Here is a 249670-nt window from a genome sequence, read left to right as displayed (position 1 = left end):
GTTCCGATCCGAGTTTTGGGTTCTTCTCAGTATTAACGTTGAGTAACGAATGAAATACTGTATTATATACTAGATGTTATCCTGTGAATCATTTGAAATGCGTTTCCGTCAACAAGGTATATCGCTTAACGTTAACAATTGTGCTTAGAACAGTCAAGGTATCGCTTACATCGAGGAAATCTAATGACGTTTCTATGCACAATTTTCAATGTAAGTGATACTCTAGTATGTAATGCAGTATTTTACTATTTTCTATTTTGTGCTGCTGAGAAATATAGAAAATAGAATTTATTTAACCACGAAATATCAAAATGTCAAATAAATATCTTATTTTAAATAAATGTTAATGTAAATAATAAACACTATTTGCCTCTTTTATATTCACTACACAAAACACTTATTTCGAATAGCATATTTATAGATACATCCTCGATCTAAATAAATATTTCTATCGAATCCATTTAAATGTTTTCCCTGCATTAAAAATATCTGTTTACCATATTTTATTTTAACTACAATATTTCCCCCGACACAGAATATCTTATATTTAACTAAAGTTAAAGTAATTTTTCCTTTATATTTTCTAGCAAAAACTGAAAATTTAAATGAGCGAAATCATCTGCTTTTATATCTTATAATTTAAATTATTAAAATAAATTATCATACTTACTAATGCGTACGCAAAAAATACAGCAATTAAGCTTTACTTTTAAATAAATCCTCTCTTTCTCGCCTTCATCGATCTTTCTTGGATACGAGATGTGTCTATTAAAATCGGATATGCCCAAGCACGAGAACATTTATTTCCGGTTATCTTACATACATATAGAACAGGATCATTCGGAAAGAGTCACAGGTTTGATCGGTTAATAAACTGCAAGTTTATTTGCAATGTTATGTTACACGGATGGTATAACGGCGATAACGGAACAATATGTGTACATGTGTGCGCGTGTACAGCGCGTGCTTGCGCGCTCGCATTGTGTGTACGTCTCTGTCTGTGTACGGTCTATCTATACATATCTTTATATCTAATATCCGCATTCTGTAAAATATAATAATATAATAATGATAATAGCAATAATAATAATAATAATAATAATAATAATAATAATAATAATAATACGGCGAATTTCGCGCTCACATGCGTCGTTCTATCACTCGTTTCCCGTGCATTCTTATGGGAGTCCGTCGCATACGAACGATGCACGTGTTGCTCGTAGCCGCATTAACATCCAGAGACTGATGATAAAAAATAGAGAAGAAATAAGTACAACAACTATTGTAGCTTATGATGAGAAGTATATCTTATTGCCGAGCCTCAGACGCGGAAGATTATACATCCATTATTTAGACGAATTCGGGATGATCCCCATGGGTGGGAGGATGGGCGATGGAATTTGATGATCCTAACGAGCTGTATGCAATAGATTTTTGGCAGTGTCGTCTCGCTTCGGACTCGGCAGTGGCCGGGGAAGCTTCGCATTTGTGCGTAGATCTCTTTTTCCGGAGCTAATCCGGATTATGATTTCATGGAGGCGTAATTAGGCTCTTTATCGGATAGGCTTAATCGGAATAAATGTTGCTTCATCTTAATCTCGATTATATCGCGAATGTAGACGGAGGTACGAGCCCGCTTGGAATCAATCGCTCGACGGCGGAGAGCCTCGTATATGTATATACTAATTACGTAAGTCGTTACACGGAGGTCGGTTGTATGACGATCACGACGGATCTCTTCGGCTCGGAGACGCGTGACGGAAGAACGATCAGCGAGGGAAGAAGAGATGCATGTAATTCACGAGATAAAAATATATGCACGTGTATATCCGTTGCGTGTCCAGTGACTGATTAAATTATATTGCAGGAAAAGAGGTGTAGGAGATACAAAGATCTATTCCGCTTTCGACGTTCAAACGTTGAAGAGATTGCTAATTTGGTGCTGGATTATAGTGCAATTACGTATTCTTGTATCTCTTACACCTTTTGAACCGATCAAATTAATCATCTGCTCGAATTTGATCTGCATATATCGTTTAAAAAAAAAAAAAAAAAAAAAAAAGAAAAAGAACATTTGTTACTGATAGTCGAAGCGATCGTTCATTCTATACGATCCGGGCGCAGACTCGAAGCAAGGATTGATATCGGTATATTATTCTCGCTAAACACACAAAATGACGCAAACCAGCCAAGTAGACGCGCGTTAACACAATTATCGCGACGACTGTACACACACAATATTATCTATATACACGATCCATCAGTTTACACAAATGCACGATACTCCACGTTACACTCTTCTCTTTCTCTCTCTCTCTTTCTCTCCCTCTCTCTCTCTCTCTCTTTCAAATCATAAATGCGACAGACAGACGGACAAGACACGTATTGTAGCGAAAAGTGATTTGTAAAACTCGAAAGGGTCTGAGGCCACGGCAACTGAGGTATCTGTGAACAAACGCATTTTCACCGTCGTTGATTTAGCCTTCGTGCATGCATGGTATGATCGACGGATCCGAGCCGTTGTCACATGCACAACGGAGCCTCTTTCTTTTTATTTATTTATTTATCTTTTTTTTTTGTTTTCTTCCATCACTTAACGGCTTAACAATTTGTCATCGTTTTTATCTTCGTTTTGATATCCCTTAACTACCGGTAATCGTTTCCCGTCCATTAAATCGAAGACGCGATTTTTTTTCTTTTTTTTCTTCTTTTTCTTTATGTATTTGTATTTCGTTTTGTACTTGTACTGTTCAGCAAGGCAGCGTGTTGCACTTTGTTTACATTATAATTATAGTCGGGCCGTGATTGTCCACCGAAGATTCCACAACGTCGCGAAATTGTGCGGAAATTCTTGTCAAGTAGCGTTGATCCTTTGTTTTAAAAACTTAATATGGACTCATGTTGATGGCGTCATTTTTTTGTTACAATTAAATCGCTCGACTTCAATGAATAGGTTGATACGACGGGATGTAAAAAGCGTAGGCGAACTCGAATCGCGATATAATGCACTTTGAAATAATTTCGAAAAATAAATGTCATTGCCTTGTAGCGATAATAAAATTAAACGCTCGAGGAAAATAAATATTAAATGTCGAATAAAGATTGTAAAAAAATTAATATTAATCGTCACTCCATTATACTTGGCAAGTGGTTAAAATTTCTATTTCACAGCTAGAAATTGGCTAGAAATGATTAAGGTAAATATCTATATAGTTTCATAAAATGTTTTTAATCGTCTTTAATCAGAATCAATGAAGAAAAGAAAAACTACATATTCGGACTTCGCGTCAAGCCTTGCAATTTCTTTACTTCTCAATTTTGTAGATGAGAAATAGCATAGTTATTCACTCATTTGATTTTGAACATTATGTCAAGATTCGAGTATGGTGAAGAAACGCAAATGCAAAACGAAATGTAAGAAGCAGAGTCCACGCTAGAACTGCTTCCGCTTCGCGATAATCTCGTATTTCCATTAATGCTCTTCAACCTCCTCCAGAACACACGAGAATTTTATTGTGAATAAAAAAGAAATCGACAATTAAATTAAAAATCACTATAATCTTCTCTGCTCTTGCAACACGTGGATCCTTTTGCGTTCTACGACCCGCTCTACATTTCGACAGCTTATGATCTCTGTGACGATGATGCAACTAAAATTAAGCTTACAATGTAGCGATAAAAAGGGATCGATACATTGTCGCGTGCGCGTCGGCAAATATTTTTTGATATATGCGGACGTCCCTTGCGATTTGTGAGTCGAAGTCTTTATACACACGTCGTAACTATGTATCTCCCTCCTTCTCGCCTCAGATTTGCGGACGAAATACATACGTCACAACGAATTTTCGAATAAATATACTCTTTTTTATAATAGCTATATCAATTACGTAGCGGTAGCGGTATTAGCTGTAAAAGATAATTGTAGTGGTGAATGGCGATAATAGCAATATAGTACTCATAATAACAGCAATAGTCATATAATAATTGTAATTACTATAATAGCAGCAAAATATAATAATAATATAATAATTAATAACTGATATAATAATAATAATAATAATAGGTCAATAAGATCCCCTAACACATTTAAACAATCGGTTTTGTAAAACGTCGTAATAGAATACGAAATAAAAATAAGGATTTGAAAAATTAGATATTCTAACAAAGGTATCTATACAATGTTTATGCGTACATAGTGCAACATAACGTACCGTCGACCAGTCCTCGATATCGTACACATTTTATGAACAAATTTAATTAAGTTATAATCTTATAATAAACGTATTGATATAACAAAAAATTATTGACAATATTAAAAATAATAGTAATGTAGAGCGATACTTATAACAATAATAACATCAGCAGTAATAATAATAATAGCCATAGAAACTAATGTATTGCGTTCACTCTCACTCTCACTCTCTCTCTCTCTCTCCCTCCCTCTCTCTCTCTCTCACACACACACACACACACACACTCCCCTCCCACTCTATTTTCTCCTTCTCTCTCATTCTCTGGCTCTCTTCTTCTCTATCACTCTCTTCCATTCTCTCTTAATGACATTTATAATTATAATTATAATTAAAAATGATAAAATAATTATAGCGATGAGAAAAATGCTATTGCCAATGAAAATGACATTGATGAAGATTAGGTGGCGGCGATGATGAGACGGTGACAATGAGATAATCATAATACATAAAGCATAATATATAAAATTCTCCGGCGTTGAATTAGAATACACAAGTATCTCCTTCTTTCTCTCTATATATGGATAGACTCGCGGAAGATATGTTTAATATACGTATAATGATATTTATAATAGTATCAGAAATAACGGACGTACAATGCGTGAAGCGAAGAGAAACGTAACTGCTGTGGATGCAAAGTCTCTTTCCAAGTGTCGCAAGAACCTCCGTTTCCCATCCCAATTTTTGCTTCCTCTCTTTAACTCTATTTTATTTTTCTTCTTTCTTTTCTCAGAAGAAAATTATCTTAAAAATTTTTCTCTATTTCCTGAACGAATGGACAGAAACGAATCCACATCCGTTACGAGCCCTTCTTCGTGCCTATTACGTTGTATGATACATTAAGAAAATAGCGCATACCTCATTCGTTTACGCTCATGCGATTTATGATTCGATTACTCGCAACAGCTCGTACACGCTCGGCGTGCCTCTTTAATCTAATATATATATATACAGATATATCGTATACATATATGTATACGTACACACATACATATGTATACACATGTACACTTCAATTATACATTGGAGATGTGTTTATCTCCCCTTTCTCTCTCTCTCTTTCTCTCTCTCTCTCTCTCTCTCTCTCTCTCTCTCCTCCTTCTCCCTCTCTTTCTCTTCACTCACTCTCTAGAGAAGTACATGTATGTACATTTAAGGGTGCATCGAATTCTCCGACGTTGTCTTTCGCTCGCTGAACGACAGACAACGTACGACATTTGAAATCTCGCTAAGTTCCCATTGGCCCAAATAATTGGATTGGCTGGTGAATTGACTGTAGACGGTGTGCCGCACTCGCCAGATATTCGTCAAGCTTAATGTCGCATTACGCCGACATGTTGATGCAGTAACATAATGATTTTGTCATGTATATGACAAAATGTATGATATATGTATATGTGTACGGTATATGTATATCGTATGTGACCAATTTTATCGCCATTAGCGCGACCTACATATGTTTCTCTCGGTGTAATATCTGACTGATGAAGCACCCGTCTCCGTAGTCAAACGTCCCTTAATTATAATCTCGCATTATATATTCGATAAGAACGATATGAGGTAATGCCCTATGTACATAAAAAAGAAAACAAAGTCGACAGCTAGCAATAAAATTTTTGGTACAAGTAGAAAAGATCCATATTATGTAAGTTCTTAGTTATATTGAGCGTAACCAACCGTTATTAATTCTAAGTTCTCTTGTTGATACGACAATCGTCATTAAACTGACACGACGTTTCTTCTCTAAGAACTATTAGTTACCCATAGACAGTAATGATATTTTCTTAGCGTTTTATCATTTCTTTTCATCTTTTTTTTTTTGTAATTTTCATTTCTTCCGATAAATTTAAAAACTTTCGTAACAATAAATTTATACTTAAGATTTTGTTAATATTAATTATGGCACAATTTAAATATTTTATTTAAAGTCTTTTAGAAGACATAATAAAAATAAATCTAAGTAGTCTTTCTCCTATGTACGACGTTCTTTTTTTTTTTCTTTAATTTCATATAATTACATTGTTATTTCGTTTTATTGATTAGTATTGATGAGCTTCTCACTTCTCTTTATTTTCCTTTTATAGTTTCGTTTGATCCCCCTTTTTGGAAATAAAAATTTCTTTTCTCTCTTTTCATTAAAACCGAAGACTGTTCCTAAACAATCGATTTACAACATTCCCGGACTCTCGTGATATTTCCAATTAGAATTCTCTGAATCGCTATTGTCAATTTAGCATCGGCTTTCCAGTTAATACAAATTAAAAAATTGCGTGTTTTATTCGTGATAAAATAAACAAAAAAAAATTAAACAAAAGAAATTAAAAGTAATCGGTCGAATTTTGACGGAAACTTATCGATCATAAATGCGACATTTGCGATTCTATACTTTTCCAAGGTAAATACCACTCGCGTCAGAGAAAAGTAAAGTTGTAAAGTTTTCTCGATGCTCTTTGGTAATATAATATCACATAATAAAAGAAAACTTTAAACCAATCAAAACAAAAAAAACAAAAAAAAACAGGAAATCTAATCAGTCGGTTCCTCTAAAAATAGGAATTAAGAAGAACGAGGAAACTAATAGAAATAAATTTGAGTCTTTAAATAAATTGACAATTAAACGTTACAAAATCAGCCTTCTCAAAAGTAAATTCGCGTATCAAAGTATTCGTCACAGCGCCAGAAAGTGAACTTGACCTCTTCAGTTACATCGATTCGAATTACGCCGAAGAACCCGTTCGTCGAAGAATGGGTGACTAACTTAGAAGTGGCTTTTTAACGGGTCAGAAGGAAGCGGTTAATAATGTGTGCGAGTATGGCGAACACCAGGATGTGAACGCACCGGAAGAACGGTCCTGCTTTGAATGGCTACGATATGGGGCGTTTTAGCCTGCTGACGATGAGATTGCACCATTTTTGTCGCCGGTCGAGAGGCGAGTCGCGCGAAAACGCGTAACTAAGTGAACAGCAACCGCGTGGACCGCAGAGAGATGCTGCGGTATCTCCGTACAGTCCGCGATCCACGAAGCAACACACACACGCATCGCATCCTAACGCCGCGATAATAAATCCTGCTGAGTTACACGGTCAGGGTGTAAAATTATAGTCGATCGGCCCTCGCTCGCGTTTCGGAAATGCGCGCGCGGTTCTTTACATCTCTCAAGCACGAGTATGCCGGCGTACACGCACGAGTTATACGCAGGATGCGAGCGAAAAATAACGTTTGGATAAAATCGAAAATATTCTCGCCGCGCGTCACACACACCTCCTCTCGGAATTTCTTTTTCTTTTTCTTTTTTTTTTTTCCCCTCTTAAGATAAACGATACAAGACGAAAAGTTCCATATACATTAAAAATCCCAAAAAGTTTCCACGATAATTTTTTTCATTTTTTTTTTAAAAATCGTACCGCAGAATCGTATCCTAAAACGATTAATATTGATAATATTCCTCCTCAACGGGAGAGACGGGGCGCGTACCTACCTAAAAATTTCGTCCGTGTAAACGGTTCGGGACCTTGGCACATTCCGATAAATAATCTATAGTCGTTCTTTGTTTTTTTTTTCTCTCGTTATTTTTTTCGCGTTCGCGTCGGCGTGTAATGGGTCGTTTACCCTGCAGCAGTTACGTACTTCGTGTGCATGCGGACGTGCACGTGAACGAGCACATGGACACCCACATACACACTCGTGCGCGCATACTTATCCACCCAACACGCGTGTGCGGAACTTTACTAAACGTTTACACTAGACTAAGTCTATCTCAGGCGATGAGTGGCAACAGTTGATCGTTCGTGCGTCGTGCTAAATGTACTTATCGTATCGTATAAGTATAAAGTGAAGAGAAAAATATATTTCACGATCCATTATACACGTATCTATGAAATTTCAGACCAAACATGAAAGAAGGACGATCGAAATTACCGACCGAATCACTCTTTTCACCGATCAATTAATGTATAATCAGATTTTAAATATAAAATTATTCGTCGTCAAAGTACAACGCATTTCCCTTTCGGATCGATAAATTGATCAGCGGTTGCCCGACACTCCGTTCTTATCCCCACCCCATCTCGAAAATTTCAAAGCAATACGATGAAATTTTTCCCGATACAGTCTCACCTCTTACAATACAGCGTACAACACCGAACATCGACATAAATTCCGTATACTTTTTTTTTTCCATTCACATAGCTCAGTCGCGCTAGTATACCAACCGAAGAACATCACAGAAATTTCCCATCAGTTAATAATCAATTATTAATTTTCTTTCCTTCGTCGCACGCGCGCGCGTGCTAGAAGAGTTTTTAAAAGTACGTCCGGTGATCATAATGTGGACAGACACACACACTTCTTTAATCTCTCTCTTTTCGTCGAATCGTTTGCCACGATCCCCGATATCACAGAATCACAAAAATTTCCGGAATGACTAGGATAAATTTTCTTTTTCTTTTTTTTTTTTTCTTCACTAACCAATCGCGTATCTTTAGTCTAAAAAAAGTGACTTTTTTCTTCTTTTAAGCAAAAGAGAAGAAAGACAAGAACGTAAAATCTCGCGGATCTCGGCCGCACTTCGCGTTCAATCGATCTCTAATGCCCTCCACATTATGTCCTGGCCAAACGTCACCGATAGAGATTTATCGGTCCACCGATTTAAGAATGTATACATAATAATTATAAAATCTCTCTCGGGATATAGAGATAGCTAAATATCTAAAATCGTATATTTTTCACAGTATACTTCACACTTCGAAGATATGTTTGGAAACTCGTGCTTACCCTTTCCCTTTTCCCTTTCCCCGCGCATTTTCTTCTTTCTCTTTTCCCGTTCAATCTTTTTTCACTCGGCCACGAAATGAAATTCGAGGCAGGCTGTGTCCTTTCCAGCCGTTTTCTGTTTTCCTTATTACGCGCCTCCGCGTTAAATATTCCTTTTCCGATACTACGCATCCTAAAAGTTAAGACGTAGACATAATTTATATTTTTTTTCACGATAATTTGTACTTGCTCATTAATTATTATGGCATTTCCTTTTTCGCCTTACAGATAAAACATCAACATTTTTTTCTCGTTCTCTACGCTGAGTTTTAAACCTGAATATGTTACGATGAACAACTTTTTTAGGGTTTCTTCTTGCTTGTACATTTGTTAATGTGGATATATTAAAGTTTGAAGAACAGAGCAGTGCTCCATAATCTCTCGCGAATTTAGGCTACTTGGACCGTTTTGGAGATCGATTTGTCGGAAATCACTTTGCAATATAACGGAGAACATAACGGAATGTGAACGGAACAATTCCCTTGGCTTAATTAACCTAGCTGAGTTTTTTTTTTTTTGGCTATTAAAAAGAAATGCACGTTGTACAGAGACAGTTGTTGTAAATGCTTGCTAAAAAAAGTGCAAAAGAATAATTAGAAAGCGGGGCTTTAAGCTCCGTAGCACTGCTCCGCTCGTCCGTGAGACATACCTACGTAGGACTATGCCGATTTTTATAAAATCTGAACAGGAGAATATCATCGTTTATCGATGTATCGTACGAATATAATATATTTACAGCTCAAAATATTACTTTTAAAGAGTTAAAAATATAGTTTGTATTTAGCGCATACGACGAATCTACATATACACGTTAAGAACCCATGATATATCTCTACCACCTACACGCTCTTCTTGCCTTTCTCTTCTCTCGTCTCGTACCGATCCCGTCTCCCTCCTACATATGCTAAATCGAAGAGTACCACATCGATTAGCAACACCTCTCGACCTCGATTGCCGTCGCGAACACATTTCACCGATCGGCATCACTTTCGCGCGTTTTGAACGCGTCGGTGCATCCTCGCGCCTTCGTTTTCGCCTTTAGGCCTAACGTTGTTGATTCACTTTGTCCCTCAGCCCTCCCCCCTCATTGATATATATATATATATATGTGTGTGTGTGTGTGTGTGTGTGTGTGTATGTGTGTGTGTGTATGTGTGTGTATAAATGACCTCGGCGCATTTGCGATACGGCCGCGTGAAAGTGCATTTGGCATGCACACGCGTATATACGTAACACGCATGCAAATCGGGACGTACTATATTTCGCCAGATTGCCGATCACTCATTCACGATTCTCATGATTGTCCCCTCAGTTTCTCGCCTGATCGTCCGCAATTCGACGTTTTACACCGCTCCGCGTCTCAGCACGTCTCAAACTGTTCCATTCGCCTAACAGGGCGACGTGTCTAGCCCGACCGTTCGCGAATTATTTCGTTCACGAGGACGCGACGCGAGGCCGGTTACACGCGACAGCTAGACGTGTATATTTGTCATCTACATGAAAAACCGTTAGACGTGCGTCTCGAGAGCGCCGATACAGAAAGAATTCCATCCGTAACGTAAATTCGATTTCGGAAATGATTTCCGGAAGACCGTTTCCATCCCAAAACGTCTCGTTTTAATTACATCCTTCCCTAATCTTTTCGCATGAATGCCCGCTTTTTGAAGAACGTTAACTTAAAAAAAAAAAAAAAAAAAAAAATCTCGCGGCGGGATAATGTCGTCCTCAAAAACGCATCTCACGTGTAGATTCTTCATTCGAAATTTCGCCGGACAGTCGAAATGTTTGACCGATTCGGCGTCATCAGCATTCTGATCGCTGATAATGGAATGTATCTTTGTTTCGCGCACTAAACTAACGTTGGAGCCTCCTCCCCTTCCTTCACGTTTCAGTCGAATTACAAAGCTTCTCAGTCAAATTTGTCCTTCTTTGGATTCATTGCAGTCTTGACGAAGAAAAATTACAACGCTACGTTGGCGAGTCTAAACTAAAGAAGAATCGCGCATGTTTTCGTCGGATGGACGATGGAAAAGCGAGGGGGAAAACTGGGAGAAAATGCCGAAATTTGTATCTGACTTATCCGCGATTCGGGCTTCCATGTAACTCTCTGCTTTCCACCCTTCTCTTTAATCCGTTTCTCGTTTAACGTCTTACGATAACTGATCACGATAGACATTATGTGTTCCGCAAATGCGAGTAAATAAGAGTAAATTAATCGTTGAAATTACGAGGGCTTCGTTGCAATTTAACAAGAGCTAAATTGCTCCTGGGTTTACTAATCTCGATTTAGCGATTTGCAGTCTCTTCTTCCGCGGATTACAAACCTAAATACAGCGTAGATGAGAGAAACAAGATCTCGTTAATCCAGGATGCTGCTAATTCACTTCAATCCAACTATAGCTCGTAATACGAATTGCATCGATAATCTCGGTTAAATAATTGTAATCAACGATTATATTCGCTCTGTTTCGGTTTATCAATAACGTATTTCAAAAAATTGCTTAGAAATGATCTGTGTGATCTGTGGTGGTCTGTGCTAACTGATTTTTGTGCAAATCGCGACCTAAGAGCCAGGTGCGATTGATAAACTACGGTTCGAGCTAACTGACTTTGAGTGTAGCTTAAATTGAATACGGGAGTGTCTCCTGGGGGTACGCAAAGTAGTACTTCCGTATCCTCTCGATAATCTAGCCTTGGTTCTCGGGTTATGTGATGCCTGATGACGTCAATCAATCAAGCGATTCGCGCGAAGAACGATGACGTTAGCAGCGCGATGACGACGACGACGACGACGACGACGACGACGACGACGACGACGACGATGACGACGACGACGACGACGACGACGACGACGACGACGACGACGACGATGACGACGATGACAACGACGACGACGACGATGACGACGCGGACGATCCAGCATAGGGAGACTTTGGTTTTTCCGACGTTTTCATTGCGGTTGCTGCTGCATCTGCATTTGATGTTGCATGGTACCGAAGACATTCTTCATGGCCGTGGCCTTTAGGAGCCTCCTCAGCACGCCGCTGGTACCGCGGTGCTGCAGGCTCTTGTGCGTCGTCAGCGAGTTCTTCGTACGGTACGTACGGTTGCAGAACTCGCAGACGTATAGCGTATCCGATTGCTCGTGTTTGTCCTGGAAGTGGCGTTTGAGGGAGTAGTAGCATGAAAACGTGCGACGGCAGTACGGGCATTCCTGAGGCTCGTTTATGCCACCCGCCGTGGGTGGTGGCATTCGGTACATGACAGTGGGAGGCGTCGTCGGTGCCGGATGCATCCCGTTGCCCGTACCTGAAACGCATTCAGATCTGTATAAGACCGCTCTTCAGAGGGAAGATCATCACCACCGCCCGGGAGGTTTGATACGTACATAGAAATCGATATAATTTCGACGAGAGTTCATTTCTCGATTATGTAAATACGGGAAATAGAGATCTTTCGGAGAGATACTTTCGATGAGAACGTAAGATGCACTTTTTCTCTCGTATATACAACACGTGAGATCGACGTCGTCGAAATTCTAACGGCTTCGATGCATCTATTAATCGCTTTGTTATAGATGTTGCAAGATCGACCATCACAGTGACGGTCAGATGACACATCGATAAAATGCATCGATTGTTAGAAACTCAGAGCTAGTATTTCCATGTCTCTCACAAAGGCTAAGCTTCGTCTTGAAAACGATAATAATAATAATAATAATAAAATCTTGCTTTTAAATAAATTTGGAAACAGCAGTAAAGTCTGGGAAAGCTGAACAGAATTTTTAAAGATCAATCTGATTTAAATCACCATCACCACAACTAATTTACATCGATAATAAGTAGAAAATCGATCTATATGTAAATAACACAAATAAACGAAGAAGCAAAGGCCTTATATTCAGTCAAAACGGATCTTGATGTCTAATAATATTTGCGTGAATTTTACAGTTTCCAGTTTATGCCAAAATATTATTAGACTTATGCTATATAAGCTTTGATCAAATAAGACCAAATAATCTTCACTTCTTCGATTATTTTATTATAATTTATTTATATATCGTACTTAACTTTATAAGTGTACGAATCTTTTTTATAATATAAACAATGTATATTAAACAATAATGTAGCACAGAAAACATACATGTATATAGATACATTATTATGTAAATTAGTGTAAAGAAATTGTACTTGGAATCACCAACTCTGACTTATCAAAGTTTGATTGCATTTGAAAAGAAAAGAATTGAGAATAATGCGGAGTTGTGTGCAAATTGCAAAGCTCCGTATAGATAAATTAGAAAGATAAATTTGTTAGATAGTAATCATTCCTTTTCTACTCTTACGAGTTTTATAGAGTATCTGGAACGGGACACGAGACGCCAAAAGATTCCGATCGAGGAAGAGGAAATGAGAGAAGGGACAAAGAAAAGGCTCTGTGTCTGTGCATTATACCGCGTGCATCGAGCTAGCGATTAGTATGCTTTAGCGTATTAGAATCAATCCGCTGATAAAAAGTTACGAGTTGTGTAGTACGACATATTATGCACGTGCTAGAAATGGAGCACACGCTACTTTAATCGTTAGTCATATCTTATTAATCGGACGAATTATAAATCTCCATAGAGACATGTGGTCAAAGATTGTGAAACACGAGCAATTTCTCGAAATTTCGCGATCGCACAAGTATAATATTTACGTTGCGTTTAATTCAACAAATTTATTCTGTGTTAAGAAACCTTACAATAATGTTGGTTATACTCAACGTTCATCTAAAAAGGGGTGATTTCGTATCGGTTTCCGAATCCATAAAAGATGACAACAGAAAAGCAAAAATAAAATGCTAATAATAAAAAAAAAAAAATTAATTCAATAAACGTAAAAACAAAAAAACTAAAACAATACAAGTATTAAATAAACTTGAAGATTATGTTCGTATTATTAGCGCAATAACAATTTGCCATTGACAAATGCACGATTAAATTTTATACATTCTCGCGAAACGTACAATTTTTGCCAATCGTGGCAAAGTTGCATCAAATTGTCGATCGCTTTTTGCAATTCTCATCATATCTTTCTCACCGTATCGCTATATCGGTAATACTCTTCCGATGAGACGCAAAGATTCAATAGTATAAACATAGAAAAATAATCAAGAAATACGAATCAAGACAAATGCGTAGCCAAAGCTACAAGCAAGCAGGCGGTCAATCAGATGGACATGCAAACAAGCAAGCAACGAATCAAATAGATGGATGAGCAAGACGATAGTGAAAGAGAAGAGATTGTGAGGAGGCACGAAACAGAAAAGTATGGTGGATGTCACACAAACAGAAAAGAATAAGAAAGACATAGATCAATAAGGGTCTTCGTAGGTTCTTATCGAAGATGATAAATCGAAGATGATAAATCGTTCTTAATGTGTTAGCACCCAAAAGTTTTTAAATTCACCGTGTCCATCTGTCTGTTCATATGACTCTCCTGAGCATCAGAAAACTAACTAACATGTTATTATATTTCAAGAAGATAACAAGATTTCACAAAATTATTAATAACATGCAAATTACTAAAAGACGATTTCCAATGTTTTCAGTATCGTGTAATGACTGATAATATCAACGCAATGATTTTGTTTCTTTACAAGTTACAGATAAATACTAAAGTTATCTATAAATGAGAGAATTCTTATGATGAAGTCTCTTCAATTGAGACATTATGAGATAGATTGAAATAGGAGGTGAATAACGCCGCTAATCGTTTTACCCTGTGATGATTATAACGGTATGGCAACAATATTTACTTTCAGTTTATTATATAATGTCACAGTTAAAATGCGAGGTTTTTTTTTTGTTACATAAATGGCGTTAGTTACCCAAAGATTGCGAAATGTTTAAAAAAAGATTACGAAATATCGAAAGTTTGAAACGCCTCAACTTTCTAGACTTCTTCTGTCTCTTTAGATAGTAGATTTTAGAAGAAAAAAAAATCCATATTGTATCTTGTGTTTGCTGTGCGTGGATGTAGCTAGGCGGCATGCTGCTTTACTGATGCATCGTGGGATTCGAGTCACTGACAGCAGGTATATAACGGACCGGTAAATACCGGAAGAACTCGATCAACGGCGCGTACGGTACTGAAAAGGGACGCGAAGGACGACGGGATAAGAGGAAAGAAAGCAGTTACGCGAGCCGGGATGCGGACACGACGGTGCGCGAGTGGCGAGAGACTCGGACCGTAAGGCGAACAAGAAGAGAAAGAAGGTGTCCCGTGTACAATCCGAGACCGGTTTCTCGCCATGGCATGCACCATTCGCGGAGTTCCGATGCGGAACGAGAAGGAGGAAAAGGAAACGCAAGCTTTCGACGGCGCGGGTCATCCGACCGAGTTGGACAGAAGACGATGCATCTTTCGGCAATGCGCGGATGAAGGCGAAAAAAATTGGAAATGCAAAATGAATCTCAAGGAAGGCGCGCGAAACCGCGTGCTGGGAAACAAGCGTGCGAGTTTCGATGTGTATTTGAATAAAGAATAGATAGAGAGAAAAAGGATGAAAGAGTGAGAGAGGAGGGGAAGAAAGAGAGAGAGAGAGAGAGAGAGAGAGAGAGAAAGGAAGGAAATGTGTCTTGTGTTTGTTAAGTCGTATAGGGGTGAGTTTTGAGAGACCATGTTAAAGATCTTCGAAATGCTGTGCGCCATAGGTGTGTTTAGCGTGGTCCCTACCTTATCTAAACCTTCAAAAGAACTTAATGTCAATGTCGCCGGGCCTGCTCTTATGATAGGTATATATATGGGTCATCAGGGAATTACGCGAGCAGTATACCCGCTCGCAGATGACGCATCTGTACTCCTCTTGTCGTTCGGCGTGTTTGTCGGCAACGTGGCGTTTCAGGGATGCTTTGCTGCATAGTACTTTGCCGCACAGTTGGCAGGTGAACAACTTCTTCGCTGACTGGGTGTTCAGAGAGTTCAAGGTCAGCCCCGTCATAGAGGTGAGCACTGAAACACAACAACGCACCTCTCATGCAGCTGCACACCCCCACCAACACACTTAAACCCTATACCACGATCGTCAAGAATAATAATAAAAAAAAAAAAAAGAAGAAGAAGAACGGTCGCGTACGCGAATCTCGCTCGAATACCTACTCCTTTTCCTAGGATCGTGCTTGTACTTTCTCGACTGTGCTTACGTCATCTCGATCGCGTCGATCATACGATGCCCTTCTGCAGCTCGAAAACGGCAGGCGCGTCTATCTAAAGCTATATTTAAAGCTCGTATCTTCAGAGTATCGCAGAACGGTCGTCTGTTCGTGTTGCAACAACTACATATTACATAAACGTGACAAGTATAATAAATTTTTATTAAATTGTGTGAATCCTATTGTGAGTATCCCACGCTTAAATTATTGTACGCCATTAATACTTCTCTGCAAAATTTTACTTAATCTTTTTTCTCTCTGCGATAAATCATTGCAAACATCCTCGCGGCGATCTTAATCCTCTTACGTCGCGCTTGTAAAGAATTCGAACGAACGACGTGTATACGCGCGCGGATTCATTTTCTACTTAGCCATAAAGATTATTGGAGGGAAATTTTTTAATACATTAATTTCGCAAATACCGACGATCAACGCGCAACTGTGAGGAAATCAACCCTTTTCTTGCTGCTACCGATCTGCCCCTCGCCTTTTCCGTCGTCTTCTTCCTCTTCCGTCTTTTTTTCCCTACTGCTCATCACGCCTCGCGCATTAATCAATCCATTAAAAAACGAGACTCGCGTCCTTTAGAGAAGTAATTACGCGCGCTACGGTACGTCCTTGGAAACAAAAAAAGGGGAGAGGGGAAGGGGGAGGGGGGAAGAACCGGAGAGATGTGGAGGAATCGACGCACTGTTTCTCTTCGTGGGGAGCGAAGTAAGAACTTTCTTTAACGGGCGGCTTTCCTCTCCCCCCCCCCCCCCCGGTCTTCTTCGGAACTGTTCGGAACTCCGATCACTGCTAATGCGGAAAGAGAGAACAAGGGACAAGAGGCGCACGCACATGCATGAAATAAAATTCATATACGTATACGCGAGTACATACGCTGGGATGAACACACGCGAGGGATGAATGCACCCCGAAACGTTTCGTACACGTGTGTGTATATATATATATATATATACCACATGTGAATGTGTGCGTGCGTGTTCATTCACGAGAGGAAATTGCGGGGAAAAGAAGGCGGATATGGCGTTATTTTTATAGAATTGGTGCGTTTTAATTTCTCTTTCAATCGAGGAATTTCGATCTCTATTGTCATTAACGTACGCGACGTACAAATCATTGCGCTCTGGTGGCTCGAGAGAGTTGCGTTATTGCGGTCGTGGACGTTCACAGTTCATATGCGCTGCACATATTTTCTCGATATGTGCTCAAAACGACGCCAGACAATCATTTATCAAATATTCGACGAACGAGAATGCATCGCATTTTTAATGCCATAATAGATTTTATTTTGCATTGTTATACGAAATTAATATAGTTCACGTTAATATGCGTCGTGTGTCTTACACGCGTTACGTATGGTATTTTTTTTTGTATTTCATATTCTCTTTCTTATTACAATCTAATCCATAATTACCTCAGAATAACTTTGTCATTAACCAATCAAGATCCTAGCAATGTATCGTTTTGCTGAAAATATAATCTCACTTTAAAAGATCTTAAATAATATCACTTAGAGAAATAAATGGCAATAAAAATTTGTAAGGAGGGGGGAAGGTAAGGATGAGACAAAGGGAATCATTTATGGGATTCGCAAATTCGTATATATGTCCTCCAATCGAGAAGTGGAATGTGTACATAAGTCGTTTGCCGACTCGCATTATGAATATGCATGTACGTTGTTCGACGGATCTCAGATGTGTGTGTACACGAAGTCTAACAGACATGAGAAACGAGACGACGAGAGAGTACAGGTACACTGAGCATTCTGGATGACATTTAAAGCATGCAACTCGAAATAAACTAAACAAATAAAACGTGAACATAAACGTAAACATAATAATGCGTGTCTCTGGCGAGCTGCGTGGCGACTTTTTACGAAATCGATCCCCCTCGTACTCGTATGATCGCATGAACGAGATAATCCTCGGAAGGGTAGTCTCCGGTTTTGGCTCCTTCCCGTTTTTTTCCGATTTTTCGCGATATGCACTTCCTCCTTCGTACTCACCGTCTTATTGCACGCGACAAAAACTTTCCGCTGCGAAAGTTTCCTCTCTCTTTCTTTCTTTCTTTCTCTCTCTTTCTCTCATTCTCTCTCTCTCTCTTCCCTCCCTCCCTCTCTCTTTCTCCGAAGATACTCGTGGCGGGGAAAAGATATTTCGCTCGAGAGATAGTTTTAAACCGGAAATCAGTGTCGGGTGCTTTCTGATCGATGAAACGAATCGTTCTTACTTCGTACTCCTCACGGCAGCGCGTCCTATATGCGATATAGATGTAGGTTAGGTTCAAGAATATATGTCCTGATCATCAACACCTGATCAGTGATCAATTATGGACGATTTCTAAATTTATAAATTGTCAACGCAATTTAAAATGAGATCAGGTGGAACATCGATCTTCAACGCGGATGTTCGCGCGTGCGGCTTATGAAGCAGAAACACAAAATGATAAAGAATAAGATATGAGGAATAGAAAAATGAAGATGCTAGTAGCATGAAATTGACAATTTAATTTAATTTGGGAGAGATTATCATTATTTCAGTTTAATTGTGTTGCAAGTAATCGGCGCGTAGTCATATATGAGATAATTTATTTAAATACATGTAGATATATTATTCCAACATTTAAATTAATTGGTTGTCTTATTTAGTTAATGCATTCGTATAAGCGGTCCTGTTCTACTCTTAATATTGAATAAAAAAATATATATGTACAATTTAAATTAAAAACACATAATTATTTATGCTCGACATCATTTCTGATCGTTTCAATCGCAATACTGCGAATGAGTTCTCCACGCTTTTTAATGGATAATAATTATAATATTGTTGATTGCTTTTTGTAGCATTATTTTTTACTATGTATATTCGTGTACTTTATTTCTCATATCTTGTCTTATATTTATTTGTATTTCAGTCTTTTACCGCGTCACCGCGAATGCAAGGTTTACCGAATACGACAGGATTACAGGGATAAAACATCGATTTTCCATTGACTTACGGAAATCGATTGTTTGATTGTGGTTTTGAAAAATCGTATTTCAGATGTTGAAGAATCGTGTTTAACATCGATATCAGCTAGATTCCAGTTACTTGCGAGAAATATTACAGCGTCCGAAATAAAAAATTCAATTCATTAATTCGAACGTTATAATATTTGAGAACATCATAGTTGCACTTAATGATGCTTGTAAAAAAAAATACGTTAACTGAACGCTCGAAGAATAGATATGTCAAATCGCATTTATGTCACTTACCTTCCCGCTGAAAAGAAAAAAAAGAATCATTTTCTCGGTGACATAATCTTCCTATTCGCAATTTCGGTAAAACTGACATGTCGTTTAACATAAACAATAAATATAATGTAAAATCTTCTCTAGTCTACTTTTTTTTCGTTGAGGATGTGATAGGTGGACTAGAAAAACAAGTGACAACACAAACGAGTTATTAAACCAAATATATAGTACATTTCTTATTGCATATAAAAATGAAAATATATTAAAATGCATTTGATATTGCTTAAAAATAATAATAATAATAATAATAATGATGCGTGGCAATAATAATAATAATTGTAGTAAAATCAATCGTAATCATAGTAATGGGTGTTTGTAGTAACTGTACTGATCCAAAATAGTAATAACAGTAGCAGTAGCAGCAGAGCGACAGCAATAATAGTGATCATAGTGATAACGGTAGCGGTAATGACAGCACGCGAAACTCAATAATGAAACTATAGTTACGATAACTCGTTGGTGACAACGAGAATACGGGAATTGATAATAATAACAATAATAGTGATCGTAGCAATAGGGATAGCGATAGCGATAATAAAACGATTATGAAATCAAATGATAATGCTGATGAAAATAATATTAATAGCTATGATGATAGTTGATGTGTGTGTGTGTGTGTGTGTGTGTGTGTGTGTGTGTGTGTGTGTGTGTGTGTGTGTGTGTGCTGCTGATATAATAAAAAATAATGATAAAATAATATACTCGCGTCGTATAATAGTAATAATGATAACGGTAATAATAGTGACACGGCAATGACGACGGTCACGATGACATGTGGATTGTATATAGTTAATAAATATATATTATAAAACCAAGACATTGTGAAAAATAACGTAACAGAATTATCACGATATACAACGCACAGGTTTTTCGTTCAAGACCCAATTCGCATCTGCGAGTAATATAAACGTCGCGTTTCTTCACATTATTTAATTTATTATATTATATCGATTTATTATATTATATCTCCTTTTTTCCTGAAAACGTTGCTTTACACGCAAATGCGACGTGAGTTCGCGAAACATTTTGTACCAAAACGGAATCATCTTTCCAAGATAGTGGAGACTTTTCCAAAGTTCTTCGGGGTAAGCCGATATGTTGATTACACAAGTGCTTGCGCTTTGACATTGTCATAAGGCTTTATACTCGGAGAGTTTATATTCTCTCGTGTAACATTCTCTATCTGCATCGCTTTTCTGCGTTAGCCAGCGGTTGCGTACGAATATCAATCAGAAAAGCTATTCGTCCGATATCCATGTAGATATCGTAATGTATAATCTTATCATAAACGCAACTAACGGAAAATTAAAGACTTACTGTATCGTTAGAAAGCTGTCGTGCGAAAAAAAATCCTCGTTTTTCTATTTTTTTTTCTTTTTTTTTGTGTGTGTTTTTTCCCTTTTCCTTTTGAACAGCTGCTTTCGATAAGGTGTCCTATCGCGCTTATCATTTAGCTCTATGGAGTTCTATGGGGAGAAATCATGAAGGTTTTGTAAGGAAGTAAATCATATGTGCTTCGAAACAACCACGAACAACCACGTGATCTCTGCGCATACTCATCAAAAGATAAAAAGAAATCATGGAAAAAGAGAGAAAAAAAGCGAAGAAAAAAACTGGGTATGTGCGTCGAAAATGAGAGCTAGCGAGCCCATTTTCACGAGCGTCAATTGTTGTACTACACAGTCGATCTTAACATTATACCGATTGCTACATCTACCGGCGCGTGGGCGCATTTCTCCTTCAGCAAAAAGAAAAATAAAAGTATGAAAAGAAAGGAGAAAACGTAAAAAAAAAAAAAGCGTCTCTCTCGTTTGACTTAATCCGAATCTGCAGCATGGTGATCTCTGCCGATCCTCCTCTCCTAACGTATAATGTTTGCGCGCGCGTTTTCTCTCTCATAAATTTATAAATTCTTTAACTTAACATTTAGGTACTTTTAAGCAACGATTTGGTAACATCAGTCAAACAATTTTCACGCATCAGTCCAATGTATACATATATATAGATATATATTATTAGCACAAGTCGCCTAATTAAAAAAAAAAAAAAAAAAAAAAACCCCGCGATGAGAAACGGATCAGTCCAAATCAGTCGTCGATCCAATCGTGTCGCAGATAGCAGCGAAATAAATTACACATATATAGGTGTATATATATATATATATATGCAGTAAATATATATATATAATGGAACACGTCGTGATTCTCTCTCTCCCCCCACCCCTCTCTCTCTTTCTTTCTTTCTCTCGGGCGAAAAATCAGGTCAGTCGGTTATATGCGACTTGCGCGTCTCCCTACATTTCCAATGCGATAAAAGGAATCTCGTGAAGCTGCGCGGCCCGCCGCGACACGTGCGAATCAACAAACATTTTCAGTCTTTCTCGTGCTCGGAAGCCTGGTAGTTTCTCAGATCGGAACGTTTTTAGCAGCGCGCCTAATCACATCAGAATAAAAAAGAGTATATTCTTGCTCGTCTCAACGCGCCACGAGGCCTCGATCTCACGCTTCGTCGCGCGTCGCTTTCAAGCGAACCGAATAAAAGTCATCTTACCGTAAAAAAAGCTAACAAAGTGTTAGCTATTATATAAAAACTAGAAACTTTAAAATATTACGAAAGATTACATTCGTAAAATAATTCTACAACGCAAAAAAATTCACCCGCACAAAAAAAACGATTACTGTACACTCGATACATCTGTAGCAATGAAAATTTTACTGCTAACAAAAGTGAGTAGCAAAGTCATTGCTTTAAGTATGGATTTTCACTGCTTTGAAGTTAATCTGTCTACTTTTATATTGGGTCATCTAAAAAGTATCCGCGGTTTTTTGTCACTAGATGTGTGTTGATGGTCATATATCTAGTGACAAAGTACCGCGGATACTTTTTAGATGATCCAATATATAGGAGTGGATTATTTCATTCGATTAGTCGAAGTGATTTAAGCATTAGTCGATAATTCATCGCAAGATGCATTGAATATTATTGCAAGGAGTGAATTTAGCGATATTATAGCGTATCGTTATGTCATTTGTCATGATCGTTACGGGCGAGACGCATCTTGACACATATGACATAAACATAATAGACAGATTAACATAAGAGAGACAGATTTTTTTCAAAAATTCATAATTAAAAATAAGGTTAATAGGTTAATAGATTGATAGTATGCTCTATTCAAAATCTGTCTCCGTAAGCTTTGTTATCTGATTTCGGAATGACATTATTCTGTCATTATTTTAACCTCCAAATTCATTCCTTTTTGGAGTAAATTTTTCACTCCAATTATCGAATGAATTTTCCATTCCCATCTTGCAATAAAATTCACTGGCAAACACATTGGCGCAATTGCCACTAATGCCTGTATTGAAATTTCAATTAAATGCAGTGAAATTTCATTGCTACAGATTTAGAGTGTAACGTTACAGTAGCTAGTTTTTTTTTTACCAGTGAGTATAACGGAAGGACGGTTTTTGCTGAAGTATCTAAAAATTTAATTAGACACACAGATTTGAAAATCATTTTCTTGCACCATCAAAATAATTATATAGGACGGTCGAACTAGTTACCAGAATATCAAAATTTTACGCTCATTTTGTCTGAAATTCCTACTATTTCAATGATCCACAAAATTATTTTCAGATTCTGTATCTAACTAAACTTTTAGCGATTTCAACAAAAGCGTTCTTTCCGTGTATAGACATACGTAAACGTCAATTTCAAGTCTACAATATGTTAAGAATCTGGCATGGAAGACCAATTAAGCTTACGTTATTTCTAATAATTAGTATTTTTTTTCATAAAACGTTGATATTTTCGATTGTAATATTTTTATCAATTGCACAACATTCTTTTGCAAACCGTAAGACTTCGACAATGCACAATGCTGTCAAAGGTCTGTCTTTACGGTACATACGTTACGAGTTTTAGTATGTATATACATATTACATCCCCGCCTGCACACACTTTATTTGAAAGCGACGCGCAACCGAACGCGATAATGAAGAATGACGTCCCAACGGCTGTTGTCGTACCAAACTAACGAGTCTTCGATATAACGCATAAACCGGTGGTAATCTGTTGGCTGCACGATATCGCGTGTTACAGGAATATAATACAAAAGCGAAGAATTAAACGAACAATAAACAAAGAAGACGCTCAAATAAATCTCTATTAATATATGTATAAATTGTAGTTAAATATTCAGTCAAATTTACATTAATTTCATTAATAATTTATTATTCGCATAATATCGCACCGACCGCTGATCGGAGGACAGATATATGTACATATGTGTGCATGCACATACATGTGTACGTATGTACATTCGTACGCGAAGTAATGCACGAACATACACAAGCACGTCTCACACACACACGCACGCACGCGCACACATATATAAATATATGTGTATATATACATATATATATATATATTTATATATATTTATATATAGATATATATTCGTAATTATATTTGGCCATTTTTTTTTTACAGTATAGTCTCACAAATTCGTTTCTTCAAATAACTCTACTAATTTAAATATTATCAATATCAGTCCTTCCTTGTCCTGACCACTATAAAATTGTGTTCGTTATTCTCGTAATTTAAAGCTTCGTTCTTCTTCCTCGTCCTCTCCGTTCCCTCGATTTAACATTCTTTTTACTTTTTGTTTTACCTCTCAGCGCAATCCTCTCCCCTTATTTAAATTACCTGCGCTAATGCATTCCACGTCGCACGTAATTTCGCATGCCCGTCGAAATGTTACCGGCTGTAAGACAGTTCCTTGACGCTTCTAAAGTTCTCGCGATATATGTACACGATTTACTGCCCTCCATCCCTCCTCCGAGTATAAAAAAAATCTAATCTTCTTTCTCGAATCCGTTGCGGATCCATCCATCCATCCATCCATCCATCCATCCATCCATCCATCCATCCATCCATCCATCCATCCATCCGTCGTTAGTACGAACGACTTACATACAATTAATCCAAGAAACGTATGATTGATCGTATGATTTTCGTTTCCTCTCCCCTTTTTATCCGACTCGCGGAAAAGTTTAATCGACAAGTCAATACCACCTGTGCACGTACATATTTACTATGTAACAATTGACTAATCGATTCCAAAATACGTTCGCTCTGAATGCGTTTTGAAAGATACATATTTATTAATCCGGATTATAATGCGAGAGGCGGAAAATACGTGCGACGCAACGAGATGTATTCCATAAAACATAGTTTAACATAAATTATCATAGCCTATCTATATAAATGCATTCAACGTGCACGTACACCTGCGTCAGAGATTGCCTATACGAGCCGAAGTGTGAACACACCGATATGCTGGTTCGTGAACATCGCACGCGCGAACATCAGTTCGTCACCCGAGTCGAATTCGCGCGTATATTGAAATTTGTGTACTTTCAGAAAAAAAAATATATATATATATATTTATGTATATGTACGGACGAGTATCCGTTTTCACGCATCGCACGTTGCTTTCCGGTCGATCCATTGTCGAGTTACAAATTCGTTGTGCGATCGGCCAGAGAACCCGAAAGGTCTGCGAGTAACACAAATCGGCGGAGGACGCGACACGCCATTACGGAAAACTATGGCTGCGTTCAGTAGAGAAAGCAACTTTACACAACTGTACGATTCTTTAATGTGACTGATTTCTACATTTAGATCTACCGAGGAGCAAGATCTACTAAGGGCAAGATCAATCATATTAAAGAATTTTGCAAAGCTGCTTTCTTCGCTAAACGCAACCTATGATTTCTCCTTCCACTGAGCCTTATTAGAAGAAACAAAACAAAGTACGAAATTATTTATACTTTACGGCGACTAAAGGTATTCGCTCTGGTGTTTTATGTAGTCAGGAAACGCGATAAGGCCTATCTTCGCCTTGATCACGCGAATTGAACCTTGCGACTCGAGTCTTATTGCGATGCTGTAGTTTGCCACTTACAAGCGCATCTCGATTCGTACTGTCACACAGACCCTTCGGTCCTATCGTGATCGCGATGATTCAGCCTTAATGCAGCCTCGCTCTTCTAATCACTTCCTTTAGTCGCGATTTAAATTTATTACACCTTCGCTGATACTGGATCAGGGAGAAAGTCTTTTTACATATAGCCGACAGATGGAGATCTGGTCGAGATCGATTTTTTACGTGCCGCTATTGTGTGACGTATTAGGTTACCTATCGTTGGAAAGGTGCTATTTCATATAATATTTTGAAATAGATTGATCATAGATTTAACGACCATACTGACGCATTCGATCAATTAATGAAATAAACTTGCCTTCGAAAGAGACCTGCGAAGAACGATGGAAATCATTTATGTTTTCTGTTTTTTTTACTGAGAAATCACAAAAGTTCTACATCAGATGGAATAATGATTCTATCCGAAAAATGGCAAAAGGTTGTCGATTAAAACGGCACATATTTGGTTTAATAAAAGATTTGTAAACAATCTAAAAAATATACGTTTCAATTATAACGCTCGAATTTGTAAAAAGATTTTTTCTTCCTTAATTCAATATCTCATGCATCCGATACACTTTGCAGTTACACTTCCGCCAAACTGATTCAAACCAATCGATTTTCAGCCCTACCCGACCTCGACTTGTATTCCGAATGCGTATTAGGAAACCCATTTTATTGATGAAAATAACACGGGCGTTAATCACACCTCGCTGTTGTAAGTCAACCTCGCTTTAACTGTACACCGGTTCAAGTAAGTCTTGTCTTAAATGCAACTCGACCCATTTCAATGACCGTCGCGAAACATTCCGTATTCCGATGTAGTATCAACCTCGTCGCACACAATTTCGCCAAAGTGACTCCATATATACTGTAATCGGGTATCAATATATAATCGTGATCGCCGATCGTGTATCATCCTAGTCCCGCACGTAGGCATTATGGTGGACTCACATTCGCTCGCAATTGTGCTCTCGACATCTCCCATCGTGTCCCAACTTGCGTTCGCGCTCCACAGCGCGACTCTGTCCTCAAGAAAAATAGAAAATTATCTCTCGTTATCTAACCACACGACGATCGTACTTTAGGCCGATGCGCGTGCATTCGTCATCTCTGGCCTACTTGACGATGGATATCGCGATAGAGCCTCGCGTGAAAACGGTGATGTCCCCAGTCATCATATGGGTTTTTTTTCTTTATCAAGCGTGAATCGTTGAGGTTCTACTAAAATATAGCGTTCACGGTTTTATGGTGGTGACAAGTAATGTATATGTATACGGCTGCCTATTTGTGAGTCACTTAGAATGTGAGTGATGATCTATCAGTTCCGGACGTAACACAAGCGTCCAAAAAATGTCCAGAATTTCGCAAACTTTCGCGACACGTATCGACACATTCTCTGGACCTTTGTATTATTTTAGCACGCGTATCCTTCGTCGCCTTCCCGTCCATTTGCTCTCGAACTGACGGAGTTACATTACCGTTAAAAAGCCAGGAGAGAAAAAACGCTATTCGAAACTATTCGAGAGACTCAGTCGATGAAGGATGCTTCGAAGCGTAGAACGCGAAATGGACGAGAAGGAATGTTATAGAATGAGATATTCTGGCCGGATACTACGAAAATGGAGTAATCTGTGTTCATGGAATATATTATAAAGCGGAGCTTCCATCGAGTATGCCGCGCGAAACGGAAACAGCTGTAACACAACGGTACAATAAGAGCAGAAATAATAGTCGTAATACCAATAATAATATTAATAACAATATTAACAGCAATACTAATAACCGATATAGTAATGATAATAATTGCGATATACGATATGAGTAATAATAATAATAATAATAATAATAATAATTAATAATTATAACAAAGTAAGGTACTTTACGTAAAATTCGTTAGGTATCGTAAAAACGAATGTAAGTCTATATAGAATAGCTCGCTAAAGCATTTAATATGGAATGAATATATTAGGATAAAATATATGTGTATATATATGTGTGTGTGTGTATATATATATATATATATATATTAGGTGTTGGAATTAATTCGTAGCGTTTTTAATGAAAGAATGTTATTTATTTCACATGAGCATTAAAAAATACATTAATGAAAGTACTTCCCATCACTTGTAAAACGCTACGAATTAATTCCAACACCTAATATATATATATATATATATTAAACCATTGCATCTCACTTTTCCCGATTCAAGCGACGACGAAAAATGACGATATAAGAATATTTCTCGCAGACCTAGGCTAACTCGAATACACTCTCTCTTTCTCTCTCTCTCTCTCTCTCTCTCTCTCTCTCTCTCTCTCTCTCTCTCTCTCTCTCTCTCTCTCTTTCTCTCTTCATATTTTCGAAAACCATTTCTCTTCAAACCATCGGAACCATGTAAATCGGGCAATATTTAATATCGAAACGATTAAACTCTCAAATGCTGTGCCTATCCCGAGGCTCGCTTGCAGTCTTATCGAAATTTATTTTTGGACGCTTCTACCTATATTTAGTTGGACGATCGTGTCTTCGACACAAAAAGCCTTTCTCGAATAATATATCCCATTCTCGCGTTTTATATCGATCTAACTAATAAAGCTTAAATTAATTCGCGTTTCATAGCCAATAAGCGCTCTTGACACGGTTTCGAACAACGGTGTTCACCTTGTTCCGTATCGCGAAACTATGCCGAAGCTTTAGCCAAAATGCGTCTACAATTAAATCCCACACTAACGATTTTCCGAGACCGAAGCAGCAATATATAATCACGGCGAGTTTCAAATCTCTGTGTCACAGAATGAGTTTCGTGTTTCATTCGCGAAAGAAATCACGGTAAACGACGCGAGTCACGATAATCGCTGTATCTGTAGCGCCGGAAATTGCACTCAACGAGATTATATACACCAATGTCAATCTCCTGAACGACATTAAAATTGGCATTCGCATGTATCCAGTCTGTTGTATCCGATCTGTCGTGTGATCATTTATATTCTTACAGTATTAACAGAAATTTAACGAAAATAACAAGAGAACATACGAAAAGCACGTACACTAGAAAAATAAGTACAAGTAATTATAAAATTAAGATTATTTTTCTCTATTTTAATCCATTGGCACTGGGTCCCGTAAACCATAACGCCAGTATGTGCGCGTACGTGTGTGTGTGTGGGTGTGTGTGTGCGTGTGTGTGTGTCGTATATATGTGCGCGGCTACGTGTATGCGTGTGCGAATCTTACGTGCGAAATCTAAGTAATCGCTTCCGTGAATTACGTGCGATAGTTGCGAATAAATGATTTGCTAACAACATACGCCTCGAGGATTACGCATCGATTAGAATCAACTCGGGAAATCAACCCTAATTTGAATTACCTTGATTGCACTCCCGTTCAGTCTCATTTCTTTTTCATCACAACTTTGTCAATTAATTAGATCCTAAAAACTTCCTTGAAAATTCGGGAGCGCGACATCAACGTTAATATCACCGTCATAATATTCCAATTATGAAATAAAAATGGGAATATATACATGTATATATATAAAATAATGGCGCGATCAGAGTACTCTACCGATTCCAAGATCGCGCGATGACAACGATATTTATCACGTACACTCGCATCTGGAAGCACTGATTTCTCGCGCGCGAACCGACGTTCCCTACTTTTTTTTTATTTTTTATTTTTTATTTTTTTTTTTTTTTACAAAAATTGTTGCCGAGCGGCTGAGACACACGTGGAAGATTTTTAAGGACACACGCACAAACATCGTGAACACAATGGCGACATTCGACGCAAATTCCTATTGTCTCTCGAAGAATGACCGAGTTGTTTCCGATAATCGCATCTTCCTCGAATGATCGAGTGGCTAAAAGAATCCATAGATCCCACACATTCCATGGTCCCAAATGTCAAACCCATTATGACCGATGTACAATCGACAGGTGATAATAACATAACAATTGCGTTTGAAATCTCGTAAAAAACGTCGGCAATCCGTTACCGGTCAAAGGTCCGTATCAATTTTCACCGTATATTTATCGCTGAAAGTGTCCGTCTGATTCTCATCTCGCACCGACTTTACACGTGGCTTTCGTATTAATTCCTTAAAGCTTGGGTTGGCAAATTGCTATGAATTATTTTGGATGATTGTATACCGCAGTTTTTCTGCTTCCGACATCCTAATAAATTGTAAGCGAAAAAAAAAAATATAGCTAAATACGATCGATTTGAAACCATGGATGACAACGTAAATACTCTCAAAAGATCACGCACATTTCGATAACATAAACTAAAAAAATAAAATCAGACGGTTATATGCAGCGTTAAATACGCGCGATAATGATTGTGGATCGATGAATCGAGCAACAGGCTGAAATCACTAGTCCTTTTCAACATTCGATGTCGTTTTTTCTTTTTGTTTCCTTTCATTTTTTGGCTAGAAACAGCAAGAATTCAAGAAGAGAACGACGCGATTCTCTCAGGATGGCCACGCTGTCGATAAGCTGTCGATAACCTGGTCGATCGCACGACCATCAATGAACAACGTGGAACGTTTTTTTTTTTTTTTATTTTAGCGTCTATTAAGCTCGTTTCGTGATGTCTCTTGGCACGTAAGATACGCGCGTGCGCAATCACTTCTATTTCTGCCTACGATGGTAGATGCTCTTGTGGTTGTTCAGGCTGTTGAGCGTTCTGAACACCTTGTGGCATAACGCGCAGACCGCGCTGTTCAGGGGTTGAAAGTGCTGCTGCTCTTTATGCCGCTTTAGAGTGAGCTTCGTGGAAAGAGTCTTGCCGCATACGTCGCACGTATAGCAAATTCCTGGTGGCAGCAGGCTACCGTGTAACGGATGCGACAGTCGCATCGCGAGAATCGCCGAGGGTGGACCTGAGATCCGTGTGATCGCACGGACACATATTGATTTTTTTTTTTTTTAAGATTTAGATTGTGAGATATTTTTTGGATGAAAATGTCATTGAAGACGTAAAAATGCAAACATGAGAGAGAGAGAGAGAGAGAGAGAGAGAGAGAGAAAGCGGCGATACGGTTGAGCGTTTTGATAAAGCGATAGGCAAGCAAAACGAAACAGGGAAAAGTTACGTGTGTTGATAAATATAGCAGATAGAAAAAAGTGTAGGCGATACACAAGTCGATAAATTATATGATAAACAATAGATTTAAAATGTGCGTGAAGAAACGATAAATAAAGACAGATGAATACAAATAGATAGTAAATAGATGTAAAATAGAGACAGAGACATAAATGCATGATATGAAAACGAGCATGAGAGAGAGAGAGAGAGAGAGAGAGAGAGAGAAAGAGAGAAAAGATAAAATATGCAAAAAGATTTTAAAAAGAAAAACAGAATGAGAGAAAAAAAAGAAAGAGAGAAAATGAAATCAAGTACCATAGTCCGTTACATATGCATCGACACCCAATTAAAAAGAAATATTTCCATTACGAACCAATATTTGTGGTGTAGGAGGCACACGGAGAGCCACGTGTGTGGATGGACCCCCAGCGCAAGTCCGTGTTCGTGAAGGTAGCGGGTAGGTACACACAGAACAATGACGAACCAGAGCCAAACGTATAGCCGAGCGAGCGGGACCGGGAACAAACAAGAACAAAGATACGACTGCTATTAATATCACTGGACAAGATTAGTTACGATACGCTGCTAAGTATTTTTGTATGATTAGGGCTAGAGACAGGGTGATATGCCAAGGTGTTAAGGGGAGGGGGGGGGGGGGTGGGCCAAGGTGCCAAACGTAAGGTTCTCGTTGACAGTCAAATTATTAAGGCAAGTCGGTTGATTGAGGGAAAAGAAGGGTTTAAGATGAGTTTAAGGAAGAACGGTTGAGGATTAAAATCGGGATCGATCGAGAACAGATTGGCAGTGGTATCAAAGGAAATTTCTACTGGATATCCGTTGATACTCTTACTGACAGCCTGTTGAAAATGTCCCTGCGAGCCACGTACGTTGCTCGAGTAACTTCGTTTCTGCTGCATCTTAATCGCAGAGAGATATATAAATGTGGCTCGGAGCTCTGGTTTGTCATTGGTCATGCATAATAAGCGCGATGATCGTAGACCGCCGGAGGAACGACAGTGCGATTTTCGCGGATTCTCGTACCGTAAAGAAAAAAAGAGAGAGAGAAAGAGAGAAAGAAAGAGATGAAAGATCTTCGTTGCATTTTAATTATTACGTGAGTTACTTTGCAATCGCCTGTTTTATTTCTTCACTTATATGGCTGCGTTTAAGTATTTCTATAATAATTATACGAAACACAATATCAAGTGCTATGAAGATTTCGTTTCTTCGTGATAAATTCGACAGATCCGAAAGTGAAAGCCTAAGACGGTCGTTACTGTAACCGTTTTGCCGTCATCGCGAAATGAAATGAAGGTATAATTATAAACGACTCGAGTTTCACTGTCAATGTAATTCAATATTTGGCTTTGTATCCGATAAATTGTGATTCGATATATTGCTCTTAGAACTAATCAAGAGAAAATCCAGACGTGATTAATGAGAAGAAAAATTATACTTCAATGCGTACTTATCGTAATTTAAACATTTATGATGAAATACCGGATGAAACGGAAACGATATGAGAAAAAGATATTCCAAGCGAGCTTAACAAGCAACGAAATGTCCGCACATACCTTTCTCCGAGCTGTAAAAGTAAACGTGCCACTTTCCTCCGGCATATTAACTGACTTTCGATGGAAAAGGAGTAGTATCTGTGGTGTCAACAGAGGCGATGATGGTAACGGTAACTAATAGATATATGTGTATATATATAAATATATATATAAAATAATAGTAAACGGTCACAGTAGAAAGTGTAATAATAGAGGCATAGTAGCAGGAGTGACAATAGCAGCAGCAACAATAATATGAAAACTTGCCGATAGAGAAAAATGTTAATGGCGATAACAACTACTACAACACATCAAATAGAAAAGATATGATGAATAACATCGGAGATAAAAATATTCCATTTTCGTTTGTAAACAAGAGAAAGGTTGACATATCTAGAAATAAACGTGCCTTTCTCAAAAATGTAACAAATAAAAGTACATTAACACGCTTATACGTGCGCACGCGCGCACGTATGTTTCGTGTCGATAAATATACCGTTTATTTTTAGCGATTACAATCTTTTAATTCACATCTTGTTTGCCTACCAACAGCTTTGACAATTTTTTTTCTCAACGTTTTTTTTTTTTAATGATATTCTTGAAACGCGATTATATAATCAATCTAAAATAATAAGGACACATCGCTTTTTCAAAACTGGAATTAATAAAAGTACAGAAATATAATGCTAAATGTAAATGCTAATACATGTGCATGCACAAAGTAAAGCATCAAAACGTGAAATAATCTGAAAAAGTATGTCAAATACTTATAATTTACGGATGCTTCTCCTATTTGCACTTTAAGAAATCAATATTAATTCGCTTTTATGCTATATATTGATTCAAGTAAACCTAAGATAAAATTAATTTTTACGAGTAATATGTAAATTCTATTCAAATGTGATGGGCGCAAACATAATTTTGCAAAAATCAATGAAAGCTTCTAACAACACATTTATATTTCATTTCCAATTCAATAAATTATAGAAATTCAAAATTAAAATTGTAAAAATAGTGAAATATTAATTTTCCGTACGAATATCCGCGGAAGACTTGTCAAGTTCTGCCAGTGGCGTTAAATAAATTAATAGAATTGGTAACGCGTGTGTCACGATGTAAATATATTTGAAATCCCTGAAAATAAAATCTTACTACTAAATCACAGCGAAGAAACTCTGTCGTCGATGGGGTACAAAGGAGAGGACGAAGACGCTGTATCGGGAAAAAGGGAAAATTAAGAAGGAGGATGGAAGGAAAAGGATTTATTCAAACAGGTTTTATTTAACTATAATTGCCTTGTCTAAAGGAATGGAGAGCGTATATATTACAAATAAATTAGATATATTAAATAATATTTTATTATCCCGTTTTTGTACCGCACCTTTCTTTATATCGCCACGTAGGACGCTAAACAAAAAAAAAAAAACAAAATTTGTCTGTAATTATCGTGTGTGTGTGTGTTTATCACATAAATAATATATAAAAATAACAACAAATCGCGTGGCCCTTGTCGAAAATCGAAGGAGTTATGCCTATCACATAAGTAATCGTTCAGATTCTAATACACACGGACCTTCGGCCCTTCGCTCATTTTGCAACGCTATTTACAGATGATTTTTATTTTTCATAAAAAATATCAATGCAGCTTTGTGCGCGTGGTCGCCTCGTCGTGTACTCGAAGCGACATATCACTTTTCCGGTTACGCATTTTATTTCAAGACGTCGTTCATCCGACTTGCAATTAACATTTAACCCATCGTCATAAACGAAGACTCTCTACAGACGACTACTTTATCGCGAGTGCATCCCTCAGACGGTGATAGAAAGCTATCCGACATACGTTCGCATTAGAAATCGATTAAATTCGCTTCATCAACGCGATACCGGTTCAAGTAATTCAACTCATTCGTAATTTCTCCGCGTTACTCTTTGCGATAAGTTGATTGATGTTATATACTATACTAATAGATCACATTAAGTCGCAAAGTATAATTGTATGATCGATCGACTTTGTTTCGCACTTTGCACTGCCTGTCTGTTTGCCAGTATTCGAATACGGTGTAACAAATGACGGAGAACCGAGATATTTTTACGTATCAAATTCGTCAACTTACATATTCCGCAGTACGGCGAGAAATAACCTATTTCAATCGCCGCGCCGTCAATTTCAAAATTTCGAATCGCGCCGGATCTTAATCCGTATCGATAACAGCAACATATACGCTTGTGTCGCATTAACATTCGGTACACCCTCTTCATCAAAAAATTCATGACAGAGGTAGAGAGAGAGAGAAAGCGAGGGGGAACAAATGGCGAGCAATCTCATCCCATTCGCGAATGTTGTTGAATCTGGTGTTGCTGTTGTTGTTGTTGTTGCTGCGCAGAGTAATTTCTGTCGATGTGCTCTCTCTGGTCTCTCTGCCATTCGCGGGCCTGCGCTACTTCCTTTCTCTGCTGCTCGTTTTTGTTGTGCTGTCGGTGGTAGATGCTCTTGTGGTTGCGCAGACTGTTTAGACTGGAGTAAACCCGCTTGCAGATGTTACAGATCGGTTCCTTGCTGGGCCTGGTGTGCACGTTCTGTATGTGCCGCTTCAACCGCGTTAGGGAGGTCAGGTTTTTGTTGCACGGCTCGCATCGAAACTCATCGCTCGCGCCGCTGCCGGCCAACAGACCTGGCGGCAGAACCAGACACACAGGGGTTACTACTTTTGTAGGGGTTTTTGGCGCACGGTACGTCGCACAGACGTTGGACAGGTGGACAAGTAGACAAGTTAGACTGGGGCAGAGGAGGATTGAGATAGAGAGAAAGAGAGAGAGAGAGAGAGAGAGAGAGAGAGAGAGAGAGAGAGAGATAGAGAGAAAGAGAGACAGACAGACAGAGAGAAAGAGAGAGAGAGAGAGAGAGAGAGAGAGAGAGAAAGAGAAAAAGAGAGAGAGAGGATATCATCCCCAATGTATTTCTTTACTTTGCCCTTTCTTTTTTCTTTTCTTTTTTGGGAGAGGGAAGGTTTTCTTTTCTAGCCGCGGCCTCGTCTCTCGCGATCGCACACCACCATTTCACGCTCCTACACCACCGTCACATTTAAGATCACACCACCACAGTTTTCGCAGCTGAGAAGATATATCGTGCGCCCGTATGCTCTCTTTTTTGCCTCTTAGTTTGCATCTTTATTAATCGAGCATACGTTGTACCACCGTCACCCGACAAGCCGTGCCCAAACTCGTTTACGTGTTACTTCTTAAAACCACCTTAAGTTATATATATATGTATATATATATATATGCTTTATGGGTGCTGCTACTGTCATTGCTGCTTGTGCCTCATTGCGTGATGTAACGATTATCACGAGAGGAACACCTTCCAACATACACCGGATGCAACCATTGTCACCGTATACTTCTTCTGTTTTCCCCTTCTTTATTTCTTTTTTAGATTTTTGTACGTGGTCAACTTCTCTGTAAAACCGACTACGTTATCATCATTAATCTCTTTATCACAACCATAATTTAAAAGTCATATCACCAATGTCATAGTCATTGTTAATCACGTCGTCGGTGTCAATGTCATATTGTCATCTTCTCGATTTTTCTCTTATTCTGATGCCGCTTTGTCGTCATCGTTATTGTAATTGCTAACGTCATCGTCGCAGTTATCTTCCGTTTTCATTTCTTTCGTTATCAAAAACCAAACGTAACACAATGTAACAAATAAAGATAGAGGTAGTTTCCGTGCATCGAAATTCATAAAATCACATTGACTCAATTTATTCGACTAAATTTATTTAGCCATTTTATTTCATCTCACATCTGAACGAATCATCAAGTTTGCCATTTCAATGTAGTTCGATGTGTCCATTATTGTCATGTGATCGATATCTCCTCACCTTTAACCTCATCAATATTAACATTATTATCATCGTTGTATCCTTCTATTAGTCCGATCATTATCATTTGTAATGCGATACAATAAACGGTTTATAACCACCATTATAATGAGTACCGTCATCGTCCTTGTCTTTGTCGTCAATATTCTCCAGCATTATCATTATCGCGTTCGTCATTCCTGACTCTATTATTGCCGCTGTTTTCGTTTACTGCATTTATTGCGGCGTTCTGTAAGGTATATTTTTGATTTCTCTTTTTCCGCGATTGATTTCATAAAACTTGTATGGAGAAATTTTACACGCGACTGATCTTTATCAAAATATGGTAAAGTAAAAGAAGCATAAAAGCTTATATAATTATAGATTATACTAACTCTCGTAGCATTTATTGTTATTATCATACAATATAAGCGAGAAATGATAATTTTATATAATAATAAAAAAATTAAGTGTTAAAACATTAAACAAGAAGTGCTAATACATGACATAATCTCATATATATAGTTATTAATATTTCAAATAGTTTGTAGTGATATTTTCAGAGAGAACGATATGAAATGTCAAATGTTGTATTATTGTAATATCTCAATTTATACGTTTCTCTTTCGCGTATGAACGTTATTCCGATGATTTTACTCGAATTAGCTGTATTTTATACAATCACGTAACAATCGAATCTTTACGAAATACACTATCAAAGTGTATTATATTGAATACGATGACAATGGTAATAACCGCGATGCTCCATTCTGGAAGGCTTTTCTGACACGATTTGTTTGCAGCATCTCTCAGTTCATTGTGTGACATTTATTTCTTTCAAACGCAATTAGAATAACACAGTGCAAGCAGTTCTAAAGTTCCAGCGAACGATCGTGAGCGATGAAGTTAGTGTTTCATGATCACCAGATATGTGTGTGTGTGTGTGTGTGTGTGTGTGTGTGTGTGTGTGTGTGTGTGTGTGTGTGTGTGTGTGTGTGTGTGTGTGTCAATGTCAATGCATATTATTTACAGCAAAATAGAGCGTAATATCTTATATGTATATAGATATATGTACATGTACGCGTATGAATATGCGCGGGAGAGTGGAAATATGTGCGAGCTGTGTACACAAATGCGATATCTGTTTCTAATGAGGTGATGCGAATGAAGCGTAATGTATTCTATATTTCATGATTAATGACATTTTCGTAGCCTTGAGCGAAAGAGCTACCAACAGAAGTTCTTTCTTCTCGCGCGATATTTAGGCCGTGAGAGATAGCGCTCGCTCATTAGAAACAACATTTTATTCGTTATTTCTTTCTTTTAATTACTTATCTTCTTTATTTCTCTTCGCCGCTAAGTCGCGACTTATTGCATTATATACGCCGCGTTATAACAATATAGATCAGTAGTAGTTTTTTTTTTTTTCTTAAATATAATTACAATCGCGCGAGTACAGGAACAATGCAATATTTATTTATATCAAAAAACGTAGCTATAACATTTTGTGCAACGTGAGTCTTTATAAAAACGTAACATTTTGTATTTCTCTTTGTATGTAACTAATGAAATGTCACAGATTGTACAACGTCAAATAACGTTTGATTAAAAAACAATCTGATCTATTAAACAGTCAACCAGCATTTTTATAACGACTTCAGCTTTATAATACGTCCAATATCGGAGAATAGATAACAGCAAAACAATTCACACTCTTTTTCCAGTAAAATCTCATTGGATAAACGTCGACTAGTAATATTATTTTATAAGTATGAATATATTAATGAGCGTATTCAAAAAAAAAAAAAAACGAATAAACAAAAAAAACTTTTTTTAAATCAAGATTCAGAAGGGTATGTAATGAGCCCGATTTTAGTATTATAAACTCAAATAATGCATTCCACACACTTTCATTACCAAAAACTAAACGAAATATGATATTACAAATAAACGCCAGAGAGCGTTTCCGCGCATTAAAATTCAAACTCTACAAAATCGCATTTTAGTTAGTTTAGCTAAATTTATTTTATTAATTAAGTAATAATACTCTACGCTATACAATATTGCATTTTTGAGGTACCGGTTTATAGATAAGGAATTGCCGATAGTTCTTTTCTTTGGTCTGAACTAAGGTAATCTGCCGAAGGAATAAACGACTAGCAACATTTCGCTCCAATACTGTTGAGATTAATTACAATACATCAGCGGTAGTGTAACATACTATAAGTAGAACACTTTTATACAAAGCGGGCAATGTCTTCTATTGACAGCCGGTAGACTACAACTCTCTCTCTCCCTCTCTCTCTCTCTCTCTTCGTAGAAATCTCCAAGGTTTGCATCGTATGTGCACTCTGTACACGACGATTGTATTCTTAGTTCTTTTATTCATCGTATTTTACGATAGAACGGAGAAGTTCGTCCTAGATCGGTGCTGCCGGTCAATACGTGACTTCGCATTTCGCTTCTTGCTCTTTGCGGTCCTTACGAGCGTGATACTGGCTCTTATGACTGACCAGACTGTTCCTGGACTTGTAACTTCTACCGCACTGATCACAAGATAGAGATTGCGGCACGTAGAAATGCGTGTCAGCCAAGTGTCTCTGCAGGGACCAAGCGCGGGAGAAGGTTTTCTGGCAAAAATTGCAGTAAGTGCGATTCGTGGATTTACGATCCGACTCGTAATAGGCGCGCAACGATTGCACGATACCGTTTTGCGATCGTAACCGTGGCAGGTTGAATCGTGACGGTGCGTCATTATTCGAAAATCTTCCGGACGTTTGCGGCTGCTGTTTATCTCGAAGATCATCCTGACGGTACTCGTGCGTCGAATCAAGATCCGTATGGCTCTCGAGCGTATGATTCGATAGTAGGCAGGACTCAAGATCGACCATCCTCGGCGAGATAGGCTCCGATTTCAGTACGATCTCCATCTGATCGTTAATGTTGTCTAAGAGATCGATTATCGGCAGCTCTTGAGGCTGCGATTGCACCATCGTCTCGCTGTACCGATTTGCGCTTGTATTTTGGTTCGATTCCTGTACTTTTCGTTGGTATTCGATGTTGGTAGCGGACTGCCAACCCCCGTCCTCCTCGGTGACCTCCTGGTCTGCAACCAAAGAGGAGGGGGCTGAGTCCAACCGGATTCACGCGACATCATTTAATACCATAACGAGCAACTTTCAGTAAGAATATATTCTCTCTCTCTCTCTCTCTTTCTCTTTCTCTCTCTCTCTCTCTCTCTCTCTCTCTCTCTCTCTCTCTCTCTCTCTTTCTCTCTCTCTCTCTCTCTTTCCCCCCCCCTCGCTTTCTTTCCCACTTTCACACACTCTCTTTCTCTCTATCGTAATATAAGACGCACGATTTCTGAAGCTGATTCTCGACAGAAGTGAATTGAAACGCTGTTACTAAAATTGATAATGTCTAACGGTTGTATTCTTAGCGTAAAGTCGACGAACAAATGAGAGCGACGTCTTATCGTTACGAGACAGCGCGCGAAGAGTGAGTAAATCTAAACCACAATTGACTTGAGAAAGATTCAAACTGGATCTGTTCTTGAATTGGCATACAGTCTATTCAATCTATTCAATTTATTTAACGTTATTTAAAATTAGACTCCTATCATATTTGTAATGCAACGGGAAAGAAAATGTCATTAGAATATGTCATATTGAAATTTGAAATTCTGCTCCTGACGGCGGAATTATGGAGTTAAAAGACTAGACAAGGAAAAGCAAATATGGACAATTATAAACGAAATCCAACGCAATATATCGACGCAATTGTAAAATGAATAACGCGAAGGGTTGACTTTACATATCATCGCCCGCGGGCGGGACGCTTTTACTCGTCATTTATTTTAATTCCATGATTTTGCCATGGAAACAGTATTAAGGATTAATACAACAATTCCAAATAGATGATTTTTCCTTCGGCTATTGTTTAACAGCAGGGATAAAAACGTATAGAATTAAATTCAAGTTTCGCTAATTCGGACATTCTACAACAGCAATCGAACTACTAAGAGAACGGATTGTTTATACAACCGACCTTTAACGAGAATCGAGTCCAACGAGAGATGACACGCGAGAGATGGTGGACGTTATTTTTGACACCGTAACATTCATCAGGTGAAGCATATCGTTAGGATGACAACGATCGTCGTCGACAGAAGCACGGCAGAGTTCGCGAACGCTTCTTTGCGGGATTTTACCCAGCCGGTTACCCGTGGCAACGCTACCCCACATCAGTCCTCCGCTTCTCTACTTTGCCCTTCCTCTTCGTGTTTCGCGCCCCTCGTGATCCTGCCACCGTGCACCACCGCGACCGCCTGCCCAGCCTCCCGAACCCCCGCATTCACCCCGAAGCGTGTTCCTCCTCGCGCGCGTGGTACAACACCGAGAAGATATACACGCACACACACACACACACACACACACACACACACACACACACACACACACACACACACACACACACACACACACACACATATATATATATATGATGTGTATTATTCTTAATAACCCCTGTATGCCGTTACACTGTATTATGACTGATGTTGACTCTAAGAGCGGAGAGAGAAAGAGCGAGCAGCTACGATCGATAGGATGCTCCGCTCCAGGTAAAACGAGTCTAGAACGTCGCGTTGTGAAACATCGGGGAGAAAATCTACAACACGATTGAGAATTTTAGATTAGCCCCGCGCGTGCCGTTGAATATTTGGCAATTTACATAAATACGGTATTAACGGTTGCCGCTGAGTACGACTGGATACGATGATGCGACGAGTACAGATTTGATCTGAATGTCATCTCGAACGAGATTTGCTGTTCTGCATTTAATTTAATTCTGTTATCTACTGATGTAAAACGTAACTGTTGTTTTTTCTTTTTTTTTTTTCAACCGTAACCATTACATAACTACGTATAATTTTCGAAAAAGAGAACGTTATACTTAAACTACACGTATGTACGAAACGCTCTTTTTTTCCCCTCTCTCTCTCTCTCTCTTTTTTTTTCCGTCGTCTCAACTTGCATAAAACGCGCGTTCGAGAATATCATAAAAACCTATGAGAGAAGTAACCCGTTCTCGCGCTCTGCACAATAATATCCGTACCCCCAGCGAACGGAAGGGATGGGCGTTCCGCAATAGGTAAGCATTATGCCGATAGACAAGCAACCCCCTTTTCTCTACGCTCGCCCGAGAAAACGAAGGGAGGATGCCCGAGTTGTGTACGCACAGCGGCCGCATATTCTCTGCCAAACTCGTTCAGACAACGGAGAGAGCACGTGTTTTACGACGCGCAAGAGACATCGCACAAAGCGACTCGAGAAGTTTTCTCATGTAGATTGTACGTCGCTATTCTTAGCAAGGAGCACTCGTTGGCTTCTCTAACAGGCGCAAACAGCGGCTCGCGATATAAGCCAGTTGCACTTCTTGCTCTCCGCCTCTCCGCGCTAATCTCCTTCAGATTATACACGAGAAAGAGAAAAAGAGAGAGAGAGAGAGAGAGAGAGAGAGGGATTTCGAAAAGTGCGTGGAAGCGATTTAAGGTGCATTCAGTTACATAAACGTCTCATTAAATTCTATCATTTCGGTAATAACGCACGCGCGGTCGTTCAAATTCGGAGCAACGCGGAGGTCAACCGAGTAATAGCGATATTGCAATATTTTTTTTTAACGATAAACAATCCGGTTATAGAATCGTTAAAACGGTATTACATATATTGGTTAAATATATATATATATATATATATATATATTATTAAGTGAGAATTAACAATTACTCGACGATATTACACGTTCTTTATTCTCCGGTCGTTCCGGTTATATTACTTTCGACTAGACATTAGCGATATTAATGACGAAAGAGAAGGTCATCGTAACCCGTGACGTCTAGTAGATCATATCGCTTGCATGTACATATATTTCCGAGCATATCCCCAGCAAGAATCTCAGATAAAAGAACGCGCGTATCCGAATAGATAATCATCGATAACAATCAAGGAAAGTCTATGTAGACATAATCATCCATGCCTCATATCTTCGTCTACTACAGCATGACGTTACTCTTTCGTATCGCGATTATTGTGATCGATGTCGTATCCTAATAATCGACGATTATTTCCTATGAGGAAAAGGGAACAGCTTTGTTTCGAAGACTCGTTCGAAAGAACGAATGGGCCACGGTGACGTACGTTGCACAGCGAAAGTACAATCGTAGTGCCCCCTGCCCCCTTCCCCTCTCTCTCCGTCTGTTCTCACTCTCTTTCTCTTTCTATCACTTGCCTTCCTCCTCCCCCCTCGCCTCCTCTCCGCCTCTGCGAATTTTTTTTGTCTCGCCATTTCTCTAACTGCTCGTCTCTCGAATTCTCTCCGCCGACTTGTCACGTCCTCCTCCTCCCCCTCCTCCCCCTCCTCCTGCCCCTCCCCTCCCCCGCGCCGCCGCCACCTCGCCTACGCTGTTGCGCAGTTTTCGAGGTCACCTCAAGTTCATCATCGATAATAGCGCGAGCGAAAACAAGCAGCTAGACCTGGGCGTCCCCGATAAGTACGTACTACAGATAAAAAATTCCGTCGGATTTGGTTTCGGAGCGAACTTTCGTTTGGCCTTGGCGGGCGCCGCGCCGCGCGTCCATCCGAGAATACGTACCGTTAATGCCGCGCAGCAGGGGTTCCCTAATCCGGGCTCTCTCGCGGCACGCGGCGTCTCGACGGTCACGTGGACCGTGAAACTCGCGCCGATAGAACATCCCTGTGAACTCGCCAAGTGTCCTCCGTCTCGACGAGAACCAACGAATAGATCTCTCGGTGTATCGTAAATCGGGGCGCGATTCTTTTCCGGATTACTTTAAATCTGTTAACATCTCGGGGGGGGGGGGAGGGGAGGGGGAGAGGGGGAGGGGGAGGGGAGAATTATACGTTGCCACGTATGATTTCGAGAATTTAAATCATTTTAATATTTATATTGTAAAAATCTATTGAGAAAATCTATTAGCAGAAAACACGAAATATGAAATTTCCGACGTTTCCAGAATTAACAAGTCATAAATCTGTCAATCAATCTTACGCGCGTTCCTGTATATGTATATATTTGAAATATTGAAATATAAATATGTTTGAAAGGGATTAAATCGGACGATAACTCAATTATTCGATAACGCGTATCGACCGAAATCATCGAAACTCGTCAAAAAAAATAAAAATTGGATTTTTGGCACGTTATTTTTTTTGGTGACTTTTTCACGCGCAATTCTATAATTTTAAGTGTCAAACGTTCGCGCGTCGTTTGCTGCACCGTGAAACGGTTATTGGCATTAATTATGCATAACATACAAACAATAGCGCGTCACTTGTAAATCATTTGTGAACCAAGTTACATAGAAAGTCTCCGTTATCAATGTCGACGTGTGTTACGCACGATTCCATTTCCGGCGTTGTCACGTTAAGAAAAGGAAGAAGAAAACGACGAACGGGCTGCATTTTTACCACACGTGACGCATGTGTATTACACGTAGCGGGATGAACGAACGGGAAGATTTATAGGCGAGTGCAAAAAAAAAATGAGAACCACTGTGCATCAGCATGATCGCGACTACCGAAACAGCAACGAAACGATGGTGGCTGATGGGTTGGGCAAAAGGGTGGAGGGAGGAGATAGTATGGAGAGGGACGAGGTATATTAGAGAAAGAGAGAGAGAGAGAGAGAGAAGCCGCGCTGTGGTATCGAATAAACAGACCAGTATGAACAAGAGACTCATGTCATCCCGGCAAAAGTTGACAAAACTTCGCGTGCCATTTATTCGCGACCTCGATAGATGGCGACATCCGGGGCTTCGCGTTGCCTCTCTCTGTGACTTTCGGACATTACGCAACAACCGAAATTCTTCCTCGAATTGGCAACGAGTTTAAAAGGCGAACGCATCGTATGAGCGATGACGAGAAAGATTAAAAAAAAAAAGGGAGGAAAAGCTGGTGCTGACTAACGCTTTGTCATGATATCCGATACACGTTTGGAATTCAGCAAAATAGCCACGTGTACGCGCGGTGTATTCTAGACTGCGAAATCATGTAAAGAACAATTGGAAACAAGATTAATGAAGCTGATGACGGTGATTTTGAAATGAATTCTAAATTCAATCCGGGGGGAAGGGGAATTCTAACGCCGAAAGGTTTCTTGGATAACTCGAAAAATACTCTATACAAATAATAATTAAATACTTTTTTCAAAACCTTTCAAAAGTTTCTATATATGTTCGCAAATCTATCGTAAATTCGAAGCAATTCATTGAATCAAAATTATATATCCTAGTAAGTTTAATATTTTATCAAGATTTAATATTTCATATTTCATTATCAAATGAAAATAAATTCAATTTGCTTATTACATAAAGTCGCTTCTTCGATCAATTTTATAATACTCTTCAAAAGAAAATAAATTCTTGTTTTGAATATACATGTAAATGAGCTTTTGTGAGATTTTTGTAATAAGTATATTTTAAAATTATTTAAAAAATATGCTCTATTAAAGATTTTACTTAAAAGAAAAAAAATTAATGGAGTAATCACTTTTCTTATCAATAGAAATATACGAGTTCTAATTGCTGGGACGTTTTCCCCAATTTTTAAATAATGATTTAAAATAATTTTGTTTCACAATCTTAGTTTTCCATTTTATTTTATTTATAGGCTAATTATATTTACGTTAAATTCAAGTGTTACAATTTTTTGTACAGTTAAAAATTGTAAAGCTTCTAAAACTAATAACAAAAATGCTTTAATTAATTCCAAGAACACGTATTCATTTCGGGCTGTAAAAAAAATAAAAAATTGTTTTCTCTTACGAGTTAAAAAATATAAATCAAAAAGTAAAAACGTAGTGCCTCGAAGAAGCGGTGGTTCACCTTGTGAATTTATATGCGTTTCTGTTCATTATATCCTTGGAAACGAAAAAGTCGCATCTGAAATGCGAGAGCGTTCTTTAAGATTATTGATAAGGAGCATTGAGCTATCTGAAAAAAAGAAAAAAAAAAAGTAAAAATACGTTCCTTTCTATCTCTTTCTCACATTGGGGAGCTAAAAAGCGATAGAACAAATATTTATTTAGTTGCATCGGGATTTCGTCACGCGGCCCGATACACAAACGCAGAAAGAAGATAAACCACGCTTCGAATTCAACCTCGCAATCGATATTTTTGTGCCGCACTAAACTTCGCGACAGATTACCACCTATCTGCACCTCTCTACGAAAGAGCGCTGTCGAATACCGAAAAGAAGGAAAAATAATCGGAACACCGCAAGGCCAATATGTTATATGTCGGTTTAAATGCATTTTCGAGAAATAAATTGAGTGTTCGCAAGAGAGACGAGAATACACGGCCGCAAGAGAGAAAATCAAGCAAAAAAATGCACGCGCAAATCCGACGCCCCCTCTCCAAACTTTTGTAACTGACTTTTTAGTCATGTTCCTTGAATGGTTGCTATTTTGGAAGTTAATATATTTTACTTTTCATTCCAAACACACGCAAATCCTTGGAATCGGACAGTCGTCCACCGACGCTTAAGATTCGATTAAAAAATTGTTTTTTTCATGTCAAAATTGGACTCGAGAGATTTATGCGTGTAAAGTTGACCCCGCACTTTTCGAATTTTCTATTTTTTTTCTTAATTATATTGTATTGTGCTGCGTTTATGCCGATTTATCCCGCAAACCGTAACTCAATAGCATGAAGCATTTAAAAAAAGAAAAAAGAATTTTTTTTTATTGGCCTCATACTTTTCAAATTTTGTAAAGATTAATTTTTAGGAATGAATAACTTCAAACCCGTGTAATTGCGAACGTGTCGAATTTTGCGAATTGTGCTGAGTTGTGCTATTCAAAACTCTCTACGAAGCACATGCATAAAAAATAGAGATTAGCTCGAGAGTCGATAGAAATTTTTGAAAAAGTGATAGGAATAAATAAAAAAATTGACATTTTCTAATTTTCTCTAGTTGTGTCTGATCGAGTTAGAACAACAACAATTTTCCAAATGACAAAATACTAAAGGATCTGTTTTATTTTTTTTTTTTTTTTTACACAAATCATTGCTGATCATATAAAGGTTCAAAGTTGACATACCGGCGCGGCGGTATTCGCGTTATCTGATGTATATCGTGAGGAGGTCGCAAAAATTAATGCCATATCAGTAAATATGATAATAGTAACATAGCCAATGCAGTAATAATTACAAAAGTATATAATAAAGTTGAAAAAATTAGCGTTTAGTTAAATTTGATTATATTAATATCAAACACATTAGATTGAAATTATTTCAAAAATGTAAAAGCTGCGTTCAGTTTTTATCACTCACATGTTTTAGCACTTATCATCCTATCTTTATCATTCATTAAACATAAAATAAGAATAGAAGAGCTGAAAGCGTTCAAATCGAATACAGCCTAATTATCATCTAGGCTTGATTATTATCGCACTTTTTTTTCAGTGAAAAAGAATCAAGTTCACCACAGATATCGTGTTTAGCTTTTGAAACAATGCCAAGATCGCGTCATTATCATTTGTTCCGCTATTAAGACTCCGTCGCGCTTAGCGTTTACTTAGCAACAAGCATCGTCTACCAAAAATTACATCAGTTTCGAAGAATCTACTGGCTTATCTACAAACTCACATTTAATCCGTTAAATCCTTCCCGACAGAGAATACGAAATGACTGCAGTCAACCGGTGATAAATGGGATTAGAAGACGCGGAGTTGTCACATAATGACAAATAATTTATTGAATACTGTCAAAATTAATATATGTCCGCAAGACATTTTGAAATATTCCAAACGAATATTAAATTATACAACACGCATAATTAGCAAACGTAGCGCATGTTTTCGAAAGTGTACTCGTATAACCTTCGCACCGAAGAGATTGCTAATACTCTTGAAACCCTTATAAGTGTTATAAATATTTTTGAATCTAAGATCTCTCTCTCTCTCTCTCTCTCTCTCTCTCTCTCTCTCTCTCTCTCTCTCTCCCCCCCCCCTTTCTCTCTCTTTCTCTCTCCAAGCGACATAAATTCTGTCGGTCAACAGCGAGCGCGGTGGCTGCATGGCAAGACATTCTTTACCGAAATTAGCAAAGGAAAGAAAATACAACTGGAAAAAAAAAGAGACCTATCAGTCCAAAGAGTGCCATCGCGGATTGCCTTTCGGTTGGTGCGCTAACTGGCGAGATATAATTTAATGTATCTAATGATTCGTGGAGAGTGAGTGGCAGGAACGTGAGTGGCGTACCAAGGTCATCGTATTTTTAGTTAGGCCAATGTTTAGTTGGCCACGTTCGTTCTCGTCAGAGATAGAGGGACCTTGAATTTCGCGGATAACATCTGCAGCCTTATCGACGTGGTCTCCAATCCTCTTCCTCCCCCTCCTCCCCTCCCCCTCCCTCCCTCTCTCTCTCTCTCTCTTTTTCCCTGCTCCACAGTCTCTGGCGATAAACTTTTTCAGTACTAACCTAGTATAAGCCAGCCGTTCAAATATTAATCGACAATGCGTGGCCGCACCTGAATTTACACAATCGATCGACCGACCAACCAGCCGATCGGCTGATTGTCACAAATTTGCCAAAGTTTTCTTCTCCCTCTATAGTTTCTTCCCTCCCCAAAGACAGATACTAGCAACGAAGGATATCGCAGTCTCTCTGATAAAAAAAAAATGCGTTGACCAGCCTACCACGGTTTCTTATCACGGCCGATGACGATTGTTCGGCGAACATTCTTGCCAGCTGAGACTTGGCCGAAACCGTGAAAAGCCTACGCGCACATACGCCATATACACACGCATACGCGCGCGATCGATCGAATATATTTCTCATTCTTTTCCCGGCGGACGCGTGGTTTCACGGCACACGCACACTTGCACGCAAACACGCGCGAGCGCGCATTCAATACGGCTGCCGAAATCTTGTGGAAGGTCACGCACGCTCAAGTACGTCGTTCTTCGTTCCCGTAATTATTCACCATTAGTGGAGAGGGTGACTCCTATCACCTTAAACGATGTAATCGCGCCGTTACGTCGACGTAAGCAGCCAGCTCCGTCTCTCGACACACGTCGGTAGTGCGGTGATTCTCGATATAGATCGTTATGGGCACTCTCGTTTAATGATTTCCTCGTCTAATGTTTTAGTAGTTAAAATTTGTAATATGATAACACTATAACTTGGCATCCTAATTCTCTCTCGTGTCTCTTTTTCCATTTTTCGTTTAATTAAAGATAATTTCGTTTATAATAGTTATAGATAATTTCATTGTTAACCCTCCGGAGTTGACGATAGGGTCTATTGAACCCATTCAATTATGTCCCTGCAGAGGAATTGATGGTCGTCTATTAAATCTATCCAATTATATTCTTTCATGTTATATGTACACGTTATATCTATAAATTTGAATCATTGTTATTAAAAAAAACTTAGTATTCACACACACACACACACACACACATCTTTTCCATACACTGGAAAGTCTGGTTGAAAATAGATAAATTAAAAATATTTTTCTGGTTGATCTATTATAATTCTATAATTCTAGTTGAGATAATCAGAATCTGACTGATATGATTAGAATCTTCTGGTTCGTTAATTTTCAACCAGAAATTTTTCCCAATTACGCCATTTTGGTTTCTTCAAATTAATGAATACCTTTTCAATATAAATTAAATAGATCTTAAGACCGATGTGCATAAGACGCAGAAGAAACTAATCTAACGTATATTTTAATTATAATAGATTATAGAATGCAGAACGCAAGACGCAGGAAGTTGGGTAAAGTTCAACTTTCTTACGTATTGCGGTCTGCGACCTATTATAATCTGAAATACATTTCACCTGCGACCTTCGTTTTGTGTCTATGTAGATCGAGGCTTTACAGATCTGGTCAACAAAGTTACAAAATTTAACGTCAGCTCCGGATGGTTAAGAGTACATCGCTTTGCAAGTACAGAAAAAAGAAAATGATTAGACCTATCACATCCTCTTGTACAATATATGTATACGAAAGATTAGGGAAAATACTGAAAATCAAAGTTGCGAGACGTAATTTTCGGCGCATTATCGAGCGCAGTCATATTGTATTCCTTTTTTTGAATTATTGTTATTAAAAAAACTTAATATTCACACACACACACACACACACACACACGCGCGCGCGCGCGCGCGCGCACGCACAAACACACATTTTTTTCATACACTGGAAAGAGTCTGGTTTATTGGAATTTTCTCTGGCTAAAAATGAACAAATTAAAATTTTCTGATTGATCTGTTATAATTCTAGTTGAGATAACCAGAATCTGACTGCTATGATTAGAATTTTCTGGTCCGTTCATGTTCAACCAGAAAATTTTCCCAATGTAGTTACGTCATTTTGGTTCCTTCAAATTAATTAATACTTTTTAATCAGTATAAATTAAATAGATCTTAAGCCCGATGTATATCACAGGCAGAACGCGAGTTGCAGGTCCAAACTAGAAACTAATCTAACGTATATTTTAATTATAATAGATTGTAGAATGCAAGACGCAGGAAGTTGAGTGAACTTCAACTTTCTTACGTATTGCGGTCTGCGACTTATTACAATCTGAAATACATTTCACCTGCGACCTGCGTTTTGTGTCTATGCAGATCGGAGCTTTACAGATCTAGTGTCAACAAAGTTACAAAATTTAACGTCAGCTCCGGATGGTTAAGAGTACATCGTTTTGCAAGTACAGAAAAAAGAAAATAATTAGACCTATCACATCCTCTTTTACAATAAATATGTATACGCAAGATCAGGGAAAATACCGAAAATCAAAGTTGCGAGACATAATTTTCGGCGCATTATCGATCACAGTCATATTGTATATTCCTTTTTTTCTCTCTTTTCTTTCCTTCATCGTACCTACGAATGTGAATAAACGTCACGGCATCGTATCGACGATATCATGCCGCGTATATTGATTTTATATTGCAAAACGTTAACATGAGGAGGACAGACAACGTTAACAACACATCGATACGCAGCCCAACCCGTTCAATCGAGCACTTCAACGATCGATTATCGAGAAATCAGCAACACTTATGTCAACGACACTCAAAGCATCGGCGCTGATCATTCAACACCTGATCGGGAAACTGGCAGATGCGATACGTATACACAAACGCCGAAGGCGCGTCGTCGCGCGTCGTTGATCCACTTTCTTTCTTTTAGACCCGACGATGCACCATCTCGTACAAACCGGGGTGACGATCTCGCGGGCGCGGCACGAATATTGCACAGTGATGCCAAACTCCGGTACATTTCATTCCATTTCTTTTTACACCAATTGCGTTGGCGTACACATCATTGTGCTGATGGTAATAACGGCGGTTCGATGTTGGAGCGAATGTATCTGCTGCGGCCAGTGTGAATTTTTCGCGCGAGTCGATAAAATTGTCGTTAGCTCAAAGGCGTCGCTCTGCCCACGTAACTCTACGCTCGTCATTCAATTACCTCGATTGCAGAGAAAAGACGAAAAAAAAAAAAAAAAAAAAAAAAATTAGCAGGCAAGGTGTCTCGAGAAGAAATTTCTCTGAGTGAACACAACTTAACTCTTTTACAACGTGTACGATTCTTAGATACCTCGTTCAATGTAAGTCAAAATTGCTTTGTAGGAAAACTTTTTAGCAAGTATGATAGTTTCGATATGTATCTGGAAAACGTATTTCTCTCAAAGATTGTAGTCATGATTAAAAATTAGCTATAATCAAAAATCTCCTATCATAGTAATAACGATAATACGAATACGAGATATGTCAATGATAGTAATGTAACTGATGTATTCTTGATGTAAGTGTTTTACTCTACTTAGATGATCGTAACTATATTACAAATATTTTATTTGAAACGATCTGAATAATACGTTATTAAATTCAATATGTTTCTCCAGAAATATCTTACACTCATATCGCTCCCTTACTTCAAAAATGATAAGAAATTAGGTTTAAAAAAAGGAACTATATTTTTCAATTTGATAAAAAATTATTTATTAATGAAATAAGTATCGACGAAAAGAACATGGATATTCTAACATAATCAAATGTCATTTTTATTCAATTCTGTTTTACAAATCTTAAAAAAAATAACGTTTTTTGTGTAGTGATTATTTTTTTTTATAAATCACTTTTTTGGGTTTGATGTTTTTTTATAAAGTTAAATTAGTTCACTTCTGATGATTGATAGAGTAAAATTTATCTAACTCATTCGTAGTAATAACTCGAAAATGACGTTTTTTTAATTGTGTCACTTTTGAAGTAAGGGAACCGATTTGAAACATGAATAGATAAATATCGATATTATACATCTACATTTTTATTGGACGTATAAAATTTACAAGTAAAAGTAATTACTTTTATATAATATCTGCAAAGTATATAGATATATTTATAAACATATCAAACGCAACGCGGTATATAACGTTTCCGATACATAACGTAATAAAGCACTTGTGCCAGCGCGCGGATTCATCTTTTATACAGAATCTAGATAAACGTGATAACAAATTCAATCGCAATTCATATTTATGTATTTGAGCGTATCGACGTATCGGTTAACGAGCGTAAGTTACAATCGGCAAAGCGATGCCGGTGTGCTAAATTTTGCAAGAACGATACGACAGGAAGAAATTGATGAAATTCTACGAATTACCGTTTTCGAACTCGGCTGTAAGATTACGGTTACCGAGTTCGACCGTGGAGCCGCACGTAATATATGATGCTCCGCGTAATACATGATTTTTTATGATATGCAAAATGTAGGCGATTCGTAAATGGTACCGTATTGTAATGATGATATCGATGATTTTGGAACGCATGCCAATTAGAAAAGATTTAATAAATCTTTCAAGCAGATAGTAGTGCTCTTTCACCGCAACCAGTAAACATTTTCATTCTTATAATTTGTGATTTATGGTTAGTTTGATATAACTGCACAAGTCCTTTTAGTTACTTTTATTAGAGCGAACCGCTACATCGCGTACGATCGAGGTCTGTCGCGATGTATCGACTGTCAGTGGAAGAATAATAAAGTAGCGCAGAGTGCCCTTAAAAAAATCAAAAGAACGCACATTGAACGCACGTTTCTACGGTTCGCGCGCGTGATAACGAGTGCCACATATATAGCGGGAGCGTGTGATATCGATTACCTCGATTTCTCAAGCAATTCTAATGATTTCAAAAGGGCAGAGAGCTAAAAAAAAATATTCAAGTTCCTTACCTTGCGAAGTGCCCGCTAGATCCGGCGTCTGCAAGCCGTGGCCCAACCCTGGAAATTTCACTATCGTCACACGTAGCAACGGCAATGCTATCGCGCGTAGGAACTCAACAATGGCCTGTACGCAATTTCGCAATTAAAAAAGAAAAAACGCGTAGTGGTGCTGAGGTGACGAGGGTGGTGGTGCGGACAAAGCTTGGCCGCGCGAAAGCGGAAGCTACGGCAAGAGTCGAAGACTCCAGTCGCACGGACGATATGCGTGCTCAAACGGTGCTCAAACAAAAAAGTCTACCAATCGAGCTAACGAAAACAACCGAATATATCTTTCTTAAAAGGCAAAACGAAACAAACTCAGGCGTGTTGGCAGTAGTCAACATTCGATTCGAATCGTGACTTTTAATTCTACAAACGTGCACATAGTGAGAAATACCGCGATCGAACGATCACGGAGAAACCGTGTGCGCTGGAGTGACGATCAATCGCGTATGATCAACCCTTAAGTGCAGAAGAATAAAACGTACATACATACGATAGGCGTCGTAATTGTCGTAATCATTTTTCAAAAAAAAAAAAAATCTAAACTCGATCTCTTCTTCACAAGAGAGATTGTCTACCTCAGATTGGATAGAAAAAAAAAAAGGATAGTCCAGGATCAATATAAATATGGAGCAAATGAATATAATTGGCGCACTTAAGGGTCAAAGGGTGTAGTTGAACGCAGCCCAAGGGCCGCGAATTGGTCTGTGCGTACAGGCCCGCCTTGGAGGTCTGGCGTTCCTCACGTACCTGACAACGGCGTGTGATCGGTGGTGAGCGCCGCCATACTGAAGTTGAAGCTGCCGGGCGTCGACGTGAAGAGCTTGCTCTCCGGCAAGAAGTTCTGCGCGGACGTGTGCTCCGGTTCGGGCTCGTGCTCGTTGCTGCTCGCGGACGCGGGCGGCCGGTCCGACGCCGCGGCGCCGGAATCCGACGAGTCCTCGTTGCCGGCGTTGCCGCCGCCGTTACCACCGGTCAACTCCAACGGTTCGCACTTTATATTCTCCTCGACGAGGCTGTTCTCGTCGTGCACCCCGTTGCCCTCCACCTTCGTCGACAGGTGGTTGTTCTTGACCATCGAGAAGTCCGTGGGTGTGGCGTCGTTATTGTTGAGCGGCGGCGACGGCACCCGCGGTCTCTTCGCCGACTCATCGTGCGGGTCCGGGGTGCGTCTCTCGTTTCGACGTATCTGGGCACGGCGCAGTAGCTGCTGCACGGTGGTCGGCGTCGGGGTCACAGGCGTAGGCGAGCCGCCGCGAGGGAAAGTCTCCTCGGACTTCTCGTGGAACGGCAGGTGATTGCCGCCGGCCGCCAACGCGCGGACATGCGACAGCTGGAAACAAAAACGGTACGGCAATGGTATTAATTATATAGATTACGGCATATAAACACGCACTGCACACGCCACTCCTACAACACCCTACTCTCTCTCTCTCTCTCTCTCTCTCTCTCGGATCGGCTGTAATTACTGAGATCATCGCGATACGCGAGCCGAATTTGTCGTTTGATCAATCGATAAATCGTTCCGCCGAAAATGATAGTTCGGCTGAGTGTGCGGTCGACAAATTGAAGAGTCTCGCGACGTCGCGACGCCACATCGATATTCGATACTTTACATTTACGGTGGATATCCGGTTTTCGATTTATAGTGCAGGCCGCTTTATCTTTGTTTGCTTGACCTATGACAATTACGAATTGGAATCAAGATAGACGCGCTTTATATCGAGATAATGAGGGGAAAGGGGCGCTGAAGTAATGTCTAACGGCGATAACGTGCAAGATACACTTGAGCTTTCGAGAGATATGCACGAGTTACACGGCCAAATACGCGCGTGTCTGTTGTATCGCGCACGCGAGACGTGCGAACACTCACTCACTCTCTCTCTCTCTCACACACACACACACACACACACACACACACACACACACACACACACACACACACACACACACACACATATACGCGCGCGTCAAACACGCGTTTACACGCATTTTTAACAAACCGTACGTAATTACGGTGTGTTCGATTTCAAATGTGCTACAGACACGGTCAAGAAAATTGGAACGAAGATAGAATCTTACGCCAGCTGTTGCATCTCCATTGTCACTCGTAAACGCAGCGAGCACAACGTTCTCACGTGCCTGCAGCATCAAAGTCCGAAACTCACCGGAATTACTCCGCTTTCAGTCTCCCCCCCCCCTCCCCACCCCATAATTGCGTTTGGAAAAAAAAAACGTACCTCATCTCTGTCGGTTTGATCGGTCTGTTGCGTGAGGCCCGATACCCTGAGGACCTCCGCCGTCTTCAGAAAACTACTGAGAGAACGTTGATGCACGTTCACCTCGCCATGATATATAAACTCCACTAAGGCATGCAAGTCGCTGAACGCTACATCCTGGAGCACTATCACTGGGTGTTTGCACGGTGTGCTCTGAAATGGGACAACGTTTATTGCGCATAATCATTAGGCGATGACGAATGATTTCTTTCTAATATCCATTTCTACCGTAGATTAACTTTAATCTCGATTTAGCTCCCTCTTTATCTTCTTTCAGGTTGGAAAAAAAGAGTGGATGAAAACTAGATTAAAATTAATCTATATATTGACAGAGAAATAAGCTTATAAGATTATTGAATTGTTCTACCTTTCGATTGTTCTACCTTTAGACTCACTGTCTTACTCTCTTACTCTTTTGTTTATCCAAATAAGTAAATTTACCACATAGTTTATCTAAAGATAGAACAACCCAGCCCTAAAGAGACTTTGAATTTGATTTTATTTACTTGCAAGCGAGTCCGCTCCGATATTCACGTGAATCGTGAACCGGAAGATCTTCGTTGACGTGGATAGGCGGGGATATATAGAATAAGGGAGAAGCGAGCTCTTACCTTGAGCAATTCTCTGAAGTACGGACTACAGGCGGAGAGAACGACGCGATGCGCTTTCAGGCTCTTGCCGTCGCAGGCCAGCGTCACGTCCACAAAGTCCTCATCGTCCCGCAGATTTTCAAACGCCGAGGTTATGCTGCTCTGGTAATTGTTCCATCGCAGACAAAAATGTTGTGTATCTACCATCGTTGTGTCTATTCACCTGCAATTAAAAGTAACGCCTTGCTGCGACCGACTGGACGACACAACTGTCACTTAAGATCTAAACGCGATGCCCGATCGGCTGCGCCGCTTAAACTAACTTGATGGATACGCGCGCGCGCGCTTGCATAATTAAGATTTTCGACTACAAGCCGTTCCTAGGGCACGACTCGTGCCGATAAGCTTGCAAACTGATAATTTTAGATAAGTCCAATTTCGACATTCGAAAACACAATTGCAACGTGTACACACATTCGATACTGATAGCAAATCGCAATTGCATGTGTATGACGATATTCCTGATAAATCCCGGAGATTGACTATAAGAAAAATGAAGAAAAAATAACCCACGATTAGATGTAAAAAATTTATGTTTATATTTGCGTCATACGTATTAATTAATTTAACTACTATCTAACTTGCATCACTTCCTACAAGGATGACAAAAAAATTTGATATTCAAGTTTTTGCAGCGTAGAAAAAAATTCAATCAAATCGTCGACAAAAAGTATTTTTTAATCAGCAATTGATTCGCCACAAATAAATTTATTACATAGAGGTTAGTAAAGTTTTTCTAAGACTCGAGTCGATCTTAAAAATAAAAGAGGAAAGGTATATATGTGTGTATGTGTGTGTACACGTGTGTGTGTGTGTGTGTGTGTGTGTGTGTGTGTGTGTGTGTGTGTGTGTAAGAGACGCACGATTACGTAGAAACGTAAATATAAAAGACAAAATGTCCATTACGTCGAGATACAAACGGTGAGATGTGTACACGTTCCTTCACTCCAAAATGTCCGCATACGTAATAATCCGAAAACTTTCTTGCGTTTATTAATCGGTCATGCGTAGCGACACAATAAATTGAATTCTATCGGAGAAATGGAGAAATGGAGGCATATTGATAAACTTACCGCGGCGCGAGGAGAGACATGCGTTTTGTTTGCCCAATTGCGTAGAAAGAGGAGGTGAGGGACGGTGCGATCGCGAGAATAAAATTTAAGAAGAAGCACCGTATGCAATTCGCCGCTTCACCATACGGGAAAATTAGGTCGTCAAGCTGGAGCCAATTCAGCACGTTGATTAAATAATTCTCCGCTACTTATAAAAGCGGGAGCACTAAATGTACGCTGATAGTGTTATCTTAGCGTAATGATAAAAAAAAAAAGGAAAGATCTTAAAACAAATTTACAGAGCTTGTTACTCGCGCGAGTATGCCAGCGCGTTGAAAAAAAAATGCCGAGGGGACATTTAATGGAAGTTTTGTGGAAAAAAGACGTTTGTTTTGACGTTTTTCTACGCACGAAAGTTTATTAGCGAAATTGGAACCGATAGCTATCGCCGCCGGTACATTTTATCATTTTAACAAATAACAAAATCTACATAACAGATTCGCAAATCCATTTACACCACCAAAGTATCATACGTGTGTGTCGGAACTCGGTTATAAAAATTCTGAATTTCAATCGTTTCCGGTTTCGCATTTTTCCCCATTGCGATGATAAAAGGAGGCAAGTGAAATGCGAGACGATGCTGCGGAAAGAAAAGTGACTCGACAAGTGAGAAACGCTTGTATCTCCTTCCCTTTAAATCGCATACCGATGTAGAAATTGCTTTGAGTTTCTATATATCTAGGGTCGCGCTATCTCATTCTGCTAAATTTATGTGTGACGAATCCACGAGATAACTTCGCCAGCGTACATTGTTTGATAACAGACAAAAAAAGGTCGTCTCGCGTGATTCGATTGGTAAGGGAAAAAAAAAAGAAAAAAGAAGAAGAAAAAAGTAACAACTTTCGGCCTATCGGCCACTTTCGCGCGCTCTGTTGCCAGCGGTAACTGTCGCCGTTACTATTTGTACAATTTCGCAGTACAATCGCACAGTCGGTCCACGAGATGACCGCGCGGATGAGAGAGATTACGCGAGCGGGGAATCTGCGAGTTTTGAAAATTAGCATGTGTCACACGTTATGTATACCACACTCCCGACGAAACGTCGGTTGGCTGAGAAAGCATATACACACATACACGCACACACACACACACACACACACACGCGCGCGCGATCGATGGATCGAGATCCCCCCCCAATACAATACCTTCACTAACACACATACACGACTATAAGTTGTACTCTCGTACGATGTGTATAGTTTCTAAGGCACGCTCGGCCGGCAACGGGAATCACAGTTTGCCAAGTGCGAACGCGTTATCGCGAGGTAACACCTATCAGCCGTCATGCCGCGTAAGCTAATGACCGAAACAATGAACCGAACACGACGACGATGGGGCGACGCTGCTTGCGTGCGTGCGTGCGTGCATGCGTGCGTGAGTGCGTGCGTGCGTCGTGAATGAGTGAGTGAGTGACTGAGTGAGTGAGTGAGCGAGCGAGCGAGTGAGTGAGTGAGTGAGCGAGTTAATGAGTGAGTGAGTGAGTGCGGGCAGCCGGCGGGCTTTTGCGTGTGTTTATCTCCGGACAAAAGGAGAAGTGAAGCATAACACTAGACACACGCGAGAAAAAAATCGTTCACGCATTCGCACGGTGGTTCCTGTCGTGCCGAGACTCAGGTTCCATCCGAAAAATCGCGATCGATCCGAACGATCCCGCCGTGACACCCGCGTGATCGGCACGTACAACAGTTAAAATGTGATACAGAAGGAATTCTCGGCCGTGGATCCGTTTGTGCCGCGAAAAAAAAAAAAGCGAAGCGAACGTTTTGCGCGAGCGAGCGAACGAGGGTGCGAGGATATCAGTAAATACACTTTCAAATAAATACTAAACGATTTTGTCGTTCCTTCCTTCCTGCGCGTGGATCATCCTCCTACCCCTCCGCTCCCTCTCATCGCGCGCACCAACCACCACCACCGCCCCCACGCTACCGCCGCCGCCCGAACTGTCGGCCACACCGAAAGTGATCGCGATCGAACGAGGACGGCGCAGTGCGCGCGCGAGACGGAGAGAGAGAGAGATAGGCGGAGACAGAGGCGGGACGAAGAGAACGAGAAAGATGATCGAGCGCGCCGCGACCCGCGACTTTCGCGTTTGCCGCGCGCGCGAAATCCGCGTTTCATCCGCGGATATAAATCCGGATGTCCGGATCGTCGCGCACGTTTCAGCACGGTTACACGTTAACGCGATGTAAATAATAAGATAAAAAAAGATCGCGCGATTAAAGAGACGACCGGAGAATCACCGGTACAGCACGGCGGTAGTGGCGGTGGCGACGACGACGGCGACGACGACGACGACGACGACGACGAGGACGACGAGGACGAGACGAGGACGGCGGTGGCGGTGGCGGCGACGACGATACGCGCGATATCTTCTGCACCTTGACTGAGGGCGCCGCGAGCGAGCAGTCACCGCAGCAGGCTCCTTCCCCGTCGCATTCCGTGTGCGAGCGAACCAACCAACCCCTAAAACGTCACGTCACGACTGTGCGACTCCGTCGCGGAGAAGGCGCCGCGCCTCCCCCCCCCCTCCCCGCACCCTTCACGTCGGGGCCGGTACGTCGCGAGGCCGCACGAAAATGTACGAAAAGCCGGCGATCGTCGCCGTTATACGAGAACGGGCGCGTGCTCCTCACCGCGAGAGGGAGGAAGCCGAGACGGAAGAAGGAACGAGTCGCGAGAGGGAGAGAAAACGCGCGTCTTGCGTCGCGTCGCGTCTGGAGAAAATACTTCTCCAAGGATATGGAGAAAGGAAGAGAGAGAGCGAAAGAGACGATTGAATGCGGATTCCTCACGCGGACCGAGAGGAAGATGGACGCAAGATTTGACGTGGAAGGCGAAAGGGGAAGGAGACTTTTTTCATACTTGAGAGTACATCTCTAATCGATAATGTACGTTTAGAAGACGAGTGCTGCACGAGCGAGACCGAGGAGAAAAGGAAATGAAAAATGAGAAATGAGAAATAGCGCGACGTGCGTAACCAACGATGACAGGTTCCGCGAACGACGACGCCGCGTGTGCGATAAGATGAAGATGTGCTAAACGCGATACGCAAAATGCGACAGAAACGCACGGCTGATTGAAGACGGAAAAAAAGAGGAGGCACCGTAATCCATTCCTTATGTTCATCTATAATCAATCGAAAAGGTCTGGCGGCTAATGATATGTATACAGATGCAAATTAAAATACCGAGAATTGAAATTGGCACATCGTTTCGGCTAGTTTTATTTACATAAGAAACTCGAGTCCCATTACGTTGAATTTTTATCATCGTGAGTAAACGGCGGAACATTCTCGCAAATTTCTCGCAAATTTCGCATCGAAGTCTGGATTTACACGAAATTACACGTTGTTTTGCAAATCTTGTAAAGTACAATGAAACATCGAGAAGAAATAATTATTTGATGAAGATGTAATGATAATGGAATAGTTACTTTGTTACGAAAAAGGATCGGAATCAAAGTCATCGATTAAAGATTGTGCGTTAATCGTTAATATGTTAATTTTAAGATTAATTCAAGAACAATTACTCCAGTATCAAGAATTCAAACTGGAGTAATGGATTCGATTTGCTATGCTATAGATAAAAAAAATATATCTTTGCCATATATCTACTGACACGAATAAATGTAAAAAAAAAAAAAACATTTTTCGTCTTAGAAATACATTGATTTCTGAAGTATTATACTCGAGAACGTAATTTTCAAGTAGCTCTTGGATCTTTTATCAATCATTTTTATACCGACAATTCTTATGCGACTTTCGAATTAAAGATTTACCGGGAAAAAATTCCCTTGGATGTCCAATTAGCGCGAAAAAAGAAGAAGAAGTAGATTGTCACAATTCTTCAAGGCGATAATAAGTAACCGAATAAAAATAACGTTTCATATATACGAGGTATATATGAAAAATCACGAAGCGATAGAACGTAATTGGACAGAGGTGCGATCTAAGAAATCCGAATGAGGCCGATTACCTCCAATTCCCATGATTTCCAACGTGTAAAATTGTCGTTAGCGTAAACTGCTCTTATACAAACGCGGCTCTAACGAGGCGAGATTTATTCTAGAGCGATGGTCCCGAGTTAATTACCTTGTGGGGGGATCTGTCAGAGAGTCGCTCTCACGTGCGTCGCCTTCCCGGTGTCGTCTCGTCGATTTCAAACCACCATCCTCCAACTTCTGGTTCCGTCTGCGGTCTGACGGTCTTCCGGTCTTCCCTTTTCCTCCACACCGGCTGTCACTGTGTATCACGCGGGTCGCAGTTAAATATCATCGTTTCACCGACGACGCGCGGTACCAATTGACTGAATCCCGGCGGTGCCCTCGTTATCGCCGCGCCGTTTGTCTGAAAACCATCCGTTTTTTTTTTTCTCTACGTGTGATCTTCTGCGAAGATCTTACTTATGGGAGGGAGAGAGAAAGAGAGAAAGAAAAAGAGAAACAAAGTAGCGCGCGTCCAAACCGATTTACCCCCTCATTACTGGCGGTGATGGTGATGCACACCGTGCACATGTGCGTACGCATGCATCTCCACCCTCCCTCTCGTTCAGTCGCGCGCGTGATGCACTCAACGTGCGCGCAGACATACTCTCTCTTTCTCTCAGCCAAGGCGCGCACACACACGCACACACACGCACACACACACATGCATGCATGTACGCATACGCACAAATACGCGCACGTTGCCACGAGCTGCACATACCGCGATTGTCGAAAAAGCGGAACCTCACCGGCTATCTTTCTCTCTCTCTCTCTCTCTCTCTCTCTCTCTCTTTCTCTTGGCGCGAGGAGCATAAACTGTGTAAAGCGAGGACCGAGAATCGCCGCACTGACGAAAAGGAACACGCGCGAGACTCAAACGACCGAAAGCGAGACAGACGTCTGCGAGCGCGGCGACGAAAAGATTCTTTCTCACTCTCCCTCTCACTCTCCGTCTCTTCCGACCGCCGGCCTCGTTTCGACCGCGAAATACGAAATGTCCGACCGCGAAACGATAACGATCGAAACGGCACGAGTGGACGTATCCGGACTGGGATAAACGTGTTACCTACCCACGTGTGCCAGCACCAACTTGGCGAAGGAAGGAGTGCACGTTCCGTTCTTACACCCCGCGATCGAAACAGCGATCCTCGGTGCAAGTTCGAGGTCGGATGGACGAGGGCACGATAGACATAATCACTGTCGCGACATTGCACGCGCCGGGGAACAACTGCCGATTCGCGACGGCAGTGACCGGCTTGAGAGTTGAAAAGCGTGGCGGCGAATTGAAAAACGTTAAAAAGGGAGGAAAGGAAAGAAAAGAGAGAGAGAGATAGAAAGAGAGAGAGAAAGAGAGAGAGTGAGAAAAGAGAAGGAAAGAATGAGAGAGGGGAAACAGAGGGAACGAGGAGGAGCCGGAAGAAAAAAAGGAGAGACGTGCGTAACGTAAACCGGCGCGTTACAGTGACACCACGAGCCGACGAAGCACCAAGTACGGGCTGCTGTTCCCGAGCCTGGTTAGGACTAGCATGCGGGGGGAAGGCTCCCGCTTTGCCCGCCGTTATTCTTTATCGGAGCATGAGACATCTGTCGTAATAAGTGCGGACTAAAAAATAGTGCGTACGCAGAGAGAGAGAGCGTGAGAGTTGAAGGCGCGCGAGAACGAGAGAGCCGGCCACGGGCGCCATGGTGGGAGAGGTTGATGCTTGCGGCCGCGGCGGCTGTTTCTCTCCCCGTGTACCCCGCAATCTTGGTCTCTTCCCTCTGCCACACTCTCTTTCTCTTTCCCTCTCTTTCTCCCTCCCCCTCCCTCTCTCTCTCTCTCTCTCTCTCTCTCCCTCCGCCGGCGCACTCTACCCCGCCGTAATCAGTTCATGAGACGAAAATGCGCGTAGCCGCCGCGAACCGAGTCCGGTTGCGAGAGCTGTAAAAATGTTGGATGCGCTCGAAGAGAGCCTGAGAGAGCGAAAGAGAGGGAGGGAGAAAGATTGCGTACGTCAAGATTCTCGCTGTCGTGAGACATCCTACGCATCTTTTCCGAAAAACGCTCGGAAGAGAAACGGGAAAAAAAAAAATCTTTCTTTTATTTTATGAAGATTTTCATTTGATTAATCAAGATTTAATTTTGCCCGTCAGTCCCGAACGTCGACGTTGTTCATTGTTCGGACGGTTTTTTTTTTTTCCCGGGAACCCCCTTTCGAATTCCGTGCACGTTTCAAAGATCAATCCTAGGTTTTGATTTACGAGCCGGTAAAAAGAGAAGAGATGGACGAGATTCACGCCTTGAATGTTATCCCGAAAAACATGTAGCGCATCGCGCGAAAGGATCCAGACAATTTTTCGATTCAGGGATACGAGTGCTCCGAAACAAGAGGAACGAAAGCGTAAAATGGTTCCTACATGTTTCGACTGAGATCGATAAACGGGATCCGCTCCGCCGTTTCCCCGATAATTATGTACCCCCTCATTCGTTAACATTAACGAAGCAAAAACGCGTTGACTCGCTCGCGGATGCGCGCCGCGCGCGACTCGCGAGTATATACGAGTATATATACGTATATATACGTATATCCTTGCCGGCGTGGCACGCGCTTGCCGTCCTGCTCCTGCTAAACTCGACAGTAGCACCCAGAGCTATTACCCCCCTTTCTCTTTCTCTCTCTTTCTGCCGCTCGCGAGCCGTGCACCACCGTAGGCGACCCCACTCGATTCGCCCCTCAAAAAATCATTACGCCCTTCCACGGGCTGCGCATGAACGCGGTTTTAATTCGCTACTAGAAAAGTAAAATGTAAACGGTGGTGGGCTCGAGGGCCCCGTCAAGGGGCGGGTGGTGGTGGTTGGTGGCGGGTGGCGGGTAGCGGGTGACGGGAGGATGAGAAAAAGGCGGATAGAGAGCGAGAGAGTCACGGGGGCGAGCGGAAGCGGGAGAGGGAGCGGCACCGGCACATGGACTGGAGGAGGAGGAGGAGGAGGAGGTGGCGGCGGCAGCGGCGGCGGCGACGGTACGAGGGGGGTGGGTGGGTGGGTGCCGGACGACGGGGTGGGAGACCAAGTTTCGCGGACGTGGTCGAGGACGAGGCGAGCGAGTGTACGAGGAATGAAGCGACTGCGAGAGCGCGACGTAGGACAGATCCTTTTTCCTCCGACTAGCGACTAGCAGGAGGAGGAATATGACGGCGCGGGAGAGGATGGGGCGCGGTAGAGAGATGGAGGGATTCGAGGTAGAGGCGAGAGGAGGATATACTGCGCCCCTACTTCTCTAGGGGTTCCATTGTAATATTTATTGATTGGATTCCTAGGAGCCCAGGCTGTGAGGGCTGTGGCACCTATGCTTGGACTAGATTGCGTACGAGCGCTCGCGATGTTCCTCGATCAAGCCGCCACTTTTTTCATCATGTTTTTTCTTTCATCTTTTTTACCTCCTTTTTTTTCGCGCGTACACCTATCGACATTCTCTATCTCTCTCTCTCTCTCTCCCGTTCCACCTCTCTCTATCTCTCTTTCTGTATATGTGTGCGTGTATGTGTGTATGTGTGCGCGCGTGTGTGTCTGTGTGCGATCCACGTGGTCACAGATTTGCGTAAATGCCTGTAGCACATTCCGAACGAGCGGCACGTGTCGCGCGATTTCGACAAAAAAATCACGAGAGGCGAATTAATTACGGAATGAATAAGAATTGAGACATTTCGAATTTAAATGATGCAATCGTCAAGGAGGAGAATTGATACCTTCCATGAAAATCTTATTAATGAAAACTGAATAATTCGGAAAAAATGGCGATTTAGATAAGTAAGTATCCTATTATTAATAAATTCCTATTATAAATTGCCGATGGCTGAAATTAAATTATGTTAACGATCTCAAAACAAAAGACGGTTGCGATAGTTACAATTTCAAGTACATTTTACTTATATTTGCGTTTTTGCAACAAAATATTTACGCAGATTTTACCCAAAACGAGAACGAAAAGTATTTAACTTGTCCTCGTTTCGCCCTAAAAGTTATTTCGGCGCATAGACTGATGCAAAATTGTCGACCCGTTTAGTAACATTCGATTTTAGCGAGCAAGCATCAAATCGCATACATATTAAGAATGCAAATTCGCCAGGGTCGTAACATTATCGTTTCTCGACGACGAAGCGCGAAACATATATGCATAGAACGTGACAGGAACTTACTTTCACTGGCCTTCCGTATACACATTTGATGGTTTCACATATACATAGAACGACTAGTTCTACGATCACGTGACGCTGCTCGCTTGCAGATTCGTGTCTGCATCAACGAGAAGCAGCAGGTGTCCAAAAGCAGAGGTGACCAAACCACGGGCGAGAAGGAACGAGAGAGAGAGAAATAGATGGTGCGTGTATATATTTGTATGTATGTGTGTGTCCATGTACTGCGAAAAAAGAGGAAGGGAGAGAGTGGGGAGAGGGGAGGTGAAGATGGAGAATGTGCGCGCGCGAACGGTGCGAAACTGGTAATCCTTGATCTTACATGACGTAATAAATCCTTACCGAATACGGGAGTTGCGTTAAATGCAGAATATCTCATGGACTCGTGAGGCGAGCTCCAAAGAACATGATCGCGGCAAAGATTTATAACCACACGTAATTGATTTTAATGAATATTTCTCACAGATTTGGTGAATTCTCAAGGATATTCTCAAAAGTGAATGCACATATATATATATATATATATGTGCAGAAAGAGAGTTTCTTTTAGGAATAAAGGAACAGTAATTATGTACGTACAAACTTACGAATTGTTTATAACCGCGTAATTGATTTCAAATGTTAAATGTCAAATTTTAAATGTTTCGTTTAGAACGCAAAAAGTAAAAAAATAGAATCGTATAATAAATAATATATATTTTATGCATTCTCCTTCGAATAAGATTTTTCAGTTCTTACTCAAGTTTATTCACAGAGATAAAAAGGCAAACAGAACGCTTTTCTCAAAATTATATTATAGAACAGATGGCTACAGAAAATATCAGAAAAGTATTGCTTTCCTCCCGATAATTTCGTCTTATTTGTAAAATTATTTGTAAAAATAAAAATCTGTTTGTATTCACACGTTCGCTGTTATAAAATGGGGAAAAAAACGTTTTGTAACGTAGCATTGTACGCGTTTGGGTGAATGCTTGAATCGCAACCAGAAGTGTCTGCATCATGTAATCATCTGAACCAACCTTTCTTTCACATCCTATCTCCTTTATATACATGAACGAATCCCCACCGTCCACATCTTGCCGCTTACTATTGCATGAATGTGATGTTACGTACATGAGTTATTTTAGCAAGAAACTAAAACACAGCAATAATTCGAATGAGCAGGAAATATCGCGCAATATATATATATATATAATAATTTAAAAAATGTTTTAAGTTGTCATTAACGTTAAAAATTATAGACAATCAAAATTATTGTCGTACACAGAAAAGTAGTGTGACATAATATTACTGGAATAGCAATAGCAATTGTTAGATATAATGCTGTGCAAGTCGCAAATTCTTCATTTAGAACACAATCTATTTTTGCATGACCTCCTTTTCTGTTTAAAATTATCTAAATAACATATTAAATCTACGCTTCCAAAATATGACAATTTTATGATAAAACATATACAGTTTTAGCTATAAGAAAACATTCTCACAAATTACATAAACGTTCTATCTAATAAAAAAATTAAAAACAGTTATTGAACAATAATATTTTTTTTATTTTTATAACATTATTAATTAATATTCTTTTTCTTATTAAGAAAATGCAATAAATTGAGAGTACTTTATATATTTAAGGTCAGGTAAGATTGTATTTCACTTTCAATGAAGAAAACTTTATGTATACGAAAACAAATGAAATATGAGGAAGAATCAAAGAAATATACATTGATATTCTACAATCGTCGATTTATTCGGAGATAAATAAAAATTGGATTGACGTCGATTAAAATCTGACAGATGGTTATCGATATGATAATTGATGTTAGTCTGATTTTTATTTCTCTAGATCACCTATTCGATATGAGACGAAAAAAAGTTATTCCAACAATTAGACAATCATTTATCCAGGCAAAATTTGCCGACTCTTGCCCAATGCGGACTTTTGGGTCGACGTTGACGATATCATAAACCGACCATTAATCGATCATGACGCAACGTTAATCCAAGCGAGGTTTGTCGAGTCTGATGTTGATGATATAAAACTGTCAAACATTAAGGTTACATTCAGACACATCATTCGAATGACTCAGTTATCCTTGTTTAACATACGGTGAACAATAAAGATAAATTGATATATGAAGCCATTCGGGTGATATTTCCGAATGTAGTCTAACCGAACATGGCGTTACATCAGCTTATAGGCTACATTAGTTAACTCTTGTTCGATAACTCTCGGGCTAACGCACAGTGAGAAAAGAATTACTGTCCAAAAATCGCTACAGACCGGACTTTTTATCTGATTAAGATATTTTTTATCAATCCTTAATGAATTCAGAAGAGATCTATAGAGGTCCGATTTCATAAAAAAAAATGTCAAAATTTAGGACTGTCAATTAATATGGTGGAAATGACAAAAATTTAGATTTCATACATATTAGAGTACTAACATCTTTTATCTTCTTTTTTTCTTAATTCGAATATGTTATGAAGTGATGTTTCTGGGCAATGACTAACAATTTGATATCATAATATGAGTTTGATAGCTGTTAATATGATCGTCAAGTTTCAAAAATACTTTTTTTTTCGCAAAAACCATGAAATATTGGGGTTTTCAATTGAATACGATTCGAATGTCAAAATAACGATTTAGCAGTTCAATTCATCAGCGCAACATTGGCCCAACATATCCTCAATGTATACCAATGTTTAACCAACGTTTCGCCAAATGAATTGTGATGCTAGAGAATCCACTTATTAATCATTCTGTCAAATTTGAAAATATGCGTGATTGTTTTGTTAGACTCTAATAACTAAACTCTAATAACATTTTCCCTTGAGATGCACTAAGTATAGCCTTGCACCGCACCAGTTGCATGTAAGCTCTGCACTGTATTGGAGTGATACACACCATGGTGTACGCTATTTCATTATTGCGCTAAAATCCTGCTCTCGGTTGACTTCCAAATTTTAAATGTCACACTGATTACATCATCTCTTTGAGAAGGTGTAACAAAATCCCACTTCGTGCATAAAACTTACATTATATCATAGCCATGGAAACACGTTACTCTGAGTGCAGTCATGAAAACTTAAATATATATGAAAATCCAAATTTTTTCATTTTTCTCCATCATATTGACAGTACAAAAATTGGACATCATTTTTGCGAAATCATTTTTCCTCCACAGATCTCTTCAGAATTCATCAACGAATGATTTGAGAAAATATGTTCCGATGAGACAAAAATTGCAGTTTGTAAAGATTTTTTAGTAAGTTTATGTCCAACTGTATAGTGATATGTCAGAAATCGATTATTACTTCAATTATCGGTTCAAGATTAGCCAATCAATTCTTACCCGATGTCGTCATACAGAAACAATTATAATGTAAATGATTTGTTTTTTATAATATTAAATATGTTCTAAATTTTTTGGAATGGAATCTCACTCTAAAGAGTGAAAATTGAGCCAAAATTGAGCCTTGAAAAAAAAATTGTTCAATTTTTATGAGAGAGATTTCACTTTTCAGAGTGACAATTCACTCTAAAAGTTTTAGAGAGTATATATTATTGGAAAGAAAATTATATATAATTGCGCACGTTGATTATAAATAGACATAAATAGACAATATGTAACACATTTAATTGAAGAAATTAATTGAAGAGAGTATAGAATATAACGCCGAAGACTCATAAAGATCCCGGATTTGAGATATATTTTACAAAGCAAATGTACATAATATTAAGTCAATTTGAATAACTAGTTTCAGGTAAAATCATTATGTATTCATCATTATATAATATCTTATGAAACTTTTATTAAGTATAAAAAAGAATACTTTTTTTTTACGAATATTGTGCCGGCTCAGTATTCCCACGCAACGAATTGAACTTATTCATTTCAGATGTTAAGTTGACATCGGTGCGACGTTATTGGATTAATAATCAAAAATTAATTGCCAATCTTGATTCAACGCTAACTCAACTATAAAACCGTACATGGCTAATTACAATAGACAACGAATCGCGTTAATGAGCGCGACGTACCAAGCGGCACGAAGCCTAAAATGGCCCCCTCCCTCCTCCATCAGCGGCTTGGAAACGTCGTTTGCGTTTCTACGCACCTGCCGGTTAAAGTGCCGCCTACCAACGATGAAGCCGGCGTTTTCCGGGATTCATAGTGATCGACGGCAACTGTACACGACGATAAATCGCCCTGTTTAGGGAAGCGACGGCCTGGTCCCAAATGCACTTTGCACACGCGAAGTAACAAAAGGCGGAGGTGAAGCATCACATACGTTTGATCGCTACGTACCTTCCCCATTCTTTCGTCTATCCTTCTCCGATCCCCGACTCGTCTCGACCCGACTGCCCTAACTGCGACTCCCGTCCCCCTTCCCCTCCCCCCCCCTCTCTCTCTCTTTCTCTCCTTCCCCCCTTCTCACTATCTCTCTCTTTTCTCTTCTCTACATCTCTCTTTCTTCTTCTGCTATCATCGTCCCCTCTGCACGAACCGGTACCCTTTCCTCTTCCCTTGCACTCGCAAACATTTGGTGGCCGTTGACCTCAAGCGGGCTAATCCGTCGACAGCCAAACAACCAATTATTTCTCTTCAACGATACGCCTCGCCACGGCCGGTCGACATAGCGCTAAACGTGGGAATACCCGAGGTATCCGATGAATCAGGTGAAAAAACCTCGGTTGATTGGCGACAATGCACGACTCAATCTTTCTTTCCATCGTTTGTTTCGTAGGCGGAAATACAATTTAGAAAACATCAATGAAAAGCTGAATTTAACACGATCAGCTATGTGAACACGCGAATATCTAAGCCTATGTACGTAAAATTAATAATACAAGAGCTTTGTAGAATTTAATATCGATTTTCAAGTCGTTATAATTAATGCTCGATAATAATCCTTGAAAATAGCTTCTCAAACAGTTTTCACTTTATGACTAGATAGATTATAATAATGTGGAAAAGTCTCAAAGGAAAAAAAGGTTTATGATTTTGATATTTAAGAAATTTTTAAAAATTTACTACTGATTTCTCAACTGACTTTGCTTACTTCATTCATACAAGTAAAGAAAAAAAATAATAGCGTCGAAGAATACACGATCGCAGAGATATAGTTACCGAATTTTTTCGCAATGGTAGCCCGATTAACCAAAACATGATATCATTATTCGCAATAGAACCGATTTCAACCGTGACAAGTTTTTATTTTCCTCTCACGTACCGCTTTTACGGATACAGGAAGGGCACACGTCGAGAACCTTTTACCGTCTGGCCAATACTAAATACGCACTACTTCATACGAGACTAGTGCTATCGTTATACCTCGCGTCTATTCTTACGCTATCTTGTACTACTGCAATTCTGCCGTTCCAACTAAGCGGGATTGAAATCCAGTTGTGACATCGATGAGTTTCGATTCCAAAATTACGGATGAAAGTTATTTTCTATTTTTATTCGATGATAAAAACGCAATTGAATTGCCATGGAAAATATCTTTTTGCATCTATAAACCGAAAATCAAACTTATCAAAATTATGGCGAATATCTACAGTAAACAACTGTAGGTATTCATGGCTAAAAACCGCCACAAAATTTTCTTTCATTATTCTTGGTTTGTTACTTTTAGCTATTTCAGTTATTCGCAACTTCAACGAAAATACAATCGTTATTTTAGAAATTACTTTGAACATGTAGACATATTTTTTTTTTTTACGGCGAATCGTGAATTTGTTGCATTTAATGGATTGATATTATGTATTAATATTGGATTCTCAGCGTTTTCATAGTTGTATAGCAAAGTTTTGTTATGTCAATGTAATTTATATCGTATCGTGTGAAGAGGTGATTTGAACGCAGGATAACGACAACCGCGTTCGAATACATTTATCTAATCCAACAGGTTCCACCAAGCGTTCACAAAACAATAAATAAATCTCAATGATAAAAAAGAAGACGTGTGAGTAAGGATACATTCTTCTTTTTATTTTTCGTGTAAAATGTATCTCACGGGAACGTGCATCACGAAACGGGCTAAGCGACGATAAGAATCGATCTATGAAACAATCGTTTATCGATTATCGATCTCTGAATCATTTTCGCTCACATCCGTCGCGGATCGACCTACTTTCTGACGATATTCCGTACGATTAATTGAGGCGCGATGATCCACGAATATTTCCGTCGGCGCTTAAAAATACTGAAAACAGGTCAGCGGCTATATTTTTAATTGTAGCGCAGACAGTCGACTGCATCGAGTTTGCATCGCGAGGTACATATATATGAAACGCGTACATATATGTGTACATATAGATATACACATGTTTACAACGCGAGTTAAAAATGGATCGTAGTAAAGAATTGAGGATGCGCCGCTGGCATTTTTTTTAGACGAACACTTTCAGCGACGACTGCGATGCTGCTTACATTCGATACGTTTCTTCTCGCTACAAATGTATATTATGTATAATCAGTTTTTTTTTCTTTTTTTTTTTGTTGTTTTGCGAAACAAGACACACCTGTAGCAATTAATTCATTTACGCATTACTTGCGAATGTGGCACGCGAAGTCATTTATAGGATAAAAAATCAACTTGCTCATTCTGAGCAAGTTTGTATCGCATTCATTTCTCCTAAAATCTAAATGAAAATAAGCTCGATTTTAAAATACACTTAATATTAATGTCAGATACGTGTCTATCTATCTTGCCAAGTGAATACATGAACGAATTTTAAAATGAACCCGTGGGATCTCAATTACGCAGAATATAGAGTTTAAAAGAAGAAAAAAAAACTTATAATTTGGACATTTGTCTGAGAGACAATCTTTCACCGTGTAAAAGTGAAATTATCGGCTATCGAAAAAAATATCGATATCATACCAATGACAGCCTTGATGCGCTTATTTTAACTGGCCGTATTAATTTCCGATATGGGACACGAGAAAAAATGCCTAATATTGCGATACAAAAAAATGTGTGCGCGATAAAAAACTGCGAGCTTGCTAAAAAAAAAAAAAAAAAAAAAAATAGTTCGCGATTGCTTTTTACATCCGCTTATTTTTCCTCACTCGAAATATTGGAAAAAAAAAAATCTACGTTTTCATCGAAATGGTTTTTGATTTTTTAAGGGCGGGACCGTGACCTTGGCCGAATCCTTCGAGCACAGCCATTCCACAACGATAAAAGTAACGATCGATATTTTCAGGCGATCAAAATTTCAATAATTCTTCGGTTTTTTTTTTTTCAGTCAGTCAATCAAATTGTTATCGAGCGTGTCAATTATCGCGAAAGTATCGTATAACGATAGTCGCATAAAGTGCCATCGACAATTATACGATGCGATTCGAGATCCTCGGTCGCTAAAGGCAGTTGTGACCTGCAGAAAGAAATTGGGGCTGCAAGTTTTTCTTTTTTTCTTTTCACAACAGCCTATTTCTGGGGGCCGCCTAATTCATCCGCCCGGGATACAGTCTAGCAACGCAATATAAACGCACACTCGCGTGCACATTTTTTTCGCTCGTGCTCGCGGATATGGGCGTGTGCGTGTGTGTGCGTGTGCACATGCGCGCGTGTAATGCACGAAACAAAGAACAGTCCGAAGGAAGGAACCTCGCGCCCGCTCCCGCACGCATAAATACTTGGCGCGCACACGCACACGCGCACGCACACATATACCCTCGTCGCGGTAACTCGCCGGATTCTCGGATATGATTCGTCACGATCAGCTGACGTGCGCATTTCAAGTGGCTTAAATAAAGTGACGCTCTTTCTCGCCGCTTTCACAATAGGCGCCGCATCGCGCACACATTTTTTCAATCTTTCTAAGCGACTACAACTGCAATGTCTTTTCGGCTTCACATTTCAATGCAATGTGACTTTTCTTTCCTTCTTTTTAATTGATTTCTCGTGATTTTTCAAATTGCAACTGAGAAAATAGCTGCTATCGCGTGAGATAAGTTTAATAATTTGATTAATAATCATATTCGAACATTGCAATTTTAATATCAGTGCCGCGATGCAATAATGATTACGTATTGAAATATGTAATTCTTCGTAAAATCGAAATAGAAAAACATAAAGATAATAATTTCGTTCAAGACAATTCTATAAAATAATTAGGACATTTAATTATCTTAACGTAAAATTAAATTTCTTCAAGATCGTGCCAATGGGAATTTCTAAAAATATTATAACTACCGAAACCAGCAAGAAGAGAAATCGATACGCGATATCGCTGCGAAAAGGATTAATATTTAATCTATTCATGTATCCGTGGATTATTTCTGAGCGAGAAATAACGTAGTTAATATATTTTGTCATAGAAAGATAGTAATGAATAAAATCAAAGGCAAACGGCTTCCCTGCCTTCTTTTTAAGCAGCATATATTCCTTTTCCTTATATATAAAAATAAAGACACACACACACACACACACACACACACACACACACACACATATGTATGTGTTCATATACGTACATTAATCACATATATTAACATATATTAATATTATAAATATACAATATATATTAATATATGTATATTAATTGTAATATTTCTGTCCCGTCTCGATAAACCGAGTCGTTTCTAAACTTCTTTTGCATGTCACAGGAGTCTATAAGATACAATTTGTTAAATCTCACACCTGCGACCTTCCTCTTTTCAAGGTACGCATCGCACGGAGTCGTCTATACGAATTTTAACGCGTAGCATGCAAAACGTGGCGTGGCCGCATAATCGCCGCGCATCTGAATTTATGCGCAATACATTTAGTATGTGTATGTACATATGTATACATAATATACAACGAACATATATATATATATAATATATATATATATATGTGTATATATGTACACTATTTAATCGCGCGTCTTGTATCGCTGCACGCAGGAATTTATTTCCACTGACTTGCGTTACGCTGCGCTGGACGGATCGTTGAATGAATTCGCTTTGTTAATTTTATCGAACTCGCACGCTCTTATCCGCGCGTGTTTCGCGGACTCTCTCTTTCTCTCATTGTCATCGATCACTATCGATCGTCGATCGCAAAGACGCAGGCGCATTCCGGAATGTTTAAATTTAATAGAATACGTGATGTATTGTATATCGCGCGATAATCTCCTCAAGTGTATCCGTGGCTTGAGCTATCGATATATCCGATATATCGCGCGTATGTAATACTAAAGCGGGTTCCCCGCGGAAAATAAAGCAATGAAAATCAACGCGATCGATTTTACAGATAATACAAAAAAATCGTCGATGAATCAACGCTATAATGACAAATAATGGAAGCGTAAAACATACGAAAGTACACTATTCTTATTATTATCACGTCCTGCAATCGATAAATCTTTTTCCCATACTTTCCTATACTAGAGCTCGGGATCGCTTGATACCGATCTAATATCGAGGCTAAGTCATCAGTGTCAAAAATATACGCGACGATGTCGAAGCATCGTTACTGACGTGTCAGTCTGTAACGTCGCGAACGGCGATTTCCCAACAGAGACGCGGTCGTTCCGAGCCTAAATAACGCGTCCGCTTGTCGGGGTCTAATTTCGCAGATAACGCGCGAGCCGCCGCGAGCGTAATCTAGTTACTAGGCGTACAATCTAATCGACCGATTCATATTATGTGTATGCATACCTGCACGTACAAACTACACTTCTATTCGTAGAATCGCACTAGCTCGCGCGATAACTAACCCGCGTCAGTGTATCTTTAATGTTACGAAATTAAATCGTGATACGTTACGCAACTCCCTATTCTCGCATTAATTTGACTATTTATCATTGTCACTTTAACTTTCTACATATGCGCATGATAAGATTTCCTGCCACTAACGACATTTTTGACGATTCTGCGAAATATGATTTACATTAAAATGTGCTTCGATAGCGATAAAATATATTTTAATATATACATAGAGAGTAATTGAATTTAATAGTCTCTTTTTTTTTACGCGAACTTAATTTTCAGATATTCTTTCTTTAAGAACAATTTGATCAAGTCCAATCTTTTATCGCAATTCTTAATTTTTTTTTTTTTTTTATTAAGAATTCTTTCTCCCTGTCTCTTTCTTTGTAATAATTCAAGAAATAAAAATTATTCATGTACATTCTGCAGACAGATAGAAGGAACATATTTCGAAATATTCTCTTTTAAAAATACATCCCTTTCTTTTTGAGAAATATTACATTATTTTCTATATTATTTCACGATTTCAATATTTTACGGAATTTTGTAAAACTACATTCGTACCTTCGAATCTCTTGAAGGGATCACAATTTGCATAGAATAGCGTTAGAAAGAAAGTACGAAAAAAATCGAGCCCAGCTATTTTACAGTGTCCGACAATTCTCGAAGCAGTGAATCGAAGGACTGAAGGAGCTAAGAAGAACGAGAATAACGGGTGAGATTCAGCGTCCGTTATGGTTCAAGGAGAACGCACCGTTACCGGATACATCCCTTTTCTCTCGTGCAGGTGCTCCGAAGAAAATTAACTGGCCATCGCCGCTATAATTACCTCGGCGTATTAATGTTGCCGTGCAAATATGCAATCAGACAAACTGCATTATAAATTAATAAGGGTTAGCGGTCGTTTTAATAATGAGTGGATCGAAAGATTTTCTGTTTTAATTACTCTAATAAAGCGCCGATATTCCAAGAATGGAGACAATTCATAAAGACGATACGAGTTTAGCCATATTGTAGGAAAAGCGATAATATCGATGTAATTCCGATCACGTTTCTGTCGGCATCGCTCGATAGCCAAAATCGATGAATAATAGACAGCGAATAGTAATACACGTCGACAAAATACGATTAAAATTAGAAAAGCTAGATAAACCTGAAAATAACGATCAAGTTTCTTTTGCGGAAACAATTAATTTTAAAGAATTAATTTACCAATATATACGAGCATGTAATTATTCAAACACATATTTACATAAGGAGATTTTACATAAGTAAAAACAAGTAGTAGTACATAAATAGAAATTCTAAATACAATGAAAGCTTCGTAGGAACTTCTCACGATCTTTTTTCTAATCTTATATTTTTATCAAATTCTCACGGTTCTTATAATCGAACCTGTATTGAGTGAACGAAAAAGAAAAAGAAAGATATCATTACGCGCACGCTGTCATATGTTCTATATCATAAATTGCGCGATGAATTGTTCATACGAGCTAAAATTACCAAGCGCGAGCGTTCGCGCGTTATCGCGTGAATCGGACGGAGGTATAGTCATGAGAACAATATAGTTTCTCGCGGTCAACGAAACATCGACTAACAAAGGAGATTAGGTGGCCGCGAGTCGCAACTTTGTCCGAGACCATCCTTGAGAGAATCCGCTTCTGTGAGGAAGGCCGCTGGAAAGTTCTATCGTTACACGCCGCATGCGCGCGCACGCGTGCGAGGCGCATATGCGTAGCTTGGTGCACGCGGCGGCTAAATTTTTCAAGAACGTACGCATCATCGTCGCTTCTTATTTTTTACCAGAGCCGCTGCGGGCCCCCTTCTCTTCTTTCTTCCCCTTCCTAGTTCCCTCGTTCCCTCGTCCGTATAGTCCTGTTCGCGATTTTCCTCCGTGCCTCTCTCTTTCTCTCGCTCTCTCTTTCTTTCTCCGACGGTGTGTACTCGCGAAATCTATTTATACCTAGGTCCTCTGATGTTTTCAACTTGCTGCACGGGCCGTGCAACAAGCTCAACCTGCGGTCTCTCATAAAAATAGGAAACAGGCGGGCCGAGAAAGGAGCGTTTCGATTTGAAGAAACTCTCGCGTGGTCGCAGGTGCGTGCGAAATATCATCTGCGAATAGCGATTGTCCGCCTCTTAATATTTATACCGCGTGCTTAACATTTGCGACACGTGGCCGCTTCTAACTCTCGTGCATCGAAAACGTATAAATAAAAAAGAGAGAAAACACGCACATGTATATATATATATATATATATATATATATATATATATATATATACATAAATATATGTATATACATATATTTATACGACATGCGAAACGCGGGACACCGTGCTTAAACCAACGGGTGCTGAAATCCTGCGCCCCAAAAAATACGTAATCGCTTGCGGTTAGTGAATAAAAAAAATGAAAATAAAATAACTCTCTCTCTCTCTCTCTCCTCTCTCTCCTAGCGCGCGCGCATAAAGCGCGGTAACGTGACGAAATCGGGCATGTAAAAAAAAAATAAAAAAAATCAAAAAAAAGGAAACGAGGAAAAAACGATTACTCCCACGCGGCGGGAGCCCCGCGCGCCAGACGAGGTGTGGTGCGACGTGGAAAACGAGAGTGAACGCGTAGAGTCGAGCGCGTACGCGCGGCGTGGCGCGGCGTGGCGTGGCGTGGAGCGGTGCGGTGCGGTGCGGCACGGTACGGCGCGGCGCGACGGCGACCGTGGCACGGTCGCGGCACGGCCCCGGAGCGACGCACGACAAACGAGGATCGAGAGCGCCTCTCGCGGCGCGGAAAGAGCGAGAGCGAGAGCGAGAGCGAGCGAGCGATGGATTACGTCATGTGCCAGGCACTCTCTACCGTCTGGCATTATCTTCGTCTAGTGCGAGTCTAGCCGCGCCAGTCCAAACGGTACTAACGCCGCGCTACCGCCAACATTGCCGCTGCTCTTGCCGCCACCGCCGCCGCCGCCGCCACCACTACTACCGCCGTCGCCGCCACAATCGCCGTCAGTCACCTTCGCCGTCTGGCATACATAGGCAAGGGCATACGAGACACGTCATCGTATGTGGATTCATGAAAGGACACACGCGCGTATTCTAGCGCTAACTAGGTGTTCAACGACACGCATATACGTGTCGGAGCCAACGGACACACGCATACACGCATCTCGTATACTCTCGGCTCGTATGTGTTGGTGCATGTGCACGCACACGCACGCACGCACACCTACGTACATATATATATATCTGCATGCACGCGTTACCGCTATACGACTCGCGCGACAGATACATGCAAAACGTCCATCCCTTTCTTTCTTTCTTCCTTTCTTTCTCGTCTTCCCTCTTTTTCTTTCGCACTCTTTTTCGCTTTCGCCCCTCCCCTTCCCCTCCTACCCCGTTAATCGCGCCTTCTTCCTCTTCCCCTTATGGATTTTCTCCATCTATCCTCTTATTCCCTGCCTCCCACCCCCCGCCCCTTTAAGTACCCCCTCCCGAATTTTTTACTCTTTCTCTCTTATTAAGCGAGCCTCCCTCCTCCTTCTACGCTTTCGTCTCACTTCTACTCCGTTTCTCTCCCTCCTCTCCGTCTTCCCTAAACTTCTTCCTCTGTCTCTAGCGCAACCGCGTACACCGTGGAAGCCGTACAGGCAGCCGAAGGCCACCGGTCTCAGCTGTGAACGTACCTTGATCGTCAAGCGAGAAGTGAAGTGTTGGACCTCCTTAGCCCGGCGTCCTTGTCGTCGATGCTAAGCCCCGTGATTCTATCGTTCTAATACGACGAAGATGACGGATCGGACGTTGGCGGGAGGGGGGGTGGGGAAGAGGGGGGGAGGGGGAAGGCGAACGTTCTTTTCTCCAACTTCCGCAGATTTCTTCCAGCCGTGCCGAAATATCGCCGAGTAGAGACAGATGCGCTTGTCTCTCGTTTTTTTTTCTTTTCCCTCTTGCTTGTTTCTTTCCTTCCGACCAGCTTCCCTTCAATTTTCACAAATCCGCTGCCTACTGATCTCTACCGTACGTCTCGATCGGAAGACGTCTCTTGACGGACGAACGGACCGCTAGCGATTGTACGACGACGTACGAAACAATCGCATGTTCCACTGTCGAGCCTCGTTTTAATCAATGGATCCTAATTTTCTCCGATTTTTCACACTCGCCTCACAAACATCACCCTTGGATCGTCAAAGACAATCTCGAAGACACGTGGATATTTCGCGTAACGAAAAAAAAAATCTTCCTCGCGCTATCTTCTCATTCCTCTTCCACGCGACTCTCTTTCAAATTGACGTGCTGCACTTTCCCTCTCGCGTTTCTCTCCTTGCGTTCCCGATCCTCTTCAGATCCACGGAGCTACGTCGATCACTTGAGATAAGCGCGGAGATACGATGTTCCCCAGGGAACACACGAGTCGGTTGACGAAAACGTTAGACGAGATTTAGTAGCGCGTGTACCATAGATAGCATCACTCACACCGTGACCGAGGACCGTTTTCTCTCTCTTCAAGGAAATCGTCTCCCTTTCCCTCTTCTTCGCGTGTAGAACGCGCGTAACTGGATCACCGTAACGCGTACTCGCGATCCCGTCGATACACGCATGGGCGCGCACTGTTTTTCCGCCTTGTCCCTCGTGATATCGGTATAACTGAAGAACTCACACTTCTTCTTCTCTCTCTCTCCGTTTTTCTCGATATGCCGGGGGGTTAACTTGTTCTTCCAAAACTTGCAAACTGCACGACTTTGATCCTCATCGATCAAAAAAACGGTGAGAAGGAAACGTGGTAACGAAGAGTGAGAAAAGGGGGGAAGAAACACGAGGGATTTGGCGAAGGAGGAAAATTTAATTGTTTAACACCTTCTAATGCGTAACACGTGCCGTAGAATTATTGGAACGATACGGGACAGAGAGAGAGAGAGAGAGAGAGAGAAAGAGAGAAAGAGAGAGAGAGAGAGAGAGAGAGAGAGAGAGAGAGAGAGAGAGCGCGCAAACGATAACAATTGTCGGTGTTAGAATGTCCTGCGTGTATTATCTTGCGCGCCGGTTGAACGTCGAGGATCGAAGGACCCAGCTGCTCTCCTCGCCGCTTCTTTGGGACACACACCGGGGGACTACCTAGTCGTAGAGTGATTGGGAACGCGACTGGCCAAAGCACTTGATTCGCGCGCGGTTCGGTTTGCCCGTTGCTGCGCCTCTCCCGTGCAGTTTTTTCGGCAGTCCTGTGGTATGCGTGCGCGCGCGGTGTGCATGTGTGCGTGCCGAGTGCCCGCGAGCGCGCTCCCGCGCGCGTGTACGCTCCTCTCTCTCTCTCTCTCTCTCTCTCTCTCTCTCTCTCTGTGTTCCTCCTCTTTTTCTCTTTCTATCTGCACGAAGAGCTCTTTTTCGTTCTCCTTTCCTCCGCACCGTTCTTCCTATCCCTCTCTCACTTCCCTCGTTTTTAACACGAGAGTGTGCCGCCCGCTTGCACCCGCGTGTACGTGTGTGTACGTGTGCCTGCCTGCGTGCGTGCGTGCGTGCGTGGCCCCCGTGATGTACGCCGAAGAGTGGCCCTGCGCGCGAAAAAGAGAGAGGGTTGAGCGTGCGAGAATGAGGGAGTGTACATGCGGCCGTCTGTCTATATGCGTACGTAAGTATATGTATATACACGTCCGTCCGATTCGCTTTGTCGTTGTGTATCGTACGCCACATGCATGCGTGCGTGCGTGCGTGCATGCGTGCATGCATGCATGCATGCATGCGTGCGTGAGTGAGTGCGTGCGTGCGTGCGTGCGCGTCCCGGGTAGGCGAGGGTATAGTTACCGAAATGTTAACCTCGTGGAACCACTTTTTATTGAGTGTCGCAAAATTCATAGGAACCTCGCGACGTGAGGAGAGGGGGTTTAACCCGGCCCCCGCTCCTCTCGACCACGCTAGCGGGGCTGACGCCGCGGAGGGGCGACAACCCCTACCCTCCGTGCTGTACGGGGTCCCCCGCGGCACCCCTCCGCGTACCACCAGACGTCCTCCTCCTCCCTCCCTCCTCCTTCTCCTCCTCCTCCTCCGCCCTCTTCCTCCTTCTCCTGCTCCGTCACTTCCTCCTCCTCGTTCTCCTGATCCGCGTCCTCATCCGCGTCCTCATCTTCGTCCTCCTCCCCTCGCTTGTTCGCTCGCTCGCTCGCTCGCTCGCTCGACTCGAGGCCCTGGTCCTCGCCAATTCTTCGGCCCCCCACCATTTCCTCGCTAGTGGCCCCCAACCCCTGGTTTAGCTCTTTTCCCCCCTTGCCCTGGCACCCTTGGTCTCGACCGTGCACCGCGCTTCGGCTGTTCCCCCTTGCTCGTCTCACGAGTCTCATCCATGCCGACCAATCGCCCTCCTTCCTTTCCTCTTTCCTACTCGCCAACGTTGGCCCATCCGCTTATTCCTCTCTCTCTTTCTCTCTCTCGCTCGGTTCTCTACTTCTTTCTGTTCTTTTCTTCGCTTGACGCTCTTCTCTCTTTCCTTCTTTTCTCCTTCCCTCGCTATATCTCTTCTTTTTTATTCCGCTACAACTCGTCTTCTCTCTTTCTCTCTTCTCTTCTTTTTGATCCTTACTTATCCACGCTTCCTTCACTTCCACCTCTTCCGATCCTCCTCTTTCTTTCTCTCCTTTCTTTCTCTTTCTCCCTCGCTTTCTCCTTATTTCTTTCTTCCCCTTTCGACCGTCTTCTTTCCATCGTTCCTCTCCCGTTCTTCTCGTCTCGTCTCATCTCATCTCATCTCTGCCGTCAGCCTCCGAAACGAAACGAACGAGTCTCGTCTCTTCTCTTCTCTTCTCTTCTCTTCTCTTCTCTTCTCTTCCCTCTGCCGCTCTCTCTCTCTCTTTCTGCCTCCCCGTTTCTCTCGCTCTAGCGCAAGCCGACTATCTTCTTGTGCTGGTGTTTGACACCGCCAGCATCATGCCTTGCCCCCACCTGTCAGCCCTATTACCACCCTGCAGCGTCCGGTATTTAACCTTTACATAGCCAAACTTAAAAACGTAGCTTTAGCTGTACATAGTACGACCGATCTTCTTTTATCATCACAACCCTACACGCAACATTTTACGTCATCGTTTATCATTTTCGTGATCAACTCTTTCGTGATCAGTGAGACATATGTGTCCCACTAAGAATTTCTCTCGATAAGTTGATGGGATGCCCCCGTTCCACCCATAATCCATTCTGATATCTTACTTATATGATGCAAAACAAATTAATATAATTATGAAAGAATTAATATCGGAAGAAAACCTTTCTACCTCTCTCGCTTGCACTCTAGAGCGTAATCGGTAATGATATTTATTCTATTGTTAATTCAGTTCCTTTTGCAGAAATCAGTAAATTATCAGTCGTATTAATCTATGCGAATATCTTTTTAATGTTACTTGTAATTCTAGATGCATCTATGTCAATACGCTGCAAGGTGTTTCCTTTTGATAATTGTAATCCGAATGTATCTTTAGATTAGAACGATAAACGGACGAATACAGATTGTCGTCCTTCAATCGTTTAATCGAGCAGACCGCGATCGACGTTCGCTAGCTGTTCATTAAGATAACGAGTTCGAGGACTTGGCAATACTCTGCAGGTTCTCATCAAACATCAGTAAGCAATATGTTTTAGAGTATCTGTATAATGCAGAGTTGGGTAGTAATTAGTTAAAACGTTAAAAGTTAAAAAAAAAAGTTAAAAAGTTGATAACTTTTAACTTAGTTAATTTTAATGCATTATAATTTTTAACTTAATTTAGTTACTTTTAATTTATTAACTTTTTTTAAATTAGTAATTTTTCTATCTCTTTTAATGCTAATATTTTTTTTTCTGTAAAGTCAAACATTAGAGAATTAATTTAGAAAAAGTTCAATGATTTTATGATGAGAGATCTGTAATAAAAGTAACACCATACGGTAGCCAGTTTTTATTGACTCGCTAGATTTTGTCAATTCCCGCTTATATTTAAATCACACTAATTGTAGGTATCATAAACATTATATTTCAGCAACATAAATATGAAATGAGTCTTAGATGAGAAATTGTTGTAGAACAGTATACTGCACATCCATCCATTTGATAAATTTTTATATATATTTTTATATATTTTTATATATTTTTTGTAACAAATATCAAATCGATGTAATCGTAAACATGCATGAGCAGACGTTTCAGAAGTTAAAGAAAGTTAGACAAAGATTAAAGAAAGAGAAATAATGCAAACATATACCTTTCTCTCTCGCAAGAGTTTGATAAAAACGTCTTATGATGTGACTCTTATTATATATAAGTAACTTATATGTGAATATAAAATTAAATTTACCTAATAATCTATATTTGTAAGTTATTTAAAGTATCTCATGTTAAGAAAAATTGGGACATTCTGATCTCAAAAATAATTTTTTTCAAAATTAACTTTTCTTTAAACTTAAGTTAGTTCAATCTTAACTTAACTTTTTTAAAGTTAATTCTTTATTCCTTCAACTTTTAACTTAATTTTATTAATTTTATAAGCCATTAACTTTAATTTAATTTAGTTTAAAAAAAACATTAACTTCCCAACCCTGAAGTAATGCTACAAACGCTTGGAAATGTTCAGATCACGATCTTAACTCATCTATTTTACATTACTAATACAATTTTAGCCAAAAATATTAGATATCTTATTAACTATCTAAAGTTTTAACTCAAAGATTGATTTATAGCATTTGTTGTAAAATATCTTTTGTTTTAAGAACACTTCAAACTTATGTATAATGCCGGCGTTACCAATAAGTAATAATGCAGATAAAAGAATTATAGATAAATGAAAAATAAATAGTACCTAATATTTTTAGCCAAGATTTATACATCGTGAATTTTTCTTTATTTTTCTTTAGTTGATAAGACGAAATAATACGGAACAATTAATTACAATCGGAAATTCTCTCTTATTGTTTTTGCATTGAGGGAATATCTATTTGAAGATAACATTTTTGATTATTTTGATGTTCGCTTTGCTAAGAATTTGTAAGAATGTCTAGCTCAATGTTCAAAAAAATCCGTTTTATTTTATGCAACATGTCATATGATCTCGTAAAACAAAAAATTTCAAGAATTAAAGACTGTAAATAGAATCGTTTTGGATAAATAATGACTCAAAGCAATAATACAATGTTAAGCTAACGATAAACTAGCAGTTGATGGTTTAATATAGTTTGTAGTATTATATTCATAATAAAGAAAGAGAGAAAGAGATGTCTTAACCATCAATTAGATTCGTGGATATAGGCTTATCACGATATATTGTCGAATATATCCAACGAGATGGTCAATTAAGAGATGGTCGAATAAACGGAAATTCGCAAATGCGTGATAGTAATCAATCTGGTCCCGACTTCCGGATTTCCACGCGATATAATTCACACTGTAAACGAGATTTGTGAGACGATCGTGACACTTACAGCCTAAAATTCTGCGCTTATACCAAACAATTGAGGCGGCGTGAACAAACTACCGTTACTCTTTCGCGCAGGCGGAAGCCCATAAACGAAAACAGATTATTGTGGGACGCATGAAAGCACAGCAGAAACCATTTGGCAAAGAGCTATGCGATAATTATATTGTAATCGCTCGTTTTGTGTATTTCATTACGTAAAATGAAATTCTGTTCGATGGATAAAGTACCTAAGGGGATGATTCATAATACTAATACGAGTATATACAAGAAATATCAATTTGATTGAAGAATGCCAAATAGTAATCAATTAATAGAAATAGTTCTATTTTTGGTCAATGTATTTGGTCAATCTTAGTGCTTAATAATATTGAAAACACTAACATTTGCTTGAATCGAAAATACGATTTTATTTCCATTAATTGATTTATTCTCGTCAGTCTAATTTCGATTATGTTATAATCGAATTGCCAAATATTAAATAATATTTTAAATAAGTGATGTAAACTAATGTTATAAATTATGTTATAAATATGAAAAGTTGAAAAATATCTCCATTATAGACACAAAAAATATTTTTAAAGTTTTATGCAGTTGATAATCTAGTATTCACACACAAAAATTAACATACGCTGTGTACAGCGTTGCGCTGTTTAGGCCCGGTTGCACCAACGTTATACTTTGACTTTAAGCGAAACTTAAAATTCTCTCTTTCTTTTTTTAAAGTGAAAAAGAGACAGAGAGAGTTTTAAGCCTCACTTAAAATCAAAGTAACAATCGGATCTTAGTAATGCAAAGGTGTCTATGGCAGCCTGTTATAATCTTTATGATTTATATTTGGCAATAATTGAAAAATTTAACATGCAATATTGCTTCAAAAATTATTAATGCGTTTGAAAAAAAAAACTTAAAATCAAGAAATATCCATTAAAAAGAAATGTGTGGTTGAAAATCGAAAAATAAGAATTCTAGTAGATTCTACCAGAAATATTGTATCAATCGTGGTATCAAGAATTACGATTATTTCAATTAGAATTCTAGATTTATAATAACCAAAAAATTCCGATTAGTCCATTTTCCGCCAGAATCACTATTTAATCCAAACCAAAAATCATTTTTTCCAGTGCATTTTTATCAACTACGAAATTTTTTATTAAACGTTTACAGTAGAAAACACTTCGATCAGATAAGTTAAGAAAGAGAAAGAATATTTGGTATGATATATTACTGCGAATACAACAATTCCAATGCAAATACGAGAAATATGATACATGGTCCTCTTACATAAGATGGCCAAACATTCAAGAAAGTAGCAATAAAAATTATCGATGTAGGTGTGAACGATTATCGATTCACCTTGCTCGCATAAAGCCACGATGAGAGAAGAGCTCATCGCGCGTGATGCAAGCACCATTATATCGAGTACCGCTCGCCTGGTGTATACTTTGTTACGCAATATCTCGAATCTGTAGGAATTTGCAGCCGTCGTCTTATTGTCTCCTTCCCTCCCTCTCTTTCTCTCTCTCTTTTTCTTCCGAGACAGGCGTGACTTGTTGCGAACGCCGGCTTTCTTGACGTCTGGAAAAGGTGAATCGAACCGGATCCACAAACGACTGCTCGAGAACATTTGATTTGCTACGTTTTGTATCGCTGGCATGCGAAATTTTGTTCGGCGAAATTTTAAATGTAAAATGGCTGCTTTATACGCGTCATCATTGTCACCGTCATTATTATCCCGCTGAGATACATACCGGTGCTCTACACGTGCAATCTCTGAGTCGTTAATCTCTGAGAGACGTTCAGTAACATCGCGATACTATTAATCGCGCCATCTCTGACACACATCGCAGAATATTTGCGTTCTGATTAAGCGAGAGATAAGATTATAGTTTATATCGGGGGCAAGATATTGCTGATCTATGCGCGTTTCGCATCAGGCTCGCGTTGGATTCGGCGATGGGAATAATCGCGAATTGAAAGTCACCTTTTGGCTAAAGAAAAAAAAGTTGCACGTTGAGTTTGTCATAGTCAAAAACAAATGGTGAGAACAACTTGGTAACAGCTTGGTAAGAATTACGAAACAGACGTTTGTATTAATGGCCATGCAAAAATTTGTATAAATTAATATTTGAATAATAGGTTACTTTGTGTAAAAATTCAAATATTTTTTTGTGATAAAGATATATTGTATTACCAAACAATAAACCAATCAGTAAACCGGTATATTAATGGCACCATAATCGATTGATAAATATACATTCAATACGATTGGGATGTCAGATATATATTCACAATCAGATAATTCAATTCGGTTATCACGTCGCCTGTTCTTCCGGTTTTGAAATCTCGTCAGATTTTTGCCTTTATGTTTTCATTTGCGAAGTTGTCTTGTGTGAACTATCTTCTGCAGAAATATTTTGTATCGATTGAACCTTGATCTGAGAATGTTTATTCGAGGAAGTAAAATTTTTTCCTTGGAGGCTATCCTCGTTCATTGTTGTGACAACTGATACTAAATACAATTAATATACGTACATGTAATGTTGCAGATAATAATACTTTTATGTCTTAATATGTCGTAAGTATTATACTTCCTTTATTTTATTCTGATGTGACAAAAGATACGTGAAAGAAATATAATTATAAAATGGAGAATAAGATGATTCTCAAAATATCTCTTCAAAATATTTGATCAAGAGCGTTTTAATACTTTCTGCATTAATATCAAACTATTTTAATATAAGAGAAAAAGCTCTTTAATCGATCAAAGCCGTGTAATATTTCTAATTTTTAAATACATTTTTTAATTCTATAAATTGCTCGTCGATTTGATTGTCGCAGTTGAAACTCAATCCTAAATGTAACCAGAGTATTTTAATATTCTATCACAAATTGAATTATTCATCAATTTTTAATCTTAAAAACACTGCAAGAATTAATTTATTGCGGAAAAACTTCATCTTTTTATGGCTTTACACTCTTAACAAATCACTATCAAATCACGAAATTTGTTACGTAACGTTTCATAATATACAGCATACAGCATTTTTAAGTGAAATATTTCGAGTGTACCTTCGGATATAACGAAGACTTGAATTTATTTATCTAGTGACAATTTATTTATCCGACATTCGCAAGCGATCAAAGTCGATCAAACGCGGTAGTCTAGCGTTAAATGTGCGGTGGAAGGATACACGATCCTGCGCGTTCGCGATGTTATTCGAAAATTCCGATGTTCCGAGAGCAAGGTGCGGCGGTCCTTTGCACGAGGCTCGCTAGCAGATTGGGCAGGATGGCTTCCTGCAAGAGAGTTTGCTAGTCGATCGGGGGCCATGAACCTCGAACAGGTTGGCCCCTTGGACATTCACCTTCTGTGCCGCTTCAGCGTTTCGTCCGCCCTCCCTCTCGTGTTCTCACAGTTGCTGCACCTCTCGCTTCCTAAGGGTACGTTCGCCTCTACCCTGTCCTCGCCCTCCTCCTCCTCCTTGGCCCTTCCAACCGCTGTTCCTTCTCTCCCTTCCGCAAACCACGCTACTCTATTTCTCTTCTATCCACCCATCTTTACACGTCCATTCGTCTCAATATATACGCATCCATTCGTTGCAACGTACATTCGATCAGTGCATTTTTGCGCTCGATCAGCCTCTTCTTGTCAGCCTCTTTCTTTCTTTCTTTCTCACCAGCGATTATTTCCAGAAACAAAGAATATATACGAATACACTTGCAAAACTCACGCATTAGGAGAAATCGGGACTGGTTGTCACTGGTTTTTGCTTAGTGATTTTTAGAAAAAAGTCTGGATGTCTGATTTTGAAATATTATAATATATACGTTATTATATATCTACCTCCTTTAGAAAAAAATATCTTGAATCATCGTACAAATAAGTTATTTAATTTTAAATGAAGCTGCAAAAATGTGTTCCAAGGTTGGCAGTAGCATATTTGTAGACAACACATATAAAAAATGTAATTTTTATTTTACTATTAGTTCTAATTTTAGGAAATAATAGTAATTATGGTGGTATCTTTTTGGAATTCCACGTTTAGCGCATTAATCACGCAAGCGCGTACCTGGTCATAAAATTTTTTGCTTGTGCGGCATATCTTTTTTTTTTTTGCGCAATATATACAATCCATTGTGAAATTACGACATGCCGTGTCAACTAATTCTATTCATCGCGCGGTATATAATTTCGCAAGAAATCTCGTATTGCACATTCTGTTATCTTCCGTTTATCTAGTCAGGATTGGATTTCATTGGGCAACGAGATCAATAACGTTGAATATTAACATTAATTAATTACTAATTTCGATAGTTACAGTAGATAGCTATTGTCAAATTTGTTGTAAAATTTTTCATATAAAGTATATTATAAAGAAAAATAAAAATTGATACGAGCTGCGTCGAACGAACTGAATTATTTTCTGCAACCTCGATCGAATGACGCAAAGCGCATTATGAAATTTTTGAAACAGACTCATAGAGGACAATTTTTAAACGCGTGTGCAATTTTTACGATCCGCAAATGGCATACATCAACGGATTTAGGCGTGCAAAATTAACCGTTTCGATAGCTAAATAATCGTTGCACGATCAAAATATTTGCAATATCATTGAACATATCTCAATGAAGTTAAATATAGTTAAATATAACGGAAGATGAAAAATCTTTGTTCCACTTTCTCGTGAAACGAGAGTCGAATCAAGATTACGTGTCTATAAATTTTTCTTATTTACAATTGCACAATATTGTTTCGTAATATTCTAGTAGACACACGCAAGAAAAAGCTTCTTGGAAGTGAAGTCTGCTTATCAGATTACTTCAGATTACTAAGAAAATGCTTTTTGTATATGCCTACTGGAACATTATGAAATAATATTGTAATCATAAACAAATTTATTCGAGATGAGCTTATCATTAGATTATGAGAAGAGCTTGTCATAGATATTGTATTCTAACGAAGTTCATGATGCAATACTATGTAAGAAAGCTTATACGAAATATTTGCAACGCATTTATCTATCGTAATATTAAAATTAAATTTTGAAATATAATTTTGGAATAACGACCGATTTCAGAAGAATGATAGTATAATATTCTTTTAGAGTCTATCCTTTTTCTTTTTTTTTTTTTACATTTTTTTACGCTCATTTTTTGTAAGCAATTCTAAAATGATAATTTTTGAGTTATGTCGTTGTTGCAGCAAATGAGCGATGTATGAACGAAATGTAAATTCTGTGACTTTTGATTAGTGTCTTATAGAATTATTCAACATCATTTCGTGCCTCGTATTTAAAGTAGTATCTTAAACGCATATTTTTTTTCATTCTCTACAAAATAATTATATACTTTGTTTTTTTTTTTTTTTTTTTACAGAATAGTTACATACTCTGTTTTTTCCTCTGCAGAATAATTTCGACCGCCTTAATTGTAAGAGATGACGCGGTTCCCCCCCCCTCCCCCCCCCGTTTGATTTTCCTTCTACGCCGCTGAAATCGGCCGCTTCCAATTCAATCGCGCGAGATCGTTACGACGCCGACGAAGCGAAGCTTCATGTCAAAGTATGCCAATTATTGCGCGATGTCACTTTTGTTATCATTATGCTTTCAGGGAAGCATTTCGCAAAGCATGAGGTAATACAATAACAGATACGAGGCAGCCAGTGTCACGCGCCGAAAACAATCTAAAACACTTTCGGTATGATATATATATATATATAATATTGCCAAATGTGCTACATTACGGTAACATTTTGAATAACATATATAACGCTTAGAATTATAATGATTTAATAATTTCCGTTTGAGGTGAAGTTATACTTTTATATAAATCATTGATCGTCAAATAACGTGCATTCGCAGCATTTATACATTATAGAAAATTAATTATGGAAAATTTTATACGCATACATGTATACTAATGTATAACGCGGTAGATTACGCAATTACAACAGAGAATATTTTTGCTGTTTTCCGTCCTATGCGCGCACGCGATTCAGTGCGAAATAATTAAAACCCGGAATACTAAATTCGTCTCTCTCATTAAAGACATTTAATTAAAATGTAATTTCCATTTGTACAAAAAGAAGACGACCAATTTGAACCGCGGGAAAACCGATCGCTTTAACATTGATATCGCATTGATGCGATGTACACGCGTGTACACGCCTTAACGGGTGCAATATAATAATCGGCGGGACGATGATCGTTCTGAGGGTCGATCACAATTGATTCCAGGTTTAGTCTCTACGAGATTATGGCGATGGGATGACAGTGCGTGAGAACCCGCCTTTCCGGACGCAAATGACTGGGGCTAATGGATGATTATTATGCGCATCCTTGCAAATTTGACCAGGTAACGTTTGTTAAGCACGTCCGCGTGCATCGGACACCGGCGAAAAACGTCGTGCGTACGTTTCGTGGGGTAATAATACGATGCGGTAGATGTAAGATAGTTATAATTAGGCACTTATTCGATCTAGCAACGTGCTGGTTACCCATGTGAACTTCCTTTTTGGCAATTCGGATACGCCGAAAAAAAAAAAACGCGAAACCGTTGTTAGAGCGTCGCTACGGGCCCGCAAATACTGTATAACTGAAATTCTGCGCGCAGTCGTACGTGTGCATCGATAACTCTCTTAATTAGCGCGCGTTAATTAAGAGTGCAACACTTGTACAGATTTACTCTTCCTACGTTTACGTATAAGCTCTTTTAATCTCTCTCTTGTGACCTTTATTGCATTAATGCTTTATTGGCATTAATTATTGTATCCGAAATACTTTGTTCTGTCTCAAGAAGTGCCCTCAATCGTACTTTTTAGCAGATTAACGGTATCTTTCCGTGGTGAAATTTGCGCTTTGACTCTCAAGTTAAGAAACGTATCTCTCCTTGAAGTTCTCCTTGAACGTACCTTCTCCGGTATGAACTAGACGTTAAGAATATATTGTAATAACTGTTAATTTACAGTTACATATGTTAGAAAAATCAGTCTCGTTAAAATAAAATACGATTTCGTATTAAATGAGAGTAGTACACTTTCCTTAATTATGCGCATTCTTGAGCGCATACCTAATTAATTAGACAAAATGTAAGATCCACTTTGTTGTAATAACAAATTCAAATAAATTTAATTTAACCGAAAGCGAGAAAATATGAAGGATGTTACAGAAATAAGTATGTTAATCAAATATATACCAAGATGTATATGATAAGTCGGAACAAGTTTCGACTTAATTATAATTTTCATCAGCCGCAAGGTAATTAATTAAATATCATTTCAAAATTCGGTATTGTAATTCTTGAATTATGTACTGAAATTTTTAAGTAGATTTCAGTTTTATGAAGGAAATTATCAAGTCTCTCCGATGTGAATTTCACGAAATACTATCTACACATTTATCCACACGATGCGATGGCGCGCTTTTACTTGCTACCTCGCTGGCTGTCCCAAATTTTCCGTACAGATGACCTACGTCACGCGATTATTCAGTTAATTAAGTCGGTAGGACTAACATCTGCCCTTATTTCTCTCGCGATGTGAAACGTGTGCCAAAAAGAGGACACCAAACGGACAGAAAGGGTTCATTGTAACGTCGCGCTATTTGGAATTACGACTGGTATTGACTCCTCCTTTGAAAAATTATATTAATATCCTACACGAAAGATTTAATACCAATTTGATGTCACGTGCGGCCGTTTGTCATCCGACGTACTTATATCCGCGCACCTGTTTTGCGCAAACAGACAACAGCAACCTTAATGCAACAGGATGTGTTTGAATACCGATATACACGGTATCCTCTATATTTTCCATAAACGCTTAATTTCTAGAATTCGATCGGACTGAAAAGGAAGCGGAAACGAAAGTTTCTACACCGAAAGGCGTTACGATATTCAATGCGACAATATTATCCCGACAGATACATTTAAAATCATCCGCGGTCTGTCGCGCTGTGTCACTGTAACAAAAAAAAAATTAACGAAAATAAAAGAAAAGTAGCATATGTTGTTTGAAAATTGAAATGTCGCAGTGATATACGATTTCTCGGCAAATTTTGTACCGAATAGTTACGGGCTTTTATATTGGCCATCGGAGGCCGATAGAATTATTCCTTTTTTCCATTCTACTAATTCAGCAATATATTATTGTGCCTAATTATGCTACTTTGCCTATTCTGTAAATATGAGGCCCATTAACACGTGTTCATCAGTACGGATACTCCGCAGACGATTATTCACACGCCGGTTCGGGCATTATGTGAAGCGATCATTACGGCGAGACGCGACCAGACGTCTTGACCTTCGTCTAAATTCACGTCAGTGACCGTAACGCGAGTCTAATACGAAAGAGAAATGAATCGTTCTGGTGGGGAGGAGGAAGGCCAAGCAAGTAGATACTTTATCGGCGATGAACGAGCGCACTGGCAAGTGAATAGGCAAAACGACTGATTTAGGCTTTGCGTTTAAGAGAGAAAAGAAATGAGAAAACCATTTATAACAAAGATATTTATTTCTAAGGATATTACATAAAAGAGAGAAAGCACTGGGAAAAATTTCTAGTTGAAAATGAATGAGCCAAAAGATTCTGATTATATATTAGCTAGAATTATAATTGTGTCAGTTATAATTATAATAGATTCAAAACTAAAAAATTCTGATTTGTCCATTATCAACCAGGATTTTAATTAATTATAATTAAAAACATTCTTTTTTTCCAGGAAAGGAAAAAGAGTCGTATAAAATGTTTTTATATACTTTATCAGATCTTTATAAAAAGTATTTTGTTTATTTTAGATGTATATACGGAAAGAACAATTTTCTGACGCGTCTAAAAATTTAACTATATACATACAATTTTAAAAATAATTTTGTTGGACCATCAAAATAATGGCGTTGGAATCTTAAGCATGATAAGCAGTATTGGAAAAAGTTTTAACACGCTAACAACCAGTTTGAGCATCCTACACAATGTTGTACGGTACCTAAATTTACGTACCTACGAACTGTAACAAGGTACTTTTTTTCTGATATTTCTTGTGTACCGATATTTATATTTAGGTACATTTTAGGATGATACTTTCTTGCACTCAGACAATTGTGTCACACACACAAATTTATATTACATATTAAGATCGTCATATTTAGAAGATCAGTTTCTCGAATTATCACCGATATTTTTGAGTCCGTTTATTATATCAAGTTGTGTAGAGATATATAAAAAGCCAAACACAGTCTCTGAGTGTGTATAAATAAATTTATTAGAATGTAACGTAAAAGAGAAGTCGTAAATTTCGATCTTAATTTTTTAGGTCATCATTAATATAATTTAAGCAACGATTTTTAATATCAAATAAAGTTGAAATAGAAATCACAATTAAAATAACAAAACACACACATATATATATATATATATATATATATATATATATTAATGATGACCTAAAAAATTAAGATCGAAATTTACGACTTCTCTTTTACGTTACATTCTAATAAATTTATTTATACACACTCAGAGACTGTGTTTGGCTTTTTATAGACATTTTACATTATTAATTTATTTAATTTATTGAAGCATTTCATATTTTATTATATTATTTTTTAATAATGAGTGAATGTTAATAATTGGATTATTTGAATAAAACTAATTAATGGCTTTATAAGTGTTACTTCATTTTATTTTATATTTTATACTTACTTGCACAGAATATTTATGTATGTACATATAAAATATACGTACAATAAGTAAATATTACGTGCAGATACATGAAAAACATGAATCATATCTAACAAGTAAGCTGTCGTCATTTTGACATCAAAATAACGTTAAATACGTTATTTTATCGTCCAAATATATATAAGGGAGGAAGTTAAAATATATACAATACATAAAACTTTTTTGATTAGGAATAAAATAGCAACGCTATAAGATCGCATTGTACCCGATATTCATGAACGATATTCATGATAAGTTTCTTTAGGCCTGTTTTGATTTTTCATGCTCAAACCTAATTTTTGTACACATTTGTCAAATCCATTACCAAATGTATAATAGATGAAGAGAACGAATTTTGTCCGGCGATTTTTTTTTTCTAACTGGATGCGCGCTACTTCGTAATTCGAACCGCTCGCAAGCCTCGTGGCAAATAAAGCCAAGGACAACTGAATCGCGGTTGAATTGTTTGCTTTTTCGGTTTGTATTAGGAAATTTACGAGTCCGTGAGGAATTTTTGTGGTAACCGCCCACGATCGAGATTCGGGATATTGAACCGACGGTACAACTGACTTGGCGACGCGTCATACATGTATACCGATCGCGATTATTGCCGTGCGACTGTGGTTACCAGCCCACAACTATACTCTTTTAAGAATACGTATAATAAAAACATTTTATATTTGTGTTAAAACTTGTCCTCGTTTTTTGTATTAATTCTTCACACAATATTTGATTGAACATACGATGAATATAAATGTTATACAAAAGAATTCTCTCTCTCTCTCTCTCTCTCTCTCTCTCTCTCTCTCTCTCTCTCTCTTTCCTTGATGTGTTGATATCATTTTTATTTCAAATTTTTAGATTTCAATATGGATTAACAATTTATTTGTAAAATTTTATTGCGCACCTCCGTTCGCGCTGAGTTTCATTAGCCCAGATTTAGTTTGTTTTTTATTATTTTAGGATGAATATGTTATTTCCTAACATATTCGTCTTATATTAAATTGACACAAAAATTAGAGCACTTGGGACATGTGAAATATGTTAAATTTAATACAAGTTTTTCAATTATGCATGCATTCTTTTCGAGGTTGTAAAATTTCTGATCATTAATTAAAATTGTATTTTATTAAATACCTATATTTAACGTATAAAAAAAATTATCCCCTCCTTCCGCACAAATCATCACCTTTTTTCAAAAAGTATACGTATTTTTTCCTTATAATTCAGATAAGATAATCTTACGTGTAACTATAAAAAAAACATTGAGACTTATTATCAAATTCATTTAATTCACAGGAAATTCAGCCATTCGAAGATGTCTGATATCCAACTTTTTTCCTCTCGACTTACAATCAAAAGCTGTCAAAAATGCTTCAACGTTACGAGTATGTGAAAAGATGAATTTTAATTCTCTACAATAGAAACTATTGAGCGAAAACTAAGCTCGACTAACAATAAGTTATGGGATACTTTGCATAAAACAAAGAACAGCTCGACAACAAGCATTGGTATTTGCACATACGTCACGTCACTTTCGTGTTTCGCGAAAGTGTATAACAGAAATATAGTGAAACAATTTTCGACAGTATTCTGCACATCATTTGTAACGACCCGGCCGGTTGTGCACTTCCTATACGCCCGCCCATCCGGACCGTGTACAGTCCCCGTAATCTTCCTTTTTATTATTTCATTTCGGCCGCACGTCCTAACGCGCGTCTTCCGCCTTTGCCCAAAGCGAACTTGACTGCGCTTCTACGCACACGCACGCACGTCCGTGTTACGTACCAGGAAGCATGCGTTTGCATTTTGTGGAAACGCCGAATGAGTCCAACGCGTAAAAACCGATAAAAAGCTCAATGTATAAAATATATAATGGCGCGTGAGGTATTCTTTGAAGATTTGCTTTGGTTTAAAAATAATGAAAGACGCGCTTGCATGTAAATCTGAGAATTCTTTTCAACCGTAGACGTTATGCTGTGCGTAGTAAAAACTGTTTAATATTTATCTATTAATTATTCATTTTTATGATATTTTATGATATTTATTATACACACATATTATATCTTTAAAAATAACACATTTTTAAAGATATAATAAAAAATGTGTAAATTCAAATAATATCGTGTTTCTGATGAAATATAATTTGAAAATAGTACATGAATCGTTATCATGTCTAATGAATTATACATTTATTATAACCCGAGATTAACCTGATTTTTTTTTTTACGTAAATGATCTGTCCGGGGTGTTTTACACTCTAAATCATTAGTAATAACAATATATTGTATATATTATTGATCGTTTTCAAATTTATTAATATTTGAGAACATTATGGATGTGGATTTAATCACAATTTTTTGAAAAAAGTAGGGAGGGAGGAAAAAGAGGGGAGAGGAACCAAATGATATTAAATTATATATTAAATGGAATGAGTACGTTAAGTAGCTTATTATCAACACAATATCTCTCAAAAATAAATATTTAAATTAATATAACACTTTTTTATTGTTGGTTTTCAAATTGTATATTTAAAGGTTCGTAAAAGAGTAATTATAAAAAAAAAAAGAAAAATATATTAAACAATATCCATACAAAACAATAATATTTTACAATAATTTACATTTGTTTCGCCATTGCGGTGTAAAAATACTTTAGATGGCTATTCCTGAGATAATAAAATGCAACATTTCTACGAAATTAGGAGAATACTTTTTTTACTAAACTTACTATATCAGCAATTTTCTTCTGTATCTCATAAATAATTAAATAACCACGAATTGATAAAGCGAATAATTAAAAGTTGCAAAAGTAAGAAGAAAGGAACCCAATATTTTAATATATTGTATAATAATTAACATTATATCGATTCATTAAGCCTTTCTAACAGTTGATAACTTTCTAAATCTACTGATAGATTACAGAAACAGTCTCGAACATCGAACTTGCTTCACTCCTTTCCTGTTACTCCCAAGATAACGATAGCATTGTACTCCTCGGCGATACGTTTACTCGGAAATGATCGCGCATTCGACCAGCTTAATCAATCAACTTGATTATAACTATCAGACTATTCCGGGATGAAAGAGCGAACGACGCTGAATCCGCCATCGCGGATTTTCATCCCGTGATACCCGAGTAGCAACCCAGAGATACACATCGGTCAAGGTAAACAGGCGCGTTTTATTATTTGTCGGGCTACTTTGTTTGCGAACATTACGTATTCGCGCGACGATCATTGTAACCTCGGTTACGTATTCCCCGGGGTTGATAGTGGTGACGATGGCGGCGATATCCGCGCAAGCTGGGGACCGCTGATCATTGGGGAGAGGACCTCGCGAGGAGGAATCGAGGGGGGTGTGTAAAAGAGTGCGCGCGTACATCATCATCGTTGTTACTTGAACGTTTTTGTCACGGGGATGGTGGGGTCATTATGCGTTGGTAGAGGAAAGCACACCGAAAGAGCGCTAACCAATTCGTTTGTCGGCGCACGTTATGGTTTTACTCGCGAGAGGAAGTTGAGAGAGAGAGAGAAAGAGAGAGAAGGAGGGGGGGGGAGGAGAGAGAGAGAGAGAAAGATAGAGAGATGAAGAAGGACAGAGAGATGCGGGACAGAAGCAGACATGCGAGCGCGAGCGCACGCGAGATCGAAATGTTATTAATGCCGCGCCGCGCGATAGGAGACAAACAAAAATAATTAATATTTATCGTCCGCGATTTGCGCGTGTATGTCCAATCGAAACGCAATATTCCCTCAGGCGGCCTTCGCTAATGCAAACACATCGGGTCCGCGCAACCATCGCGAAATTCCGACCGTACGCCAATCGCGCTAATTCGATAATGCTGATCACGCTCAACAGTCCCGAGCAGCTCTTTTGCTTTTCTCCTTTTTTTCTTTTCACAAAACGGTTGCTTGATAAACCGCCACGCGCGCGCACACACACACACACGCACACACACACACGCACCCACACACACGCATCTGATAGATTACATTAATGTAATAGGAGAAGAAGAATCCGGTATTTTGAATACCGGAGTAAATGATAACGTTTCCTTTAAGGAATGGATCCTGTCGAGTTCGATATTCTTGACTCCAGTAGTTTTTATTTCTATGTAAAACAGAATTCCAGATAGAGGAATAACCTTCGGTTGGCAGTAGTCGATCGTAAAAAAGGCATTAATTATTAGTACAATAATTTTGATACTTGTTATTTGTTATATGGCGGAAATCATAAAATACAAAAGCATTTAATGATATTATTATATTATTATTAGTGCTGTATGATATCGTCGCATGTAGATAAAACTAGTTTAAAGGTTTTTCAGCGTACGCTAGCATAAGTTACAGAGAATACATTACGGGTCGCGTATATATCGCGGAATATATGGGAGGAAATTATTATCATCTGTAATTACCAATTAAAATTTGAAATGCGCAATATGCAATTAAAATTTTATACACGTAATAACCAATCCAGAAAATACATTTTGTAAAATAAACTTAGGAATTTTAAAAGCATTCGACATATTGGATAAATATGTGACGACGCATAAATATGAAAAAATTACGATTTCAAAAAGAGGGGAATAATGTAAAGAGAGAGAGAGGTAAATAGAAAGAGGGAGACAGAGAGGGAGGACAAGTTTGTTATTTACGCAACTTCAACATTTATAAAAATGATTATGCTTTCCTGAAACTTCAATTTAAAAATTATGCATTTATGAATCTAAAGAATTTTCCACTGTTACATAATAACGTTTGAGGAATATATATCGCTTTTATGCTAATGTGCGAATTTATTTTGTAGTCCTGAAATGTGCAATATTACTTATACCGTAAAATATCATACAGTAAAGTAAATTGGAAGAGAATTTACATTGTTTGAGGTACATATCATTCTGAATTTATCGTCGCATTTACTCGAGTCACTTATATATATTTCATCATTCTGCCCTCTTTTCATTCACTGATCTTTTCGTTACCCTGCAAGAAGCAAGGAATTATCAAATGTATCACAAAAATTCATACACAAACAATTATTCAAGGAAATCCTATAACGTATTTTTAGATAATTCTTATTTAAGTATTTAAGTTACTTAACTCTATTAGAAAAGAATTAAAATAAATATCGAGAAGGACGATAAAGTGGAAACAGAAAATGAGAACTGGAAATCTTTACGGAGAAATTAAAGAAAATTGAGAATAAATAAAAATGCCAATGCGATCCAACACTGAATGGACGTGTACGTAGATAAAACTTATTGTTTAAAGATATAAGTGAAGAAAATGTAAACATTTCGATCCTTTGTTTCGAATCTTCTTCATTACAATCATTAAACAGTACGTATCGAGTTAATTATAAAATTACATTAGCGAAAAATTTGATAAATTTGTTATCAAATGAAATGAGCTGCAGAAATCGTTTACATTTCCTTTACTTATATCTTTAGACAATAAATTTTATGTACCTACGCATACATCTGTAAGCATCCCGTGTTGACACGATTGGTATTTTTATTGTAATTGATTTAATTTTCGTTAGGACCTTAACATCTTAATAATTTGGAAAATCGAGAACTTGTAATTTTGCAGAATATAGAGTCCCGTTAATTTCTCTTTCATTTCTCTTACATTTCGGGAAGGTGGATACGATTCGTCATGACAGATACGAGACGCCGAATACACGCTGGCACCCGGGTTCGTTCCGCTCTCAGGTCTCATGGTGGAGCTCGGCCTGGCAGGATGCAACGAAACAATTGTCGAGAGGAAGAACGAAAAAGAATTTTTACCGTGCCTACGAAACCGTGACCAGGCCGGGCCAAAATTCACATTGCGTTAGCTTTACATTGTACGTCGCTTGTCCGCGCCCGAGACTGCCCCGAGTGCGCGTTCTCTTTCCGGCCTCATTTCTCCTTTCCTTCCCTCTTCCTTCCTTTCTTCGCTCCTTTCCTTCTGGCTTTTTTCCGTTTCTATTTCATCATGCCGAATGGCATTGGATTCTCGCGCTAGCCTCTACGCCTCTACGCCTCGTTCGGAAACCGCAGAAATTCCTCAGCGACGGGTTTCTCTTCAATTCGCAACAAAAAGATGCAGGCAAATGGTTGAGACGCACGCTGATTGAGAAACACTCAGTGAGCGTAACTCTTTGTGAATGTAGATCTAATTTCATTCTGTCACTATTGTTATGAGAAATTCCAGGAGAAGGTGGACCTATCTTTTTCATTATGTTTATGTCTCGTGCATGAGTGAACGGGACAAATGAGAATAGCGTAATCTTATTACTTACATCGGATGAATCTTATCTTAGAAAAAAGAAAATTAATTCATGAAATACGTCTATACTGCGAGATTTACTGTTAAAAAAAATTTTAGAATACGGTAAATTAAAGTTATACGTGCATAATTGGCAATTAATCTTCTCGCGCAGGAAGTCTCGCGTTATAAGTCAATCACGTTCAACATTAAAAAATAATATTTTAAAATAGACACACATTTGCGTCATGATTTAAAACATTGGACTGCCAATTTAAAATAACGGAAGACTAGTTTAAATTTCTTTTGCATTTTACATTAGTAGACAGAATGGCGTAAAGTGTCTAAACTAGGCTGGTAATAGAATAATAATAATAATTCTATCCGAACGAAGCCAACACGCCACGTGATATTCTCAAATGCCATAAAAATATCAATGTAGTATCAACGTATTATCCATTTGAATTCCGCGTGGAAAAGGAGAAACGACAGTCGCGCGTAATTCGTGCATCGAGAATTTTCTGTGTCGAGGAATACCGAGAAATTGTTAAATATACGTCGTGGTTTGTAGAAGATGAAACCGGCGGAACGAGTCAGAGCTATTTTCTTTCTCAAATCAAACATTCTGGAAATAAAGTTTCGGCGCGGTGCAACCAGTCGCGCGGTCGGTTGCACGAAGCACGTATAACGCCCGCTACATATGCACACGCGAGCGAACACGAGGCGCGCATGCACACGCACCGCAGTCACGCACGTTGCCCTACGAACACGAGGCGCGGCGACGCGGCGACGCGGCGACGCGGCGTTTGGCCCTAGAGGGTTTAAGGCCGTTGCATCGTAACGAAAGTTCGAACGTCCCAAACAGTCGGTTTAGACGGCTGCAATAATTCGTCACAAACGGAACGATTAACATTCTGCGGAGCTTTGCGGAATTTTAGAGAGATGTTTTATATCTCCATACTTGACGCTTTCAGCGAAAGAACATAATTCTTCATTCTGTGACTTCTATTTTATTTTATTTTAGCAGTTTCACGTATCGGCGTTTGCTAATAACGAATTGGTATCTAATGGATAATAATGAATTGATATCGTTTTGTTACAGTAGCATTAACGAAGCGCGTCAATCCACAAAATATTATAGATAGACTAGAAAATATTATAGATGTGAATAATTAAAGCGATTTACAAGTTCGTTTATTCATTTGAATAACAGCCGTTTGCTTAACCGGAAAATAATCTGCATGTACCTAATTCTTTTTGTACGTAAACGATCACCGGAGGTGTTTTTTTTTTACATCTTGATTAAAAGTAATTATTATTACATATTGTATATTATTGATTACTCTATAATTTATCAATATGTATTTGACATCATTATGTATATAGATTTACTTGATATTTAAAAAAATAAAGGGAAATAAAAAATGGATTCTTGGTTGAAGCAATTCTCAGTAAAAAAAAAATATATATATATATACTACGACTGAGCTGTTTTCGTACTACTAGTGTAAAAATCACCTCCAGGTTATTATTGCCGGGTTAACAACTTCTAAAATATCATGTATTTTTGCGCGAATAAAAAGTTGAAAACTTGGAAAAGATGCACTTTCCCGGATGTTCTCGCAACACGCTTTAACATGAAACTCATTACATTTAATTTACACAAAAAATATAAATTTCGACATAAAAATGATAATTTATTTTGACGTAAGACAAAAATGTCCACGAGATTCGGAAGTGAGGAAAATATCCGGATATTATGTCGTTTTCAGCAGCGGATGCTTCGAATGCACGGCATTCGGTTCCACAAAGGGCGTCAAATCCCGTATACGTGATGGCTAAGTCGAGTCAAGTAAAGTAAAGTAAAGTCACGGCGTACGGGAGTAACAGGGGCCAATGCACCGATGCCGTTGCGCGCTCTGGGCGGGTCCTTCGCGGGCAGGTGGTCCTCGGCTCAAAGAACTTTTGCCGGGGCATTGATCCGCATGAAACGCGGGACCGCGAACGGAGTGAGGAAACCTGCGTGTGCAACGCCGAGCTCCTTTCTATGCTCCATCACCGGCCACTGCGCCGTTCTCGGCCGTGTCCAACGCCGATAATCCTTTCGCGACGCGGGACGAAATTCGACGGTCCCGGGCGATTGAGGACGCGGTCTTCGTGCGAAACAGCGGACACCACGATGACGACGACGACGACGACGACGACGACGACGACGACGATACGGAGAAGCAGAAGGAGGAAGCGCGGAGGAAAAAACAATTCGTGCGCGCGATGGTAAAACGAAGCTGGTCGCGCGAGCTACAAAGTGCAGGCACGCTGAAATTGACCGAATTTCGCGTGAAATTCGAAAGCGCGATTCTCCGAGGCCTCTCAGAGAGGTTTCCTTCTCCTCCGTCCCGCGCCACCGGGGTGACTTTATCGGACGAAAGTCGCTACGCCGCGGCCGGAGAGGACGGGGAGGGGGGAGGGGGAGTAAGAGGAACAGAGGTTGTCTCGTATCATCTTGTGTAAGGATGATTTGACTCTCCTCCTCTGCCCTCCCTACGTCTACCTCTCCTACTTTTGCTGCACCGTTCGCCTCCTCCCGCGTCGTGCCCTCTTCCCTTCCCTTCCATCTCTCGCGAAACGTGGTAGAACGAGCTTCTCTCTTCCGTCCTCGATGCCGCTACCACGGAATTGGTTCCCTCCGGGCGTTTCGGCTTATGCCGAGAGAGTAACGTAAGTGCATTCCGCTCTTGTGCTCTCGCACGCCTCGCGATGCGCCAATTACTTTTAACCGATTTTCTTCATCGCGGCTCTTCCTTCACGTGTTCGATTGAACTTTTGCCTGCACCTAGAATCCCTTCTTCGATTTAATGCGATTTTTAATACATTTCCCGGTTATGTCACAATCCCTACGTCCGCGCACGGAAAGGAAGGTTTTATTAGAAATTTAGCTAGATACAGATCTAAAAATAATTTTGTTAGATTATAAATATAATTATGTAGGGCGCTCAAATTCAATATTGAAACGCCAAAACTTTTGCATTGCTCATCATGCTTAAAATATCTACGTAATTATTTTAATAATCTAACGAAATTGTTTTCAGATTTGTACCTATATAGTTAATTTTTTACATAGATACTTTAGCAAAATTGTTCTTTCCCGTTTAAGATAATCTACACAGCTTAGTACCCAATATAAGCTACTCGCTGTTTTGAATGGTATAGAATGGTATCTGTTTTTGAACAGATAGCATTAATAAGTTGTGAAGGCTGTCCGTCTGACTCGATTGCATCAGTTTATTGCTTAGTTTATTCATTTTGTTATTGTCAGTAAAGCAAAATGCAGAGCATTGCAATGTAGTCGTGATGTAATATTTTATATGTAAGTAATTGCTTTCTATAACTACATTATTGCTACCAAGAGATAGTTATTAATTTCTGTAGTTTATATTATTGTAGCTCTATATTGATATTTTACAACACTGTATTTATAATAATTTATATTTTTATCATAACATTTTATTTATAATCAAAGAGAAAAAACTCTTTGTAAAGTAGAATTAATATGCTAGCCATATTGTTATTTTTATTACTTTTATTACTTTTGTTATTTCAGATCATAGATTCTAATTCACCTGCATGGATGTAAATAGATAAGTAAATAAGTATATTGTTTGGAAAGTTTTTTGTATTTTTACACGTTAATAGACATTATGTTAATGAATGTATAATCTCATAAAAGTAATACTGGCTCACTTTATTTCTCTAACACTTTTACGAAAAAGAGAAAAATATAGACTTAGGCCAATATGATTTAAATATTTTTTTTTAACTTTCACTACTATATAAATATTTGAAAATGGCTTATATATTTTATAATGTTCAGAAATATTTCCTCTTTTGAATCTGATCATCCATTTTCGAGATTTTGGACTCAGTAAAAAATTAGAAAAAAATCAGAATACTTATGCCATATAGATTTGGTGTTATAAATTATCTCGCATAGTATTAAAACAAGGAACTAGTGTAAAAGATGCATGATGTTTATTGTTACTTTCTATTATTTATTATTTATGTGCGTAATTATTCCTTACCCTAGAATAAAATAATTACATGCTTCGTGAATCTTCTTTTGATTCAATCGACCTACATATGAAAAAAAAACTGGGTTAGAAAATTAACCCACTTGAGGAAGCTATAGCTGCTATTCTCATTCGGTGACCGCATCAGAATAAAACCTTTCACATTACAATATTTAGTTGGATTAATATGATAGCGAAAAATCGATGTCCAGAATATCAAGAATCAGAATTATTCAGAATGTTTCTTTGATGCAATGTCAACTTTTGTTAAGTTAATATATAAGTTAATATTATTTAACAAGAATATTAATATTAATTATTGATATTAATATTATTTTAAATAAAGTAAAGAAACGTCGAATACGATTGAGGTTTGATGCCTAATAACATTTCTGTGTAAATTTTTAAATACATTTTTCAGTTCTCTACACTGCATGCCGAACATAGCCGATCTCGAAGATGCAGTCTTAATTTAAAACTGGAATATTTCTATATGAATTTTTACATATATTTTTCAGTTCTTCAAATTGCCAAATGTTCCAATGAATATAAAGAACTCATAACTGAGCTACAAATTTTATTTATTTACAATTTTTATATAAAAAATATCTATTCATATATTTATTCATATATGGATTTTATTTATAAATATTTTATGATTACGAGTATTCATATTATTTAAACAAAATATAATAAAAAAAAAGCTTCAATAAGCAACTCTTTCTCCTTAAGTTTAAGCATAATGATCTGTAATATTCAGATATGCTTTTGTGATGAAAGGTAATTTATTTTATGCTTTCACGCTAAATTCTCTTTTACTACCTTTACTTTTTTATTTAAATTTGAATTTGCATATAAGGTCATGAAGATGCTTTTAAGCCTCCAGAGACTATCTGTCAGTTTGTGGTACAAGCATACTTATAGAGTATAGATTTTCTTATGATCTTGATTTACTTATAAACAAACGTAATCGTGCTTAACCACTGATACAGTCCATAAAAATTCTATTTTCAAGATTGGTTAAAGTTTAGGAAACAGAATTGTATACCGAGGAGAAAATGAAAAGCATTGACGATGTTTTACGAAAAAACTTACTAAATAATATGGTCTCACAAAATGCTAGTGAATGCGAAATCAAAAATATTTGTAATAATATTCACATATATGTTCATTCAAATCGAATAAAAAGTATTTATTCATTTCTCATAAATACAAAGAAAAATTGTATTTATGCTCCTATTCATACTCATTCATTATTTATTCATTTATTCAAATATTGGATATATTCATCGGATACATTATGTCAAATACAGCCGATCTTGAAAATATTGTCCTAAAGTTAAAAAATAGTGTTATCACAAATTAAATTAAATTCGTCAATTTAATAATAATCACAATTAATCAAGCATCTTAAAACATTGTAAAGCTCGAATTTATTGCGAAAAATTATCCCAGTCCGAGTTCAAATCTAGGCGCTTATCTAAAGTGGGCTTTTCCTGTAATATATAACAATCATAATTGAGGCAGTATTATTTTCAATGCGTAAATTGAAAAAAGTTCCATATAACAATTTTCTAAATTACTGAATGACGATAGAAAACCGTGGTTTCTGTCTTTCTATAGTCATGTTAAATCTCTCAGAACATGAAATATTAATAACTTATTGAAACTGCTGACATATAAATTGTAGAAATGAAAAAATTGATGAGAATGAATATTTCTACAATACAGCGAGCTAATTCGCGCTAATTGTAATTCCAATAGACCATATAGACTCTCATAGCGCGATCTAAACATGATTGCACGTGTTAATTGTGTCTTATTACGCTTACGCGACTTAAATATCGTGAACGCGGCATCTCAGATAGCCCGACGTGCTCAGCGCTCTAAAAAGACATCATAGGAACGAATCGCAGCTAGAACATTCACATTTAATATTTACTATATTTTCATAACTCCTTTTAGAAATTAAAAATAAAATAGAAAGATCTGTTTCTTCAAAATAAACAAAAAGTAACGATGCGAAGTACAATAAAGCAAATGTAATAACAAAAAGTAAGTTCTTTAAGAAAGAGGAAGCTAAGACTAAAAAAAATGTATGAGCGTTGAATGACGAGGGTCCGAAAGAAAGGCAGAGTGATGCTGTGTGTACTATAAGCCGTGACTTCTTTTTTAATCTGTTCGAACAGACCTAAACCTTATTCTCACGAATTTAACTCTATTTTCACTCAAATGATCACACGATATTTGCCAGATATTCTTCGTGACAAACGGATCTTCGCTGGTCCGTCTTAAAAAGAAGAACGAGAGGGACAGAGGCCGCGAGCGAGTGCAAAGTCGCTCTCTTCTTCGTGCTAGCTGTAGCAAGAGGAGAGATCGTATTGCATGCACGAATCGCTAGTAAGCGGAGACGATTGCACCGAGGCAAATGGAAAAAAAAAAGAAGTAAAGCAAAGAAAGAAGGAAAAAGAGAATGGCGAAAGATGGAAGCGGGTCTGTAGGAGTTTGGCGGGGTGATCGGCGGAGGGATGGTATAGCCGTAGAAGGGAACTGCGGGGAACGGATGGAGCGGAGGAGGGTAGGGGGAGGGTAGGGCTTGCCGCCGAAAACCAACTAGCGATTGCATTAAGTAGAAGAAGCGCGATGCGATGGGCGTTCGAGCGGGCCTGACGAAACGACGAACGTCCGACTGAGAGCGGCGAGTTTCGGCGTAGACGGGTTGAGGGAGAGCGGTGAGGGTTGGTGGGAGCTCAAGGGGCCGAGGGGGTAACGCGCGCGAGGTGAGGATGAAAAAAGACGTGGTGGCGGTGGCGGCGGCGGCGGCGGCGGCGGCGGCGGTGGCGGCGGCAGAGGGATGGGCGGAAGAGGGAACGGAACGCATAAGAGGAAAGAAAGAAGAAAGAGTGCGAGAGAGAAGAAGAGGGTTCTAGAAATTAGGTTGTTGCACCGAGCCGTCGAGTGGGAGAAACCCAAGGCCCTTGTTACCTTCCTCTACGTGAATTTAGGCCGTTGCACTTTTCGGCCCGGTACCATATGGTGGGGGGCCCAAATAGGTGGAATGCACTTGGTGGGGGCAGCGCGGCGGATAGCGCATTTAGGTGCAGTCTTCGAAGTGAAAGAGGGGATCTCTAGCAATGAGACAGGGCCGCGCCTAGCTCGCGAATTCTCATGCGGTTTTTACGGCTGAATTCCGGCTCTGTCACGCCTCTCCTCGACGCGAAAGTCCGTCAAATAATTGCAATATGCTCGAATATTACATCGGCGAATATTAAAAATGAAATGTTTCTTTTGCTCGGAAAAACAAATACTTATTGTCGGTAAACTTTTTTTTTCTGTTTCGAATGAAAATTTAATACTACAGAAGAAGAATCAAAATGAAAAAATTAAAGTTATATTCTGTCATTCGGTAATGTCTCTGAAAGTGGAGTGTTAAGATATTCGAGTGAATGCAACATGCGTTCTTTCAATAGATATATATTCTTCTGTGTATGTCAACTTTCTTACGTTTATAAAACAGATAAATCCTATATGAATAACGCTGCAATAATCACTTCTCTATCTCTCTCTTTTTCTTGTCCGATGATTGTTAATTCTCGATTAATACGCTTGAGTTCCTGCAGACTTGTACACTATCAGCTAACTTTGTAACGTGACATATGTGCGAAAATATTGCTGACGATGTTTGTCGCCTTCATAGTTCAGCGATTTGTCTGGAATGGTACCAACATGTAGCATACACCGTCGCTTCATAAAACGATGAATGTTTTATTTTAGACTGATGACTACTTGTAAAATTATATCAGCTGATTTTTTTCTGAGATATACTGAATAAATAACATTTTTTATAATCTGGCACGTCTGCGTCTCGTAGTTAATATAAGATGTATACTTTTATTCGTATCTTTTAACAAAACCTTAATAAAAAAATTTTTAATATTAAATATGTATATAATTTAATCTTATGTAATTACATCAATTACATTTGATATAAACATAACGCGAAACATTGTTTAAATGCAATCTGGACAAAATGTGACATATCTATTTTTGTAATAAATATAATAGAATTCAATTGTAACAAGAGTAACGATCATTTGCTAGATCTGTGTGCGTGCATGTGTGTATAAGTAATTTTAGAATTTTTTTTATTTCAACGTTATCTCATAGACGTTGCGTAAGAAAATATCACAAAGAAATCGAACTTTTTTTCGATCTGTCTAATCGTTCATTTTGTCAAAATGTTTACCATTTGATAAGTGGAAAGAATACATTCAACGGAACGATATCTAGTTAATTAAAAAAAAAAAGATATCAGACATGCAATAATAACAAGATATCAATTTTATATTTTATTAACGTCTTCGATTTTGCTATTCGACTAGACTGTAATCAATAATTCATAACGTTTTCAAATTAAAGTACGACTCAGATACGCATCGCGCATAAGTTTTGAACTTCGTCACATGTCCAAAATCCAATGCACATGGAAGAGACATGCATCGGCTCTATTCGCGAAAAAGCGGACCTAGTAACCAAGGGAGAGGTAGTTCGGCTGGTAGGGCTGTCGTGCGTCGTGCCGTGGAGACGTAAAGAGGGTAGTAGACGTGGGAAGAGAAAGAAGAGAGAGAGGGAGAGGAAAGAGAGAGGAGGGGAGGGAGGGAGAGAGAAAGAGAGGTTCGGCATTGCTTGCCACGCAATGAGGAGGGATGGGGGGTGAGGCGCGGAGGCACCGATGCATTTTGGGACTATTCGGCGACGGTAGTACGAGAGGTATACGAGAGGTGGTGAGGAGGAGAATGCGGTAGGGTAGGCTTATCGAGTGCGGGGCCCTAGCAACGAGAGGAAGATGCCTAACAACGCGGCTGATGGAGGGGAATATTGGGTGGGCGGGTACGCGCGAGTCCGTCCGAAAACCTAGCCTGCATTTTAGGTACGCGGTTCAAACCCGGGCAAGCAGGCCCGGTCTGAAACGAAAGAAAGGAGTCAGAGGGGCCCGCGCGGTGGTGGGGGGTATGTAGGGTTCACCAGAGGTTTTCGACTTCTCCCCGACCGCAAGAAACAAGCTGGCTAGTTCGCGCGCGGGCTTCTTGCGCTGCCTGTTTCTCCATGCGATAATCTTTTGATGTATATACATACAGCAATGCTCGAGGATTTCGATACTTTATATCGAAATCTTTTCAGAAAATATTTCTTTTTGAAATTACTAGGATGTATATGATATTTTACATAATTAAATAATAAGAAATCGTAGTAAAAATGATTTAAATGTAAACTAAGTTACAGTAGTTTTAAATATAATTAATATGTGTATAAAATTTTATGCAACTTCACATAAAATTTTGTGGAAAGTACATTAAATTTCATAAAATTTTATGAAAAGGTACATCAAATTTCATATAAATGTATACAAATATATTTTTCAGTTACAAATACATTAAATTTAATGTAATGTTATAAAATTAAATTCAACTTATGTAATTTAAAAGTTATTGAATTGACATTTTTTAAACAGTACGTTTTAATACGACTCAGGCATGCCAAGTTTTTTTTTATTATAATCCAATTGACCACTTTAATCACTTTTAGTTCGTCTTATATGTCTTAGAATTAATAAACTGTTTTATATAAATAATTGCTTCTCCGAAGCCTTTTTGACTAATAAATTACTTGGCTATTATAATTCTATTTATTTCAAATCCACTTTTAAACAATTTATTTTTAAACAACTATATTTAATTTAAAGATAAATAATGTTGAAAATGGCTACGAGCCAAATACAATAAATTCAGTATTAATGATATATATTAGCATAAAAATTACAAGTAAAAAGCGCTACATAAACAACTATATTTAAAAAATGTTTATTAAAAAATAAACATTTTTTATATTAAAACACAGAGAAAAATGTTTGATTCAATGAATTGAAATTCTGATGGAAGATGATCGATCCAGAATTACGGTTGAACTTACTAGATTTAGATCTTCTAAAACCCTATTAGATTTAATCAGAAATTTAGTAGATTTAACAAGAATTCTAAATTGTTTATTTTCTACTAGAATTTCAGTTAATTCAACCAAATATTATATTTTTCTCCATAAAAAATTTTGTTTACATCTTTATATTCCCTTCGTTTTTAAATGTATTTGGCGTATATTTTTTTAAAAGATTTTTTTAGAAATTAAACTATTAAAACAAATTTTTATCAACCTAAACTTGCAATAATTTAACAATTGGCTTAACATGTATTGTTAAATAAAAAAATATAGAAAAATATAGATTTATTCTTTCCATTTTAATTTTGCTTATTATTTGCTTTAATGTAGTAACTTAAACATTTGTAAGGTATATATAATATTTTTTTAAATATCATCTTTAAATAATGATAATATAAATTTATAAATTTCATTATTTTGACTAATAAAATCTATTGAAACACGCATTTAAATATAATTTGAATTATAGACAACTACAATCATCCTTTTTTACAAATTCACGTAAAAAATAATTAACAGTGCGAATTAAAGAATTATATACCCTTGGCCAAAAATATTAGGCATTTTATTAACTATTATTTAAAATCTTAGCTAAAAAGTTGATGTATAGTACTTACTACAATTTATCCTTAATTTCAAAAATCTTTTAAATGCTAGTTATTAATGTGTAACAAAGTCGGTAAAATACTTTCAGATGAATGAAAAAAAATGCAAGTATCTAATATTTTTGGCCAAATATGAAATTTGCAAATATGAAATTTTCAAAGAAGATACGTTGACGGAAAAATGAATTGCAAGTGTAGCGTGACTAATCTTCAATCGAAAATTAATATCCCGGATTCGTGTTACATGTTCCGCAATCTTGATCGTTTGAATAACGCATTAACGGTATAAAAAATATATCTCTCTTTCAATATCTCTTCGCGCGCTCGTATATAAAAGCTGAATTCCTTAATCCCCCCTTTTTCTCCCTCCTTGGATCCACGTCCCAATTCCGTTCTATAGCGATCAATTCTCTCGATCGTGAGTACGGCTACGTCGTAATCCAAACTGTTATATAGTCGAGCGGAGTTACCCCCTTCGCCATTCGCCATCACCCCCCCGCACCACCACGTGAAAGGATCTCCTCATTGCGAATCGCAAATACCATATCTTGTTGCTCATCGGTGATGATAGAGAATTACGCGTGTAACTCACATGCGTTTCATATAAATTATATGCTCACGATTGTGACGGTGCATCCAAAATTTTATACCTATTATATTAATCTATTTCTAGATATCTCCGAATAAAAGCGTCACTGAAGAGGTTCATTAACACAACGTGACTATATTTTTCTTTTCTTTCCTCTTAAAGCATTAATTTTCGCGGCTTCGCTGTTAAGAGAGAGAGAGAGAGAGAGAGAGAGAGAGAAGACTGTAGATTTTAATTAATTAATATTAACAATGTAATATTAATTCTTGATCGAACAAGAACTGGTTTTTCTTTTTTTTCTTCTTAACAACACGCAATCCTCTAAATATTACGATTTTTACTTGCATTTCAAATTTAAAGATATAATTGTCCGAAATATATTACGATACATTTTTTCTTAGCTGTCTTCATAACGCAAAGCTTAGCGTCCTTATGGGAATCTTAATCCTGGAATAGAATAAATCCTTTTTCTTCTCTTTCGTCCTCTGTCTCTTCCTCTGTCCTCCTCGCTCCCTTTAGAACTCGTTTCTTCTGCGCGCAGAACGCCAACCATACCAGCAACGCGGAACACAAGCGAGCTCCTCCGCAAGGAGGCCATATTTCATAAGACTCGCTTCTCTCATCCGGCAGCTTTCCATGCCGCCTACTATTCCCGCCTGCGTCGTCCCTCTCCTCCCCCTCCCCCTCACCCCCCCAGGTTTCTCTCTCTCCTCTTTCTCTCTTACCTTCTTTAGTGGCCGAATAGCCAAGCTACCGAGCCCTTCTGCCACCGTCAAGGTTTCTAGCAACGCTTGCGCGCCCCGTTCCCATCTCGTTTTCCCCATCCAATCCCATGGCCCGTGCCAAGCTCAGTACTGCCAGCCGCCGATGTAATGTTTCTTTTATTGATTTTGCGGCGGTTCGCGGAAATTATACGGCTCGCGGATATGTGTGTAGAGCCCCCGCCATCATTTCCTTGTCTAGCAGACGAGCGAACGTTCCCATTATTCTCTTCGCTTGCCTGTAGCCTTGCTGATATTTCGCGATTTTGAACGTAAAGACGGATTTAATGAGGACATCTCTTTAAGGCGATGTGTCTAACGTATAACTTCGTAATCTCGCATCTGTAATACGAGAGTAGTATTTCCTGCATGTTCGTCCTGCATCACTGATTTATTGAAACGTTGATCGACATCTTGTCGAGTTAGAATTTTTTTCTAATAATCATATGAAATTTTTAAGTATTTAAGAAATCGAGGGAGGAGTTTAATTTTAACATTCGGTCTTACGCGTTTTCTTAGACTTTGTTAAATTAACAGACATATTGCAGAAAACAAGACAGAAAATAAGACATTTCATTGACAAATATAGAAAGTAGACCAAGTTAATATTTAACGATATCAAATGACCCTGCTGACATTGTTGCAAATCTCAGATGTTCAATTTTCTCTTTTTCTCATTGGATGTCAGTAATAAATCATACAGTGTGTGTGTATAGACAGTATACCAGTCTTCGTATTTCATTTATTTCGTATCATCGTAAAGCGTCCTCGTTGATAAACAAAAGTCGATACATGACAGTATAACTGCATCAAATCGATAAGAGATTAAAAAACTGAGTTAATCGTCCCGCCGAACATTTTCCCGCGCACGAGATTCATAGTGAATTCACGGTGATCGATCGTAGGACGGTGCGCGTCAATCGGCGGCCACGGCAAGGAATCCGCTGCATAGGGACATCCACTACTTCCGACGTCCTGTGTCCGCGTTCGATAGGTCAAGGACGCTCCCATGGTTCTCGAGGTCAGGTCGACAAATCACCCTTTCCGGCGCGTAGGTCCGTGGCGGAGAAAAAAGAAGGAATCGACTCCGCGCGCGCAAGAGAGGTGGGATAGGTGGAGACGAGGCGCAACAGAGAAGGAGATCCGGGCTCTTCTCACCCCTGTTTCGAGGGTGCAGATGAATCTGATCCCAAAGGAACGACGAACTCGTTGGAAAATTCTTTACTTCCGATGATCCCACATTCGATCATTCAAAAGTCAGGAATTTTTTAAAGATATGAGGAAACATCACGAGATCTTTGTCTCTTCGAGTTTTGAAAAGGCTTTTGATTGCAAGTTAAAGGGCGCGTTTTAATTAGTATAAAAAACAAACGAATTTATTCCGAATTAAAGGCGTTTATAAAAAAAACTTGACTCAAAGTTGAAAAACTAGATAGCACTTAAATCAACTTCCATTTACAATAACAGTTCCAAAAGTTGCACTTTAGTTTTCAATTAGTTTTACTTAAATGGATTAAATAATCGGTTAGAGGAATATGCTAAAATGCCAACATTCATGTTGTATCAGTGTAAACTTGTAGTACATCATGAAAAAGCATTTTTGTAACACGCTCACATATGCAAGCAAAAAATTAAATTTTTACCATTCAAAAACTCCGCAATAATTCACCAGTTTTTCAACCTCGAGTTTTCTCGTAAATACCTTTCATTCAAAAGACAATTTTTATTTTTATATCAATTAAAATTCGCTCTTTAATTTGCAAAAAAAATACTTTTGCAAAGTTCGAGAACATTTCGTGATGTTAGAAATATAAAGTTTTGAAGTATAAATATAAGAATATTCCATAACACTACAGATTATTGTAATAATATTACAGTAATTGCAATGTTGCTGCAAACTTTATGCTGTGGAATACAAAACTTTTTGGAAAATATAAATAAAAAGACAACTAAAAACAAGTGTAAAGACGGAGGATTGGGAATTTTTACTTTTCAGTACACGCGCGTAGAGTCAATTCCTCGAGTGCTAATCTTTCTACGAACGCTCTATATAGAATGCAGTTTAATTGATATCAATTATTGTAGGGATGTATTTCTAATGATCAAACATTTTGAAAAATTTACATATACATAAGTTTGAAAATGCTTACAATCAGTTTCAAAAGAGAGGATTGAGAAAGAGAAAAAAGAGAGAGAGAAAAAGAGAGAACAAGGACATAATTTTGAACAATTTTGTAATAAAACCTTTTGTTTTATTGTATCTTAGTTTTTTTTTATTTATTTGTAAATAAACTTTTAAACTTTAACTTTTTAAACTTTATCTTATTTGGTATTGTTACTTGTTCCATTAACTGTTTGATTATTAAACAATAAAATTTCTATCTCATAAAGTAAGCGTTTCTCGAGATCCTATTTGTATAAATTTTTTTAATATTCAATTAATAGAAAAACATTCTTAGAATAGAGATTGACACTAATTAAAGTATATCCTATATAATTAATATTTTGTAATTCATAGTATAGATCATTTTAAATCATTTTTTATTTACGGATTTTACAACTAACTTAATACTACCTTAATAATAAAAGCGATCGGAAATGATCAGCTTTTCGAGAATTAATCTCCGTAACGTAAGATAAACATATATTATTAATGTTATCAGTATTCAAACTAACGCGATAAAGATAGATACAATTTGTTGCGAAGATGAATTGCTTATAATACAAATTGTACCACTTGAATAAATAGAGAATCATGATTTTGTATAAACACGTGCGCATAGATAACGCGTATTTGGTCAGTATGACGAAGAGTGCCGCGGAGAAAGGGCGACAGGTGAGAAGGGGGAGAGATTGCGGGCTCTGCTATATATACATCGGGTGCTAGAAACGTTGGTGGTGCTCCGGAACGTACGTGACTCTCGTTTTCGCCGAGAGCCGTATAGAAAGCGAAAACGAGCTTCTACCTACATTTCGCCCATTCACGCGGAGAGGCCGACAAACGACGCTGTGAGGGCGAGGGCGAGGGGTGGCGGGATGCGAGAGAGGGAGGACGAGAGGATCCGGAAGGGTAGGTAGGGAGGGATCGAGAGGGGTGCGGCAGGTGTAGAGGAAAAAAAAAAAAGAATAAAAAGGAAAAAACCCCCGAGGAAAAGGGAAAAAGCGTAGAAAAAGGGAAAAAGCGGGCCGCGCGAGCCGCGGGCCGCCACCTATCTCCGCAACCGGCACACTATCAAGCTTTGGAATAGCGCGCTAGAGAGGAATAAAGGGAAAAATGAAAACAGAGCGGTGTACGTGCGCGCGCGCGCTCGCGCGCGACACACGTGCGTGTGCACGCACGAACGCACTTATGCAAATATACACGCGCGCGCGCGCGCGCGCGCTCATTATACAGCGCGTTACGTACTAATAAATGCATGTGTAAGAACGTACTTGTACAGAGAACCGTTTGTAAATAAGCGTGTGTGCCGCGATCGAGGGAAGAGTAGATAGAGGGGAGTCGCGAAAAAGGGTGATCCCTCGCGGATGGTTTGTTAAGAGAGATAGCGAGACAGAGCGAGCGAGCGAGCGAGAGAGAGAGAGAGGCGATGAATGGAGGGGATGGAAAAGACGAGAAGGAGAAAAGGGGGAAAACAGAAACGCAGAGAAAGATAGTATTATGCGTAACGAGGAGAAAGAAGATACCGGATTAGGGTGAACAGGTGGGTCAGACGGAGACGGTGAAGGTGGAGCGAGGAAGAGGCGGGCGGGTGGTGAAGGCAGGCGGGGTGGGAGAGAGAAGGGGTGAGTTGGTAGTGGAAGAGTGCGAGGTAAAAAGGGTGGCCAGGGGGTTGAAGCGAGCGGAAACGCGATGGGTTCGTTGCCAGGGATGAAGTACGTAGGTATTGATCTATTTAAAGCCTAGAGTTCCAAACGAGGTCCTTATTAAAAAGCGAAATAAAACGCGCTCGCTGGAGGGCGGTACTCCATCGTCCAGGGCGTATCTTATCTCTTTTCCTATCTCACATTTCGCTTATCCGCGTCCTCGCGCCATTCCTTGACGGCTACGCTCGGAAACGTATCGACATACCGCCGTAAAAAAAAATTGCCGTAGAAAAACATATTCACGTTACACATATTCGTATACAATATTCGGACTCATGTCCGATTCACTTTTGAGAAAAAAATAACTAAATAAGAGCGATCATGATCATTGCAATAATGGGTTTTAAACTTAAAGAAAAGATATTTGATTTTGTTTGTATGCTCGGAATATAATTGAAAATGATATAACATTTGAATTAAATAGCATAATCAGACGCTATTTCTATAATTTTTAAAAAGTAACGATTGAAAGGAAAAGTAATAGAGAAATAATATTTATTTTTCAATTTTCTGAAATAAAATTTAAATATTAATTTATGAACTCTCAAAATTAGAGCTCTCTAAGTTATATAATATTAGAGAGAAAATATATTTATTATTTTTACTGAAAATATTTTTACTGAAACATACATGTTTCTGAACCAGCATAAGTTAGAACGTTTTATAAAATTTATCTGTAGAAAAAAAGGTCGAAAAAAAATTCTCCGAGTATAAATCTAAAGAACGAATTAATGTGAAGAGCGAAATGCGCGTGCTTCGAAATTTATAAATAACCATTTAAAAGAATATTTCGTTTGAAGAGAAATTTTTTTTGAAAAACAATATGTTTTTCATACGTACTTAAAAGTTATTCAAATGGAAATTTACGATATAAGAACCAACTTTACTAAATGAAGAACGTTGCCGCGAGAGATCATACAATTTTGTAATATTTACAAAAAATTAAAATTCTGTCAAAGACAAATCATATGAGTTAAGACATGGAATGGTAATATCTTCTAACACATCAACATTCTTACATCTAATTGAGAAAAATTGCTTAACACTTGAAAAATTTATTCATATACATTGCCTTTTTTTCCTTTGAAATCAGTTTTTTGCAAATATGCAGGAATGAATGGCTGGCACTATCTCTCTTTTTCGTGCTGTTAACATCAGAGCGAAGCGCTCAAATAATATTTTCTCTTTTTTTTGTTATTTTTTGAATCTATGGCACATAATCTTGATACGATCGTAGAATTGATGGGAATATTGTAGTTGGCAAGTGCAACTAATGAGAAGTCCAGTCGGGACGATGGATGAGAAGTAAGAAGATAATTAACAAGCAACTGTATAAAATCTGCTATTATTATCAACCTGAGATGTTCGTAAAAGTAATCCAGTTATCAGGAATTACATTTTCAGAGAGGAATATTACGTTAATTTGTAAATGCTATCAGGAGATATTATTAAGCTTAAATCCGGATATACTCACATTCATAAAGAATACCGACTCTGACATAATACTGCAAATTGAAATGCATTAACAGGAAATTTCGAGTCATTGATAATGTCTTTAGAGATGACATCAAGTATCGCGCGATAATTATAGTATTAAGTTCTTTTGGATGGCAACTCAGACAACACATTGAGACATAAAGTACGTCTTTAAGATGTCTCATGTCTCTCTTTTGGATATTTTATATTATCTAGAAATAAAATTATATCGGAATACCTCGAATTTCATCAAAGTGTCGATACTTTTCTAACGTAAAATACATAGCATATCTAAATCGTGTCATATCAAACAAAATATCTGCAAATATATGCATAGTTTAATATTCGACTATGAATATTCTATCGAAAATTCGAAATCTCGTATCGAAACAAAAGTATTCACCGAACAAGAATAATTTCATTTGTCAAGATAAACGCTTTTTGAACTCTTAAATTTATAGCGCACATAGTGCGAGCTACGATACGAGCGCAAGGCAAGGGATGAATGGTTCGAAGAATCGAGTCGCACGTAAATGCAGCGTTCAGCCGGCGCGGCTGCATCGTCAACGTATCGCCAGACTTCGATAAGTTGGCGAGTTAATTACAAAAGCCTCGATTTTAAAAGCGTTTTAGTATCGATCCCGTTTTTAGCAGTAGTCGCGATGCTCCTACGTCGCTCTCGTCGACGAGAAAAGTGGGGGGCTACACCTAACCCGCAATGGCGGGAGAGACTCAGCATCCCTCTAGCAACGGCCCCTGTCGCGAGGTCGGCTTACTGAAACTGCGCGACGTGTGTGTCTATAAATGCATAATAAAGCAGTACTCTTTGCCGAGCGATAAATTCTGCGGCAGCAAGTAGATGTAATCTCTTTGGTCGTGAGGCAACGCGTCCGATTACCTGTAACTCGTTTGTACACTTCCTCACGTTTCTACTGTTACTGCAACGTATAGTCGAATAAAAATATATAATTCGCTCGCAGCATTTGTTAATAAAAACAGTGTATACCGACACTCACTTAATTCACGTAAAGGTCGAGTCGCTTTTCGCACCCATGTATCTGTGTACGTAAAATTAGTATTTTTTTAAAAACAGATTGTATAAAAATGGGACATTCATTGTTTATTTACATCTGCAAGTATTTTTTTTTATTTTGTTTTCTATTTTTTTCATTCGCGATAGTCGCGTCATCGGCTTGTTTTTATTATTTATTTTTCTTCTATTTTATTAATCCTTTAAAAAGAAAAAAAAATTTCGGGATATATATAGGACATAGTAAAATTAAGAGAAATCTCTAATATAAAAAAATTATTTGAAATAAATACAGGAGAAAAAATTTTATGAGAGTGATAAATTTTAACGGATTAAAAAGCTCTATTTTTTTCTTTTTGTTTGCGCGTAACTATTGAACATTCTACCGTTCGGGGTTTAGTTAGTATGGCATTTTAATATTAGAAATGTAATGATGCGATGTCTAATATGCACAGCTGATTATATTGCTAGATTAAGTTTTTCCATTAATATTTTCTTATTAATTGACAGTTTTGAAATTTCAGTAGTTATTTCTTAAATATGATACATTAAATTAAATATATTATAAATTATGTAATAAAAATATACTTATACGGAAAATAAAAATTCTCCGTATTTTCCAAATAGCTCATGAAGAGGCTGCCCTTCCGAGCGAAATGCAACGAGATCAAGTGAAAGCACGTAAATCGTTGTCATCGCGATCGGTTACGTGCACAAGATACTAAAAGGAGGTCCTACCCGGAGTATACATCAAGGGCTAAAGGGAATTCGAGAGGGAGAAGTGAAGCATCTGTGTTATGTACTCTTTTTCTTTAGTTTCCCTATTAGCGAATCGGTTAAACGGTGCAACAATCAAGAGTGCTATAATGCGCGCCGCGGCACGTCATTTCGCGAGTAAAACAGGATAGAGCGTAATTTAATGTAAACAGATTAACGTTTGTTTATTTATTAGCAGATTATTACTATTATTATTACCAGTTATGTATCGCAAATGTTCTAATTCGTGATTATGTCTTCGGATTGTCTTTAAGACGGCATTTGATCTTTTAACTTCGATAGCTTTTAACAATTTCAAGACTCTTAATTTTTTTTTGATCTTTTAATTTTTAATTAATCATATTTTTATTAAAAAACAAAAGCTAAAGAAATTTTACAAAAAAATATATTTAATAACAAAGCGTGCAAATTTTGTAAGATTAAACGTTTGTAATCTATACGAAATTTCTATTACGAAAATTGATATACTGAAAGAAAAGAATTATTCCAATTGTCTTTTAATTGGCGATACATTTTTTTTCACAACGCCGTATATCGTTATTAAGCATTTAAATAAAGAAAATAAAGGTACATGTCGAGTGATAATTCTAACGATCATCATCATTTCTCACAGGCGATTGGCGTTTGCCATTTATATAGGATAAAACAATTTTGCTTACTACAATCAATAATATTTTACGTTTCGTACAGATCTCTCGCCAATAGCAATGCTCTCCAGTTCCGCAAACGTCAATCCGTTTATATCACGTGCTTCTCATAGTGCAATTTAGCCGACAGTTAGTCTGATCATTGCTCAAATCGTATATCTACGTGCTCTACCATTTCTCTGACATCGCGAACGAAACTACATCGAAGAGCAATATATGTATATATATGTATATAGTATATAAAAAAAACCGCGAGCACCTCAAGCGAACGACCGGGGCTCGCAGAGAGGCGACGGCGGTGGTCGTGGCGGCGGCGGCGGCGGCGGAGGCGGCGGAGACGGCGGAGACGGTGGTGGCGGCGGCGGCGGCGGCGGCGGCGGCAGCGGCGGCAGTGAAGGAGAGCCGTCGGTATCGCTGGTGTGCTCATGCATAATTCAATCAGAGTTAGACTAGAAACGTCAATACAGCTCGCAGATTATTTCTTTTCCCGGGCTGCTGCGCTCTCTCGCTCCACGAGAGACTGTCCTCTCTTTTTCCCGCGCGCGCTTTGGTCCCCGCCGCGCCATCCACCCTAGTTGGTGCGCGGTGCGGCGTAGCGCGGCGCGGCGGGTGCGCGGGGGTGGCGCGAGGGGGCGGAAGGGCGAGTCGCGGGGGCGGGAAGCGGGGGGCCCGCACATAGCACAGTCGCGGGACTGAGAGGGGAAACGAGATTTCTCCTTCTGGCGCCTATCTCTCTGCTCTCCCCTGCCATATTTCTCCGCGTCGTCCTCCCTCCCCCGCCCGCCCTGCACGATCTACCTCTCTCCCGCGCGCGCGCCCCTCCATCCCCACCCGTTCTTCTTTTATATTTTAATCAACTAATTCTGCGCAATGCGTACATTTATTGCGCCCTTTCGGACGGCGGCATCCGTCCACCCCCGTTCCCGTTCTCACCCCCGTCGCTCCCCCCTTCTCCGCCGATCCCGATTCCATCCCCATCCCCCCGCCTCTCCCCCGCCCGCGTGGCGGACCAGCCCGCGTTTTAATTGCAAATCTCACCTCGTTCGCTGATTCGATGGGATTTTTTCGCCACCGGCCAATGAGGACGATCATCGACGATACCGTCGGCTCTCGACCGGTGTCAATTTTTCGCCGTGTTTCTTCGCCGCGCACCGTCTCTTCCCCGATGGCCGATCGGGGCGATTTCGGTTGTCCTCGTCTAATTATGCGTGCGCGCGGCACCGCCGAAAAGAGGCGTAGCTATCCCATCGTCTGCCTATACCACTGTCCTTTTCCCACAATTTTTTCTCCCCCCGCATTTTCCGCAGGGCTTCAATTTTACGCTCGTTAATAACGATACAAAATAATAGCTTGAAACGCGACACCCATTGTAATATTCTCGCGTTATTGAATCGCGGCGCAAAACAGAATTCGATCTATCTTTTTATCGCAAATGTATTTACCTGTGGTATTAATTAGGCATCGTAATGACTTTGTCCTTTTTATCGCGAATGAAATTTTACGTTTCTATTGTACCAATAATACAACGCTCGCGCCACGTGTCACTAAAACGCCAGCCAGCATAGCATAGGAGTACTCACGCGTTTGCCTTACAGCCAACGAAATGACGAGTGCAATTGCAACATCGTTGACAATCGCGTTAAATTCTACACATTTTCGCGTATAGCTCGTATCGCAGTTTAGTCGGTAATCGTGCGTATCGAAAAACATCAGCGGTTACTCGTGATATTTGTTCTCTCTCTCTCTCTCTCTCTCTCTCTCTCTCTCTCTCTCTCTCTCTCTCCCCCCCCCCTCTCTCTCTCTCGCGCGTGCACGCGGATGGAATATATATAGTCTCTCCAAAAAATCTAATGGTTTTTCTCCAGGCGCTTTGTCGATACCTGCCCTTAATCTAGACGTTCGCAAACCAGTTCACTTTCTCTGTCCCCATCCACTCTCTTCCTCTCATCTCTCCTTCTCTGTATGTGTCTTCTCTTTTACACATACACACACTCACACATACACATATACATATTCTGCTGCACACACACACACACACACACACACACACACGCGCGCGCGCGCGCGCGCGCGCGCGCGTGTGTGTGTGCGTGTGTGTGTGTGCGGTGTGTGTGTGTGTGTGTGTGTGTGTGTGTGTGTGGTGAGACACGTGCCTGTCCGTGAACTGCGACATGAAGCGTGTGCGTTTATGCCCGTGCGAATAAATGCATGATACAATTAAAAAACCAGAAAGGCATACCATGGGAGGGAGAGGATTGGATGGCGCGTGCAAGAGAAAGTGCAACAAAATCGAAAAGCCGCGTGTGGAAGGCCGATAAAACGCTAATGTCGGTGAATACGTATACATTTTGTGGAAACGATCGGACGAGTCGAGGACGGTCGAGAAGTCTCTGATGAAAAGTGTAACTTTCGTTAGTCGCCACTTAATTGTTTTTCCATTATCCATCCACAAACAGAAATTTATTTTTAAAAATACGCAGAAATTTATACATATTAATAACAATATTCGAATTTATTTATACATATAAGTCTGTTGTTCCCTTCTTCTTCCCTTCCGTATCGCGATTTAACCCAAAGGTCACTTTCACACGTTTACGGCGTCGAAAGCTGAACTCGCACCAAAATACCGCCGACATTTTAACCCCCGCTTGTACTCGCGCGCGTGCTTCCGCCTTTTTTATTTAAATATCTCACCCCTTGTTGCTTCTCGTACTCAACAGCGTGGCGAGTTTCTTTTTCAAGGTTTCCCGTCTTTTTCACGGTCTCCCCCTCCCCCCTCCATTCCACTCTTTTTGTCATTCTTAGTCCCACATCCCTGCCGTTATAGCCATCCGTCTCTTTCGAACTTTTTCTTTCTCTCTCTCGCGTCATGATAACCTTATCGCTCTATCCTTCTCTAGGACGGCAGGTACTTTACCTCTCTTACCCTCAAGCAACGACTACCTTTGCCTCCGAGCAAGGAGGGAAATGAAAGCGAAACTGTTCGACACTGTCGACTTTCTGCTCTCGCTATCCTTCTCCTTCAGCTGTTTTTTCATTTCTCTCTCTTCCTCTCTCTCTCTCTCTCGCTCTCTCCTGTTCTCTCTCCCTCTCTTTAGCCCTTTTACCCTCTATCGCTCTATATGCCCTGTGTCTCTTCATCTTTCTCTCTCATTCTTTTCCTATCCCTTTTTCTCTCTCTTGCACCCTTCCGTTACACTCGTCAGCCCTATTTCCCTCTCTGGCTTACACGCTCACGCCTCCTTTTTCCTTCCTACCGCCGCGTGACTGCCATCCTCTTTCCACCCTTCTAATTTTTCCACCCCTTTCACTAAAATTAAAATCAATAGTAGCACCACGTGCCCGGGGACTATGCCGGAAACATTGCTACCCTCATCAGTTGCTGCCTACGCAGGCTCCAAAAGGTATATTCCTACGCCAGCAGTTAATTTCTATTAATATCTCGTCAATGGAAAAAAAAAAAATTTTTTTTTATTTACCATACTAACCGCAACGCATCTCTAGTGTTGTAACATTGAAACAAAATCTGATAAACAATGCATATAATGCAAAAAAAGTAATTAAAAATTAATTTAAATGATGTAGATTTGATTTCGAAGTACTAGTAAATAGACGAGTTATAAAGCGAATATAATTTATCTGTTTGTTTTGTATATTTTCAATTTCAGTATTAAAAAAATGTGTCGAAAAAATGTGTCTTTTTCTTGGAAAATATTACATACATAATATTGTAATTTAAAATTGAAATTATATACAAAAAATGTTAAATTTTTTAGACACTAACTAGTCAAATTAAAAAAGTAAATGTAATTAAAAAGCATATTTTTAATAAGCAAATTCGATAAGCGCAAAGGCGTGTCTTAATTTCGTAAGGCCAAGATTAATACGTATGTACTTGGGATGCGCCACGTCAGATATGTCGACTGAGTAACAGGCACGGTTCGATCCACTGTTAAAGCATACAGGTGGTCGACTATGCTTCCATCATTCCTTCGTTGCGAGTAAAAATTTCTATCATGCACGTGCTAGCCACCACGTTCACACGCACACACGGACATGTAAACGGTGTTTGCGTACGGAATTTTTTACACGTGCGCGAATAACAGAATAAAAATCTGACGCCTGCGGAATAAAAAGTTTTATTCAATAACGTTCGCGTTTGGCGTTAAGTGGTATTAACTCTTTGCTTTTCTAACAAATCTAGTAATATCGCGTTACACGAAATATTCTTTCTTTATTTCGTTCTACCGTTTTATAATTTTTATTGTTGACGCTATAATGAAGATAATTATCTGAAATTTCTGATATTTAAAAATTCTTTATAAATTCAAAGGCAATAATTTTGATGTTAAATAATAATTAACAGAGAATTATATACACGTACATATTATACCTAGTTAAAATGAAATTAGAGAAACTAACTAGAAAAGGTAAATGCTATTTCGTTTCAATCAAGACAATATATTATATAATATACGTATATGTTTAAAAAGATCTTAATTTAATATTATATATGTAAATGTTTATTGAATGAGATTTAGAGCTGGAAAATTACTTTTACAAACGAGAGCCTCCATGATAATATATTCTCTTAAATTATACATAATATGCTGACATCACATTCAACAGAGCGTGACACGATGTTAAAATTCGGAAAATATATACATCGTATATTCGTGTAAAACGGCCGTTGTACCTGCGAGACCTCCACCACGTACTCGATCTCCTTGCCTACGCCAAATCCGCTCCTATGCGGAAAGACATCTCGTAGGCACGCATTCATACCGTTACGGATACTGTCATAATTTAATGTAACCGGTGCGCGCGGTCATGACGGTGCTTTTCGCATAACGGAGCCATCCTCCGATCTCCTACCCCTTGGTATCACAACCTCCCTGTATCCTATCCTGTCCCTCTATTTCCCTTATGACCCCCTCGGCAACGTCGTTGATCTCACTCTCTCTTCTCTTTCTTTCTCTCTTTCTCTCTCTCTCTCTCTCTTTCCCTCACTCTTTTTCTCTTTCTCTTTCTCCCTCCCTCTCATCTCCCGCGTATTCGCGGGTTGCGAACGTACCGCCCTCACCGGTGCCCACAATGCGATGGTGGTATTGATTTAAAAGTACATTCGTGTTTTCATAATGCCGTATCTGTACCGACGTTCAAACTCACCCGTCTCCACGCCATCCCTTCGCCCGTCCCCCGGCACCATCCGCCTTCGACTCCCCGCAACCCCTAGCACGCCGTGTACACAAGCCGAGCATAGGATGCAACGACGCTCCCATCAGCACGGAGACCAATCAGACTGCCCCTGATTTCCAGTCATTCCACTCGACTATTATTCTCTCTTGTTCTCGCTCTGATCTATCCGTCTATCTATCCGTGCACCGTTCGTCCGCGTATCCACCTTCCGCTTGCCTTCGTACCTTCTATTTCTCCGCTCCCGTTCTCTCTCCTTCCGCACACCGTCATCTCTCTTTTCCTGTATCGATACAGTTAAATCACTGTCCAGAGATTCGGCAGACAGCTAAATAGGATTGTGAAAAGTAATCAGTTTCCGCGTATTAAAGTGCGTGAATCATTCCTGTATCTGTTTCGGAAAAACGAGCTTTTTGAAAGTTCTATTTCAGAATGATTTAAACGTAAGAGGTGAGAAGACTAATGAGAAACTATGGACAACAAAATGGAACACCATGATGATTTTCCAATGATAAAATTAATAATTATTGCAGAGAAAACATGCGAGCTCTTGTTTTACAGCCGTATCATAAAATCATTAAAACCAACAATCATTTAATTTATCATTGAAAGTTATTATATAGATGCAGGAACTCGAGCGCAATTTATGAACAATGATCGATAATCTTATCAAAGGACGTTAATAAATGATCAATAATCTTATCAAAGTACGTATATAAACATTAATGATTAAAAGTATTAGCGAAATAAATTATTCCTTTTGCTCAAATTTCGCTACTTAATTAGTAGAATTTTTCGCTAACTGATCGTATATAGACTTACAATCCTCAGGCATCAAATAATAAGGTGTTATTGATTTTACAAGGTTATAAAAAAGTGCTTTATGCCGTGCGCTCTTCTGTCATCGATTGCTAAATAAAAAATACATGATGAAGCCTTGATGGCAATTATACCAGAGGAAATTCCTCTCACGCATTTCTGCCGACACATTCTCCGTATATATGCGTCTACAATAAGAAACAATACTTCATCCGACAACTAATTTACACGTGGATGACCTGTCGACGAATATGCCTCGATTGTGTCAGATACTGATATCCTTTGGTTATCTCGAAACAATTTTTACGAACTTTATAATTGTTTTTCTCGCTTTTGATTATAACGAATAATATACATATAGACTAAAGCGCGCTTACGCAAATTTTTTTCATATGTAAATGTAGTATGCAACTCTAATGAAATGTCTTAACTTTTTGCATTAAGGACGCGTCAGATATTTAACCGCGTTAATTAACCTTTCGATACTAACGACGACTATAATCGTCCAACGATAAACACTCGCTGTGTACTATGATAACTATAATCGTTCGATGTTGAATGCTCGCCGTGCATTTATGACGACATAATTTAACAATTTTTTAAGTTATTTTATTACTATAAAATGTGATTAAGATGTGATAGTTTTTTCCATCAATATTTTACGTTACACGGTAAAATTTAACTACTATATATCCTCCTTCTCCGGTAAAATGATGTTCGCGTCATAGTTGTACAGTGGCAGCACGTTCGCGATTCGACTATCCGTATAACGGAGGCATAGTGGCGAGAAATAAAGTCGAAAAGGTTAATCGAATAGTTAATTAAATGCTTATATTATGCGAGCATTGGACTGACAATGAGACTTTAACAAGTAAATTTATTCCATGAACATAAGTAATTATAAACCAAATAGTAGAAAGATTTGCGGTGATTTCCCCCCAATCACTGATTAGGATGATAATGTACATAATTTTCCGGCTAACAAACTTCTCCGGCAAGCAACTCTAACTGCGATATTTAAAAATTACTTCATTGCTTGACGCTATTCCGTTATATTAGTTAGGATCTGAGATTTTGGTGAGAAATGAATAAAAACCTTTGATTTGGAATAAACCAAATTTTTATTTTTCGTTAAGTCGTGAAATAGCTAGGAAAATTCATGCTTGTTTTTTAATAATTTTAGGTATATAAACAGAGTATACATTGTGCGTACAAACATAATAAATTGCATGTACACTTTGTAAAAATAAAAAGTTTGACATAATAACATATCAAATAAAGAAAGAAAGAAGTGCGTGAAGCTCTCTTTGGATTTATATTTATTAATATATCCGATTATGATCCCAATGAAATAAATAGGAAATCTTTCAAATGTCGATTAAGGATTAATGTTAAAAACTGCAGAGAGGAATATTGAGTTTTATCAATGAGAAAGTTTGTTCATTTATTTTCTAAACAAATTTTTTGAATTGACATGTCATTAAATCAAGCTTCTCATTAAAATGTAATATTTCTGATACATAATTTCTGTAGGAAATTAGAGGAATTAAATAGAAATAGATTTACGCACTAATAATGTTTATAATCATACATAATAGAAACACAAGAATTCTGCAATTATGATAACAACAAATGCTTTCTTTGTGCTTAATAGTTTATTTTTGCAAAATAAGTTGACATGTACAATGAAATAGCTTAGCGGTAGAAATAAATATCTGTAAGGAAAATCCTCTGTATGTGTTATTTTCGCATTACACGTAATGAGCACAATAACTAGTATTACTGTCGACTTGTCATTTATGTTGAAAGAAAAAGACATTAGTAGGAGATTGTAGTTTCTTAACGTAGCTTGCGCATCTTATAAAATATTAAAACAGTCTCGAACGTTGAAACTTCATGCTCCCTTTTCATTTCCTTATTAATTTCTCTCTTATGCGTTATATTAAAATCTGTGCACTAACCCTCTCATGCGCAATATCAATTTTTGTAAACGTGATTCCTTTAATAATTAAATAGAAAATATTATTGCAATTTCCTCTATGAAAATGATCCTCCCGAAATTGTGAGCTTCTTATTATAAAAAGAATGAAATTTTTAGTCCAAAATTGTTCAATTTAAAATTAAATTTTTGAAACAAATAGTTAACAAGAGTACTCCATGAATTATAATTTCCGATTAATTTGCGCATGAAAGAATTAATTTTTGTAATTATTCGCGAATTTGCGAATACGACATAGAAGGACGGACGCATTGTCTTAACGAGTCCAATTTGTATTTGTTAATTACATAAGAAAGAACATAACTGTTCATGCCTTCAACGCTTGAACTCGAATAGTTTATAGATTTCTATAATCGAGTACTCATTCTGTACTTTTTTTCATAAACAAACCATACGTTATTTTGTTCTGCAGAAAAAACTTGTGCGTATATATTTTGTGTAAAATTAATCTAATAATATAATTTTCATTAATTGTTGATTATTAATAATGTTCCTATTGGATCTCTATATTAGATCTTTATATTTTTGTACAGGATGAGTTATGTAAGTGAGACGAGTTTTAGCTCTTATTTCATTGAAGAAATAAAAAAGTTGAATGATAAAAAATTGAATGGCATAATAAAATCTTATGTTTTTCATAAGTATGCATCGGCAAAATGCAATTACATTTTTTTAAGGGAATTGTATATATTTTAACATTAATAAATTATTACACAACATTTTATGAATAAAAATATTAAGATAAGACTATACAAAATTAATAGTTTACGAAATATTTTATTCTAATATCTTTGATATTAAAATATAAAACAAATTTGAAATGATCTTAAAAATCTTAAACGATTACAAATGAAATTGACAAGCAATTTAATAATATTGATACTCATATATAGGCATCTTAGAATATTAATACTCATTGGCATTAAAACCTGTAAATAATTTTATTGTGAAAAATATTACTTCGGCCGGGAATTGAACACGGATTTAATTAGTGATATTACTGCTCTAGTTTTGTTAGGATATTGCGCTTCAAAACTTAATAATTATATTCGGTACGCAACGTGTAGGATTGGATATAAGTATATAAATTCATATAGAATTATTTAAGCACTAAAGATTTTGACCACTTAGGACCTTTATTTCAAGTTTGTTGTGTATTCATATTACCGTCTTAAAAAATACTGTATTTAGTATTGTTAGAATATAAAATATCCTGTAAAATATTTATTTTTTATTTCATCTTAATACAGGGTACCATTTGAAGCTTCGGACGCAGTTCGAAAATTATGTTTTCCCAAATTATGTTATTCCAAAAAAATATTTCAATTGAAATTTACTTTGTTTCGAGGAAGGCACCCTATATATTTATACATAATAATAAAATAAATTGAAATAATTATATTTTCTTTATGTCAATTTTATCATCTGCAATTAACAAGAACTGCAACCCATCATGATTACATAAATCATCCTGTATGAAAATCTAATAAAAGATTAAGTTATTTAAGAGGAGATATATTAAAAAATTTTTGTAATGCGATCACATATTTTATAATTAATGAAAAAAAAAGAAATCTTCGTATATTTCTAATAAATAGTATATAGAGAATAGAATATAATTATATATAGAATATATAATCATATATAACTTCAATTTATGAAAACCAAAACTATATGTCGTATTAAGATAAGTACGTTGTTTCTTTAAAATTTGTATAAACATAAAATTTGTACAAACAATCGTATGATCATACCATTTCGATTGTGTGAAAGTTCATGTTCCACATTTTTAAACAACAAGCAAATTTTTAACACACATTTAACGATAATAAGATACTAATCTTACAGAGACATAACTCGCAATTATATATCAGTTACTATCGTCATTTCTTATCTTGTTTTCCATTTCAATTTCGCATTATTTATTCGGACGACTTTTACTTTCGCAATTATAATACGTGTTTTGAGTCTAAATCTATAATAATATGCTTTCTAAAATCATGCTCTATCGGCAATTATAGTATATATATCGCAATAGAATTTTAAATATTTAGAGAAAATAAAAGCTTCTCCTCTCCAGTATACAATAATGATCACGTTCGAAGACTTGCTTCAAAATCACATTTCTCTTACGTAGTACGTGGATAAGAATCAATAATCAATAAATGATAGAGATAAAGAACATTGTTTCCAATTCGCAGGAAAATGATAATCGTACGCTAGAAGAATCATGCGTTTATTTAAATACCGATACGTTGTTCGCATAATTAGTAGGCTGGAGGGATTATCAAAATGCACAGCGATACTGCATTTCTACTGTAATTTCATGTTGCTGCGTCGGCTAAGCGCTTCGAACATGATCCCAGTTGACAAAAATTCTGTCGCATCTAAAGAATGATTAAACATTTAATTATGGATAGGAAAAATTTGTAACTTGACCCATGTATCTTGACCTATTTATACCCATCATTGCGAAATTCTACACTGCTCGCACTTAACGATATCCAGACGATCCTTACATTGAAATAAATCGTTTTGATTTTCTCATAGAGCAAAGTGTGTAGATATAGAGGTGGTAGTAGGAATATTTGCAAAAATTGGGAAGATACTCGAAGGGAGTATTTTCTGGGTATATACAGATTAAGGACATTCAATTTCACACTCGTGAAAACTCACGGCAAAACATCGCAAAGCCAACATTCGATAACGTTTGTATTCATAACATTCAACGTAATCATATAAAATCTGAAATATCAATAACGTAATGCTTCCCAGTCAATGTAGTTATATATAGATAAACGTTCGTCGACACAGTAAGTCGATTCGTCTTAAACTATTTTGGCACTAGAATCCACGTGATCGTTAGGTTTTAAGCGTCGATTCGACATCCTGAAATGTCTATGAAGCTAATAAAAAATCTTTAACATATCGTGTGCGCGCTTGAATGTACACGTATCCAATGTAACGTGTGTGTGCTTTTTTATATTACGCGTAATTACCTTGTTATATATGTATATATACATTCGATGTGTAGGTGTATACACTGACTTGTTTATTAAATATGAATGTTTAGAAATTTAATGTCGCATATTTTAAACAATTTACGATTACTACATTGTGTAATATCATTACGATAGCGAGTGACTTATTCTAGATTGAGAATGTTAATGAATAAGCAGCTACAAATTGTGACCTCATGTGCGAATTTTAATTACGTGTGAAATAAATTTTATTTGATTTATTAGCGTTTTTTACGACATTGAAACTACATGAATTTTAAGGAACTGATTTATCTATTGTTCGCAAATTTTTCTTATTAGAATCATCAAACAATTGTGAGTATTTTAAAGAATATTAACAAATATTTTATAATATTTTATAATATTTAATTATTTGATTTATAATATATTGATTTATAAGTGATTTATTTTAAGAATGAAAAATATTAACGCATTTCGTGAAAGAAAGTTAAAATGCAACTACATGTTCTTCAAAGTCGAGTGTCATATATGTATATTTTCTAAATATCATAAATGTTAATTTCAAATAAATATATGACTATGTCACTATCACAAGTTGAGTGATGAATTGTTACATCTATGTGAAATTATGATGAAAAAAAAGGTTTCCTATTTGCAATGCTTTTTTTATTAGCTCATGATCAGCATACGTTACACTTAACATTAATTATCGCTCGTTTGTTTCAGTTGTCAAAAGTTCTCTATTCGGCTTGAATTAAATAGCATGGCCCATATTAAAGACAAAATTTTTCCGTATTTTAAGTTATCGTATATATAAAACGAAATAAACGATTTACTAAATTATAATTAGAAAATGCAGCTGCCAATGTATGTCATGTTACACTTCTTGTTATAGGTATTTAGAAAGAAAAATATTTTAATCGCGATCGTATATGGAATATTCTTACAGCGACCGCATCTTTTCTTTTTTGATTAAATTGCTTGCATTAAACGTTAACGCGTCTCACATTATATCCTCGTTCACATAGAATTTGTGTAGCTACTTGCAAAGGTACTCATTTCGAATCTGAGAAATCGTTGCCATCTGCTGAAATAGATAATCGTAACTGACTATTACGATACCAACTATTTGTTATACGTTTTTTGTTAACCAATTAACATAATTATATTCTTACACCACTAGTATATCATTAACCAAGTAACATATAATTATATTCCTACGCCATTAGTATACCATTAACCGTGTTCGCTGCATTTTTTTTTTTTTAATAATCCCTGACTACAGTATCTTTCGTTGCAATTTATCCAGAGGACGTTGCGTTCCCGACGACACAGTCAGAAAATTGACGACGATGATGCTGAGGGGAACCGGATGGGAGATTCTTCCTGGTGTCGCATTAACTCTCTTTCTCCTCGATCGGACTCACCTCATTCTGCAACAGCTCGAATTTCGGACTCAAGCTTGGCAGCATACCCCTCGTACTCGTTTTGATTTGACTGTACTTGTTGTAGATGTCCAGTGACTTCTTGCGGTCCATTTCGAGTGTCTCCTCGATCAGTCGCGGCGGGATGCTGCCCGCTCGTTTGTGACTCGGCACGAAGACGCTACCTTCCGGCTTGCGTGCCGTCGTCTTATCCCCCTTGTGTTCTGGAGTCAGCGTGCCATTACCCAATTTACGTTGCTGCTCCTGAAACGCATCCTCCTGAACGTCGTCCTTCAGCAGCATACCGGTTATTACCGGCTTGTTGTTCTCTGTCTTGCTAGCAAAGTCGTTGCTCAGAGCTTTCTGTTCCATAATTTCGAGCTTATTGGGCGTTGTGCCGTTCACTTGAAGATTCCGATTCGATTGCACGGCATCTGGGAAACTGTTGATCTCCAACGAGTCTTCGCGCGTTGTCGCGACCTCAATGTCTTGTAGAGATGACATATTTTTTGGTTTTCCGAAGAATTGTGGCTGAAAAGAAACAAACCTCTATATTATAAAAATCTTTTGCTATTATTATTCACACACACCACACACACACACACACACACACACACACACACACACACACACACACACACACAATTGCTTTAAAAAAATATATAAGTAAAATTATTTTTAAAATAAGCAATTATGTGTTTTCTTTACTATTATTAAAACAACTTTATTACATCTATATGAAGAATAATTGGAGGAATCACATATTACGTAAAGAAATTACATAATTCCATTTTTAAAAAGTGAAGGTGACCTTTATATTTTTTTAGCACTTAGAAAAGAATAACATGATAAAATATGTATCCCTCGAAAATGTTCCACTTTTATCTGAAATATTTTTCTGTATTTTCCATATTTTTCGAGATAAATTTGCCGGGATAAATTAAGGATATCTTGTGTATGCATATATAATATTATATATATATATATATATATATATACATACATACAATATATGTTATCTGGGGCAAAATAATTATCAATTGATTTACCTCATAATTTTATGCATAAAAATATTAAGACGCATTTATTAAAAAATAATAGTTTATGAAATATTTTATACTTTTGTTTTAATAGAAAAAAAATGATGATGAAATATATAATCCATAAAAGAATAGCTTTATTAACCGTCGAGCGGTTTGTTCTTCTTTTATTTTATATCAAAATTAATAAAATGAAATTAATGAAACGAATATACACACAAAAAGGAATTCAGATGAATCGAATCTTATCTCTCTATTTACTTACACTTTTATCTTCTTCCTCCTCCTCCTCACTGGTAAAATTTCTAGAATCGTCCAACAGTATTTTTTCTATATCCGGTGATTTATCGAATTCCACCCATTTCGATCGTCCCTCCAGTTTCCGCGACAATACATCAGATTCGTAATTACCACCGTACATAGGATAACCAAGGTGGCCGGAGTCGTATTCGACCTGATTGCCGTAGCGGTAGCTCGGGTTGGCCGAACCTTGACTGGATACTGAAAGGTCTGATTGTGACAGACCGGTATTGGTGCTTCCAAACAGTCGTGTATTTTCGAAACCTGTGTGAGAAATGCAATAAAATAGAAGATAATATCACAAAAACAAGGTGTTATGTATACGAGACTGAATGATCCACCTGAGAATTTATCGTCTGGTATTTCTTCTCTATGCACCAGAGCCTGTTGATCGGTGACAGCAGTGGTCACATCATCGGATGACCCTTTGTTACCTTCCGTCTCTTCCTTGTTATAATCTGGCTGTATTTCGACCACAAATGAACACCCGCTGTCCTTATATCTTGACGTGGGTTTATTATCCTCTGTCGTTACCTGGAAGCAAATGTAGTAAAATATATTACACAAATTGAATGTGAAATGTAACATTTTCTACACATACCTTTGTTAAAAATTATTATAAAATATTGAAACTGTGTTAAAGTTCACTTTCTTTTATTTTAACAAGTAATTAAACCAATGTGTTATATCAATTTTAATAATTTATTTAATGAATTTTCAAATTATTTAATAAATATAATTTTAGCCTCGTATCATACATTAAAGTTGGATCATAATGAACCAAGATAGTAACTGAAATATACTTATAGTAGTTCATTTTATCACTAGCTATATATAACTAATAGATTATTAATTTATAAAAACTATTAGTTATTTTCTAAAACTATACTTGACATTACGAGAGATCAAAAAATATTCGGATCATTATGACCCATCTCAACGTTTGTGTAACATTTTAGCCACCACAATGCCGGATTAAAATAATTTTAATGCTTTATTTATGTTTTAAGTAATTTTTCAAGTATCAAATCTCAATAAGCTTTTGCTAAAATCTCAAAATTAAATAAAAAATAAAGACTGATATTCATAATCGGATCTTGTATTCAATATCGTTTTAAATACAGTCTGTACACAATAAGAAAATCGTATTAGCTTCTTAAGATATTACTTAAGACGGTCCTAAAATAAAATCGAATTATAAATACCATCTTCTGATTGGTTTATGACGTCTTAAGTCTGTACTTAAGACCGTCTTAAATATAGAGTAGATATTAAGTATTTTAAAAAATTATATATATGTATATAAATCTTATTTTATATATATATATATATATATAATAAGAGAGATAATTCTTTCATAAAACTTCATATGATCATATGTCCTAATTAAAGGAAAAATTTTGTTTTTTTTCTTTATCAAAAATTTCGAAAACCACTCATTTATTTTAAAACTTTCATTTAAGCTTTCATCGAAATGATTTTCAAAAATTTTGAAAAAAACAATATTTTTTTCTTTGACTTTGGTATTTTTGAAATTAAAACCGTTTCTGACATATGTATAGTCATATAAAAATTCAAAAATTTGAATTTATTAAAATCGTCCCTTACAATTGTTTAGAGTAATATTCATCCTATATATAAGAATCGACTAATACCGGCCTACGAGATACATATTTATATACGCAAAGAAATAGATGCAATAAACGTCAGTTACTTAACATTGAGTTCAGTAGTGAAAAAACGATATTTGAAAAAAAACATAATAAAGAATACAAAGCAAATTTCTAAGGTACAATGATATTCGATTAAATTCAAAATTTATTATTCTAGCCAAACGTTCCAATTCATCGGAATTCGTATACGTATATACTTAGTTCATTATTTTTTTCTTTTTATTCTCTTTTTTACCAGTTCTTATACGAATCAATTCCACGCCTTTTTCTTGTTCGAAAGTTGGAGCATTTTAGGTACGTACGTACGAGAAGAATGGATAGAAGCAGAGCGAGTGTAAAGCATTTAGAGAGATCAGGGTGGAAAATGAGGAAGCGTGCGAGACAGACGATAGAAAGAGGAAGAGAGGAAGAAAGGGGAAGGGAATGCACTGCGGTCAGAGAGGAAGAGGAAACGTAGGTGTCGGCAAAGGCGAGTGGCTCGACGGACGAATTTCGAGAATCTTCGACTCGAACGAGCCTCCGCGAATAAGACGAGGCCGTAAGTAGGACGATAGGTGGGGGAGAAATTGCTCGGTGGTAACCTCCGACCTTACCAGGGTCGGCCAAGTTCGATAATTACGAATCTACTCCTTACAGTCAGAACGAGTCAGTCTGACCTGATTATTACGATTCCGTCGACCGCAGTTTCGCAGTTTCTACAGCGTTTCATTTGTCTCGTTGTTTAGAATAAATGTGGAAGAAAAGAAGAGGATTTATGTAAGTGATATTTCATTGTAGCAGTATTTTTTTTTTTTAATTTGTGGCACATTGATTTTTAATAGAGAGGTGCAGCATTCTACGGATAGTTGTTTTAAAAATCTTGTTCTGAAAAAAAGGAATAAATAGAACTGCCCAATTTCTCACAGTTAATTATTCTTACATTTCCCTATCTCAAAAAAATAGTGTAAATTTAATTCTATACATATTGTTAAAAAATATAAGTATAAAGATAAAATTTGTTTGGAATGTTACTTAAAGATTAAATACCGAGCTAAATTTGTCAAGATACATCGTTAAATGCATACGCTTCATTAGTGTGTCCAGTATAACATTTTTACTGATATCGCTTTTTTATTAGATATCTAAAGTCTTGGTTTTTATCTTTTTTTTTATGTTCTAAAAATAATTTTATTACAAAAACTATATCGCTTTGATTGAAATAAGAATAAATATAATTTAAGTTTTAGTTAATTTTTATAATGTTGTAAATATTTTTTATTTCGCGTCTTACTCGCTTTTCTTTTATTTCTAATTTTTTTTCGCTTCGTTTTACCTTCTTGCAATTTACATCACCCCCTTTGCGGCATATTAGCGTGTCGTGACACATTGAAAAATCCTATCGCGTTACGATAATATGCGACGAAAATTTGATAACATACGTACCGCACGTTCCTCTGTTTCTACGATAAGATGATTGTTCTTGAGCGTAAGGGTGATGATGTTCCCGTTTGCGTTCTTGCTGGTATGATTACCGGAAGTGATGGTGTATTCCATCACGGCCGCCGCCGAAGTAACATTTACATCCATAACCTCCGTCTCGCAAATGTATCGAGGTACGTCTAGGCCATTCACCAACTGAAATTGCATAGAAATACATTCGTACGATAAAGCACGTGTAGGAAACCTACGAGGACGGAAATTCCGAACGTTTCATTCGTCACCTCTGCGCGCGGTGCGAAATCTTGATGAGTATAAAATTCGATCGTAAGAGCGTAAGAAACAGCAAAAGAGAACATTTTCTTCTTTGTCAATTATTATTAAAATTTACAAAGAATTTAATGAAGCTGAAAATCTGCAACTTTAACGACTATATTAACGCTCGGTTTGTAAAACTCATTTATTTATGTTAATTACTTAATTTTGAAAAACTAAAATAATATAATTCAAATAAAAGAGAATGAATATACTAAGTATAATCTTAGTAAGAATAATTCAAATTTGAAGACACATAAAGAAATTTGAATTATTTGACATTTTTGACAAAGAGATTTATATAATTGGGTTTAACAGACCTACCGGCAACTTCAGAGGATTAAAGAAAATTAAATCTTTAGCGATGCACAACCATTTGTCTGAATATAAGTAATAAATTTTTCTTTTTTCCTTCCTATAAAAGAAAGACAGTTACATTAATAAATTGTATCTTTATTTTATTAATACATTTTTTACACGCGATCCACCTAGCATCAGTTCGCATGGGCTTGTCTTTTAATCTACGATTTATTACGATTTATTTCTTGGGAGCCTTATTTTTTTTATACATAATATTACTTGTACTTGGCGTCGTCATAGAATCTCTCGATTTGATGGAACATCTCGAGACGTGATATTCGCAAGGCGGGCATAATTTTTCGGTGATGTTCGAGAATGTTTCGCGCAGGATACGGGATATTTAGTTACAGTAGATGCGCGAGGAGCTGTCCTAATTTACGAAACGCGCGCAAGAAGAGGACGAGCGAGAAGAAGGGAGGAGGAGGGGGAGGGGGAGGGAGGAAGAGCGGAGAGAAGAAGGGAACATCTCGTTCAGTTTTTTATCTATCGCGTCGCGAAAAAGCTATTTCGCATGCAAGTAGGTGTTCGCGTGTACGCGTACACCTATACGTGCCCAGATGCATGCCGGTTACGTCGTTCTCCGAGTGCCTTGTGCCAGTGCCAAAGGGTACTGAACCTGACCCAAGGGGCATTGCTCTTACGCTGCGTCTCTCCATTCCTTTTCTGTTAGATCGCTACACACACCGGTCGTCACGTTAGCCAAAGCGAGCAGGTATCATTGCGAGGCCCTGACTCGGTACTCGCGGATGGCAGTCGAAAATACGCGCCGAAAACACGAAGCGAACGATATGTACGTACGACCGTCTCGCGCTTTTTTATTGTCGGCGAGCGGTTGTCCTCTATAAGTTGACTCAATGAAACCTACGCTATGATACGTTTATAGATTATGTAATCACCTGTCCCAAGTTAAGCTGTCATCTCTATACGTAAGCTATGTGGAAATTTTATTCGAAGTGCATACAAAACGGATTTTTATCTTTCTTGTAAACAGTTTGATGTAAAATCACCGTTTTTCAATTTTAAGCACGAGAAATTTTATCGAAAAAAATTAGGAAGCGTTTTTTCTGCTCCCTTTACCGGTCCCAACTTATTTCCTGTAATATCACTTTAGCATATTTTGTGTATAAAATTTTAGAAGGTTTCAAAAAGTTATGGAAAAAGTCATCTAGTTTTTAAAGATTGCTATATCAATCGTTTTTACATATATTTGTAGACTATCGTATATTGCGAAAAAGATGGCATCGCATAGACGAGTTTTGGCCATCTGCTGTGTTCCATATACGTGACCTTTCACCTTTGCCGTAAATCGATCAGCCGATTATTACTAGATAGAATTGCAAGGACATGTTGATCAATAGTTTTTACATATTTTATTTCTTCGAAAAAATTGCACAATTAATACGCGCGCGAATTGACATCGTAATCTATAAAAATAAAAAATGAAAAACGTTTAAGAGCATAATTATAGTAATGTAATTGTAATTTATTATGAAATATAACCAAAAGTAGACAGTATTTAATAAGTACTTAATATTAGTCAAAGTTAATTTAATCGATTAAGTACTAAACTTGATCACGAAACTAATTAAATTTCCGATTCATGTCTTTGTAATGAAGACTAATCGTTCCGAAATATAACCAACAGGTTACAGAAAATTGGCAGATATGACATATAGTTATAGATGTAACTCTGCATGTGTTTGCGTGGGATTGTCGCATACGTAGATTATACATAGAGAGTTCGTGTTGGGTCGTAATCATACCACCACTTCTAGCGGACATTCAAGTACTAAACACTCAAGGACATTCGCCTGGTTTGTCGTCTGGTTTTTTTTGTTAACCGTTAGAGGTTGCAGACGGTCACGTCGAATGGAGGACGTTTATAGACGAATGTTCTGTAGACAATGACAACCGAATACATATATGGTGTTCCGTAGTTAAATATAATTTTCATTTTATAGCCACTATATGTACAATGCCTTAATTATCTTTCTTGAATATATAAATAATTAACTTACATCGAATATTTTAACTGATTATTACATGTTGATTTAAAAGTTTTACCCTTTGTGGACCGGCAGCGTCTCTTTTTTAAGTCATTTTTATAAACTGGTCGTTCAATTTTTATAAAATTTAGCTTATGAAATAATTTGATAATTCTTTATTTAAAGATAAGATAATTCTTGATCTGAGATCAAAAATAAAAAATTAAAAATGGCAGATTTAATATGGCGGAATTTTAAAAAAATTATTTATCATAAAACTCGGAGTTTTAGAGAATTTTTAATTGTTCATCAAGTTTCTAGTTTCTGTTTATTTGAAGCTCATCAGGGGTCAATTTTTAAACTGACTTCCAAACTCTGATAATAAATCCTATGATTCTTTTTTATGGATGTTATTACCTTTTTGAAAGTTATTTACTTAAAACTACACAATAACAGTAAAATATGGTCTTTGCACTGCATATAAATAATTTTAATATATTATTCAGCATTACTAAGATTTTTATAAGAAGCCTATGAGCATCAAATTATTAAATTGCCAGGCAATTTAATTTGTTTTGTAATGTTATTACTGTAGTTCAATTTGATTTGCGTTTCAAGTCAAAAAAATCAATTCGGCGCGCAATTCAAATAACCATATAAATAGTATATAAATTCACTCAGGTTGACTATTAAAAGCTTCCTTTCTTGTTGTGTTTTCACATTTATCTTAGAAATTCTTGTTTAATATTATTAAAAAATAGACAAGCAATGTAATATCTTTTTTTAAATTCCGATTATCACTTACAAATTTAAAATTTTCTTATTTCTTTATATTAAAAAAAAAACGTATAAAAAAGAAACGATGACGAGAAGAGAAAAAGATAGATATGATTGGAGCGAAATAGTATAGTGAATGGAATATACGTTGAAGTCCAAAAAGTAGTATTGATATTCCATTGACGCATCTTTTAACGGTACCGTTAGAGGTCCTAGACGGTCAAAATGATTCTAGTCTGTCTATACCATAACAGATCTCGGCTATACGAATAAATAGATAGCCATGAACTAAATAAAAGGCCTTGAATTATTTTATCATCTAACGTATACATTAAAATCTAATTACGTAGTATCATAGGGACTAAGGTAATTAAAATCGTTTAGACTAAACTATTATCGTCCAATTAAATAAAAGCATAATGTAATTAAAGAAGTACATGTAAAACTAAAACTAGATTTTTCTTGATAGAAGTGAGGGAGAGAAAGAGAGGAGAAAGATAGAGATAGAGAAAAAGAGAGAGAATTATAACATGAAAAAACTGCAAATACCACCTTCCTTCACATTAACAACTGTAAATGATAAAAACTAAAACATTGTAAAGTGAGATAATTTATGATGTGCGAAGCAAATATGAAAAGTAGATTTTTCTTTCTCTTCTGAGATAAATGTGTTATTTAAAATAACTTGTAGGCGTGTTTTTAAATTTCAATTTTTTGTACTTTTTTTTATGTCATATTTTTCATTTATTGGAAAAAAGTCATATTACAAATAGAAGAAAATATCAAATAAAATGAATTATTAAAGTAGTTGGTAGCATTTATTACGTCTTGAAACAAACACGTCCGTATGTTTTTTTCTTTTGTAATGCTTACATATTAATGTCAATCACTTTGGATGCTCATATAATATTTATGATCGCAGGCAGTTTTAGAAAAGATAGCCGTAGAACGATTTGGCAACTCGAATTTGTTTGACCTTTATGATAAAAGTCGTGCCAGAAAGACAGAGACATAGAGAGAGAGAGAAAGAGAGAGAGAGAGAGAGAGAGAGAGAGAGAGAGAGAGAGAGAGAGCAGTAACAACTTCGGCGAACGGTACATACAACGGCTTTAAGTTTCATTTTTCTATTTTTATAGTAAACAAATATGCGCTGGTTTAAAATTTGGGCATTTGTAAAAATCGAGCTAAATATTTAATTTCGTCTAGTAGTAGAGGAAAAAATGTACGAATTTTGCTTGCAAATTTATTAACGATAAAATAGAGAATATTTCTCAAAAAGAAAAATAAAAATAAACGTAAACTTAACAAATAAAATTCCTGTATATTAATTTAAATTTTACAATTGGCTTTAGTAATCTTTCGATTAAAAATATTATCTAAACGTTCTATTTCTCTTAAAGAAAACTAATACAAAACAATGTCATTTACTCCAAAGTGAATTATAAAATTCTCCTTTCTTCCTATACATATAATATTAATTGTTAAGTTTAGAAAATCAATTTTTAACTCTTATGACTTCTTTTGCTAGAAATATGAAAGAAAGAGAGAGAGAGAGAGAGAGAGAGAGAGAGAGAGAGAGAGAGAGTTGCGAATATAATGCTATAGTTTTGGAAGTTCGCGCTCGCATATGATGGCGGTCAGCGAAATAATATTGACATAGTGCTGGCAAATGAACAGAGACCTCCTTGTGGTTCGTAGTCGAGATAAGCTAATCTCTATCATAGTCTGGTACGCCTCGCGAATGTATAGCAAACAACGAGCCTTATCATTTTACACCGACGTCATTCGATAACTGTTCTTTGTTGTTCCGTGCTAAAAACCTAAATTTGCGTTATGATGTGGTATCGGTAGCATTTTGATTTTTCTCAACATATAGCTCAGAAAAATCTGATGGTTATAATAACATCAATAATGATAATTTTATTTAAGCTACAGCGTACACACTTATTGGTACATACCTATAATACATATCCACCCGATTATATTAAACGTATCTTACTTTTTTAATATTAGTTGGACCACGTATGAATATAAATCCAATTCGAAAAGTATTTCTTTCGTATATGCATCTAATTATATTTCTAATTATCCTTGGAAAAGTTTACTTTAAATGAAGTTAAGATTCATAAAAATAATTAACAGTTTATTTAAAAATGTTTAAGACAGTTTAAAGTATATAAAAGGTTAATTTAAAATAACGTAAGAAATTTAAAGTATTTTAAAGCTGACTTTAAAATACTTTCTTTATGTTTTTCTTTTTATTCGATGTCTCTTCATTCATACAATCTCTTAATCAGATTTTCAAATGTCGAAGGGCTGAAGAAACTTTATTCAGCAAAAACGATACTTATCGGCAGACACAGTAATATTTTAAACAGTGTTTTGCAATTAACTGCAATTGACTTTCACATATAACGCTGCATAACGTGGTAGGTATATCTACAAGAGAGTAGTAAGTCTTAAATCGTAAGAACCTAGAAGCTTCTTAAATTAAAAAATATTTTTGAAACATCAAAATTGTGATTAAGCATTTTAAAAATATTAAAATATATGTAACATTTTACTGCAAAATATTTTTAAAAAAGAAGATTCTAAGGGGAAAAAGAACATGGCTCTCATGGATGGAACATCCTCTCTTCCGCGGATATACCGGTGTTGTATTAAAGAAATTCCGTAATTATTGATAAAAAGGAAGGAAAGGTATGATAAAAGAAAAAAACCGGATGAGCAAGAGGAAAAAAGAAAGAAATAAATGAGAAAGGGGGAGAATATACATTTTTTATTAATTACACGTTTCTAAATTTTTGATAAGAGAAATTAAAATATTTCTATTAAAACTATTATCATGTTGAATAACTGTGAAACAATATATAAATCAATATTTATCTACAATACCTTTTAACGATTAATGATTGTCTACATTCAGTTAAAATAATTTAATTACAATAAATACATAGAAAAGAAGGAAGAATATCCAAGGAGAATAGGAGGGGAGAGAAAGCGAGCGAGGGGGAAGGGTGATTGGGATGGGCGACTGCTGCGAAATAATCGACTATCCGAAAGGGTCAGTGGCAAATAACTATAATTTCTTTTGGACCCGGTTACACAGCCGGGGTTTGAGCGAAATGGACAATACGTAGGATAAGAGCGAAGAGGACCAGGGTGCGGAAGGAGGGTGGGCAGAGAGAATGAAAGAAAGAGAATAATAATAAGAAAACGGGAATGAGAAAGAAGAGAAGAGATGGAGAGAAAGGAGGAAGAGCGGCCGTCACACTCCGCGATGGTGGAAGCAAGACGTTGACGGGAGGATAGGTTCGGCTGCGCGCGCGCACACGCGCGAAGCTGCTAGAAGAAGTATAGAGAAAGAGAGGAAGACGTGGTGGGGTGAAAGCGGACCCAGGCGCACCGGGTGCAACGACCCTTTTGGTTAGGTCAGCCACCCCGCGGACACGATACAACGCGGTGAGAGCGGGTCCGGTCCGAGCAGGCCCGCGCGCATGGTCAAAAAGACGGGTGCATGCTGCATGGACGTGCGGCCGAATAAACGGGTGGTCAAAGCGATGCACACCGATGGACAAATGTACGGCCCGAGCCTTCGTACGGCTATGGGCGCGATCGCCGCGGTCGGATAAAAGTCTGGGGAATCGCGCGAGCCGAGTGAATTTCGCGCGCGAGGCTGCGTTGTAATCGCGAGTCGATCAATGAGGTGATGACGACGACGACGATGACTACGATGATGATAGTGAAGAAAGATTACAGTCAGATATATGGCGTGAGAAAGAGAGAGAGAGAGAGAAAGACAGAGGTTGTTAAAAATAATAAGGAAAAGCGGAGAGAGAGAGAGAGAGAGAGAGAGAGAGCACATATTTGTTTTGCTATCAGAAGTATGTTGATGAAGAATTACCTGGCTGAAGACCTGCGCTGATAAAGAGATGTTCTATCGTTTTGTTTTCCATGCATTGATATGTCAAATAAATTAAAAATATATATTATATTTTCAAGAGAATATAAATGAATTTAATTTGATTTAATTTAATTCTATATGAAAGCTTGTTGTATTTTAATTTTGTAATTCATTATATTCTAAAATATTTAAATGTAATATCTTGTCAACATTTAACGATGACTATTGCATATTTAATATTTTGAACTTTAATAATACTATCCAGAACCAATTTTCAAAATGAAAGTTAATCATTTTGATATATTTTTGCCTGCTGAATACGAATCTATTGGCCATATATGGCTATCATAATTTTGAAAAAAAAAAGGAATTAAGAGGAAAAAAAGACGATTTTGAAAATTTTCACATTGACATTGTAATACTAGCATCAAAAATTTTTCTATTTTTTTTATGCTCTTCGAAAACTTTTTTTTCAACTTTTAGCTTTAAAATCTTGTTTCATATGATTTTTTTGTTTGCAAGATATAACATTTAAAAATAACTCTTGTCTATATAGGTAGTATAGGCATTTTGTTCCATCTTAATATTATTATGTAAAAGTAAGTACTTTTGTACTTATAATATAATTCGGATTATATTATATAAAAAATCAATATAAAATTAACAAAATACAATATGGAAGGAAGATTATGATCTTGAATTATGTGTTGAAGATTATAATCTTCCTGACATACCTACTGTATTTTGTACCTAATTTTATATTGATTTTAAAGAAACAAAATGGTTTTAGAGCTAAAAGTTACTTTCGCGATATTAATAAAATTTATCGAAGTTGACAACGTCATAAAAATATTCAAAATCATTTTTAACTTTTAACGTCATTTTTTCAAAATTGTGATAGCCAAATTTGATTTACAGATTCGTACTCAGCAGAAAAACATCGGAAATGACTATTCATATTCGTGTTGCAAAAAAAATTTTTGGACAATATAATTATAAAAAATGACCAGTCAAATTATTTTATTAAAATAAATATGCTAGGGATTTTATTATTTGTATAAATTTTAGAATATTTTATCTAATATGATTATTTACTAATCTTGATAATATATGCACAATACTTTCACGCAATTTTATTATATCCTATTTTTAGTATTATGAGACCCCCGCCTTCCTGATAAATAAATATAGAAAATAAACAAGAGAGATAGAAATAAATACAGGAGAAATCTGATGCCGGGAGAAATATACATGGCTATCGCGGCTATTAATTGATCGGAGATTTATTTCAAACTTAACGTACATATGTACATATTGAATGCATTGAAGAGTAGCCGGGATCAATATATAACTCAATGAATGACTGTGACAAGCTTTATTGAGAAAATGATACACGATATGCGACGATATAATCAAAGAATTCTCCTGTAATATGACCGAGGAATCGATTGAATTCCGTATAATGTTCGACCGCGTAGCATTTTACTCGATCATCATTGATAGGCGATCACGACGAGCAACGAATAATTTGCTTGATAAATCCATTAGAATCACCATATATTTTACATATATATAGTCTTTTTTTCAACGTTAGTCTCTATATTACAAGGAGGGGATACAAAAGAAGATATTCTTCATAGATCTTCTTCAACATGATGAATCTACATCGAAAATAAATTATCCCATGTCCGAGCGATTTGTTAAATGAATGATCTTGTAAATTGTATCTTTAATACCCATTTCCACCAATGTACATTAACTTTAATCTCAGTTCAACTTACTCTTCGTCTTTTTCTAGAAATTAGAAGTTGAACCGAGATTAAAGTTAATCTACATTGGTGAAAACGGGCATAAATCGGCCGACTGCTGCCAAAATTAGGCTGGTAAAAAATCCAAATAAATAAAATAATTCGGTAAAAGTGTGATCTAAAAAAAAAAAAATTTTAATTAAAAATTAATTGCTTGAAAAGATTAGAAACATAACATTCTAAACATCCCTTAAATAGCTGCTAACCACGCGGTTCATTCTATTTTTTGCAGGGAATGACGCGTGTCGTATCGGCGAGACTCCGAGCGTATAGAGCCGGCGTCTCTACGAGGTGGCGAGTGTCTAGCAGTGTCTGAGCGCCGATCGGTCGGTCGGTTGCCGAAGAGCGAGAGGCAGGGGGAGGGAGAGGGGGGAGAGGAAGGGATCAGCAGCAGCAGCAGCAGCAACAGCAGCAGCAGCAGCAACGACGACGGCGGCGACGGCGGCGGCGGCGGCGGTGGCGGCGGCGGCGGCATAGGGGCGATCGAGGGCAACGCACCCGGTCAGCCTTGGCATGAATTGAATCTAGCAATGCGAAAGTAAGGTTAGCCGGCGCATTAATGCGCCCAGTGACCTAACTTACCTCCTCGCGCTCGATCGGCTTGCATTTCCCCTCGCTCCTATTCCGATTTTTATTTTTGCACCGGACGCTGCAATCGCACGGCGAGCGCGACGGGGATGGAGAACGGAAGAGGGAGTTGCGGAGCAGGGGTAAAGGGAGGGGGAGGGGGGCGAATAGTTCTCATCGGAGTTCCGGAGCAAGCTAAGGTCTTCGGAACCGAGCGAATAATCTTTTGAAGCACAGATCGCTTTCTCTCACGCCGCGCCCGTGCATGTAGATATATGTACACGTATGCACGCTCGGCAAAAACGACGTTCAATATGCATATAGCCCGCGCACGAAACGGAGTTTTGTCCTTGCAAGATGCGATCGACCATTGAAGCCTGTATGGATAAATAGTGTGACTCATAAGGAAAGTATGCAACACGTACGTTACTTTTCTTCTCTTTTCGAGTCATTCGGGTTATCGGCAATCCGACTCGGTGCCACGACTAAGAAATTTCGTGGTGTCTGCTTTGGGTAAAAATAAATGGCCACGTGCAACGAGTTTAATCATGTCTAAGAATGAGTTTAATCACTCCCGAGTGCGAATGCCTGTTTGCATTCGAAATCACTTTTGATGTCAAGGTGTGGCGCTCGAATCCGCCATTTTCGCGTTAAATTAGGCAATACGTATTCCATTTAATTTCTTAGCGAAAATATTAATGTTATTTATGTAGCAATACCGTATTAAATACTATTTTATAATATTATATTATATAATATTAATTAGTGTTAAATAGTGACAGTATAAATTATTAATAACAGTAATGTTGTTGAATTATATTATATTAATAAAAATATATATGGTTTACAATTATATTATTATTATTAATAATATTATTCAACAATAATAGTTATATGCTATTAATGATAACAGTATATACATATATAAGTATATAATTCTATAAACATCAAATTTGAAGTGTTAAGCTCATTATGAGAAAATTGAATAAATTACTTCGTACATAGCGAATAAGTAAAAAGAATACCGTCTTTTTTATCACTAATTGGAAGTGTATCTCTTATAGAAATTCGATTCTACTTAATGCTAAAAGATAGTAATTAATTACTTATTCTGAGTATTAAAAGCATTGAAAAACAATACTTTTAATATTCAAAACGTAGTTAATTACTATTTTCCAATATTCAATTGCTGTAAAGGATACTTCGCATAATATTGGATCATATTTACAAATATTTTTCAATGAAAATGAAAAGTTCAAAAATTCTCGAATAAAACAATTTAGATTTTCCAAGAAAGATCTTTAGCGCGGTGAAGGAGAAAATAAAATGTCTGCGATGTTCAGTTAGAATGAATCATTTTTCACTATCTAACACTTTATCGCGTCTCTCCTTAACGCATATCTCAAAATATCGCAATGGAACTAAACGAACCGACGAGTGGAAGCTAAATATCGGCACGAGTCGCAGAGTAAACCGACTATGCGTAAACAATGACACACTTTCTCGGCACTCTGACGCTATCGCTATGTCCACTCGCGTTGCACATGTAGTACATAGCAATTATTGAAATCCAAAGCCCGTATTCAGAACGCACGGAACAAAAGGCCTTTTCTTTTAGCAATAGCTGCTCTTCCCTTGATCGTCAAATGAAACAAGCGTATGTTCGTATTGCGGAATGAAGCAAGTAAAATGAAAAAATGTATAGAAAAAACGAAAAGCACAGCCAAAATATAAGGTCTGTTTTTATTGCTGAACTCTCTGAATTGGTACACACGATGCGATAGTGCGGTGTTGAAGTGAAATAAATGTACGTTTGTTTCACTTCAACTTATTGCATCGTATGCACCAGTTCAGAGGGTGCAGTAATAAAAAAACAGACCTAAATATCAATAATAATTTCGGCAATTTCGTCATAATACTTCAGCATGAATTAATCGCTCATGTACAGGTAAGTGTAATTTTACTTGAAACGTTCCAAATAGTTTTTCTCAGCTTAAAATAAAATGAAAAAAAAAAGAAGAGAAATCGAAATTCTGTTCAACTGTATTTAATTATAATAAGTTTCCGACTGTAAAGCGCTCCTTAAATCGAGTCGTTGAAAATCTTTGTTGCGAAAAAAGTGCATTTGCGATCGAGAAAGGCGAGAAGGCGAAAAATGTATGAGAATATGTATATATATGTGTGTGCGCGTGTGTGTGTATGTGTGTGTATGACGTAAAATATAGGCACACTACAATACAGCTAAGAAGTGCGAGAGAGACTCGTAGAGGCGAATGCAGCAACATACGTATGTTTGAGTGCAGCAAGAGGCGCAGCGCGATGGTATGAAAGAGCAACGGCTCTAAGGAGAGAGGAGTAGGGTTGGGAAAGTGTTATTTAGAGGGGTTGCGGAGGGAGGAGAGGGATGACGTGGAACAAGTCCCGCAGCATACGCATGCAACGCGATGCGTTAGCGGTTAGTGGGGGGCTAGAACAAGCGTGGTGGGGGTAGCGCGCTGTTTTTGAAAAAACCGCAAGGCTTTAAGAAGGCGTGCGGTACCCCCCACCACCGAGTACTACGCGAGCAACTAGCGGCCGACATAGACAAGCGCCGCGCTTGGTCTATTACTGGAAAATAGTGCGGGTGCGACATTGGGCGACCGATCGTCGTGATAATTCCTTCGTTTTTCGTTTCACAGTTCGGACAAGTGAGAAGTGCGTTCCCTTTCGGAGGTTTTTTTTTTTCAGTTTTTCTAAAAATATGCGTGGACCAGAATCTAATTTTGGGATGTGCGAATATTATCTTTTTTTTTTTTAACATAGCTCTGTTCTATAATTTAAGATATAAAATATAAAGATATGAATACGTATAAAAAAAATGTAGCTTTCTTTGTATTCGTTGCTGAAATACTTGGCTCCTGATGCATGTTACTGAAGTGAAAGGTGCATTTATACAGGGAATTAATTCACATGTATTACAAATCGTATTTCTTTTGCATATTACATAAGATACCAAAATTTTCGATTCTTTCTCTTTTTCTGTTTTATGTATTTTATTAGAAACATTTGAAAAATACTAACATTTCCTATTTTTTGTCCTCCCGTCGATGATCGTGCAAAGCAATAAATCGTGTATAGTAATACGAAACATTATATTGTTCTCTTATTTCAAAAACACAATTAAAAAACGTAATTTTTTTATTACTATGAATGAGTTTAGTAAACGTTACTCTATCAATTATAAAAAATCAACTAAATTCCTATAAATTTTGCGGATTATGAACTAATTTAATTTTATAAAAATTGTCACAACTAAAAATGGGCAGTTTTTTAAGAGCTGTGAAATAAAAATGATAAAAATGATATTTGTGGAATTACATTAAGAATATTATTCTTTTATCGATATTATTTGATTAATCAATAAATTTCTTAAGTTAAAAAATAATTTTCTTCTTTTCTGGGGAACTTAATTTTTTGAGTTGTATCACTTTTCAAGTAAGAACGATAAGAAGACGATAAAATTTGTAATATGCATATGCAATCGACGAGTTTCAATAATAGTGAAAAATGATAAAAAGGTGAGCACTACGAAAAATAAAAATCGTCGGTCTGTGATAATATGTAAATGTGAATAAATATTGATGTATACACACATACATACACATATGTATATGTATATGTATGTGTACGTTCGTCAAGTTTGCAACCAATTTTAATTTCTCAGTAAAATCGCAACTTGAAGAAATTGGATATACTTCTAAGAAAAACCTTTCTTCTAAAATAGTGCAAACTGTTCTCTTTTTCCCTTTTTTTAAATAAAGAAAAATAAATTTAGTGTAATGTGAATAGACATTGAATAAACGTACTTCTTTGTCGCGTATTTTCTGAATACGTGTATTCAGTGAAATTTACTTTTCTACTTTTGCCGGAGGACTGTTTGTCCTGAATTATTTTGAATCGTTCATTTGCTGCGCAGCTTCGCTTCTGCTCGTTCTCAAGTACGTTTAATTCTGTAGGGTCACATTTGATCAATGAAAATTGACGCTGCTCAAATACTGGCTTTGCTCTGCTTCGATCTTAGTTCCTGTGATAAATGTTCTCTTCTAAGAAAAAAGAAACTGTTAATCGCAAACAAATTTGCGTTTTTATTCGAATTCACTTTCGTAGGTATAATATTTATTTAGATTCTAGCATCAAAGATGTTCGTTCAAGATAATACGATACGTTATTTGTAGTCAATCGAAGATCATTTTGATTTATTAATGAGAAAGACGTAATTTAATCTATTAATAATGCTTCTAAAGCATTTCTGTAATTGAATTCAAATCTTATGTATGTTTAATTGTTGCGAGTGTTCGAAATATCGCCAAACTGTCGCGAAAGTGAAATAATTCTACATGATATTTCGTCCACCGCTGCGTGCAGTCGCGTTGCATCAGAAAACTGGAAATGATTGACCGCAATTTTATTAGAAAGTACGCGACGGCGACAACGAACGGCAAAATTAGAGAGGCGGATTACCCGCGGTACTAATGAAACCGAATCGCTCGAAAAGAAACGAATCGCGACGCATGGAAAGCTGGCCCGGTTTAATTGCAGAAGTCAAACATCGTATGCAACTTTCACCGACGTCTGTGTTTATGCATTATATGCCCTTTTGCTCCGCAGACTACAGTCGGAGGGGGCAGTCAAACATTGGTAAAGAAAGACGTATAATATATTTCATTAGTGGCGATACTTTCTTCGCCATTATTCGACATATATTATGCAACATCGCCTTTCGCAACAAAAAATTTCTCTTGCTCGATTTGAAACGTTTTAATTTTTGGCTTGGTTCTGCTAATATTTTTTCGTTTATTTTATAATTATTTATTAGTTTTTATTTAATAAACAAATGACTACACTTTCAATTAATGTTAATGCAGTATTTATTTATATTAATAGAATTTATGATAGTTAACAAGAAAAGTTAAGTTAATGTTTATAGCGAACGTGATAAACACTTTTAATTAAAAATATTAACATTTAACGATATCGTGAAACTTAATTATTTGGAAAAAAGTAACACTGATATAAACTGATATACTATCGTCTTTTTTTTTATTTCGATTCTTTTTCTTTTTTTTTTTCAAAAACTCAATATTGTTTTATAATCACGTTTATAATGAATAAGAGATTTTTTTATAATGTAAATGTAAAAAAGACGAGCATATGAGTTGAGCTGGTTGTAACGTCCTGGATATTTATATAAAAAATTATTTATATGCAGTACTCTCATATGGCGTACATGTCTCATATGGCATTCTCGTTCAAGTTAATAGCGTACTAAGGGTCACTATGGGTTATTATGACAAAAAAATATGAAGTTGAGCTTAAACATTTTGTGACTGTGTATTTAATTAATTTGAAGATTTTTTTTTTAATGTTATGAAATTTATATTTTAAATTATATATGCAATTAATTAGATAATATAATAAATTTTAATTAAATATGAAAAAAAATTGTTAACCTATGTCCTTTGTCATAATTATCCTGTAATATAGAGTTATTTGTGTCAATGTGAAGGGAAATTGTGATATCGAATATAAAACTATATTACAAATAATCGTAAATCGTAATCAATGTTTTATTAAAGAATGATATAATAAACGTTTTAAAATGTTAAAAAATATTAATTTTCTTTAAACTATTGTTATTTATTTTAATCGGATACTATTACGTGAGAAAAGAACTATATATATTTTCGAACTGTTATATCTGGAAAATAAAAAATCATATCGAGATTAACTAAAATGCATTTTAAACCTAAATGTTAATAGTTTGATCTGGTATTAATGAAATTAAGCAAAAAAAAAACTAATTGCCGCGATGCTACAACGTTTTAAAAACTATCTTAAAATCATTTTTTGTCTCTGACACCATTTTTTTCAAAATTGTGATGCGTTAGCCAACTTTTACCAACGAATTCGTATGCAACACGCAGAAATACGTCGAAAATGATTATTTACTCATTGCAAAATGATACTCTGAATAGTGTAATCATTGGATTCAATAATAACCCTAATATATCGAGATAATGGAGTGCATTTTTCTTGATTTTCGCGCAACGTTTGCATCTGCACGTTACCAGTGCACCGAATAGATTTGACGAAACGAGAGAATAGAACAAAAACAATTTACTGTAAACATGCGTCGACAGAAACGTCGAAAAATTCAGCTAAACACCGTTATCACGATGCGATGGCATATGCGCGAAATTAAAATCAGGTCAATCCCACAGTTCTCCAAGCCAAGCAGACGTACGGTATTTTTGGCTGAGTCATATGCACATACGTAAACAATAACGTGTGTGTGATACATATATACACACATACATATATATATGTATATACAATGCGTTATGCGTTTGTAACTTGTGCACTCCTACACAAAAGTTGCTATACGCTTGCTCGTAGCGTTATAATATGTAGCTCGAATATACACCACATGCGTTGTCAATTGGTAAGGTAAAGTTAATGGATTCCTCTAACAATAAGTAAGGCTCGGCAAATGCGAATTTATTAGCCACGTGCAGAACACATGAACAATCCGTTACAATTTGATTGACTTATACGAAGGACAATTGCAAATACGACAGAAAATAGAATTAGAATTATACGATTGAAAAAAATGAGAGAATCTCGAATATTTATGAAACAACTTGATCAAACTTCGTAAATCCTCCAGTTATTGTTAATATTTTCAATTTAAATCAATTTTTCTCCTTCTTGATTGTGGATTTTTATCTTGTAGGGTCACAGTAGGTTTATTCAAGATTTAATTACATCCGGTATGTAGATTGATAAGCTCCATGAAAATACTTGGCTTGTTTCAATTCAACAAAATCTAAAATAATTGTCTATAATGAGAATTCTGTGTTAAGGTTTAAAATAATGTAACAGGTGATTATAAATCAAGTTTAAAGTTTTTAATAAACAAGAGGGTATTTTTAACTATACTAACTATATTAAAATTAAAATTTCCAAAGAGACATTCTGAAGAGGAAAATAACAAATAACTTGATAATAGAATAAGAAAGCAGATAAAGAAATTAATAAATTTAATTCTTTTACCATTAAAATTTTCAAATAATCAAGAAATATAATTCAAATAATGAATAAACATTAGCACGAAGGAGAATCAGTTATTTTAATGTTAAGGATTATTTTAGATTCAGGATCTTTGCTTATTCGATAATGATATGCAAAATATGATACTTTGATCTTAAATTTCAGAAAATTTAAATTAATAAAAATTTCAATAAAGTCATTCACGTAATATCTTTTTGTTCCAACATTTCTTTTTTTAGAGTTCTAACTCAATTAACAGGCGGCGTATAAAATATAGCGAAATCTCGGTTGACTGAAGTTATCGAGCATTGGACAGATTATGCAAGAATTCAATACAAAACGAGCATGTACACGTTATGATATTTTTACGAGGAGTTTTTAACCGGAAGAAATCCGCCAACGAAAGGGTCAAGCGAGACGAATGGGCGCAACAGTGCGGCGATGCATCGCTATTAAATGCAAAGCATTATAACGGTACGTTCACAGCCATAGATTTTGGCTCCTCGGTTGCTATAATGTCTGCTCTGCACGTGCGATCGGATCCCGGTAGAGAGAGAACTGTACGATTTGACTCGTGCAACAACCGTGACAATTGTACGTACAGTATATAACCGTGTAGAACATCCTTACGTTCCCGTTGTGCAATCTGGGGCACAAGTTCCGTAAATGTTTGCCGTATATCCTATTACGGCACAGCATCAAGATTTAAACCAAGGCCGACGGTATTTGCGTGGTTATCGTGTTATGTAAGCTAATCGAGCATGCATACGAGGATCAAACGGGCTAGTATCGATTCCATTAAAGTTCATAACGTATTCACGTCGAGCTAGAATTTTTCCTCTTAAGTTACCCGCGCTTTTCTTTTTGCGATTTACAAAAAATCTTATCCCAATTAGCAAAGAAATCTTGCGCACGGTTTTATCATTGTTCTAATAATAAGTAAAGTTTTCTTTATTATCACGTAGTTCACGTTTTTAATACAATTACTTCGTAATTTCATGGTTGAAGGAGACTTTATATTTGACATCCTATTAAATTCTACAGTGACAGTGTAGAGGAATGTAAATAATGAGAGGAAAAAAATGATTTCAATTACCATAATTTAATTATAATATTTTTACCGAGATACTATTTTTTGCAATAAATTATTACAGTTTTTAGATTTCATCAACATGTGATACTTAATATTCCTGTTAAAAAAGTTTTATGCTTATTAACATAAAAAAATTATTAATTTGCCTGGATAATTTAATAAACGATATTGCTATTGTAATTCTGCTCATGAGTGTGTTTTAAGTCTGAAAAAATATTTTGATGCGCAAATCAGAATGTATATAAATTTATTAAATTTACACAAGAAATATTCAAGTACTAAGATCCGCTCCGATCTAATATAGAGTTCTTCTTATTTAAAATTTGATTTATTCATATCAATTTAACAGTCGTTTCATATTGTTTAACTATATAGTCATTTTTGGTCCCAAATAGATATATTTTGGAAAATTAATGTCATTATTATTATTATTATTATTATTATTATTATTATTATACTATAGTTATTATAAAACAGCATAATAACTCAAAATAGAACTCCTGACATAATTATTTTACCATATAATTATACCAAATAATTTTCTCTCAGTGCATCGCGTGTGACCTTCAAGTTGTAAGACTGGAGGACCGACTCAATAATTTCGTTGGTAGTAATATTCTATTCGTACAAGGTCTTTCTCACGTTTATACGATCTTTTGTGTGCATTTGCAAGGTTGTTAAAAAGGCATTAACTTACGTCTTGTGCGGAGAGGACTCTCGTGGCAGCTTCTACAGGAACATTTCCGGAATGCGGATGATGTTGATGCGATTCAACTGCATTGTCGCGATTGCAAACGTTCTTATACCAAGGTAAACCATTTTCGCTGTCTTCGTCATTCCGATATTTTCGCCACACGTGCCTGATATTAGAAAAATTTATTGCTGTAAAAAAAAATACAACCGGCCAGCACTGCGGATGGCATATTTCCTTTCGCAATAAGCAAAATTTGCATACCTGACGCCGAAGGCGATCCCCAAGGCGATGATCAGCGGTAATAATGTCGATATGCATGCAAGCAAAACGGTTTGTATGTCTGAAAAGTTGGCAAGGATACCTGAAATATAATAATCATAAAATTCTTGAAGCGAAAGTATGATAATAACTTGAATCTTTACTAGTTGATCCCTTTATATGATTATTCTGTCAAAGCTTACGCACTATTACTTAAAAGTATTTATCTACTGTTTCTTAATTAAATGAAGAAGAGTGATTTTCCATTTTCTTTTCTACTCTTCTAAATGTTAGACTTAATAATAATGTTTAATAGAGAACTAAAAATTTTAGCATTCAAGTGTATAAAAAAGATGCATACAAAAATTAAGATGGGTAAATATATGCTCGTTATTAGTTTTTATCGCGTTTCTTCGCGATTAAACGTATTTCCAGCTACTTTTCATTGAATTTTCATCGTGATAAGATTGATTGAAAATTTATTTGAAAACAAATATCCCGAACTTCCCCAACTCCACTAAAAGACATTTCTCAAGTGACTTTAAAAAACGACCAATTTTGAAACGCAGTTTCAGATACGTTCAATATTTTACCTTTTAAACGCATAATTAATTAAAATTCGGATTTGGACGAAGAAACGACCCACCCATCTCGCTGTCCTTATCGAGAACTTTATACCTTTCTTCAATACACTGTGCTACTTACTGTGCTCGAGTTCGTCTTGTTCGATGAGATACTCCGTCGCGTTGTAGACGCGATGGTGTGGTTTGATGGTAGTGACGATCGCAGGATCGCCCATCATAGCTGCGGACGGATTAGTCGTCTCGGCATTAAACGCGGCAGCGATCACGTTAGAAGGAAGGAATGTCACCGACGTGAAATTTAGTTTTCCTGCCGTTGTTTTGTCGTAAATTGTACGATTGTATGCCATCGTTTCTGCCATCCCGTTCGTACTCGACGATGCATTACCGAGAGATTTGGCGGTTCAAGCGAATCCACGTCGGTCGAGAAGATAAAGCACAAGAATGAAACTAACCGAGAAGTTAGTTTACGTTACGCGAGCATTTGGTCTTTCTTTTACATTTTACTATCACTATTCCAATTCTGAGTCAATCTATCGCATTTAATTTGCTCTCTCTTTCTCGTTTGAATGGTGATAACCGTCGCAAAAGATGGATACACAGAAGTTGCTCGCCGATAAATCAATGTTTCAACGGAAACATATAGAATATTTTCACATACGTACGTGTATATGTATATATGTGTACATATATATATACAATTGCTCATGCATGTTATTTCATCTGTGATGAGCTTTTACAATGGATTAGACTATTAATGCTTGCGTATGAGATCGTCGTTCTATCGCCTTCGCCTTAAATGGTAGTCATATCAAATGTCACGTTGAAAACATGATGATAAAGAGACGTTATGCCTGTGTATCTGTTTAATGTTGTAACACGTACTTTTTTATTGTAAGTGTCTTTAAGTGTTTGCATTTTATATTCTTTGTATTTTCTCTTCAAGAAAAACATTTTCATAAACTTGAGCGTTTTGCTCTTCGCAAACTGTTAAATATTTTATGAAAGTTATCTGTCTCTGTCTTTATCTGACTTTTTCCTTACATTGTCAAATATACTTTCTGTCGCTTATCTTGCTTCAACTGCTAAATAATATATTGAAAAAATAAATGCTTACAAATCACATTGGAGAAAATTACGAAATAACATTTTCATCTGCTTCATTTACTCGATCCTCTTTTTTTCGTCCTTATCGTTTGCCTTTTCATTATTCGCATAGCCATCTATCGTACAATTTATTCTTTCTCTGACTGCAGATCTGGATGCGTTACTGCAACAAATTTTTTATCTAATTAATTAAAACTACACGAAGAAAATTTATCTTAAAAATAATGATAAATTTATCCTGAAAAAACGTAAAGGTATTGTCTTACATTTTCTACTGTAATTGGCCGATTCGTTTACTGTTCATATCTTATTACTGCCTTATATTTTTCTACGTATTTCTAGATTAATACTTTCCAGCCTTTAAATAAAATTATGTAAAAACGTAAATTCATCTTTTTCTTTGTTACTCCTAATAGTATCAAAATGTTATAACAATTTAACAATAATTGAAAGATAATTGAAAAGAATTATTATTTTTTAGAACAATTTGTATAACGATAAAATTAGTTTTTGAAACAAAAAAAGGCATAACTGTAACTAATTACCTTTACAAATTAACTAGCAATCCTAGCAAAATTTTAAAATATGTTAAATAATTTGTGATTCTTTACTGTTTTAAATGGAACAGATGTGTGTTAAATAAATAAAATAAGTATGTAAAACATCGTATATACATTTTACAATACAATATATTTTTAATCTGACTTAGAGTTCATGATAATTTTACATGCAGCATGATAATTAATAAAACTATATCTGAATGACGTTTTTATTTTTACTAACACCACTAAAGTCGCTTATTCGCGAGCGAAATGTGAGACCACTGATAGATGGACGTGATAAGTTCAATTTCTCGTAAGTAAAAATCCAGAATAATGTAAAAGACGCAACATTACAAGATTATTTACCAACTCCAAAATTGAGTTCGAAGATGAAAATAAATGAGAGACGTATTTTGACAATACAGTTTCGATCAAGAATTTTGTAAGATGAAAAATGTTTTTCATGTACGGTCTGAGAATTATAATATTTCTGCTTCTATTTAATTTTTTTTAACATACGATATGATTTCTTTATCTTGTATCCTGAAGATTATACAATCAATAAATAAATAAATTACAGTTTAAGAGTCGACGATTCAAATCAAATTTCAAACTAACAGAACGTTTAATTAACGTTTGAGTCGACTCTTTAATGGAACTGTAGTTCAAAGTTTAATCATCGAGCTATCTAACATTTTGGCAACTACAAAGTTAAGATTTAATTATCTCTCACTAGAGAGACATTTGTTCGACGCCAGGCCGAGCGCGAGTAATCTAAAGAGGTCATCATTGAATTTTATGGGAAATTTCGAAGCATCTTATATCGAAAAGATAGGCGTTTTAAGATTCCTCGGTACTGTAAGCGCTTTATGTAGGCTGTAAACCCGCGATTATGCCAGTCGATACATACGCAAACGACACATCGTGCAAACCACCCAGGTGACGGGGCCGCCGGCGCCGTCGTCAAGCGATGGATATTCGATGTACTCGATACGCTATGTAGCGCGCATAATGCTGTTGCGTGCTGCGATATACGTATGCACATTGTGGCCTGTTTGACGGACTTCGCCTCGGTCTCGCAAAGTGCATCGTAGTAGCGTGCCGACATTCTATGCAACGAGGACAAGATATGCGGAGATAAAGTTCAATCTGGCGTTAAGTGTGCCTGCTACACCGCGATTTGCGACATTGCGGATTATTCTATTTGAGATTGTGGCGATGAAACAAAAATCGCAGAAATTTGCTCCCGCACGCAACTCGCAGCGCCTAGAACCAGATAATTGAAAATAATCATAATTTCCGCGCTATTCCATTCCATCGGAACCATTTCACGATGTAAATTGCTAGATATGGCTATTTAACTATAAAAATATATTAGGTGTTGGAATTAATTCGTAGCGTTTTTTAATGAAAGAATGTTATTTATTTCACATGAGCATTAAAAAATACATTAATGAAAGTACTTCCCATCACTTGTAAAACGCTACGAATTAATTCCAACACCTAATAGCATGTAAAATTTTTTTTTTTTTTTTGTTGACAAGATACCTAATTTTAATATTGCCAAATTTTTAACGGAATATTTCATACTTTATCGGTCAAAAAAGAATGCTTATGTCATGCTTCTACATTTAAATATTTTCGCGATTTTAACAAGCTTTAAAGTACGAAGTCACTTGAAAGATTGTCACATAAAACTGTATTGTATGAAAATGTTATTAAGAAATACTATAGCAAAATTAAAAAATTTCGTTATAAGAAAATGCATAAATTTTGTTAGAGATATATGTGCGCATCTAGTAAGATATTCTTAAATACTATGTAGAGTTCTTTTACTATTTTTGTAACCGGTATCGTTCGATATTTTATAGTAGTAATCTATTGCTTTCGAAAATTTCGATAAAGAAAAAATTGCCGAGAAACCTAGATACCGCAGTAATTACGTAAGAATTCTATTTCGCGACAGATTGCATCCTAGAGATGGAAGGAATAGTGCCGGTGAGTAGTCCGGATCATAAATTAGCTTCTTCTTCCGCGGATAATGCCATCTTTTGGCGCAGTGGTTTCTCATACATTTCGCCTGCATCAGTGCAATGTCCGATGAAAAAGGGAGAAGGAGTTGGAGGAGAAGAACAAGAAGAGAAGGAGGAGGAAGAGTAAGCTGCAAGGTCCAGGACCACAGTTTGGGTGAAGTCGTTCAACACATTGTAGTAAAACTTTCTTTTAGGTTCTTTTTAATCCTCAACCGACTATGAGGCATCCGCAATAGGCAATTGTATCATTTACTTTAAAATCTAAATTAAATACTTAGTACAATTATCTTGACTAGTTGAATGGTTTTACGCTCTCATGTACATTTTTCACTCGTTATCTATATATTATTATGTAATTTACATTGCAACTGAACTAGATGTTATAATTTTTATCTTGGTGGCAAGTATAACAATGGAAAAATGTAAAATAAAAAGTAAAAAACTAAGGTTTTTATTTATTATTCTTTTCTCCGACTTTCTCTCTTTCTCTCTCTCTCTCTCTCTCTCTCTCTCTCTCTCTCTCTCTCTCTCTCTCTCTCTCTCTCTCTCTCTCTTTCTGTGTAGGTGTGCCTAAATCATATTTTAATTGCAAAATTGCGTATACAAATTATTTTAGAAAATTATATTGTATTATTCTATTTTCGTATAATTTTAATATTCTTTTTATCCTTTTAAAATTTTAAACGATATATTCTCTGCTTTTTTAATTTAGAATTCAAATCATTCAAAATTTTTATATTAAGTACTTATAATTTATTAAAAATCAATTATATATAATTTTTTATACATTACTATAAAGCCAATTTTTCAAAGTAGAAATTTATATAAAATACAAATATATTTCTTTTTATATACATAAATTATTGCTTTCTAGAAAATTGATAAATACTTTGTGTCATATACAATATGTGTTTTAGCGTTGTATTTTATTTCTGCCTTTTTTTTAAAATACATAAAATTAGAAGTGTAAAATAGAGTGCTTTATTAATAATAACAAAATTACATTTGAGAAAATCTATTTAATTATTTCATTTTGAGAAAATCTCTTTAATAATTATTTGAAATTTATTTTTATCTTTTAATGTTTTAATCCGTGTAGTCATATGATTTAAACTTAATATAAAATGAAGTTTAAAAGATACAATTTTTTTTTCAAATTTGTGAATCAGTTTTCATGTTCTTTTTATTTATATATTTTGACATTTATCAAGTACATATATATTAAATTGTACATCCGTGATTTAAGTAGATTAATAATAATGTAGTTAAAAAAATAGATTTTAATAAAATTTTAATTAGGAATAGATTAGTTTTAATGCTTTTCCTAAATCGTTTACACATTTTTACTACTCTATCAAGTACGTAACTGAAACAAAACCACATGTAAATTCATGCAAAATGCGATGCAACAAAATATATTTACATTAATTGACCGCCATGAACTTTTACATAGAACTGCTACTTAATAATGATTACATAAGCCAGAACTCCCGTACAAACGTCATAATCAGAAAACTTTTTAAGTTTATTCATTGTATTGTTCTCGTGTGTGACCTTAGAAAGTAAGGAGCCTTTGAACTTATATCTATTGAACGGTACGCGCCGTGCGGTTCCATTTTTTTTTATGTAATACCGAGTGACCTTTAAAAAGATGTTGGGAATGAGAAATACGTATGGGAACCGGCTACAATTCTAGAATCTACTTCCCCTTAGTCGAAACGTTAATGTTCGATTATCGCACAGAGATTGTTGGTCGACGAGGATTCACTTATACGGCTACATACCAATTACAGTTTCCATTTTCCGACATAGAGCGATGCATTTGGATCGTACACGACCCGGAGACAGAGCGAGAAACAAACGAATTCGTCAGGAACTGAGATCCGGGACCACGATAATGATAATACCAAACGCCCCAATGTACCTGGGGACAACGAGACACGGGAAACTGCACACACACCTACGATCGAGCCGCGGTAGACACGGGTCGCGAAAGGGAGGCTGTGAAACTGCGAGATGAAAGCGGAGCGCAACCCCCGGTGCGCGCGCGCAGCATCCCCGGAAGCAGCCCGGCTAGATCGAGGGGTAGCCCTCGGGACCGCTTACTCAGTCGAAGTCGAGATATCCATATCCGTGTTCTTGTTTCCTCGACCCTTATTCCAAGTGTTCTATACAAAATTCAAGATCAAAATTGTTTGCTAAATAAAATTCTTGAAATTTTTCTTCTTTATACTTTAAAGATTGCATTTAATCTTCCGTTCTTTTTTAAGAATAAAATCTATAGTTTATATTTTTTAATTATTATTACTAAATAATTAGTACTGGTAGTATTAGTATTAAATTAATATTAATATTATTCAAAGTTATATTATTAATGTTATAAAATATAATTGTTTGATTTTTAATTGTGTAAAGTATTTTACTATATTTTAAATAAAGTATATTTTTGTAAATGTATCATATAGTATATTATATGTAGTACATTTTGTATATATACAGATATATATCTTTTAGAAAAAAGTATTATTGGTAAATTTATTATATACATATATATATATGCACAACTATGGAGAATTGAACATCTTGAATATTTTGCTTATTTTTAATGATACGAAAAAATGTTTCAAATGAAAATAGAACGGTTTCAAGGAGAACGTATTTTGATTACGTTGTTTTTTTTTTCTAGATGGAGGCGTCGAAAAGATACAAAGATCATTTCCGCTTTTTAAAATAAAATTACATGATATGATTCCTTTAATTAGTCCGCATGTAAAAGTTTTAGTATATTGATACAAAAAAAAACAATAGTTTACGAAATATTTAATATTTCATGTCAATATAAGCCAGAATAAAGTATAAAAAATTTGTGTTTTTAAAGCAGAGAAGTATCTTATTGTCTGTCCATAGAATTTATACACGTATCACAGCGCATGCTTATATCGAATACATTTAAGATGCGTTCCGTTTCACGTATGATGCGCATAATAATGTATCATTTTACCTTTCTTTAATATTCAATAAACAACAAGGATAAAATGATACATCATGCACATCATGCGGAACGCATCTTCAATCAATATGACAGATATTTTAATCTTTTGTTTTGAGTGAATACGCGTCGAATAACTCTTAATATATTTTTATTAAGATTTGAGACAAGGAATTAGCTATTCAAAATTACTCAGAGAAACTCTGTCCATACTGATTTATCTAATATATAATCTGTTTCGCTAGGGACGTCTTTAAAACAATATTTAAAATGTCTTAAAGCATCTTTTAGACGTCTTGAAGACGTCTTATGTTCGCATTTTGAATGTATAATATTTGAGAATAATTTTGCAATCGTTTTATGATTGTCTATTGAGATAGGATTATTCTTCTAGATCTAAGAGTGTAATCCAATCAGCGCGAAGAAAACTTCCGATAGTTGCTAAACCAATCAATGAGCGCATTTAGCTAACTCAACAGTTGAGTGAGCATTTGCTGTTATTGATGTATTCTTTTAGATCATCCAATCAGAATTATAAATCTAGTCTGCTGAACACATCCATTGTTCTCTGAAGAATTAAGCCTATTCTACAATGTGCTTTTTGTTTCTTGTTTCTTGCTTTTTGCTATTTATTGCCTTTTTGCTTCTTATCCCGTTTTTCGTTTTCTGTTGCTCGAGATAAACGTTAACGAACTTCAGAAGAAACACATATCAAGAAATATAATTGTTGATAAAACGATCACAAAGAGGAAAAAAACAAAAGGTAAAAAGTAAGAAACAGGAAACAAAGAGACATTGTAGAATAATCATTAGGAATATACGAAGTATGAGTAGATGTCGGTAAATCAGAATAAAATTCGAATTCGAAAACTTGTCGATCTTGAATTTGGAATAGGATTGCGAGCGACATCTGCCAGCACATCTGGCAAGATCATGATCAAAATTCGCATACCACCGGAACGGAAAAGACTCTCTCGAGGGCTCTGCTCTCTGCTCCACTTTGTTCTGACTCCGTAATCCATACACGGTACAACTGAGTACAACTCAGTACAACTCCGTACACGATATGGAAGAACGCAGGATGGCACGCGGATAGTTGAGGCCTTTTTACATTTATTTATATTTTTCACGGACGCGCGCTCTCACGAGCAATTGTGATGGCGTCGACTTATATCAAAGACGAGACGGGTAAGGATCAGATACTCGCCATGTCGCGAAGTGTACCTATGAGGTACGCACCGGCTCTAACCTCGGTCGTGTAAACAAATGTAAAACTATAAATTTTGCATAATAATAAATCGTTTCTTTTCCCATGTGCTGTAATTAGACTAACCTCATAAAATTTTCATGTATCTCGTAGCGTTACCCCAAGCTGATTGTCTTATTAGAATTCTTGTACTTGCTTTAACTGTGTATTTTTTTAATTCAATTCAATTTAATTTTTAATTCAAAAATTTTGCGGAGATATAGCCAAGATTGAATAGTTATGATTGAAATGTGTGATTATTATTTCAGGTACATTTATCCCAGCAAGCCAACGACCCGATGGTACATGGCGAAAGCAACGACGTGTGAAAGATGGATATATTCCTCAGGAAGAAGTTCCTTTGTAAGTAATCTTGTGTGTTCTTTAATATCTTGACATTATTTGCCAACTCTGTTTTATTTCTATTGCATATTTCTGTTATTCCCTTTGCAGATATGAAAGTAAAGGAAAGCAATTGATAAAGAAGCCTTTATATCCTGTGGGTGCCAGTCCAGAATTTATAGCAGAACATAAAGCCAAGCTAGAAGCTCTAGCGGCAAAAAACAAAGTAATACCTGGTACACAAACAAAAACTCAAGAAGGATCCAAGAAGAAGAAAAAGAAAAATAAATCTAAAACTGTGGAACCTGTTGCCGAAGGATTATCCAAAATCATGATCTCAGAGCCTGAATTTCATAAAGAAGTTCCAACTCATACCGATAAACCACTATCTACTGCAAAGCAAACCACAACAAACAATATAACTAAAGACAATTCAAGCACATTGTCGCAGAAAACGACAATTGAACCACAAAAGAGATTAAAAAATCTTCGTAAGAAAATTAGAGAAATAGAAGTATTAGAGGATAAAATAAAAACTGGTGCTCTGAAAAATCCTGATAAGGAGATACTTGACAAAATCAGACGGAAAATAGAGATTTCGAAAGAAATAAAAAGATTAGAAGCTTTATAGATCATATCGAATTAAAACTTATACAAATTTGTCAATGCCATTGCAAATGACGTTGTAAAACTTGATTGATAACAATCCTATTCTATAGCAAGAAAAATCTTTGTTTCTTTCAACAGTTACATTACAGTTTTAATATTACATCTTAATTATTTTTTACTTACAATGTGTAGATTGATAATATTGATATATTTATATGTAAGGCAATAACATTAATTCTGATATTTGATGAAAAACTTATACATACATCTATGTATACATATATGTATATAAGAGAACTTACGTGAAAGTTTTAATGAAAACAAATGGAGTTTTCATAACGTGATTGATGCTCTGGATGTCATGATTTAAACCAGTTAAAGAGAAAATAAAAACGGTTTTAGATGGATTTATATTAGCGGTCAGGACGATCTAAGAAATATATGTAGACATCTGTGAAAGTGTTTTAATGAGAATTATTATGCATTTAATGTGATAAGACAAACTATATCGATTTATAATATTTATAGCGAATAAATCCTAAATTATATAAAAAATTATCGCGCTTTTGTGAAGAAAATAAATGATCTCAAAATTATTATCACATAGGTTTTTATTAATAGTAATTTTATGTAATAAAGTATTATAATTCGAAATCGTTTTAGCAATTAGCGCCTGTTACATGTTCCAATATGTTCCAACTATAGCTCATTTCTCTCTGTAAGAGTTCTCTATGTATAATAGGAGCATGTTGGAGCATGCAACACAACCTGTTGTAACGATCATGTAACTTTCGCTAGAGTAGAAAAGTAAAAATTTTTATGATTTACATATACACACATACATACAAAGAATTTTCACGTTTCCGCCCTAGGGAAAATGTTACATGATCGCTACCCTGATTACAACTTATACAATGTTACCAATTCATAGAAAATGAAACTATAGAAACTATAGCTTAGAGGTTTTGTTGCAACCAACATTATCCCCTCTTTTTTTATGTAAATTGTCATGTAACCCTCCCGGCAGCCAATCGGTGCACAAAAACGTTTATATCGTTCTGACTCGTTTCGCAGTTCGTTTCCCTGTTATTTGGACACGACAATTTACTGATACGGTATTGTTGTTGCGAGGTTAGAACATGCGATTTCTGGAAATACGTGGATTACCTTCATGAGAACAGTTGTAGGCGACAATTAGGATGTTTCGATCGACAAGAAGTTTGATCATCGCACTGCAACGTGCGAAGGATTGCCATTTGCATACGTGCGGTCAACGATTATCAAAGGTTGCCGAATATGAATGTGAGTAATGTTGACGAGAGGTTTGTGATTTTTAATAATAATCGCTTTTTAAATGTAGCTCCTATCACAGACGATTATAAAAAGGGTCCGAGCGAGGGTAGAGCCCTTTACTTGGATGCTCAAGCCACTACTCCATTGGTAAGTTTGAGATGATGTCATATGATGCAACCTATGGATTTGTTATTATTGGTTTTTTTTATTATTGCATTGGACTGCACTTGAATTGTTTTTCTCATTTTCGTCAAATTTCAAATATATATTATATTTATTTCACTTTAAATATAAAAACACTAGTTCACTTATAAAAAACAAATCTCATATATACATGCAAATAACGTATGAAATGATAAATTACTAGGATCCCCGAGTGTTAGATAAGATGATGCCGTATCTGACAGTGTACCATGGTAATCCACATTCCAGAACTCACATGTACGGTTGGGAATCAGAAGCAGCAGTTGAGCATGCTCGTCAGGTTGATATTTTAATTTATAAATTCTTCTATATTATATGGCTGTTAAATCTAAAAGATTACTTGTCTTTTTTTTTAATAGCAAGTTGCAGATCTAATAGGAGCGGACAAGAAGGAAGTGATATTTACATCTGGGGCAACAGAATGCAATAATATTGCTGTAAAAGGTGTAGCGAGGTTCTACAAATCCAAGAAAACTCATATTGTGACAACCCAGACAGTGAGAAATTTTTATAATAAGTTTTAATTTTTTTTTCTTAAGTGAATCTACAATTATCTGTTTTTATTTAGGAACACAAATGCGTACTGGATTCATGTAGAGCCCTGGAAGCTGAAGGATTTGATGTAACATACATTTCTGTAAAATCAAATGGTCTTATTGACCTCAATGAACTGGAAGCAGCCATTAGGCCATCTACATCACTAGTTTCTGTAATGATGGTAAATAACGAGATTGGTGTTAAACAGCCTATTGAAGAAATTGGTACCATTTGTAGGTGAGCATCAAGATTTTAATACTATAAATATTTAAAATATTCTATTTTTTATGTGTATGTATGTATATATATATATATAGTTATTTTTAAATTCCATTTACTTTTTACTTATTACTTATGCAGGAAGAAAAAGGTCTTTTTCCACACAGATGCTGCACAAGCCATAGGCAAAGTGCCAATTGATGTTAATGCTATGAATATTGATCTGATGTCTATCAGTGGTCATAAGTTGTATGGTCCAAAAGGTAATTTTGTATAAATTATAATTTCTATTACGCAGAAAATAATATCCTTATTTCTTTTTTATATATTGATTTAAATAGTAGATATAATAAATAATTATAAAAAAATTAATATTTTTAGAAGTTGTATATTAGAAATTATATGATCTTTTGTCTAATACAATTTTCATTTCAATAAGTTATAAAAATTATTCTATGTTTATAAAAAAGCTCACTGCATCTATAATACATTCTTTATTTATCTATTCTGCATTTAGGTATTGGAGCCCTGTACGTTAGAAGAAGGCCACGAGTGCGCGTAGAACCATTGCAAAGCGGTGGCGGACAAGAAAGAGGAATGAGAAGCGGTACTATACCAGCACCCTTAGCTGTAGGGTTGGGTGCTGCTTGTGAATTAGCGCAGACAGAAATGGACGTAAGTGAAACAAAAGTTCCGCTTCATATAATTAATTTGAGGTTAAAATCTACACTGTATATTTTTTCCAGTACGATCACAGATACATCAACACATTGTCGAATCATCTGATTGAAAAGATAACGTCAAATTTGCGGCAAGTCGTTCGAAACGGAGATCCCATAGCCTGGTATCCTGGGTGCGTAAATCTGTCGTTCGCGTGTGTAGAGGGTGAATCGTTATTGATGGCTTTAAAGGATGTGGCATTGAGCAGCGGTTCGGCTTGTACCAGCGCGAGCTTGGAACCCAGCTACGTGCTCAGAGCAATCGGTGCCTCGGAAGATCTGGCACATTCCAGTATCAGGTATATATTTTGAGATAAAGGAACTTTACTCATCATTAGTCCACAGTGTTCCAATATACTAACAGTATTAAAAATCTATAATATACGTGACGTAGGTTTTCAATATTAGTAGTGTATTAGAATGCAGTCATTATGAAGCATTGGAAATATCATTCGAATGCTTTCGTTTGTCATTTTATACTTGCTTTCACTGAATGTTAAATTCAGTAAGCTATTCGAGTGATATTTCCGAACATGCCTTAGTATTAGATATTGGAATTAATTCGTAGCGTTTTACAAGTGATGGGAAGTACTTTCATTAATGTATTTTTTAATGCTCATGTGAAATAAATAACATTCTTTCATTAAAAACGCTACGAATTAATTCCAACACCTAATAATTTTATATTTTATCGATGTAACTTGCGACTTGTTCAATTAGGTTCGGTATCGGACGATTTACAACGTTCGAAGAAGTCGATTACACGGCGGACAATACGATACAACATGTAAAGCGACTTCGGGAGATGAGGTAATACAGTAATTATCATACAAATGTTTATTTCGAGAGACGTGATGAAGGAACTATGTTAGATTTATGTATACATTATACTTTGGCGTTATATCTTTACAATTTGAAATCTCGTTTCGCGGAGGGAACGACTTTATCATTGGACGTTTCATGAGATCGTGATTATCTCTATTTCTCTCTATCGTCTGATATGCATCTATTAGCCATAACACTACATGAAAACCAAAATTTTAATATTTAATATTTTAATATTTTAATATTTTAATATTTTTATTTTTTCATTTTTTGTAGCCCACTGTGGGAGATGGTGGAAGATGGTATCGACTTGAAGACTATCAAATGGACTCAGCACTAGTGCCTGGTTATCGTGTAACCTTTACAAACTTAAATAGATATAGTATGTATATTTATCAATGTATAATATAATACCGATCGTGTAAATCATATTAATAGATCAAGCCTAGTTGATTAAGATATAATTTCGCAACGTGTAATAAATTTTCAAGAAAGTTGTTTTGCCGCGTTATCCTAGACCTGATCCGATCGTGGCGCGCAACTTGTGTATATGTTATGTATATCACGTTCATAGATTCTCCCTTCCTCTGCGAGACGCAACTTTCCCTCATAGGAAAGTCATGTATGATAAGTGCTCGATATAAAAGATTTCATTCAGTTTTCCCTTAAACTTTAGAAATTCTCAGAAAGTGCATGTCGTGTCGGCGAATGTCAATTACAGATTAGCACAAACACGATGGGTCGGTTGCTTCGTCGACATATGAAATCTTAAATCGATCCTTGTCCATCTCGTGAAGCTCCATTCGCGATCGATTTGCCTCGACCAGATGTTGTGCTATATCCTCAAACATCTCGTTTACGCCTTCGCCAGTTTTGCATGACGTTTTGTATATCCCCGAAATCAGATTATGACATTGTTCGCTAGAAGATTTAATTTTTTTTAAATTTATTATCATATATAAAAGAAGCGTACTCTCTAAATCTTTTAGAGTGGAATCTCATTCTAACAAGTAAACATTTAGCCAGTCTTAAAAAAGAGTAGCACAATTTTCAATTCTTAAGAGTGGGATTTTACTCTTCAAAGTATTATAAGATTCACTCTAAAAGTTTTAAAGAATACACACTAGGAAACTATTAAAAATTATTTAGTACCAGAATTGTTCCATCTCTGCATCTGTAACTTGTGGCGCGACGTTTTCCAAGTCACTTTTGTTTCCACAAAGGAATATCTTCGCGTTCTCCGCATATGTAACTATGTCGAGCAAATGTTGAGACAACAAATGAAACGATGTCGAGTTATCCAGGGCAAACACCAGAATGGCAGCCTCTGCAAACTTGTAGTAACTTGAGGTAACGGATGCCACTCTTTCCATACCGCCGGTATCCCATAATTGCAGCTGAAAAGAACAAAAGACGCAAAGTCAAAAATATATCAATCTTATAAATTTCACAAGGACAATGTCATGTTTACTTTCAGTAAATACTCTGAAGATTATTTAAATTTCTCAATTATAATGTTTCTTGATACACTGTGTGTATCAATTCAATTATATGAAGCAACTTATAAGGAATTTAGTCACATTTAATATGTATCAGTATATATGATAAGTTCAGCTCGTGCAATATTTAAAAAGCAATCACTCCAATATTTACGTACGTTTATTGATTTCAGTCTGACAGTTCATTGAACGCAGTTTGGATTCAGCAGGAAATAGGCCAGTATTAAACGAAACCAAGTTTTATGGAATCCTATGGCGCAATTGCATGCAACTTGACGATCGATAAAGAGAAAACGAAGAAAATAAGGCAAAATTTTCCAAAGTGATTGCGTATATTTCCCGTTACGTGAAAAGGTGCAATCGTTCACATGTAACATAAAATTGATACTCACACGTATTCGTCTGTCCTCGATGACGTATTCTTTGTCGATGTTGTCAAGGCCCAGAGTCGACTTGCGGTCGTTGCTAGCGACGAACGTGTTGTTGGCGAAGCGCCGGAATATAGACGTCTTTCCGACGCCGTACTCGCCGCACAGTATAACCTTCTGCTCCGTCACTTTGACGGTCGCCATGTCGTGGCGCGGCGCCGGCTGAAATCACTGCTGGCGGGTCATCGTGCACGCGCACATCTCTCATTCAATGAGGTCGATGTGAACGACGTGAACTCACCCTACCTACCACGAGAGTTTTCTAAACGTTAAGAACCGCTCCAGTTCCAGATGACTCGTTTCCATTCAACCTCCACTTCTATCAGCCGTGACAGCGACGATTAATTAGATTCGCCTTCTATAGGGTGTATAAAGAAAAGCAAAGAAACATAGGCACATTAGATTGATTTTACTTCATTAGAGTAAGCCATCCTGTTTTCTTTTTTTTTTGTCATTTATTAATTATGAAAATTAATTATGCGTTTTTGAAAAAAATGGGAGTTATTATTTTAATTATTGCATGAAATGGAGAATATTGATTTTAAGCAGACATTTTTATTTTGATTAAAAGTTTTCCTGATATATTTATGCAATTTAGGAAAAAGATGAAAAATTTGTTAGGTTTAATATATATTAATGAATTTATATTAAACGTAACAAATTTTTATATTATCTTTTTTATATTATTATAATATCTTTTTCGAAATAAACAAAGAGAACGAATTTGAAACTTTACACTCTTGTAACTTTTTTGTTTTATTATTCGATAATTCATCGTACGTATATGTTTCCAAAATGAAATAAATGTATATAATTAATGATAAATATATAATTAAAAATTAGAAAAAAATAATGAAAACAAAAAATGTAGCTGCAAAAAAATTTTGAGAATAAAAATTTTTTGTAATTATACTTTCTCGCATTTTCTACATGAGAGGAAAGAATTGCATGACGAAATATCAATTGAAACGAATTAGAGAGCATTTACCAGTATAAATGATCCCTAAATGCGCTTCCTTATTTAAAATAATATTGAAAATGTCATGAACCGAAAGACGTCATTCACGTTCGGAAAATACGACAATCGCGTAATTGGTACACATTTCCAGACCAATCATTTCAGTTTTCTCGAAGGCTTGACGGTGTGTATTTTCTGAACGCTGTTGAGCGGTTTCAAGCGTTTTTCGCGCGTGTGAATAGTTCAACATGACGTCTTTCAAAGTTTGAAATTGTTTGAAATGTGACGTCCATTGTGTTGCGACGGAATTTGATTCCGTTTTGTCGATGATCGTATCGAGAAACTTTACCGTAGCCTGTGAACGCGATGCGAGCACGAGTGACGAGAAATTACGTGTACTACCTGAAGACTAGTAGCACTTGCGTCGTAGTGCTCGGGTGAGTCATTCCAAGGTGACTTTTTGCCACTCGAAATCAAGGTTGCATCAAATGTCATATATTTACGTTGGAATTGTATCTTGTTTAGAGGATGCTGGTTCCTATATCAACTGCGACAGGTATCGCAGATTATTCGGTCAGCTGTTAACACAAGTGTTCTAAATTTAGAGCAAACCAGGGCACAGTACATCTACATTGATGATCCTCGATTTAAAGGTAATCATCCACTATCAACAATATATAATTGTCATATTCTGATCTAAAGTGTCAATACTAGAAATCTATAGTTTACATTACATGTATTATATATTTTTAGTACTGGTATTATATATTGGAACATGACCTATATATATGTTTCTATGTATAAACATTGATCAATCCTCTGGTTTCAGATATCTTTATGTTTAGGAAGGATGAGGATCTACATGGACCTACATCGGAGAAGCCAACAAGTCTCAGTGATGCTCTGGCAAAATGGTGGAATATGAAAAATCATAAGATTGCATATAAATTATTGTATATGGCTCAACATGGGAACAAAAATGAACGATATAAAGCTGTGACTACACTTGGTTCTCTGTCGCACTTAAAAGGTAACAGCTCTAGGCTTATGTTCTCACCAGACTGTCACCTAGATATTATTTTATCTTTGTTGTTAAACAAAGATAAAATAATACCTCGGATAGAAATCTAAATGCATCTAAGACCAAAATCAGACTAAACGTTGAAGATTGTGATTGAAGATTGAAGATTGAAATTTAACCAATAAGGACAAAGAAATGTTAGCTCCTATTGTTTGGATTGATCAAATTTTAATCTTTCAATTTTTCAATGCATAGTCTTGAGTCCAGCCTTTAAAATGTTTCTCTATAAATCTTTCAGATTGGCAGTATCGTCATTTGGCACAGATGATGGATGCTAAAACAGCAGTAGCTCTCGCAAGAATGCCCAATGTTAACTCATTGTTCTTTTTGCAACCACCGTATTATCATGTGCAGTACAATTTAGATGTATGTAGTTTCTATTTTAAATTTAACTTTCAATTATTTTAAGCTTAACTTTCTAAAAGGATAAAATATATACATAATATTTGCCAATATTTTTGTACAGGATGTATTAGAAAAGATACATTCACTGTTGTTAAATTTGAATGCTTTATGTGACAACACACATCTCTGCCTCACACAATTTCTTAGTAAAATGTTTAAAAACTCACATCGAGTAAGTACTTGAATATGCATGAAAAAAATATTCAAATATGAAAAAAAAAAATGAAAAATGTATGTTAACATATAATTATTTAAATTATTATCTTTGATGTTAACAAAATTTAAATATCTATTAAATTATTATTCTGAAATTATAATTTGTTATAATAATTTATTATATTGCAATATAATGACATGCAACAGATAATTTTAGAAATAATTTAATTTATAGATATTTCAATTTTTTTTAATGTTACAATATTGTAATTGTAATTTAATAGCATCCATGCTATCTAATCATCTATTCAATTGATGTATAGTATCTTGTAGAATGGTTTGACTATGATTTGACAAGTGTGGGTCTCTTTGTGGAAACGACAACAGTTCGGGATGATGAATTACTTAAAAGTTGCATTCATGCAATCTGTCATCATTCCTCTGTGGAACAATATAGCAAACGTAAGTTATGAAAATGTTTTTGTGTAATTCTATAGATTGATGTACACTCTTTATATCTTTTGCTTAATTTTTGAATTTTAGATTTGATTAATGCTGGAGCTCTGCCAATATTGACAGCGATACAAAAAATTTGCAATGACGACATAGAAATATGTATATTACTCGCAAGAATATTATCCAATATATCTCTTCATTCCGAATATTTAGAAACTATCTATGAGTCCGGTAAGATAGACTTGATCTTTTTGTAATATATTATTGCATTGTTGATAATATAACTATTTTGATAAAGGATGGATCGGCATATTGTCACATTGGTCTCACAGCGATGACATTCGTCTATCAGCACAGGCGATCAGTGCATTGGTGAATCTAGATACAAATGAAAACGAGAAAGAGAAATATCCGCAGAACGTCTACCTTCTCCATCCTCTACACAGAATTCACGCAGCAATAAAAATGGACGTTATATTTCTGCATGGATTGTTAGGTGGAGTTTTTGTTACTTGGAGACAACGTGACATTGATACCTCTGCACTTGGAGTTGTGGGTTTGTTATTATTTATGTACAACTATAATATAATATAATTTTTCGAATTTTATTGTTTCGTTATTTCTACCCTAAAGACAATATAAGAATAAGAATAAAAAGTAAAAAGATAAAGTATGCACAATAATCGAATGCTATATTATAAAACGTATTAATCAATACAATTTATCTCCAAACATATGGACTTTCATATGGATTTGATTTAACAATAATTATACATATATCGGATTAACAGTTTAGAACATGATAACTTTTGAATTTTACAATATAGTACACTTTTTCATAGCAAAGCATTCAGTTATCAATGCAACTTTATTTCTTTATAATTGTTTATAATATATTTTGATATAATTTTTAAAGCTACATTTCTCATAATAGAGATTATCTCTTTAGTTTTTCACATTATGCGTTTAATTGCAGATGATAATATATTGGTCGAAAACACTACAGACTACTTGTCTGCTATGGTTGATGACGATCGTCCTCAAGAATTTTTTAAAGACTTGGCTCGCGATCTGCATTTGCGCGAATGGAGAAAGATAGGTCAAGATTTTGAGGTGATACTGGATGATTGTCCACAAAACACAAACGATTGTGCGTGCGGACCTTATTTCTGCAGAGGGTAAATTTTTATGAACTTCAATATATTATACTGATACTTGCTTATAAATAAATATCGTTAATTTGTGAATTTTTACACGCGATATCTTTAGGGATGACACTTGTATGAGGAATCTTGATTTTACATCCAAAACACTTTGTTGGCCTAAAGACTGGTTACCTGTAGACATACCATCCTTGCGAATCATAGGTATTAACTATGGTACGAGTTTATCTATGTGGACTCCTTTCTGTCCAATAGAAAGCATGAAGTAAGTATTATATTTCGTTTATTACTCTACGAGAATGTTTGAATTTCCCATAATAAATTTAGGTATTAAATATTCCGATAGTTTGACGCATTACATTTATTTTTGTTAGGAGCACTATTAAAGAGAGAAGCGAAGAATTCATTACCAAATTGACAATGGCGAACGTGGGCCAACGGCCACTTATATGGGTCGCCCATTCAATGGGTGGATTATTAATTAAAAAAATGCTTGTAGAAGGTATATATAAGCTGAACATTTACATTAATTTTTATATTTTGATAAATGTACCAAAATTATCACTATTGCTATTATTAGAATCATTATATATTATACTGTGCTTGTAGAGTGGAAAACTGGAGATAAGAATGGTATCTGCAAGAATACCAAAGCTATTCTATTTTACGGTACTCCTCATCGAGGTTCACATGTGGCGGCTCTGAAGCAAACAACGCAAATGCTGTTATGGCCAACGGTTGAGGTTCAAGAATTACGCGAAGGTAATTATTGATCTCTAGTTCTAATTAACGCGCAATGTAACTTATCGTTCTAATGTTTTAGAATCGCCACAATTATTAAAATTGCATGAAGAGTTTTTAGAAATGTTAAATAAATATTGCATAGAAATTGTGAGTTTCGCCGAGGCCAAACCTACGCTTGTAACTGCGCTGAAGTTTCCTTTTCAATTTGTCAGTCTCAATTCAGCAGGTAATGCTTTAAGACAGATTAGATGTAAATGTTGATATTTCGTTTGCACATGATTATACATTTTACCTTGGTATGTATTTGTAGATCAATGTAATTTATCTAGATTCTTATCAACACACACACCGCACACAAAACATACATGCATATAAAACAATATACTGACTCATCTTTCCAGATCCTGGCGTGGGAGAATTCTTCGAGATTCCGCAGGATCATTTATCGATATGCAAACCAGCTAGCAGGTAAATATATATATAGATAGATAGAATGTAGTGCGATTTAAAAGCATCATTGGATAAAAGGAAGATATATTAAGTTTCATTTCATCAACAAAGATTCATTTTTTATCTGATTGCCAATAAAACTGTTGTTTCAAAACTGTATATCTGAGTATGGTCCTCTTATGTAATTACAATATGGAAGGTAAGATGTTGAATAATGCTCATGCTATTTCATATTTTTTGAATAGGCAATCGTTCTTATACCAAAAACTTTTGAGTGTGCTCAGACGCCATGTCAACACTCAGGAAGATACAAGTGTCTCGATTAGGAATCTACTGTCTTTGTTGAGTAAGTTATTTTAAGTCTGTATACAAGAGATAATATATATCAATTTTATATATTTTTATGTGATGCTAAGTGAATGTACGAATGACTGTGATTATAAAAAAAGATTGTGATACACATCATTTGATCTCTACTCAGTATTTCATTTCATTTATAAATGAGAAAGTATTTCGTTATCGGTGTAATTGCCATTTTTGTCGCTTAATTCTACTTTTCACATCTGCAATTTCAAATACATCGCGGCAAACATTAGCGTGATGGTATCGGTTTTGGTGGAGAGTGACCGATTACAATATAATTACTTATTATTCTGACTAGAATAAATAAATCCCTTATTAAGGCAAACAGTTAAAGAATAAATGACGAATTTGATGTCGCGAAATAATAAACACAAGTTGCTAGATGCAAGAGAGAATACAAGATAACAAATCCTATATTTAAAATATTCTACGTAGAGATGTTGATAATCTCTTATCGAAAATGAACACGCGTTATTGAAAAATAGAGTAAATATTCCGATGAGTTTCTTGTAGCTGCTTACCTAAGACGCCGAATAAATTAAGTGAAATCTCGGTATTGGTAGAAGAAATTGCAGTTTATTGCCGTTTAGAAATTCGTGTCGTAATCGGGATGGTGACGGTTCGACAAGTTCGTATTGTCGTAACCATATTTGCTGCTCGTATGCGAAGGATTGTAATAATAACCGTTCCACTCGGATCGCCAACTGTCGTACATATTGTATTTCTTGTCCTGGAAGGACTTGTCAACCAAAATCTGAAAAAGAACGAGTCCAAAATAAATACATGCCTAATATTCAATCGATTTGATATTGCTTTCCGCGCTTGTTCACCTTGTTAGAATTTGATTCAAAAGACTTATCATTCCAAGAGACGTCGGGATCGGTCCATATTGTGTGGGTTACTGGCTTCGAATAGTCACTTGATCTGTGACTCGATGCGTGCTTAACCACTTCTTCATCATAAATAGTCGACATGGTCGGTTTTAGTTTCGATCCATTTTGCCTGTTGACGAGCTGGAAAATAAATTCATTCATTATTTTTATTTTTGCTAATTGTACAACTATACGAAAACTTCGAATGGTTTTGACTTACCACAGACACACCAAACACGATAATAAATAGCAAACCTCCGACACCTATCACTATCACTGCAATTGCCCACTGGGGTATCAATCTATCATCCTTCTCGATATACTGCGGCATATTTATTTTAGGTATGACTAAAAAAAGATATGTGTATAGTGAACAAGTAAACAGAATATTGATAAAAAAAAACAAGCTTTTGAGATGACACACCTACGAAATCAGTGTACTTAGGATCAATAGTAAACATTCCCATCCTTAGTGGACCTTTCAAGCTTGTTTCATTCCACTGATTGGCATTGTATGTCCTGAGCGAGTCGTGGAAAATCACTTTTAATTCCTGCGTGTTCACTTTCTGTTGTAAATTGGCTAGCTCGACAAAATAATCTACTAGGATGCTGCCTTGACTGAAAATGTTAATATCTTTATTGAGTCAGTAATATGAAATCGACTAATTCAAAGTATGACGGAGTGATGAATTACCAAATTAGTAGTGTTATATTATTAATATTAATGTTTACAATCTAGTAGCGGTATTATTATTTTATTATTATGCAGATAATATTGAACGAAACCTAAAGGAAAGCATTTTATAATCGTCAATTTATAATTCACGAAAATATAATATATAATAAGAATCTCACTTAATGCAAATAATGCTATGATTATACTTGTGATCTTCCATGCTCATTTCGATATTACCGCTTCAAATTATTATACAAAGTCTGAATTACCTGAAAGAATCGATCCTTATGTTTTTGTACCAATTCATTAAAAAGCTGGATTTCGAGAATATAAAGTTCATCTGAAAAAATATATGATTTAAACATAATTGGCGTTTCATGAAGATATTGACAAGTTGAGCGAAGAATATACCTCTCGTTCCACGTGATTTGCAAGTTCTTGCCACTCGTGAGTATTTCGATCGTACAATTCTGGCACCCACGTCGCGTTTCCGATTATACGTATTGTGCCGGCGACTTCGCACTCATCATCGCATATGCCAGGAGTAGTCGGTCTTGGCGTCGTTGTCGTCGTCGACGTCGACGATGATGTACTCGAGATTTCGTTCGTACTGGGAATAAACGACATGTTTATCGACGCTACCGTAGCTGTGCGTGCTGCTTCCAATAACTTTTCGATGGAGATCGGCGTGGTGGACGAAGTTGGCCATCCAGTGAACTCTGTAGTAGCTCTGAAATTGTTTTATAATAATTTATTCGTTAGATCCTTTTAATGATTAAGAAACATTGATACTTCTAGTGTTAAAAAAGAAGCTATTCTTTTAATAATAATTAATGTGTAACGTTATAGGACTAGCTTACCGAGTTGGCCATCCCTTTTGTATTTTTGGCGTTACCGTGCCTGGACCATCTCCACGCGGTGTCTGCGGAGTAGTTATTTTTTGGATCGGTTTGCGACCACCTGGTCTACTGGGAAATACGATCTTCAAACCACCAGCTTTCTTTGTGGTAGGCGACTCGGAATCAATTCGTTCTGTGACTGTCGTATTCTGCTCGCTGTTCACGTCATCAGTAGCTTTCGGAACGGAGTCTTTCTTTTTTTGTTCGTAATCTTTAGGTAATAAAGCGGAAATATCGACTTTAGAAGACGCGAAGAGATCTTGGATAGACGGGGCGATCTTTTCCGGAGAGTTGCCTGTACTTTTCGCTGTCGTCGTTTTTGCTGTCGACGTTATCGTTTTAGTATCTTTTGACTTGGATTCTTCCTCTTTCTTTTTGTCATAGCCAGGTGGTAAGAGAGACGAAATATCGACCTTGGATTTGGCAAGGATTTCGCTGAGGAGGGAACTCTCCGTGACAACTGCATCTTCTTTCTTTAATTTGTATCCTGTAGGCAGGAATGCACTAATATCTTGGACGATAACGTCGGCTTTAGGTTTCGCTCGTGGTATCGTCGATGTGGTTTTTGTCTCTGTTGCTTCCGTGGATGTCGGTTTCGAAGAAGGCCACCTGAAAGAAAAATGATAATAACTATCACTTTTAACTCAAATCTTGATTCATCGATATAATTACGTAATTATGACAATAAGCATATTTGTTGTTCATGTTGCTGTGTGATAATTAAAAAATTCATTCATCAAAATATATTTTCACGTTACCTATTGTTCCCAAGTGAAATTGTGATATACATAATACTCGTAAATATAAATTTTATAAAATCTTCCAAAAATTTATGTGATATATCCAACCTGAAATTTGTCTTGGAAACTGCATTCGGAGTAGTTCCTCTCGACACATAATTTCGAGGCAGCAAACCTTCCAGAGTGTCGACCGTAGTTTCAAATCGCGGCTTTGCTGTGTTAGTGCTGGTATAATTCAATTTTCTGTCGTTGTAACGTCGTGGTATAAACTTCCCGATGACCGGTATCTTGGCCGTGGTCGTGAAACTCCTGCGAGTAGTCGTCGTCGTCGTGCGATCTCGCTCGGCTAACACGTCCAGTTGCAACGTATTACCATTGTTTCGGAAGCCACCGGTACCGAGGATGGCCGCTGGCAGAAGATCGCTAGATAGCTTAGACTGCGCCCAGTCGAGTTTATCAATAATGCTCTCTGTGGACGGGGGTTGCGACGTCTTCTTGCTCTCAAGCGATCCACTATGCGCTTCCACCTGCTCTACGTGATCTATTACTGGAAACGGCAGAAAGCGCGCGCCCGATACGCTGCGGCTGGTTTGCACAGAAGCCAGGATTCTCGCGGAGTCTTCCGTGGTTACTTCTGGGTGTTCCTCGGTTATCTCGGGTAACAACGACGACGATGGCGGCGACGGAACTTGCTCTGTGGTAACCGGTGAGGCCGTCGTCGGTACTGATATTGTACCGTTCACCACGCTCTTCGTAGTCACCACGGAGACCACGGCACCGCCTATCAAAATAGAACTGACCTCGTCGGAGACGTTCTTGAGATCCTCCTTCCCGAATGTGCCGAGTGTAGTGAACGTTTTATCGCTACCCTCCATGGACGATCCTTCCTCCAACTCGGTCGACGATATTGGATCGTTGACTTCTTCTTCGACAATTCGTGACGAATTAGAAGTCGACTCGTGCGAGACGTCTTCTTCTCTCTTTTCTAAAGCGCCGTGTTCCAATTCTGACGAATTCGCCGGCGTGACATCCTCCTCTTCAGATTCCGTGTCTAAGTAATCGAGATTTTCACCTTCTAAAACGAATGGAAACAGATTTTATATATATATATTAGGTGTTGGAATTAATTCGTAGCGTTTTTTAATGAAAGAATGTTATTTATTTCACATGAGCATTAAAAAATACATTAATGAAAGTACTTCCCATCACTTGTAAAACGCTACGAATTAATTCCAACACTTAATATATATATATATTTAGATTATATTCGAAGAAATTAAAAGGTGTTAATTCTTCTTATAAAGTACAATGGGAAAAAACTGTTTTTAGAGTTTAAAAGGTTTAAAAAGAATCAAACTTTTTAGTTAAGTATATTTGAATTGGACGGAACGGAAACTTATGAATTTTTAAGAACAACAAATTGAAATGTAATTGTAGAATATATTTGTTTTATGCTAGTAAGTATATATCGAAGAAGATCTTTTTTATAAAATATCAAATTAATGATATATGAAAATTGAGATACGAGGATTATTTTCATGATTATTAATCGTGCATCCACGAGAAGAGAAATAAACAATTACAGTTCGATGTGACTAGGAACGGCCGAATCTCACCTGCAGCGTCGTATCGAGAACGATTTCCATTTTCGTACTCTTCGTAATAATAATACGTATTGTCATCTTGATTCGTCGGGAGATCTTCGAGATAATCCCCATCCTTTTCTCCCGCTTCAATATTCGACACGCTGCTGGTTTCCGGTGGAGATCTCTCTTTCTTCATTGCGCCATTCTCATTATCAGGAAGATCTTTCTTTTCCACCTCCACTTGTTCAACCTCCTCCTCCTCGAGCTCTTCCTCTTCGTGCTTATCTTCATCTTCGTATTCCTCGGCGTCATACATCAGCTTAGGTTCTTTCTCCTCTTCTTCCTCCTCTCCCTTATGATCGCCTCCCTCTTTTGATTTCGATGTGTCCATCACATTGTTTTCCCCCGGCAAATGCGCCAGCGATGCATCGTTGCTGGACGGTGATGCATTTCGATCTTGTTTCTCGTACACCGAATTCGTTGGTATCAACTGCGAGAGTTTGTCCCAGGACCGAACTGTTTCTGCAAATCAACGATAGACAAGACTTAGGCAAACATTGTGATCAAGAAATATTATAATTTTCGAGGCGTTTTTTATTTCTACAATTTTTTTATCGCAAGAAAATGTTTTTTACACAATTTGGTCGAAATCGAGCATGCATGCTTTTAACGACGATCTATCTGTGCAGGATTTATCTTATAAAGTCGAGTTATGTTGCTGAAAATCTTGAAAAAAGCGAAGACACTTTCTAATACCTATTTTCATGAAAACATCTGATTTACGGAAAGAAAGGACCTTAATTTCTTTACCTTGATTTCTTTCTCTCTCTCTCTCTCTCTCTCTCTCTCTCTCTCTCTCTCGGATTTTACAACGTTATATATATATATAATATAAGATAGAGAGTTCGCATTGTCTCACAAGAATATAAGTATAAATCAGCAAAGAAGATTTCTCTTCCATAAACTATTGTCGCAGATGCACAAACAACGCATTCTGTCTAAAGTTTATTATGTATATATACATATTTTTTTTAAGAACGAGTTTTTAGACAATGCTGCTTATACGTCTGCGACAAAAGCTTGTGAAAGAGAGATCTTATTCTTTGCTGATACATTTTTGTAATTTGCAAATATTGAGAGCGCTTTCATAGCGACATAAAAAGGCGACATAGCGTCACGACTTTTATTTATTCCTTATTAATCACGAAAAACCGCGACGGTTCTTAACCACCGCTGGTGGTTGATTTTTGACAATCGTTTCCATGTAATTGTTGCTCGAAATACAGCATACGATAATACGATAGCGGTTATCCTAACCGAACCACAATGCACGACAGAATGCATTATCGTAGCAAGGTGAAAGGCGAAGTATCGTGCATTTCGCTGCGGCACCGTGCATTTAAACGACTTGCGCGGGCATAATTTATTAGCGGTTTGCGCAATATATTAGCAGATAAAAATCTTCGGGATGGATATTACTTCGGTGCATATATCGAAGGAGGCAACTTGTGGATACGCTTAAATGGAAGATAGAGAGCAACGAGGAGTAACGTAACAAGCGCGATATTACGTCGCGCGCTATAATAAAGGCACGAGATACACATCAATATGTCGAGTGAGATAGAAAGAGAGGAAGAGAAAGGAAGAAAAGAAAATAAATCACGTAATATATTTAACAAAAATAATTTAAAATAAGAGTAACGATACCTTATTTGATTAGATCTTAACAAACAAATCTTCTGCTATACACATAGCTGATTTTTATTAATATTTTATTTTATTAATATTTTTCATAGTAAATAAATGACAATTACATATTGTTAAGAAAGCAAATCGAAATTACACTTTACAAATATTACAATTATATTCTTTTCGTATATAAATACGTTTGATTATCCTTCCTTTCTTAAAAATCCAAGAAAATTCATTTTTGGCGCAAAGATTCGTTAAATTATTCTCCGTGCTATAATTATATATTTTTCATAATCATTACATAATTTCTAATCGGTTATGGACTTCGGTAATTGAGACAAAGTACTCCCCCTATTCCCTTTCTCTCTTTCTGCCTCTTTCTATCTTATATATTATCTGATGCTCGGCACTGAAATAATATGAGTAGCCTCCGGGTACGCAATTCAATCTCAAAGTCCCTTTGTTGTCCACGAGTGGTATACTAGTATTGCGTTTCAGTGTGTCGTAACTAGAATAGTTCCGTAGGTGTAAACGGCGCGATCGGATCGACGAGGAGGCCTTGAGAAAAAAAATCCGAGGGCGAATATAAATTAAGTCGGGGTCACAAGGCGCTCGCGACTCGTATTTGCGCGCGTGTTTAATCCCGCTGGGCATTTCTCGCTCGGTCGCAATTGTTGCCGCGCGATTTTAGGATGATTAATCACGCACGCGATTATATTCGTGCTCCAGAAACTCGTGCGCATTATAGAGCGTTCATTGAACAGTTGTTGAAATCACCAATCATTCGACAAGCAGCTCAATAATGTCGAACGTCGATCTCTCAAGTGGGACGGTTTGCAGAGCAAAAGTTGGAGAACAGGATCAATTTTCTTTATGCTAATTGCGTTTTCTCGCACAACAAAGACTCGGAATCTCACGTCTCAAGCAGAAATGTCTGTTTTCCCTAATTTTACAAGACTCGTGAAGAATTATGTGTGATTTCTCCACTACTCGTTCACGGCTTTCTCCTCTCTCTCTCTCTCTCTCTTTCTCTCTCTTTTCTTTCTTTCTCAGCCACCGTGTAATCTTCAATAAAATTGAAAAACAGGTTACAAATTCACGTCGCGTGTTATCGCGCGCGTGCACGCATTAATCACGACGACCGCGCGTCCCCCGTAACGACCGCCGAAATGATCTATGATCGTCTCCCGACCGTGGAACGATCGCACGTTGCCGTTTTTACCGCGCCGTCGTCGTGAGTTATGCTGCTGCAAATAGTCGGGATAATTATAATTACGGCCAGCCGGCCGATCGCATTCACCACGCTTCACAATCGGTCCGGGATTAATAGATCGGTGCATGGGGCGAGTATAAATTAAGGTGGGATTCCCCGGCGCTACCATGGCCGTGCGGATTGCTCTTACAAGGTGTTTAAGCATTCATCTTTCTCTCTCTCTCTCTCTCTCTCTCTCTCTCTCTCTCTCTCTCTCTCTTTCTCTTTCTCTTTCTCTTTCTCTCTCCTCTGCTCGGTTGATGCATCGCCACGAATCGATCGCGCACGACCCCAAGGCATCGCTTAGGGCGAAATGTAAGAAGAGGCGTAAAGAAGAAAACGCAACGACGCGCAGTAAAGTGATGATTGTGAGATGTGGCTCCCATCGAGAGGCAAATCTGATTAAAGGATAAATTGGAACAGTAATTCTGTGTCTATCGCAGATTGGCCGGTGCATCGAAATGAACAAGGAATAAAATACAATGTTAATAAATGATGAGATGGAACTGATTAGAAAAGCATATGTGCATAGTTAAAGTGTATTAAAATTGATAATTGTTGCTTAAATATTTCTCTTTATCTGATGAGAAAGTATCGTGACAGATTCGCAAAGCATATTACACCATATTTTCAATTTTGATTTTTTAATATAAAAAATGTGGAATTCTCTTTTATTTTTATAAGGAACTATAAAACTATGGAAGTGCTACTAGAATGGTCTTTATTTTTTTTATTAATAGAATATCGTACTAACTTTGCAGATCTCACTTTTGGATATCCAATATTCTATTAATATGAAAGGAATAATGACAGCATTTTTCATAGTTCTACAGTTCTTTATAAAAATAAAAAAGAGTCCACATGTTTCATACAATTTATACTATAAAAACCAAAATTTAAAAAATTGCAGCCAGACCTCTGTTTAAAAATAATTGTAGAGTACAGAGATCTCTGCTAGTGCTAATGAGAAATGTCGCTGGAATTACTATAAAAATGATTAGCACGACACTTTTTCTCCAAGTATCTTTTATATTACAATAGACTAGTAGTTCCACGAACGTGAATGAAATAGTTGGCTGAGATAATCTCTGTGATAAAAATAAGTAAGGAGTATGAGTATTCTCCGCCTTGCGTTAAAAATCATAATCTTCTCCTATTGTCCGTGCCAAAGATGCGCAATGAATTACTGTCCTTTAGTACCACGTTATTTTAACGTGGGCTTTTAAGGTTGCGACGCGAGACTGCCGCAGTCAAAGAAAAATCCACCTCCGTAAAATGCTAATTGCAACTGTGCCGCACGATGATTGCTACCTTGCGATTAATCGGCGACGCGCATCGACGATCGCTATCGAGCCGGACGACGGACGGCCGCGAAATTCGCGCGTAAATATAAAATAAGAGCAACGCGCAGGAGTAACAAGCGAGCAGATTAAACCGAGCCCTCGCGTTGTTCCTTTTTAATCAGCTATCCACGCGAGAATTCATCGCTGATTCGATCGTGCTTTAATTACCGAGCGTGTCGCGAAAAAGGGTCGTTTTCTTTTCTTTTTTCCGCAAAATATTGTGCGAAGGGGTTGCTTACGCATTTTTACGACATCGATCACGGGGATATCAACTCGTACCTTATGTGGGAGAGATTCCATCGGAACACCGAAGAGACTCGAAGTAGGCTATATTTTATGCTTAACGCCAGACGTTATCGCTGCCACAGACAGCGATATATATGTACGTGCGAATAATGAAATCGCGGTAATAGATAATCAGTTCGCATTACTCCGTAATGGGATTAATGACCCGCGAGAGCAAAGATCCTTGTTCAACTTACTTTCAACAGACAAACGGAGCGCGACCGCGAATTTGTTCGCGCAATAGGCTTTGTTACGTTTCTACTTGACTGACTCTTGAATTCTTCATAAAATTCTTATAATCCACTCGAAGGATTTCCCTCTATAAATAAGATTTTGCAAGATTTTTTTATGACTTTTGCGTATTTATAAGCGAAGGAGTAGTGGATTTAAATGTTGTGTTATTTTACATCTGCATTATTTTCTTAATTATTATAATATTCCGTCTATTGGCATTTTTGTACATACGTATTATTTTTCTGAAAAATAACTGATCTGAAAGAAGTTCTTAAAATTTGAATGAAAGATCAAGAAGCACTGAGAGTATTATTATTTCACGACGTGAACGCGAGAATAAGACATTTTGAAATGAGTTTAATTTTCTGCACTGATGAGATAATGAATAGAGAAGACAATGCTGTGAGAGCATTACGAAATCGTTATGCGTAACTTATGTAACTCGGTAGCTTCTCAAAATGTCTCGCGTAATTCCACGCGTCGTAAGCATACCGTGAAGACACGGGGTCTGATTTTTCGCGTCCGTTTACGAAGCCCATGATGAATTCTACAGGGTTGCCACGAAATTGGAAATCAGGAAAATGTCAGGAGAACGATCAGGCAAAAATTAGGGAATTTTGCAAAATTGTCTGAAAAATTAAAATTCTTGACTTTAAAGAAGTTTAAATATGCGTACACCCACGCAGTTTTGGAATTATATCAACAATTAAATATTAACAATTAAATGCAAATAGTGTTAGCAACATTAATAGTGATTTATATTATTATGTTAAATTGCTGTCTCAACAAAATATTTGATGATTTCCAAATCAGGACGAAAATATCAAAAAATTTCAAAATATTATTGTAAGCATCAGAGAAAATAATAAAATTTTGCCTGTAAATCAGGGAAAAGTTATGAAATTTTAAGATATTTGTGACAACTCTAATAATCGCACAGGAAAATATTTCGAGGAGAACGTGTTTCGCGATCATTCAAGCGAATCCTTCCCCTTTTTGAAGCCGATTCGACAAGCGTTTCTCACCCGATGTGAAATATCAAATATATATCGATATCGGTCCGATCACCGGTTGGCGTAATTCAAAAACTCTTACATGGTCAATTTGGCGTGCATTTCCCTGTGCGAGAGGTATACTTTCACGACCGGGACACGGCGAGGAAGTGCCCGTTCGATTGGAGTGTAACGAAGGCTTAGGCAATGAAGTGTCGCTCTCCTTTCGATCGTCCTTCGTTCAATTCGAGCGCCTGCCAACGGATATGCCTGCATGAATTCTTAGCTCGTAATCGTGCATATTATTGAGCGATTGTTTGTATTTTAATTTATTATTGTACAATTGCGTCATTACTGAACTAGAATATATTTACGCATTCTGTGGAGAAAGCGTTACTATGTTTTGGCGATAAAACATAAATACATCTTATGTAATAGATTTTTATTTGATTTGGATCACAGATTTTATATATATATATATATAAAATATCAAAGAATCAATTTATATATATATATATATCTTTGATATTTTAATAGTTGTACTTGGAAAATAAATCAACTCTTCTCCAGAAAAAATTTCATGTTGTTAATAATGAGAAATATATGATGTCTTTTCAAATCTATAATTTCTCTTTCATTTCTCACGTGTTCTTTTAGTGTCAACGCTTCTAATTATCTGCGATATGAAAAGTAAAGTGATAAAAATCACTTTCTATAAATTTATCTTGAATTTTATCATAAATAGATTACGCTGGTTATTTATATTATTCTCACATAGGATTTCATATATTTTACTTTTCTTTTATCCATTTGCAAGTAACCATAAGTTTTATCGCGTTTGATAGTCTTCATATAACATTACTAGTAATAAAGTAAATTTATTGCGATTTAATATCTAAACTGTCGATTTCTGCCAATGAAAGTTTCCATTCATTAAAGCATCAAACACGTCCTTGTGAAATCGAGGAATCATCTGACGTCGCGAATAGCATATTCAAAGGTTTCGCACGTCTCACGTATCCACGTTTGTCGAACGCTCGATGATTCTTATCCATTCAATGCTTTCGTTAATAATAGACGAAACACAAAACTTGCTCTTACATGAAAGGAAAACGAGTAAATCATGCATTGCATGGTTATGATATCATCAAACAGTCTGGCGCTGATATTAAAACAACCTTTATCAGTTAAAATTTTGCCACTGACATTTGGGCGAGATCGCGCACTTTGCGTGCGAACTTATCGAAATCAAAGGAGAGAACTCACTCCATTTCACGTCGTACGCGTGAAAACATTGGACGAGCACGTGTAGTGGTCGAGAGCCCCGATTCTTGCGTTTATTGTACCGTGAAACTTGTTATCTAACTCACGCGAGGAATTGCGCGGAATTGCGGGAAAAAGGAGACGTTTTATGTATGCATGACCACCATACATGGTTTTGCCATCTGTTTCATGATAGCGAAAACGAGACCCAAATACGGTACACACAGTGTGTCGATACGAAACGTGCCTGCACGCACAAAGGGGGTACTTTCTAACTCCGCTGACGAGGCTCGTTTGAATGTTGTTGATAGGTTTGAATGAAAGTTATCTTTTCCAACGGCTGATTTCGTTGACGATATCACAGCTGACGGTATTATACAGTTGGTATATCATATGTGATTAAATATCATTGAAAAATATCAGGGTGTCAGATAATTTTTAAATTAAAATGCTTTCTAAAAATAATGAACGAAAAATATCTAGTCTCTTTCGAGAATATTTTTATGCTTTTATTTTTACTTGTGGATATTTTTCTATGTGTAATATATATATATATATATATATATATAGGAGAATTAATATGAAGAGAACACAAAAAATTTGCGATGAAAATTGCGCGATAAATAAATATATCGTTTGTTTATCACAAATTAATATTAATTTCATGTTAAATATAAGTCAGTACTAAATGAAAATTGCGAAAGTTGGCGCTGTAATTGCTGTACAAATCAGCAGCGTAGCATTAAAAAAAATAGCATTTATCTGTACAAAGTGTGTTATAAGTGTGTGAAAAGTGTGTTATATATTTAGCCGCTTGTTGAATTAATGCGATTTGGAAACTTCCTAAATGAAAGAGAAGCGGTAGTGAGAGAACGTGAGGTGAAATAGAGTGTGACGAGTAAACAGGTGATAAAGACATAGCTAACATAGCTGCAAAAAAGAAAAAGAAAGAGACAGCGATAGACAAGTAAATATAACATATGTTTTTTTTTTAAATAAATGATTTGCTTAGTTATATTTTATTTTATATATGATTTGCTTAGTTGTATGATTTTATAAACTTTCTCTAAAATCTCCTCGATAGCTACTCTCCAAGACAGATCGCGTTATTGCTATTACGTAGAGAAATTCGCTACGCATGCTATTACACTTTCTCAAGTTTGCAAGTTTTCTTTCCGCAAAAAGAATTTTCTAAATTATATCCCAACGCACAATTTTAATGTGATAAATATTTATCTTATTATTAGAGGCAACCGTATATAGCGATTAAATAAGGAAACAATCTTACGTAATCTAAAATCATTGCTTTTTACCTGTAAGAAGATCTACGTTTCCATGATCACGTGATTTTAAGCAGCCATTATCTAAATTTCTTTACATTATAAGTTTAATCATGGAAATATTTAAAAGGTCAGCAATTTCAGTCGCTTCTAAGGTGTGACCGAAATAGCCGGAGGCAAATTTATAAGGAGGTAAATTCCTATCATCGAGTTTAATCAAGTTATAATAGATATCATCAAAGTTAAAGAAATGAATCGATTGATTATAATTGTAGTAAAATAAGTTTTATAAACCACGCCTCGGTTTATTTCTACAATTAAAAATATCCAGACATCTGCAGATAAGGAGAAATATTTAGGTATATTAATTTTTTTTAATTTCCATAGACGATGCACTATCATGGATTCTTATATCGAAGAGATGAGCAATTCGCACCTTGTTGCGAATATAAAGGCTTTGTAACGTGAATTTTTGTTGGGCAATCGGTGTTTCCTTCGAGGAACAAGTTAATACCTACATTCTTAGCCTCCGAACGATATATGTGTCAGACTTTCCCAATCTCGCGATTTCTCGCTCGTGATGTTACGAGGCATCTCCGATGACTACCGTCCGTGAAGGATCATCGGATGGGCGTCATGAATCAGATCCGATTGAGAAAAGGCCGTCATACGGACGTCATGTCAGAAAATGAGACGCGCGGGGGAAGATCGTATGAGCGAGCTCCGTGCGCCTGTAGATATTTCTCACATCGACATCGACGTGGCGCTCTGAATTCCTTGATTACCGTTCCGTGTCGTATACACGAGGAATGGTGAAAATGAGAAAAAGAAGGCGCGCCGGTGCGCATTACGACGAGGCATGAAAACGAAAAGCACGGAGGTATCTAATATCTCCTTCGAAGTGGGCCAATATTAATCAACGTGCGATACGGATTAATAGCTCATCTGTTGAATTTTTCGTGAATGCATCTCGTACGCACTTTACGAATTTAATTAATATTCGTTCTTTTCTTTTTATTTAATAATATTCTTTCAAAAGATTTAAATATGTATATTTTAATTTACATAAATTAAAAATATAGTAATATTTTTAGACATAATGTTTATCCTCAAAAATTTTTCTTTTAACGCTATGTATTAGATATCGTTTTATTTTATCTTATCGCTATTCAGTCAAGCCTACTTTATTTATGAAAAGCTATTTTTATTTATCGTCGTTTTACGTGCAAACAAGATTTTTGTCACGTTCCTCCCTTACAATGTACAATTCCCGCAATTTATATTCCAGATCTACGTACGTATTTGGCATTTCAAGGTGTGTGAGGACTACTCCTTCGTGCTGCAACCGTGACAAGGCAGCGTTGCGATTGTGGTACAAAATATCACCGCTATCGACATTGCTCTTCGCGAAGCGAAGAGACGGTAGAAAATCTCTCAGTCGTATTTAGTATTTTTATGCAGTATATTCCATCCATGATGTAAGAACACAAGGTGTTTCGCTCCGAGATGCGCAATCGATGACCAATCAGAAAATAAGTCCCAAATGTATTATAAACCAATATAGAGCCGAAAAAAAGTTTAACTCAATAAAAAAAATTGTAGTTAAATTAATGGCTTTTGTATCAAATAAATATATATTTATATTTAGTAAATATTTATTTAGAACTATTTAAATAGATATTTATTAAAATTTAGTATTTTTTTTTTCAGTGCACCAATAAAAAATTTGCCCCAAAATTATATTCGACCGCCATTATGCACAATGAAACATTGTATTCTTATATCATGATTTCATCCAGCTCGAATTTTCTTCTCATCGTGTCCAATTGCGTATCTGCCTGCCATATCACGGGTCCATTAGGATTCTAAATGTGAAAGGTCGTTCATTAGCATCATTAGCCTTTAATACCATCGAAATTCCTACGACCTTTGGCGATACTCGAAACGTCCTTGAGATGAATAAAGATGAAGGAAAAGGAGAACGGGAGGGGCAAGAAGGAATGCAAGGAGAGTGAAAAGGAAGACTTCGCTCGACGAGTGACGCAGGGACTATTTTAGGATCGCGAATTCGAATAACAGATTAGGAGGGCCCATCGGTCGTTTCACTTTCTACTGCATCGAAATTTTCGAGTGGGCAAAAGTTTCTTCAACCTTTCCGAAGAAGTCTTCGCACGCCGCACGAAATTTCATTGAAATCACGTGCGAAGAACTTTCACGGATTAATGCCTCGTTATAGTTACCGATTGCCGCTGGTTCTACAAAAATCAAAAAGTAGCGATTCTTCACTTTGAGGCAATTATTTAATTTTAATAATACGATTTTTTTCTGCTCTTTTTAATATAAAAAATATATCAGACATTATTATCAACGTTCGATCGGATAGATTAAGAAGATGCATCTTCGTTGTCTTTTTAGTGTTGTATTAAATTATATCAACAATTTTTACTGCTTAGTTATTCATGTTTCGAGCAAGATTGTCAATGAATTGTGTACGTCTCGATAATGCTTCTTGATAAAATATTTTTTTCTTCGCTAAATTTCAAAACTAATCTGCAGACGTCCAAAATTGAAAGATGAGAAATTACGACATATCTAACGGCAAATAGCTTCTGCGAAATAATAATCAATTTCAGATTCAGCCAATTGCCGAGAGACAATGCAATGCTCTGAGACAATCCGCATAACTGCGGAAATCTGCAAATTGTGCAAATTTACAAGACCTTAATGTCTATAATAGCGTCTAACAGCGTAACATTCACATTCGCCTCAGAATGCGAGTAATGACGCGCGTTTCTCGCACGTCCGTGCGTAACACGGCGCGATTGTTCGACAATCATTTGCCAATCCGTCGTGTTCGCGTGCGTCCAACGATAAGCGTAACAATGGCGAACAAAGACAAGGTTGCGAAGAATGGCTGCGCCCGGTTGGTATTACAAATCGCGAGGAGGGAATCTGTTCGACAAGGGCGGAGCGCAATAATCCGTCGTCCATTAGACCCGACAATAAGGCCCTGAGTCCGAGGAGACCCGCTATCGCCACTTCGCAACCGTATCGCAATTCTATTGTGTCGTGAATCGCGCTACCACTACCTCGGAATTACGTAGCGCGGGCAAACATCGCGGTCGGCTCGTGACCGCCGACCATTATCCGCGCGCGAACGACGTTACGTTTTGCGGTTGTGGAAAAGGGATATTTTCGAATATCGAATGGTTACAGTCGCTGAGACTATCGTAGATCGAAGGAACATTGAATCGGTACACATACAAAAGCATCTAAATGCAATGGCATAATATTATTTATATAATCAACTTTGACAACGAAGTGATACATGTATACTCTATTAAATAATGTGACAATGATCGTCATTTTTGAACATTTAATTCGTTTAAAATATTCATTATGCTTTTATATGCTTTGCTAATTTTATATATGGTAGCTTTTAGTATACACTAATCTAGTATAACGCCGTAAGTGATCGAGTTAGATCTTTAAGACTCCTGGCATCGTGTATTTCGTAAGAGATGCGGGGGTGGCTAGATAGATTCTATCGCGTCATTTCCTGATGATAATTTCTTCGATTAACGTAGAATCCATTTTTTTTCAATTGTAATGATTTAATGATTTTCAGATAATTAGTCATTGGAGATGAGAAGATCCTAAATTTTAGGATTCTTTCCGAAAGTTATATTAGATAACGATAGTATAGTCTAATTTAGATCGATTGAAAGAGTGGACTTTGATAGAATTTTTATATAGGAAAATTTGCAGTGGACAATAACTTTCCTCGATATATCCACGCCGAAGAAGGATCGGCGTTAAACCATCTGTCATTCAAGTATAATGAAGTAAAAGTAGGACATGCCGCATAAGTATGAACAATACGTAGCATCAGCGGATTTTGAGATATCGGTTCTTTAAACCTGATATAAGTTTTTTCGGTTTGAATCAACATACGAATTTACAAATCTTCAAACATTCTAAGTTTTATGTTAACGCATAAAAAATACACGTTTGCGCGAACTTTGGAGATTCATCGCATTAACGAATTCGCAGATTCGCGGCTGAAATATAAGCTTACGCATTTATTCGTAACTGTATACAGAAAAAAAAGGTTTCGCTGAAATATCTAAAAATTTAGCTAAATACAAATCTGAAAATAATTTTATTGAATAATTATATAGCTTTCTACGATGCTTAAATGATAATGACGATGTTAATGGTAATGAGCAAAAACGAGCTAGCGACCAATTTAAGTGTGTCTTTCGTAATTGTGATGATAAACAAAATTATTTTCATATATAGTTAAATTTTTACATATTTCAGCAAAATTTCTATGAATAACGAACAAAAGAATTCGAGGAGCCATGAAAATCGTAAAATAGAGATTGAAAAATATATTAATGTTTGGCACACGCCTTGGTACTCAATTAATCTCGATTGTAGCAAGAAAAATTCGTGCGTGTCAATCTTTCCCAACAATTACAGATTATCCGAATCACGTAAAACTCCTCTAATCCACTGATCAATGCGCAGTATCATATTCCAGCGAGGGGAACCGTGGCGAACATTCAGATCTTGCGTGCAAAGTTCCGAAACCGCCGTGGCCGGCCAGTCTCCGTGGTCCCGTCGTCGTTGGTGCCCGTCACTCGTGCCCTCCCCAGATAAATATCCTTCACGTTCACCAAGAAGCATATCCATGAAAGGTTTGCGTGTTGTAATCCCACAGCGCACTCTGACAAGCGGAACGCGAAGCGAACGCGGGTGCTTTAAAGTCGTGCTTGACACTGCCAGAAGCAACCAGAAGTTCCCTCCCTCGTGAACTTACCCTCTTGATGACCGGTGGCGACGAGCGCGCAGACCAGCAGCAGGCACAGGAGGAGGACCTGGCCACGCGAGGCCGCTCCTCGTCGACACCTCGGCATGTCTCTCCCTCAGCCTCTTCGCGATGCTCGTGGACCCCGTCCTCGACGAGTGTTTGCACACTGCGGATGCCCAACAGGTCATTCGCAGTTCATCGCGCAATCGAGGGCCACCCGACCGGTCCCCATTCGACGCGGGTGTCACGTCGACGGATTCGCGCTCCAGCAGACGTGAGAACTGTCAGTGCCGTTAGCTGCACGCGGAAAGGATCATCGCTGTCAAGCCAAAGAATGGCACGTTCGTACGCGAGCACGACGCGCTTGTCACTGGCCAGGCGAACGCGGGTAGAGCGGGTAGAAAGCAAAATCCGACTTTCACTTAGTCGAGGCGCGAGCGAGCTCGAGGCGGAGCTGGCACGTCGAGGCCGCCAGGATCCACCGTCCCTTCCAACAGTTCCAACGGCTATAGATCCCTCCTCCGCCTCCGTCGTTACCTCTTCGGCAAAATCGACGGATCTTGCCTGCTGGTGTATTTTGGCGCTCGTGAAAATAATCGGAGATAGAATCTACACACAATCGATAAGCAAAGGGGGATGACTATTCCTCGATGATAATGACTGCGGTTCACCTGCTGATGACGCAAGTTTAGCGCCTCGCGGGAATTGCACAAGAAAATGCGAGTTCTGTTATTATTATTCTGTATCGAATCGCCTTTCCATTTGCATGACTTTTAGCGATGCTACGTGCCGAGGCTAGAATTAACTCGAGTCGACAACTGCAATATAATAAAATGGAAAACACAGAAGAATTGAAAAATATGTAAAGCTGTAATTGTCAAAATATTGTTCTGTATATCTAAATATAAATTATTTGGAGTCATAAATATATATTTAAATCGATTTCTAATTTTAATTTTATTGCGTGATCTAATTATATGGATCACTTGTAAGTTATTTTTTTGTTCTGCCACATATACAAAGATTTTTTATCTTGGTACATATAAAGAAACTTTTTATTTTTTCGTGTTTACTTTTCTCATCTCTCTACTTGTCAATTCACTGAAACACAATTAAATTGTCATAATGATAATATAAATTAAATGGAAAGTAGATGTGAGAAGTCGACTAGATGGTAAGCACCATTTTTCACAATAATGATTCATGAAACATCTTAAGAATACCACAAACAGATGTTTCATTATTTTATAATTGCAAGATTTTCATGTTCAGAAGAAAGAAAGTACAAAAACATAGAATAATTAATTTAGCCATTTCAAAATTAATTCTTAAATAAATTTTCTATTTCACAAATCAATTTTATAATCAATAATTTAATGTTCGCTTTATACAGAGGTAAATTTTGCTATCTATATTTTCGACTCTTTAAATCTCTTAAAAATGTGAGTCGGCACTTAATTACCACAGTGCACGCTCGTACATACAGATATTGCCAAGTGGTATGAATAAGATCATCTTGTTAGCACCAACCGTTCACCTTGATTTTTCAATTGTAGAAGCAAGTCTCCCAAATGGTCCTCATGATCGCCACAAAGGCAGACCCGCTGAGAGATCGTTATTTTCTTAGTTGAACGAACAGCTGAGCGAATTCTCAAATTCTATAGCGAAGAGAATTCATGCTTTCTTGCAAGTTATCAGTTCTGTAAATGTTATATATATCACATAATTTTTTTCGTGACAGGTCGTTTTTACTCGAAATTTCGTTCCTGTAACAAAGATATTTTTAAAGAGAAAAATATTCCAATGTGCAAAAGAAGCTATAAAGATCTATAAAAACAGACTGTATAACGCAGATCGCACTCCACAAGTCTCGATCGTACTAATAATAGAAAACGCTGCTGTAATAAGCTATCTAATTGATCGCGTTACTCGAACGATGAGAAATACGACTCGACCAAGTCGGAGAATCGGATTTCAGGGTCTCCCACGGCACTTCCTCGACCTCCGAGCAGGAGGCCTTTGCAAAAATCTACTTTCTCAAGTCCATCCTGTTACCCCATCCGTTCGTTAACCCTCACCGGTCGCGCCTGACCTTTACCGGGTCCGCCTGGAACTTCGAACGCATAGATTGATTCACATCCGGACAGACAGGAAAGCAAAAAAGCACAGCAAGGTCGGGAGAATCGGGAGAAAGTCGGTGGCATCGCGTGATGTAATTCGATCGATGATGATCGCTCCGGTATTTTCCCGATGATGAGTGTACGCTCGATGTGATTAAATCTGAAATTTAGTTTCCACTGTTGTTGTGGAAGATCATTTGCGCAAGATTTTTGTTTTCCTGATTATAATTAGGAACTTTCTCTTATATAATTCCCCCAATTATATTATATTATATAATTCCCTTAATCCCCTAATTATGTTATCAAGCCATGAGATTCGCTTCTAATCGTGATTCAGTGAGAATTATATACCCTCATAAATATTGAAAAATAATGAAAATATTTCTTTTTTAGTAAAAAAATTGAAAAAAGATTTCAGACGCTAACGCTCGACAAATATCTACGGTGCTTACACAAATGCACAATAAAAACGAGCATTTCCTAAAAATAAAAGAAACAATTATGTTCAAAAACTCTTTCCTCTCGCGATATTCTGAATATTTTATGTGTAAAAGATTTGCTTCCCACGAGTGCTGCTGTATCTTTGCTGAGCACGTAGGCTGGATGTTAAAATTTCGTAAGGATTCCGTGAGAATCCCAAAGTGAGACTCTGCTCTCAATTGTTTGGTGCGCGAGTTCCTAGTGACGTAACGCTACGTAGGACTTTACCGGTTTAGTTTACCAATTTATATTCTTACCGCGATAGCAGGAAGTGCAACGCGCCGTTGTGGATCGTAACGGTATAGCGCGAGGGACACTGTAATGTAGATATTTGCTGGTGTTTATTAGGCAACAATACCTGTTGATAGCTATTTTAATAAACATTACCATGAACTCATAAGAAAATTCCTATACTTATAAAATTGTATGTAGGAATTAGAAGAAAGCGTATAATGTAAGTGTATAATGTGCGATCAAATTTGACGTATACATGATTGAGACAACGTATAAAAAAAAAAAGTATCAATGAATTACGTAAGAAATGGAAGTTATAATTATAGTTATCTTGAAATTAAATACGTCAATTTTGAAGGAGGTTTTTTGCTTCTAATATAAAAAAGATATTTATTATTATATTAGTAACAGCATTCAACTTGTTGTTATATATATATATTTTGCTTAACATTACTTAGATTTTTTTAAGATTCTATATTCGGATTCTATTTCGGAATGTATACATTGTTACACATTATTGAAAAATTAAAAGATATATAATTTTCAGTTAATACTTACTCACTTTCAATTAACGATTTATTCTTTATAATTATTTTCTATCGTTCAATCGGTTGATGCTTCGAAATATCAATGAATGTAATGTCTGTCATCATCTCATATTCAGCATTGAACTTTCTGATATTAAAATCTCTCTAAAATATTCAAGCATTAAAATCACCGAGATTTCCATCTTGATCATCATCAGGCACATATTTGAAGCGGCGAACCAAAATTATGTTAACAACGCCATCTAAGACATATTATAGGAACTAACGACGAAGTTTACTGTTTCATGATCAAGTTAATTCCTACAAAAATAATATAATAAAATATTTCGTAAAAAGTACTATTACAATAAAAACTTTTAGTATAAATTAGAATAATCTTTATTGACTGATCATGCTATCGAAAAAAAAGTTTATGAATTTTTATCTTTATGTTTGTCTTTATATAAAAAAAACAATGTATTTAACCAATGTAACATCCTAAATAAGATATTAAATTAAATTATAATTTGTAAGTTGAAGGATAACATTGAGAGCGGGATTAATATACATAACATAAAAGCATATAGAATACATTATTGCATTGTAAATTAATTATTTTACACGGGTTTACCGATATTCTGTGAAGGATTTCATTTAATATTAATCAACAGTAATATATGCTTGTGCTACATATCTCACAATGCAATACAATTTCAATTGTGTAGAATTGGCATTCATTAAATTTTATTGAATCCTATACAGGCGATAAATTCATGTGTAAAGTAATTCAATTTAACTACAGCTATAAATTCATTTTGTTACTGTTATGTGTCATATGGATACCGCATTTCGATGTAGATCATTCTTTAACTGAAACAGAAATAGTTGTTTAATACAAAATGATGTTTCGAGTTTTGTTTAAGAGAACAAAACATAAAGTTTTGTTATCTTTGTTCTACGTTTTAAATTTACTTTGTAGTTGATCTTCTCGATGGTTCTGAAGCAGTAGGAGGTGGCGGAGGTCCTCTACGTGCTAATTCTTCCAAATAGCCCATTAATAATCGTGTCCGTTCAGCGGCTGTAGCCTCAAGCACAAGAAATCGACGATCTTTTCTAAGAATTTCTTCGATCTCTGCTAGATGTGAGCTATTCTCTTGAACTTTTTTGTACGTTTTGTCAGTGATCAGTTTTGTTTCCTGAAAATCGCAATTTTTTTACTAACAGTCACAATGGAATTTTAAAAGATATATTGCGAGTTAATTAAATGCACCTGTAAGAGCTCCCTGAAATCGGCTTTGGCAGCGACAAGTTTGTCTTTAATATATTCCTTAAACTCTTTCTCACATTTCTAAATCAATAAAAAATATATATAGAATAAGTAAATTCTGAATTTTTTTACTTTTATATTTAATTTTAAATTAATGATTACGTACTCGATCACTAGAAGAAAATTTCAAATATCTAGGATCATCTTTCAACGATTTCTTAATATCTTTCCAAGATGCTGTTAATTCAGTTGACGCGCCTACTTCGTCAAGTAATTCTCGAAATTTATCGCGCTTCTTACGACCTAATTGTTCAATGTGTTCGTTAAACAATCGTTCTTTTTCCTCGCGATCTAAACTTTCCGCCAACTCCCACCTATGATCCTTCCTCAATTGTCGTTTCGCTTCTCTCCAAGCTAGATCGCCATTTCTTACCTGAAATTGAGACAAATTCAAGATATTGTAATCAGAGATATTAATAATTCTCGTAGAACATTTTGTGAAAACTGAAACTATATACATACCAAATCAGCAAGAAGAGCGCTGAAATGTTGAACCGCTTCTGTGTGGCGATGATGTTGTCTTTCCTTATCTCTATCGCGAAGATGTGTAGCTAAAGTCCTTTGGACTTCTCTTTCTCTTTCTCTAAGACTAGCTTCCGCTCGTCTTTCACGCTCCCTTTTCTGTTTCTCACGATCCTCCTCCGAATCGGAATGGTCATCTCCCTCTTCCTTCTAACAAACAAAACAAGAAAAGATAAAGCAAAAAATGTACAAAAAAGAAATATAAAACCGATAGAAATCGTTTATTTATACTTACATCATTTTCCTTTTTAATGTTTTTGTCGTCACTTTCTTCAATTTCTCCGCTCTCTTTTTCTATCACCATCTCTTTTTTCTCTTTCTCGTTTTCCTCCAGGGGGACGTCGTTTTTTCGTTGCTTTTTTTCCCTTGTATTATCTTTATCAGCTTTGTCCTTGCTGGACTTTGTTTCTTTACCTTTATCTGAATCCTTACGATCCCTGTCCTTCTTGTCCGTCTTGTGATCTTTCTCTCTGTGCCGATGGTCTTTGTCTTTCTCCTTTTCCTTTTTCCGCTCATCCTTCAGCAGGCGAACGTAATCTCTAAACCAATCTTCCCGCGTGCTTGCCGACTCTACGACTCTGTATCTCCAATCCGTTTCCAACTTTTTCTTGCAATCGCTCCAATGCGAATGCCTGTCGATGTCTTTGTGCTCACGTAGCATCGTAAAGAATTCCTTTTTTACCTGAAACGCATTTAACATAAGAGTTTTCATCGCTGAAAAACAATTACTGCTTGCTTACTATTAAACAATTCTTTTGCTTTTAAGATCAAATCTTTCTTGGTTCTCTTATATCATGCACGCTTTAATGATATTTTCAACCAATTATTACACGCTCAGCCACATTACAATCACTTTTATTAATATTATGATATAATGATTTGTAATGTGGATCAAACTATTTCAACTTGCAAACCTTTTAAATGGTTTTCAAACTATATTTCGTTAGGGGTAGAAGAAATAGTCATTCGTGTTCGTTCGTATCAGGAGGTTTCACAACGTTAAGGACTCTATTTGTCGAATTTTTTTTATGAACTAAGCTGATCATTTTTTAGCTGAAAAAAATTATTAACTCATTATTCCTGTAAAAATGATTATTATGATTATCGTCATCATTAAATGTACAGTATTTTCTATTCGATTACATTAAACAATACATAATTAACTTAAACTTTAATTTTTAAGAATCATATTCATATATCTCATACACACAAACATACTGCCATTTAATGATGACTGAATGTGTAAGGTAAGTAAATGTTTAACTGCCATCCTTGCTGAAACGAAAAAATATGGTTAGTACATTATCATTAACTTCGAAAACACTAGAAGCTCGCAGCCGTCCAAATTACGAAACGAGTTTCTATCTAATTTCTCTTTTTCTCCTACTCGCTATATTCTAAAATACCTCTCGAAGAACCCACAATTTTAGCAACAGCGTCACGTATTTCATAGCACATCGCACCGTTTACAAAAATTGTAACATATAATCGTAACTATTCTCTTGATAATTTTCTTGATGATTTTTTTTGTAAAAATAACATAACTAAATAGATTATTAAAATAATATTTACTCAAATTTTATTAAAATAAAGTATATCTCTCTTTCTCCTAAGCCTCGATACTTTTCGTAATACTGAAAGCATTAAACGAACAAAATTAGATACGATAGACAAATATCTTTGAATTGTCTGATCTACACAAAGTATGTGAAATTAAGAATTATCCCATAAAATAGCTTTCTTTTTAATGTTCCCATTGCGTAATTTGTAAACGACCGAAATGATTTGTATGATATTCTTTGTTGTATTAAAAAGGATATTTAGATAATATTATTATATTTATTAACAATAATCGAGAGATGATTCTCTCTCAGACACTGGCACTTTTCGTCTTCAAACATATACAATATATAACATTCATTACTCGGATCCTATAAAAATTTTTAAAGTATTAAGAAGTTTGAATTTACATAATTGAAATTTATTTCTTTATCTCATTATAACTGAAATTAATATAAAACTTCACTTGCATTATTATTATTAAAACAAAAATAGTTAAAAGCTTTTAGACAAGTATAAAACAAATTTATGAAAATGTTAATCATTCATTCTATGTAAAATTTAATAATTTCACATTATAAATCTGTACTATATAATTTCTTTTTGTATCCTCTAAAATGCATCACACGATAAAGTTAATTTTACATACATATATTATTGCCGACAACAAAAACTGTTTATATCTTAAAGTCGACTTAAAATTACTTGAGAGTACTATATATTTTTGTACATCAAATTTGATGTATCATGTATTGACATAAGAACAATAGAAAAAATATAATTTTAAGATAATAATTCGTTGCTTTTTATAAATATGAAATACTTTACCTAACTACTTGACCTATTCACATAAAATAAGTTTTTAACAATATTAATATGCAGAAGTAATGTTCGAGCAATTATTATTCAAAAATAAAATAAAAAATCAAACAAATAGTTCCTTATGTCGTTGGTGGATTTGTTTTTATGTCCATACATTTAAATGTAAATGTTCTATGGTAGCATTAGAGAGAATTGAATCTTTATATTTCTTAAATCGGAATATATAATCTCTCTGAGAAACTGTTTTGCGAACTAATGCTACCTCGGGCTTTTGTATACCCTTTTTTCCTTCCAAATAAATTAATGTGAAATTTATTTTTTTTTTTTTTCAAATTTGACTCTGGGGAAAAGTTAATCTTTTGAAGTAACGAGGATTACGAGTAATATACAAATACCGAGTTTGCTCATTCTCATGACACTCTGCTTTGAAGTAAAGAATGCGGCGCGCGAGGGTGTGCCAGAGTGACCCGCAGAGAAGGTGGGAATGGTAGATGACATCATCCATGCCACCAACCAGCTTCAGTACCACGCCACTCCACATACGGAACCTGTCCTGCCTGCATCCTGACTGAAGTGGAGAGTTCAGAACACATAAGTATATAAGGAAGCGTCACATACTAAGATTTTATTCTCTACATCTCCCATCTTAGAGCTACAAAAACTTTTCGATTTCGATCGAGCAAATCTACTGGAGTAGAGAATTATTATTAGAGAAATATCTCCTGGTATATGTGTTCTTCAGCCGTTATAATTTTAGGAATTCATACTATCTTACAAGTGGAACAAAATAATAACATACCTATGAAACCTGAAAAAAATTAATTAATTATCGCTGTAAAAACATAAACTCCATTAAACATTACTAAATATATCCTTTCCTACATAGAATTAAAACGCTTTGCATATCTATTCTTAATTTGATTCTTATGCTATCGCGCATTGCAAAGCTTCGCTTAATAAGGTGAAGTAATTCTTCAATTGAAAAATTAATGAAATAATATAATTATATAAACATAGAAGCAAGTGCTGAATAATAAATATATATTCAGCTCATGCGCAACTTATCGCGGATGTAGTGTATATTATATTTACATGCTGCTTTAAATATTCTTCGAGCAGCATTTCTGAAGTAATTCACTATAAATGAACGGCATCTGTCTGGAATGGAAGGAGAAAGGTTTATTTGATAGGGATAAATGTAGGAAACGTGATTTATGATGTTCTTCTTATAATACAAAAGACTTTTAAATATACTTATAGATAAAAGAAAAATAAGTTTACATAAATATTAAGTATTTGATAAAATAACTTTAAGTATATGATCAATATATAAAGAAATAAAAGAAATATTTTTACAAGTCTTCAAATTCACAAATAATATGAAAATCAATATATGTGTATTACTTATAACATACATTCCAAACTTTCGTAAACAGATAAAAATGAAATTTTATAATAAAAAAATTGGACAAATTAAATATTAGTCTAATATTTGTATTAATGAGAGTTAAAATCAAAATAATTTATTATTTCAGAGAATATCTCAAATTATTTATATAATCAATATTGAAAGACATTAGTATACCTAAATCCTCCATATTTACTAAACATACACGTCTTATGAAATCTTGGATGAGGAAAATTTTGCTAGAATGTATATCTTACTTGTATTGATGTTAAAAATATTTATAAATATTATTTGTATTAAAATACATGGTCCTGAAAAAATATTTGTTGCATTGCCACACAATGCGCGCGCACATTGAATAATGTAAATAAAATAAAAATACCTGTTCTCGTTTCGCTGTTTTTTCCTCTTTCTCCTTCTTTCGCACTTCCAGAAGATATTCGTTGAAAAGGCTTTCTCGTTCGCGCATCTTTTCTACATTCTTAAATCGTTCATCCCTTCCATGTTTTTGAGCAAAATCGCTAAATGATGATCTACAAAAATACAAATACAGCAATAGAAAAAACATAGCAAATAGAAAAAACAAATATAGAAATTAATATTTTCTATAGAAACAAAAAAACGGAAAAATACTCTTTATATACATACTTTCCATGAAGTCCTGCCTCTTCTAAAAGCTTCTGGAATTGTTCTTTTCGTTCTTTCATCTTATTCCTCTTTTCTCGCCTTTCTTCTTCCGCTCTCTCCTTTACGTATTTCTCGAAGACCTGTTTCCTTTCCTTTGACGTTAGAAGTAAATAGCGCGGATCAAATACTATTTTATGAAGTTCTTTTTCCCAAGTACTGAATGCAGATACCTGAAACCATATTCAGTTGCTTTCGATAGATATATGAAATTGATTGAAGTTTAAAGATTATAAATAAAAGAATGAAATGGATTTTAATCCACTTCGGAAGCAATAAATTAAAAGTAACATTATAGTCTGTATAAATAAATGATAACAGTATAATAACGTACATCTTTCTCTGCAAGCATATCTCTAAATGATTTGATCCTCGTTTCCAATGGAACTATCGCTCTCTCCCTCGCTGCTCTCACTTCGGCTTCTATCGCAGCTTCCTTACCGATGTCGATGGTCTTTTTTCCTTCCTTCTCTTCCTCTTCCTTGATGGGTGTGGCTGAAAAAAAATACGGAATTTATATGTGCGTGTGTGCAAATGCAATCACGTAGTACTTAATTTTAAAATAACAATTACTTTTGATATCTTCGTGTTTTATCTTTTTGGCTGGCGTAGGCTGATCATCATCACTGCTTTCGCTGGTATCCGACTGACGTGCTGGTTTCGTAGTACCAACTGCATCTGGAGGCGTTGAGATCATCTTGTCCACATCCTGGCGACCAACAAGATCATCCGGCCTTTCCCAAACTGATATCCTCGAAGAAGGATTGTAGAAAAATACCCGTCCATCTCCCGTCCAAACAACGCACCTTTACATACAAATATATTCGCTTGTTCATGTAAATATACATAAAATATAAATAGCAATATAAAAAACAAATATTTCTAAGTATACCATGGAGTTCCAGGCACTGGCGTACTAGAAATTGGTCTAGATTTGTCTTGAGGTTTTGCAGGTTCCTTTGTAGTATTTTCCTCTTTCTTCGGTTTAGCACTATCAGCATCTTTTGTACTATCTTTGGTTTCATGAACGTTCTCTGGCGGCTTTTCTTGTTTGCTAGGTTCGACCGTAGTACTATTGTTGGTAACGACAGTAGTTGTAACAGCAGTACTGGTAGGAACAGCACTTGCTTCTTCATTTTTCTGCCGTAATGTTAATTTCGCATCTAACAAAATTAAATTTTAAAATACATCATCGGATTCAAGATATAAATTACGAAATAATTATATTAAAAAATTGTTTATATCTACATTAGTTATTTTACTTTACAAAAATAACTATTTTAAAGAAATTATTTATTACATACTTTCGAGATCTTTCAAGGCTTGTGGTTTTTCCCATACTGATTCTCCTGCTTTACTGTTGTAGTAATAAAATCTACCGTCTGGTGCACGATGTTCGGTCCAAACCATAGCAGCTGCTACTAATTCAGAATCAAGTTGTGCTAGTATAGCAGGATCTTCAGCAGGTGTTTGAGGTGTCATTACACCATGAGGCATTTGTGGCATACCTAAAAAAGAATGTAGGTTCTATTCAATCTATTTTTTTTTCATCATTCATAAAATATCTTTTTCATTTGCGTATTTTACATTACCCCAATTTGTTTGTGGTGGTCCATAACCGCCAAAAGGTTGGAAACCAGGCGGTGGCATCCCGAAGGGCGTCGCTCCGAATTGCGTTGCAATCGGATTACCAAACTGATTTGGCATTCTATGCTGCATAGGGATCATATTTGGTGGCGGTTGCATTATGTTCGTATTTACCGCTGGTGTATTTATTGGTGGTGTATTGGTAACTGTTGTGGATGCTGTGCCTAACATTTTTCAAAATTTCATCTCTTAATAACAATATTTTAACATAAACTTAAAAAACTCGAGTGTTAAAATAAATACATAACGCTCAAAAATGTTTTCAAAATATATCAAATTACCATTTGATTGATTTGTTTCAGATGTTTGATTACTGACATCTGGTGCATCATTTAATGTAGGTGGTGGTCCGGTGCCAGGAGGTGCCGTACTTAATTGATTAATAGCATCTGTATTATTAGAAGACGATTGTTCACCGCCTTGAGAGATTCTGTTTTCACTAATCTTGGTCGGTGTACTACTTGACGGAGTAGGTGTGGTAGAACGTGTTGCCGCTTGTTTTGATGCACCATGTACTAACTGTTCCAACTGCAAAATCATGAGACACTCTGTTAAAAATTGTTCTGAATAAATCATTTCAAATTTTATTTAAACGAACAAAATAAACTTTTAATTTATATGACAAATAAGTAAACTTACCTTTGTTATAACATTGCTAATTGTCAATTTTTTGAAATATGGTTCTTTTATTTATACTTCGTTCCCTTGCCTGTATTTTACCCGCGTAAAAATATACATCAATAAATAAAAAATATTAATAAAACTAATAGCAAAAAAATACAAAAAATAATAAATATAATTTTATTGATATTGAAAAAACGACTCAGATATATAATCACGATCAAAGGTAAATAAAAAAAATAAGATTGTTTTGCAAATAACAAAAATAGCATTAATTAAAAATATAAATCAAAACTCGCATTTATTTACCTGATCTTGTACCATGACCTTTACATTTGGTCCCTCTGGCTTAGTCCATGTGGTATCTCTTGTACGAATATTATAATAATACGACTTGCCATCAGCCGCTTTCGTCTCTACCCACACTTCTCCATTGAGATCTAGACCTGGAATGTTTGCTTGCTGTTGTGCTTGTTGAGGTGGCTGCTGTTGTCCTGGAATCTATGGTATACATTTCATTATTTCAGGAAAATATTCTTAAATGCTTTTTATCATTCGTTTCTTCAAAAACAACAAACATATAAATGAAAGTATACTATCTACAAGTTACATTATTAAAATGTACAAATTACATTATGAAAAACAGATGAAGAATAATATTGGCAGTATTAGAGTAATTAAAGAATAAATTTTTCATTACACATAACTTACGCTGTTCATGTTAGGTGGCCCCATTCCAGGAGGTGGTCCATATGGACCTGGTCCTGCACCCATGGGGCCGTTCATCATATGTGGTGGTGGCTAAAGCAATAATAAGATTTTAGAATTAGAAATCGATATATATATATATATTAGGTGTTGGAATTAATTCGTAGCGTTTTACAAGTGATGGGAAGTACTTTCATTAATGTATTTTTTAATGCTCATGTGAAATAAATAACATTCTTTCATTAAAAACGCTACGAATTAATTCCAACACCTAATAAAATTCATAATTATTAAGAGATTCAATAACATACCATTCCTGGAGGTCCCATCAAATTTGGAGGTCCCATGAAATTAGGAGGTCCCATTGGTCCCCAGCTGGGATCAAATGGTGGTGGTCCACGAAATCTTGGTCCTGCTGGACCAGGCGGACAATTTGGCCTTGGTGGAGCTTCGAAAGGAAAGCCATTGTTTGCTCCACGGAACATTGGCCCACGTGGTCCAAATCCTCTTCCTCTAAACCTTGGGGACCCACCTCTCATAGGGAAATCAAACCCACCTCTGCCACGACCCCTTAAATTATTTTTATATGTTGTGACTAGATATCTTAGCGTTCTACCATGCCACTTAGAGGAAGGAAGATCAGAAGTAGCTTTCCGAATCTTACTTGACTCTTAAGAAAAACAAAAAGAAATGCTCCGCTCCACACGCTGCGGATCTGATCTGCTCGTGTCAGGCACCACGCATATTCGCGCAGTAACGCTTCTATAAAGAAGTACTACAAAGTTGCTTGTAAAAAGATCATAGCATTAATTAATTAAATCCCGCGCGAAGACGCGAGGGGCCTTCGCGCGAGCCGGTGTCGGTCCAAAAATATAAAAAAAAAACCCGACATTTCTTGTACATCAGCTGTAAGGATTAGAGCACGAAAACACACGATGGAATCGGGATGTTGTCAACTCTTGAATCAGACAGGATAGATTAGATGAAAACAAAACGGGAAGAGAAAAGCATGCAAGGCTGAGGGAAAGTATAAAAGAAAAGACGCGGACAACACCGTGAAAAGATCGCCGCTCGCGGAGCCGGAATACGCGACGCGTCGCGATACGCACCGAAAGCCGCCTCGGCCGCGCGGCATGAAGTGCCTGTAATCATCGCCCTCATAGCTGTACTCCTCTGTCTCCTCCATTGCCTCGTCATTATGCTCCTGCTCGTTGGCGGAGGTAGACTCGGTGGCCGCGATCGCGGCCGGCTGCTCGTTGTTCGCGTCCATCTCTCGACAGAACGATCTCGACAAAAGTGGAAAACAACGGAGAGATCAACAAACACGTTGGGCACGTCACGACGGAGAAAACCTGTTTCACACGCCCATTCGCTATCGCTTCACTCGTTATCAATCCCTCTGGCTGATCTGGCGTAGGAAAAAAAACGCCGCGGACAAATTATTACTATTCTACGCGGATACGGGCCGTAAACACGTCGTTGCAAACTACTGCAAACACACGCGAATTCCCCTAAACGCGCCGGCGTGGCAAGCATCTACGGGGGTTCCTAAAGCCCGTATCATCGACTTTATCTATTGAGAACCTCACTCATTGGCCATTCGAATTTGTCCCGTTGATCCCGTGGTGCAGGAACAGGAGTGGAGGAAATGAGATGGCAGATTGGATTTTTCAAATTCGGTCTAGTGCTTTTCGCTTCTTGAGAAATCAAGCCATGTTTGAGAGCGCAATTTGTATTTTATAAACCACTATAAAGAGAACAAGAGAGAACATAATAAAGTCAATTTGATGTCATATTGATGATCGATTATTGATCGAATTTATATCAGTTTTTGTAAAGGTCAGTATAACATTATTTTGATTTTCCAATTGTTCTCCTTGAACACGAGCGTTTACGCCATTCATGACAATGATTAATTGCCGATAGAGTTCTGAGTGTTAATATCTAGATATCTAGATGTTATTAATCACGTTACACAAGTGATTACAACATTAATTATTTGTTACTAAAGGCTTTGGCATTTAGGAAAAAATATGAGAAAAAAAAAGGAAAAGCGGAATAAATTTCCACGAGTAAAATATATTAGTGAGAAAAAAGTAAATGTAAAATATATTGTATGAAATATTAATCGTATTATAAAAAGTGTCATGCTATTTATTTGTATGATTTAAAAAATAACAATATTTTTTCTTTAGGTATGAAATATATAATGTGTATTTGTCATCATTTCAATTATAATGAACAGTACTCTTAATTAATATTGACAAGTTTTGTGATTGCATTTATATAAAGTTATATGTAATCTAATATGAACACAATTAATCGCTCACATTATGTGCAGACTCCTACTCTAAGTCTTAACAACAGTGTCGATGTCGTTATATTGAATCTGTTTATGTTGTTTGAAATCTCCAAAAATTTTTGCATGTAAAATTAGATATATAAGTATTAAAGAAAAAAAAGATTTTGAATGCAAAAAATCCAAGCAATGCAAACAAACTATTATATACACAATATTATCGTTGCATAAATTTTTGTATAGGTCCATTTTTGTTAGTGTTAAACTCTCTGTCTCCAAAAATATCAAACATATATCTATTTCACTTTAAATTTCAAAAATAAATCATTCAGCTACAAAAAAAAAACAAAGACATCAATCCAACATCTGATTATTGATTGTTCACTAAATAATTGCGTCGTTTATTGTTATTGACTCTCATTAGCCTATTATATTTATCTTTTTGTATTGTTTAAAAAAAAAACAAGGCTTATATATCCCAATATCCGAAAAATTAGAATTCGGCAATGACCACACAAATTCATTTTCATCTATTTCAATTCCTAAGAGATTGAAATAAATAGAAATGAATTCAAGTGTTCATTTCAGAATCCAAAATTCTGACTTTTCGGATCCTGGGATATATAAGCTCTGTTTTTTTTTGTAGCTGAACGGTTTATTTTTGAAACTTAAAGTGAAATAGATATATGTTTGATATTTTTGCAGACTGAGTTTTACTCTATTATATTTAAAAAAAACTGCTCAATGACAATATAAAAGCGCTTGTGTACACATTTTTTAACATATAATAAATATACAATTAAAATATTGTGTATATTTATTAATAATTTATTAATAAATATGCAATTAAAAATATTGTTGTATACTTATTGTAAAACAAGCGTTTTTTTAAGTGTTGCTGTGCTATTTGAGTTGTTATATTGTCATTGAGCAGTTTTTTTTTTTAATATAATAGAGTGTAAAATTCTTTTTGTCTCCAAAAATATTAAATATATCTATTTCACTTTAAGTTCCAAAAGTAAACCATTCAGCTACAAAAAAAAATAGAGCTTATATATCCCAGTATCCGAAAAGTCAGAATTTTGGATTCCAAAATGCACACATGAATTCATTCAGTGAATTGAAAGAATCTTAATTTTTATATACTTTTCTTAATGCTTTCTTTCTTTTTTTAGTGCTTTATAGGCAATGTAAGCTACTTGGCAATATCGATACTATCATTAAAAATTACAAAATAGGAGCTTGTAGTTGTGTGTGCGTGCGTGCGTGCGTGTGTGTATATGTGTGTTTTATAGTACATTTATTATACTACAGTATAGTACACTATGGTCATTATAATACACTTTTCTCATTTTGCATTATGTGGAATTTCAACTGAACATAAAACATAATTCATTGTCGATTAGTACAATGTCATATCATTTCGTTTTCAATGTTCTTTTACTTGGACCTTTTTCCAGAAATTCTTCCAGCATTTTCGCATACTTTTCATTATAGGCAATACATTTTTCCAAATCATCATCATTTGGAGGCATTGGCCACTCCGTGTTAGAGTATGGTGTTACTTCGAGACTTTCAAACGAACCATCTTCTTGTCGTACAGCTAATCCAATTATTGCAGGATTCGTTACCATTGCCGCTGATGAAGTCAATCCATATTGAAACAACTGTGCAGTAGAATCGGATAATTCCTTATATTCATCAAGATGACCATTATTTAGAAACATGATTAATAGCCGTTGATCCTGTGGCTGTACTTTAAATATAGCTGTAAAATGTATATATTCATCTCAATATTAATGTGTTTATTGAAGTAAAAATCGTGTAATTCATCGCACTAATATATCGAGAAAATATTTCTGCCATTACATCTCTGCCTATTAATTTTTGAGAATTTTTAAGACACACGTCTTACCTTCAATCATTTTCTTGAGCTTAATAACTTGAGTATTTTCCGGCACATCGAGATATAAAGTCATCTTTTTTCGTCTAATTAGCAAATATACATTTACATTTACATTTTTACTAAGGATATCACATATTTCTTGCTGTGTATTATCGCTTAAACCCTCCTATAAAAATATTCTCAGAGATTAATTAATTTGGAAATAAAATGTATTTGTTAATCAAAAAGTAAAATAGATTAGAAACTTACCATTGAATCTAATTTTATATGCTTAATAAAGCTGAGATCAATCAATATATTCTTCCTAGGACAATAATAGAGATCTATATAGAGAACTGTGTGTTTATCAACAGGTTAACAAATTCAGTCATTATCATTTGCGTACTTTTGAGATAAACATCGTAATATTCCTTAACAATAATATTATAATCTTTATAATAAAGATTTGAGACTATATATATATATATATATATATATATATATATATATATATATGTAGTTAAATTTTTATATATTCAGCTATGAATACATAAAAGTGAATTTAATATAAATATGAAATGAATCGTTACTTATTTTAATAAAACATCATCCTTTCTTTATTCCTTTTCTTACTCTTCCGTTATATCTTGTGAATGTTTTCGCTTTTGAAATCGAACATTCACGTTTCGATTAAAAAAAAGCCTAAACACACCATTCGAAAATCTCTCGTTCCAATCATGGAATATGTACGATGTTTTTAAGATATCAATGTGACTAAGAAATCTTTCGAGATGATGATTACATAATTTTGATTTATATAAAAGAAACAAATTTACATTCACATAAACATTAACTTGAAAACGGTAATATAATTATATATGAGTGTTTCTCTGCTGTCGCATCGAAAAAACTTGAACGATTCGAATTACCTTTTCTTGAATTTATTCAACGTCGTGTAATATTTTCAAGTATCATTATAATTACCTTCACAATACTTTATAATCCTCCAGAACACAGCTACGAGAAAAGGAATCTCGCGAAAATATATGTTAGAAGAAATATGCAAACTTGTGGAAAAAAAATATTGAAAACTGAAATTATTGGAGCTGCCAATAACGCTTCAAGAGCAACACGACTACCAATTGAAAAATAATCCTACATGAGAAAAGATAGCCAAGTCTGAAGTAAATCAAGATTCATTGGCTATCGCGCGTCCATCGATTTCACGTGCGCAATTTACAGAGAATAAACCATGGTGGAACAAACTTTAGAATGGTAGTAAAAAATTCAATCTTGAATTTAAAATCGTCAAAAAATCGTACAATCCATTAAAATATAATCTATTATTTACAATCTATTAAAATCATACAGTCCAGAAATGTACAGACATTTATACAGACATTTCATTGGTTGGACAAAATCTTAAGGCCAGACTTGTATTTAAAATCGAATTGTGAAATATCGCCCTTATGTTTATGTAGCCTCTTCAATAACACGTATATTTTACAAAGCAAAAAAGGCGGGAAAGACGCCTCACATGGCGTGTAATATCATTTATATTTAAATAAATATCGCATGTATTTCTAAGTGCTATCAAACAATACTAATCAATATTGAAAATATCAAGAAACATAAGCCTTTAACATCTACAAAAAATAACGAAAACAGTGAAAAAGAGATACGGATAGAAAGGTTAGAATTAAATGTAAGATATGTAGACGAAATGTGGAGTAATCGTAAGAAATAATTTATAATAGCTCAGTTCCGCTTACATATTTTATATTATATAAATGATATTGATACAAACGATCTTTGTATAAATTTTTATTTCATCGGATGTCAATGTCGCAAATACATTCTTAAAAGAAAACAATAGAACACAGCTTTTTGAGGGGTATCTCTTTTGGGGATGTTCTGTGTTGTATAGGAATTGTTGAAGAGTAATTAAATGCAATTAGAAGATCAAATATATCTTTTAGCACTTATTGAATTTGTTTACAATTTTAATATATCACACAAATGCACAATAATGTAAATATATAGATTGGAGCACATTATTGTGTTGAATCAAAGTGATCTACGATGTAAGATTCAAGATAATTAAATGTTCTTTTTATTGTATATAGAATATATTTATTAATAATGGTGCACACAACTGATGAATCCATTAAAAATCTGCGTTCAAGATTGGGAAATGAAAATTCACAAGAATTTAAAAGACAAGATGTACAATATGAAGACTTGTCTAGTGATTTTGATAATAAATCGATTGATTTCTCCAGGCAATTCTGTAGCATATATGCAGTGAGATTGGCAGAGTTGAGAGAGACATTGATACCACGAGTTGTTGCAAAATGGGGTGAGCTTTATACTGCTGATTTTAATGAAATTCTACTTGATTAAATTAAGATTTTTATACACAAATATTTTATGTGATTTTCAATATAAAATCAAGTAAATAAAAATTTTATCGTCTACATTTTTTTCAGGAGATGTTCAAATAGTAAAGTTAGCAGAATTGGAAGATTTTGAAAGACAAAAATGCGTGATAATTGGTACACTCTATAAACATCAAAAGTGTAAGCCATCGATATTACATGAATTAAGCGAAGATCATCAACTCACATTGTCTGAACCAAAATCGAACTATTGCTCAGAAAAGGATCAACTTTTCTTGGAAGATGAGATGCTTCGCATCAAATTAGTAATCGAAGATGCAGATTTAAAGAATTATGTCACAGGTGTTGTATGTGCCATTTTAGGCTACAAAGACAAAAACGGCAGCTTTGAGGTATGTAAGTAGATTTAAATTAAAACACATATATACATATACATATATGATATTTTATTTAGATCAAGGAATGGTGTTTTCCTGGTTGCGTACCTAGAAGTTTACCTGCACAGCCAAAATCCAAAGGAAAGCTGGTATTCTTATCTGGACTTGACTTGGCAAATACTTCAACGAACTTATCGTTAAATCTTTTAACCGAATGGATATGTGGAATGGCAGGAGAAACAGCGGCGCAAGAAGATGCCACTGACATTGTTCGAGTTATTATTGCTGGTACATCGGATCTTTAATGTCTTTAATAATCGTATTCATTTTCACGCTTTAGTATTACTGAATTCTACATAGGTAATTCGGTCAAAACTGTAACTAAGACAAATACTTTAATGGGACACGCCGAAGGAAAGGCACAAGACGCCGCTATAACGAAGGAAGTTGCTAGAGCAACAACACTTGCAGATTCATTTCTCTACGAAATAGCAAAATGTTGTTGCATTATTGTAATGCCAGGTCAACACGATCCCACCAACGCAATGTTGCCACAGAGACCACTTCATCCATGCATACTACCATTAACGTCTAGGTATTATACAAATATATATATCTGTAATATAATATATTACAGTCTAGATATATATTCCAACTTCTCAATGAAGATAAGATTATAATTCTTTAAAGTTACTTGAAAATTTTTGTCTATTTTTTTATAGTAAAGAAATATATGATTTTAGTTGCTTTTGCAATTTATTTATAAAAAGACTTTGGCAGCATTACAATAATTCGAAGTCAATATATAATTAATTTTTTTAGAAATTTTTACGAATTTATAAGACTTTCTTAAATCCAAGTACGTCCTAAATACAAATATAGTTCTGATAGAAATAATACGGTATTTTTCAGATTTCAAAGCTTTAAAAGTGCGACTAATCCGTGGATCGGTAAAATCGCTGAACGTATAATAATGGGCAGCAGTGGACAGCCTATTGAAGATATTATAAAAGCAACCGGTGAGACAGATATTTCTCCTTTAGATTGGTTAGAAAAAACGCTGCTTTGGAAGCACATGTGCCCGACTGCACCAGACACGTTACCAGTATATCCTTACTCTGTAAAAGATCCATTTATCATAAATTATTGTCCGGATATATACTTTGTGGGTAACACAGATAAATTTGAAACGAAACTGTGGAAAGGTAATTTAATATTATAAAAGAGATAAATATTATTTACATTAAAAAATTAATATTTCCTCATATTTACAATACTAATTAAAATGCATTTAACACTTGTAGGTGAAGAAAATCAGATGGTTAGGCTAATTTGTATTCCAAAATTTTCCTCTACACACATTGCAGTTATGATAGATATAGAAACTTTAGATACTGAATTTATTTGTTTTGGAACTGAATGAATGCATACATTTGAATAAATTCACGATTTATACAAGATACAATTAGATACAAAAATAGATAATCTAATTATACATGACATTTTTTTCACTGATAAATTATATCACTGCTGTTAATCTATATTTTTGTATATTTATTATATTACATTTTGAAATTTATTATAAAAAAATTTGGAAATAAAAACAATTTTATATTTTGATAATTCTACATTTAATAAATATTCTTCGGTTGCGTCTTATGCGTATACAATTGTGTCAAAACGTGTATCTTCTCTATAATTATTTATCGGTTAAGCTAATGCAAGTCAACAAAGCGAAGTGAAACTTAAAAAGATACAGAATTGGATTAAACTATCAAAATTTGCTTTGTGATGTTAATCATTGTTACAATCGAGAAATGCTGAAGATAGATAAGTAATAATCACGAAATGTTTGCATGAGAATTTGCATGTTGTAAAAGAAAGAACAATTTCTGTTGTCACCTATTTTTATTTGCATCTCATAAAAGTGATATACAAAATTGAAACGCATGCGACTTTTAAGAATTCGTAGACATTTTGCCTGGTTATAAAACTTTTAATACGAAAGAAAATACATGTAGTATCACAGACTATAGAAAATTGCGAAATCACAGTGACACAAGACTTTATTTATATGAACGCTTAAATTAACAAGTGAATATATACTTCACAAATTATACCAATGATAACATAACAGTCAAAATACAGAGCATCAGAATTTAACTAATAACACATTTTTAATATTAGTAGTTTCTACATCAAATTTCTTCACACGCTATGTCAAGAATATCTTTTATGATACATAAATTTACAATTTCTCTGTTATAATTTTATTTTTTATAACGTTATCCTTACCTGTGTGTATAATGTAATAGTAATATCTTAAGACACGACTCGGTCATATACGAAAATTAAAACAGGATTATCTTAATTCTAAAAAAAAATCTATGCTTAAAGAAACTGATTTTGACTGTTACATAAATTATGTTTGCGAAATTAGGTGCAAAAGTTACGTTACGGACAATGTACAGGGATTTAAATACAAGTTTTGATATAATAAGTAAAACTGTAACGTACATTATTTGTAATATTAACATTTCTCGTAGAGTATGTCACGCAGACTGCGATAATTCTTTTTCACAAAATAGAAAAAGCATGTATATATTGGAAGGTACACAGTGCTACAGAACAATTCGATTGGCACTTTTATTTAAAGTGAAGAGCTTTGATCGCAAACATAAATATAGTTTTGTACAAAACCGCTCAATTTGTCATGAGATTCCACTTCTTTCAGAGAAATTAATACTATCTATTATTTGTGTAACAGAGCAAAAAATCAATAATGCATATCCTAAATGTAATATGACGTTAAAGTTCTAATGCTTTGGCCAAAATAGCAATACTTAAAAAAAATAATAATTAATTAAGGTTTTTTCATTAATTTAAGCAGAGAGAATGAAGTTATAAAATTTATATTTATAATACACTTTACAGGTTCATAATTAACTTAAGGTGCAATGTTACATGACCGATAGGTATATATAACAATTGACAGGTAGCTTCTGCATATATATATGATGTGTGTATGTATATACATACATATATATATATATATATATATATATATATATATATATATATAGTAACGACGTAGACATACTGTACTTATTAAGAGTTTTATATCCTATCTTTTAGCCGTCGGACGTATTCTCTCCTTTTCAGTGTCTCTATCGTCAGCTACTGTCCACTCGGGATCATTGGGATCCTCACCGTCTATATCGCAACAAGCCGATTCGGTCGAATCCGATTCGGGAGAATCCATTTCAGCTTCCTAGAAACGTAGAAATACAAATAGTTAAACACGACTGTCATCGTCGGCAATCACCTATTGGCCCAATTGGTCGCTTTGCGAAAAAATTCTATTTAAGATTGCAAGCTCTCATACGGCAGCTGCATGAACCAAGGAGCAAACTAGAGTTGTGTAAAAGATTCTATAACATATAGAAAGTAACGGTCGCGTTAATTTAACGCGATATTTTTTCATCATTAAATATTTGCTAATTGCGTGTGTCTATGTGTATGTGAGATGAAAAATAAAATGAATTACGTTACAGAAGTATGAAGCGTCAAGTGGTACTGCTTACCGGAAATAGCCTCGAGAGGAGCCATGAAAGTTGGCTCAAAGTGTATATTAATAGTCAGTACTAGCACCCACATACATTTTATATAATTAAATTTTCTCACTTAGATACTCGATGCAAGAGATATTAGTACAAGTACAACGTACGTACATCATCGCCTTTATCTTCTTCGCGGGAGCATAAAGACGTCGATGAAGCTTGCCAATGTCCATCCGGCATCACTTCCAACATCTTGTCGTAAGCTTCTTCAGATAATGGGAATACTCTTGGCTCATACGGCAATATCTGTATGAAAAAATTTCAGGAATATTACAATATCACGTGATATTTATTTAAACGATACGAGATATCATTACTGCGTGTACTTACCTCGTTATCATCTTCGGTAAATGCGACTGTGGTATCGTCTTTCCCAAGTCTCATAGAGGGCATAGTGCGACGTCGCAAAGAATTTTGTAAAGCAGACGATCGGTGCGAATCTAAACCCGATGACTCTGTGTCCTGCACCTGAGACGGAGTGGCAGGTGGAGACGTGATTGGAGATATCACGTTTCCACCAAAGTCACTGCTCGCGTGCGGCGACATAGGATCTAAAAGAGAATTTTTTTTCTCTTATAAAGATATAATTTCATTGATTTTTTTATTAAATAGTTTTATTAAATAGCACCGAAGACAACTAATTAAAAAAATATCTTGAAGAAAAAGGATAATATTAGGTGTTGGAATTAATTCGTAGCGTTTTACAAGTGATGGGAAGTACTTTCATTAATGTATTTTTTAATGCTCATGTGAAATAAATAACATTCTTTCATTAAAAACGCTACGAATTAATTCCAACACCTAATATAATTGAAATAATGAACAGCTCATAATAACGGCATGATAAAAATTCATGATAAATGCGGGGCAACATACCTGGCGTGTTCGCACCGCTGTCTGCTCTGCTATCGATACGACGATTATGACGAATACGTGTTTGGTTTGGCGTATATGTCCTACGTTTGTATTCTTCGCGTTCGCTACGTTCGTGCCTCAGAGCGATCGTTTCATCCGACAAATCTTCAAACTGTCAGTCATATGATCATTGAGTTACAAAAGAAGAAATAATAAGTTGCTTCATTTTTTTATCGCGTTGCTTTTTATCGCATATAAGCGATTATCTCATTATCTACTTACGTCACTGTCCTCATCAGGCCTGTGCATCACACCATTCTTTACATCCATTTTCGCGGGTTCCTCACACAATCTCCATCTTTAATGATAAAAAAAATAGAGAAATGCTTTAATGAAACAATAATGACGTCAAATTAAATTAAATTTATTTAGAAATTGAAATAACTGTGGATTATATAAATATATATCTTACTTTGGTGTTAGTATCTCCTTATATTGTAACTTTTCAGGTCTAGTTGAAGCAGCGACACTATAAGGAATGACTATATTGTCGATGTCGTACGAGTTTTGTCGCAAACGCCTTAAAAAAAAAATATATATATATATATATATTACAAATGAGTCATGGACAGTTCGATATTTTAGTATTTTGTTTTGAATTCATAAGAACGATAGCGACTGGTGATTTCATGAATATGAAACGTAAGTATCCTCCATTTTATATTCTCAAATAGGTATTCGCATTCCACATTATGGAAAATTTCGCGTGCGGGATCGATATAGTGATCTCGTTAATGGAAGAGTAATCGATGCATAAACGATGCATCAAACAGCGCTTACCCATGTGAATTGGAACTTTTCTCTTTAACAACGTTTTTCTCCGTCGAGGCAGTAACATGTTGCAATGGAGAAGGCACTGGAGATGAGTGTTTGCTGGAACTTGAAAGTGCGCTAACGTCGTCGTCATCCTCAGTCGGCAACTTTGATACTTTTTTCTTATTCAATCCAGGCACGCTTCTCTCGTGACTGAGTCTATTTCTCTTTTCATTTTTCAACATTTTTCTCTTAATCCCTGTTAAAAAAGGTATACGTTATTTCACACCAGAGAAACAAACAACGAGAGTGACTCACTCTTTTAATAAGAACATAGATTGTGCAAAATGAACATCTTTGTAATACGTACGTGCTGTAAGAATAGTAGAAGATGATTTCTTTAATCGCGCGGTATACTTCGTTCTATTAGGAAGTTTTTTATTTCTTCGTTCGTTGCTATCTTTATCTTTCACTCGGGTAACTCGCAAATTGCCTCTCAACATTTTCTGCTGCCACTCCACTGATTTCATAATAGCTTCTAAATGTGTTCCATGTACAATTTCTACAATAAACAAAGGATAGTCAGAGAAATTTTCGTTATTGTTCAACAATTTTGCACTTTTATTAAAATTTATTTAAAAATTCAAAACTACAGAAAAGACTAAGGGTGTAGATACAATAGAAGAAATAAGAAATAATAGATTTTAATCTATATCAAAAATCAGATACACTAGAATATTTCTGAATATTATTATAAGAGCCTTTTTCATCAATCTCTTAAGCCAATTGACAGTTAATTCGAAGTGTCAACGGGCAGTTAATGCATCACATTTTCTTCTTTCTTCTCCTCTTCAGACAACTGTTAGCACTACTGCGAGTTAACCGTTAATTAGCTTAACCGAAAATTGGTGAAAAAGACTCTAATAAACTGCAAATATGTACAACGCATGAACTTTCCTAAGGGCTTTCCTAAGGCTTGTTTTTTTTCCATACTCCAGAACTGAACTTCTTTGTATGATTTATCTTTTATCTTTTTCTCTCCAATGTAAAAAGAAAAAAGCTGAACTGTGGAGGAAGTTCAATTTTAAGATAAAGGACAAAACAAGCCTCTAAATCAGACTTATTCAATTTTAGTTCCGGAGTTCAAAACGCAAGATTTCGGGAACTATAAAGTGTTGATAAAGCGTTGATGGCTTTGCGTTTTGGCTCCGAAGCTAAAATTGAACAGACCTACTCTAAATTGTATACATATTACGTCCTTATCAACATATAGATATTTTGTATTGAATGAAGCAAGAATTTAAACAATGGAATTTGTATTACATTTACAAATAAACATACCATCAGAGAATGACAACACCGGATGAAAACTGGAATCAACAAGTGCTACACGTTCCTGTACAGAAAGCTGTTCAATTGGTTCTTGTGGCTGCATTGGATCTAGCCTTCCTGTACATAAAGCACATGCAGGCAATACATGATCACAATTGCATCTCACTGTTGACGCTTTAGCTGCACGCTTTGAAACTTCGTGTAGCCTGTCGACTTGCAAAAGCTTTCGCTTTCTATAAAAATTCCATACAAATGGACGCGTCCTACTAGCTGGTAATTCGCCCTCGGACGAATTGCATCGTCCAGTGGAACCTGGTAGAGCGCCACTGTATCCATTAACGGTTTCTGCATTTTCAAGAACGACCAGGCCTTTCGCGGCCCTAACCTGCCGTTGCAGATCGTTATGCTGTCTAATTTTGTATTCTAAATCTGATATCTGTGCCTGTAGCCAGATCCACCGTGATGCTACACCTGCACGATCCTGTGCATATCTCCATGCTGCTCTTTTCGATCTGTGCAAATAATGTAACAATACGATTGGCCTACTGATTTGCAAAATTAAAGATCATACGTTGTGTAACAAATCAGTGTAGCCTATTATCGTAAAAACTAGATAGAATGTCGCGACATTAGAGAAGCGTTATGAGAATTCGACAAATTTTATAATAAATTATTATTTTCAATCTTTCCACTTTGTTTTACAGAATTACTTTACTCAAACATAATATGCACAATATTATTGCAATTACAGACGAAACATGCATTAAATCTGCATGCCAAACATTAAAATATTATGAACGCGTTTTCGAAACAGAATATTTCATAAATAAACAAATAATAAAGAATCCAGAACCGAGCCAAAAAACATATTTCGGTCCATTTTCTTCAACTGCAATGATTAACTCATTACTTATTATATATATATAAAATTTTGAAATTTTTTAGAAACTAAGGAAATTACCGCTTATTTTGATATCATAACTCTTGAGTCATGAACAATTAGAAAATAAAAAGCTTTAGAAAGCCTATCTAAAAATCATCTAAGCATTTAAAACAATAAATATTTTTACTACGATTTAATGATAAAAATTGAATAATAAAATTGAATAATAAAGATTAAATAGTTGAAATAGTAATATTAAATTAAATAATATTAAATAATATAAAATCAATAATACTAAATTAAATATTGTGGATGAAGTTACTTGTAACAAAAACTAAATTACTCTGACAATCATATAGAATTAAGTTATTTATAATGACTTGTTATAATTGTTCATTACATAATATACAGAAAAAGTGCAATTGTTCAAAGTAATAATTCAGAAATATATCTGGAGTACTTTTAACCTATTCAAATTAAATAAACAAGCCATTTTTTATATATTCTTTCTCCTCATAAAGCGCCATAATTTTATAATATATTTCTTAAATAAGTACAAAAGAAATTAATAAATTGCACAAAATTGATAAAAGCAGAATGTGTAAATGCATTTGTACTTAATGTAAAATTAATATTAATATTAAATTTTTGGTTAAGCGTAACTTACATGGACAGACGTTGTTGTTGTGAATTGTTAAATGTCTGCATTTCATCGCAACTTTCTCCACCACTGCTGGATGCTGTACAGTCCGAATCCAAGTTAGATTCCAAAATATGTAATTGCGTGGACAAAGATCCAGCCATATTTTCCACTTCTTCACCATTTAGTTTAACCTGAGGGGTACCAAATACTGGCTGACGATTACCATTATTGCCAGATGTACCACCCACGCTATCACGTGACCCTCCACCAAAGTATCGACACACTCTTTGACGATTCACACTATTACTCTGAGCAACACACATTTTCTCAATTTTCTGCAGGAACGAATGTAAACTACCACCAATCTCGGGAAAGTTTCTTACGTTAGATTTCGAACCAATATTAACCAATTCTTGTAGAAGATATTTTTTTACTCCGTGATGGGCTAATTCGAGAACACCGGTATTCTCTTCCGCCACGTGTCTGCCTATTATTCTCATTTGAAGTTTCCTCAGTCTTCTCATTAAAAACGCGCATCTCCTTTCATTCTCGAATTGTTTCTGTGCCACAATGTCCTGTTGCGATCTCAAACTGTTGGACTTTTGCTGGTCCACCGTGTCCACTGTGATATTCATATTATCGTTGCAAAGACTCATAACGTCCACGTCGTTAAGTAAGTCCCGTTCGAAGGACGCGAATCCTTCCTCGGGCATAGCAAACATTTCCACGCTGTCGACAGCGCCTTGCACTGGCTCACCAACGTCCGTAGAAATGTTCTCGGTACTCCCCGCGCCCTCTATCGAATTAATGACCTGTAAAATCTCCTCCACGTTGTGCCCGATATCAGCGACATTCGCCATGTTGCACTGCTCAGCCGTGATATCGGTACCGAAGGCCATGATCTGATCGACATCCAGATTCTTATTGTCTTCCGTTTCGGTCTCATTAGCCACCAGGGGCAAGTCCACGCTCGATTTCAAGAAACCCATGTTGTTCGTTTGATCACCCATAGATGGGTCGTTCATTATAATGTCGATCTCCTTCCCCTCGGCGTGACCGGCGTCCGGCAGCGTGACCGGCCGCTCAAAGTCCTCCTCCTCTTCTTCCTCCTCCTCCGCCGCCTCCGCCGCCGCCGGCGCCGCCGCCTGCTGTTGCAAACACGCCGCACCGTTCCTTGATCCGATCAAGTCGGACGCATTCGTAAACGCGGATAGCGAGTCGAGGTTGTTTGCATACTTGGAGTTAATGACATCGCGTATGAGGTCCTTTGAGATACCATGCAAGCACTGCTCGTCGATCTTCGACGGTTGCACGTTCGCCGGCACCACAAACTTGGACAGAATCTCACGGTTTTGGCACACCTGCGTGGCCTGATCGGGGGACAGAAAGCCGCTGGCGGCTGGTAGGGTAGGGAGCAAGTTTTCAGGCTTTTGAGGACCACCTTCCGTCAGAGCAGGGGCCATCACTGCCACTGACGCTGCCAGTGCCGCGGCCTCCACATCCAGAGGCTCCCACGACGTGCCACAAAGTGCGCGTCCGCCGCTCCTGCACTTCCCGTGCGCCGCGCTCACTCCCATTCATCCATTACTACGGCTCTGTGCTGCCTCCCTTACCGTCCGTCGCGTCGCCCTGTTCACACTGTTCCGACTTCGACTCTTTGTCCTAACTGTTTCCTCTTTTATTTTAATAAACAGTTTATCATTGGCCTGCCATCATCCGCGGCCACGTTATTACGTTGTTTCCACTGTATCTCCCATGTTATCGATCACGAATTTCCATGGTTTATCACAAGACGATACCGATTTCCTGCAAAAATTGAAATATTGCATCATATCTCGTCGCGTTTCATTGCACAAACTTTAAAAAGTAAACGACTGAAACAACGAGTTATATAAAATTTTAAAAATAAACAGCTCAGAAATAATTCCAGATAATATTTTATTTTCAACTTTTTGCAAACAAGTTTCATGTATCATTCAATGGAAGAATTCTTAAAAAACTTAATGATGCCAAGCCCTTTAATCGCACGTTCGAACGGGGTTATCTATGCGTTACGCAAAATTACATAACATTTTTTAAGCTACATAGATAACTGCCGTTGGAGCAGTGCCGCGTGACATGTGTATACACTCTCAATAGATTTCGTTTCGAAGAAAGCAGAACGAAATTATGGAGAACACAAAAATACGAATCTAACTCACTTCGTTTCCACGTTTGAGGAAGCGTAGCATGACGTCTTCTTAAGTGACGTATCCCAAAGTGTCCTTTCGCAACATAAACGAAAACGTCTCACCACAATAATAACGATAACGACGATGAGGACAATGATAACAACGATTCTCTTGTAGTCGTTGCAATGATGCTATGCAGTTTCAGGGCGACAACTTCCCAGAGTCGGACTTTGTGCCCGTGCAATAATTCGCAGCAGTCTCTCACCGTTCGCTACAGTTGACAACGTGGCGCTATTAAAATATTTCCGAGCGCATCGAGATAGTAGAAGCTGTCCTGTGTCGCGTACCGCTCTTCTTCTGCGAATGCATCCTGGAAAAGAGAGAAAAGAAAAGGAGGTAACGTCAGGTCACAGATGCCCTACGCTACGCTCACCAAAGACGCGCGCGCGCTTCTGCAGCGAAAGCTGCAAACCACCATCATTAGCTTAATTCCAGGAAAACATTTTACGGTCGAGTACTCGCGTCCGAGTATCATCGGCGCGTCGATGTACTCACTTCACCGAGATGCGCCTTGGATGCAGGCAAGGGACGCAGACTTTCGTTTACCGCGCAAATCCACCCATTTCTTTTCTTTATAATTTTAACTCTTATGCTTTAACACTTCAACGCCTTTTTTAAGTCTGCTAAGATTTTAGACAGTGCAAATATCGACAGAATCTCTCGAGAGTTGAACGGTACATTAATTGCAATTGGAATAGATTCCCAAGCTATTCAACAGATGAGTCACGCTTAACAACGCGTTTACGACATTTAATTTTCAAATGGTTTTATCTTATCAGATTCTTATAAACTTAAGTGTCGGTGATCAAAAAATTGTACAACTTTTATATTTGTGAGACACTTGATTCTTTTTAACGTCTTTCGCTGCATGTGTGTGTGTGTGTGTGTGTGTGTGTGTGTGTGTGTGTGTATGTGTTTGTGTGTGTATTTGAAAATAATAGGCTTGTTTTTTATTGCTAAACTGAACTGCAATAAAGTTGGACTTTTCATTTTCGCTACTACAAAAAAAATTGTTCATTTGATTAAATTAATTGTTCGCTTGACGTTCATTTCTATCAATTAGTTTAATTTTAATCTTGGTTCAACTAACTCATCTCTTTCTAATTCCAAGAATTAAAACAAAGATAAAGAGCAAATTGAAATTAAAATTAACTTATACTTGGTAAAGACGGGCATAAATTAATTTACTTAGCTTTATTTCTTTGGAGAATATATGAATTTAATTCAAATAAAATATGTTTGACTTACACATATTGTTCATTAAAAGAAATAAAGACGAATTAAATTATTTGATCAGACGAATTTTTTTTCTTAGTGATAAATTTCAAACATATATCCGATTCATCTCAAGTACAAACAAAAGTTTACTAGTTCAGTTATAAAAAAAAAAGGATCTCGGAGCAAATCGTGGGACAAAAATAATCGATCGTCGCTAGTAAAACCGCACAGTTCGCCTTCTTCTCTCATTCGACTCCGTCGAAAATAATTTCGATCGTACGCAATAAAATTTGAACTTCCAAAGTGCGTCCGACGATACGACGTTGCTATAGTTACAATGTTTGCGGTATTTCAGCGTGGATAATATTGCGCAATAAACATAGCTGGATCGTGATGGATCTTGCGGGCGCGAACGTGTGGAGCTCAGACGAGTGGTCGAGAAATAAAACGAAATCGACAAATACGGGGAGCGATACGGGGCGTCGAGAACAATTGATAGCAGACGACACGGAGACACCCATCGAGGCGCCCGATACACAAATGACTCACACGATGACCGGCGATAATACAAACAACAAATCTCAAATCGATACATTGAGATAGAGTAAATCCTTCGCGTTTACGAACATATAAGTATTTTTTTTTGTTTTTTTTTTCCTCGTCATTAACGTTCCGAGAAACCCACGCACCGAGTCGGTAGAGCCAGCTGATCCGCGATCGTGTCGCTTATCAATCAAATTTCTCTCTCCTTATTCTCCCCCCTGCCGCTCCGTCTTATCAAAGCTATCAACGTGGAGCTCCGGCGCACGCGTCCTCTTCCGATCTGTCGCGACGCAAAGCGAATGTTGTTAAATCGAGCTTTTTAAAAATCGAACACGAGTTTTTTCGATCGAGTCTTGCGAACTGGATCTCGTGGCGCGTATCTACGGCGCTGCACAATAAAAAAAAAAACGACGGAGGCGAGGAAGATGAAACACGCACGAACGAGTTACAGACGCGTGCAATCGCACCGGAAGTAGCCCGATATTTCACCGCGACGGGGTAATCGGGCGTATTGTCGACTGCGACCAAGTGAGACAAAGGCGAGAGAAAAAAAAAAGAGAAAGAAATATGGTAACCGCGGGATGAGAGGAATCGAAAGCGGACGAAATCCCGAAAGGAAAAAGGATTCGGTGGGAAAGAGGTGAAGGGAGGGGGGAAGGAGGAAGGGGAGACTTCGACCGGGAGCGCCGGCAGGACGGGCGAAAGCAGGAGGAAAGGGAGGAGAGGCCAGAGGAGCGGGGAAAGGTTGAGGGAAAGGGAGTCGAACTGGGCTCTCCCGAGGGTTGCGAATTTCCTTCTTCGCTCACGGCGCGACGTGTCGTAATTTTATCATCACGCCGTCGCGGCATACATACGTACGTACGCACGCACGCACGCATGCACGCACACCAATGCGCGGGCTCGTAACGCAGGCAGGTAAATTAAAGCAGCGGCACACGGTCTGACGCATTACCACGTGATACACTCGCGGCGGATTAATGAAAAAGAACGGACTACGAATGAAGAGCCGCGAGAGAACGGGAGCCGCCGCCGTTGCTGCTTCCTTCTCCTCCTCCTTCTTCCTCGTCATCGCCGTCGTCGCCGTCGTCGTTGTCGTCGTCGTCGTCGACCGCACGCCGCGCGCGCGGCGTCTATTGCATAACGTGCCGCATCGCGCCGCACATTTTTTTTTCAAACGTGCAGAGCGAACGTACAACACGTTCCGCAAAAGATACTCCGCTCTAAACACGCGGTCGTCGGGAGCCGGCTTTACATTGCTCTAGTCATCTATCTGCTCACTGACAAACGGCAGTCACGAGAGATCAAAGAATCTACGGACCGGCTCCATTTAACGAGAACAAAAGCGCTCGACGAAGAACATACAATCTCGTAGCAGCATTGAGATACTCTCGCGAATCTCTTTCGGTGCCGTCGTGGCGCGAGAGAATCAGAGAACGCGAAGAGACCTCATCGCGAAAGGACGCGCCACTCTGCTCAATCCGGAATCGGCCACTATTACCTCGAACTCCCCGTCCCGTCGCGTCGCGCCGCGCGCTCCCGCGTTCCGTTCACGCGACGAAGAGAGTATCGAGCGCGTTTTTACGCCGTCGTCGCGTCGAGGAGCAGCACATCCGACCCGAACAAACACACGCGAACACGCAGACGGTATGACCAGGGGCCGCGACGACGACCGATATCATCCACTACCTCTAGCTCCTCCTCCTCCTCACCTACTACCTCCTTCTCCTCTTCACCTCCTCTCCTCGTCGTCGGTTCGAACGATGAAGACGCCGCGAACAGGAACACGCCCGCGCGTCGTTCGTATAAAAACGAGCGGCTTCCTCCGTGATGCCGCCACCGAGACGATCGGTCGTCTCGCAATGTACAATGGCGGAGCAAAAAACAGGCCTCGAAGGTAGTCGCTTCCCTCGGATTCACGGGTTACAACGCACGCTCTCTTTCCTTTCTTGCTCGCTCACTCATTCGCTCGTTTCTCTCTCCCTCTCTGCCCCTCACACTCGACTCTCTCTTTCTCTTATGCTACCCTCGCGCGCTCGCGCGCGCTCTCTCTCTTTCTCTCTCTCATTCACTCTCATCCCGCTCCCTCCCTATCTCTATCTCGCTCGCTCTCACCTCTTCGTGGCCGGGCTCGGCATGCTCTCGTGGGATAGCGCCGCAGGCTTTAGCGAGGGAACGCTGCCTGGGCTTCGGCCCTAGGGGGCCACTCTCGCGCACAACACCACCTCGTGCACGATGTCACCGGTACAAGCCACGCACCGATCTCCGACTGCGACCACGTCCGTCACACCCAGAAACGTACACGATAATCCCGTCGTTCGCGCTCGGCTGCTCTCGTCCACCGCCGATCTCCGTTTGCGAGGCGACGCGCGCGCGTTCTCTCGCTCTCTTACTATCTCTCTCTCTCTCTTTCCACGTCCGCGTATCCCTCTCTCCCTCGCTCTCTTCTCACGTAACTGTCGTCACGGTACGTCGTATGTGCTACACATCGGCCATCCGCGGCGCTTCCTTTCTTCCACGCGCAAAAGAAGTACGTCCGAAGCACACACGCACGCACGCACGCACGAGACACCGTCGCGTGAAACGCCTCGCACACGGCAGCGAGGTGATAGCCGTTAAAACCACGCGCGATCGGTCAATATAGACGCGCACGTTCCGTCGGCTCTTCCTCAAAGCCGCTTTACGCTTTACGGAAAGTCGCACTCGGCAATGCTCGGCAACGCGACGCGAGCTATTTATCAATAATATATATAGAAGATTCGACCAACTTCGTTCGCCACCATCACCATGATGCCGTCGCGCGCGATCGACCAATACTGCAGCTCCGCTGACCGGATGTGGCCTTCGTGGGCCACGCCATCCAATCGGATTCGTTCGTCGCTGCCGCAACGTCCGATCGGTCCGATGCTAAAGTCCGACCCGCAAACCCGCCGCAATGGCGCGACGGCGCGAACGCGCGCTTCTCCGCCGCGCATGCGCGCCGCTCTGCGATTGGCTGGTGCCGCGCGCGCTTCGCGCGGGCGCCAAATTTAAACCGAAATTTGCCTATCACGGTGAACTCTTACGTCCGATTACACTCGTATCTCTCTTCTCTTTCTTTCGCACGTCTGCATTTCGGAAACTTATATAGCACACTTCGATACAAGAACCCGTCTTAAATATGTTATCGCGAATTGCGACTTTGTTTCAAGGCTTCTGGTCGTTCCAAATATGGCATCGCATCGCGCCGCGCGACGTAGGCGTGAGATTGCCGATCGTATGACGATTGCAAACACAATTGCCGGAATACAAGATCGGAAGATCCTTTCATAATAGCATTCCATATGTTTAAAAGGAAGAAGCGTGATTTGCATTAACAATTAATAATTAATAGTTGAGATACCTACTAATGTTCGTGTTCCTCCACTGCCTCGCAGAATCATGCGATGTGGCGCAATCGACGAGATTACACTTAGCTGCTTTTACGCGAGGGTCGAGCAACTCGATCGTGCGACACGCAACGTATTGCACCTGTCGACCGAAGCTTGCATCAGATATACGGAATTTCCTGATTTATTCGCCGACCCGATGATTTGCATAGTGTCGCCGTCAGATGTCGCGTCAAATGCCATCTAGCGCCCCGATTAGGCGATCGATACAAAAACTTTTGACCATCAGTTTTGACACCGACAACAGATTCTAGACCTGTATTCTTTGGGTTGAATTAGTTTAAATTTCGTATTTAAAATGAAATAGATATTATTTAAAGTTTGGCAAAAACAAAAAATACATAATGCGGTTCAGTACACAAAAAACAAGAAATAGGCCCCGTGTTTAAAAGTTATCGACCATGAATAAATTTTCATCATCATCAATCACGATTATGCGTTTACGTGCAAAATATAATAATCTACATCTACGTGTATATAAAATTGTTTAACATAGTTTATATTATATACATGACGCAAATTATTATATTTTACATAAACGCACAACTGATCGATGGTCGTGAAAATTTATTTATGTATCATCTAATAAACAATTGTTTAAATATAATTATATAATTATATTTATAATTTTTAGTTTGTGACTATCGATATGCACAATGTAATTTATCGTTATAGATCCCATTAAATATATATATATATATATATATATATATATATATATCTAGAAATTATAAGTATAATTATATAATTATATAATTATAAGTTTAATTATATAACATTTTATTATCAAAAGCGGAAAATTTACTATCTTAGAAAAACTCAATGTGTGTACTTGAATTATTCTTCATAACGTGATTAAAAAGTAATTAAGATATTGAAATAAAAGAATACATTTTATAGAGGATAAACAATACGTAACTTCTGATTTTACAATTTCAAGATAACATTAATTTTTTTCTTTACAAAAACATTTTAAATATTACGAGAGAGTCATTTTTGCACATTAAATCTCAATTATTTCGAAAACCTGATGTGCTAGTAAAATTTAACTTGCGGCATCGTTTTCAGCATCCAAAAATCTATAAGAAACACCTTATTTGATTAAAAAAAACATTTTTTTGTAAATTAATATTATTTTTATTCACAGCACTGACGAGATATTATTAAAGACCAATATCCTTATGGGAATTCGACCAATATCCTTGAGAATATTGAAGTGATTAAGAGTTAAAAACTGATAATATTGTATTAATTTTATGATTTATTAGTTTAATAGATATATTTATGCATTTAGAACTCAATAATATTTGATTTTTTTTTTAAATTTCAGTGTATTGTCAAAGTTTGATTATCAACAGAGATGATAACTGCAGAGAAAAATTGTAATTTTTCTGCAATATATAAGATATTATAGCTTTACAAGTATGCACATTTATTTATGGAACATTTATATAATAAAAAATCATGAATTTAATAATGCATAATCCAAATATTTATGTTAATAATAGCAAATTTATATCAATTATCGATAATGTCAGCGTTCTTCAATTACCTCCGGGTCCTTCGGACCTTTTTTATACCGCTGAAAATTTGTCCAGGATTAACAGTTTTTAATAGTATCTTGTCGGTGTTCACAGTTTGTGAATGTAGCACCAAATTTATTTATCGACACCACGATTTTATCGACAGTGTCAAAAATATGATATGTAGTTTACATTATTTTATAAAAATAATGCTGGTGCTAGCGTACGGTGGCTTTCGCCTATCATGCGAAAAAGACCGCCATGGCTTTTAAAATATACATATAAATGGAAAGAACATTGCCTATACTTGCCCACTTGACTGCGCTGATGCAAACATCTGTGCGAGAGAGAAAGATAGTAAGGATAATGTACGTTTCCACCAATGTAGATTAACTTTAATCTCGGATTAATTTACTCTTCGTCTTTTTCTAGTTCTAAAGATTAGAAAAAGACGAAGAGTAGGCCGGAATCAAACTACGCATTGAAGAATGAGATCGAAGATTGAAAAATTGAAGTTTGACCGATCAGAATAAAAGGAGCCAAAATTTCTTTGTCCTCATTGTTGAAATTTCAATATTTAATCTTTAATTTCAATCTTCGATCCATAGTCTGATTCCGGCCTAAGTTGAACCGAGATTAGGCCTAGTCTAGAATCAGTCGGGAGACGTTGTTGTATGTCGTGCCGTAAGAAATTAACCAATCATACGCATGCGTCCGACATACGACGTATTGTAGAACAAGCCTTAAAGTTGATCTACATTAGTGGAAATAGGCATAAATGTTCTCAATGCGCTGGCGTCGGTTCCGGCGTTCCTTGTTCAAGTATCATGTGGGTCAGGAAGCAGCGATTGTGAAGTTTATCTTTCTCACTTGTAATAAAAAGGTGTAAAAAAGAAAAGCAATTACAAAATAAATAATTACATAAATCTAAATTCCTTTTTTGTGCTAATTTACACAAAACGTGCACAGAACATAACCTACACATCACAAAATGACAGCGATGATGGACAGCAGGGATGAGGAACAGGCGCATGCATTTTATCAACATTTATTCGTTACTACTTTCTCTCTCACACAGATGTTTGCATCAAGCTCAGTATCAAGTTCTTATTCCTCTTTCATTTATATATTGTTTATTCTAAGCTTTTCTCAGGTTTCTCTTTGTATATGTTATGATATATGAATAGATTTAAAATAAACTTTTTATTATTGGGAATAAGGGAAAATGTAATTGTCGATAAAACAGTTGTAAACAGGAAAACAAGCAAAAGGTAGAAAGCAAGAAACAGGAAACAAAGAGTACATTGTAGAATAAGCTTAAAAAAATACATAAAAAATAATGAAAAGGATCATTTTCGCATTGTTTGTTTTAGAAAAAACAAATTTGAAAAAAAGGTATTTCTTAGGGATTTTTCCCGCGTAACTTCCCGATCGTTCAATTCGTGCCTGCTTGATATTTACGTTGGTATTCCCGAATTATTAGCCGAAATCGCTATAATATTTGAATAATTTATAGTTTACAATATAGTATAATAAAAAAAATCAATTACATTTATAATTTATTATTGTACAGATAAGATTTATATTATAAATTTATATCGAATATTTATCGTGTTTCAATATTTTTGAGAACGATCGACTATCGATATACGTGTTCTCAATTAATTTAGAGACTGATGGTAATCGATTTAGTCACATGATAATTTTCCTACAAATCTGTGTTGATATGTTATGCGAGAGATGGCGACACAAGTCTAATTTGGCACCGAATTCTCGAGTCATGCTCGAGAGTTTCGAACATGTAATTTGTGAATATGGAAGTCATCCTGTTTGAGCAAAGTTGGAGATCCTCACATTCGGTAATTACATCATATTTTACATATTATATTTATTTCCAGAAAGCACAAAGTCGTCTAAAAGATGACTAAATTGTTATAGAGATATCTTTTTAGTGAAAGAATATAATTGATGAAAAGGTGACTAAAAGATGACAGCACTGCTAGTCATCTTTAGTCTTATCCATATGGTAATTAAAGGATGACTTTTTTTGGATATCTTTTAGTCGTTCTTAAGACTTCTTTTAGTTTTTATACTTTGGCACATATAATAGCACCGAATTCCTAAATTCATTTTTTTTCACAAAACGAAATGAAATTGCATGATTGACAATATACATCTCATTTCTGGATTCTGCAATGTTTGCCGTGTTCTATGTACAAGAACCATTATCTTTCATCAGTTCTCTTTAAGGATTCGATTACAAAAAAATATTTTATTAGTGTTCATTATTCGTGTTCAGAACACGAGTAAAATTTTCATAATGCTGCATCTTTTATTCTATCTTATATGATTTTCAAACACGAGAAGTTGTCTTTTCGACAAAAAACTAAAAGATGTCTTATAGACATATCTTTTCGTTTTGCTGAAAAGACAATCTAAAAACGATGTGTTTCGTCATCCTTTAGACATCTTTTCGCTTTATCGAATCAACTTAAAAAAGATATTTTTTCGTTATTTTTTAGTATTTTGTGCTATCTAGGTTATCTGAAAAATGTTTGTTTCTTATGTTGAAGCTAAACCCATCAGTCGTCGAATATCGAGTATCTTACAATTAGATTCTAATTTGTTCTGAATTTTTTACATTTTTCGCCTCTTCTTTTCTCTCCATATCTAATTGTACATCTATTTCATTTTAGTGCGGAAAATGTAACGTAATGCAGTTATAAATGAGTAAATATATAACTCGGTCTCTTGATTCATGATCAATACTTAATCTTCTTTCTTGAGACTGTTGCAAAAGACTTTTTTTCATCAAAGATGTTTTCAGTAATTAAATATGGAAGACGGAATCTAATCAACTTCACATACGAACTCGAATCGTGATCTGGTCAGAAGAAACGTGATCCTCGGACACGTTTTATCATGCAGATTTAGCTCGATATTTCCAGAATAATTTGCATAAATCCAAACAATTTTTCTCACGACTGATCGGTATCGTTGGGAAATTAATTAAAATCACTTGCCGGGCGGCCGCTGTTTTTACGAACGTTTCGATTAATCGATGCGAATGATACATATCATTTCGCGAAATTTCAAAATATATGACTGAAAAACGCGCAGGAATAAGCAAGAACGGTAAAGAGAGAAAGAAAGAGAGAGAAATGTAGACGCGGATAAAATTGAGAGAGAGAAAGAGAGAGAGAGAGAGAGAGAGCGAGAAAAGGGGTGAGAGAGGATGGGAAGGAGGGAGAGAGGGCGAGCGCGCGAGAGGGAGATATGGAAGCTAGCGTGAATATTTTTACCCAAGCCTGTTAACTACACTCTGTTATTTTATCTCACGTACGCGGCTTTCCTACTACCACCGTCGCGCCGGCGCTGGAATATAAGTTTTAAGGCGTGTTTTGATAGCGTCAGGGCGTGTCAGCCGGGGCTTCCTACCTAATGGATCGCTTCTTCGCTCGTTCGTTCCGTACTTTTTGAAGAGTGCACAGCTCATGATACCGCGAAACTTCCCTTCCCGTCCGCGTCCCTGACGCTCGGCGATGCACCTTGCGTTATCGCGAAATTTCGCGACCCTTTTCTTTACCGCACGCGACACTTTACAACACTTCGTAGGTACATGTGTTTATTGCGATCGAAAGCGAATTCATGAGAAAACCGTCAAAGTAACCGAAAAAAATGATATATTTATACTTCTATACATCATGTGTTTATCTTTGAGATTTTCGGATTTGAGCGTCCTAAATAATTATTTTGATGATCTAGTAAAACTTTAAATATTTCAACAAAACCGTTCTTTTCATGTATGTACCAACGTTACATAGATAATCACTTTTTTTTCATAACGAAAAGACTAGTAAATTTAGATCGAGATCATAAATCGAGATCATACACCGATAAAGAAGTCTGGTAATAATAATCAAGCCTAGGTGATAATTATCATAGTGAAGTTTCATAAATTCGAAAAAATTTAAAAAGAGAATAATTAATTTATATCCTTGAGATCTTTATCTTCCTGAATTATGTCTTAATTATACATATATTAACTTTAATAATATAATAATTTTTGTCTTACTAACTTTGTCTAAAAGAAACATTGTTTGCGGAATAATTAAGCCTTCGAAAATTTATGATTTTATATTTATTATATATAATATCGCACGTTTTATCTTACATCATAAATATTTTTTTAAAATATATTTTGCACGTATGATCAAATCATATTGAAAGGAGTCGGATGTAAACTAAGGTGACGCATTCCAAATTAAGAGAAACAGTCTCAAAATTTAACTCTTCAGCCCACATTTTGTCCTAACTGAATATGATTATGAATTATCTCTCTTTTAAGTATGAAAGTAATAAGTGATAATAAGCGTGAGATATAATCAATTAACGTATGAAAATGTTTATTGTTTTTTTCGTTTATAAACCTAAATATTAATATATAAAATACATTCACAATAGAAAAGTACAATTAAAAAAAATGTGATCTCGTAACTTGATATAATTTTTGTTGTAATCTCATACATATCATATGGTATATGTTATACTACATTGAATTATAGTTATTCACAAATACAATGATATAATATTATTCATGCGTTTTATTAACAATTACAAAAAATGTTTAGCTATTAAAATCTAATTATGACAATTAGTATTTTTTTTAATGTCCCTCTTTTTCTTCCTATAAGGAGTCGATCACCTTAATGTAAACGCATTAAGGTCTCCGTCCAGATAAATATTGTACATTTCTCTTCCGAAATCTCAATCAATTTACCTCTCGTATAATATCGTATCGCGGCCATCGCGTACGGTAACATAAATGGACGTAACAGTAATGACGGTGACACCTGCAGACGCGTGATCGGATCCCGACCTGCTGGAAAAACCGCTTTGCCACCGATTATCCGTTTCGATGATAATTTCTCACTGTAGAAGGATGAATGGAAATGGCGGTGGGCGCGGTGAGAGCGTGGATGAATGAACCGGCGTATACGCAGAAACGCGAGCGCGTCGTTGTTTTGGTTATTTTGGCAAACCTAACATAACACGGCTTGTTGTTTAACAAAATAATTGATTTTGTCGCCTCGTCTCCGTGCTGCCCCGCCGCGTCCCTCGTCCTCGTCCTCGCCCTCGTCACCGTCGTCGCCGTCGCGCTTTCTCTCTTTCCTCGTTCTTCGCGTTCGCCAGTTCTCGTCCATCACTTATTCCCTTTGCGTCTCTTTCTCTCTCTCTCTCTCTCTCTCTCTCTCTCTTTCTCTTTCTCATCGACGACTCCCTCGATCCTCCCTCGATCTAAGACACGCGCGCCGGATAGCGGTCGCTACTTAGCTGCCGTACGAAAACAAATTGTTCAATTCCGTTTGTTTGCCGTTGCACGATGAAGATCTCGCGTGGATTAGTCGTCGCGAACAAGACTAGTCTTGGCGCCGCCGCCGCCGTCGTCGACTTGCAGCATCAATACCGTCTCGTCTCGTTTCTCAGTTTTATCATGCCTAGACCTCTTGGCATCTTTTAGCTTCTTCCGGGTATTAATGAGTGTGCGAGAGCAAAGGCGCGCCCGACGGAGGCTCAGAAATTTTAGAGGACGCAGTCGTGAATAGACGTGTAAAAGAGGAGACATCGTAATTATAGAAAGAGCGCAACGGCAAGGTGACGATTTAAACGAGAACTGTCGTCACTCATCGACATCAGCACTCGGCTTTTTTTCGCCACCAATGTTTGCTTTAGTAAAAGCGAGCGAAAGAGTCGCGGCGTTAATACTAATTCGAGATTCAACCCTGTCGACTGTGTCGAAGACCCGCCGGAGGATACTGGCGCCGACGACTGACGATGTCCTCGCCGCGAGCTTCCTCTTCACGTTTGTCCCCGGGCGGACGAAAAAATGGAGAACGAATACTCGCCTTTTGGAGCAAGAAAAATATTATCTCAGATACGCGTAGTAAATAGACGGGTTTAGAGGGACCGTGTACTTCGCCGTCTCTAATACAATTACGAGTCGTGACGCGATTGGTACTTGTGATGGCTTTTGCACGCACACAAGCGAATAATGACGTGAAAATTACATTAATCCTTTCTGACTTGGTTTCGATATTACGCATAAATCGCTGTGTTACGTTAGTATATTCACCATTAATTAACATTTACTATACAAAGTCAATTTGATGAAATATTAATTCTTGTTCAAGTGATAAATGATATTTACTTGAACTAGAGCGATATTGTGTTTATTAAACAATTAAATATTCAAGAAAATATTTACGAATTGTCCAAACAGTGTGTTTAGAGTGATTATCTTCTCCAGACATGGAGAAGATAATATAAGGGAATGGATTTTTGGCATCGGTGTTATTAGAAGGCGAATTGCGATGGCGCAAATGAAATCGATAGTGTTTTGCACGTTTTCAGAAACGCGCGTATACGGGATCCCAAAAATTAGGCGTCGCTCTTCCGGATTGGAAGGAGGCCTTCTCTCTTTGTGCCTGAAATACACCCCGGGATCCCCGAACGAGCGGCATCTGTAATAACAAGGCCGTTCTTCTACTCTTCTCTTCGCGTATATGCGAACGAGAGTTGGTTCGAGTGTTCGATTAGCCGATCGAGTATTACGTGTTTAATGTGAGCATCATTGCGACGAGATGTCACAGCCTTCCAAATTTTCTCGCGTGGATTTGAACTAATGCAAAAATGACGGAAATTAATGAAATCTTTATGACGAATAAAGTTGATCCAATAATCATAGACAGATCAAAATAATTAGAGACGTTGAATGATTTGATTCTGCCTTTTCTACCTAAAATTATAAGAAATAAAAAATGAAGCATGAGATTTTTCTGCAAACAATCTGCGAATAATTTAGAAAATACGTCCATATATCACTACACGTGAAGCGAAGTTCTAATTTACATCAGATAAAACGAGACGAATTCAATTAATTTTGTGTAATGATGAGCTTTGTACTTAAAAATAGATCAGGATTAGATTAGCAGTAGATCATAAGAATATATTAGGTGTTGGAATTAATTCGTAGCGTTTTTTAATGAAAGAATGTTATTTATTTCACATGAGCATTAAAAAATACATTAATGAAAGTACTTCCCATCACTTGTAAAACGCTACGAATTAATTCCAACACCTAATATTAAGAATAAATAATCTCACCTTTAATTTTTTAATTTCAATATTAATTAGTTTTATATAACCGACTACATCCTCTCCAAGAAAGAACCAGATGTGAAACGAGTCAACAGGCGTTACATCTGTGGAAAAACTTTCCAGATCCAATGCTATTATTCTTCGAATTGTCATAAAATAAAACCATATTTATTGTTAACAGAGGGATGCTTTACTCCTAAACAGAAAATTCTTAAATCTAAAATAAAATTGCCTTGCACATCGATTTCGTGCCAATATCATTGTATTGTAACATATCGGATGAAGATTTATTCTAAATTTAAGACTATATAAATTTAAATTTATACGCCTTTTTGTCTCAAGACAATAAAGTCAATCTTATTTAATTCAAAGAAGAATCGGAATTATTACTTTAATCTTAATACTATTTAATTTTTATACTGCAGCAATTTTCGATAAGATTAAGTACGTGAAGAATATTTTTTATCTCGTTATCAGAAATGGATTCTTTCTGTGAGAATACGTTCGTCGTAAACGTACGATCGCGGTTCTCCGCGCGAGTCGGACCAACCTCCGTCTCGGAAAATAAATTTCTCCCGCATTGCCGGCGTTATTCGCTCTGCTTAATTCAATTCCGCATTGTGCCGTCTGTACACGTTCGTTCTCACTCGTCCTCTCACTCGTCACACATGCGCGTCGCAAGTGCGCGAGTACTTAGCACCGCGGCGGCGGCGGCGGCAGAACGCAGCCCCACGGTCGATATGTGGTCACAATGAAGGGTGTGGCATTTGAGGACCAGAAGCTTCTCGCTCTACCGTCCGCTTTATCCTACGATTGGCTGTTGCCAGGTGTCGAGAATGGCGGACCTTGGCGGCGGCCCCGTCAAACCCCTTTTCGCGCCCCGTCTATGTATTCGGCGCATCCGATCCTGTTGGACTGCGGGCTTCCTCCGGGACAGGATATCTCCTCTTTCCAGAGGGTATCCAGAGGGTTTTGCGTAAGAAATGCAGGAAACTCACGGGCCTTTTATTCTCTTTCGCGGTCTCTCACGTATTTAGTTATTGTTAGATCTCTGAGATTTTAATCGGACTATCCGGGAAGATGTAAGTTTTTCTTACATAACAATTGAACCTGATGCAAATATCAAATATTAAAACTAAAAATATTACATGAAATATATAAGGCAGTAAAACGTAAACAGAAATCAACACTTTGGGTTTGTTATGTTTCTACTGTAATTAGCCAATTCGCTTTTATTTACGTTTCGTTCTATTGTCTTACATTTTCTTTTGTATATCATAGCTTTTATTCCAACATCAATAAAATTGATGATTTAATTTTTCATTCAAAGGAGAGTGAATATGGAAAATTAAATTACACCTTGAGTGATTAATGGATCAAATTTTCTTCGCTAAGGGAATCTATATTTTTAGTAGCAAGAGGAAATCAAGACATTTTAGAAATACTTTTCGACTTATACATTATTATGTATATATAGATGGACGAAGTATTATCTACTCTTAAATTCCGGATTCGAAATGTACGATGGCCGAACAATACATTTGCATATCATATTCAATTCATTAATTACTCTGCTACGCATAAATCAGATTATTTTATTGATTCAATTTGCCAACTTGAGTGTTTATTATGCCATAGCGCAACATTTCACCGAAATTGTATTACGCTTAAATTTATCCTCATTAATTATTCAACAAATGAAATACGAAAGTATGATATTAACGAAAAATATCTACCTTTATCCATCAGAACTCTATTTTATCAAAATTTACTTTCACTTGTGTTCCAAACTTTTACAAGCACAATAGAAAATTATAGGCTGAAAAGTTAAGACCTTTTTTTGTTTTCTTTTTCAAGATTCCTTCTGTTCTCTCGGCAAAACGTGTAGCATGGATACTTCCGCAGTGCACAGAATCTACTATTTTAATGGATACATGTGTCGCGGATATTTTGGATGGTGCATCGCGCGCCGACGTTCGAGGAAGATTGATGAGGTACGCTCACTACTATAACTAACTAACTAACTAACTAACTAACTTGTTCGTGCTACCGTCTGACTAACTTTCCGCAGCGGACCATGTTCTCTGCCATCGTCGACAAATGATCAAAATTCCAAGAGAACGATCGTTACATTTAATTGTAAACTGAAGACGCCGCTCTTTTTATTTCACTTGTTGAAACTATCAATCAAAAGAAGCTATCAATCACATAAAAAAGAACATTTTTATTCGCTACTTCGTAGATTCGAAAAATTTTGAGTCTCGCATTTTTCGATGATCAACTATGCTGATTTGCAAAGTAAAGAGTATACATGTACGTCTACATAAATCTTTCAATTTATTAACGTTCCATGTATTGATATAAAATCTTTTCCAACTTATCATTATATTATCAATTCTGGATTATCATAAAGAAAACAAAAATATGTGCATATTTCTTAAATCAAAATTAACAATACACATCGAGTTTATTTTTCTAATTTCTTTTATCTATTAGAATTATTTTTCTTTTATTCACAACGATATAACGACTAATGAAAAATTAAAATTATTCGACTTAAGAAAGAAACTGCAAGATGCAGTTTATTTTGCAATTACTAAACTCGTTTTTCCATGGTGATAACGTCAAATTTAAATGCGACAAGCGTAAGTAGATTTTTTAATTGGCGCTTTAAGCGAACACATTTCGGTGTCACCTTAATTTTTGATGATGCGATTCGGATGCAATTTGCTTAAATCAGATTGTCGAAAGGTCAGTCGAAAGCTGGCCGTGGACGAAGTCTAGTTAGTGAAGCATCACCCCGAGATTAAGGCCTCTGCGTCAAGCCGCAAAACCAGAGCCTCTCTTGATACGGGGTTCCGGGGCGCGTCCGTTCGCTCGCGTGCGATGAAGAAACGCGGAGGTTATTCCTGGTTGAACAAACACTGGAATGGGTCGCGTGCGCCTCCCACATATTTATAGATTTTATCTCCCTTTGACTCTGCGCCTCGCGCCGTGCCGACCCAGGCGTTCGCGCGAGGCGCAATAAGGAGGAAAGAAGAAAACGAAGAAAAGAGAAAGGAGAAGAAAAGGAAAAGGTAACGAAGAGAAAATGCGAGACAAGATGCGCGAAATATGATTTCACGATGACCCCGTAATGGGACAGTTACGAGCGATTGCAAGACGAGCGTCGACATCGTCGTTTCATTCATGTCATCTTTCGCGAATATTACTACGTCGGATTCGAGAATTCGCTCATCTCGAGATTGCGTCGATTCCGCTCTCCACGTCCCTTTTCTCCGAAGAAACACGACACATTTTTTTAGTTTTATATGCAACGCGAATTGAAGCGAAAAGAGAGGGAAAGGAAAATGTCAGAGATAAAATGAAAAGTCGAATGATATACATATTTACTAAACGCAAATTGGCTGAATTATTACTTTTTCCTTACAGAAATTAAATGAAAACTTGTAGGGAAATAATCCTTATTTTAACATTGTACAAAAATTTATGTAAAGTTGGATAATCCAATCGAGGTTGAGTAATAAATAAAAATTTAATTTAATGAGAAGAAAGAAAATCTAATAGAACGTTGAATCAATTTGGATTACATAATTATTGTTTTAATATCAAACATCTCGACAAATTTAAATGCTAGTAGCACATAAAACAAATCTTGTGTGTTGCACGATTAATAAGCGCTTTGAAAAAATATTAAATGAAAAAAAGGCTATTTGTTACGAAAGCTTAATGAAGCACATGAAATGATGTGATGATCAATCTTAACAATTTCTGTGATATATTTATAATCATATCAAAATTTTTAATTATCGTTATTTACGCCCGATAATTGCTAACCAAGCGAACAGTCTGCGCGTTCACTTACGCGTGACGATGGAGTACAACGATGAAAATGTTCGTAAAATGTCAGTGATAAATTTCCATAACAAGTGAAGAAATGAGATTAAATTATTCCGTGTAATGGCAGGGGGTTTTAATTCCGATCAGAGCTCGGTAACGCGCAGCGCAAAAAAACGCGGGAAGCGGTTATCGGAAGTTGCCCAGGAACGCCGGTTTACGTAAGTGAACACTCGCAAAAGAAAAACATGGTCGTCGTGCAATTTGAAGAAAAATAAGGACGTACGCGCGCTGCTCCCAATTAAGCGTACATAGCCACCATATGTAGTCGCTTGTATCCGAACAACCGCGACTCCGAGAGAATCCCGGATGAAAGGCAGACGAAATAAAAAGGAAGAAAGAGGGAGGGAGAGAGAGAGAGAGAGAAGATAAGAGAAAAAGAGGAAAAAAAAGTACGAGGTGAGTCTCGAACTTTTCACAGCTCCAAAACGACAAAACGTCGGCGACGTCAGCGTCAACGGCCCGCGCGAGAGATCCAGCGATTGTTCGATCGAAGAGGGGGAGGGGGGAGGGGGGGGTTGGTTGGCAGTGTTATTTTTATAATTCGCCGCAACCCCCGTACATCCCCTCGCCACGTCGACGTAGTGTTGTTTTTATTGGCCGCGTTTAGGGAACGGATAAAGGAGAAGGAGGAAAGAGAAGAGGCAGAGAGAAAGAGACAGAGAAGGAGGGAGCGAGAGGAAGAGCAAGAGGTGGAGTCGGAGGGGTAGCCGGTGGGAACGGGGTGTTGTTTCACCCCTCCCAGCAACCGTCTATTCTCTGCTCTACTATATTCCAGCGTCTAACTAAGCCGTGGCTAGGATAGGTAGAACTGGAGAAAGCGAGACCAGAACTGGAGAGAGAAAGAGAGAGAGAGAGAGAGAGAGAGAGAGAGAGAGAGAGAGAGAGAGAGAGAGAGAGAGAGAGAGAGAGAGAGAGAGAGAGAGAGAGAGAGACGGAGAGACAGAGACACACGAAAGGGGCGATGAAGGTAACGGAAAGGGTGGGCGGCAGTGAAGAGGGCGGAAAAGAGACGGACAAATAGAGAGAACCGGGGAAAGAAATAAGAGGAACACGAGAGCAACGCGACAGGGGTTGACAATACCACAGTCACCCAATGTTATTCCAGCACGAATTCCCTTCTCTCCGTCTCCTTCCTTTTCATCCCTTCTCGCTTCTCCCTTCGCTTCCTCTCCTCATTCTCTTTCTCTCTACCTATATAGATATCCAAGAGCGCCCTCGCCCTATGCATTTCGTGCGTCCGCCCGCAAAAGAAAACATTCCTCGTCTTTCGTCGCAATTATTGCTTTCCCGGATTTTCCATAGATGCGCGACGAGAGAAAACGGCCGGAATAGAGGAGAGAAAGAGCTATCATTCTGATTGTCGCGTTGATGTGCTGAAAGTCCAGTCGTCATCCCACGTCGAGGATGTCAAATGCGCCTACAGAGGAATATGTTCAATATTGTGTCTACAGACCTTCAGAAATTTCGATTGGCCGGTCAATATATCTTCGTGGCATCTGCTTTCAGATTTTTTATGTCTAATAAAATGTTTAATGTTAATGACAAATCATATACAACCGTTAAAGAATACTATTCATATATATATATATATATATATATATATATATATATATATATATATGTATAAAATTAAAGATAAAGTTTTTTCACTTAAAAATCATGTTCAAAATTGACGAAATTTACAATTTCTTCAAATAACAGGTCCTATCGATCTTTGTCAATCAATCTTCGTCCGAGTCAGGAAAACATCCGCACATTAGGTATAAAGACAATACTAACCGAAAATAGTAACCCATCCGGAATGCCGTATTCTCTAGCGGTTGCAACAAAGCTTATAAGATACGTACATCACACCAGATACGCTTGAAATACTCGTACGTCGAGGCTAAGAGCAATAACTGACCACTTCGGATCTCGTGCGAACTTCTATATGGCGCGAGGAGAATCCAAGGGTATCCCGCGGGCAACCCTTGAATAATATTTTGATATCTCCCAAGAGCCCCCCTGAACTTTTCTCCCCCGCCCTCAACACGTCGCGTATCAGCAGCAGGAAATTATTTTTCGCACTACCGTATCCTTTCGCTCGCTTCTGCTTTCCCTCCGCCTTCATCTAATTCCTTTCTTCGACTTCAACTCTTTAAGGCTTGAATAGAATTTCATATCCTTGTAATATTGTTTGACGAAAACCGGGAAGGTTTATCGTAATCACAATAGAAAAAATTTATTGTGAAAAAGAAATATATATAAAGTATAATAAATTTAATAGAATACGGACTTGAATTATTCAAATTCCAAAAATGTATTATAAAAAGGAAATAAATAAACAGTCATTCATTAAACTTTGTTGTTAAAATCTTTTGTTAAATCCTTTTGATTAGAAGTCATTTCATTTGAATATAATCACTTGTTAATAAATGAACATCCGTGATTTGGAAATATCCCTTTTTATTATTCTTATTGACATATCCCTTTTTATTACTCTAAAACACAAAGAAAAAGAAAACGTTTCCTTCGAAATAAGCCAAGAAAGGTTCGACCCGAAGCAAAATTTTTTGACTACAAACACGACGGCAGAAAAATCCTAATATCTATCCTATAGCTAATAATGGATCTGACCTAACTCATGAGACAAAAGTTGACACCAACGAATGCGAAGTGTGGATATAGGCAGGTAGCCAGGCATAGACAGGTAGGAAGGCAGAACAAACGAGTAGGCAGGTAGCAAGAATGATGTACCGCATAAGTAACAACGCCTAAATGTTATCTCACCCGAACCAACGAGATCAATGCTTTCTTCGGGATATATATCCTTGATATGTCCTAGCAAGGAACGAGTTCGTTAAATATGTATGCGGATAAACAGGCGGATAGTTGACAGAAATAATATTCTCGAGGTATGTGAGGGCGCGCATACACCTGCTGACCCCGAAAAGGAGACCCGGTTACGTCACGTAAAAAAAAAAGGGATCGCGTGAATTTGAAGCATCGATAGTTTTTGGTAAACGAGAGACGCCGAGAATTGCTGCGAATTATTTCTAGTAAAAGAAACGAAAATGTATTCACACGAATACATTAGATGCGCTCAGTAAGTAATTGTAATATTGAATGCACCCCCATTAAATGTATCTATTATATTGAGTCATTTAAAAAGTATCCGCGGTTTTTTCATTCAAAAATTGAACAAAAAACCGCGGATACTTTTTAAATGAATAATTATGATAGATTTGTAGATATTAAACGAACTTTTGAAATATTTGAAACAAGTAATTGTTACAATATGTATTTTTCTGTGTGAAAAAATAGTTACAACTTGAATATCAGTTACAATCTTTTCATTTTTTAAGAGATTTTTAAATAGAATTTCGCGAGGGCGGGCTATTCAGAACTCTCTAAAAAATGTTTTGTACGTTAAATTTAAAATCAGCGCGCTACGTTATGGATAATAATCTTCTCGGATGTCGATCCCGATGTCGAGTTTACAATTAATTGCATCGCGATCAGTGCATTCTGCTTTCGACGCGGATCGATCAATTCGAAACGCGATAATCCACCGCACGTCTTTTATTGACGTGGACTTTTGTTGACAATGCTGAAACGCCGCACAGCCAAGAAGCTTTCCCTCCTTTCCCTTTACGCGTGACGTAAACTCGCAACGTGGAACAGGTGCGTATCAGAGGTGGAGGATCTTTTGTGCCGAAACGAATCGAGAAATCCTCCTCCTTTTACGCCGCAAATTCGAACATAATGTGGCGATAGAGCGAGAATTCTGTGCCCCATTTGATGATTTTGGATTAAAGCTGCATTCCAGTAGAAGATTTCATATTATGACCCGGATCGCCGATTCCGCGATCGTCGATCGTTCGGTTTTCGAACCCCGAGCACCATTTTTGAAAACGTTTTCATGGTTGGAACCGTAAGAAGACACGCGTGACGCGTATTTCTACAAACTTCGAACACGGTGGTCTACCCCTCGTTTTTCCACCTAATGCGGAGATAATCCCATCAGTCATAGTCAGATGTATACCTTCATTTTTATTTAGTCAATTAGTGCGTCCTTTTTTTAGCAAACTTACTAATTACTGATAGCAAACTTAATCATCTTTTAAATGAATAATAAAATATAAATTTGAAAAATATGTTTTTCTTTTTTTAACATACTTCATATCTCTCATTATATATATATATATATATATATAAATGTGATGATAAGGCGATTTATTTTAATGATATTAAAGATAAGCGTTTTATATCCGACCATGACACTAATCGCAAGAATAAGCATAATTCCACAAACTTCCAGCGGAAAGCCCGCAACTGTAAAATAGCTCGTCAATTGCCGAAAATTTGTGGCTAAATTAACCGCAGTTTGCAGCGTGCATGCCGAACTCGTAAAGTAGTCACCGCTGCATGTTTCAGACGGACGGTATGAAAAAGAATTCAGCGCCTAATTCGAGATGTTTATCCAAGCGCCGTTTTGGTCCATCTTAATTCATACGGCCTGTTGTTGCAGCTTACCCAACGCCAAATTTATTAAAATTGATTCCCTCTCTCTCTCTCTCTCTTTCTCCTTCTCTTTCGGCGTCTTGTTATTATATTGTCGACGAACAACGTTTCTTCGCCTTCTCTACTCCTCTTCTTCTCTTTCTCATTGCATTTCTACATATCGTATGGCTTTTATCCAATCGAAGCGTACAAATGCTTTTAATTTATGGAACGTTATATTACTACAAAACTTTTTTGCTAACAAAATAGTGAGAATGATTAACTTCGAGGAAATTAATTTCTCACCGACGTAGAATTAGAAGAATAATTTGCAAAAATGGTGAGGGAATTTTTAACTTAAAGTCTCTTTCTTTTTCTCCTTTTCTCTCTCTCTCTCTCTCTCTCTCTCTCTCTCTCTCTCTCTCTCTCTCTCTCGCAATTTTACAAAGCTAACATTTCCATCGTGCCTTCGCTGAAAAACGTAATTACGCCTTTCCCCTCTTCAGCTTAATCGTTAAAGCTGCGTCGACCATTTAGAAACTTCAACGTCACACGCCGTACATTCAACAGGCCAAGTTTTTTTCACCCCATTATCCGATCTGGAGGTCTGGCTGAATGACGTTTCGAATGTTCCGACTTCTTTTTCGCTGCACGAACGATCATCGCGATGCGTGTACATACGTAACGAACGAACGAATAAGCGAGAATAAGATTTACTGGTCGACGACCGACGACGAGACTCCGTCTTCCGTCGGCGATGCGACGGATGCAGGCTGCAACTCGTCATCGACGCGACTGGAAAAGGCTCTCTTCTGGAAGATGGGCTTCTTGCAGCTTTTCGTCGACATTCGTAGGCCGTTTGCAACAGAATCGCTCGATGTATTCAGAGAGAGAGAGAGAGAGAGAGAGAGAGGCTGAATAACGGTGTTAATAAATTTCTTTCGCAATATTTGTCAGTATTAAAACTAGTAGCACATAGAAAAATGTCAGCAGTATATAAATCAACATTTTTTATTTACTGTTAATGTTACTATCTTATGTTCTTGGCTCTAATGAATCGAGTCTTTTATTGTTTACGTCTTACTGCTTATGTTCTTCTATGTGCCACTTAGGACTACCGCATACACTTTCCGTAATCGTAAGATGTACCGTAAGAATTAGCTAATCAGAGCTGAAAATTGTTGACAATTCTTAACTATATGATTGGTTAATATTTGTTTCTATTATATTATAAATTAACTTTAATCTTGGTTTAATACTTTAATAATTATCTTCCATACTTTTCATCTTTATCTAGAATTCTAAGGATTAAAAAAATAAAGAGTAGATAAAGTTAATCTACATACATTGGTAGAAAGAACATATTCTTACGGTACATCTTAAGGTGCGTTCAGATTAGAAGCATCAAACGTCAAGCAGCGAGTTGTAAATCAGTCAACGAGAGGCGAGAGTCAACAGGCAGTGCACAGTAAAAAATATTTTTTACGTCACTGCCCATCTCACCTCGCTGATAGTCGACACGACTTCTAGTCGCTTCTAGTCTGAATCCACCCTTACGTTATGTGTGTGACAGCCCTTAACACTAAGTTTTGGCTATATAATATTTTGTTATTTATCGTGACCTCTTTATCTTGAAGTTGGAGTTGTTACGGTACGTTGATGGACAATTTTTATTCTATTCATTTTCTCTGTTGTCGAGAAACTCAACATATAAATAAATTATAAATCGGCAGTATTTCTCGATCATGTTTAAAGATAATAGTGATAACTTACTCATTGATCAGTCACTCGCTATGTAAAATGTTCATTTTGATGAGCGTTAAGCTTCACTGTGAAAGGAGAACGATGAACTAAATAGGAAATAATGCGGCAAAAGGGTGAACAAACGGGATCTGGCCTGTGAAATTGTCCGCTGCTCGAGAAATCGGGAGTGCATCCGATGTGCAAATCGGTTTAACGTGAGCACCCGCCGTCGCTTTGCTCAGTCTCCCCCTGCCGTAAAACAACAACAGGCATCGTTTCCGCACGTCGCATTTTCAGCTCGACGCCATTATCCGTCCTGCCACTGTGTGCTTATTTCTGCATCAAATTACTACCCGTCGAATATCACAACGCGACGTTACCAAATTAGCTTCCGCGTTTGATTCTTATAATTCTTTTTCGTTGGAACAGTAGATCACACATTTTGTGATAGCTAGTAATATATATAAATAGATAAATACCCGTATTCATAGTTCTTCCTTGAATTGAGGAATGAGAATTTCTTGTTCCTCATTTCATGTTTCATAAACTTTCCTTAATCAAACAAGGAGCCTTATTAACAGGGTTGTTAAAAAACATGTTTTAAACGAGTTTTAAACAGTTTAAAACGTGCTTAATTGATGTTTTTTAATATGTTTTAAATATGTTTTTTTTTTTAATAGTACTGTTTAAAGCATTCGAAGTATTAAAAAGATATTTAAGAAAAAACATTAATTTTTACCAACCCTGCTTATCAGCTTCCTTTTCGTCACACCGGTCTTTTTCGATAGCTTTTAATTTATAATAAATCTATCGCGTCGATAATTATTTTCGATAGCTTTTTTTTCGGAAATAAACTGCACCAAAAGCATTTTCTCCTTCTTCGTATAATAAGCATTATGGCGAATTCGTTTGGAAGCATTCGATTGATGCATATTAAAGCCGTTGTATACTGATTTAATTTGAGTATAAAAATAAAATGCAAATATTTCGAATTATAAAATACATATTTTATCTAACAGTACAATAAAATGTATTGAGTATTTCACAATTTAATCGATTCCTATGTTTATTTATAAACATATATTTACGTTATTTTGTGTATGTACAATGGTTTTAATGTGCATCAGTGCACACTGAGTGCGTCCAATCAAATTCGCTATTAGTTTTATTTTTGTCCATTATTGTTGCAAAATGTTTAATCACGACTTTATTTCAACAATGCCTTTATAACCTTTATTATTCGTAATTCACGATATTAGGTATGCATATACTACATATTACGACATGCTGCCCTCAGTAAATTATTAAAATCCCTAAAATATTTCTTCCTTCGGGAAGGCAGAACTTGAGATCCGTTTATGAAACAAAGAGGCCTTGGAGAATCGAGGAATCTTTCATGGAGGCTTCTCCATCCTTAAAATAAGGAAGAACTATGACTAGAGTGACATTCCAATGAAGCTGTCATTATTGATTAAAGATTTTTACGTACATTATCTATTACGTGTATCACATTGTGACATACTATGACATGGATCCTAATAAAGCGATATCAATGAAAATTAAAATTCAGATCACACAATTATTATTCTATGTCAATCCATCAATATCAACCACACACGATCCGTAATATTGTCAGTATTTGTTA

At 36.9% G+C, this 249670-nt stretch overlaps 12 protein-coding genes and 1 long non-coding RNA gene across 28 annotated transcripts; 5 read left to right on the top strand and 8 right to left on the bottom strand.

Annotated features, from left to right (window-relative positions):
- Positions 1-11873: 11873 nt before the first annotated feature.
- Positions 11874-12358, bottom strand: LOC105153642 (broad-complex core protein-like). The gene has a single exon (XM_011068609.2). The coding sequence runs from the start codon at positions 12356-12358 to the stop codon at positions 12014-12016; it is 345 nt and encodes a 114-aa protein (XP_011066911.2). The 3' UTR covers positions 11874-12013.
- Positions 12359-14639: 2281 nt separating this feature from the next.
- On the bottom strand, positions 14640-63157 carry br (broad-complex core protein). Of its 6 annotated transcripts, none has more exons than XM_011068513.2 (7): positions 61451-62082; positions 60490-60744; positions 55249-55450; positions 54599-54790; positions 53109-53691; positions 52326-52385; positions 14640-16058 (listed from the first exon to the last, which is right to left on the bottom strand). In XM_011068513.2, the coding sequence occupies exons 3-7, from the start codon at positions 55432-55434 to the stop codon at positions 15796-15798; spliced, it is 1284 nt and encodes a 427-aa protein (XP_011066815.1). In that variant the 5' UTR covers positions 55435-55450; positions 60490-60744; positions 61451-62082; the 3' UTR covers positions 14640-15795. The 6 variants fall into 6 exon arrangements, with proteins under 6 accessions (XP_011066815.1, XP_011066816.1, XP_011066814.1 ...); XM_011068514.2 differs by having other exon boundaries at positions 15796-16058; positions 52326-52373; positions 61451-62092; XM_011068512.2 differs by lacking the exon at positions 14640-16058 and adding an exon at positions 33526-34862 and having other exon boundaries at positions 52326-52373; positions 61451-62094.
- Positions 63158-123729: 60572 nt separating this feature from the next.
- LOC147909799 (uncharacterized) lies at positions 123730-126774 on the top strand. Its single transcript, XR_015545220.1, has 2 exons — positions 123730-125105; positions 125189-126774. It is a non-coding gene; the product is annotated as an uncharacterized LOC147909799 (long non-coding RNA).
- A 336-nt stretch (positions 126775-127110) lies between these two features.
- Positions 127111-161375, bottom strand: LOC105153582 (uncharacterized). Of its 2 annotated transcripts, none has more exons than XM_011068499.2 (8): positions 161205-161375; positions 155863-157008; positions 155161-155260; positions 154903-155065; positions 136314-136505; positions 133560-133752; positions 133184-133482; positions 127111-132409 (listed from the first exon to the last, which is right to left on the bottom strand). In XM_011068499.2, the coding sequence occupies exons 2-8, from the start codon at positions 156098-156100 to the stop codon at positions 131852-131854; spliced, it is 1743 nt and encodes a 580-aa protein (XP_011066801.1). In that variant the 5' UTR covers positions 156101-157008; positions 161205-161375; the 3' UTR covers positions 127111-131851. The 2 variants fall into 2 exon arrangements, with proteins under 2 accessions (XP_011066801.1, XP_011066802.1); XM_011068500.2 differs by having other exon boundaries at positions 155161-155239.
- A 2005-nt stretch (positions 161376-163380) lies between these two features.
- Positions 163381-165208, top strand: Pym (partner of Y14 and mago). The gene is made up of 3 exons (XM_011068501.2): positions 163381-163597; positions 163925-164018; positions 164109-165208. Exons 1-3 carry the CDS (start codon positions 163567-163569, stop codon positions 164626-164628), a joined length of 645 nt encoding a protein of 214 aa, XP_011066803.1. The 5' UTR covers positions 163381-163566; the 3' UTR covers positions 164629-165208.
- A 136-nt stretch (positions 165209-165344) lies between these two features.
- Positions 165345-168900, top strand: Nfs1 (Nfs1 cysteine desulfurase). The gene is made up of 10 exons (XM_011068498.2): positions 165345-165908; positions 165967-166046; positions 166267-166383; positions 166463-166600; positions 166672-166877; positions 167001-167122; positions 167377-167534; positions 167606-167877; positions 168299-168388; positions 168680-168900. Exons 1-10 carry the CDS (start codon positions 165806-165808, stop codon positions 168741-168743), a joined length of 1350 nt encoding a protein of 449 aa, XP_011066800.1. The 5' UTR covers positions 165345-165805; the 3' UTR covers positions 168744-168900.
- RabX6 (RAS oncogene family member RabX6) lies at positions 168401-171145 on the bottom strand. The gene is made up of 3 exons (XM_011068497.2): positions 170295-171145; positions 169556-169800; positions 168401-169324 (listed from the first exon to the last, which is right to left on the bottom strand). The coding sequence occupies exons 1-3, from the start codon at positions 170472-170474 to the stop codon at positions 169126-169128; spliced, it is 624 nt and encodes a 207-aa protein (XP_011066799.2). The 5' UTR covers positions 170475-171145; the 3' UTR covers positions 168401-169125.
- A 304-nt stretch (positions 171146-171449) lies between these two features.
- Positions 171450-190827, top strand: LOC105153579 (protein SERAC1). 4 transcript variants are annotated; one of them, XM_011068496.2, is made up of 16 exons: positions 171451-171740; positions 171814-171941; positions 172118-172318; positions 172608-172735; positions 172836-172946; positions 173254-173392; positions 173474-173617; positions 173685-173942; positions 174363-174564; positions 174656-174814; positions 174924-175051; positions 175159-175311; positions 175373-175519; positions 175695-175761; positions 175989-176089; positions 190509-190827. In XM_011068496.2, the coding sequence occupies exons 3-16, from the start codon at positions 172126-172128 to the stop codon at positions 190541-190543; spliced, it is 1965 nt and encodes a 654-aa protein (XP_011066798.2). In that variant the 5' UTR covers positions 171451-171740; positions 171814-171941; positions 172118-172125; the 3' UTR covers positions 190544-190827. The 4 variants fall into 4 exon arrangements, with proteins under 4 accessions (XP_087262728.1, XP_011066798.2, XP_087262727.1 ...); XM_087406601.1 differs by having other exon boundaries at positions 171452-171725; XM_087406602.1 differs by lacking the exon at positions 175373-175519 and having other exon boundaries at positions 171450-171725.
- On the bottom strand, positions 176663-197959 carry LOC105153578 (uncharacterized). Its single transcript, XM_011068493.2, has 10 exons — positions 194046-197959; positions 180910-181401; positions 179402-180368; positions 178515-179162; positions 178066-178384; positions 177924-177994; positions 177403-177596; positions 177199-177326; positions 176937-177119; positions 176663-176860 (listed from the first exon to the last, which is right to left on the bottom strand). The coding sequence occupies exons 1-10, from the start codon at positions 194140-194142 to the stop codon at positions 176693-176695; spliced, it is 3267 nt and encodes a 1088-aa protein (XP_011066795.2). The 5' UTR covers positions 194143-197959; the 3' UTR covers positions 176663-176692.
- A 155-nt stretch (positions 197960-198114) lies between these two features.
- On the bottom strand, positions 198115-208220 carry LOC105153577 (transcription elongation regulator 1). 2 transcript variants are annotated; one of them, XM_011068490.2, is made up of 18 exons: positions 207806-208220; positions 207008-207266; positions 206700-206789; positions 206298-206489; positions 205649-205895; positions 205313-205531; positions 205025-205228; positions 204613-204883; positions 204294-204526; positions 204055-204215; positions 203685-203893; positions 203419-203569; positions 199482-199928; positions 199187-199396; positions 198831-199097; positions 198668-198745; positions 198370-198593; positions 198115-198267 (listed from the first exon to the last, which is right to left on the bottom strand). In XM_011068490.2, the coding sequence occupies exons 1-18, from the start codon at positions 207964-207966 to the stop codon at positions 198264-198266; spliced, it is 3627 nt and encodes a 1208-aa protein (XP_011066792.1). In that variant the 5' UTR covers positions 207967-208220; the 3' UTR covers positions 198115-198263. The 2 variants fall into 2 exon arrangements, with proteins under 2 accessions (XP_011066792.1, XP_011066793.1); XM_011068491.2 differs by having other exon boundaries at positions 207008-207254.
- Positions 208221-210153: 1933 nt separating this feature from the next.
- LOC105153575 (elongin-B-like) lies at positions 210154-212013 on the bottom strand. 3 transcript variants are annotated; one of them, XM_011068487.2, is made up of 4 exons: positions 211865-212013; positions 211151-211205; positions 210911-211067; positions 210154-210763 (listed from the first exon to the last, which is right to left on the bottom strand). In XM_011068487.2, exons 2-4 carry the CDS (start codon positions 211151-211153, stop codon positions 210414-210416), a joined length of 510 nt encoding a protein of 169 aa, XP_011066789.1. In that variant the 5' UTR covers positions 211154-211205; positions 211865-212013; the 3' UTR covers positions 210154-210413. The 3 variants fall into 3 exon arrangements, with proteins under 3 accessions (XP_011066789.1, XP_011066790.1, XP_011066791.1); XM_011068488.2 differs by having other exon boundaries at positions 211810-212009; XM_011068489.2 differs by lacking the exon at positions 211865-212013 and adding an exon at positions 211471-211493.
- Positions 212014-212163: 150 nt separating this feature from the next.
- On the top strand, positions 212164-215279 carry LOC105153574 (DNA polymerase delta subunit 2). The gene is made up of 7 exons (XM_011068486.2): positions 212164-212572; positions 213007-213239; positions 213370-213671; positions 213734-213944; positions 214017-214251; positions 214569-214861; positions 214961-215279. The coding sequence occupies exons 2-7, from the start codon at positions 213023-213025 to the stop codon at positions 215077-215079; spliced, it is 1377 nt and encodes a 458-aa protein (XP_011066788.1). The 5' UTR covers positions 212164-212572; positions 213007-213022; the 3' UTR covers positions 215080-215279.
- A 266-nt stretch (positions 215280-215545) lies between these two features.
- nsl1 (non-specific lethal 1) lies at positions 215546-229274 on the bottom strand. Of its 4 annotated transcripts, none has more exons than XM_087406599.1 (12): positions 229178-229274; positions 224004-224343; positions 221827-223608; positions 220286-220788; positions 219315-219506; positions 218972-219203; positions 218604-218711; positions 218414-218489; positions 218153-218303; positions 217607-217827; positions 217388-217522; positions 215546-216927 (listed from the first exon to the last, which is right to left on the bottom strand). In XM_087406599.1, exons 3-12 carry the CDS (start codon positions 223377-223379, stop codon positions 216781-216783), a joined length of 3318 nt encoding a protein of 1105 aa, XP_087262725.1. In that variant the 5' UTR covers positions 223380-223608; positions 224004-224343; positions 229178-229274; the 3' UTR covers positions 215546-216780. The 4 variants fall into 4 exon arrangements, with proteins under 4 accessions (XP_087262725.1, XP_011066787.1, XP_087262726.1 ...); XM_011068485.2 differs by lacking the exon at positions 229178-229274 and adding an exon at positions 227907-228627; XM_087406600.1 differs by lacking the exon at positions 229178-229274 and adding an exon at positions 227504-227893.
- Between the last annotated feature and the right edge of the window lie 20396 nt (positions 229275-249670).

Source organism: Acromyrmex echinatior, chromosome 5 (genome assembly GCF_024713525.1).
Source record: "Acromyrmex echinatior isolate Ae372 chromosome 5, ASM2471352v2, whole genome shotgun sequence".
NCBI classification, from domain to species: domain Eukaryota; kingdom Metazoa; phylum Arthropoda; class Insecta; order Hymenoptera; family Formicidae; genus Acromyrmex; species Acromyrmex echinatior.
Note: the sequence above shows the minus strand (reverse complement) of the source record. Positions and strands in the feature narration are given on the sequence as shown.

Excerpts from the sequence above, each read along its gene's own strand:
- LOC105153578 (XM_011068493.2), bottom strand. The coding sequence starts at position 194,142 with ATGCCGAGGTGTCGACGAGGAGCGGCCTCGCGTGGCCAGGTCCTCCTC. Across the intron at positions 178,385-178,514 it reads CAAAAGGGATGGCCAACTCG|AGCTACTACAGAGTTCACTG; the intron begins GTAAGCTAGTCC and ends AAACAATTTCAG. Across the intron at positions 177,327-177,402 it reads TAAGTACACTGATTTCGTAG|TCATACCTAAAATAAATATG; the intron begins GTGTGTCATCTC and ends ATCTTTTTTTAG.
- Pym (XM_011068501.2), top strand. The coding sequence starts at position 163,567 with ATGGCGTCGACTTATATCAAAGACGAGACGG. Across the intron at positions 163,598-163,924 it reads TTATATCAAAGACGAGACGG|GTACATTTATCCCAGCAAGC; the intron begins GTAAGGATCAGA and ends TTATTATTTCAG. Across the intron at positions 164,019-164,108 it reads CCTCAGGAAGAAGTTCCTTT|ATATGAAAGTAAAGGAAAGC; the intron begins GTAAGTAATCTT and ends TTCCCTTTGCAG.
- RabX6 (XM_011068497.2), bottom strand. The coding sequence starts at position 170,474 with ATGGCGACCGTCAAAGTGACGGAGCAGAAGGTTATACTGTGCGGCGAG. Across the intron at positions 169,801-170,294 it reads TCGAGGACAGACGAATACGT|CTGCAATTATGGGATACCGG; the intron begins GTGAGTATCAAT and ends TGTTCTTTTCAG. Across the intron at positions 169,325-169,555 it reads GCAGAGATGGAACAATTCTG|CGAACAATGTCATAATCTGA; the intron begins GTACTAAATAAT and ends TAAATCTTCTAG.
- br (XM_011068502.2), bottom strand. The coding sequence starts at position 55,434 with ATGGTAGATACACAACATTTTTGTCTGCGATGGAACAATTACCAGAGC. Across the intron at positions 53,692-54,598 it reads ATCAAACCGACAGAGATGAG|CTGTCGCATGTCCGCGCGTT; the intron begins GTACGTTTTTTT and ends TTTTGTTTCCAG. Across the intron at positions 52,386-53,108 it reads CGATCACACGCCGTTGTCAG|TGAAATTTCCAGGGTTGGGC; the intron begins GTACGTGAGGAA and ends GTGTGACGATAG.
- LOC105153582 (XM_011068499.2), bottom strand. The coding sequence starts at position 156,100 with ATGGCAGAAACGATGGCATACAATCGTACAATTTACGACAAAACAACG. Across the intron at positions 155,261-155,862 it reads ACAAGACGAACTCGAGCACA|GTATCCTTGCCAACTTTTCA; the intron begins GTAAGTAGCACA and ends ATTATATTTCAG. Across the intron at positions 133,483-133,559 it reads ACCAGACGATAAATTCTCAG|GTTTCGAAAATACACGACTG; the intron begins GTGGATCATTCA and ends TTTCTCACACAG.
- LOC105153577 (XM_011068490.2), bottom strand. The coding sequence starts at position 207,966 with ATGGACGCGAACAACGAGCAGCCGGCCGCGATCGCGGCCACCGAGTCT. Across the intron at positions 206,790-207,007 it reads TGATGGGACCTCCAGGAATG|CCACCACCACATATGATGAA; the intron begins GTATGTTATTGA and ends TTATTGCTTTAG. Across the intron at positions 199,397-199,481 it reads ACATTAAAAAGGAAAATGAT|AAGGAAGAGGGAGATGACCA; the intron begins GTAAGTATAAAT and ends TTTGTTTGTTAG.
- nsl1 (XM_087406599.1), bottom strand. The coding sequence starts at position 223,379 with ATGGGAGTGAGCGCGGCGCACGGGAAGTGCAGGAGCGGCGGACGCGCA. Across the intron at positions 220,789-221,826 it reads CAACAACAACGTCTGTCCAT|ATCGAAAAGAGCAGCATGGA; the intron begins GTAAGTTACGCT and ends TTATTTGCACAG. Across the intron at positions 219,507-220,285 it reads GGTGTTGTCATTCTCTGATG|AAATTGTACATGGAACACAT; the intron begins GTATGTTTATTT and ends TGTTTATTGTAG.
- LOC105153642 (XM_011068609.2), bottom strand. The coding sequence starts at position 12,358 with ATGCATCCGGCACCGACGACGCCTCCCACTGTCATGTACCGAATGCCA.
- Nfs1 (XM_011068498.2), top strand. The coding sequence starts at position 165,806 with ATGTTTCGATCGACAAGAAGTTTGATCATCGCACTGCAACGTGCGAAG. Across the intron at positions 166,047-166,266 it reads CTCAAGCCACTACTCCATTG|GATCCCCGAGTGTTAGATAA; the intron begins GTAAGTTTGAGA and ends ATAAATTACTAG. Across the intron at positions 168,389-168,679 it reads AAGCGACTTCGGGAGATGAG|CCCACTGTGGGAGATGGTGG; the intron begins GTAATACAGTAA and ends CATTTTTTGTAG.
- LOC105153574 (XM_011068486.2), top strand. The coding sequence starts at position 213,023 with ATGGTGCACACAACTGATGAATCCATTAAAAATCTGCGTTCAAGATTG. Across the intron at positions 214,252-214,568 it reads ATACTACCATTAACGTCTAG|ATTTCAAAGCTTTAAAAGTG; the intron begins GTATTATACAAA and ends GGTATTTTTCAG. Across the intron at positions 214,862-214,960 it reads TGAAACGAAACTGTGGAAAG|GTGAAGAAAATCAGATGGTT; the intron begins GTAATTTAATAT and ends TAACACTTGTAG.
- LOC105153579 (XM_087406601.1), top strand. The coding sequence starts at position 171,655 with ATGCGAGCACGAGTGACGAGAAATTACGTGTACTACCTGAAGACTAGT. Across the intron at positions 175,520-175,694 it reads TGTCAGTCTCAATTCAGCAG|ATCCTGGCGTGGGAGAATTC; the intron begins GTAATGCTTTAA and ends TCATCTTTCCAG. Across the intron at positions 175,762-175,988 it reads ATATGCAAACCAGCTAGCAG|GCAATCGTTCTTATACCAAA; the intron begins GTAAATATATAT and ends TTTTTTGAATAG.
- LOC105153575 (XM_011068487.2), bottom strand. Across the intron at positions 210,764-210,910 it reads GCTCAAGAAAATGATTGAAG|CTATATTTAAAGTACAGCCA; the intron begins GTAAGACGTGTG and ends TACATTTTACAG.